Here is a 225,771-nt window from a genome sequence, read left to right as displayed (position 1 = left end):
GCCCTCTCTATAATCTTCCCTCCAACCATTCCACTTACAGCATCTCTGCCTGCCAATTCCTCCCCACCCCTACCGCCATCTTGAGAGAGAGTTAGAGAAGGAAACTTAGAGCTACAGAAGATGAAATGTGAGCCTGGCGTCATGCTAAATGCTTTTCTGATTTTCTTTAAACCTTGTCACGATCTTAAAAAGTGAGAGGTATTATCCCTGTTTTAAATTGAGGAAATTGATATTTGGAAAGGCTGAGTAACTTGCTTCAAAGACAGAGCTAATAATATCCACGCTAGGATGCAAACCCAAATCTGATTCAGAAATCCGAGCACTGTCTCAGGTGTAGTCAGTCACCCATGTACTGCTCAGCTGGGGCCAAGGAAGGTCTTGGGTTTGAGGGCTGAGTCCAGGTGATGGAGTTGTGTGTCTCCTGCCCCCGTTTCTATAGGGAGGGAAAGACACTTGTGATGAACAAGCACGTGGGACATCTGCTTCGAACCAAAGCCATCGAGCATGCAGATGGCGGTGTGGCGGCTGGAGTGGCAGTCCTGGACAACCCGTACCCTGTGTGAGGGCACAGCCAGGCCCACCCGACTGCACTGCAAAGACCTTCCACCCTTGACAGTCATTCCTCGCCGGCCCTCCCCTTACCTTGTGAAGGCTGCTCTCTTCTAGAGATTTCCAGGGTCTTCAGGGAAGGGCAGATGCTGGGCACCTTCCCCCCTCCCCCCCTACCCGCCCCCAGCTTTCCCTTCTGAGAACCAGAAAAGCTGTGTTTCCCTTAAGTGTGATCTAGAGGCCCCTAAATCCTCAGGGTGTGGATACAGCTGAAAGGAAGCTGATTTGAGGTCAGGGTCCATAACCTTGCCACCCTCCTGTTAGCCTCTTGTCAGCCTTTCCAGCAGGTTCTGGACCTGGGCTAGGACTGAGGGGTAGGAGGAAAAGGGTATGGGCACAGCCTTTCCCCACCTCTGCCTTAAATAAAACTACTTGGCTGATTCTGTGATTTCTTTGTTTGTACATTTACGGGAGGGAGAAGCTATAATCCTAGTCAGCCCACTTCAGATAGATTGGAGCAGGGGAAGGAACTCGGCTATAATCAGTTTCCCTAGCTCCAGATCCTATGGATAGGACCCTGAAATCTCAGTCCTTAGTCACTCACTAATGCTCCCACAGGATCACAGGGAAGAGAGACGGTCTCTAGCAGAGCGAGCAACCATGATCGAGCATTACAGTTATGATGTGGCTTTAGTTGCTTTCCTGCTTAGCTCAAGAATTTGTCAAAGGGCCTGGAAGCCCTGGTGAAAATGAAAGTGTAGGTTGCTTAGTCGTGTCTGACTCTTTGCGACCCCATGGACTGTCAGGCTCCTCTGTCCATGGGATTCTCCAGGCAAGAATACTGGGTTGCCATTCCCTTCCCCAGGGGATCTTCCCGACCCAGGGATCGAACCTGGGTCTCCAGCATTGCCCTGCCTAGTGCTGCCTAGACCCAAAATTCTGGAAGGAATATTGGGGTATTCCTGAGGAAAATCACTCCCCTTCCCATCCCCCACACAAATCAGAGCAGCCAGTAAGTATGCACCGTGTAAGACTGAGAAAGCAAGTCACCACCTTCATGAAGTCACAGACTTTATTCCTACAACCACAGGGCCTGAGTACAACTTGGGTAGGAAAAAAGAGCTTCATCTGAGAACATCTCTCATGAGCAAGACTGTTCAGGGGGGCTGGGAACAGAGGACAAGAAAAGTGAGCTCCTCTGGTCCTGGCAGCATAACACAGGTATTCCTTCAAGGACACAAATGATCTGAAAGCCCTCCGGAAACTGAGGCTGCCTGCAGAGCCCCTGGAACAGATGGCAGACAGGCACTGCCATCCGGTACAAAAGGGAATTCAGACGCACAAGAGAAGCAACAAAACGTTTTAAAAAATAATCATTCTTCCAGGACTCACAAACAGGCATTTCTCGGGGCAAGTGCATGCCCAAGATAAGTACTGGTGCTTCCTGAGAGAGATGACATAGGATTAGAGTTGCTTCCCTGTTTCAGTCCATGCCCTCATTTGCCCACTGAACACTTGGGTTTGGGACATGACCTTCAGGTCCCTTCAGGGCTCCAAGGGCTCTTTGCAGTCTAGGGGCACAGCCTGAGGCTGACCTGGGCCCTCTCGCATCTGCCTGGTGGTCGCAGGAAGTTGCCTCCACCCAGAAGCAAAGATGGTCCTCGGTCCCAGACAGCTGGACAAGGGAAGTGTTGTGGGTCAGCACTGGCCCTCAGCACTCCTGGATGGGGTAGGGAGGGTGGGCAAAACTTTGGAAAGCCAAGCAGGGGGTAATCCTGGGTTCCAGGCAGGATCTTATTCATTGGATGGTCAAGCAGCGGTGGCTGAAGAGCTGGGTGATGATGGATGGGTCGACTACAGTGGACGTGTCCCCCAGGTCGTGGTCATTCTGAGCGATCTTCCGAAGCACCCGCCTCATGATTTTCCCTGGGGGTCCACACGCTTCTGGTTACCTGGTGACAACACACTGACCCACTCCGGCCCTGCCAAAAGCTTCCATCCACGCATACTCGCCCCTAGTGGGCCTTGGCCCATCCAATCCCAATCCCTAGAGGCCTCTGAACATACCTGAGCGAGTTTTAGGCAATCCAGGTGCATTCTGGATGTAATCCGGTGTGGCAATGGGGCCAATCTTTTCTCTAACTGTAACCAACAAATCATTACACATTTTTCCAGTACCCTTAGCCAGGCTGCCCAAAACCAAGGCAGAGATGGCTTTGTTCCCAACCTAATCATTCTCAGGCTCACTTTTTGTCTTTCTCTCTTTTTAACACATTGTCTCTTTACTCTCTCATTGTATATTAATTCACCCTCATGGAACTCAAGCTCTAGAATCAGCCTGCTAGAGTTGAAATTCACTTTACTTGCAGTGTGGCCTCGAACCAGTGATTTATTCCTAAATTCTCTGAGCCTCAATTTCTTCATCTTTAGAAGGAGAGTAACAATAGGATCTATTTCATGGAGGTGTGTGCTCTCAGTTGTTCAGTTGTGTCCAGCTCTTTGTGACCCCATGGACTGTAGCCCATCAGGCTCCTCTGTTCATGGAGTTTTCCAGGCAAGAATACTGGAGTGGGTTGCCATTTCCTACCCAGGGATCTTTGTGACCCAGGATCGAACCCATGTCTTCTGCATCTCCTGCATTGGCAGGCAGATTCTTTACCACTGTGCCACCTGGGAAGCTTCATGGAGGTGACTAGAGATTAAATGTATTAATGCATTTAAAATGCTTAGTTCAGTGGCACAAAGAAAGAATTCTACAAATGTCAATCATTATTAGCATGATGGAGACTGAGTGGGAAGAGGGCAGTCGGCCCCTGGGATCTGTTTGTGGTTTGAGAAACTAGCTCACTACAGCCCCTCCCCAACAACCTGCTGTGGTGACTGGGCCATCAGGACAGACCTGGCAATCCCTGCCCAGGGAAGCTCCTTACTCTGCTTCTTGAGCTCCTCAGTGAGAGCTGGGCTGAAGATGTGGCCATCGCACAAGGTGACAAAGCAGTAGAGGCATTCGCCCTTCACAGGATGAGGGTGTCCAACCACGGCTGCCTCTGCAACAGCCTTGTGTTCCACGAGTGCTGACTCCACCTCTGCCGTGCTCAGCAGGTGTCCTTGTCAAGGGAAAGGAAGTTGCCATGAGAGAGACCCCAGCCCCTGTTCCATCTGTGCCAATAAGGCAGTCCCGGTCTGGTCAAACAGGGACAGCCTTTCATTCATTCCTCAAGGGACATTGTTGCCCACCATCCTGGTTCCTCTCCTCCCAGTGTTTATTACTCTTCAGTGTTTATTACTTCAGCCCAGAAATGAACACTGCACTCCAGGTATGGTCTGGCTCTCTTAGAAGGCTTTGGCTGTGAGTTGCTGGGCGAGCAGGGTTAATGAGAAGGGACGATGGTCCCTAGCCCTCACCAGATACGTTCAGCATGTCATCGATCCTGCCAGTGATCCAGTAATAGCCATCCTTGTCCCGCCGGCAGCCTGGGAGGGGAAAATAAATACACCACAGTAGGATACCGCAGCGATCCACATCACCAAACTGCTGTACCCATGGCAACAGCCTCCTAACAAGTCTTCCTGCTGTGCTAGCCAGGCTCCAAGACGGTCACACCAACCTCCGTCTCCTGGTATCTGTATCCCTGTGTAGTCCTTTATCTCACTGTACTAGGGTTTGTCTCCTGAGCAATCGCATTTGGCAGAGATGATAGGATGTCATTTCTGAGATAAGATTATAGAAGACACTGTGGCTTCTATCTTGGTTGCATTCTCTCTGATTATTTGCTCTGGGGTCAGCCAGCTGCCGTGTCATGAGTAGCCCTATGGAGAGGTCCATGTGGCAAGGAACTGAAGATTCCTGCCAACAGCCACATAAGTGAGCTTAGAAGTGGGTCCTCCAGGCTCAGTCAGACCTTTAGATGACTGCAGCCCCAACCACAGGTTGACTGCAACCCACAAGAAATTCTGAATAAGAACCACCAGCGAAGCCACTCACAGAATCCTGATCCTCAGAAACTATGAGATAATTATTGTTTTTAGCTGCCAGGTTTGGAGTTAATTAGTATAACTAATATACTGACCTAAAGTCTATTCTCCATAAAACAAGCAAAGTTATTTTCTAAATAATATATAAATTATAATCACTTCTCTGCTTAAAAAGCCTGATGGTCTCCCACCGTACACTGGATAAAATCCAAATTCCTCACCATGGCTCACAAGGCCCTGTATTATCTCCCTCTCCAACTTGATACAACATTCTTGCTGTTGCTCACTACATTCCAGCTACACAAGCTTCAGTCTGTTCATCAGACATTGCATGCTTATGTCTCTCTGGTACAGAACATTCATTTTTACTCCAGATATTCCCATACCTGGCTGCTTCTTTAGGTCTCTGGTCAAATAACACTTCAAAGAAACTTCTCACCATCCCATGTATGGTGGCTGTCCCTGCAGTATTTATTTGCTGAATTTACTGCCTGTCTGTCTTCACTAGAGAGGATGTAATGTAAACCCCATGAGAGCAGAGACCTTGCCCACCTTATTCATGGTAACATCTCCTGTGCTTAGATAAGTAGTACGTGCTCAATAAATATTTATGGAAGAATGGATTGGTGGATGGACACATGGGCAAACATAGGCTCCAGACATGGGGACGCACTTGACATGGTAATACATACTGCCATGTGCTGCCTCTCTTTCAGCCCAGCAGTGATGGAAACAAGAACATTTTCCCTCATACATCAAATCTCAGCACCGTGCTGAGAGCCTTTCTGCAACACTCATTCCTGTTCTTATGGTCTTCTCTGTATCTCTGACTGGATATTACACATTGATACATAAGACACATCCCTAACCAACTCTTCTTGAAAATGAAAGGGGATGGTACATGTCTTAGTGGGAGGTGTGGGAAAGGGATAGCCAAGGCTCACCATCTCCTGTCACGTAGTACCCGGGGAACTTCTTAAAGTAGGTGGTCTCAAAGCGTTCGTGGTTCCCATAGACCGTGCGCATGATCCCTGGCCAAGGCTGCTTGAACACCTGGAGGATGAGGAAGTGGTAACCATCTGCTACACTGTCTCACAGGAAGACAGTTACGTCTTTGCCAAACCTTAGGAGAAATAGCCTGAATGCCATTCCCAAGAAGTAGAACAAAGTATATGCTTTGGAGACAGTCTAGGCTTGGAATCCTAACTCTGCCACTTACTGTGTGGCCTCAGGTAAGTAACTTTACGTCTCTGAGTTTCAGGATCCTTATCTGTAAATCAGAGAAAATAATTTCTACCTGCCAAAGTTATTTTGAGGATTAAATTAATAGTATGTGGAAGCTGCCTAGCACATGCTTTGTTGGTAATAAGCATTTAGTAAATTTGAGTCTCCTTTTTTAAAAAAAAATGATTTTTATTTATTTGGCTCCACTGGATCTTAGTTGTGGCATGCAGGATGTAGCTCCCCAACCGGGGATCGAACCCAGCCCCCTGCATTGGGAATGTGGAGTCTTAGCTACTGGACCACAAGGGAAGTACCTTGAGTCTCCTTTTAGGTAATCCCTCAGGGATGCAGGTACAATTTGATACAAATGAAAGCAGTTACATAAAAATGTGGGACCCACACATAAGTAAGTAATTATTGCCCCAATCAGTAATGTCCTGTGGCAGCAGATTGGTGGGATGGACAGAACTCTATTCTAAGAGTCAGAGGACCTGGGTTCAAGTCTTGCCCATGTTACTAACTTGCTCTTTTAAAAGTGTATTAGTCACTCAGTCATGTCTGACTCTTTGGGACCCCAGGAACTGTAGTCTGACAGGCTCCTCTGTCCATGGGATTCTCCAGGCAAGAATACTGAATTGCATAGTCATTCCCTTCTCCAGAGGATCTTCCCCACCCAGGGATCGAACCCAGGTCTCCTGCATTGCAGGCAGATTCTTCACCGTCTTGAGCTACCAGGGAAGCTTGCTCTTAGTAAAAACAAAGTGGGTTGGAGGGTGAGGGTGCTAATGATCTCCCTACAACTACTAAATGATCACAACAGCTTACATTTATCAAGCACCAACTCTTAGGTTCTGTGCTAAATAAACCCTTCACATGAATCATCTAATCAATCCAGCAACCACAGGGGATAAAGATACTGCTGCTATTGCTGTTTAGTTGCTAAGTCATGTCCGACTCTTTTTTGCGATCCCAGGGACTACAGCCCTCCAGGCTTCTCTGTCTATGGGATTTCCCAGGCAAGAGTACTGCAGTGAGTTGTCATTTCCTTCTCCAGACAAAGGTACTATGGTAACTCTTTTACAAATGAGAATATTTATGTTCAGAGGGGTTAGGTAACTTATCTAAAGTCACAGAAGAGGCAGAGCCAGGTTTGCACCCAGGCAGGTTGACTCTGGAGCCTATATGATTTTCCACTGTCTTTCAGACCCAAAAAGGCACCATCAAGTATCTTTGAGTAGAGCCCTTAAGAGTCTTGTGGGCCAAAAGGCCTAGAGGCAGGCAAAATATCCAGAAGGATTGCCCCACTAGGGTCTCTCTGCAGAGGATAAACCCTCAACCAGGGAGCTTTAGCCAAAAGCAGCTACCAGGAAAGGTTAGGTTCTAAACTCTAAAGGAAAGCACACTGTGCCCTTTTGTGGACCATCCTCCCCTCCCCCTCATCAAAGACCCACAAGGGCTAGGATCTCACCAGATAGCCTTCAGCTTCACCTTCTAACTCTTCCCCAGACTCATTCAGGATCGCAGGAGCTACCCCGAAGAATGGGAAGGTCTAGAAGCAAACAGGAGACAGGACTCACAACGAGGAATGAGACAACTCTGACTCAACTCTCTACCTCTAGAGAGCCCCAGAGCCCCAGATTCCCCACACCTATCAGTCCAGCCCCCTACCCTCTACCTAGGCTGAATGCCCCAAGACTCTCCCCGGCCTAGCCCAGGACCAGCCAGGGGAGCCTCACTCACAGCAGAACCAGGCTTCATGGGTATGGCCCCAGGGAGCGGGGTCAGCATATGGCCACCCTGTGGAAGTCAGAGACCGGGGGTTTGAGTCAGTCTTCGCACACTGTGCCTGAGCCCCAGCCTTCTGAACCTGTTACTTACTGTCTCTGTCTGCCAGAAGGTGTCCACAATGGGGCAGCGCTGTGCACCTACCACCCGGTGGTACCAGAGCCAGGCCTCAGGGTTGATAGGTTCGCCCACAGTTCCTAGCACCTGTAAGGACGCCCGGCTGTGCCTTGGGCAGAAGAGTGGGGAGAAAGGGAGGCTCTGAGCACCACTAGGAACCAGGAAGACATGCACAGGCTCTTCTGCCCCCTCCCCTATTCCAAGCCAGGGTGTTAGAATAATGGGCTGGAAAGGACTGTGCAAAGGCCAGCACCAGCTCTGAGGGACACTCAAGGGGCAGCAGCCAGAGAGGGGTCTCACTTGGTAACAGGCTCATCTCCAAACTTCATGAGCAGACGGATGGCTGTAGGTGCTGTGTAGAACTTGGTCACCTTGTACTTCTCCACGATATTCCATAGGCGGCTGACATCCGGGTATGTGGGAATCCCCTCAAACTGACCCCAATAATGGCTGGTCATTTTCAGCCCTTCTCAATAGTCCCTCCATCCCCCTACCATACCCTCAGGCTCAGTATTTTGCCTTTTCTGACAAATCCCTGTCTTCACACCCTTACCAGACAAGCCAAGAGATTTTCCCACTCAGCATATACAACCCTCTGAGAACTCCTCTTTCTCAAGGAAACAGGTCATTGTATAAGTCCCTCTGCCTCTAGGCAAGGTGGCTTTAGGAGGTCATCACCCAGGATCATCTTGTCCATCCCCTAAATAAGCCAGGTAGTCATGGGTCCCAGCACCCTTCTTACCAAAACACTGGTGGCACCATTGGCCAGTGGCCCATAGGTGACATAGGAATGGCCAGTGATCCAGCCAATGTCTGCGGTGCACCAGAACACATCCTCCGCATGAAAGTCAAACACATACTTGAAGGTTGTGGCCACATAGAGCATGTAGCCCCCAACTGTGTGTAACACGCCCTGTGGAGAGAATAGGGCCTCAAGTTGGGCTCACCCTCGCTGACTACCAAATGTAGAGGAAAAGCCTCCCCAGGATTCTGGCCCTGCCAGCACTGCTTTCACAGCATCCATCTCTCTTCCATCCTGCTTTCTCCACGTTCCCACTTCACACACCACATGTATTTATATAGTCAGTCCATCATCCACACTCACACCCTAAGATGGTATTTCTGAACCACCCACATTACTTTCACACACATGAACCCTTTCAGTACACTCACATCCAATAGTGTCTCTGTTGTGTGTGCACACGCATACAATTATTCGTTGATAGAATGAGAGTGGGGAAAAAAGATAATCTTCTTTGCTTGCTCCATTAATATCTCATCCCTACCAGGCTCCTCCATCCATGGGATTTTCCAGGCAAGAATACTGGAGTGGGTTGCCATTTTCTTCTCCAAGGAAAGAGAGGCCCAAATTGTGTCTCTAAAGGTTCACTGAGGAATACTCCAAAGCTTGTGGAGAGAATAATTTATGGATGTGGCGAGTGGAAGGTAGAGTGATATATCTTTTAAGTCAGAGTTCTAAGTGTTTCCAGTTCCCACACTGCTCCGGGAGGGACTAGATGTTACCAGTGTGGCATGTGAAAGGGATTGAACTCTAAGAGCTGTAGTCAAGAAGGCAAAGAGGGATCCCTGTGCCCACTCTTGGCCTTGACTTTACAGGCAGCTCTTCTTCAACCAAACCACGTGGGTATGGGCAGGAAACACAGATGTCAGCCCCATGGATTTATCCTTTCCTCCTTTTCTGGGCACCCTGAGGCTCCCCACTTGAATTGTCTGACCTTGGGCTTCACCATCAGTGATTGAGGATTTATGTCAATTTGATTTAGAAAAGGTAATGTGATATTTCTGAAACTCAGAGTTGTAAATTTCATGTCATTACATGTTTCCTCAGAAACTCACTTCTCACCCTCACACAGTGTATGTACCCACACACACACACACACACTTGCCTTGGGTTTGCCTGTGGAGCCACTGGTGTACAGGATGAAGAGTGGGTCTTCAGCATCACACCATTCAGGCTCACACTCATCCCCTGCCTTCTGCATGAGTTCATGCCACCACAAGTCAACCCCCTCATTCCAGGAGATCTGCAGGGGGCAGAAAATAGGAATGGGCAACGAGGAATTGTGAACAGATCAGGCTGGGGGCAAAATTCACCCCTACCTAGCACCTGGAGAGGCCAGGGCAGGAGTGGCAGATGGAGGTCCTGAGAGGGAGGAAGGGCCCAGAGAGGGTGAAATGGGGCAGGGAGAACAGAAACAGAACCAGGAGGCTTCTTGGGTACTCCCAGCACCCTGCTTCAGAACTTCTCTCACCTGGCCTCAGGCGGAGGCGGCCCCCTTGGTTGGTCCCTTCTCGGGTCATTCCTAGCTTAAATGTCACCTTCTTGGAAAGGTTTAACCTAAACAGCATCTGATAGGCTCCCAGACCCACCCTCACCCCTACTATTCTTCTTTTTTTTTTTTTAATCAGCTTGTGAGATTAGTTTCCCAACCAGGAATTGAACGTGGGCCCTTAGCAGTGAAAGCGCAGAGTCTTAACTCTGGATGGCCAAGGAATTCCCACCCCTGCTATAATTCTTGATCACAGCACCTTATTTCTTTACCACATAGCACATATTTCCAGTTATTTTATTTAGCTGTTTACTTGATTACCGTCTCCCCAGATAGTGACCTCTATGAGTACATTGGCATGTCTATCTTTCTTGCCCACCCCTAAATCTCCAACACCTAGTAAAATGCCTAGCACTCAACAGGCACTCAGTAAAATTTTGTTGGATGAATGAATATGCATACACAGGCCTGTATACACACATATATACTTATGGGACTAGTGGCTCATCAGCAGGGATGCAGATACCACACAATTCAGAAATGCAGAATTAGTCAGAGCCTGCAGGTGAGGTGGGTACCTGACCCCAATAGTTAGTAGCAAAAGAAGTCAACAGATGTTGGTCTAAGCATCTTTTTTTGCATGTACGGACATCATCCACATCTGGAGGTTCCTACTCCAGCTCTGCCCTGACCCTATACCAGTGGTACCAATGGGTTTCTCATAAAGACACTTCCTTGAGGTTCCATTCAGAAGGAAACTTTGCTTTAAGTTGGTGGAAAAGGATCAAGGTGGATTTCTCCCAGTAGAAGGATGTCCCTCGAATACTGAAGTGTCTTTCAGATCTGTCATCCTGAAATTTTTGTAAACTTTCCTTGAAACTGTTTTACTTTCTGAATTATATCACCTGTGTGAAAACTGGTTTTAAGTCTACTCTTTGCTGAGTGAAGTTGTATTCCCTGAGTTCGTCCAAAGTTGCACTGGATTTCGATTCCCAGTTCTGCCACTTCCTAGATATATATGACCATGGGCAAGCCACTCTACCTCAAGTTACTCATTTTTAAAATGAGGATAGTCATTCTTGCCCTGATAGTCTCACAGGATTTTGGAAACATCAAAGGAAATCTGTTATTACCTAGTAAACATCAAGCCTTGGATTGTCTGGGTGGGCAGAGAAGACTGATGAATGTCAGGAAGGTGAAAAGTTAATTCCACTGAACTCCTCTGGGAGGTGAAATAAGAGTGTGATGATGGAAACTATTGTGGGTTTGGTTTAACTGTCACAAAACTGTTTCATATTCATTACTTCCTTGTTCTATAGTCCCATTTGGCAGGTAGACATGATAGTATAAGAGGAAACATCCTATTCCTCTCATTATATGGTTATATAGTAATTTATTGTGTGCATATTTGGTTTCAAAGCCCCACAGTGTTAGACACATACCTTGATAAATTAAAAATTACCATTCTCTTTTTTCTGAACTATCTGTCTCTTACTCTGGAGAATTTGAAGTTTCTGGCATGACAAGTCCAGGTCAAGAGAGACACCATTAAGAAGAAAAAGAACAGAGAGAAGGTCCCCACAAGCTAGAAAATACAAAAATACACCCTACTTTTTTTTAAAATTGGAATAGCCATACAGGTGTACACATACATTGTCACATGAATAATTTTTTGCCCACCAGATGATCTACTTGAGATGAGGGCACTAATGTGTTTAAGAAGAAGTGTGTCAATAGTGCTTTGAGCAAATGCAGCTAGTCTATGGTGCTGGTGTGGATGGTCACAGAAAAGGCACTAGGTACACGCAAGGGCAAAGCACAGTTACACTGTGGCAGTGAGGGGACTCTTGTAATCTTGTAAAACTGCTTCCTTTGTGGGTGTGGGTAAGGACGGTGGGGTGGATACTCCAGGTGGGGAGCTGATAACCAGCACCAGGAAGCAGGCTGAGAGCAATCAGTGGCACACATGTTGGTTGTGAATTAGGTGTATACCTATGAGGGCCCAGGGCTTGGAACCAGGAAAAGGTTTGCATTTTCTGAAATAAGAATCAAGGAGCTGGCCTTTGTTATTGGACCAGGAAAGCCTTAGGGAGGGCAGCTGCCAGGTGTGAGAGAGGAATATGAGGAAGCTTATAGGTAATATGTTTGAGGAAGGTCCCTGCCAACTGTAACAGGCCCTCCCTTGAAGACTGCTTAAGAATGAGGGGTTTGGAGCTCTGCCAAGATTTCCACTGTTTTGACTACAGTTCTCAGGCCAACCAACCTGGGTTTTGTAAGCCGATTTTTATGGTCTTTGGGTTTTTGGTAACTGAGTCTTTTTACCTCCAAGAAATAAAATTCCAGGAGCCTGTGGCCTAACAACCTCTGGTATTAAGAATTAAAAGAGTTTATTTCTTTTCTAAACTCCCTTTTAGAAATGCCAGCCTGTCTGCTATATTAGAAATAATAAAAGCTAACATTTATGGAGCAGTTACTATGTGTCGAACACTTTACCTATACTGACAAAACCCTGTCGGGTAGGTACAATTTTATCCTTATTTTAGAGATGGGGAAACTGAAGTAAAGGAGCTTAAGAAACTTGCCCAAGTTCCCACATAGCAGGTAACAGAGCCAAGATGTGAAGCCAAGTGGTCTGACTCCAGAGCCTATATTCTAACCACTAAGTTTGTTTCCTCTTTCAAGAGAAAAGTCTTAGGTCCCTGCCTGAGTTTTCAAATGAAAACATTTTTCCCTAAGACTCAGATCTGTCTCCACCGTGCTAATGAGAATAGAGAAAAGGTGTATTATATTTACCATTAGCCTAAGAGGTTGATCATAGCAGATTTAGAGTAAGACATCCTATGAGGATGGTAAAACTCAAGAGGAATAGTGGCTTTTATGTTTTGTTTTAGTAAGCAAAGAGGTTCTTTTAAAGCATTTACTATCATGTCTCCATTACTGATAAGGGAACTGAAGTCCAAAGAGAAGGGGTGACTCATTTAAGGTCATATAGCTAAAAATTGGTCTCTGGACTCCAAACCCAGTCTCTCCTCTATACTAATCAGCTTTGAGTCCCCACTTAAGAGTCTCTCTTCTTAGAATCACCTACAATATAACTTTTGTTCAATTTAGCATTTAATTATATCAGAGTTTATGTGTAGTTTGTAAATCCCAAAGTAGTTTATAAATATATTTAGGAGCCTTCTTCTCAGCTGCCAACTTGATGGTGATTCCCAACGTCAAGGTCTGCATCCCCTCTACCTGTTCCTCCTGTCTTTCCTGGTTCTGCCTCAGCTAAGTGCACAGTAAAAACTTTCTGACAGACAGCTTGGTCCTCTCTCCCGCAATGGTCCTGAGAAGCAGGAGTGAAATGGGATGTCTGTTGCTACCTCTCTGAGATCCATGCTCTATGCCAATTCAGAACAATAAGCATTTGGTCTCATGACCCTACAGAGTGACTTAGACTAACTAAGGGTAGAGAGAAGGGGGTTAGGTCTGGCAGTCACCTCAATGGGGCGAACAGGCAAAGAGCAGTTGGACAAGCAAACAAGCATGCAGGAAAGCAGTGCCCAAGGCAATGCAGAGGTGGATACCTGGGGCCGGATGTGCTTGGGTTTCTCTTTCGGCTTACCCTGTTAAGAGCCCACGGAAAGGGTGGTGAGCAGGGTCCAAGGATAGGAGAGGGGGAGGGAAGGGTCAATGTGCCCCAAACCTCTGGCTGCTTCCTTTCCCTCTGGTTCCTCTCTCACTGGTCCTCCCAGCCTCCATTTTCCTGATTCTGTTCATAGCCTCTATACACTCAGAACCCCAAATGCTGACAGGGTCTCCAATGTTCCTAGACCAGACTCAAGTCTGTCTAGCTCTAAGACTACTCAAAGCCTCTCAAGTCACAGAATTTCAGAAACCCCTGTCCTTCTGGACCCTGGAGCTTTTATCCTTCATGCCTCTTAGACCTGGAGGCCACCACTGGGCTTTTTCATCAGAAGCATGTATCCAAAGCTATCAAGGGCCATCTATTGAGGGGCAGATCCTGGTCTTTCCATGGTGGGACCACATAGGTAGCCCACCCCAAACCAAAGACCAGTATTTAAGATGACTACATATAGTCACCCAGGTCAGCCCATTTCTAACCCAAGCCCAATCCCTAAAGATCCCTGATGCCCATCAGAATACTCCAACCAGCACAGGAGTCTTCCTCACAATCTCTTGGGCTAAGTTTCCAAAGCTCCCTACCTACATCCAAGGTCAAAGTCCCCTATCTCCAGCCAGCCCTGCCAGGGAGGCCATTCCGAGGACTGCTCCTAGATCCTCAGCATTATGATAAGGAAACAAAGATGGACATCAGGAACTTCCTGGGGAGGAAGAGGGAGCCAGTTGGAGCCCAGAGGAGGGCATAATGGTACCAGACTCACCTGCACATCCGGGCATGGCCTCTTAATCGGAGGAGACTGGCTAGGAGAGTCACCTGTGACCAGCTCTGCCCGCCCCAGGTGCTTGACCACAATGCAGCATTTCACTGGGAAACCCCTGGAGGAAAGAAAAGCCTGAAGTGGTGGGCTGGTTGGCTCAAAGGAGAATTTGGCAAGACCCACCCATGTCTATCTAGGGTAGGAGGGACAAAGGAAACCTGGCACTGGGGAAATGCCCAGTCAACTCAGGGCAGTAGCCAGCAGACCAAACACACTTACTTCTCCTGACACTTCTCCAGGGCCTCGTCAGCCAGCTCCTTCAGGTTGACAAGCTTTTCCCCCCTGTAGAAGGCATCTTTGGGGAGCAACAGATATTCCAAGCCTTAGGAAGGCATCACACTTCTACCCCTTTATCCCTAGTAGGTACAATGTTCAGTCCTTCCTGGATAGGCCTCTTGTCTCTGGATCTTCCAGCTAATTTGAGCTAACAGAGGGAAGGCTGAGGTGGAAGCAGGAAATAAAGGGTAGGCTGCCCCTACCCTTTACATTAAGCAGCCCCAAATACCAGCTAGCTGGTTGAAGACCAAGACTTTGAGTGTGGGGGTTTTGGGGGAGGGGTGAGAGACTTAGTCACCTGTAGTGATGAGAAGGCTACAATTGGAATCCAGGATCCGTTCACAAAGAGACTCTGAAGAGAACCCCGCAAACTAGAAAAGGGAAGAAAGACTGAGAAAGATGGCAACCCAAGGATCGAGTGAACAAGAAAAGGAATAAGGAACCTATGACACAAACATTCTAAATGCTTTAGTCTTGTTTTTCAGATTCTCCATCATCCAGGCTCAACCTACTTATCCTGAGCCCTACCCCCAACCAGGCCCCTTTCTCCAGCCCCAATTCCTACCACAATGGAGTGCAGAGCCCCAAGGCGGGCACACGCCAGCATAGCCACCACGAGCTCCGGGATCATGGGCATGTAGATGGCCACTCGGTCACCCTTGCAAATGCCTGCGGTAAAGGACACAGGTCATGGACCATAGTGGATCCCACCTGCTGCTACGTGTTCCTTCTCATCCAATTATCTGCCACCCACCTACCTCCCCTCCCAGGTGACCTTTCCTGTTCTTCTGTTAGCAGATTCCTTCTTTTCCTTGTCAACCTCCCCCAAGTCCTCAGATACCCCCAGGCTGGGCTCTCCAGTCCTCTCCCTGTATCCCCTCACTCACCCTGTTTTCGGAGAACATTGCTGAACCGACACACTTGGACCAGAAGCTCTCGGTATGTGATCTGGGTGGTTTCCTCTGGCTCATTGCCCTCCCTGAGATGTATCAGAAAGAGCCAGTCATTAGGGAATATGACTTCTTCCCCAAACAAACAAACAAAAATAGGAACAGTCATAAAATCCATTCATTAACACCAAGGCCTGGGAATATTCTGTGAGGGTGAGCCATCTGCCACCACACCTTGAGCTGACTGATCAGATACACTGGGCTTACAAGATATACTTTATACACAACCTGTGTATCACTGGAAAATGCACTGCCATCTCTGAACCTCATTTGATAAAATGGGATCATGGTCTTCTCTCTTCCATTCGAGGCATGTATTAAGGAGAAATGGTATCACGAATGTGATTCTTCCTGAAAGTGATGTCAGCATTGCACTGGTGTTATTCAAAGTGGGGTCTCTAGATTACTTGTACCCAAGTCACCTAGGGAACTTGTCAAAATGTAGATTCCTGAGCCCAAACTCAGAATCACAATCACAAGATCCAAGAATCTGCTTCTTTACTACAAGTTGGTATAAAGAATCAATAGGTAAATCAGATGCACCTTTAAAGTTGAGAATCACCACCCTCTATCAACTTCTTGCTGTCTACCTCCTCAGCCTTGCCTCCTACTCCTTTCTAGGCTTCAGCCTGGTTTCCTTCGGTCATTTCTTCATCGATTCATTTGCTTATTCAACTACTATGTGCTATATATATGAATAGAAATAAGGCACTGAGAATAAGATAAGCAAAATCCCTCCCAACATGAAGCTTATATTCCAATGATAGTACAGGAAATATACAAGTAAAAATATAACAGATAATTTAATTTCCAATTATGATAAGCATTATGAAAGATATAAAGAATGACATAATAATGACCGAGAAATTTTTAAAAAGACATCTTAAGGATTCAGACTGTATACAAAGATTTAACTGTAAGAATATCCCCTTCAGTATTATTTTTCAATTTTATGATTTTTAAATAATTCTACTGCACAATTGCACTCATCTCACATGCTAGCAAAGTAATGCTCAAAATTCTTCAAGCTAGTCTTCAACAGTATGTGAACCAAGAAATTCCAGATGTTCAATCTGGATTTACAAAAGGCAAAGGAACCAAAGATCAAATTGGAACATCTGTTGGGTCATAGAAAAAGCAAGAGAATTCCAGAAAAACATCTACTTCTGCTTATTGACTATGCCAAAGCTTTTGACTGTGTAGATCACAACAAACTGTGGAAAATTCTTAAACAGATTGGAATACCAGACCAACTTACCTGCCTCCTGAGAAATCTGTATGCAGGTCAAGAAGGAACAATTAGAACTGGACGTGGAACAATGGACTGGTTCCAAATTGAGAAACGAGTATGTCAAGGCTGTATATTGTCACCCTACTTATTTAACTTATATGCAGAGTGCTGCTGCTGCTGCTAAGTCGCTTCAATCATGTTTGACTCTGTGCGACCCCACAGACGGCAGCCCACCAGGCTCCCCCGTCCCTGGGATTCTCCAGGCAAGAATACTAGAGTGGGTTGCCATTTCCTCCTCCAATGCATGAAAGTGAAAAGTGAAAGTGAAGTCGGCTCAGTCGTGTCCGACCCTCAGTGACCCCATGGACCGCAGCCTTCCAGGCTCCTCCATCCATGGGATTTTCCAGGCAAGAGTACTGGAGTGGGGTGCCATTGCCTTCTCCGTACTTCATGTGAAATGCCGGACTGGATGAAACACAAGCTAGAATCAGTACTGCTGGGAGAAATATCAATAACCTCAGATACAAAGATGGCACCACATTTATGGCAGAAAGCAAAGAAGAACTAAAGAGCCTCTTGATGAAAGTGAAAGAGGAGAGTGAAAAAGTTGGCTTAAAACTCAACATTCAGAAAACTAAGATCATGGCATCTAGTCCTATCACTTCATGGAAATTGATGGGGAAATGAAACAGTGACAGACTTTATCTTTTTGGGCTCCAAAATCACTGCAGATGGTGACTGCTGCCATGAAATTAAAAGACGCTTGCTCCTTGGAACAAAAGCTATGACTAATCTAGACAGCATATTAAAAAGCAGAGACATTACTTTGCCAACAAAGGTCTGTCTAGTTGAAGCTATTGTTTTTCCAGTAGTCATGTATGGATGTGAGAGTTGGACCATAAAGAAAGCTGAGCGCCAAAGAATTGATGCTTTCGAACGGTGGTGTTGGAGAAGACTCTTGAGAGTCCCTTGGACTGCAAGGAGATCAAACCAGTCAATCCTGAAGGAAATCAGTTCTGAATGTTCATTGGAAGGACTGATGCTGAAGCTGAAACTCCAATACTTTGGCCACCTGATGCGAAAAACTGACTTATTAGAAAAGACCCTGACGCTAGGTAAGATTGAAGGCAGGAGGAGAAGGGGACAACAGAGAATGAGACAGTTGGATGGCATCACCGACTCAATGGACATGAATTTGAGCATTCTCTGGGAGTTGGTGATGGACAGGGCGGCCTGGCGTGCTGCAGTCCATGGGGTCGCAAAGAGTCGGACACAACTGAGCAACTGACCTGAACTGAACATAAAAAGATATGTAAATTTTTTAAGTGAATTTGAAAATTGAATTTTAACGCTGTTCAGAAGAGAAATAAATACTTCAAAGTCCCCAAAAAAGCATAGAATGGGGAGGTGGGAAAGAAGAGCTTTAAGCACAGGACAGGCCTATTAGACAAGCATATAAACATGCTTCTGTGTTTATATACTCTCTTTTTTTCCTATACAAATGGTGGCATACAATATGCATTTTTCTGTATCTTGTTTTTTATTGAATATAATATGCATTCAATAAACTGCATAAATCTTAAATATAGAGCTTGATCATCTTGCTTAATTTTTAAATTTAACAATATATCTGGATATCATTTTCCATTAAGACTTACAGTGCTATTTCATTTTCTTTGTCATATGCATAATGTTCTACTATTTGTGTGTGCCATAATTTATTTAACAAATAAATATTTCAATGAGTATCTTTATTAATATGTCATTTACTCACTTGAAAATATATCTGAAGGATGAATTACTAGAAGTGAAATTGTTGGGTCAAAGATATGGACATTTGAAATACTGATAAATACTAGAGGATAAGTTCCCTAAGTAGGATGATCAGGGAAGGCCTCTCTCTGGAGAGGTGACATTTGAGCTAAGACCTGAGCAATGAGAGCAGGCAAATGTATGAGTTCTTGAGAAGAGTATCCTGGGCAGGTAGTAAAGAGCTTGGCCTATTCAAAGAACAGAAAGGAAGCTAATATGGCTGGAGTGTAGTGAACAAGAAGGAGAGTAAGAATCAGAAGTAGGCAGCAGTCAGATCACATAGGGCTTTGTAGGCACGGTAAGAAATTTGAATTTTATCCTAAGGAGATTCTTCCTGGCTTCCCTTATACACAAAGTGCCACTTCCACAATCTTAATCACACCAATGCCCCAGCTCAGAATGCCTTCCCACCTCTTTCAGGCAGCACCATGTAGCCCTCCATAAAGGTCACTGTGCTTCCTTTCCTTCCTTACCACCCAGAGAACTTACGAAGGAGGTAACTAAAACCCAGAGAGAGGTAGGAGCTTGTCAAGGTCACAATAATAAGCGGCAGAACCAAGAATAGATCCTCAGGTCTTCTGACTTCAAGTCAGGCTGTCTCCTCATAGTGTGAAGGACAGGGACTAGCAGGGAAGCCAGGTCTTTGGCGATTTCACAGAAGATTATCAGCTTCTTTCCAGCTCCTGGCTCAATGAGTTAGTTACTATCCTCTCATTGGCTTCACCTTCCTAGAGCTGACAGGAGAAAAGCACAGAGCTGTTTAAAGTGGGAAGGAACTGGGAGAGAGGAAGCTGGCAAATGGCCCTGAATGCCGGATGCAGAAAAAGTCACTTCCTTAATTGGCTCATGGACAAGTGGCAAACAGGAACATCTCTAGTTACAGTTAAATGCTGACGTACACCTCACACCCATGCATACGTGTCCCCATATGTATGCTGACCTATGTACCCCTGCATACATAAAAACATATATACTAATATAAAAAACATTGTAGACATAGGAACTGCTCATTTGCACACATAGGAACAAACAGCATTAATATATGGATATAGGACTCGAACATGGGCCCATCTGCAAGTATATGCACCACACACGTATGTATCTACCTACGTGCACCTTCCAGAAACTCTCTATCACATTATCCTGTTTTATTTTCTTTGTGGAACCTTCTATGATTTGAAATTAGCTCATGTATTTTATTCACTTGTGTATTATCTGTATCTTTCACTGGAATATAAATCCCATGATAACAATGACCTTGTCTGTCTTGTTCATTGCTACATCCCTAGCGATGAGATTCAATACCTAGAATAGAGACTGGTACATAGAAGGTGCACAGGCACAGATAAGAACAAACCTATACAAGAATCAGAGAAGGCAATGGCACCCCACTCCAGTACTTTTGCCTGGAAAATCCCATGGACGGAGGAGCCTGGTAGGCTGTAGTCCATGGGGTCGCTAGAGTAGGACACGACTGAGCGACTTCACTTTCACGCATTGGAGAAGGAAATGGCAACCCACTCCAGTGTTCTTGCCTGGAGAATCCCAGGGACAGGGGAGCCTGGTGGGCTGCCGTCTATGGGGTCACACAGAGTCGGACACGACTGAAGCGACTTAGCAGCAGCATACAAGAATACGAGAACAGCTTACTTGAGCCCACTTCCAGTTACACACACACACAGAGTGTACATCTCTCTCCCTGGCTCTGTGCTCAAGTTATACATTATTGATAGAGGCACCTTATTCCTTCCAGTGTCTTCTTTCTCTGACATATACACCCGGCTGGGGCCACGGCTGGTTGGGAGAGGGGAGGGAGCACACATGCACACACACACATGTGCATGGGGACACACACATACCCCCAAAATGTAGTATTACTCAGCCATAAGAAAAGAGTGAAACCTTGCCATGTGTGATAATATAGACAGACTTGAGGATATTATGCTAAATGAAGTAAATCAGAGAAAGACAGACACCCTATGATTTCACTTATATGTGGACTCTAAAAATAAACAAACATAATGAAACAGAAACAGATTCATAGATATAGAAAACAAACTGGTTGTTGCTGGGGGCAGAGGAGAGTGGGGAATGGGTGAAACAGGTGAAGGAGCTTAAGAGGTACAAACTTCCAGCTATAAAATAAATGTCTTGTGGATGTAAGGTATAGCATAGAAAATATAGTAATAATACTACAACTTTGTATGGTCACAGATGGTAACTAGACTTATTTTGATGATCATTTTTGTAATGTATAAAAATATTGAATCACTATGCTATACACCTAAAACCAATATTGTAAGCAAATTATACTTCAATTTAAAAAAGATGACTGAAGTGACTTAGCAGCAGCAGCAGCAGGTGAACACATGTACACCCATGTCGGATGTCAGTGTATGGCAAAACCAATACAATATTGTAAAGTAGTTAGCCTCCAATTAAAATAAATAAATTTATATTAAAAAATAAAAAATAATAAAAAAATTTTAAATAAATAAATAATAAAAAGACTAAGTGAAATATCAGTATGTAATAAGCATATAAAATGAACAAGTGAGTGCCTATAATATAAATCTCTACATTTTATATATTCAGAATATTTCATAATTTTAAAATTTGAATAAAATAAGTAAATAAAATATTTTACTATATCAAAAAATAAAAAGAAAAAAACAAACAGCAGCATGTGCACAATGACACTTAGTTTTAGGGGGAAAAAATAGAGAGGTGCGGGGACTGGAAAACTTGAGAATACGTGCTCTGGAAAGGAGGCATCTAGCACTTAAACGCAGCGCCTATTACCTTTTGCCCTCTGGGAATAAGGTCTCAATACTGCCCAATTTTTCAGTTTTTCAAGAGAGACCTGGAATCTGTTTCTGAATTTTTAAGTTTGATGCAATTAACTTTAAATTTAAACACTGTGGTCAAACAAAACTATTAATCAAAGATTTAGCTGATAGGCTACAGATTGGGAACCCTGCAGCAGACCCAGCTACTTCCCTTTTACCTGGAAGCCATATGGTATGGGACAGCTCAAGGCATATAATCTTTTTTTTTTTTTAATTGTAATGTTTTATCGGGTCTATGTATGATCTTTTTTACTTTTTTTTTCACATACCAAAGAATCGAAATTTTTATATCTCATATACTCTTCTTTTTTTTCTTATATGATATTATACATGTTTTAATGCCATTCTCCCAAATCATCACCCCCTGCACAGAGTCCAAAAGACTGTTCTATACGTCTGTGTCTCTTATAATCTTTTTTTAAAGGAAAACTTCTACAACTAGCTTATCTTTACACTCTCCATATTCACTGTTATCCATTACTGATGCAAAATATCTTCAGAATCAGACTACTTCCCTTCACATCCACTATCATCATAGTCCAAAGTCTCCATTAAGTATGTCAGATCATGTCATTCCTCTGATCAAAATGTTCAGATGTCATCCCATATCATTTTGAGTAAAAGTCCTCACACTGACCTACTAAATGACTCCCTCATTACCTCTCTATCCTCAAATACTCCCATTCTCTCTTCCTCTCCCCACCTCTCTGCTCCAGCCACATAGCCTCCTTACTGTTTGGCAACACCAATCACACTTAACCTCAGAACTTTTGCCCTCCACTTGAGTATTCTTCCCCCAGAGAGCCACATGATTTATTCCCTATCTTTTGAGTTATTGCTCAAATGTTGGCTTCTCAGTGAGGTCATCTTTGACCATGCCATATAAAAAAGCACTTGTCCACCCCCAGTCCCAGATACTCCAAGGTAACATCTTCCAGAAAGTCTTCCCTAATTTCTCTTTTCCTCACCTACCTCAAAGTGGAAAATTCTTTCTTCCTTCCAAGTCCCTTTATCTCACTTTCCTTGTGATCTATTGGTTCTACCTGTATTACATTTATTGGGGCCTTATTGTTCCCATTATACCCTGGGCTCTTGAAGGGAAGGAATTGTGTCTTCTTCCTTTCTGTTTTCTCTAAGCACAGTTGGCACAGTAAATACTTAAGGTTCATGGTCAAATCAGTGAAAAACTTGTAACTAATTAATGACAAGGGAAGACTGGAACTCTTTCTCTTTGTATGAGGATAGTCATTGAATTGGAGATTTTAGTTCCCTAAACTAGCAGAAAAGTAAAGCACAAGATAGGAGGAAGGAGCTGAGCAAAAAAAAAAAAAAAAAAATAGATGGGGAAAACTGGGTTCCTCACAGAAGCATCAGAAGGCAGGATCAAACCTAGTGAGTTGTCTTCCAGGGGAGAAGTACCCAGATGAGAGGAGTCAAAACTGTTATAAAAGGAAGACCAGACTTATCTGTTTAGCCTGGAGGTGAGAATATAATGAGAAACCTGATAGTAAGTCTCAAACACCTGTATCTCTGTTGCTGCCAACCCTAGTATGAGCCACCGTCATGTCTTGCCTAGATGACCACAGTGACGCCACGCTGGCCTCCCACTACACTCCTGCCCCCTTCCAATATATACATAAACCAAAATGAACTATTATAAACACAAACCAGGCTACAGTATCTTCTCCAACTCATTATGTGCCATTGTTTCATTCTGCTTACCAGACTCCAAACACATTAGCCTTCTGACTGAGAGAACATGCCTTGGTCTTTTACTGTCTTTCCTGAACTCTTCGAATGGTTTGCTCTACCTCATGTTTCAGATCTCAGTTTAACTGTCACTTTCCTAGGGAAGCTTTCCATGACCAGCATCAGTCCTTCCTGACATTCTTCATCACAAAATTGTTCATTTTTTATAGCATTTTTCTCAAGTTGTAATTGTCTTATTTAGTTACTGTTTTTTGGGGTTTTTTGCTAATTGTCTGTCTCACCTACTAGACTGTAAGCTTCCTGAAGGCAGAGACCAAGTTAGTCTTCTTCACTACTGAATCCCCAAGACCTTGCAAAGAACCTTGTATATAATAGGTGCTCAATAAATACTTTCTGAATGAATGAATGAACCTGAAGGATTATTATGGGAAACAAATTAGTATTTTGTAACTATAATTGGTTGGAGAAGGCAATGGCACCCCACTCCAGTACTCTTGCCTGGAAAATCCCATGGACAGAGGAGCCTGGTAGGCTGCAGTCCATGGGGTCGCTAAGAGTAGGACATGACTGAGGGACTTCACTTTCACTTTTCACTTTCATGCATTGGAGAAGGAAATGGCAACCCACTCCGGTGTTCTTGCTTGGAGAATCCCAGGGACGGGGGAGCCTGGTGGGCTGCCGTCTATGGAGTCACACAGAGTCGGACACTACTGAAGTGACTTAGCATAGCATAGCATAGCATAACTATAATTGGAAGAGCTAGGTCAATTGGGAGAGTGCAATATAAAGAAAGCCTTTCCAAATGTCAGGCTTCCCTGGTGGCTTGGATGGCAAAGAATCTGTCTGCAATGGGGGAGACCCAGGTTCAATCCCTGAGTCAGGAAGATCCCCTGAGGAAGGGAATTGCTACTCACTCCATTCTTGCCTGGAGAATTCCATGGACAGAGTTGCCTGGCGGCCTATAGTCCATGGGGTTGCAAAGAGTCGGACACAATTGAGTGATTAACACTTTTTCTAAATGCCAGAATTGTCCAGAAGCATAGGATTGTGCAGGTTGGAACAGGGAAACCCTGTTGTCTATTTGATCATTCTCGAGGGAGTGGGGTCCTTGGAATTTCATTTTATAAACAACCCATGTGATTCATGTTCAGTGAACTTTCAGATGACCTTTAAGATGCTTCCAGTTTTGAGATTCTTTGATTTGGGAAAATTAAGAAATAATGTGTTCTATGATCCATGAGGCACTGCACAAATGTGAAGCACTTAGACATAAGTATATCCTCAAGTCACTTTCCCATTCACCAAGGGAGCGGGGTGTGGGAGCAACATAGCTTGACACATTAGCAGCTTAATGTTCCCTCTGGATACTCCTGGCTGAACAAGGAAAAGGGTTGGAGGAGGAGGTGGGAGGAGGCAAGTACCAAAGACTGAATCATAAATCACTTAGAATGCCAGAGGAAGATGGGGCTTTTGATGTTCACCACCCCTATTCACAGATGAGAAACCAAACGCACAGATGGGAAGTGATGGCCTGGAGGTTCCTTAGCACTTAGCAGCACTATTATTGTAAAGCAGAGCTATTCAATATGGTAGCCACAGGCCACATATAGCTACTGAACACTTAAAATGTTGTGAAGGAACTGAATTTTTAATTTAATTTAATCTATTTTAAATATTAACAGTCACCTGTGGCTAGCTCTAGAGTCTATATGCCTCAGGGCATTCTCCTGCTAAATGAACTGGCCTACATAAGGGGAGTGATGTTTCCAAAACCCAGGATTAGCAGAAAGAAGAAAATCAAAGTGCAGGAGTCCTGAGAACTGTGGGGTTAAAGTCCACCAAGCGTGGATTTTAGTAAAACTATAATAACCTAAGAGAACTGAAAACATACATCCATACAAAAACTTATACACAAAGATTCACAGCAGCATCATTCATGATGTCAAAAAGTGAAAACAATCCAAGTATACATCAACTGAAAAATGGATAAATAAAATGTGGCATATCCATACAATGGAGTATTATTTTGTATAAAAAGGAATAAAGTACTGACACATGCTACAACATGGATGAACCTTGAAAAGATTATTCTAAGTTTAAGAAGCTAGACACAAAAGGTCACATATTGTATGATTTCATTCATATGAACTGTCCAGAATAGAGACAAAAAATAGATTAGTGATTGCCTCGGTCTGACAGCAAGGAAAGTTGGAAGAAAATGAGGAGTGATTGCTAATGAGTATGAGGTTTCTTTTTGGGGTGGTGAAAATGTTCTAAAATAGATTGTGATGATGTTTGTACAACTCTGTGAATATGCCAAAAATCACTGAGGTGTGCTTTAAATGACCAATTGTATTTTATGAATTATATCTCAAATTTTAAAAACTTATTGCAATTCTGATTGGAACTGCAATAAGCACACAGAATAATTTGGAAAAAACAGACATCTTTACAAATCTTTCTTTCCTGAAAGATTGTACCTTAGCACTATTCATTCATTCATACTGTCTATTTACCTAAAGACTTGGCATTTATTTATTTTATTTTTAGCATTATAGTCATAGCATACACCTGTTTCTCTCACTGGATTGTGAGTTTCTTAAAGACAGACAGGGTATCTTTTAATCTGTTTCCTCCTCAGTGCGAAGCATAAACTTTGACACATAGTAGGCACTTAATACATAACTGTGAAATGAGTGGATAAAAGAGTGAATGAATAAACTTCTCTGCCTACATGATCAGCCGGATCTAGGGTGATCAGAGTGAGGAAACATGGAAGGAAAGAGGGGATTATAGAGGATACAAATGAAGAAGACAGATGCTAAACACGCAGGGGGAAATGGTAGACAGAGGGGAAAAGTTTAAAACTTGTGGCATGGGATTTGGAAACATATATAGAAAAGTTTCTTGAGCCCCTACAGTGGACTCAATCCTGGACTCTATGCCATGAAAGAGACTGGAAGAAGCCCCTGAATATGAGGTTCAGGCTATGGGACACATGCTTTGCAATCTGAGCTATTAATACACCCTGTTCTCCTGCCAGCTATTTTTAGGCCTTGAGCCAGAGACCTTGCGCCTGTTCCCCTTGGCCAAAGTGGCTTTGGTGCCAGTTGATTTCTACACATCTTCTCTGTCAGGAAGGCAGGCCTGGGCTAATATAGAAGGTAACCTTTCTCCCAATGCCTACATGCCTTCCTACAGGAGGAAAATCATACTCATTCCTATCATCCAGTTGTTCCTACCATGCTAGTCTCCCCCAAAATAAATGAATGAGGGCAGCCCTCTCAGCTCCTTTATTACCACTTTAGTTGGAATGCTGCCTTAGATAAGAATATGCCTAGATTAGGAAAAGCGAGTGGGAAGAACAGCCAGTGACAACACACTACGTGTACAACAAGTCTCTCAAGTATAACAGACACATGCAAAAAGATTCATGGCAATAGTTCTTTGCTATTTAGGTAGACATAGCTTAAATTAGTAATTTTTAAGGTATAGCACTCTATTCCTATGGGTACCTGAGCAGGAAAAGTTTTAAGAGAGTAAGTGTCCAGAGTTTCAACTTTCACATGTACTCTTTCCTAACAGTGATCTAAGTTGGTTTTCCTTTCCCACTTTCTTTCTCCCACTTTACAAAAAAATGCCATGTCTCTCTTTTATCCCAAACTTTATTATGCTTATACAATGCTGAGGTTTAAAAAAAAAAAAAAAAAAACCCTCTAGAGTGCCAAACAAAGGGACAATTTGAGAATGCATAAATTCAGAGGGAGAACCCCAAGGAAGCAAACCAGAGAGCTTCTATAAGAAATCAATATTGAAAGGAGTAACATGTTGACAGAACTGTCTGTGCAAATTAGGTTATATGATGAACATTATCTATAAATTATATGAGCTAAATGTGCAGCTTCAAGATTTTGAAAAAGATATATAACATATATATATATACAATAAAAACACATTGGAAATTAGATTCTTTGCAGTTATTTAATCTTTTGATAAAATGTTTAAATCTGAACTTTAAAATTTATGAAGAGTTACATATCAAAATTCTTCTGGGTATTAGATCACTAACATAAATAATTACTTTTCAAACAGATCCTGCCACTGCCCACCATATCAAAAACATGTGAGCAAGTTTTAAAAATACAAGTCAGAAATCTTATCCCCTGAAAATTCTGATTCAATAGGCTGGGTGGGATCCAGGAATCTGGATATTAACAATATCCGAAGGTAAATATTTGGGTCACCAGACCTAGATTACTGTTTACCTCTAATTCAATGTATGAATTTGCACAAAAGTACCCTTACTTCGGAGAAGGCAATGGCAACCAACACTCTTGCCTGGAAAATCCCATTGACGGAGGAGCCTGGTAGGCTGCAGTCCATGGAGTCGAGAAGAGTCAGACACGACTGAGCGACTTCACTTTCACTTTTCACTTTCATGCACTGGAGAAGGAAATGGCAACCCACTCCAGTGTTCTTGCCTGGAGAATCTCAGGGACGGGGGAGCCTGGTGGGCTGCCGTCTATGGGGTTGCACAGAGTTGGACATGACTGAAGTGACTTAGCAGCAGCAGAAGCAGCAACCCTTACTTCATACAATTTTAAATTGGCAACTCTTTGGAAGTCCTTGCTGAAAAATTCATAATTTAAAAAAAAAATCTCAATCATTGGTATAAAATGAAAGATCAGCCAATTCAATTTAGACCCTTAAGCTGTATTTTGTAGCCTATAAGATTGAAATGATAGAATGTCAAGGCCATGAAAATCCAGAAAAGACTAAGGGACTATTCTAGATTGAAGGAGACTAAAAAGACACGACAACTGCACGTCATGTGTGATTCTGAACTAGATCCTTCTGCCATTAAGGAGATTATTAAGACAACTGGCAAAACTTCTATGGAATCTGAAGATTAGATGATAATTATGGATCAGTATTGATTTCCTGATTTTGATAGCTATGTTACAGTTATACAGGAGAAAGTCTTTGTTGGAAATGTACACAATTCAAGGTCTGCATCTTACTCTCAAATGGTTCAAAAAAAAAGCTATTTGTATTGTACGTGCAATTTTTCTTTTTCCTTTTTTTTTTTTCCTTTAAGTGTTGATCCTGTTTTATTATCTGACTAGAAAATCAGACAATCCACCAGTCCAGGTGGTAATGGACGAGCTTAAACTTGCTCTTTATTGCCAGGTCCAGCCCCAGCTTGGCCTTTCTTTTTCTTCCTCTTCATGAGGCCTCCTGGTAAGGAAAAAAGGGGAAAAAGACAAATGTCTTCCTGGGAGGCCTCGCAGGCAATGAAGGATTCTATGTTCACTACCTGCTTACAGACTCTGATATGGTGCTGGCAGATCAGCACTCAGGTGAGGTGGATGGACTCAGCCAAGGCAAGCATGAAAACATCTCCAAAAAACCCTTGACAGTCAGGCTCAGGTAATTCAGTCAGGTAATTCAGCTTTACCTTGCCCTTGTACAGCCCCTGCATCCAGGGGCTGTTGCATCAACACTGCAGCAAAGTGTTGCTTTCAAATAGAGGTGTGCAGCAGCAGCTCTTGGCCAGAGAAAAGCTGACCCTCCAGACTCCATGTGTGTTCAGAGCCCCAGATTCGCTGATTAACTTCACCTCTTGGTTGAAGTGGGATTTAAAGGGTTATCAACAGGTCACATTTTGCTACAGACCCAGCACCAGGCCACTGGCCTGTCAGCTTCCACATTCCTGCCTCTGCTTAAATACAGGCCCCGGTAACTGGGAAAGAGCTGTACTTGTAACTTTTCTATCAGTTTAAGTATGTTTCAAAACTTTAAAGATTAATAATACAGGCTAGAGACAGCTCATACATATATAGGGCTGCAAATGTTGAGTTTAAATTTTATTCTGTAGGTAAAGAAGAGTAGGAGAGGTTCCTAGACTAAAGGTTCTTCCCCTACTTCAAAACTTTTTACCTACTAAACTCCCAAGCCACAGAGGACTGGAAATGGATGATCTTCGCCAGAGTGACCACCCAACGACCAGCACCTTCTGTTTGCCAAATTACGAAACTAAGGGAGTAAGAGGCTATTCCTTACTTTCAGACGCTTAAAATCTCTAATTAGAGAGATCTAAACCACCCACCATATCAAGCCAATATTGGTAAACAGCGAGAAAGGGGAAGAAGAAAATGCAGAAGTAGGAAATTAACAAAAAGGATGCAAAGAAATAACTTAAGCATGATCAATCATGAAACCCTTCCTAGAAACCGTGGATTCTGAGCCAAGTTTGAGAAAAGAGGCTATGCTTATCAGAGGAAAGAAGGACATTTTGGAAAGGATAGAAAAGTCATGTGTGGCTGCCAGTCCTGAATCCTTCTGCCTAATAATACCCTTAGATGTGTGTAATATGTGTGAGTATGTGAGTATTAGCACCAATTCATAATAACACACCTTTTCGGTGTGTTTTCTTATCTTTCATCTCAGCTAATCCTTGTAGGAATTTTTTGAATCTGGCAGGACAAGATTTGCTATTCCCATTTTAAAGGTCAGGAAACTGAGGCTCAGAAGGGTTTCATCACTTGCCAAAGGTCATAAAGCAATGGTCAGCACCTCTGCCTGCAGATCCTTGAATAGGCTTTGTGGGGGGGGGTTATTATTATTATTTTTTTAAATATATACACGATCAAGAGAGTGATCTTTTCAAAGTATAACTCTTGATATGTCATATCTCTACTTGAAATTCTTTATTGGCTACCTAACACATGTCACAGCTGCAATTTTACAGCTGTGCATGAACACAAATTTCTGATCCTTCCTCAAAGCTTTTCCTCCCGGTTTCTTCTCCAACTCAACTAATGGAAATTATATTTTTCTAGTACTCAGACCAAAAAAAAAAACAACCTTTATTTCTTGACTCCATTCTCTTATACCCACACATCAAGTTCATCAGTAAATTCTACTGGTTCTCTCTGCCTTCAAAATATTGACAAATTCAAAAAATCTGAGAAACTCCCTGATGCTCTCACTGTTGAGGGCCTGGGTTCAACCCCTGGTCTCAGGGAACTAAGATCCCACAAGCCTCACAGCACAGCAAAAAACAAAAACAAAACTTTCAAATTCTGACCACTTTTCACAGCTTCTACTGTTATCTCCATTATCATATCTTATCTCAATTGCTGCCATGCCCCCTTACTGGTTCCCCTGCTATTGCCCTGTGCCTCCCACCCACTATTCTCAAGGTAGTATGTAGACTATGTGCCATGCTGTGTTAAGTCGCTTCAGTTGTGTCCAACTCTTTGTGACTCTCTGGACCGTAGCCCACCAGGCTCCTCTGTCCGTGGGATTCTCCAGGCAAGAATACTGGAATGAGTTGCCATGCCCTCCTCCAAGGGATCTTCCCAACCCAGGAATAGAACCCACATCTCTTACATCTCCTGCATTGGCAGGTGGGTTCTTTACCACCAGCACCACCTGGGAAGCCCCATGCAGACTATATGTAGTAAATATTCAGTTTTTAAAAATTGTTTAATGAATGGATGAATGAGCACATCCCAGCTAAGAAAAGGATTTTACTTCCTTGAGGTTTGCCCTTTAATGTGTTTAGCCTTATAAATTATCATTATAAATTGTGGTCAACATTTCTTAAGCCAACCCTAAATCATCTAAGTAAACTACTGGCTAAATAAGTGACAGACAGTCAAAGGAGCTAGGTCCATGAAAGGAGAAGCATAGTGTCTATAACAAAGAATGTAAGTGTTCTCTCTAGAACAAGTTCAACTGCTATGTGATCTGGCCAAGTCACTTCCACTCTGAGCCTTAAGTTCCTCATCTGTCAAGTATTGCTGTGAACCATACCCAGGTTCAAAAAAACAAGGGAACAAATTATACACATACAATGCAAATGAGATATAGTTTATTATTAGAACAAACAGAAAAGTCTTAGGCATTATGGGAGACTGCGTGGTAGAGTATGGCTGTCAATGGGTCTAATGTGATTTTAATATGCAAGGTCAGAGCAAAGAATGGTAATAATTCCATGTCCAAGGCATACCATAGGTAGAGTACTTAATAAGTGATACTGGCCAACTAGAGAATGTCTACAGGAAACCAACATGCACGATAGAGTTGTTCCAGAAACTATACTATACAAGGAACTTTAAGATTACCTCATCCATAAAACAAGGGCACTGACTAGATCAGGGTTTCCAAACTGAGTTTTGCAAATCCCCAGAGGTTCCACACACATATCTCACAGGGAACACAATGACAAGGTAAAGAAGCCAACAGAATGTGGCTCTTGTCCTTCAATCTATGTTTCAATCAGATCAGCTCTGCTCTTTCTTGTTTTAGGAATGAGACTTTGGCATAATGATAAAATTAGCTAATATATTGTTTGCCAAACACTAAGTTCTTTATTTGCCAGGAGAAATATCAATAACCTCAGATATGCAGATGATACAACCTTTATGGCAGAAAGCAAAGAGGAACTAAAGAGCTTCTTGATGAAAGAGAAAGAGGAGAGTGAAAAAGCTGGCTTAAAACTCAACATTCAAAAAACTAAGATTATGACATCTGCTCCCATCACTTCATGGCAAGTAGATGGGGAAACAATGGAAGGAATCTTCAAGGCATCTTCTAGATTTAGATTCCTACATTCAGCTTAGCAAAGGGATATAATAACTGCCTTCAAACTGCCTGAAGAGATGTCTCATGGAAAAAAGAATAGGATTATTCATGTGACCCCAGAACATAGGATTAAGACCATGGGAAGAGCATAAGTAGGGATAAAGTTATAGGGAGGGAATATATCTAAGAATTTTGTAACAGAGGTGCCTAACAAGGTGATACATATTGTGTGAACTCTGTGGTTTTGGTAATGTTCCAGAATCAGAATGATCACTATGAGAATTGTTGGGAATGAAGATTCAGGGGCTACAACTCCTGCTTTGTACAGGAAGTGGACCTCAAAGGTCTGGGAGTCTCAAATTCTCATAAAGGTTCAAAGTATTATTATCAAACACTAAGTATCATTACCAGTGACCCAACTCTTTCATACCAAATCCAGGAAAAGGCAGACAACTCTAAGCCTTCTTATTTACTGTTGTAAATGTGAGGCTACCCTAAGGCAAGAACCTGTGCCCCTACCTAACTACCAGCTCTCATCAAAGGCACGAGGCCAGTACTGGGTTCCTCCCCTTCCCCAACTTTCCTCCTTGCTGCCTTGCCACTGCAGTTTCCTAGATTTGTGATAGAAATTCTGAAGATCAGTGACAGAAGTAACTTTAGCAAGTATCCTGTTTACCTCTGTTTATAGTGAGATTGCTGCTGCTGCTGCCAAGTTGCATCAGTCGTGTCCGACTCTGTGCGACCCCATAGATGGCAGCCCAACAGGCTCCTCTGTCCCTGGGATTCTCCAGGCAAGAATACTGGAGTGGGTTGCCATTTCCTTCTCCAATGCATGAAAGTGAAAAGTGAAAGTGAAGTCGCTCAGTCAGATCCGACTCTCAGCGACCCCATGGACTGTAGCCCACCAGGCTCCCCCGTCCATGGGATTCTCCTGGCAAGAGTACTGGAGTGGGTTGTCATTGCCTTCTCCAAGTGAGATTAAGAGGGCTCAAAAAATAGGCATTATCTAAAGTCATTCTCTTCATTAAATATTTACTCAATACACGTGTATAAGAAGTCAGCCCAGACACAAACACAGGTAGTTGACGTGGCTCAGGACACTGTGTCAGGCCTCAAGACAGTCTCCATTTATTACACACTTATTGTTACATATGTTAGTACATATAATAATATATTAATATATAACATATTCTGTTTATTATTATTATACATGTTATTCAGATCCCACCTACTTTCAAAAAGTGACTAATGTCTTGGACAGCATAGCTTAGTTGTTTCATTTTCACCACTTATTACTCTTTAAGGCATCAATGGTCATAAAACTCAGGGAGAAGTAAGAGAAGAAAATTAACAATACACCTTAAACATGAAATACCCCTGCCCTCCTCCACAATCTGCCCATCTGATTCAAGTGGAGAAAGACTGTTCCCAGCATAGTTATTTCCCCACATATCTCCCATTAGTTTAAAGTATTTGTGCTAAAGTGTTCATGCTACCAGGCGAGGGGAGTAGACTCTTCCTCAGCCTCTTCACCCCAAACCTTCTAAAATCCTCCTTTTCTTCACCGTATCAACAGAAGACCAGCCTGCCTACTGAGTCACCAAACAGCCACTACACGGTGCAACAGACCTTCTAAGAACCACTTCCTCTTCAAACACTTGTAGAATCCTGACACATCAGTGCAGGAAGGGGTGTTGCAGAGTATCAGTAGTTCACCTCCCATCACTCTCACAAAGGGAAGGCCCAGAGAGAGGAAGGGAATGGTCTGAGGCCATATTCCTTCTCAATGAATGTTTTTCCTTAGCAAGTACAGTTGACCCTTGAACAACATGGGGGTTAATCTGCTTATAACTTACAGTTGCCTCTCCATATCCTTGATTCCTCCGTATCTGCTGATTCAATCAACCACAGACCATGCAGTACTGTAGAACTTACTGTTGAAAAATATTTGCATTGTAGGTGGACCCATGCAGTTTAAACTCACATTGTTCAAGGGTCAAATGGTATATTTTAATAAGTAAATACACTATTGTGAAACTAGTGAAGATATAGAGGACAAAAAAGTCTGTCCATTCCAATATCACTGAAATGAACTCCAGGACACAGACCTAGATAATGAATAGAGTCCCTGGACATGAATGCTAAGACAACACACTTTAGAGCTGTAGTTTTCCATGTCACCTTGACAGTCAGTCTTCTCCTTGTCAGACCATGGGCTCATCTCCTCTTTTCAACCATCCCCATCTCCTCAAGTACACACACTCACTCATACCCCACCAGGATCTGGAGAGCTCTAAATAGCATACTTTCGAATTCATATTCGGGAACATAAAGGGATCCTGAAAGCAGAGCCTCTGCCCTGAGATCACTCTTAAAGACACCTGCTTCTCAGAAGTTTCTAAGGAAGCATTGAAAAATAGCCAGAGCCTGTGGAAAGAGACTTCAGTTGAGACTGAGGTAGGAGATGGTTCAGAGACAATGATAGCCAGAGGCAATCCAAAGCAAAAAGTAGAAGGAATGGACTAAACCAAATTCTGGGGGCTTGAGAGATTGGGGTCCTCTCCTGGAATAACCTAGAGACTGAGCAGCTTGTATAAATCACCTGAAAAACAATCACCAACCACTCTTTCTACCCTCTCCTCAGAAACCCTTTACTTAATCCTCCAATTTCTCATTGTTTGCCATTATCCCTTTAACTAGTCAGGCCTCACTCCCAAAGCTACCTCTAATGTCCCTCACTGACTATCTCTCTGTGAATGACTGTTCTAATAACTTTGTCACTGATTTCTTTCACATACATATACACATAAATCCCCACCAACACCCCTACCTGTCATGGTAGGGGGAAGAAAGTATAAGAGAGGTTGAAACCATAGTCTTGTCTAGAGGGTAAATTTAGCTTTTGGATCAGATGACCATGTGCCTTTGAAAAAGGTAAAGTGCTATAAAGACTGAGGGAACAATTGACTCTTCTCTCACTTTCTTTGCCTGTCTCTCCTACATCTACACAACCAGTTACCTATATTGGTTTCTCTCCTCTAAATTTCTGTATAATTTTATTGTTCAATTCCATTCCCACAACCAATATCCCAGTTTAGGCATCTCTACCTTGAATAACAAAACTCTCAGCTCTCTGCCTTTATATTCTCACTTCCATATGAATCCAGATTAATCTTCTTGAGCCCAGCTGTGACATCACTCCCCTGCATAAAATCTTTTCAGAGGTGTCCAAAAATGGTCAAGATGTCCTAGTCCTGGACCTCACCACTGTTGAATACAATCTTGATTCCCTTTTCTTTCACACCTTACATCCAATTCAAGTCAGCAAATTCCATGGGCTCTTCACTCAAAATAGATCCAGATTTTGACCATTTCTAAGCACCTTCTGGAAGAAGCACAAGCTGGAATCAAGATTTCCAGGAGAAATATCAATAACCTCAGATATTCAGATGACACCACCCTTATGGCAGAAAGGAACTAAGAAGCCTCTTGATGAAAGTGAAAGAGGAGAGTGAAAAGGTTGATTTAAAACTCAACATTCAGAAAACGAAGATCATGGCATCTGGTCCCATCACTTCATGGGAAATAGATGGGGAAACAGTGGAGACAGTGTCAGACTTTATTTTTGGGGGCTCCAAAATCACTGCATATGGTGATTGCAGCCATGAAATTAAAAGACGCTTACTCCTTGGAAGGAAAGTTATGACCAACCTAGATAGCATATTCAAAAGCAGAGACATTACTTTGCCAACAAAGGTCCGTCTAGTCCGTCTAGTCAAAGCTATGGTTTTTCCAGTGGTTATGCATGGATGTGAGAGTTGGACTGTGAAGAAAGCTGAGAGCTAAAGAATTGATGCTTTTGAACTGTGGTGTTGGAGAAGACTGTTGGGAGTCCCTTGGACTGCAAGGAGATCCAACCAGTCCATTCTGAAGGAGATCAGCCCTGGGTGTTCTTTGGAAGGAATGATGCTAAAGCTGAAATTCCAGTACTTTGGCCACTTCATGTGAAGAGTTGACTCATTGGAAAAGACTCTGATGCTGAGAAGGATTGGGGGCAGGAGGAGAAGAGGACGACAGAGGATGAGATGGCTGGATGGCATTACCGACTCGATGGACGTGAGTCTGAGTGAACTCCGGGAGTTGGTGATGGACAGGGAGGCCTGGCGTGCTGCGATTCATGGGGTCACAAAGAGTCGGACACAACTGAGCGACTGAACTGAACTGAAGCACCTTCAATCACTATCATTGTTCACATGGATTTCTATAATAGCCTCATAAGTCTCCATGCTTCTAATCTTGCCCTTCAACGGTCTATTCTCAACATAAAGACAGGTTCTAAACATAAGTCAAATCACTGTCACTTCTACGCTCAAGATTTTCCAGTGGTTCCCCATTTCACTGTGGAAAAAAAAAAAACCCAAATCTTTCAATCTATACAATCTAGTGTCCTGCTGACCTCATTCCGTATCACTCTGTTTTTCTAACTAATACTGCTTCAGCTACGCTAAGTTCCTAGCTAGTATTCAAACACACTAGGTAGCAAAACACTCCTGTCCCAGGGCCTCTACACTTACTCTTCCATGTACCTGGAATAGTTTCCTTTCCCAACCAACTATATGCATGACATTCTGCATTTCCTTCATATTGCGTCTCAAATGTCACCTTGATCAGAGAGGGCCGCCAATATCAATCCCCATTTTTCACTGTCATTCCTTTTTCCTTAAACTGCTTTGTATTTTTCTACAGCACTTATCACTACCTGTCTTATATTTATTGATTTGTTTGTCTGTCTCCTTAAGCTGGAATATAACCTCCAAGAGGGTAGAGAGTTTGTTTGTTTGTTCAGAATACTGCCTGGTACATAGTAAGTCCTTAATAAGTATTTATTGAATAAATTGATCCCTGCATAAACCCTTTACATCTGTAAGGACAGTTGGCCTAGATGGATTCTAATAAAACAATCACTTCAAATTCTAAAAATACTATTCTTCCATGAATATTTACCATGTGTCAAGTCAAAAGTTAAAAGGCAAATTCTTCTTAATAGTGTTCTATCTTGGCTAACTGAAGCACTTTGTTAGTGGCTTACTTCAGTTTGTATATAAGATCTGCCCTAAATGTGATTTTCTAATGCCACTGTGCTGTTGCTGTTCAGTTCTAAGTTGTGTCCAACTCTCTGTGACCTCTTGGACTGCAGCACTCCAGATTTCCCTGTCCTTCACTATTTCCAGGAGTTTGCTCAGAAAAAAGAAAAGAAAGCCACTTGAGTTATCTAAATGTCTAGGCTGAAAAGAAAGTCATACTATCGCTCCATAAGAAGTGTATCAACTGGAGCAAATCACTGAAAAGATGTCACTTTAAAAACATTAATAAAAATTAGAGCAGAAAGAAGGTAGGCTCTAGGACCAAGGGGAAAAAGAGAACTTCACAGAATAAATTATATGATAGTTTGAAAAATATTGAGTATATGATAAAGGCAAATAGTATAAGAAAATTTTAGGCGATTTTTAACTTCTTTGAAAACAAAAATCTTTATATAAAAGGAAATACAATCATATATTATTCTAAAATAAGCATTGATTTTAAATTAACTAAAAAATAGAGGTATAATTATGTTGAGATTAAGAGAAAGAAGTTGGAGTAGTATATAAGAACTGAATTCTCATTTATCATAAAAGGAAGTCAATGCTTTCTTCAAAAACAAAAGAAATTGCAGTGTAAGCATATTATTTTAAAATATAGAGGTAAAAAAGGGAAGTAAACAAATATCTGGGATATTTGCACTTTACTTTCTTTTAACAAATGTGATTTATTTGTAGATTGAGACTTGAATAATAATGGCCCATGTGGTACTTGTCTCCCATTCTTCTTACCCCTGTACCATAACACTCAGGGCTGAGTACTCAATATCTTTAAAATTCTTATTGGTTGACTGACCAATGTAAAAATGGAGTGAAAATGTCTTGTTACAGAGTTACAGAATTTTGCATGAGAAGTAAATGTAGAGATTATACATCAAGTGCTTCATAAATCAGTGTTCCATGGAATACTGCTTCTTGTGATGTTAATCGCATGCTATAAAAAATGTTTGGGGCTCAAATAAACTTTAGAAATCCCATGTTAAAATGAATCAGGTATCTTTACTGTAGGACTTTTTGGAGCCTTTACTGTATCAATACACAATGAAAATCCTGGAAACGTAATTTATTATACAGTGCTTCTCAGTCTGTTTTTTTTTCATGAATCAAGAAGCTTCTGCTCGGAAAAAAAAAAAAAAAAGTTCCTGCTAATATGTCTAGTAATTAGTGGTTTCAAAAGCATTCTTGGGAAAACACTGATCTAATCTACTCCTTTCATTTTACATATGTGGAAAGACAGGCTCTGTTCAAGTACAGATGGTAGGGAAACTAGAAAGAAGGGCCTCAAGGATTCTGCAGCAATATCCATTGAATAAACAATTCTGGCTTGTGCCTTTCCAGTCTTTCATCATGCACTTGATTTCAAACCAGGGAACAAATTCAGACAAAGTATCTCCTATCCAGATCTTTAAAGGTTTTCTGATCTCTGAGGAACCTAGGAGATGGGCCCAAGTGTCAGCTGGAGCTCAAGCATAAAGTCTCATGGCAGGAGCTAAACAAAGTCTCAACAGGCATAATGGACTGTGAATTTCAGTGGCAAAGTGACCCCAACCTGAGCAATGGTAATGTGGTAACAGACCACTCACATTTGTACAGTGTTTCCCAATAAATAAATAAATACTTTTACAAAATCATATTTGATTCTCCTAACAATCCAGTTATAGGGCAAGGGTGGGATTTAATATTACCCCCATTTTATGGACAAGGAAATTGACTCTCAGAGAGTTAAATGCCTTGCCTATGGTTACATGGCAAGTGGATGGCAGAGTTAAAGTGAGAAACTGAATTTCCTATCTCTCAGGTGAGGGTTTTTCTTAATATATCACACAAACTGGGCAACGTTTTACTGACTACAAATTTAACGCATCCGTGAAATACCAATATGCTCCTACTGGCTGATTTAAAAAAGAAACAGATTAATTCTCAAAGTGCTTATGATTGGTGGCAGAAACACCCCAATAACTGGAACTTCAAGGTCCTATTTCAGGTTCAGTTTAGTAACATCTCCTCTAAGCTATGTTGCTAGGAAGAGGGGGTTTTAGTTTCAGTGGAGGAGTCAGCATGGCTGAGTGTTAAAAACAAGGAATCAGACAGACTTGGGTTTGAACCCTGGCTCCACCAGTTACTCACTCTATGAGCTTATTCACTATGAAGCAGAGATGCATGCTTCATTTCTTCAGCTATAAAATTGGGCTAAGAATACCTAATTTGCAAAGCTGTTGAGAGGCTAGTATAAGAAATTAGAAGGATAGTATAATGTCATGGTTAAGAGTAAAACTCTGGAACTGTGCTACCAGGATGTGAATATCAGTCCTTCTTACTAGCTGTATAACTTCAAATAAGTCATCTATTTACATCTCAGAATTTCATTTTCACATATGTAAAACGAGGAAAATAAATAATATATTTTTAGTTGTTGTGAGCATCAAATAGGATAATATGTGTGAAGCACTTGAGCACAGTATCTGGCATATAGCTCAATCAAAGGTAATGATGATAACAGTGGTGGTGGCAGCGAAAAATCCACAATCCACTTTTCTCCCAAAGCAAGAATAAGAAAACAACATAGTCCTTTTCACTTCCATTTACCCCCTCACATTGTTCTTTCCAACTACAAGTTGAAAACACTAGACTAGAAGTCAGGACACTTGATTTTGAATGTCAGTTCTGTCACATACTAGTTACATGATTTTAGGGAAGTCATTTAACTTGAGGTATTTTTCCTCACCTGAGACATTAAGTTAATGATACTTTGCTTATTCTTCTGGGTTGTTGTAAGCATCAAATGCATGGATTTTTAAGGTACTTTGTGAACTATAAAATGCTATATAAATGTCAGGGTGACTTTTTATCTGCCACAGGCTATAAGATAGGTGTTTTTACCAGTAAAAAGCAACTTTATCGCCAAGTTTTTTCTCATGGACAATTCGATCCAGTACGTTGTAGCAGATGTTGGTAGTTGCTCCTTTCATCCATTCAATGAAGATTTTCCCTTTAGTCACATCAAAGTTGTACTGAAGGAATGGACCAGGACATGGGGTCTTCCAGTAAAATTCCTTGGCAATGTCTCCCCAAAACTCTACAACAGAAAAGGAAGCCCAGACATCATTTAGCTTCTGAGGCACACTTATCCTCAGATGGCTTACCATTCTATGCATAGCACCAAATCACAATTTCTCTGCCCTGTACTCTAGAACCTATCACCTGGGTCCCTCTTCTACCTCTCAAATCTTAACACCCACCACACTCTTAAACCATCTTTACTCCCATGGGCTGAATCTTGACTCAAGTTTCTTCCCTCCCTTCTCAAAATATCCACTCCATTTTTCACCATCTATTCAAACTGCAACCAGTGCCTATCACAATGCCTAGTACATTGTAGTTAATCAGTAACTTTTCTAATGAATTAATTAATGAAAGGAAGAGATCTTTTACCCACAGAGCCTCCCATGACAAGGAAAAATTTGTTCATTCACTCTCAGCAATTACTTAATGAGCATCTCTTTCTCCTACTACTATTTGCCCAAGTGTTACTTGCTAAGTACCAGATGTGGCTTTTAAACTCTTTAAATGCATTATCTCATTTAGTTCTTACCACAACCGTAGGAGGTAGGGTTTTTCATTCTTATTTTATTGGTTTGAAAATCAAGGCTCAGAGAGGCTAAATAATTTGCCCAAGGTGGGTCAGTGGGTAAAGAATCTGCCTGAAAAGCACAAGACCCAAGTTCAATCCCTGAATCAGGAAGATCCCATGGAGGAGGGCATGGCAACCCACTCCTGTATTCTTGACTGGGGAATCCCATGGAGAGAGGAACCTGGCGGACTACAATCTATGAGGTTGCAAAGAGTCGGACATGACTTAGTGATATCTACTTATACATATACTAAGTCAAGATTTGAACTGCCCTGAGGAAGACATTGTTGCTAAAGTCTGAAAGATGAATACGAGTTTTTCTCCACTCTCCCACCAGGAAAAACATTACTATGGGACAGAAAAGAACCATGGGTATACGTTAAGAGGAACTCCCTCAAGCTGAAGCACTGAGAATAAGAGAAAGAATAGCAGAAATTAAGGCATAAACTGGGCAGATAACATGCAATCCTTCTAAGCATAGAGAATTTGAGCCTAAGAGCGACAGGCTTCCTTGATGGCTCAGATGGTGAATAATCTGCCTGCAATGCAGGAGACCTGGGTTTGATCCCTGGGTCAGGAATATCCTCTGGAGAAGGAAACAGCAACCTGTTCCAGTATTCTTGCCTGGAAAATCCCATGGACAGAGCAGTCTGGCAGGCTACAGCTCATGGCATTACAAAGAGTCGGACATGACTGAGCAACTAACAGTTTCTGTTTCTAAGAGCAATGGAAAGTCATTGTACAGTTTTAACCAGAGAAGACTTACAATATTGAAACATTTGCCTGGTTACTCTGGAGAAAAGGTACTCAACAGGTTAAACATGCTGTTGCAGAACACCTAGGATAGTCTAAGTACTGGATCACAAGCTAGAGGAGAGAGAGAGACACTCAGAACCATAACAATGGAAGGAAATTTAGAGGTTATCGGCCTCTCATTTTACTGATATCAAGAAATCAAATTTATAGAAGTAAAGTGACTTGTTCAAGTTGGATGATTTAGTTTATACAGTCTGATTATAGAGATAATGATGTTGACCAGGGCCCCGTGGGACTCCTGGGCACAGAGGCCTGTTTGTCCCCCATTTCTTATAGGCAAGAATCCAGCCTCCATGACCTCTCAGTTCCAAAAGGCATCATAGTTGCTCATCAAAGGAGGAACAGCAGTAAAACAGCAAGATTAAAGGACCAGAGAGGCTCATCAAGGTTAGGACACTGGACCACCTAAGACCCTCCACACATCCAATCTTGTCAGGAACCCCACCCTTTTGAACTTTGCAGAAGAAAGAATACAAGACTGTTATTACCTTGATCCTTATCACATACTCCTGCCTGACTATATAACCTTTCCCTTCTCACCAGGGAGGAGGCATAGTTCTTGAGGCACTAGCCTACTGTGTTCCCCCTCTGCCTGGCAAAGTAATAAAGCTATTCTTTCCTTCTCCTCCATAACTCTGTCTCCGTATTTCTGTTTGGCATTGGTACACAGAGAGACAAGATTTTGGCAACAATGAGACTAAAACATAAAATATTTTTGAGTATACAAGACAGAATATACTGAAAGCTAAATCACATGGTATACATCTTGCCACCAGATTCCCTGGTGGCTCAGGCAGTAAAGAGTCTGCCTACAATGCAGGAAACCTGGGTTCGATCCCTGGGTCGGGAAGATTCCCCTGGAGAAGGAATTGGCAACCCACTCCAGTATTCTTGCCTGGAAAGTCCAATGGATGGAGGAGCCCAGCAGGCTATAGTCCATTGGGTCACAAAGAGTCAGACACGACTGAGTGACTTCACTTTCTTTTCTTTCTATACAACTTGCAATGAATTAAAGAAATCCAAATCAAATCAACCCCAAGGTGCCATTATATGCCTCTGAGACCAGCAAAGACTAAGAAAATATTGAACTCAATGCCCAAGTGACCCTAGAAAACCGATCTGTTATATGATAACAGCATTGTAAGAAATTAGCACAATGTTACTGAACAGCAGGGCAATGCATGACAAGAGTCATAAAATGTTTTATATTCTTTCAACTGCTAACTTTGGGGAAACACACCCTAAGAAAATAATACCACAGGGGAAAAAAGTGATTACTCAAGAGATGTTTATACTAACACCATTTATAGCAGTAAAACTAGAAACGACCCTAACGCTCAACAATGAAAAAATCGATGAAAACTAAAGAGATGAAATCTCTTTAATGGTAGTGATACAATAGGGTACTAAATGGCCATTAATGAGAGAACAAATGGGAACTGGCATTTTAATGAATGCCATTAATGTCCAAGGATTGAGCTAATCTCATTTAATTTTTATATGGCCCTCTGATGATCTTGATTTTAATACATGAGAAAACTGAAGCTCAGGACACATAGGAAACTCTCCCAAGAATCACACAGCTAGTAACCTGAATAAAAAATAAGATCTAACTCTAAGTTCCATGTTGTTATAACTACATTTAATATGTGTATACTCAAAAAAATACATTTTAAGTGACAGTAGTAGGCACAGATTATGTAAAACCATATATGAACCACATTTATGTCCATCAACAAGAAGTGAAGAAATCTGAGTTTTATAATCACTTAGTTTTGTTTTGTTTTCTGGCCCGCCAGGCCACAGGCAGTGTGGTTCCATGACCAGGGATCGAACTCATGCCCCCTACAGTGGAAGCGTGGAATCTTAACCACTGGAATATCAGGGAAATACATAATCATTTAGTTCTTGCTTTTATTTTTTTTATGGTGGAGCTGTTGAATTCTGGATGGTTCTTCGGCACATGTTCTAAGTACTGAAGTTTAGAAAAGATAATAATGGACTGGCATGATCAGGAAATGCTCTGTGGAACTGGTGAAGTTTGATTAGGTAGAGAGGAACAGAAGGGAATGGGCAAAGCCATAGTGATGGGAAAGGGACTTTTGTGTATACAGCATATCAACAAGAATGGTCTGTTGTAGAATGAGGGGCATGTGGTAGGGAGTATCAGAAGATAAGAATAGAAAGGTGGGGTAGGCTAGTTATCCAGAGATTCTGAAAGAAAGGCAGAATTTTCACTTTAAACTGTAGGAAATAGGGAACTATTGAAAGTTTTTGAAGTGACATATGAAAGCACTATTTCCATATCAGTCCAATAGTGTTTAGATAATTCTAAATATACCAGAAATATGGAGATGAGTGAGACTAGGGGAGAGAGAACCAATTAGAAGGCTGCTCCCTTGAATTAAATGGGTCTATGGAAATGGAAGAAAAGATAACCTAAGAGATATTTGGAAAGAGTATTTGATAGAATTTCATAACAGGCAGACTGTGGATCAGGGAAGAGGCCTAGCATAGCTACTGGGAGTATAGATTCTGCAGTCAAAACTATGTTGGTTCAAATCTCAGCTCCACCGCTAAGTACCTCTGTGACATTGTTCAATTTAGTTAACCTCTCTAAGTGTCAGTTTCCTTTTCTGAAAAATGGGGATAATAGTCTCTACATCAAACAAACAGAATTTGTGCCCAGCAAGCAGTTAGCAACATATAAATAAATAAGATATACAGATAGATAAGATTTGGGATAGTGCCACTGGCAGGGATTAGAACATTAGGAAGAAGAGCAGATTTGGAAGGGAAAATTGGTAAATCTGACTCACAGTAATGTTAAATACGGTATAACATCATGATATGTGAATAAAATGCTCTACAGGCCTATGCAATTTGAGACTAGAGCATAAGTGAGATCCTGGATACAAAGCTAAGTATACACAAAAAGAGTTACTGTGACAGTAACAGCTCATCATTGGGGAGAAGGTATTTGCAAATCATATATCGGATAAAGGGTTAGCATTCAAAATACATAAAGAACGCATACAACTCAACAACAAAATAACAAGTAACCCAATTAAAAAGTGATCAGAGGTGCTGAATAGACATTTTTCCAAAGACATACTGATAGCCAACAGATACATGAAAAGATGTTCAGTACTACTTGTTATTAGGAAAATGCAAGTCAAAGCCACAATGGTATATCACCTCACACATGTCTGAATGGCTATTATCAAAAAGGCAAGAAACAAGTGTTGAAAAAGATGTGAAGAGATGGAGCCTTCATACATTTTTGTTGGGAATGCATACTGTTGCAGCCACTTTGGAGTATAGCAATTTCTCAAAAAATTAAGAACAGGACTATTAGATGATCCAGCAATTCCACTTCTGAGTATTTTTCTCAAGAAAACAGAAACACTATTTTGAAAAGATATATGCACTCCTATGTTTATTATGTTTACAGTGAATAGCCAAGACATGGAAGTAACCTAAGTGTCCACTGATAAATGAATGATAAAGAAGATGTGATATATAGAGATATGTATTTACCTATATAGATATACGGAGAAGGCAATGGCACCCCACTCCAGTACTCTTGCCTGGAAAATCCCATGGACGGAGGAGCCTGGTAGGCTCCAAGTCCATGGGGTTGCTAGGAGTCGGACACGACTGAGCAACTTCACTTTCACTTTTCTGCATTGGAGAAGGAAATGGCAACCCACTCCAGTGTTCTTGCCTGGAGAATCCCAGGGACCGGGGAGCCTGGTGGGCTGCCATCTATGGGGTCGCACAGAGTCGGACACAACTGAAGTGACTTAGCAGCAGCAGCATATAGATATACAAATATTAAAGTCAAAAAAGTGTCAGTCTCCAAGTCTCCAACTCTCTGTGACCCTATGGACTGTAGTCCACCAAACTCTTCTGTCCAAAGGATTCTACAGGCAGGAATACTGGAGTGGGTTGACATTTCCTTCTCCAGAGGATCTTCCTGACCTGGATATTGAACCTGGGTCTCCTGCATTGCAGGCAGATTCTTTATTGTCTGAGCCATCAGGGAAGTAATATGAATATTACTCAACCATAAAAAGAATGAAAACTTACAATTTCAGACAGAGTCAAAGACAAATACCATATGCTTTCACTCATATGTGCAATGTAAAAAACAAAATAAATGAACAACCAAACTAAACAAAACAAACACACATACAGAGAACAGATTACTGGTTACCAGAGGTGAAGTGGGGAGGGTAAAATGAGTAAAGAGGGTAACTGTATGGTGATGGGTGGAAACTAAATTTTTGGTGGTGATCACACCATAGAGTACACAGAAGTAGAAATACAATATTGTATACAGGGAGCTTAAATAATGTTACCTTAATTTAAAAAAATGAAAACATGGGAAACATGAACTCATGACAGGAAAAAATATAGAGAGGGAAGAGAAGTGAAAAGAGGCCTGAGGTAGGAGGGGAGGGATAAATTAGAAGTTTGGGGTTAACACATACACAGTACTGGGCTTCCCAGGTAGCTCTAGTGGTAAAGAACACGCCTGCCAATACAGTAGATGCAAGAGATGCAGCTTCAATCCTTGGGTCAGGAAGATCTCCTGCAGGAGGAAATGGCAACCCATTCCAGTATTCTGGAATATCCCATGGACAGAGGAACCTGGCAGGCTATAGTCCATAGGGTCACAGAGTCAGACACAACTGAAGCAACTTAGCACATGCACACACACACACACACACACACACACACACACACTAATATATATAAAATAGATAACCAACAAGAACCTACTGTATAGCACAGGGGACTATACTCTGTTTTGTAATAACCTATAAGGGAAAAGAGTCTGAATATGGACATGCTGCTGCTAAGTCACTTCAGTCGTGTCCAACTCTGTGTGACCCCATAGACGGCAGCCCACCAGGCTCCGCTGTCCCTGGGATTCTCCAGGCAAGAACACTGGAGTGGGTTGCCATTTCCTTCTCCAATGCATGAAAGTGAAAAGTGAAAGTGAAGTTGCTCAGTCGTGTCTGACTCCTAGCGACTCCATGGACTGCAGCCCTCCAGGCTCCTCCATCCATGGGATTTTCCAGGCAAGAGTACTGGAATGGGGTGCCATTGCCTTCTCCAGAATATGGACATATGTGTAAATAATTGAACTACTTTGAACTGTATACCTGAAACAAACACATTATAAATCAACTATACTTCAATTTTAAAAAGAAAGAAAGAAAAAGAAACAAGCTGGGGTTATCTAATCTGAAAGTGAACTCTGATTAGGAAGTGAGTCTATAGATAAGATCACCTCTCTAAGAGCCAACTAGGAAGTCTCCATTGGAAAGATGAAGATATGATGATATTGCTTTAGAGCCAGTATATGAATTGGCCTTTATATTTTATTCCTAGAGAATCCCAACAAAAATTCAGTGCTATCCCAAGAAGTCAGAATCCTAGGATAGTTGGTGGATACAGGTGTGTGTTGTATTTTATGAAACTTCCACGTGATTGTGTTTTTATTTAAAGATATTGGCTCATTTCCCTATTAAAGGAAGCCTACTATGAAATCTTTTTGAAGAGTAGGAACTTGACAAGGAAAGAATTACCAGCCACAAGAGTCAACTAAAAGATTAAGTGTAATATTTGTCTAAGGGGTGGTCTACATAGACAAATTTAGTCAACAAATATCTATAAGAACACCTAAAAAAAAAACGAGGTCTGAGCACTAAAACTTGGACATTGCCTGCAGCAATCAACGGCTCTACACCTGATTTAATCTTATCTTGCTTACTCAATAGTGGCTTCATCCACATTGCTCTTATGGTTATCAAACTAACCACTATTTAGTGAACGCTGCTGTGCATCAGGCACTCTATAATGCACACTTCACTTACTACTCATTTTAGCCCTCAAACAAATCTTCGAGGCAGGTCTTATTACCTCTATTTTATAGGTAAAGAAAAGGAATTTCAGACAGGTTTTAAAATCTCAAGACCAAAGAGCAAATGAGTGGCAGAGCCAAGATCAAATCCAGATTGTTCATGCATGTCCCACTGCCAGCATCATGCCGCCTCCCAATTCAGCTACATCCCCTTACCCAGCTTGAGTCTCAAAGACATGGCACTACCTATCAGAATTACGGAGTTATTACAATCCCAGCCCTAATTTTTTTATTTTAAAGACAATATTTTAGTGACTTGTTCAGTTTTACATGGTAGTTTCCATCGGGATTTCTGAAATACTAAAAATAGATCTCCATTACTAACTTGGGGATGCCAGGATGGGACTCGAGTGCCCCTCAGCAGTGGAGACTAACTCACAGGCGAAAGTTGTCAGGAGGCACGGGCTGAGCTGGGCTGAAAAGCGGTAAAGAAAGTTCTCTTCGTGGCCCGCCTCCCTTCAAGGCGCTCCTGGCCCCTAAGAACCCGACTCTTCGTATGAGAAACTCTTTTCAGGACATTTTCTCTCTTTCAGACGTTCACAGAACCTGCGAACCCCCAAGTCGCAAACGAACCCCCCAACTCCTAGGAGACGCTCATTTCCTACAGAACGACATTTCCTCCTTCGCCTCAGAGAACCCCCTCCTCCCAGAACCCCTTTTCCATCTCCTTAAAGAACCGCTATTCTTCCATCACATAACCTTTATCTCCTTACCGACTCCCCAATTTCCCAAGGGAACCTCCATCTCCTCACGGAACTTCCATTTCCCGACGGAACACCCCCAATTCCTCCCTCTCCTGTGAACCCCCACTTCTCTCCTAGCTGACGTCCCTCAGGCCCGCCCGGGCCCTGCCTCACCTCTCGGCTCCTCCAAGGAGCGCCGGTGCAGCTCGCGGTAGCGCTGCAGCGAGGGGACGTGCGCCGAACGGCTGACCTCGGGCGGCGGAGACCAGCTCCGTGTCGGGCTCCGGGCTCCAGCTTCCTCCCGGGCCCCGCTCCCGCTGCCGCTCCGGCTCCGCTCTTCGGGAAGTCCCATCACCTCAAGTTCCGAACAGAGTAGCCGCCTTGGCCGTAGCAGCCGGCGCCCAGGCGCGGAAAACAGGCCGACCGTGGGGCGGGGCCTGAAGAGGGGGCGGGGCCTGGTGGCGGGGGCGGGGCTTAGGCAGGTGCAAGGGGGAGAGGCCCAGAGGGGCGGAGCCGTGCCTGGTGGTGTTGGGACCAGGGCTAGCAAAGAAACCCATTGGCCAAAGTTGAGCATTGCTTGGGGCATGGGGCGGAGCTTACTTGCGGAAGGGGTGGAGCCTCAGCGGGAAAGCAAAGGGGGAGGGGCCAGGCGTGACAGGCGAGAGGGTGGGCCCGTGGAGTGACCGGGAGTGGCGAGGCTGGATGTGACAGGAGAGGAGGCAGGACCATGGAGTGACCAGGGTGGGGTGGGGTCTTGGAGTTACAGATGCAGAGTTGAGTTAGGGCGGGGCATGAGCAGGAAAGAGCTGGGCTAACGAACGAACGGAGTTTGGTCAGGCCCATCGAGGAGCCGCCCCGCGATCTGATTGCACAAGCCTGTCACCCCACCGAGTGGAATAGCCAGGTGGAGTAGGGTCCTTTCCGGGTGACACACTTTCGCTCTGGGAACTAACCCCCACCCTGAGGAAACTCATATTTTCTTCCACTCTTGAGGAGAGTTCTTTACTTTCCCTGCCTCCACAAATTTCCATCCAGACCTAAAATGCAAAGATTCATTAAATTAAGACTAGGAGGCGCCTCAAGTCTTTGCTAACAAACCCATTTCATTGCATAAATTGTAGACTCAGGGAAAGGGAGGACTTTGTACAAAGTCCCAGAAAAAAGGACTGTAACTTGGGCCAAACCTAGGTCTCCTGCCTCCAGAAGTTTTTACCACCTTATCTGGCTGAAGCTAAGTCTTGTGAAATAAAGTCTAGGCAAATAGAAGGAATCAATCACACCCTTGTTTCCTTCCCAGTCTCTTACTTCATCAAGAGACACCTGGGCTCAAATACCTCCAGCTTCCCTCTATCCCTTCCACTCCAGAAAGGAGGGACCAGCCAGGACCCTCCATCTCTGTACTCACCACCAAGAAGGGCCCACTCCCACCCATCCATTTACAGAACAGCCATCAAGTCAGGAAGGATCCTCAAGTACTTAAATCCAAGAGTGATTCTGAGGCCCGGAAGCAGGCAGCCCCCACTTCCTGAAGCCTACGCAGAACCCCATCTGGCCCAGCCTCCCTTCCCACCTGCTCTCTTGTTCTTTGTCCAACTAATCTCATGCCCAGCACATCCTAAATTCAGTTCAGTTCAGTTCAGTTCAGTCGCTCAGTCATGTCCAACTCTTTGCAAACCCTTGGACTACAGTATGCCAGACCTCCCTGTCCACCACCAACTCCTGGAGCTTGCTCAAACTCATGTTCACTGAGTCGGTGATGCCATCCAACCATCTCATCCTCTGTCGTCCCCTTCTCCTCCTGCCTTCAGTCTTTCCCAGCATCAGGGTCTTTTCTAAGGAGTAAGTTCTTTGCAACAGGTGGCCAAAGTATTGGAGTTTCAACTTCAGCATCAGTCCTTCCAATGAATATTCAGAACTGATTTCCTTTAGGATTGACTGGTTTGACCTCCTTGTGGTCCAAGGGACTCTCAAGAGTCTTCTCCAACACTACAGTTGAAAAGCATCAATCCTTCGGTGTTCAGTTTTCTTTATGGTCCAACTCTCACATCCATACATGACTCCTGGAAAAGTCATAGCTTTGACTAGATGGACCTTTGTCGGCAAAGTGATGTCTCTGCTTTTTAATATGCTGTCTTGGTTGGTCATAGTTTTTCTTCCAAGGAGCAAGCGTCTTTTAATTTCATGGCAGCAGTCACCATCTGCAGTGATTTTGGAGCCCAAGAAAATAAAGTCTATCACTTTTTCCATTGTTTCCCCATCTATTTGCCATGAAGTGATGGCAAATAGTTCTAGTCCAAAGGCACACGGTCCTAGTATAAACGGTCCTCTTCCAGTCCCACACACAAAATTCTGGGCAGCCCTCTACCTCTTGCTCTTCCCAGCTCTTCTCTTAAGCTCCAGAGTGGTTTCCCAACACACTGCTGCCCTCTCCTGTCTACAGGTGGTATGGCAGATGCTGTACCCCAAAGGGATTTCACAGGGTTAAAGTCATCTCTAAGCCTGGAGCCTGAGGTTGGGGGAGGAGGGGATATGTGGCCAGGGGCTTAACCAGCCTCCTCCCTCTGCCAGGGATTGTGGAAAGGAGAGACCATGAGAAAAAGCAGATATTCTCTTCATGTCCAGGGAAGGGTAACGAAAATATGATTCTCATCTGTCTGTGAGTACTGGAAGACAGGCAGATAGACTGTTAAATGGAAATTTGGACAAAAGGCCTAATAATAAAGGGAACCAACATCCCGTCCTTGGAGACGGGGTAGTAGAGCAAGCTCTGGTGTAGTTGGAATTTGTCGGAGTGGCAAGTGTTTGGATCATGTTGGACAAGATGAGAATCCACGAGATTAAGGAAATGATGATAAAGACTATGGCATTTACTGTGTTAAGTAGGTGTGAAGCCCTATTCTAAAAACTTTCCATATGTAATTTAATCTTCACAACCAGAGATGGATGCTATTATTCTCTCCATTTTACAGATGAAGAAACCCATACTGAACTCAATTAGGTATTTTGCCCAAGATTACAGTTTGTAAGCTGTCACAGACAGAATAGAAGAACCCATAGACTCATTCCCTACCCTTTCCCACCCCAGCCCATTCCTGCCGTATCATTACCACCACCATTTCTTCTTTCTCCAAGTGTCCTTTCCAGAACCACATAAAAAACTCTTTAAATAATGGTAACCACGCAGGTTCCAGAGATTCCATTCCAGCCAACTAAATCATGATTGCTAGAATGCCATCTAGAGACCCGCTTTTAAAATCCTAACATGAGCTCAATACTTGCTAATAGGTCTGGGTTCCAAGAAGGGATTGTGATTGAAAGAGGAGTTGGCGAAATGTTGAGGAGGGTGGTCCAGGGAAGGATCCGACGACCCAGAAGAGACGTCCGAGGAGCGGTCTCAAAAAGAAGCAGGTTGTGGCTGAAGTAGGAGGCTGGAGCTGGGGGCGGAGGTGGTGATGAAGGCGGAGTCTGAAGTCGAAAGAGGGTTCTGGGGTCGGAGGAAGTATGAGATAGAAGATAAGGATCTTGGAGTCCAAGAAGGGGTCTGAGGTTCGAGGAGTTTGGCATTAGAGACAGCATCTGGGGTCGACGAGAGGTTTGCGGTCAGTGAACTGGACTGCGAGCCGATGAGGGAGCCTGGAGTCTGAGGAGGTTTCTAGCTCAAACTGGAAGGAGGAAGAGGTTTGGTCCCTGGGCTGCGTGAGGTTGCCCCGAGTCACTAAGGTCGCGCTTACTGCGTGCTCTTCCCCTTCTGACTCCCCACTGCGCTACTCCGATCGTCCTCCAGGTTCTGCATCCACACCCTCAGCCCGACCTACGCGCCGGGTGCAGGCTGATAACGCTAAGCAGGAGGGGACAGGTCAAATCCCGACACCTGGGTCAGGATTTGAGGCGCCCCCTCCCGGCCGTCCAGGAGCTCAGGCCCCGCCCTCCTCCTCCCCCGGCCCCCCCATCCCCACCCCCGCCCAGCCCCCGCCGCAGCACTTCCGGCAGGCGCTGCGCTGCTGGGGGGCGCGGGCGAGGATGGCGGCGGAGAACGAGGCCAGTCAGGAGAGCGCCCTGGGCGCCTACTCGCCGGTGGACTACATGAGCATCACCAGCTTCCCGAGGCTGCCGGAGGATGAGCCGGCGCCCGCGGTCCCTCTGAGAGGCCGCAAGGACGAGGATGCCTTCCTGGGAGACCCGGATACCGGTGAGGCCCGCTTGCCCCATCCCTGCCCCCTGGGACGTCTCTGGTCCTCCTTCATCTGCGCGGAGATCACCTCCAGCTCCAGCTCCCTAATTCATTCCTTTCCTCCTGGACCTCGCCCTTCTCCTCCCTTGTCTCTGTTAATTTTCTGGTGGGGTTGGAGATGCATCTCTGCCTTGGAGGCTTAGAATGCGACAAGGGAGAAGGATGCTGGGGACCGCAGTAGGAGGGGTTGAGGTTACCCCTTGGGAAGAACCAACTAATAAGGCAGGAATGTCGGAGGGGAGTTCCTAAGGAACAGTTGTGATCACCCAGCAGAGGATTTTCTCTAGTCACAGAGAACAGGATAGGAGAAATCAAGTCAGAGACTGCAGCAGGAAGGATAGAGGCTAGGTCTTGAGAAGAACTTCCCCACAGCCAGGGATTGTGGGAAGGAAAGACCATGAGAAGAAGCTGAGAATCTCTTTATGTCCAGGGAGGGGTAAGGAGAATATAATTCTCAACTGTCTGTGAATGATGAGTATTGGGAGACAGGGGGATGGACCATATGACCTCTCAAAGTCCTTGGGGACCAGAGCACCTTCACTGCTCTGTGGATACCTCACCCTGCCCAGAGCAGTGGATCAGGCCAGAATGTTAGTAAGGTACCCTGGAGCAAGCCGGCTCCAGAATTTTACTGTGTTATCTTCAGCACTCTACAGGAACTGCAAGAGGTGGGAATAGGGAGGCAGGAAACAGGACCTGGGGGAGACCTGGAGCTGAAAGCTCTCTGAGCAGTTTTTCCCTAATACTCTTTCTCCTGTCCATGTGGCTCAGCCCTGTCCTCCCCTCCATTTTTCACCCTCCACCCCCCACCATCCCTCATTCCCTCAACGTCACTTCCTGGCATTAGAGCATCCTTCTGCTTCACTCTCTCTTCCTCTCAGTGCCTGCACTTGAGCCCTGTCCCTTACCAGCCTGGCAGATTCCGCTTCTCTGGCCTAGCCCTCTCTAGCCTGGCCCTTTTGTAGCTACTCCTAGGCTGACAACCACCAATTCTTCCCCCCTCCACAACTCTCCAGTCACCTGGCTCTGACTAGCAGCCCCTGTCAACCTGACTCGATTGTAGCCTACGTGGAGGGGATTTGAGGGGACCATGGGGAGGCTTATGGCCATCACATGTCAAAGCTGCAGATTAAAACTTTTTTAAAGGGAGTAGCCCGAGAATCAGGAGGAAGCAGGAGAGAAGTGGGAGGATATGTCCTGGTGAATACCAGGACTGAAACCAGGTTCTTTATACAGGAGTCAAGAATACCACTTCTGGTCCCAACACTGCCCCCACTCACTATGTGTCTATGGGCACACATACCCTGACCAGGGCTTTAGTTTCTTCTTCCAGCTCAAAAGTGGGAATGCCTATCTCCCAATCTTCTTTCCTATGAATGTCTTAGCATTTGTCAAAACTGGTGATTATTTATTTGGGTGACTTTTGATTACAAGCCCTATGAGGATGAGATCATGGCTGTCTTGTTCACCATCTTTTATGCACCATCCAGCACAGTGCTAATCTCTCAGCGAAAATTGTTGAAGAAATAAATGAATGGAAAGAGAAGATCTCAAGATGAAAGAATGGCAGGGGAGGGAATTCTTAAACCTCAGGGAGTTCCTTAAGGAGTTAATACAGGTTCTGCCCACAAGTGTACAAAAATCCCGCAAAGACCATGGTCACTGGAGTTTCTGGGAACCTGCTGTTTAGGCCAAGTTGTGTGCTAAGGTTCCAAGGACCTTGCCATCCTATCTGTGTAGCCATGTCTCCCATCACTATTTTCCAAGCCCCAAGGCTCCTCTAAATCAGCGGGACCACCCTACTGGCTAACATGTCCTCCTATGTTCTCAATCTGCTGGCTCCACTGGGTGGCACTGCCCTATCCTCTTATACAGGACTTTGGTTGTGCCCAGCTAGTCTCTAGCCTGCTGTTTCCCAGAACCAAGTGTCAGGCACCCTGCAGTAGGCTTTGTGGGTAATGGAGCTAGATGGTGACCACTCCAAGATTGGGGAGAACTTTCTTTGCTCTTTTCTGAGTTCCAGGCCCATGTGTTCTTCTCTTTCCCAGACATCTGCCTCTAGATGTCCTGCAAGTCCTTCACCTTCAGCATGTTCTGTGCTGTTCTCATCATCTCTTCCCCATTAACCTGTTCCTCCCCCAACGTCAGTCTCAATTAATGACACTACCATTCATCCTGTCCCAGGGTAGAAGCCCTGGAGCCACCCATGGTTCTCTCCCTTCCTCTCATTTCCAGATGGTGATCAGATGCTTTCTGTCCCCCTCTTAAGTATCTTCCAAATTCCATCTCACCATCCCTGGCATCACCACTGTAGACTAAGCTGCCATCCTCTTTGATCTGTATTACCCATAGGCTTCTAGCTATTCTTCCTGCCTCATTCCCTCTTCCCCACCCCTCCCAACTCAATCCATCCACCACCCCCCATTTCTGATCTGTCACTCCCTATTTCAAAAATCTTTAATGATTCTCCCCTCAAGGGAATAAGCAAGCCAGGTATGATCCCAGTCTCCTGCTAAGCTCTCTCTCCTGAGTTCCAGCAAATAAACTATTTTAGGGTTTGTTTCTTATGTGCTGTGCTGTGCTAAGTCACTTCAGTCATGTCCAGCTCTTTTTGACCCTATGGACTGTAACTTGCCAGGCTCCTCTGTCCATGGAATTCTCCAGGCAAGAATACTGGAGTGGGTTGCCATTCCTTCCTCCAGAGGATCTTTCCAACCCAGGGGTTGCGTCTCTTACACCTTCTGCATTGACAGGCGGGTTCTTTACCACCAGTGCCACCTGGGAAGCCCCTCGTCTCTCATAAACCCAGCTAAAGCTGAGAATGTTACTGGGTAGCATAACTGAAAAGTTCAGGATATAGGGCTTCAGGCATAGCTGCAATGAAGTACTTGAAAAAGAATTGGCTTTTCTCCATCTTTTGCTTTGCCTCATTATTGTGGGCTTCATCTTCAGAAAGCCTCTCATCTTGTGGGGGTAAGATGCCCCCAGCAGTAACAGGCTTACATCTTATCATCTTAGCAACCTAGACAGAAAGAAAGTCTTTGTCTTTCCCAGTATTCTAGCAAGCAACCAAAAAACAACAACAGCACCGGAGTCTAAGTATCATTGGTGCTGTTGCTGGTCACATGCATCTGAACCAATCACTGTACTGAGGTCCCTGTTCTGATTGGCTAGAACTAGGTTATATACTCACTCTGGTCAGGAGGAGGGAATGAGGAATGAGAGAGGGGAATTGGTGTTCTGTAAAAGAAAATTGAATGAGGAATGGTGTCTAAGCAAATAAGAATTAGATGCCTACTAAGCCAACTGCCTTTCAGATAACTCCTGCTGTTGTCCCACAAATTCAGAATAGCCAAAAGTTAAACTCATTCTTCTTCTGAAAGACTTGTTTCTTCTGGTCCCAAACTAGCCTTTTCCCAGTGTCTTCCTGTTGTCCTTACACATCAGTAAAATCAATGGTATTTTCTCCCCACCACTTAACACAGCTGGTACCCAGTAAATATTTTTATTGAATAAATGGAAAATGATATTCACTTATATATTTATATTATATATTCATATGTAATATACATTATATTATATATTTATATTATATATTCATATATTATATGTATTTATATATATTCATATTTATGTGTATTTATATTATATCTTCATAATAAATGATTGGTAGAATAAGAAGCCTTGAATATATCTAATTGTGATGGGGCCATAGAACCTTTGTCTTATGGCTCCTCATATCTGATTGGAAAAACAGATTTAAGGACAAGTGCCTGGAAATATAAACTTGAATTAGTGTGTAAGTTTCATTTTTGAGGGTAGAACTGGCTCCTGATGCCATGTGGAACAATGGAAAAGACGTTTTCAAGTTATGGAGACTCTTGATTCTGCTGTCTGTTTATTTTTTACTCTAAGCAGGCAGTATCACCTTCTTCAGCCCCAGTTTACTTTTCTGTATAATGGAAAAGTGGGCTCTCAGAAGTTATGGGAGTGGAGGGAATGTATATAAAGTTCCTAGTATAGTTAGCATCAATAAATATAAGTTCAAAACCCTTTCCTTCATTTGAAACCTCTAGGAGACAAGGAGAGTTCTGGATCCACAGTGGGAATTTAACACGTTTGTTGAGTAAATTCCAGTTTTATTTACAGACTCTGGTGTTGGTGCTGAGGGTTGGAAGCAAACATAATCAACTGAGTGGTTGTTTAGTCGCCAAGTTGTGTCGGACTCTCTGTGACTCCATGGACTGTGGCCCGTAAGGGTCCCCTGTCCTTGGGATTTTCCAGGCAAGAATACTGGAGTGGGTTGCCATTTCCTCCTCCAGGAGATCTTCCGGACCTAGAAGGGACTGAACCCACATCTCTTGCATCTCCTGCATTGGCAGGTGGATTCTTTACCACTGTGCCACCTGGGAAGCCTTCAAACACACACACACACACACACACACATTCTTTCCCATCATGGTTTAGCACCGAATACTGAATATAGTTCTCTGTGCTATACAGTGGGACCTTGTCATCCTTCTTTTTCTTCAGAGTACCTGCTACAACTTGTAATGATATACTCCTTTGTTTACTTGTTTATTATCTTCTTTCGACTGGTCTTCAAAACCCATAAGGGCAGAAACTGTCTGTTCCTTTCCCCTAGCATCTAGCATGGGACCGGACAAACAGCAGACCCACCATATTTATTGAACGAATGGATGGATGGATGGATCAGGGAAACAAGGTTGGAAGCCAGGGCCTGTCCACTAGGTTTATGGAGCCGCCTCGTGGCCTAGAAGGCTGGGCCCCAGCTAGGGCAGGATCTGGTTTCCAGGGAGAGCCCAACCCCCGCCTCTCCAGGAAGTGTTCTCAGCGCTGGGTCCTGGGTCCCAGGCAATTTGGTCTAGGGACGGGAGGGAATCCAGCCACCCTGCTGCCCAGTTGGGGGGCCCCAGTCTTTTTCAATCTGGGACCACTCCCCACCCCCACTCCGCCCTCCCTGGGGTGCCTCGGAGAGACGCTGAAAGGGGGGCAGTGCTGTCTGGTGGCATCTGTTTGACGCGGGCGGAGAGAGGGGAGAGACGCAGAACAGCCCCGCCTAGAGACGGGGTAGGGCCAGGTGAGAGGAGCCCAGACAGACGCCCGGCCCGCCGCCCGCAGACCCGGACTCATTCCTGAAGTCGGCGCGGCTGCAGCGGCTGCCTTCGTCGTCGTCGGAGATGGGCAGCCAGGACGGGTCGCCGCTGCGAGAGACGCGCAAAGATCCGTTCTCCGCCGCGGCGTCCGAGTGCTCCTGCCGCCAGGATGGGCTCACGGTGATCGTCACGGCCTGTCTCACCTTTGCCACCGGGGTCACTGTGGCGCTTATCATGCAGATCTACTTCGGGGACCCCCAGGTGAGGGGTGGGGGAGAGGATCGGAGAGGGAGCGGAGAGAACCAGGAGAGGTGGGGTGAGGAAGCGCTGGAGGAGGCCGTGGGAACCGAGGACGGGCTTGAGTGATGGAAGGGGGTCAGCAAATAGAAAGGGGAGAGGGCGGTGACTTGGGGCGAGGACGGTCTCAAGGGAGGGGCTCCCGGGCGTGAGGGGGACAGAGCTCACAGAAGGGAACGGATTGGGTCGGGGGGGTTAGTGGAGGTGACTTAGGGAGGTAGGGGGTCTCCTACTGTCCCACCTAGTTCCTTGTCCCTTCCAGATTTTTCACCAGGGCGCTGTGGTGACTGATGCCGCCCGCTGCACATCGCTGGGCATAGAGGTGCTCAGTAAACAGGGATCCTCCGTGGACGCGGCTGTCGCAGCGGCGCTGTGTTTGGGGATCGTGGCTCCACACAGTTCTGGTCTGGGCGGGTAAGAAGCTCCCAGCTGTGAGAGTTGGGGTGCCCCAAGGCTACTTCTGTCTCTTGGTCTATCATCCTCATGTGGGAGGTCTAGTTTGAGCAGAGGGGAGAAGGCCCCAACTCCTTACCTTTGCTCTTTCTCCACCCAATCTTACCCCCTTGTCTTTTCATGGAGTCAGAGGAGGTGTTTTTCTTTAACTGGGAAAATGACTTCATAAAACTATAAACTGAGGTATACATCTGGGAGTATGTTGTCATTAATTAAGACTGTGATACTTGAACTTTTAGGATTTACAAATCCTTAAAACAAATCCCTGTGAGTCTGATGAAAGCAATGAATCCTCTATCCTCCAAAAATACCACTGTCCGCCCCCACCCAACCCCATGGGTTCATGCATGCTCATTCAGTTCAGTTCCACTCTTTGTGACCCTATGGACTATAGCCCTCCAGGCTCCTCTGTCCATGGGGATTCTCCAGACAAGAATACTGGAGTGGGTTGCTATGCCCTCCTCCAGTGATCTTCCTGACCCAGGGATGGAACCCACGTCTCTTAATCTCCTGCATTGGCAGGTTTACCACCAGCACCACCTGGGAAGCCCCTACCCCAGGGTAAAACCTCCTAAAACAGAGATGATAAACTGGCTACCCACGGGCCACCCCCAGCACACAGCCTGGTTTGGTTTGCACCCTTAAATTTTTAAAAATTTGTTTGCTAATATTAAAAAATTGAGAATTTTCATAAAAATCTAGATCTTTAATATTTCTTGGACAGTCAGGAGACCTGATAACACTGAGCCTACATTCTCATGTGGCTGCAGTTATCTGGAGCTGAATAGAAGCTGCTTCCTATGATGGGGCTTGTACTGTCCACTTGGCCATAGTTCCTACCACTCCCTTTTATCTGTCCTGCTTTCTCTATTACATGAGTCAGCTGCAAACCAGTTATCTCAGATGTAACCCCCATCTCAGATGGAAACAAACCATAGACAAGGGGCAGGCTGATTAAGTCCATATCTTGGCTCCTGCAAGACCAGCCCTCCAGGCCCTAACTTTTGTGTATGGTCTGTGCTTACATAATTCAGTCCTGTGAGAGGGAGTAAGGCCATACCACAGAGGCAGGTGCAGGAAGCTGGCAGGGGTCCAGCTTGGTGGGGGCGGTGGGGAATGGGGGAGGGGGAGTAGAATGTCCTGCTCTCCCAGTCTGGGTTTTTCTTAATCAGGGATTAAAGTCTCCAGTAACAGGCTGGAAGAGGTCCATGGATTCTGGGTTCCCAAACCCCTTGATTTCACTCCCCATCTTGGGCAGGTAGCTCAGGCTCCGAACCCCTGCTGGAGAGGGAGCTCAGACCCCTGACTCCAGATGACAAACAGACTACAGCCATCACCATGGGGGAGGTTGAGGAGTGGCAGGTTACTAGTTCAGAGGAGTGGCATCTTATCATCTTCTGTGTCTCTCCTAGTGGGGGAGTGATGCTGGTACATGACATCCGACGAAATAAGAGCCACCTAATTGATTTCCGGGAGTCTGCACCTGGGGCTCTCAGGGAAGAGGCCCTGCAGAGATCCTGGGAGACCAAGGTGGGGACCCTGGTGAGAAGGGGGAGTGTCTCCCTTTACTGCCCTTCTGCTAACCCCAGCATTACTTTGCTGAATATTTACTATGGAGACAAGGAAAAGGAAAAGAGTTAAGTAGGATGATCTCAGGCCATGAGGGAGATAGGCAGCCCCCCAAAATAAAATAATGCACCAAAAAATCTGAGTGATAACATGCAGTAAATAACACCTGATTTCTCTGGCGACCTTGCCTATCTGGCACATAAAAAGGAAGAAGAAAGGCCACTGGGTAGTCTGAGATGTCACAAAATAGCTGCATTATCACTCACACATCTCATTCTGAGGCTGTTGTCAGTGACTTTCCCAGTCCCTGACATATTGGAAGATCATAGAGGAACTGCTGGAAGCAAACCCACTATCTACTGAATGCAAAGGAGGAAATAGAATAACTTGGAGAAATAGATATTTAGTGCAGTAGCAAAAGCCCAACACACCCCTGAATTATCACAGTTCAGAGTAATGGTGGTATGATAATGAAAAGGTTAAATGAAGGTCCCTTGTCCACTGTTCTAAAGGACAAGAGTAGGTATAATCCAATATAGACAGGTTTCCATCTAAGTTGTTGTCTCAGCCCTTAAAAGGGTTTGCTTAATTTATAAATCTCTCGGTTATAACAGAGAAAGGAGGCCTTTCTGCATTTACTGATAGGAAATCAGGGAGATGGGAGAAATGCTTGCTGGGGACAGCTTGTCCCTCCTCTGGGATACTTGGCCTGTGTCTCTCCCCTGTGCCAGCCCCCCATCCCTGGCTTGGGGCTCTGCGGAGTTCAGCCCAGCACCCCCCCTTCCAGTGACCTGGTCTCCTCTCTCCCTCACCTGCCCGCCTTGCCCAGCCTGGGCTCTTGGTGGGGGTTCCCGGAATGGTGAAGGGGCTACATGAAGCTCACCAGCTCTATGGCAGGTAAGGATTCTCCCCCTGGGGACCAGGGACCCCTGCCTGCACTCTTCCTTGGGTGGCCTTCTCCTACCTTTCTAGATTCTCCCCTTCCCAACTTCCCCCTCCTAATATCCCCTTCAGTTGCCAGGACTCTCCTTCCCAAGAACCCCCCTCCCCCCCAGGACCCCTCTTCCTTCCCCCAGGACTTCCTCCACCCCCTGCTCTCCGGCTCCCCCAGGCTGCCATGGTCCCAAGTCCTGGCCTTTGCAGCAGCTGTGGCCCAAGATGGCTTCAACGTGACCCATGATCTAGGTCAGTGGGGCCTGGGGGTGGAGGGAAAGGCATGAGGTTGATGGAGAGGGGAGAGGAAACCTCTGTGATTTGGGTCCGAAGCCAGGAAGTGCTTCTCTTCCGATTGGCTCCTCAGACCCCCCTCCCCACACCACTGGTATCTTCTGTGTGTGTGTGTGTGTGTGTGTGTGTGTGTGTGTGTTCAGTCGCTTCAGTCCTGTTGGACTCTTTGCAGCCCCATGGACTGTAGCCCACCAGTCTCCTCTGTCCATGGGATTCTCCAGGCAAGAATATTGGAGTGGGTTGCCATTCCCTTCTTCAGGGGATCTTCCTGACCCAGGGATCCAACCTGTGCCTCTTGCCTGTCCTGCATTGGCAGGCAGATTCTTTACCAGTGGGCAACATCTCTGAGAGGGAGTCTCAAATCAGGGGATCTGGGAGGGGTTCATATACAACCCACCTCCTCGGTAACAGGCTCCTGGAGGGGCCTGAGGTCTTACGACCGACCTCTCAGCCCTCATCCACCCTACCTGTTGCGCGTATAGTCCCTACGCCCCCAGCCTAGCCGCGCGTCCCTGCCTGCAGCCCAAGCCCTGGCCGAACAGCCGCCACCCAATGCGTCTGACCGCTTCCGTGAGACGTTCCTGCCGATGGGCCACCCACCGCTACCTGGCTCCTTGCTTCGACGGCCTGACCTGGCGGCCGTGCTGGAGGTGCTTGGCACCTACGGCCCCGCCGCCTTCTACGCAGGTGGCAACCTCACGCTGGAGATGGTGGCTGAGGTAAGCACCTGTAGCACATCCCCAACCCCCGCCCTGCCTCGGAGGACCCTACTTTAGGGAAGTCCTCTTCCCCCTTGCTCCCCGCTTTCTTTCTACATGTGTTTACTGGGGATTCCATTCACTTGAAATTCTAGAATAGCTGCAACTAACTAACCTCAGAATCAGATCAGTGGTTTGGGGATTGGAGGAGTTGACTGGGATGAGGCACAAAGAACCTCCTAGGGTGACAAGAATAGTTTGTCTTGATTGAGAGGGGTATCTTTGAGCTCCCCAGTGTTGGGACCAACCTGTACAGTGGGCTGTCCTGGCCCTCCCAGGCTTAGTGGGGTCCCAGGATCAGCCTCAGCTTCCCTGAGCCCACAGTCCCACCCTGCTCCCTGGGTTTTCTAGGGAGACACAGTCATCACTGGTGACTCTCAGGATTAGGGAAGATTGACACAAGGGCTTACCAACTTACTCCAAAGAGTCTTAGTCTGAAGCAGTAATAGATTCTGGACTATTGTTGATAATTCAAAACCACCAATGGAAAATTATGTTCTAGATAAGGATTCAGGGACCAACTGAGTGATTCTCTCATTTGTTCATTGGGGGTGGGAATTAAACAGACCCATCATTCATTCTACATACATGGAGCACCTGCTCTGTGCCAGCCTCAGTGCTGGGCACTGGTGTTATGGATGTGGTGATAGACACCCATCTCAAATGGATTTCCCTGGAAAGCCCAGCAGAGTACTGGCTTTAGATCTCCTGGGTCCAGGGGCTCCATCCATACTTAGTCTCTCTCTTTTTCCATCTCACAACTCTATTTTCCTCTATTTGAAGTCACTCTCTGTCAGATCCTTTCCACACCTGCTCTTCACTAGCCATCCTTCCAGCAAGCCATCCCAGAGAAAGAGCCTTCTCACTCCAGTAGTTCTAGCAAAGCCTCAAGGCTAGGTCTCATTGGCCCATTATGGGTCTATTCCCAAACCAATCACAGTGGCATGGAAAAGAAATGCCCTGATTTCTGGGTTGCATATCTTCTCCTGGTGGTGGAGAAAGGAATGAGCAAAAGTCTAACAAAAGACCATCAGAGCTTTCCCACAGTTGAGTTTATTAACTTATCAGACAAAGCCAAGAAATTCAATGTGTAGGTCACTGAGGGTAGTTTAGAAACCAGAGGTTTCAAGTTCTAAAAAAAGTACTTAAAAAAAAAAAAAAAGGAGGGGATTCCTAGTGGTTATGGTAATTTAGGATTAAAAAATAGCATGTTGGATAGAATGAGCCCATAGGTTTGTACAAGATTGGATCATTGGTCAGTGGAGTGCTCAGTTATGTCCAGTAAGGGCTGTTACTACCAGGGTCATCCACAGTTCATGATTTTGGAGTGACTTTAGTTGATTGTAGCGAAATACAGAATTCAGCTTTGATAGCTCCTAGGCAAGTGCTGCCGTAAGTGGAAAATCTTTCTACATAGGCAGGGGGCAGTATGTGCAAAGACATAGAGTCACGAGTCCAGCACCTGCAGGCCACTGGTTGCTGTACAGAGCTCACTGGGGAGCAGCAGGACGTGAAGTGGGAGAGGTAGGCAAGGGCCAGGTCACAAAGGGCCTTGGATGCCAGGCTAAGGAGGTCACTCATAGATCGTATCCAGCACACCACCTGGCACACACTGGGTGCTTCTGTCAGTGCTTTTTCCTCGCGTAGCCACTAAAGCTCATGATGGGAATTGCAGAAGGCACAAAATTTGTAAACATTTGATCTGTGTGTGATCCAAACATATACCTTAAGCTACACTGCATGCTCCCAGTGTGGTGTGTGACTCACGGTGGTGGGGGGTCATTCTCTCCTCTCCAGGCTCAGCACGCAGGAGGCGTCATAACTGAGGAGGACTTCAGCAACTACAGTGCCCTCTTGGAGAAGCCTGTGTGTGGCGTGTACAGAGGTGACCTCTCCCTCAGCTCCCAGGGTCCCCACTGAGGAGAAGCCTCCCAGTCCATGGCCACATCCTTTTGGCCTAGTGGCTCCTCCCCATTTCACAAAAGATAAACTGAGGCAATGAGCTGCCTAAGCAGCCAACCGTTGAAGCAAGCCAGAGCCAGCCTACCTTCTGAAGTAGTCGTGGGATCAGTTACCCCAAATATTTAGGAGATGGAGAGGGAGGTCTGGTCAAAGGCTGAAGCCTAGGGTTTGGGGTTCTGGCCATGGGTTTTCTTGATTTGGGTTCTGTGTCGTCTCAGCCCCCTCCCCAGCCCCTCTGTCACTGCCTGTACTTCCTAAGATGAGTCCTTAAGATCAGTATCCATCTTAGCTTCGTGCTAGAACAAACTCTTCCAGACAGTCAGAGGCCCACCTCCTCATTGCGCTAAAAGGAAACTGAGGCCCTGGAGAGGAAAGGAACTGAGCCTACCAAACTCAAAACCAATGAGGAACCCCAAAAATCAAGCTTATGACATAGGTGAACTCCATGTTTGTTGAACCCAAAGTGGTGGGCTCCGGGGTTCCTCAGAAGGCCCTTAGGTCTTCTCTCCTCAGGAGGCCCAGATCACCTCAAGCTCCAGCAGAGGCTGCTTCTGTGTTCAGGTTTCCAGGCCTCAATCTCTTAGGCCTGATTCCTCTGCCAGAAGGGGTGGAATATTGAGCAATGGATGAGCATAGCCTTGGAGCCAGAAGACCTGGTTTTGGGTACCAGCTGTGCCATTCACCTTAAACAAGCCACTTCCCTCTTTGAGCCTTGTTTCTTTCCTTAAAAGGGAGATAATAATAGCACCTGCCTCTCAGGATACCAAGAGGAGTTGATGAGATGATGTTGGAAGTTGCCCTGAACAGAGTGGGCACTGGATGTGTCATATTTGATTTCCATTTGCCCTCCCCAGACTAGGTTCTCTTGGAAATGCCAGTACCTTGAGTACTCTGGGCTCTCCTTACCTCTTATAACCTTGGACCAGCTGCCTCATTTTACAGTTTCCTCACCTGTAAAATGGGGGGATGATAACAGTACCCATTATGAGGATTAAATGAGTTAATTAGTGTTATCTGTCAGGTATTATTATTCTTTTGATATCCAAACATCTAATACCAGAGACCTCAAATTGGAAGAGAAATTTGCTATTTCCAAGAAGTGTCAAGAGTAGGACCAGCAGGGGCCCTGAGGGAGGAACTGAAAGGAGACATATGGTAGACCAGAAGTCTGGACATCTGAATCCCTGTCTCTGCTCTGCCAATGGATTGCAGTGTGACTCTGGGCAATTCACTGTTTTCCTGAGCCTTAGTTTCCTCTTAAGAGGAAACAAAAGACAAACGTTCTGGCCCAGCACTTGACTCACCATGTGAACTTGGGTGTGCCCCTTTGCCTCTCAGTGTAGTTTCCCTATCTGATGAGGAGGTTCAGTGCAGTAGTCTCAAGTCTGTGTGATGGTGGGATGTGGAGATGCCTTGACCCCTCCCCTGCCATTGGTCATTTCCTGTCCTTTCAGGCCACCTGGTTCTCAGTCCCCGACCCCCACACACAGGCCCTGCCCTCATCAGTGCTCTCAACATCCTCGAGGGCTTCAATCTCACCAGCCTGGTATCCCGGGAGCAGGCTCTTCACTGGGTGGCAGAGGTAAAGCTGACCCCTTCGCTCCACCTGGGTCTGGAGACACAAGAGTCGGGGGATGGGGTGCTGCCATAAGGCCTGACTAAATCACCTCCAAGTTTCCTCACACAGGAAGATCCTGGTGTGGGTGCTGGGAGGGGCTTGGCAGCCTCTTCACACACCTGCTCTGTTTACAGACCCTGAAGATTGCATTAGCTCTGGCCAGCAGACTGGGAGATCCCATCTACGATTCTACCATCACTGAGAGCATGGATGACATGCTCAGGTGGGCCCCCAGGAGCAGGACCCTGAGTACTACAGAGGTGGCGGCAGGTGTGGGGAAAGGATCAGGTGAAGCAGCTGGTGGAGCAGTAAGGCCTGCAGTCCCAAGTAAATGTCAGCTCAACCCCAGCTCACAGTGTGACACAAGTTGCCTCACTGTGTGCCTCAGTTTCCCCATCTGTACAACAAGGTGGCCTACTTCATACAGCTCTCAAATTTTCTTGATCCCAGTGAGTGAAAGTTGCTCAGTCATGTCTGACTCTTTGCAACCCCATGGACTGTAGCCTGCCAGGCTCCTCTATCCATGGGATTCTCCAGGCAAGAATACTGAAATGGGTTACCATGCCCTCCTCCAGGGGATCTTCCCGACCCAGGGATTGAACCCGCATCTCATGTATCTCTTGCATTGGCAGGCAGGTTCTTTACCACTAGTGCCACCTGGGAAGAAGGAGCTTTTCTTCTTTTTTCCAGAAAAACCTGAATAACATCTAAATAAATTCATTCAATTCAATAACTATTTCCTGTTTATTTGCAATATGCCAGGAATAAGTGAACTTCTGTTGTCATAGACCTAACAGTTCAGTAGTGGGGCAGGGGCTGGGGGAAGCAGGTATTAATCAAATAATTGCACAAAGAGACTCCACAAAGTGTGGTAGGTGGGGGTAAAGAGCGCCCAGTGTGTGTTCATCTCCTACTTCTTATCTTTTCAGCAAAGTGGAGGCTGCCTACTTCCGGGGCCAGATCAATGACTCCCAGGCAGCCCCTGTCCCACTCCTGCCCATCTATGAGCTCAATGGGGCCCCCACGGCTGCCCAGGTGTTGATCATGGGCCCTGATGACTTCATTGTGGCCATGGTCAGGTATGCCGGCTCAAATCAGAACCTGGCACAAAGGATCATTGGGACCAGGAAGGAGGTGGGGGTTGGGTAGGATAAGGGCAGGCTCAGGGCTCACCTGGCCCTGACCTTTGTCCCCAGCTCCCTGAACAGACCCTTTGGCAGCGGCCTCATCACCCCCTCGGGGATCCTGCTCAACAGCCAGATGCTGGACTTCTCTTGGCCCAACAGGACTGCTAACCACCCTGCACCCAGCCTGGTAGGGCCTCGCTTCCTTTCTCCCCTGGGGACCCTGAGATCTAGGTAGAAGGTGCAGTGGCATGACTGCCCCTCCCTCCCCACTTCTTCTAGGAAATTATATTATCAAGAAAAACAGCTAAACAAGGTATCCACTTCCTCCCCAGCTCAAGTCCAGGGCTTAGAGCCTGGTGGATCCTAAGAAACCTCATCCCATTTGCCACCGTCTCACTGTGTGACCCGAGGAAAATCTTGTCCCCTCTCTGAGCTTCAGTTTCTTCACCTACTATATAGTGAGGATATTGGCCACCTTGGGATGCTTTGGGTACTTTGCAGAATTAGCGGTCTCTGACTGTGTGATGCTGAGCACTGAAGGGGCGCTGAAGAGGGACCCAAAGAGAAAAGACATATGAATTATTATCTGTTGTGAGAGCAGTGTTCTTAGCATCCTGCGGGCTGGGTCCCAGCAGGATAAAGACAGATAGAGACGCCCAGGGTGGGGATGAATCTGTTCCTTCTCACGGTCCTCTTTCTGGGCTTGATCCCTCTCCCGCCACCCATGGTAGCCCCCTAGCAGCTCCATAGTTCAGGGGATCCATTATCTACCTTGGTTATCCAAGGACCCTGCCCATTTCACAAACAGCAAACTGTGGCCTGGGAATGGGCGGTCCCCATGAAAACTGGGGCTGTGGAAGGTTCAGGAGAGGGAGAGATGTTGGAAGAGTGGTGGAGTAAGCCTTTCCTGTCTTGGTCCACCTCTTATTCCCCTGTGATCTCTGACAACAGGAGAACTCGGTGCAGCCAGGGAAGCGGCCACTGTCTTTTCTGCTGCCCACTGTGGTCCGGCCAGCAGAAGGACTCTGTGGAACCTACCTTGCCCTGGGGGCCAATGGAGCTGCCCGGGGCCTCAGCGGCCTGACCCAGGTGAGGTTCCCCCAGGTAGGCCTTTCATGGCCAGGAGTCAAGCTGTGACCCAGGCTGTGGATGCCCCTCATGTCTCTGACTTGTCCTCGTCTCTTGTTTATTTATTCTGGGGGGCTTCCCCAGTGGCACAGCACCAAAGAATCCACCTGCAATGCAGGAGATGTGGGTTCGATCCTTGGGTCGAGAAGATCCCCTGGAGGAGGGAATGGCTACTCACTTCAGTATTCTTGCCGCAAGAATCCCATGGACAGAAGGGCCTGGCAGGTTACAGTCTATGGGGTCGCAAAGAGATGGACACAATTGAAGCAACTAAGCACGTTTATTTTTGGCAGTGCTGGGTCCTTGCTGCTGTGTGCAGGATTTCTTTAGGTGCAGCAAGCAGGGCCCACTCTTCCCTGTGGTGTGTGGGCCTCTCACTGCAGTGGCCTCCCTTGCTGCGGAGCATGGGCTCTAGGCATTGGCTTCAGTACTTGCAGCTCTCCAGCTGCAGAGCATGTGCTCAGTACCTGTGGCACACTGCCTTAGTTGCATGTGGATTCTCCTTGACCAGGGATCAAACCAGTGTCCCTTTGCATTGGCAGATGATTCTCAACCACTGGACCACCAGGGAAGTCCTCACGCAGCAAACATGGGCTGAGGCTGCTTTGTGGCAGTCCCCTCCTGAGCGCTGGGGACATGAACTACATCATTCTTAGTAAAAATGGAGCCCTGAAGCTCCATGTCATCCCAGGTTTCAGGGAAATCACAGGGTCAGTAGAACTGAGAGGTCAGAGAGCATCTGGGCTGCCTGGGTTCTGTCAATGTCAAGTTCCATTGTGCCTCTGGTCAATATCCGAATAACAAGCAGCCCTCTTCAGGGTCTGATTTTGAAAGGGAGGGCCTGCTCCCTTCTAAAATATCTCACTAAGTTCCATGAAAGTCTTGAGCATCTGTTTTATGTGCCAGACCTGTACTTTGGCAGATGATGAGTTAACAAACCTGGGCTTTGGAATCAGACCCTGGTGGGCCCCATCCTAAGTGCTGCTAATTTCCAACTGTGTGGTGTTGGGGCATTCACTTAACCTCTCTGAATCTCAGTCTCCTCATCTGTAAAATGGAAATAATAACCAATAGCTAACATTCATGGAGCTTTTAGCAAGTGACAGGCAGTGTTATATGTGTTAACCTTATAACCTTCTCAACTTTGGGAGGAATCCTTACTTCTGTTTCATAGATGAGGAAACTGAGACCCAGAGAAGTTAAGTTCAATTTAGTAAGAATGGGCAGGCAAGTAGGGGAAGAAGGTGGAATGAATTAAGAAAGTAGTACTGATATATATATATGTGTGTGTGTGTATATATATATACACACACACTACTCTATGTAAAACACTGGGAGGGCTCAGCTTGGTGCTCTGTGATGACCTAGAGGGGTGGGATGGGGAGAAGGAGGCTCAAGAGGGACGGGATACATATATACTTTACAGCTGATTCACATTGTTGTACAGCAGAAACTAACACAACATTGTAAAGCAATCATCCTCCAATCTAAATTAAAAAAAAAAAAGGATGGGCAGGCAATTTGATTGATGAGCCTACTCACACTTCGTGTACCCTAGACCACTCCCATCTACTAGCCCTCTCCCGGCCAAGAAGAAGGGAGGAGAGCTGCGGCTTGTATTAAAGGAGACTGGGCGCTAGTGGTGCCTCTTCCCTAGTTCTTTCCAAACTCTGGAATGAATCCCTTTTCTTCTCTGGCCCTTGGTTTCCCCTCTGTGAAATGGAGACGGTCATCACAGGCCTGGCTGTCTTCTTGGGCTGTTCAGAAACTCAGATGATACTCCTGGTGTAAATGTTTCAAATACTAAGGAGTCTGGACCAGGAGCAAGGGCTGTGGAGGCCTGAACCTACAACTCTGGGACAGCCCTGACTTCTGCCCCTTGGCTGCCTGCAGGTACTGCTGAACGTCCTGACCTTGAACCGGAACCTGAGTGACAGCCTGGCCCGTGGTCGCCTGCACCCAGACCTGCAGACCAACCTCCTGCAGGTGGACAGTGAGTGAAGAGCAAAGGTCCCCATGGGGTGGGCACAGGGCAGGGTGGAGAAAGGGGCTCCTCCCAAGGGTGCCCCTTCCCCGACCGGCACCAGCTCCCCGCCAGTGAAAGTCAGGTTTCTTTCGACCAACTCCTATCAGAACAGTGAAAGGTCTGGGAATTGAAATCTACCCTGTCGTTTCCTGTCTGTGGCCTTGCAAAATGCAGGTCTCCACTCTGAGCCTTAGTTTTTCTCATTTGTAAAATAAGATATAGTTGTTCATTTTGCAAACTGTTCCTTCAACAGTTGTTCTGAATACCTACTGTGTGCCAGGTATTATCCTAGGTGCTGGGGACACTGCATTTACAGGCTTACAGGAAAATAAGGAAACATGAAAAAGTGAAATAAATTCTCCACAGAGCATTAAAGCAGGATGATATATATGACTGACTCCATGACTGGGGAAGCTTTCTCTTTGGTGACATTTAAGCTGAGATTTGAAGAGTGGGAAGGAGGCTACCAGGAGAAGAACTGTGGCAGGAATGTAGGCCAAGGGAACAAATACAAAGAACTCACTGCAGGAATGGACTTGGTGGTTTAGGAGTAGAAAGGAAACCAGGGTTAGTGAGGGTGAGATAAGATCAGAGAAGCAGGCAGGGGCCAGATCAAAGACTTTACAGATTATGGTGAGGAGACAGACTTTCCTCTAAGAAGGATGGGTGCTTAATTTTGGACCCCGCTTAATTTCATAACTGGGGAAGTATGTGTACCTTTGAGAAGTTTTTATTAGCACAATGTATTATGCTAGTCCAAAAGGGATACAGAATTGAATGAGACATGGTCCTTGCTTGTTCAATCTCCCCATTTTACAGATAAAAAAAAACTGATGCTCACAGAGGTTATTAATTAGTCAAAGGTAAACCAATAAATGGCAGAACCAATATCAGATACAGTTTTTTACTTCATGGCTCTTGGTATCTCCTGGACTGAGTAGTTACACCCTGTAGTTGGCCAATGTCCCTTGGATCCCAGCTGATAGGTAATGAGGTCAGTTCCTTGAAAATGAATATTGCTCAACTACTATCTTCTGGTCTCTATCGAGACCAGATACAGTTACTATCTGGTTACTAAGTTACTGTGGGGGTGAGGGGTGCTCATTCCAGCCCTCCCTGGAAGGACACACAAGTCTAAGGATACGGAGAGTGGAGGCTTGGTGAAGGGAAAGTTCACGCACTTGAGGGCTCTGGAAGGCTTTATGGAAGAGGTAACAACTAGCTGGGCCTTGATGTATGAGCTGAAATTTGGCATGTGGAGGTAAAGAACATTCTGGACCAGGGGGAGGGGGGTACACCTTGGGCAAAGACAGAAAAAAATGGTTCAGAGAGCAGGCAAGAGGCCAGCTGAACTAGAGACATGGTTTCCCAAACTTCAGAATTTATCCAGTACCTTCATGACTTTTGCCACATTTGCATGCCATTTAAAGCATTATTTACATAACGTGTGCCTACAAATGGACTTCCCTTTTCACCTAAGTGTATTTTAGAAGTAAATCTTATAACCACAAATGGAAAAATGGCATCATTTGCCACAAACAGATGGTAAACAGCTATAAAAATAATCAGATTTTTTAGGTTTTAGTTAGATGTTTTTGCCCACAGATGGTTCTGAGGTCTGCTCTCTCTTAAAGAAAAAGATTAGAGATGTTAGAGACTAGACTGGGATGTAGACCTTTCTATTATCAAAAGGACTAAAAGTGAATGAACCCCAAAGGGAATACGTTTCCAACTTGGTGATGTAATGTTATTTAATGTGTGTCTTTATCTCAAGAAGTACCCCCAGATCATCCCATTTGGGGAAATAAGAAGATCAGATTTTTGTTGCGCAGTTGGAGGTGAAGATACATGGCATACCATGAAGTTCATGGTAAGAAGTATGGACTTTATCTAGTTGAGCAGGAGGTGAATATGACTTGATTTGTTTTATGTAGGGACGGTGGATTGAAAGGAAGAGAACTTAAATCAGAGAAACACAAGAAAGTGGCTGAGATAATGGTCCACGTAAGAGATGATGAAGACCTGAACTTATGCAGGAGAGTGAGATTGATTTGTTCATTTATCCATTATATTTTAAACATTTACTGTGTCCTCACTCTATCCTAGGCAGTGGGGCTCTATAGTGAGCAAGACAGCATTCTTGCCTTCAAAAACTTGTTTTCTAGTGAAGGGAGACACAGTAAATACATAAGCAAGATGCAGGTGGCAGTAAGTACTTTGAAAGAAAATAAAGCAGGTAAAGATGACAGGGGCTGCTGTTTTAGATAGTGGTCAGGAAAGTTCTTGAAAACTGGAATGAAGTATGAGAGCCAGTTCTGTGATTATTTAGTAGGAGACCATTGTAGGCAGAGAGAATAGCAGATGTGAAGCCCTGAAGTAGGAGCATGTTTGACTTACTTGAGGGATGGCAAGGAGGCCAGCTTTTCTGGTAGCTCAGACAGTAAAGAATCTGCCTGAAATGCTGGGGACCCAGGTTCAATCTCCATGTCAGGAAGATCCCTGAGAAGCGAATAGCTACCCACTCCAGTATTCTTGCCTAGAGAATTCCATGGACCAATGAGCCTAGTGGGTTACAGTCCTTGGGGTTACAAAGAGTTGGACACAACTGAGTGACTAACTAAAGCAAAGGAGAAAAGGAAAGATATCAACATCTAAATGCAGAGTTCCAAAGAATAGCAAGAAGAGATAAGAAAGCCTTCTTCAGCGATCAATGCAAAGAAATAGAGGAAAACAACAGAATGGGAAAGACTAGAGATCTCTTCAAGAAAATCAGAGATACCAAAGGAACATTTCATGCAAAGATGGGCTTGATAAAGGACAGAAATGAAAAAAAAAAAAAAAAGGACAGAAATGGTATGGACCTAACAGAAGCAGAAGATATTAAGAAGAGATGGCAAGAATACACAGAAGAACTGTACAAAAAAGATCTTCACGACCTAGATAATCACAATGGTGTGATCACTGACCTAGAGCCAGACATCCTGGAATGTGAAGTCAAGTGGGCCTTAGAAAGCATCACTACGAACAAAGCTAGTGGAGGTGATGGAATTCCAGTTGAGCTATTCCAAATCCTGAAAGATGATGCTGTGAAAGTGCTGCACTCAATATGCCAGCAAATTTGGAAAACTCAGCAGTGGCCACAGGACTGGAAAAGGTCAGTTTTCATTCCAATCCGAAAGAAAGGCAATGCCAAAGAGTGTTCAAACTACCACACAGTTGCACTCATCTCACACGCTAGTAAAGTAATGCTCAAAATTCTCCAAGCCAGGCTTCAGCAATATGTGAACTGTGAACTTCCAGATGTTCAAGCTGGTTTTACAAAAGGCAGAGGAACCAGAGATCAAATTGCCAACATCTGCTGGATCATGGAAAAAGCAAAAGAGTTCCAGAAAAACATCTGTTTCTGCTTTATTGACTATGCCAAAGCCTTTGACTGTGTGGATCACAATCAACTGTGGAAAATTCTGAAAGAGATGGGAATACCAGACCACCTGATCTGCCTCCTGAGAAATTTGTATGCAGGTCAGGAAGCAACAGTTAGAACTGGACATGGAACAACAGACTGGTTCCAAATAGGAAAAGGAGTACGTCAAGGCTGTATATTGTCACCCTGTTTATTTAACTTATATGCAGAGTACATCATGAGAAACGCTGGACTGGAAGAAACACAAGCTGGAATCAAGATTGCCAGGAGAAATATCAATAACCTCAGATATGCAGATGACACCACCCTTATGGCAGAAAGTGAAGAGGAACTCAAAAGCCTCTTGATGAAAGTGAAAGTGGAGAGTGAAAAAGTTGGCTTAAAGCTCAACATTCAGAAAGCAAAGATCATGGCATCCGGTCCCATCACTTCATGGGAGATAGATGGGGAAACAGTGGAAACAGTGTCAGACTTTATTTTCTGGGCTCCAAAATCACTGCAGATGGTGACTGCAGCCATGAAATTAAAAGACGCTTACTCCTTGGAAGGAAAGTTATGACCAACCTAGATAGCATATTCAAAAGCAGACACATTACTTTGCCAACAAAGGTTCATCTAGTCAAGGCTATGGTTTTTCCTGTGGTCATGTATGGATGTGAGAGTTGGACTGTGAAGAAGGCTGAGCGCCGAAGAATTGATGCTTTTGAAGTGTGGCATTGGAGAAGACTCTTGAGAGTCCCTTGGACTGCAAGGAGATCCAACCAGTCCATTCTGAAGGAGATCAGCCCTGGGATTTCTTTGGAAGGAATGATGCTAAAGCTGAAACTCCAGTACTTTGGCCACCTCATGTGAAGAGTTGACTCATTGGAAAAGACTCTGATGCTGGGAGGGATTGGGGGCAAGAGGAGAATGGGACGACAGAGGATGAGATGGCTGGATGGCATCACTGACTCAATGGACGTGAGCCTGAGTGAACTCCGGGAGTTGGTGATGGACAGGGAGGCCTGGCGTGCTGCGATTCATGGGGTCGAAAGGAGTCGGACACGATTGAGCGACTGATCTGATCTGAGTGACTAACACTTATTTACTTAAGGAGGCTAGAGCAGAGTTAAGCAAGGAAGATAGCAAAAGGAAGTGAGTAGAGGAGTTTAAAGAGATGCGAGTTTCCTGATAATGTGGGCCTTAGAGACTTAGGTGAGGATTTTGGATTTCATTCTAAGAATCATCAAAATTGTTGGGAGGTTTTGAGTAGGGGAAGTGACATGGTCTGACTAATGGCTGCTGTGTGAATAGGCTGTAGGGAAGCAGGACTGGAAGTACAAAGACCAGTTAGCGGACTGTTTGGTAATGCTGGCAAATAATGAAGGCAGCTTGGCCTAGACAGATGGAATGAGACCCCCAAAGCCAAGCCCTTTTTCCAATATTAAGAATGACGACACATTATTGATCACTTACTATATTCAAGGCTCTGAGTTTTGTGCTTTGTGTGTAATATTTGCTTTAGTCCCTGTAACAACTTTATGTGGTAAGTTCTCAGATAATACCCATTTTGTACATGAGGAAACTGAGGTTCAGAGAGGTAACACAATTTGCCAAGGTCACACAGCTCGTTAGAGCCAGTGCCCTAAACCAGTGGTCCCCAACCTTTTTGGCACCAGGGATAAGTTTCGTAGAAGACAATATTCCCACAGACTAGAGTGGCTGGGACATGATTTGGGGATGATTTGAGCACATCACGTTTACTGAGCACTTTATTTCTAAAGCTTCCCTGAGAGCTCAGCTGGTAAAGAATCCGCCTGCAATGCAGGAGACCCAGTTCAATTCCTGGGTTGGGAAGATCTGGAGAAGGGAAAGGCTACCCACTCCAGTATTCTTGGGCTTCCCTTGTGGCTCAGCTGGTAAAGAATTTGGCTGCAAAGCAGGAGACTTGGGTTTACTCCCTGGGTTGGGAAGATCCCCTGCAGAAGGGAAAGGCTACCCACTCCAGTATTCTGGCCTGGAGAATTCCATGGACTGTATAGTTCATGGGATTGCAAAGAGTTGGACATGACTGAGCGACTTTCACTTTCACTTTATTTCTAATCTAATGCCACTGCTGATCTGACAAGGAGGTTCCAGTCTATGGCCCGGAGGTTGGGGACCCCTGCTCTGAACTCTCTGAATGTGTGTATGTTGGGGAATGGTTTTCAGGTGAGTTCACAGAGGAAGAGATTGAGTTCCTGGAAGCCAGGGGTCACCACGTGGAGAAGGTAGATGTCTTATCCTGGGTCCATGGCAGCCGGAGAACCAATAACTTCATCATCGGTGTGAAGGACCCTCGGAGCCCAGATGCAGCCGGAGCTACCATCCTGTAGAGCAGCGGGGTGGGGCGGGAGTCTCTGCTCCCTGCCTTTGCATGTTCCTAGAGTCCCTCCTTCTCCCAGGTTTGGTCTCAGAGGGACCCCAGGGATGCCCCAGATCAGGGGCCAGAGGGGATGCTTAGCAAACCCTATCCCAGAGTAACAGGAAAATTCTCCATCTGGAGGCCTGTGGTGGTGGCAGTGGTGTTGTCAGTGTCCACAGGACCTTGAGGAGTCAGACTGTCTGTCTCCTTTCCTCGGCCATGCAGGCCCTGAGCTTAGGGATGTGCTTGCAAACCCTTTTCAAGAGTCCTCACCACCCCAACATTGCCAGTTGGGCCTGACCTGGCCTTGTCTTCCAGCTCCTTTCTCCTGTCCCCAGCCTCATTTCTTAAATGACTAGGATTTTTTTTAATGGACCATCCTAGGGAAGTGAGAGGGGGAGGGCTCTTCTCCTCCTCCCATCAGGTTGAGGTGGGGGCCTTACATCTGGGGGGCCCCAGGGTATGGGGTAGGGGTGGGGGTGGGGACCAGCTCAGGGGCTTCCATTTGCAAAAGGGAATTAAAGAAAGAATATTGCTTAACCATGGCTCTGACTTGATTTATGTTTCATTGTGCTGGGAGGGGAATGAGAGAGGAGACCTTGGCTCACCTTATCGCAATAGCCCTGACTCCAGGGCAAGCTGGAATGAACTTTGTGGAGGTCATAACAATATCTGCCATCTATCCAAGACTGCTTCCCAAGTGGCGCTAATCATAAAAAAATAACCCGCCTGCTAATGCAGGAAATTAAGAGACATAAGTTCAATCCCTGGGTCAGGAAGATCCCCTGGATAAAGGCATGGCAACCCACTCCAGTTTTCTTGCCTGGAGAATCCCATGGACAGAGGAACCTGGTGGGGTCACAAAGAATGAGACACGACTGACTTAACACGTAGCATGCATCCAAGACTAAAACTAATAAAAATAATTAATAACAATAATTATAATGATAGACTCTATTGAACACTTACTGTGTACCAGGCTGTATGCTAAATGCTTTATGTGGATAATATTAATTACATTATAAATCTTCATTACAGACTTCATGAGGTTGGTACTGATGTTATTCCCATTTTACAGATGGTGAAAAGAAGTTAAGGAACTAGTTGAATGTTCCTCCTGTATTAAATGGAAGAATTGGGATTCAGTCTCAGGATATTGAACTCCTAATCTATGCTCTTAACCATTTGAACATCTACTAGGTAAACTGTTTGTTATAAAGCATACTTTACACAGTATATATCAGATAATAAATACATTTTACAGGTTATATCATTCATGCATGAATGTTACCTACCCATTATGTTACAGGTACTTTGTTAAGCACTGGAGATTCAGGATTGAAAAAAACAAAACAGACAATTTTTTGTTTGTGGATTTTCAGTCTATAGGGGAAGTCAAACGTTAAATAAGTAAGGACCCAGATAATTAGGGTAATTGCCATCATGATACGGTCTATGAGGAAAGCTATGAGGAAGTACAATAGGAAAGGTAATTTCGTTCTGTTTTGGAGTGGGATCAGCTTCCTCCAGATAATGAGATGAGCAAGATTGACAGAAAGTATTAGATGCGGGGTGTGGGAATGTCATTTTAGACAAAGAGAGCAGTAAATGCAAACATTCCATGGTGAAGAGGTGAAAGAGCACCAGTGTACTCTTCCTAGAGCAGGGATCAGTCAGCAGACTTTTTCTGCAAAGGGCCAGATATGAATATTTCAGTCTTTCAAGCCATCTGGTCCTTAACAGTATTTACTCATCTTTGCTGTTACAGTGCAAAAGCAGGCATAGATAATAGGTAAACAGTTGGCTGTGTCTGTAGTCCATAAAACTTTATTTTAGAAAAACAGGGTCCAATTTGGCCTAAGGACAATAGTTTGTCAACCTCTATTCTAGAATATACTGAGAGAATGAAAGTATGTGATGAAACTGTTAAGGTCAGCACAACATTCTTATGAGGCTGAAACTAATTTCTCCATTTTATTGTATACGAAAATTGTGGTTCAGAGACATGAAATAACTTGTCCAAGGTCACCCAGCTGATAGCTGGCAGATCCATGATATAAAAGCAGTTTGTTTGACTCCAAAGATCATGTCCCTCTCTTCTTTGAAAAAAAGTTTATTACTTTATCTGATTACAGATACACCAGTCATTCAAATATCACACATGTCATAAGCATATAAATGATCCATGCCCTCAAAATCTCAACTTTTCAATAATCTCACTGTTCCTCACATATTCCTCCAACTCCTCCAAAAATCTCACATATTCCTCCAACTACTTTTTTTCTGTAGCTATCACATACATCATCGTTCTATTTATTTATTTTTTAAATAATGTTTTATTTATTTGGCTGCATTGGGTCTTAGTTCCCTGATGAGAGATCAAACTGGGCCCCCTGCATTGGGAGCTTGAAGTCTTAACCACTGGCCACCAGGGAAGTCCCTCACTGTTTTTAAAAGTAAAAACGGGATTATGTAAGTCATGAGTGTCTACAACATCTTTGTTTTTTTTTCACTTACCTATATAACATGGACATTTTTTCATGTCAATATCAAGATATATAGATTTACCTGATAATTTATAATGATTCATCATAGTTCATTAAACATTTTAACTGGTTTCCTATTGATGGATATTTGGGTGGTTTCCAATGAAGTTTTGATTATCCTTGTCCTGATATCTTTAAATGCTTGAGTAACACCTGTGGTCATACCAACTCTCCTACGTTGATGTTACAGGACCTCCATGCAGCAGGTTTTGAGGGTTACATGGGCATCTTGGGGTCATTTTATTTCTTAAATATACAAATAATGATAGGACAGCTTTGAATAAAAGATTTGTCAAGTGGAACAATTCTTATTTATCAAACCAAGATTCTGATATCTTGGAAAGTCTGCTTCTCACTCAGTATATGAAATATCATATTTTATTTCATGAATATTTTCTTAAGTGTCTACTCTGTGCCATACACTGCCTGACGCACTGGGAACACTGATGAGGAAGACAGACAAGGTTTGCCTGGACGTTATTTTCTTAATTATTTTTACTTTATTCAGGTTTTACTCTCTTGATCTACCATCAGTTCAGTTCAGTCGCTCAGTCACGTCCGACTCTTTGCAACCCCATGAACTACAGCATGTCAGGCCTCCCTGTCCATCACCAACTCCCGGAGCTTGCTCAAACTCATGTCCATGGAGTCGGTGATGCCATCCAACCATCTCATCCTCTGTCATCCCCTTCTCCTCCTGCCCTCAATCTTTCCCATCATCGGGGTCTTTTCAAATGACTCAGCTCTTCGCATCAAGTGGCCAAAGTATTGGAGTTTCAGCTTCAAAATCAGTCCTTCCAATGAACACCCAGGACTGATCTCCTTTAGCATGGACTGGTTGGATCTCCTTGCAGTCCAAGGGACTCTCAACAGTCTTCTCCAACATCACAGTTCAAAATAGAAAGCATAAATTTACTTCATACTGAGAAGCTAACTTTAGCTGACTATGAAATAAAGAAAAAATAAACTTGGAAATTTAAAGAATTTTTAAGATATTCTCTCCAACCTAAAATAACTCCAGGATATACCCATTTACTTCTTAAGTTGGGTATTTTAGGTATTTCCTTCATATCTTAGTTAAGATACGAAGCTTCCTGACTTCAAAACTTACTATACAACAAAGTTACAGGAATCAAAACACTGTGCTACCGGCAGGAGGATGAATACATCAATGGAATAGAATTGAGAGTTCAGAAATAAATCCATCTACCTATGATCAATCTATCTTGACTTTTCACAAGGATGCCGAGATCATTCAATGGAAAAAAAATAGGCTCTTCAACAAACTATGCTAATACAACTAAATATTGACTGACAAAAGAATGAAGTTTGACCCTTAACTCACATCATATACATAAAATAACTCACAGTGTATCAAAGAGCTAAATGTAAGACCTAAAACTATAAAACTCTTAGAAAGAAACACTGAAGTAAATCTTCATGACTTTGGATCTATGACAAACAAAAGCACAAACAACGGAAGAAAAAAGTAGGTAAACTAAACCATCAAAATTTAAAATTTTTTGCCCATCAAAGGACACTTATCAAAAGAGTGAAAAGACAACCCCAAAATGAAAAAGATGTTTGCAACCAAATACCTGATAAAGGGACTTCCTGGTGGTTTAGTAGCTAAGATTCTGTGCTCCCAGTGCAGAGGGCTTGGGTTTGATCCCTGGTCAGGGAACTAGCGGCCTCCCTGATAGCTCAGTTGGTAAAGAATCCGCCTGCAATGCAGGAGACCCCGGTTTGATCCCTGGGTTGGGAAGATCCCCTGGAGAAGGGAAAGGCTACCCACTCCAGTATCCTCGCCTGGAGAATTCCATGGACTGTATAGTCCATGGAGTCAAGTTGAACACGACTGAGCGACTTTTCACCTCACAGGAAACTAGATCCCACATGCTATAACTAAGACCTGGTTCAGCTCACTTCAGTTCAGTCACTCAGTCGTGTCTGACTCTTTGCGACCCCATGGACTGCAGCATGCTAGGCTTCCCTGTCTATCACCACCTCCCAGAGTTTACTCAAACTCACATCCATAGAGTCGGTGATGCCATCCAACCATCTTATCCTCTGTCGTCCCCTTCTCCTCTTGCCTTCAATCCTTTCCAGCATCAGAGTCTTTTCCAATGAGTCAGTTCTTCACATCAGATGGCCAAAGTATTGGCGTTTCAGCTTCAGCATCAGTCCTTCCAATGAATTTTCAGGACTGATTTCCTTTAGGATTGACTGGTTTGACCTCCCATACGGTCTAGGGACTCTCAAGAGTCTTCTCCAACACCACAGTTCAAAAGCATAAATTCTTTGGTGGTTAGCTTTCTTTATGGCCCAACTATCACATGCATATATGACTACTGGAAAAACAAGAGCTTTGACTAGACAGACCTTTGTCAGCAAAGTAATGTCTGCTTTGTAATATGCTGTCTAGGTCTGTCATAGCTTTCCTTCCAAGGAGCAAGCATCTTTTAATTTCATGGCTGCAGTCACCATCTGCAGTGATTTTGAGCCCAAGAAAAGTCTGTCACTGTTTCCATTGTTTTTCCATCTATTTGCCATGAAGTGATAGGACTGGATGCCATGATCTTCATTTTTGAGCATTGAGTTTTAAAGCCAGCTATTTCACTCTCCACTTTCATTTTTTTCATCAAGAGGCTCTTTAGTTCCTCTTCACTTTCTGCCATAAGGATGATGTCATCTGCATATCTGAGGTAACTGATATTTCTCCTGGACTGAGCAATCATAGTCCTAGGTATAAATCTAGCAAAAAATTATACATGTGTTTACTCAAATACATAGGCAAGAAGGTTCAGAGTAGTACTATTAAAAGTTGACCTACAGTGAAAACTGAAACGCTCATCATCAGTAGAAGGGATAAATTGTGCCAAATTAAAATAAGGAACTGTATGTAGCAATGAAATGGAACCAACTACAACTACCTGCAACAATATAGAAGAATCTCAAAAGCACAAAATTGAGCAAAAAAAGAAGGCAGACTCAAAAGAGCACATTTTATATGCTTCCATTTACATAAAATTTAATACCTGATAAACCTAATCTATGAAGTTAAAAGTCAGAATACTATTTACCCTCAGAGGTGTGGAAAAGGAGAAACGAGCAGGCTTTTGTGGGGCTCGGAATGTTTCTGTTTCTTGATTTGGATGTTAGTTGGACATCCGGTCCCATCACTTCATGAGAAATAGATGGGGATAGCAAAAGGAAGTGAGTAGAGGAGTTTAAAGAGATGCGAGTTTCCTGATAATGTGGGCCTTAGAGACTTAGGTGAGGATTTTGGATTTCATTCTAAGAATCATCAAAATTGTTGGGAGGTTTTGAGTAGGGGAAGTGACATGGTCTGACTAATGGCTGCTGTGTGAATAGGCTGTAGGGAAGCAGGACTGGAAGTACAAAGACCAGTTAGCGGACTGTTTGGTAATGCTGGCAAATAATGAAGGCAGCTTGGCCTAGACAGATGGAATGAGACCCCCAAAGCCAAGCCCTTTTTCCAATATTAAGAATGACGACACATTATTGATCACTTACTATATTCAAGGCTCTGAGTTTTGTGCTTTGTGTGTAATATTTGCTTTAGTCCCTGTAACAACTTTATGTGGTAAGTTCTCAGATAATACCCATTTTGTACATGAGGAAACTGAGGTTCAGAGAGGTAACACAATTTGCCAAGGTCACACAGCTCGTTAGAGCCAGTGCCCTAAACCAGTGGTCCCCAACCTTTTTGGCACCAGGGATAAGTTTCGTAGAAGACAATATTCCCACAGACTAGAGTGGCTGGGACATGATTTGGGGATGATTTGAGCACATCACGTTTACTGAGCACTTTATTTCTAAAGCTTCCCTGAGAGCTCAGCTGGTAAAGAATCCGCCTGCAATGCAGGAGACCCCGGTTCAATTCCTGGGTTGGGAAGATCTGGAGAAGGGAAAGGCTACCCACTCCAGTATTCTTGGGCTTCCCTTGTGGCTCAGCTGGTAAAGAATTTGGCTGCAAAGCAGGAGACTTGGGTTTACTCCCTGGGTTGGGAAGATCCCCTGCAGAAGGGAAAGGCTACCCACTCCAGTATTCTGGCCTGGAGAATTCCATGGACTGTATAGTTCATGGGATTGCAAAGAGTTGGACATGACTGAGCGACTTTCACTTTCACTTTATTTCTAATCTAATGCCACTGCTGATCTGACAAGGAGGTTCCAGTCTATGGCCCGGAGGTTGGGGACCCCTGCTCTGAACTCTCTGAATGTGTGTATGTTTGGGAATGGTTTTCAGGTGAGTTCACAGAGGAAGAGATTGAGTTCCTGGAAGCCAGGGTCACCACGTGGAGAAGGTAGATGTCTTATCCTGGGTCCATGGCAGCCGGAGAACCAATAACTTCATCATCGGTGTGAAGGACCCTCGGAGCCCAGATGCAGCCGGAGCTACCATCCTGTAGAGCAGCGGGGTGGGGCGGGAGTCTCTGCTCCCTGCCTTTGCATGTTCCTAGAGTCCCTCCTTCTCCCAGGTTTGGTCTCAGAGGGACCCCAGGGATGCCCCAGATCAGGGGCCAGAGGGGATGCTTAGCAAACCCTATCCCAGAGTAACAGGAAAATTCTCCATCTGGAGGCCTGTGGTGGTGGCAGTGGTGTTGTCAGTGTCCACAGGACCTTGAGGAGTCAGACTGTCTGTCTCCTTTCCCTCGGCCATGCAGGCCCTGAGCTTAGGGATGTGCTTGCAAACCCTTTTCAAGAGTCCTCACCACCCCAACATTGCCAGTTGGGCCTGACCTGGCCTTGTCTTCCAGCTCCTTTCTCCTGTCCCCAGCCTCATTTCTTAAATGACTAGGATTTTTTTTAATGGACCATCCTAGGGAAGTGAGAGGGGGAGGGCTCTTCTCCTCCTCCCATCAGGTTGAGGTGGGGGCCTTACATCTGGGGGCCCCAGGGTATGGGGGTTGGGGTGGGGGTGGGGACCAGCTCAGGGGCTTCCATTTGCAAAAGGGAATTAAAGAAAGAATATTGCTTAACCATGGCTCTGACTTGATTTATGTTTCATTGTGCTGGGAGGGGAATGAGAGAGGAGACCTTGGCTCACCTTATCGCAATAGCCCTGACTCCAGGGCAAGCTGGAATGAACTTTGTGGAGGTCATAACAATATCTGCCATCTATCCAAGACTGCTTCCCAAGTGCGCTAATCATAAAAAATAACCCGCCTGCTAATGCAGGAAATTAAGAGACATAAGTTCAATCCCTGGGTCAGGAAGATCCCTGGATAAAGGCATGGCAACCCACTCCAGTTTTCTTGCCTGGAGAATCCCATGGACAGAGGAACCTGGTGGGGTCACAAAGAATGAGACACGACTGACTTAACACGTAGCATGCATCCAAGACTAAAACTAATAAAAATAATTAATAACAATAATTATAATGATAGACTCTATTGAACACTTACTGTGTACCAGGCTGTATGCTAAATGCTTTATGTGGATAATATTAATTACATTATAAATCTTCATTACAGACTTCATGAGGTTGGTACTGATGTTATTCCCATTTTACAGATGGTGAAAAGAAGTTAAGGAACTAGTTGAATGTTCCTCCTGTATTAAATGGAAGAATTGGGATTCAGTCTCAGGATATTGAACTCCTAATCTATGCTCTTAACCATTTGAACATCTACTAGGTAAACTGTTTGTTATAAAGCATACTTTACACAGTATATATCAGATAATAAATACATTTTACAGGTTATATCATTCATGCATGAATGTTACCTACCCATTATGTTACAGGTACTTTGTTAAGCACTGGAGATTCAGGATTGAAAAAAACAAAACAGACAATTTTTTGTTTGTGGATTTTCAGTCTATAGGGGAAGTCAAACGTTAAATAAGTAAGGACCCAGATAATTAGGGTAATTGCCATCATGATACGGTCTATGAGGAAAGCTATGAGGAAGTACAATAGGAAAGGTAATTTCGTTCTGTTTTGGAGTGGGATCAGCTTCCTCCAGATAATGAGATGAGCAAGATTGACAGAAAGTATTAGATGCGGGGTGTGGGAATGTCATTTTAGACAAAGAGAGCAGTAAATGCAAACATTCCATGGTGAAGAGGTGAAAGAGCACCAGTGTACTCTTCCTAGAGCAGGGATCAGTCAGCAGACTTTTTCAAAGGGCCAGATATGAATATTTCAGTCTTTCAAGCCATCTGGTCCTTAACAGTATTTACTCATCTTTGCTGTTACAGTGCAAAAGCAGGCATAGATAATAGGTAAACAGTTGGCTGTGTCTGTAGTCCATAAAACTTTATTTTAGAAAAACAGGGTCCAATTTGGCCTAAGGACAATAGTTTGTCAACCTCTATTCTAGAATATACTGAGAGAATGAAAGTATGTGATGAAACTGTTAAGGTCAGCACAACATTCTTATGAGGCTGAAACTAATTTCTCCATTTTATTGTATACGAAAATTGTGGTTCAGAGACATGAAATAACTTGTCCAAGGTCACCCAGCTGATAGCTGGCAGATCCATGATATAAAAGCAGTTTGTTTGACTCCAAAGATCATGTCCCTCTCTTCTTTGAAAAAAAGTTTATTACTTTATCTGATTACAGATACACCAGTCATTCAAATATCACACATGTCATAAGCATATAAATGATCCATGCCCTCAAAATCTCAACTTTTCAATAATCTCACTGTTCCTCACATATTCCTCCAACTCCTCCAAAAATCTCACATATTCCTCCAACTACTTTTTTCTGTAGCTATCACATACATCATCGTTCTATTTATTTATTTTTTAAATAATGTTTTATTTATTTGGCTGCATTGGGTCTTAGTTCCCTGATGAGAGATCAAACTGGGCCCCCTGCATTGGGAGCTTGAAGTCTTAACCACTGGCCACCAGGGAAGTCCCTCACTGTTTTTAAAAGTAAAAACGGGATTATGTAAGTCGCAGTGTCTACAACATCTTTGTTTTTTTTTTTCACTTACCTATATAACATGGACATTTTTTCATGTCAATATCAAGATATATAGATTTACCTGATAATTTATAATGATTCATCATAGTTCATTAAACATTTTAACTGGTTTCCTATTGATGGATATTTGGGTGGTTTCCAATGAAGTTTTGATTATCCTTGTCCTGATATCTTTAAATGCTTGAGTAACACCTGTGGTCATACCAACTCTCCTATGTTGATGTTACAGGACCTCCATGCAGCAGGTTTTGAGGGGTTACATGGGCATCTTGGGGTCATTTTATTTCTTAAATATACAAATAATGATAGGACAGCTTTGAATAAAAGATTTGTCAAGTGGAACAATTCTTATTTATCAAACCAAGATTCTGATATCTTGGAAAGTCTGCTTCCTCACTCAGTATATGAAATATCATATTTTATTTCATGAATATTTTCTTAAGTGTCTACTCTGTGCCATACACTGCCTGACGCACTGGGAACACTGATGAGGAAGACAGACAAGGTTTGCCTGGACGTTATTTTCTTAATTATTTTTACTTTATTCAGGTTTTACTCTCTTGATCTACCATCAGTTCAGTTCAGTCGCTCAGTCACGTCCGACTCTTTGCAACCCCATGAACTACAGCATGTCAGGCCTCCCTGTCCATCACCAACTCCCGGAGCTTGCTCAAACTCATGTCCATGGAGTCGGTGATGCCATCCAACCATCTCATCCTCTGTCATCCCCTTCTCCTCCTGCCCTCAATCTTTCCCATCATCGGGGTCTTTTCAAATGACTCAGCTCTTCGCATCAAGTGGCCAAAGTATTGGAGTTTCAGCTTCAAAATCAGTCCTTCCAATGAACACCCAGGACTGATCTCCTTTAGCATGGACTGGTTGGATCTCCTTGCAGTCCAAGGGACTCTCAACAGTCTTCTCCAACATCACAGTTCAAAATAGAAAGCATAAATTTACTTCATACTGAGAAGCTAACTTTAGCTGACTATGAAATAAAGAAAAAATAAACTTGGAAATTTAAAGAATTTTTAAGATATTCTCTCCAACCTAAAATAACTCCAGGATATACCCATTTACTTCTTAAGTTGGGTATTTTAGGTATTTCCTTCATATCTTAGTTAAGATACTGAAGCTTCCTGACTTCAAAACTTACTATACAACAAAGTTACAGGAATCAAAACACTGTGCTACCGGCAGGAGGATGAATACATCAATGGAATAGAATTGAGAGTTCAGAAATAAATCCATCTACCTATGATCAATCTATCTTGACTTTTCACAAGGATGCCGAGATCATTCAATGGAAAAAAAATAGGCTCTTCAACAAACTATGCTAATACAACTAAATATTGACTGACAAAAGAATGAAGTTTGACCCTTAACTCACATCATATACATAAAATAACTCACAGTGTATCAAAGAGCTAAATGTAAGACCTAAAACTATAAAACTCTTAGAAAGAAACACTGAAGTAAATCTTCATGACTTTGGATCTATGACAAACAAAAGCACAAACAACGGAAGAAAAAAGTAGGTAAACTAAACCATCAAAATTTAAAATTTTTGCCCATCAAAGGACACTTATCAAAAGAGTGAAAAGACAACCCCCAAAATGAAAAAGATGTTTGCAACCAAATACCTGATAAAGGGGACTTCCCTGGTGGTTTAGTAGCTAAGATTCTGTGCTCCCAGTGCAGAGGGCTTGGGTTTGATCCCTGGTCAGGGAACTAGCGGCCTCCCTGATAGCTCAGTTGGTAAAGAATCCGCCTGCAATGCAGGAGACCCCGGTTTGATCCCTGGGTTGGGAAGATCCCCTGGAGAAGGGAAAGGCTACCCACTCCAGTATCCTCGCCTGGAGAATTCCATGGACTGTATAGTCCATGGAGTCAAAGAGTTGAACACGACTGAGCGACTTTTCACCTCACAGGAAACTAGATCCCACATGCTATAACTAAGACCTGGTTCAGCTCACTTCAGTTCAGTCACTCAGTCGTGTCTGACTCTTTGCGACCCCATGGACTGCAGCATGCTAGGCTTCCCTGTCTATCACCACCTCCCAGAGTTTACTCAAACTCACATCCATAGAGTCGGTGATGCCATCCAACCATCTTATCCTCTGTCGTCCCCTTCTCCTCTTGCCTTCAATCCTTTCCAGCATCAGAGTCTTTTCCAATGAGTCAGTTCTTCACATCAGATGGCCAAAGTATTGGCGTTTCAGCTTCAGCATCAGTCCTTCCAATGAATTTTCAGGACTGATTTCCTTTAGGATTGACTGGTTTGACCTCCATACGGTCCTAGGGACTCTCAAGAGTCTTCTCCAACACCACAGTTCAAAAGCATAAATTCTTTGGTGGTTAGCTTTCTTTATGGCCCAACTATCACATGCATATATGACTACTGGAAAAACAAGAGCTTTGACTAGACAGACCTTTGTCAGCAAAGTAATGTCTGCTTTGTAATATGCTGTCTAGGTCTGTCATAGCTTTCCTTCCAAGGAGCAAGCATCTTTTAATTTCATGGCTGCAGTCACCATCTGCAGTGATTTTGGAGCCCAAGAAAAGTCTGTCACTGTTTCCATTGTTTTTCCATCTATTTGCCATGAAGTGATAGGACTGGATGCCATGATCTTCATTTTTTGAGCATTGAGTTTTAAGCCAGCTATTTCACTCTCCACTTTCATTTTCATCAAGAGGCTCTTTAGTTCCTCTTCACTTTCTGCCATAAGGATGATGTCATCTGCATATCTGAGGTAACTGATATTTCTCCTGGACTGAGCAATCATAGTCCTAGGTATAAATCTAGCAAAAATTATACATGTGTTTACTCAAATACATAGGCAAGAAGGTTCAGAGTAGTACTATTAAAAGTTGACCTACAGTGAAAACTGAAACGCTCATCATCAGTAGAAGGGATAAATTGTGCCAAATTAAAATAAGGAACTGTATGTAGCAATGAAATGGAACCAACTACAACTACCTGCAACAATATAGAAGAATCTCAAAAGCACAAAATTGAGCAAAAGAAGGCAGACTCAAAAGAGCACATTTTATATGCTTCCATTTACATAAAATTTAATACCTGATAAACCTAATCTATGAAGTTAAAAGTCAGAATACTATTTACCCTCAGAGGTGTGGAAAAGGAGAACGAACGGGCTTTTGTGGGGCTCGAATGTTCTGTTTCTTGATTTGGATGTTAGTTGGACATCCGGTCCCATCACTTCATGAGAAATAGATGGGGAAACGGTGGAAACAGTGGCAGACTTTATTTTGGAGGGCTCCAAAATCACTGCAGATGGTGACTGCCCCCATGAAATTAAAAGACACTTACTCCTTGGAAGGAAAGTTATGACCAGTCTAGACCCATATTAAAAAGCAGAGACATTACTTTGCCAACAAAGCTCCGTCTAATCAAAGCTATGGTTTTTCCAGTAGTCATGTATGGATGTGAGAGTTGGACTATAAAGAAAGCCACGCACTGAAGAATTGATGCTTTTGAATTGCAGTGTTGAAGAAGACTTTTGAGAGTCCCCTGGACAGCAAGGAGATCCAACCAGTCCATCCTCAAGGAGATCAGTCCTGAGTGTTCACTGGAAGGACTGATGTTGAAGCTGAAACTCCAATACTTTGGCCACCTGATGCATAGAACTGACTCATTGGAAAAGACAGTGATGCTTGGAAAGATTGAAGGTGGGAGGAAAAGGGGACAACAGAGGATGGAGGTGGTTGGATGGCATCACCAACTCAATGGATAAGAGTTTGGGTAAACTCCAGGAGTTGGTGATCGATAGGGAGGCCTGGCATGCTGCAGTCCACGGGTTGCAAAGAGTAGGACACGACTGAGCGACTGAACTGAACTGAACTGGACATGTGTGTTCATTTTGTGAAAAATCATCAGGCTTTACACTTATGAGTTGTGTATTTTCATGTCTTTATGTTATATGCTAATATAATGTTTAAAATTTTCAGAATATTTTTGAAATCAGGTTTTATAAGTCCTAGAATATTTCTCCCTTTTTTTGGTATCTTCTTGATACTCTTTCATTTTTTTCGATTGTGTATTCTACTTTTCAAAATTTTTATCCCTCTTCAAGACACTTTATTTCCTATTGTCTGAAAACTGAATTGATTTCGTAATAATAAGGCACATTACTGCCATCTACTGGTAAATTACCACAATAAAGGTTTACATTACAGTGTGTACCAGTGAGTGGCATCCACTTACATGTGATATCCTCCAGTAAGACACAACTTGCTTAACCAAATGTGATAACCTTGCCATTTGGCACCATCGTGATGAATCCCACAGACAGTAGCATGTTGATGCTCTCTAGTAGGTTTTAGTCTTTTTTTTTTTTCTGTTTGATGTTGTTCTTAAAGACATGGTTCTAGTGTTCACTATCAGTCTTACCACTGCAAAGCTTAAGCCCATTGGACAAACATGAAAATAGATGTTCAAAAAATGCCGATCAAAGTAAGTCAGAAAGAGAAAAACAAATATCCTACATTAACACATATATACATGGTGGTTGTGGTTTGGTTGCTAAGTCGTGTCCGACCCTTGCGACTGCATGGACTATGTAGCCTACCGGGCTCCTCTGTCCATGGAATTCTCCAGGCAAGAATACTGGAGTGGGTTGCCATTTCCTTCTCCAGGGTACCTTTCCGAACCAGGAATTGAACCCAAGTCTCCTGCATTGCAGGCAGATTCTTGACCAACTGAGGTACGAGGGAAGCCCTAACACATATATATGGAATCTAATAAAATGGTACTGATGAACTTATTTGTAGGGCAAAAGTAGAGATGCAGACGTAAAGAACAGACTTGTGGTCACAGAGTGGGAAGGAGAGAATGGGACAAACTGAGAGATTGGCACTGACATATATACACTACAAAGTGTAAATAGATACCTGGTGGGAAGCTGCTGTATAACAAAGGGAGCTCAGCTCCCGGCTCTGTGATGACCTAGCTGGGTGGGATGGTGGGGTGGGAGGGAGGCTCAAAAGGGAGGGCAGATATGTATACTTATAGCTGATTCATGTAGTTGTACAGCAGAAACTAACACAACATTGTAAAACAACTATCCTCCAATTTAAAAAAAAAGCCAAATTGTTCACCTCAAAGAATAATTGATTTGCTTTCTCTTTACCTATTGGACTTCCTTGGTGGATCAAACAGTAAAGAATCTGTCTGCAGTGCAGGAGACCCAGTTTTGATCCCTGGGTCAGGAAGATCCCCTGGAAAAGGAAATGGCAATCCACTTCAGTATTCTTGGCTGGAATTCCATGGACAGAGCAGCCTGGCAGCCAACATACAGTCCGTGGGTCACAAAGAATTGCATACGACTGAGAAGGTAACGGCAACCCACTCCACTACTCTTGCCTGGAAAATCCCATGGACAGAGGGGCCTAGTGGGCCTCAGTCCATGGGGTCGCTAGGAGTCAGACACGACTGAGCGACTTCACTTTATTTTTTCACTTTCATGCATTGGAGAAGGAAATGGCAACCCACTCCAGTGTTCTTGCCTGGAGAATCCCAGGGACGGTGGAGCCTTGTGGGCTGCCGTCTATGGGGTCGCACAGAGTCGGACACGACTGAAGCGACTTAGCAGCAGCAGCAGAGCATCTGACACTTTCTCTTTATCTAAATCTGAATCCAGAACAGTCCTGGATATCTCAGGGCTGCTTTTCTTGCTCAAAGAATTCTATGAAACAGCCTGATAACCTCTTCAGTGGCCTCAGGTAGTCTGTTGCTTATTGAGGCTATCATAAGTGCTAGTCACTGTTCTAAACATTTTGTATCTACTAATTCATTTTGAAGTGAAGTGGAAGTGAAGTGATGCTTTTGAACTGTGGTGTTGGAGAAGACTCTTGAGAGTCCCTTGGACTGCAAGGAGATCCAACTAGTTCATCCTAAAAGAAATCAGTCCTGAATATTCATTGGAAGGACTGATGCTGAAGCTGAAACTCCTATACTTTGGCCACCTGATGTGAAGAACTGCCTCATTGGAAAAGACCCTGATGCTGGGAAAGATTGAAGGCAAGAGGAGAAGGAGACGACAGAGGATGAGATGGTTGGATGGCATCACCAACGCTATGGACACGAGTTTGAGTAAGCTCTGGGGGTTGGTGATGGACAGGGAAGCCTGGCATGGTGCAGTCCATGGGGTCGCAAAGAATCAGACACGACTGAGCGAATGAACTGGACTGAACTGAAAGTCACTCAGTTGTGTCTGACTCTTTGCGAGCCCATGGACTGTAGCCCACCAGGCTCCTCTGTTCGTGGGATTCTCCAGGCAAGAATACTGGAGTGGGTAGCCGTTCTGTTCGCCAAGGGATCTTCCCCACCCAGGGATTGAACCTGGGTCTCCTGCATTGCAGGCAGATTCTTTAGTGTCTGATCCTGTAAGGTACCCTTATTATCTGCACCTTACAGATGAGGCAATTGTAGCACAAAAATGTTAAGTTATATTACAGGCTATGATACTACAAAAATAGAGTTTATAGTCTTTTGGGAACAAAAACCATGTAAGGATTTAAAAACAAAGGGAAAAAGTACTTCGGACCCTGTGGGACGAGTCATTTTTCTCCTTTTGGTCCAAGTTGTATCATCCTTAAGATAAGAACTCCAGATTTACCTGAAGTCACACACTAATAGGGGCTTCCCTTGTCGCTTAGTCAGTGAAGAATCTGCCTGCGATGCAGGAGACCCGGGTTTGATTCCTGGGTCAGAAAGATCCCCTGGAGAAGGAAATGGCAACCCACTCCAATATTCTTGCTGGGAAATCCTACGGACAGAGGAGCCTGGAAGGCTACAAAGAGCCGAACACGACTGAGCCACCAACAGTTTCAGCTTTCTTTTTCAGGGTCCTCGTATGGAGAATCACATAGTAGTTGGTCTTTGGTGACTGACAAGGCTAATGTTACATTGTATGTGTATGCTGCATTTTGTTTATCCATTCATCTGACAGATATACAGCCTGCTTCTACCTTTTGGCTATAGTGAATAATGCTGCTGTGAACATGAGTGTACAAATATCTGTTTAAGTCCCTGCTTCTACTTTGTTGGGGTAAATATCCAGAAGTAGTATTTCTGGATCAGATGGTAATTCTATATTTAACTTTTTGAAGTTAAAATGATAACTGTGGTGGTAAACAGGAATACAGGTAAAATGTATCAGGTGTACACTTAAGATGTTTGCATTTTCCTGTATGTAAATCATACTCCATTTTCTAAAAGAATAAAAAGCTTAAAATTTTTTTTCCAGGCTCTTGTAAACCCTCTTGGTGTTAATTTCTTGGGCTCAAGTGTCCAAGGTGCCCTTTTGGCTGCCTGTGGTTCTTTTTTATTTTTCTCTGCCCTTTAGGGTCCACCACCATTCTCAGGATTCACACACAACAAATATTTACTGGACATATGCTCTGTGCCAGGCCCTGTACTATGTGCTGAGAAAACGGTGGTAAACAAGATGGATAAACTCTCCCTCCTAATGAGGTCACCAGCCTCGAGAAGACAGGTGATAAACGACCTAATGAGTCCTATTGAGGACAAGCAAGAGAACTTGCCTAAAGAATCCTCAGAGAAGGTGTCCTTGGGGTAGTGATGTTTGAACAGGGATCCGAAGGCTGACAAATTATCTAATGAGGAGGGGGAGCACACCAGATGGACCGATCAGCATGTGCAAGGATCCTAAGAAGGAAGGAAGTACAGAATGTGGAGATCAATGTACTTACAGTCCAGAGAGAGTTAAAGAGTGCTAGGAGATAAGCCTGGCGATATGGGAAGGGCAAGAGTGAGACATCTATTTGGCCTTTATCATAAGAGCACTGCTGCTGCTGCTACTGCTAAGTCGCTTCAGTCGTGTCCGACTTTGTGCAACCTCACAGATGGCAGCCCACTAGGCTCCCCCGTCACTGGGATTCTCCAGGCAAGAATACTGGAGTGGGTTGCCGTTTCCTTCTCCAATGCATGAAAGTGAAAAGTGAAAGTGAAGTCGCTCAGTCCTGTCCGACTCTTAGCGCCCCATGGACTGCAGCCTACCAGGCTCCTCTGTCCATGGGATTTTCCAGGCAAGAGTACTGGAGTGGGGTGCCATTGCCTTCTCCATTATGAACCATCAAATAGTTTTAAATAGAGGAGAGACATGATCAGATTTTTGACTTAGAAATATTGCTCTGACAGCAGGGTGGAGAATAGGTTGGAGGGGAGCCAGGGAGAATGTGGACTGGCCTTAGAGGGCTACTGCACCACTCCAAGCACATAGTGTGTGCTCAATAAATATATTGGTGGAATGAAACGACTCTGATTTTTCTTAGATGAGACCAATATGCCTGAGCTGTATAATCAGCTAAGAATCCCCTGCTTATCTATCTAACAGGATGCTTGTAATAGACCCTTAACTCCCATTTCACAGATGAGGAAGTTGAAGTTGAGACAAAGGAAAATTACACAGCTATCGAGAGTGAAAGCCAGATCTGAATCCAGGCCTTTAGGACAGGCATCAAGCCCAGTGCTTGGGAGGCCTCCCTACATTTAGGAAGAGGGGGAAAGGGCCACACTCTTGTACCCACTGAGTCTGCTAGGGTCACAGTGATGGGACTTACAGGCAGACATCAGTAATAAAGGCTAAAGATGATCTTTATCATCATTAGCATTATTAGATACTATGTATCAGGCACTGTGCCAAGGGCTTTCCATGCTTTCCCTAATTTCCTCTTTGCAAAGACTATTATTATATCCATATCTCAGGTGCATAAACTGAGGATTGGAGAGTTGACTTGCCCAAGAACACTCAGCTTAGAGGGTTCCCATACGGCTGTGCAGTGACTCCAAGATGGGAGCAGCAGCCACTGGCAATATTACAGCTCCAGGAGACAAACAATCTCATATCCCGGCTCCGAGCTCTGCACCCAACCGAGCTGGCGCGCGCTCGGCCCCGCGCGCTCGGGGACGTTTGGTCACGTGGCCAAGGCCCCGCCCCCGCCCTGCCCCGCCCTCTCCCGCGCTCCCACCCTCTCTCCCTCCCTCCCCCTCCCTCCCCGACCCGGTCCGGCCCATCCCCCTCCCCGCCGGCTCCCTGAGGCCCAGCCGGGTCGGGCTGCGGGCGGCCGGGCGCCGACGGCCGGATAGACGGGCGCACGCGAGGACGGACCGACAGACACACGGAGGGCCGCGGGCACGCACGGCCCGGGCCGGTGCTCCGAGGCCCGCCCGGGAGGGCCGGGGCCGCGCTCAGGTGAGCTGACGGCGACGCGGGCCCGTAAGGGGTGGGCCCGCCGGGCGTCCGCGGTGCCGGCCCGGCTGGCTCCGCGGGAAGGAGGCGCCGCCCGGGCCCGGCGCGGGAAAATGGCGCCGGCGGACCGTGGAGCACGGCCCCTGTGCGGTCCCGGCCCGTAGCCGCCCCGCCCGCCCGCCGCGCTCGTGTCCCCGTCGCCATGTTGGGGAGCGGGCCCGGGGCCTGCGGGCGCGGGCGCTGGGGACCGCTGGGGGCCCGGCAGTGGTGGGGAGGGTGCGGGACTCGGTGTCCGGGAGCTGAGGGAGTGCTGAGCCGACCGGGGTCTGCACGGGGTGGCGCTCCAGGCCTGAGGAACTGGAGGGAGTCGGACGTGGGGTCGTGGCCGGGGTCGCTGAGAAGGGTCGCTGGATCCAAACTGGATCGGGACCGGGATCCGTGGGGCTTGGGAAGCAGGAACTGGAGCTGGGTTAGGTCGTGGTCCATGTTCAGGACCCCAGGCCGGCAGGGCGCGGCGGGGCGTGGGATTTGAGCCCAGGCTGTCAGGGCTGGGACAGTTCTTTGCGGGGGGGCGGGGTGGTGGTGGTGAAAGGGTTGATTGGAAATGGGGGCCCTTTGGGTACAGAGGCGAATATCAGACTGGTCTAGTCCTTAGAGTTGCGGAGCAAGTCCGTGTAACTCCCAAGGGACTGAGGACATATGTGCCCCCAGGATCCTGCACTCCGCATTGGCAAGAGCAACAGAAAAAGTAAGGCTTTGATGAAGAAGAGAGAGAAGGGGGATTGAGGTTTGGGTGCAGGAGCTGGCCAGCAAAAGAATGCAGAGTGGAACTGGTTGGCAAGAAGAGAGAGAGCCTTCATCAACTTAGGGAGTTTGTGTGTGTGTCTTTAAAAGGAGGGACCCGGCTGTTTGTGGGCGGTGACCCAAGGTGTCTTCCTAGGAAGGGGACAGCCCACTGTTTTTTAAGAGCAGTGTCACCTGGGGAGGTCATCAGAAAGGCGTTATTGAAGCCGTGAGAATGGTAAAGGATTAAATGTGTGAAAACTGCAAAGGCCTTAGATCTTGTAGTGATTTCAGATTATGTAGTTATTTTAGCTGAGACTCAGAAAAGTAAAGTTGACGTCTCAAGATCTAACCAGTAAATGGCAGAAGTAGTACTAGAACTCAGGCCTGTTGCCTCCTTATTCAACACAACCGCCTTAGAGGAATTTGCCAGGCGGGCGAAAAGTATTAAAAAGTCAAGTATGGCAGCATATATCAAAGAACTACTAAGTAAGTTCTTTTTGTATTGAGTTTGTCAGTACAAAAACTGAGGGGGATAGGAGAAAAGTATAGATAACTAGCTATTTGGTAATCTCTAGTGTACTTCTGTTTGTGCGAAGAAGTTATCTTCAGAATCTTTTTGACTTGTATCTTTAAATAGAGTCTTAAGAGATGCTCCTTCTTTGCTAGGTGTTTACTGTACAGCAAAGGGACACAAAAAGCCTAAAAGGTAACAGTGAACAATGGATCTCTATCATGACTGTAATTAAAATTCGATCATGATAGAAGAGTTCAAAGTCCCCATGGGCTATGAGAGAATTCTCAGTTTTGTTAGAGTTGTCCCAGGGCCCCATATAATCAAAAAAGACTTTCAGCAAAAAGGTTATGAAGATGTTCATCAGATCAGATCAGATCAGTCGCTCGCTCAGTCGTGTCCAACTCTTTGCGACCCCATGAATCGCAGCACGCCAGGCCTCCCTGTCCATCACCAACTCCCGGAGTTCACTCAGACTCACGTCCATTGAGTCAGTGATGCCATCCAGCCACCTCATCCTCTGTCGTCCCCTTCTCCTCTTGTCCCCAATCCTTCCCAGCATCAGAGTCTTTTCCAATGAGTCAACTCTTCACGTGAGGTGGCCAAAATACTGGAGTTTCAGCTTTAGCATCATTCCTTCCAAAGAAATCCCAGGGCTGATCTCCTTCAGAATGGACTGGTTGGATCTCCTTGCAGTCCAAGGGACTCTCAAAAGTCTTCTCCAACACCACAGTTCAGAAGCATCAGTTCTTCAGCGCTCAGCCTTCTTCACAGTCCAACTCTCACATCCATACATGACCACAGGAAAAACCATAGCCGTGACTAGACGAACCTTTGTTGGCAAAGTAATGTCTCTGCTTTTGAATATGCTGTCTAGGTTGGTCATAACTTTCCTTCCAAGGAGTAAGCGTCTTTTAATTTCATGGCTGCAGTCACCATCTGCAGTGATTTTGGAGCCCAGAAAAATAAAGTCTGACACTGTTTCCACTGTTTGCCCATCTATTTCCCATAAAGTGGTGGGACCGGATGCCATGATCTTCGTTTTCTGAATGTTGAGCTTTAAGCCAACTTTTTCACTCTCCACTTTCACCTTCATCAAGAGGCTTTTGAGTTCCTTTTCACTTTCTGCCATAAGGGTGGTGTCATCTGCATATCTGAGGTTATTGATATTTCTCCTGGCAATCTTGATTCCAGCTTGTGTTTCTTCCAGTCCAGCGTTTCTCATGATGTACTCTGCATATAAGTTAAATAAACAGGGTGACAATATACAGCCTTGACGTACTCCTTTTCCTATTTGGAACCAGTCTGTTGTTCCATGTCCAGTTCTAACTGTTGCTTCCTGACCTGCATACAAATTTCTCAGGAGGCAGATCAGGTGGTCTGGTATTCCCATCTCTTTCAGAATTTTCCACAGTTGATTGTGATCCACACAGTCAAAGGCTTTGGCATAGTTAATAAAGCAGAAATAGATGTTTTTCTGGAACTCTCTTGCTTTTTCCATGATCCAGCAGATGTTGGCAATTTGATCTCTGGTTCCTCTGCCTTTTCTAAAACCAGCTTGAACATCAGGAAGTTCATGGTTCACATATTGCTAAAGCCTGGCTTGGAGAATTTTGAACATTACTTTACTAGCGTGTGAGATGAGTGCATAGCAATGATGTTTTTAATATATGTTTAGTATCCTTATTCAGCAACATGATTCATTTGTTTTGGGTCTATCTAATGCAGGAAAGCCTCATCTTGTCTGTACCATGGGCCCCTTTTTTGTTGTTCAGTCACTAAGTTGTGTCCATCTCTTTGCCACCCCATGGACTGCAGCATTCCAGGCTTCCCTGTCCCTCATTATCTCCCAGAGTTTCTCAGATTCCTGTACAATGTGTTGATGATGCCATCCAACCATCTCATCCACTGTCGCCCTCTTCTCCCCCTGCCCTCAAATCTTTCCCAGCATCAGGGTCTTTTCCAGTGAGTTGGCTCTTGGCATTAGGTGTCCAAAGGATTGGAGCTTCAACATCAGTCTTTCCAGTGAATGTTCAGGATTGATTTCCTTTAGGATTGACTGGTTTAATCTCCTTGCACTCAAAGGGTCTCTCCAGAGTCTTTTCCAGTACCACAGTTGGAAAGCATCAATTCTTCGGTGCTCAGGCTTCCTTTCGGTCCAACTCTCTCTGTACATGACTACTGGAAAAACTATAGCTTTGACTAGATGGACCTTTGTTGGCAGTCTAGCAAAGCTTATGGATCCCTTTCAGAATAATATTTTTAATTGCATAAGACAAAATACATGGGGTTATAGAGAAACCAATTGTATTGAAATGCAGTTACTGCAGTATACAAATTGTGATGTAATATAGATATACTTCTTTATCAGCAAATTAAGAAATTAGATCTAGTGGTGGGTCTGATAATTATATCAAATGAACATAATTCTTTAAGATATCTGCAATAACTATAATATGATATAAAGATATCTGTGACTACAGTAGTAGAATCACAGATCTGCTATTACAAGAATGGCTTACTGCCTATGTTCATATTTGAATAAAATGGTAACTTCAATTAGAAGTTAGTGAAAATAAAGTAATTTTTTTCCTGTCCAAGTTCACAGCCCCTCCCCCCCTTCCCCCGGAATTCTGTCTGTGAACTCCCATCTGTGAATCCCAGGTTAAGGAACGACAAAGGATGACTTCCATTCAACAGACATTTACTGTTCGCTGAGACATCTATTTATATCATCCATTATGATAGGCTGTGAGGAGTCACAGGTCTTTAAGGCAGGATAGGATCTTTTCACTTTGGATATTCAGTCCCATGAGAGAAGTGAACATGTCAATAGTGACCGTTCAGAATGTTAAATGCCAAAGGAGAACTGTCAGGTTCTTAGGACACAGGTAGGCAAGTCTCTGCTCTAGGATCAGGGAAGGCTTTGGAAATAAGTGAGACTTGAGATGTGTCCTGAAGGGTAAAAGAGTTTGCCAGATGCAGAAGAGAGAAGAGCTTTCACGCAAGGACATACATTTTCAGGAAATGTAATTGAATGTGTCTGCAGCATAGTGTGTGTGTGTGAAAGAGTGGTTGGAGATGAGACTGCGAAGGTTGTTTGGAACCTGGGTTGAAGGACCTTGCTAAGGAATTTGGACTGAATCCTTGGCTTTTAGAGAGGCATTCAAGGCTTTCAAGGAGTGGAGTTACGATGAGGTTTAATTTTTAGGAGATAAATGAATGTGTTTTGGAGGGAGGATGGATTGGAGAGCAGAAAAGAAGTAATGAGGGAATGAGGGCCTGAACCAAGGCAGAAGCTGGGCACGTTGAATAGAGTTAGAATTTTCAAGTGTTGATATAATTACATTGTGAGTGATGAGCAAGAAGGGGAATTTTTTAGATTTCTAGTTTGGGGTGGCAGTCAAAGAGGTTTAAAAAAGGAGTGAAAGGAAAATGAGTGTGGATTGCTGCAGATAATAAGGAAAAAGGTTTTTTTTTTGTAGAATAATACTTTTGGAAGCCAGTGCAGAGCTGTCAAGTGTGATGTTGTTTATTGCTTAAGAAAATCATGTGTCAATAGACTGGGAAAGTATTCCTAGAGTAGGGAAATCGTAACTATCAATGTCAGGTCTTGGCAGACTGTGGCCCATGCATCAAATCTGTTCCACCACCTGTTTATGTAAATAAAGTTTTATTGCAACATCGGCACACTCATTTACATATTGCTTTTGTCTGCTTTCATACTAGCAATGGCAGGTTAAATAGTTGTGACAGAGAATATATAGCTCACAAAATTGAAAATATTTACTTTCTGGCCCTTTACCAAAGATATTTGCCAGTTCCTGATGTGTGTGTCTGAATTTTGGACATTAAACTTCTGATTTACCATCCAGTTCTTATGTGATGAAGAATAACCATCTTGGCACCGTCTTTCTGGCCGGATTCCCCATGCTCTGTGTATCTGCAGCATGACATAGATCTCTGAATATTTTATATTGGTCAGTGGTGCCATGGTTTACTGTTTTGGGGTCCACTGTGTGACAACCGGTTCTTGCCAGGTTTTTACAGTTTTACAGACCTTCCTGGGGCCTGTTTTGTCATTTTTTTCTATTGGGTTGTCTTTTTCAAAAGATTTCCTCATATTTTTTGATTATTAATCCTTTTGTTGATTATATGTATTGCAGATATCATTTCCTGGTTTGTTGCTAATGTTTTTATATCTCTCTAAGTTGTTAAAAAGTTTTGAATTTTAATCAAGTTTATCTTTTTCTCTCCCAAGATTTTGAAGCTATTCTTTATATTATCTTTTTGCCTTTTATGTTTAGATCTCTTATCTGGAATTGACATGTGTGTGTGGTGTGAGGTAGAGTCATTTCATTTTTTCTGATGTACAATTAATTATCCCAGCATCATTTATTGAATGGTACTCTTTCTTCATACTGTGAGCTCTTTTTGGTGAAATCTATTGAAGGCCCTGTTTCCAGCTCCATTGTTTGTGAATTGTGTACCTTGGACACGTTGCATAACCGCTTTGTGCCTTGGTTTTCTCATCTTTAAAATAAGGAAAAGAGAGTTGTTGTGAGGATTAAGTAAGCTAATTCTTATAACATGTAGAACAGAGTGGCATCTAGAAAATGCTCAATAATGTTAGCTATTACTTATTATTTAGCATTGTTCATTTATGATTCCTAGGCAAGAGTGGAAGCTCAGTATGCTCGACTCAGTTGTAGATTTTATTCAGTTTTCAGATTGAAAGAGAATGGCTGAGATGCTAAGTATTTCAGGAGATGCTTCCAGGTGGCTGCTTAATTTTAGCTGCTGCCTTAGACTATCTGCTGGAGTGGAACTCCTCCCTGTAGTTCTTTGCAGTTTTTAGTACTCTCTTGTTTTGTTCATTTACTTTATCCCCTACAGGCATTTGGTTTTCTAGTTCTGACTTTATCAAAGTTTTATATATTACTTCTCCCAAACTAATAAGGGACATATCGAGATATTGTCAGGATGGCCAGAAACTGACAGATGAGTTTGCTGCTGCTGCTGCTAAGTCGCTTCGGTTGTGTCAGACTCTGTGCGACCCCATAGACGGCAGCCCACTAGGCTCCTCTGTCCCTGGGATTCTCCAGGCAAGAATACTGGAGTAGGTTGCCATTTCCTTCTCCAATGCATGAAAGTGAAAAGTCAAAGTGAAGTTGTTCAGTCGTGCCCGACTCTTAGTGACCCCATGGACTGCAGCCTACCAGGCTCCTCTGTCCATGGGATTTTCCAGGCAAGAGTATTGGAGTGAGTTGCCATTGCCTTCTCCATAGATGAGTCTGGGGGCAGGTAAAAACTAAATTCCATTTTAAGATTGAGTCATTCTTAGTCATAATGAATAAATTGATCATTGAAGTTAAAAAAGATGAGATGAAATTCAAATCATTGAATATTTAGGCATCTACTATGTGCTGGATACTATATTAGAAATTACCACATTGGTAATAGAAAATAGCTGACCAGCTTTATGAAATACTACAGAAGAGATCTTTTTACTTGTGATAGGGAGCTGTTTTCCAGGAGAGCATTTATTTGGATGACAGAGAGGAAATACAGGCATTTATTTATTTGTCAGCAAGTTGAACCCTATCATGTACACTGGTCTAGAACTCTGCAGAATACAAGGATAAATTTAGCCAGGATTTGTGTCATGTGGAGTGTATATATAATGTGTTATGGAGCTGGGCTATCGAAGGATGGTACCTGAAAGAGAAGACCTTTTAAGCAGGATTGCCAAAAATGTTTAGGATCTTACAACTTGAAGATGAGACAGTGTTTTTCCAGGCTGAGGGAAAGCATGAATGTAGAGATGGGTGTTTAAGAGATAGTAAAGAGTCTAGTTTGATTGGAGAACAGGATTGTCATAGGAATGTTGTTAAAGTTGAGGCTGGAAGTGGAGATTGAACAACAGTAATAATAGTAGAAGTAGCTCTCATTTTTCGCATGCATACCATTTGCCAGATAATGTGCCAGGCATTTTACAAGCGGCATTTCATTTCATCCTCACAGTAACCCTTTGAGATAGGCACTAATTTTTAATCCCCTTTTTGTAGATAAGGAAACTGAGAAATAGAACTAACAATTGATAGAGAATGAGTCTAGACAGTCCATTTCCAAAGCCTGTGTTCTTAATCTCTGCATACTATACATAGAAGGCTTTGAATTCTCTTCAGTTTGAGGCTGAGAAGTTTAGAATTGATTAAGTAATGGGAAGTCATCAAAAGTGCTTGGCTATGCAGTGACATAATGAAATCTGTACATTGGGAAAGTAAGCCTGGTCATAAAATACAGGAGCAGCAAGGTGAGAAAGGAGAGAGATGGAGGTAGTTTCCTCTTCCTTCCTCACCAAATTGGTTGTTCCTTAAGGGCTGGGACTATATCTCTCCTTTCCTTCAGCTCTGGTGTCTACTTACTGTGTTGTCTGTCACATTTATTTATTTTTTAAAAATTTATAATCTTTTTCTACTTCACCTTGTTCTAAAAAGGAGCTCATTGAACATTTGCTGAGTTAATTAATAAATGACTAGAGGTATATATAGATGTGTACATAAAGAGAATACTGTGGTTTTGTTAGAGGGAGTAAATGCAGCCTTATAATTTGGTGATAGACTATATTTTATATAGAGAGCCTACAAAGTGAAAGGCCAGAACTGCTTCTTTTTTAACTTGTGAAGAATTGTATATTCTGTTTCAGTTAGAATATTAACACTCAGTTAATGTTAGCTATGTCAGTTAAAAACCCAAACTCATAGAAACAAAAGAGTAGAATGGTGGTTGTTGGAGCCAGGAGATGGGAGAAATGGGGGAGATTTGATCAACGGGTATAAACTTACAAGGTGAATAAGTTCTAGGAGTCTGACGTACAGCATGGTGACTATAATTAATAGTACTGTGGTATATATTTGAAAGCTGCTAAGAGAATAGATCTTAAATGTTTTTACCATACACATAAAAAATGGTAATTATGTGAGGTGATGGTATGTTAACTAACCTTATTATAATAGTCATTTCTCAATATATATTTGCATCCATCTCATTGTACTTCTTAAACCTATACAATATTGTATATCAATTATATCTCAACCTGGGAGAAAAACTACGTCAGTCTTAATATTAATGATCACCAAATTCAGAGGGTATTCATATTTTAAATAGATATTTGGTTTGTATTTAGCATTAATCAGCTGCAAGTCCTCCCATACACAAAGAGGCAACAAAAATTGCCAAAAACCAGCTCCTTTACTGATATTGAACCTGTTGAATATTAGTACATTTATGTATATTTTCTTAAGACCAGACTGCAGTCTCACTCAGGAAGAAATAACTGGTTGCAGATTTGTGAATCAGATGCCTGTTTTGGATTTTACTCAGGGAAATTGGTCAAAAGATTAAGTCCCTTGCCATAAATTTAAATGTGACATGGAAGTAAGGCTGTGTTCTTTCTATCAAATACAGACTTAAAAATTCAAACATTTTGGAGAAATTCAAAGACACAGGTTAACTGCCAAATACCAGTAAAAGTAGGAAGATATTAAGTAAACCAGCATTTGACTAGATCAATTACAAATCAATAACATTCTTTTCCATTGTGGATATCAGCCATCAGTAGAATGTACATATACATGCATGCACATATCTAAGTGTAATATATATTGATATAATTAATATAAGTACGTTTGGATCTAGGACCGCTTCCTAAAGAAAATGAATCTTCATCTGAGGTTTTGTGTAACTCTTCAGTATATATGGGGATAACTCATTCAGACGTTTTACAATCAGAATGATTATGTATTGAGAAAAAGTTAATTATGAAAGTCAGTATATGCTGACTACCTACCACTGTTGAGGTCTGTATATAGTTGATTTGTTAGCTCCTGCCTTTCAGGAAACAAATTGATCTGGGGAAGTGATGTGAACATAAATAAAAGAGGGGAAAGTGTGTTTTAAATGAAATAGTAAGTGCTATGGGAACTCAGGAGAGATTACTTCTACTTGAAGAATCAGGGACCGCTTCATAGCAAAGGTAGTGTATTTGTTTCCTAGGGCTGCCGTAACAAACTGCCACAAACTGGGTGACTTAAAACAAAAAAAATTTATTCTCTCACAGTTCTTGAGGCTAGAACCTGAATGCAAGGTGTCAATGGGGCTGTGCTCCCTCTGAGACTTGGAGTAGAATTCTTCCCCTTGCCTCTTCCTGCTGCTAAGTTGCTTCAGTTATGTCCGACTCTGTGCGACCCCATAGATGGCAGCCCACCAGGCTCCCCCGTCCCTGGGATTCTCCAGACAAGAACACTGGAGTGGGTTTCCATTTCCTTCTCCAGTGCATGAAAGTGAAAAGTGAAAGTGAAGTCGCTCAGTCGTGTCCGACTCTTAGCGACCCCATGGACTGCAACCTACCAGGCTCCTCCATCCATGGGATTTTCCAGGCAAGAGTACTGGAGTGGGGTGCCATTGCCTTCTCCATTACCTCTTCCTAGCTTCCATCAATTCTTGACATTTCTTGGTTTGCGGCTACTTCACTCCAGTTTCTGTCTCTGTTGTCACATAGCATTCTACCTTTGTGCCTCTGTATCCAGATTTCTCTCTTATAAGGGCACTAGTCATATCGGATTGGGGGTCTACCCCATCTTAACTAATTGCATCTGTAGTGATTCCAAATCAGGTTACATTCTATGGTACTCAGGGTTAGGATTTTAAATCTCTTTGGGGAGATGAGATTCAACTTAAAACAGGTGGCATGATACAGAAATATTAAAATTTGCTAATTAAATGGAAGAGTAAAACTAGAATGAACTGAGTTAAGGAAAGAAGAACTAAGGGAATGATGGACATAGTAGATTGTAAGGAATATTTGGGAAATGAGATAAAAAATTCTGGTTTGCTGGTGTACTGAGGAGTTGTGAGAAGATGAAGGCAGAGTAAATGCATTGAGGTCCTAGATACCACATCTCAGATATTTGAGTGCTGCTGAGTGGGTAGTGTGTGGGAGCAGGATAGCCCTTGCAGAGTTTTGAAACGGTGGATAACTAATTCAGACTTTGGATAATTAATTCAAGCTTTAGGGAGATTTCTGTGATCAGGTGAACTTGGATAAACAAATAGTTAGTGACTTAACACACTCAGTCTCCCTCATTTGCCCATGCCAGTAACTTTGCACTAGGACAGTCCAGAAATTCCTCATAGGCAGAAAACACCACCACAGCACACGAGGATTTTACTAGCCTCTTGATCAGTCACCTGTGGGCATTGATACACAGCTGCATTTTTAGGGTCTCTATTCTATTCAGAAGCCTCTCTTTGGATTTATAATCATGTTGTTATTCATTTTTCCTTCAGAATCACTGATTTTCCATCCTATTTTTTGCCTCTTGATTTTTCTCTGAACCATTTTCAGTTTCTTTCCATGTCTTTTAAAAACATCTGACTAATGGAAAGAACTGAGGAAGATTCTGTACTATCCAAGCCAGTGATATTCTTTTCTGTATCCTTACAATGATAGTTCTGTTGACTTTTGTCCACAGTAGGACTGTGGACATTAAATTATGACTATTCATTCAAATTGTGGTCAACAGCCGTGCTCAGGTGCATTTCCTTCTTTGTGCCCAGGCATTTCTTCCTGGTTCTGTATTTGCATCGCACATATTTTCTCTAAGAGCATGTGTCTTCATGACATTTTAAAAATTATGTTTAAATATTACAAACAAACATAACTTTCTAGTCATCATATGCATACAGTCTTTTCATATAGTTTTTTATAGTCTTTCATTTGGCATTATATTGATACACTTTTCTACATGTCAACATAGTCATCATTTTTAATGAATCTGCAGTAAAGTTTAAATACTCTCTGGTTATTTGGCATTTGGATGATTTCCAGTTTGTTTTTATTTTTTATTTGCAATTCTAAATTATACCACTGACCTGATGTGAAGAGTTGACTCATTGGAAAAGACCTTGATGCTGGGAGGGATTAGGGGCAGGAGGAGAAGGGGACGACAGAGGATGAGATGGCTGGATGGCATCACTGACTCGATGGACGTGAGTCTGGGTGAACTCCGGGAGTTGGTGATGGACAGGGAGGCCTGGTGTGCTGCAATTCATGGGATCGCAAAGAGTCGGACACGACTGAGCAACTGAACTGAACTGAACTGAACAGCTTTTTATCCTCCCCCCCATTTTTTTCTTAGACTATATTTCCTAAAATAATTCAGTTCGGTCTAAGGATATCACTTTTTTGCTATATTGTTAGATTATTCTTTAGTAAACTACCAGTTTATACAGTTCTACTATAGTTAACAGTAGATTTTATCATTTTTTTCTTCTACTGTAATAGTGATTGAGGCCTCCCTGATGACTCAGTGGGTAAAGAATCCACCTGCAATGCAGGAGACACGGATTTGATCCCTGTATGAGGAAGATCCCCTGGAGGAGGGCATGGCAACCCACTCCAGTATTCTTGCCTGGAGAATTCCATGGACTGAGGAGCCTGACAGGCTACAGTCCAAAGGGTTGCAAAGAGTTGGACAAAACTGAGCAACTAAGCAGGCTTACACACGTAATAGTGATATATCACAGTTTTGTGGGATTTTTGATATTTTAAATGTTTTATTATGAAAAAAATTTCAAACATTCCCAAAAGACCCTTCCAGAAATAGTTCAATGAACAATTCAGTATGTTGCCATACATTTACTAATATACTTCTTAGGTTAAACCTTTTTAAAATAAAGACATCATAATAGTATGCCTTTAAATACTTTAGCATGCATCTCTCACAAATAACATTTTCCTACATTATTGCAACACCATTATCACAGGGAACAAAATTATCAATAATTCCTTAATGTTTCAAACATTAAGTTTCTATTTGTTTCTCCAGTTGTTTCTATAATGACTTTTACAACTGACTTATTTGAAGTGGAATCAATTTAAGAACTATGCATTGTATTTGTATTTGTTATTTTTGTAGTCTTTTTTTTTAAAATCTGAAGCAATTCCCATTTCTTATCTGCTCTCTCACCTCCCCCTACCCTCCAAGGCATTGATTTGTCCAGACCTGAGCATTTTTCTTGTTTGTCCCACATCCTGAATATGCCTGTTTGTTTTCTTTGTGGCATTTAACTTGTTCCTTGTATTTTCCTCAACTGGAAGGTTTAAGACGTGATTAGATTGTAGCCTAACATTTTGACAAAAATATTTAATACATTTTTTTACATTGCATCATATCACGAGGTGCATAAATGTCTGGTTTTCCCCTGTTGATGTTAACTTTTATCATAGGGTTAAGATTGTAACTGCCAGATCTCTCCTGTGAAGTTGTGTTTTTTTTTTCTTTTGTGAGTAGAAAATGTGTTTTTTATTTTTATCATTGATGAGTATTTTTTAGTCTTGAGCTAGTTTTTCATTCGTTTGACCGTTTGTTCAGTGTAGATTTGATACTTTCCTTTTAAGTTTGTACTGTGCATTTAAAAATTTTATATAGTGTAACAAAGAATGATGCGTTATAAAAGATAAATTTCAAGTTTTAAGGTATAGCTTAAGTCAAATATAATTTAACCAAGAAAAACCTTACAGGTTGCAGATATATATACAGTAGGGGACATTTCTTTGACAGAATCCTGTGATGTTTGCTTTTTAAAAATCATTGTAAGCAGGCAAAACTAAGAAGCGTAAAGCTCTGGAATAAAACAATTTCTTTTTCTTTTTGAAAGAGAGTTAAGTCCTGAATTCATAAGTTGTTTTACAAACCCAGCCCCCAAACACTCAGAATTTATTTTTGTTTCTTGTACTCTTGAGTTTTTCATTTGGCTGTCTTTATCAACTTCGCCAGTTCTTTATCAGCTTTAAATAGCTATTCTGTGTATTTGGGGTCTTAACCCCTTTTTTGTCACATGGTGCAGATATATTATCCCGGTCTCTCAGTTGGCTTTTGACTTTGTGGTTTGTTCGACATATAGACTATTTTAATTATCTAATCATGTCTATCAGTCTTTTTCTTTATGATTTCTAGGTTCATGTCTTGGTCACCACCATTCCACTGAAGTTAATAATTCTAATTTTTTTTTTCTATATTTTTGTCTTGTTAATTTTTAATTTCGTATTTCTCATTTTTGCAACTTGGGCAAAAATTTCTTTGTGTTTAATATAGATGAGCCTGTTTATTGTGCTATTGAATTTCTTCTCTTGATCAAAACTTCTTTCTTCATTGTTTAGGGATATAATTATTTTAAACAATCTCTCTTGATTTTGAAGAAATGCTTTTCTGGTTTTTCCAAGTCAATTTGGATGCTGTACCTGTGTTTGAAAATAATAGTGTATTCATCTAATAACAATTCGGTCTGCAGGTTTGTCAAGTATATTCTGGGTCATCAATTATGATGAAATGGTAGCTACAGAACTCGAAAGCTGATCTAAGGACTTCAGTGTTTGATTTTTAAAAGAACGTGACAATTATAAGGGTATAAAGCAAAAAAAAAAAAAAAAAAGGCCTGACAAAACTATCTTTGAATACATTTTACTCTCCTTTCTGTGGGTTCCTCATCTGCAGATTCAACCAGCCAGAGATTGAAAGCATTATCCAGAAAGTTCTGAAAGGCAAGACTTGAATTTCTCAGGACTGGAAACTATTTACCTTGTATTTACAACTGTTTTGACAACTGTTCACATATCAGTTACATTGTGTTAGGTATTATAGGTAATCTAAAGATGATTTCTAGTATGTGGATCAGATGTGCTGTTATATGCAAATACTACATCATTTTATATGAGGGACTTGAGCATCTGTGGATGTTGGTTTTGAGGGGATGGTCCTGGAGTCAATCCCTCATGGATACTGAGGGATGATTGTATGCTAAGATAGTGGAGAAAAAGAAACACTGGCAGACTCTTAGAATGATGGTCTAAGGACTTTTTGTAATTTAGAGCCCAGATTTCATGATTTAACAGTTTCTTGTTAGAAACTTAATAGAGAAAGAAAGCCATTGTTCTCTAAAAGTTGTTTTCCAACACTTTCTTAAGGCAGGGCAACGTTCATTATCATTATATAACATACTTTGCTGCTGCTTTTAAAATGAAGTATTTCTTTTGAAAGAAGTGTCATACATGAAATGAAAGATTTCCCTCCTACTGAGAAGCTTTGGACAAATTATTTACTTGGGCCTTAATTTTTTTTGTGTGTTCCATGAGGGTATTGGACCTGGGGCCCTCTGATGTTGCTCAGAATCTTGTCAAGTTATGTTTAGGGATTTTTTTTTTTTTAATTATTACTTCCTACATTGTAAGATTTGGTCAACATTTCAGTGTCATTTGTATATTACAGCATGGATTAAAAGACTAGAATTTTTTTTTTGGCCTCGAGGCAGGCAGGATCTTAGTTTCCCAACCAGGGATCGGATTCATGCCCCCTGCTTTGGAAGTGTAGAAGCTTAACCACTGGACCACCAGGGAAGTCCTCTTGCACAGTTTTTTGACTGAAGCTTTATTCTGAATGAAAGAATGTAGTGGTTCACTATTAGAACATGATGTATAGTGTAGTTTTTTTCTAAATTTTACTTTATCCTCTTACCATGGTATCTAACAAGATGGGAAAACTCTCGTTGAGCCTCTGACTTACTCTGCTGATTATGCTCAATTAAAATTATTAACTACAGTTGACCTTTGAACAACATGGTCTGACTGTGCCAATCCACTTATATGCAGATTTTGTTCAGTAAATACCTACTGCAGTGCTACACATCCATAGTTGGTAGAATCCATGAATGTAAAACCACAAATATGGAGGGCTGACTGTAAACTTATACTCAGATTTTTGAATGCTCCTGGGACCAGAGCATCTAACTCCTGAGCTGTTCAAGGGTCAACTGTATGTATCTGTGTTAGTTTAGGGATTTCAGATTTTGTATTTCACATATTTTTCCCACAAATATTTATTTTATTATGAGGCTTCATAATTACACATATGTTGCATCTGTTCTTTTATGAATACGAAATATAAGAAAAATGAAAAGACTTGGAGGTAAAGATTGTATTTCACAAATTTATCTTTTGTTTCTTATACTATTAATAAAATGTCAGGATTGAAATTTAGATTTAATGTTAATATTCCCTAATCTCTTCAGTCGTCTATTATGCCTACAAAGAGCAAACCAGGAAGTTTACGGTAGTGAAACGCCAGTCTCCTCAGCAGGAGTTTTGTTCATTTTTTCAGGGCACTGCGTTTCTGTGATTTGACTGGAGGTTTACGTAAGTTTTCCCTTGGGAGCCCTGGACTGAGGAACAGGAAACATGTAAGAGTTTTTATAAGAATCTTATGAAATGATGTAAGGAGGATAGAATTGGATCTTACACTAGTTGTGCCATGGCAAATTGTCTTTGACAGTTTATATTTAACTGTGTATTAATACAATTTTAAAAATGCCTTATCTTGAAACATTGAAGGCTATGTGGTTTAAAGGCCAACTTAACTTTTAAAGCGGTAGAGGTGTAATATCCAGACGTAGGCATTCATGAAAATCTTATTTAAATTATCCATTCCACAATTTTTTTGTTTCTTATATAGTAACTTCAGGAGTAGGAATCTATTTAGCAGAGAGCCTGGTACATAGTAGGTGATTGGTAAAGGAAGGTTGAACAAATGCATCCGTTGAAAGTATTCAAATTATAATAGATAGAAATTATGAAAAAAAAATTACGAGGGACTTCTTTACACATATATTTTCCATTTAAAAAACCGTCTTGTGTTCTTTAAGTCTGAAATGATTTCAGAACGTAAAGTTTAACTCATGCAAAAAAAGTCTAATGGTGATGGTGGTGGTAAAGTAGTGAGGATATTGTCTATATTATTTGCATCTAGACAACAAACCTAGGAGATTTGTATTTTACACAAGCTGAAGAATATACTTGTGTTTGGAGAAGGAAGTGGCATCCACTCCAGTACTCTTGCCTGGAAAATCCTGTGGACAGAGGAGCCTGGTAGTCTACAGTCCATGGGGTCAGAGGAGCCTGGTAGTCTACAGTCCATGGGGTCTCACAGAGCTGGACGCGCCTGAGCGACTTCACTTTCATGAGGCAGATGACCTAGGAATTCTAGGATTCTTATTTTACAAAGCTACTTAAAACATTTGAGTAGCGAGATTATTTGTTAAAGTGAAACCATGTGTTTGTTGTTGTGTGTGCATGTTTGGTCATGTCTGATTCTGCGATCCCGTGGACTATAACCTGCCAGATTTCTCTGTCCATAGTATTTTCCATGTTAGAATACTGGAGTGGGTTGCCATTTCCTACTCCAGGGGTATAAATACTCCTTGAGTTTTTTTAAACCTAGAAGGAGCCTGTAATCCTCTGTAGTTCTAGCTTAGTGATCCATCCTCTGACTTTATAATTTAGGAATCATAGGGCTTCCCAGGTGACACAGTGGTAAAGAATCCACTTGCCAGTGCAGGAGGTGCAGGAGACACGGGTTCTCTCCCTGGGTCAGGAAGATCCCCTGGAAGAGGAAATGGCAACCCACTCCAGTATTCTTGCGTGGGAATTTCCATAGACAGAGGAGCCTGGCCATGGGGTCACAAGGATTCAGATGTGATTGAGCACACACAGGCACAGAGAGCTTGCACCCTGCCCCAATTTGTAGAACTTTATGGGAAGGTCACGACTAGAACTTGGAGCACACTCATCCTGCCATGCTCAACCTAGCTCTTTTTTCATTCTGTTACCCTGTGTTTCACAGTTGTGAACCCAGGACATCTGTGTTTTCCATTTGTTTACTTGTTTGTTTTTTGCAGTTGTCATTTGTAATAATTTTTTTTCAGAGAATAAGTAGGAAAGTAAATGTTAAATTTAAAAGTTGAATATTATTAGCTTATTTACAGTTTTACAACAGAACGAGTAGGAAAATGACTTGAAGGACTAAGTCAGTAGCTAACTACATATGTGACCTAGGGCAAATGTTGTAACCTCTGTGAGACTGTATCTGCTACCTTCTTAATTAGAATCCTTCAGGGCTTCTGCCCAGAACAAATATATCTGGTTTTTCTTTGTTATTTTTTTTTTTTTTTTAATATTTGTCACTGAAAGTATAACAATACAAAGTGTACAGGTCGTAACGATAGTGAATTATAAAATGAACATACTGGTATACCCATTGCTGTTGTATTTTGAAAAAGCTTCCTTGGTGATCATAATAAGCTTTCCTTTAAAAGAAATCACTGGACTTGTGGCTATAGGTAATCTCATGTTTTTTACAACTCTTTCTAGACTGAAATTAGCAGAAACGGGGTAGAGAGAAGGAATTTGTCCAGTCACAAAAATTTGCTTTGAATAGGTTTATTTTGATTATATTAAGTCTTGTCTTTCTGATGTTTCTCTTCTTCCTCTTTGCCCTTTTTCCTTTCTGTCTAGGTCCTGGATGGAATGGAGAGGGCTCCTACTCAGCCTCTAACTATCTTTTCTGAGAGTGGTCAGAGAGTTCTTAAACAGGTCTGTTGATTCTGTAGTATACAAATCCAAGTTTGAGTTATAAAATATTTGTTTTCAACCTAAACGAAGGATTGAATTAAGAAGTAGCTTTTTTAAAAAAGAAGCCATTTTGATCTCAATGTCCGCAGGGTATTTACTTTAGCAAGCTGCATTTGGCATGTGGATTGGACCCAAAGTGACTCAGTTAAATAAGATCTGCTTACTAGAAAAGCAATTGTCATGTCTTTATCAGTTATGTTGATTATATATTATATGGCAGACTCTTTGTTGGTTTCTGGAAAATACCAGGAAAAGATGAAAAAGTGAGTATCTCATTTGTCTGTGATTCTGGTGGAAAATGGAGGCATGGAAAAATCCAAGAAGGAAAATAATTATTTGGCTCTGTTTCTAATATTCTTAGAATTCATAACACTGGGGAAAACAATCACAGCTACCTTTACCTTGCAAATCTGTCATTCAGGGAAGGGCAAGTATATACAGGTTTTTTTCTTTTCTGTTTTTCTTTCTTTTACCTCACTCTGTGTCACCATGAATGAACTTTATCATTATTTAGACAGATAAAAACTCAAGCTTAGTGATTTTCCAAACTTGTCTTTACACTGGAATCTCCAGTAGAACTTTGCAAAGTACTGATGTCTTTGTTCCGCCTCCCAACCACCACCTCTAACCCCAGGTTGTGATTTAATGGCCTGGGGATATGGCCTAGGAATTTTGAAAAGATCCCAACAGGGTTCTGAAGTGCCGACAAGTTTAGGAACCACTGTTCTAGCTAGTTAAAGCAGATCTGGCCACTATGCAACTTGTGACTTTTTTGTGTAAATATTTGGATAAATATATGAATAAAGGATAAATATTTTTATTTTAGAATCCTGTTCTTTAAACCTAAATTCTTACCAGAATGTAAGCTTCATAAAAGCAGGTACCATGTATATATTTTCTTCCCCATTATATCATTAACATTTCAAACAATAACTGGCATGTATGCCTAAATATTTGTTAAATGGGTGAATGAACCTATCCTTCTTTAGTGAACTGAGTATGCTTTTACCTGGTACACAAGTGGTCTGAGATACAGAGTAGAGTGGGGTGGTGGTGGTGGTAGTGAAGAGTCCAGCCTCTATGACTGACTGACTGGGCTCTAGTCACAGCTCTGTCACTTGGTAGTAGGACCTTAAGCAAGTTGTATGGTATATCTTGGGCTTCTCTGGTGGCTCAGTCAGTGGTAAAGAATCTGCCTGTTAATGTAGGAGATGCCATTTTGATCCCTGGGTCAGGAAGATCCCCCAGAGAAGGAAGTGGTAACCCACTTCAGTATTCTTGCCTGGGAAATTTCACGGACAGAGGAGCCTGGTGGGCTGCAGTCCATGGGGTTGCAAAAGAGTCGGACACAACTGAGCAACTAAACAACAACAAAACTGGTATATCTCACTTGTTAAGAAACTGCCAGACAGTTTATTTATTTATTTTAAAATATTTATTTCTTTTGCTGTGCTGGGTCTTAGTTGTAGCACATGGGATCTTTAGTTGCAGCTTAGGAACTCTTAGCTGTGGCATGTAGGATCTAGTTCTCTGACCGGGGATCAAGAGTTCCCAGCAGGGATCTGCACTGGGAGCACAGTCTTAGCCACTGTATTACCAGGGAAGTCCCTGCCAAACAGTTTAAAAAGACGTGAATGTTCAGCAGAATTTCTAAGGAGGGTGCATTAGTTATCTATTGTTGCATAACAAATTACCACAAATTTAGCCGCTTGAAACATGTATTTATTAGGGCACAGTTTCCAGAAGTCAGGAGTTTGGACACAGTTTAGGTGGGCCTTCTGTATCAGGGTCTCGCAGGCAGCAGTCAGGGTGTCAGCCAGGAATGGAGTCATCTCAGTGATTGACTGAAGAAGGATTTCCTCTAAGCTTTCTTGGTTGTTGGCAGAATTTACTTTGTCAAGGGGTATTGGATTTTTAAGGCCTTGGTTTCTCACTGGCTATTGGCTGGACAAAGCTAGTAGAGGTGATGGAATTCCAGTTGAGCTGTTCCAGATCCTGAAAGATGATGCTGTGAAAGTGCTGCACTCAATATGCCAGCAAATTTGGAAAACTCAGCAGTGGCCACAGGACTGGAAAAGGTCAGTTTTCATTCCAATCCCAAAGAAAGGCAATGCCAAAGAATGCTCAAACTACCACACAATTGCCCTCATCTCACACGCTAGTAAAGTAATGCTCAAAATTCTCCAAGCCAGGCTTCAGCAATATGTGAACCGTGAACTTCCTGATGTTCAAGCTGGTTTTAGAAAAGGCAGAGGAACCAGAGATCAAATTGCCAACATCTGCTGGATCATGGAAAAAGCAAGAGAGTTCCAGAAAAACATCTATTTCTGCTTTATTGACTATGCCAAAGCCTTTGACTGTGTGGATCACAATCAACTGTGGCAAATTCTGAAAGAGATGGGAATACCAGACCACCTGATCTGCCTCCTGAGAAATTTGTATGCAGGTCAGGAAGCAACAGTTAGAACTGGACATGGAACAACAGACTGGTTCCAAATAGGAAAAGGAGTACGTCAAGGCTGTATATTGTCACCCTGTTTATTTAACTTATATGCAGAGTACATCATGAGAAACGCTGGACTGAAAGAAACACAAGCTGGAATCAAGATTGCCAGGAGAAATATCAATAACCTCAGATATGCAGATGACACCACCCTTATGGCAGAAAGTGAAGAGGAACTCAAAAGCCTCTTGATGAAAGTGAAAGTGGAGAGTGAAAAAGTTGGCTTAAAGCTCAACATTCAGAAAGCAAAGATCATGGCATCCGGTCCCATCACTTCATGGGAGATAGATGGGGAAACAGTGGAAACAGTGTCAGACTTTATTTTTCTGGGCTCCAAAATCACTGCAGATGGTGACTGCAGCCATGAAATTAAAAGACGCTTACTCCTTGGAAGGAAAGTTATGACCAACCTAGATAGCATATTCAAAAGCAGACACATTACTTTGCCAACAAAGGTTCGTCTAGTCAAGGCTATGGTTTTTCCTGTGGTCATGTATGGATGTGAGAGTTGGACTGTGAAGAAGGCTGAGCGCCGAAGAATTGATGCTTTTGAAGTGTGGTGTTGGAGAAGACTCTTGAGAGTCCCTTGGACTGCAAGGAGATCCAACCAGTCCATTCTGAAAGAGATCAGCCCTGGGATTTCTTTGGAAGGAATGATGCTAAAGCTGAAACTCCAGTACTTTGGCCACCTCATGTGAAGAGTTGACTCATTGGAAAAGACTCTGATGCTGGGACGGATTGGGGGCAAGAGGAGAAGGGGACGACAGAGGATGAGATGGCTGGATGGCATCACTGACTCGATGGATGTGAGTCTGAGTGAACTCTGGGAGTTGGTGATGGACAGGGAGGCCTGGCGTGCTGCGATTCATGGGGTCGCAAAGAGTCAGACATGACTGAGCAACTGATCTGATCTGATCTGATTGGCTGGAGACAGTTGTCAGTTCCTTACCTTGTAGCCCCTCCAACGTGGCAAGCTGAGAAGAAAGTAGAGTCTCCTAGGGAGATGGAAGTCTCATTCTTTTGTAACCTGATCAGAGAAATGCCATCCCATCACCTTTACTATATATATTTGGCTATAAGTAAGTCACTAGGCTAGCCCACATTCAGGAGGAGGAAGAGTGGCAGGGGTGATTATACCAGGGCATAAGTACCAGGAGGCTGGGACAATTGGTGGCCATCTTAAAAGTCTGTCTACCACAGAAGACATGGCTTAGTGCCAGGCTGGGACTCAAAGGGATATTAAAGGGAGTAGTGGTAGTGAGGAGTAGTTTGTAAAATTTTCTTCACTTTCCTTGTATCAAACTATATCTCTTTCTTCCTTCTATCTTTAATATTAGTTTCTGTCCCCTTCAAGAATGGAGACCTAATACAAAGATCATTCTCACAGTGAGATTTTAATCTTGAGTGGGTGGTGTGTGTGTATGTTTTAAGATTCAATTAAGGCTTCTCCCTGTATCATTTAGTGTTTATATACATTTTTTTTTTTAACATTTTGTCATGGAACTTGAGACAGATACAAAAGTAGAATGATATCCTGAACCCCCATGTACCTTTCACCCAGCTTTGGCAATTTATTTTTACTAATCTTACATGTATTATTTATATATAGTAAGATGCACAGTTTGAGTTTTGATAGATGTATATATCCCCACAATAAAGATGTAGAACATTTTCACTCCAAAAGTACCTCATCATTGTGTAATCAGTCCCCACCCCAATCCCAGACAAGTACCCATCTGATGCCTATTGCTGTAGGTTGGTTTTGCCTACTAGAATGTCATAGAAATATTCTTTTGATCACCACGAAGTTTTTGATATTCATTCATGTTGTTGCATGTATCAGTGGTTCAGAATTCTTCAGCCTTGGCACTGTGGACATTTTTAACAGGATAATTCTTTGTCTTGGAGATTGTCCCATGTATGTGGGTTATTCGGTAGCATCCCTTACTGCTATCCACTAGAAGCCATTAGCACTCCCCTCTCCAGTGGTAACAATCAGAAATGTGTCTAGACTTTGCCAAATGTCCAATACAAAATCCCCTTCCTGCTCTACTTGAAAATCCTTTCAGTAGTCGATCCTTTTTGTCAGTAGTCTACTATAGGAATATACTTCAGTTTATCCACTTACTAACTGATAGACCTTTGATTTGTTTCCAGTTTATTTTCATTTGAGGCAGTTGTAAATAAAGTTCTATTCATTTTCATAGGCATGTCTCTGTGTAGACATGTTTTCATTTATTTTGGGTAAATACCTAGGAGAGTGATTGCTGGGTCTTATCGTAAGACACTTTATATAACTTTAAACTGCCAAATAATTTATTTCTTTTTTACATTCCCACCAACATGAGAGTTCCAGTTGCTCTACATCTTTGTCAACATTTGATATTATTATTCTTTTTAATTTTAGCCATTATAGTAGATGTAGCTTTAATTTGCCTTCTCCTGATGACCAATGATGCGGAACATGTTTTCATGTTCTTATGGTAATGTATCTGTTCAAATCTTTTGCAGATTTTTTATTGGGTTGTTTGTCTTATTACTGAGTTTCCTTTGTCTTTTCCCCAACGTGTGTACAAACATTAAGAAAATAAAAATAATGAATCAGTTTTATATACTTCTTATCTTTAAAATGTGAACATTTCCCATGATGTTAAGTATTTTTGAAAACATGACTTTTAATGGAGAAGCAATATTTGAATACATTTAAATTGATTCACCACTTTTGTTGTTTAGCCTTGAGCTAGGTTCCAGTTTTTCACTATCAGTATTTTGATAAACATCTTTGAATATGAATCTTTAACCACATCTTTAATTATTTATTGTTAGATTCCTAGATTTGAGGATTATAATTATGTTAAGGAAAATTGAACATTTATGAGCAAAATATGAATGTTAATCTGTCGTATATTAACTGTTGCTGCAGTTGAGTATTTCATTAAAAATGTTTATGTTGGAAGAAGGGCATATTTCATTTTGGTTTTTTTGGATTACTTATGAAATGAACAAACTTTTCATATATTTATTGATTTTTATTTCTAATTTTATAAATTTTCTATTTGAGGGCCAATTTTAGAGGGGATGTTAGTATTTCCTTATTTTTAATGTTAAATTTATTAACCTTTTGTCATTTACAAATATAATTCCCAGTTTATATTTTGCCTTTTTACTCTTGTGTACTTTGTCCTGCAAAATTTTAAAAATAATAATGAAATTATATGATGATTTGTATAATACATAATATTATGTATTATATAATATTATATATTTTGCTTTAGCTCTTCAGTCCATGACCTGATAAATATACTGTGTATGAATATATAACCAATATGTGATTGTAGTTTTATTTTTTATATTTAACTTTTGGTTTTTTTTGGCCCTATTGTGAGGCATGCAGGATCTTAGTTCTCCAACCAGGGATTGAACCCATGCCTCCTTCAGTGGAAGCTCAGAGTCTTAACCACTGGACCACCAGGGAAGTCCTGAAGTAAGAATTTAATAAAACTTTTTCCAGATACTCAATTTGTCCCAAATTACAAAACAAAATCATCTCCTGTAAAGACGTATGATACAACATCCAATAATGAACAATCAGAAGAGAACCAAATAAAAAAAGTCACTTATAGCAACCCACAAAATGTAAGACAATATTTGTAAATCATATCTAAAAAGGAATTTATATCTAAAATTTATCAAGAACTCTTGTAATTCAGTAATAAAGACAAGCATTCTAATTTTAAAATTGGCAAAGAATTTTAATAGATATTTCCCCAAAGAAATTATTCTAGTAGTTAATAAACACGAAAATTTGCTGAACACCATTAGCTATCAAGGAAATGCAAGTCAAAACCACAGTGAGATACAGTTGCACACCCACTAGGATGGTTATAATGAGAAAGATAACAAATATTGGTGAAGATGTGGAGAAATTGGAACTCCTGTATACTGCTGATGGGAATGCAAAAGGATGTAACTCCTTCAGAAAAAAGTCTGACTCGAAAGGCTAAATATAGATAACGTATGACCCAACAATTTTCCTCCTCAGTGTACATATACTCAAGAGAAATAAAAACGTATATCCACACCAAAATTTTGTACACCCCAGTATTCATAGCAACATTAGTCATAATAGAGAATGGTGGACACAATCCAAATGTCTATCAACTGATGAGTGAATGAATGAATGAATATGGTGTTTACATACAAAGGGATATGTGTGTGCGTGCCGAGTCGCTTCAGTCGTATCTGACTCTGCAACCCTGTGGAATGCAGCCTGCCAGGCTCTTTTATCCATGGGATTCTCCAGGCAGGAATACCAGAGTGGATTGCCATGCCCTCCTCCAGGGGATATTCCCAGCCCAGGGATCAAACCTGCATCTCATGTCTACCTGCACTGGCAGGTGGGTTCTTTACCACTTGCGCCTCCTGGGAAGCCTGTGAAAGTGAAAGTCGCTCAGTTGTATCCGACTCTTTGAGACTCCAGGGACTGTAGCCTGCCAGGCTTCTGTGTCCATGGAATTCTTCAGGCCAGAATACTGGAGTGGGTTAGCTGTGCCCTTTTCCAGGCGATCTTCGCAACCCGGGATCAAACCCAGGTCTCCCACATGGCAGGCGGGTTCTTTACCAGCTGAGCTACCAGGGAAGCCCTGGAAGCCCATACAAAGGGAAATTATTTGGTAATTTAAAATAATGAAGTACTGTTACTTGGTACAGCATCTTGGAGAAATAAAACTAAGTGAAAGAAGCCAGTCACAAAAGACCACTTATTGTATGGTTCTTATTGTATGAGGTATCTCGATTAGACTAGTGTTCCTTGACCTAGCCTAAAACTCTTTATCCTTTAATGGGGAGGGGCAGGTAACCCATTAAATTAATGACAGAGCATATTAACAAAATTCTTCATATTACTCAAATAAAGATCATGGTGACTGATAGTAATTTTTATTTTGTACCTTATCTTCATTTTGAATAATAATTTTTCAAAAATAGCATTGGTATTAATCATATTTATAGTAGCACAATAAAGGACAGAAAAGGTATGGACCTAACAGAAGCAGAAGATATTAAGAGGTGGCAAGAATACACAGAAGAACTATATAAAAAAGATCTTCAAGACCCAGATAATCACAATGATGTGATCATTCACCTAGAGCCAGATATCCAGGAGTGCGAAGTCAAGTGGGCCTTAGGAAGTATCACTATGAACAAAGCTAGTGGAGGTGATGGAATTCCAGTTGAGCTGTCTCAAATCCTAAAAGATGATGCTGTGAAAGTGCTGCACTCAGCATGCCAGCAAATTTGGAAAACTCAGCAGTGGCCACAGGACTGGAAAAGGTCAGTTTTCATTCCAATCCCAAAGAAAGGCAATGCCAAAGAGTGTTCAAACTACCACATAGTTGCATTCATCTCACACGCTAGCAAAGTAAATTGCTCAAAATTCTCCAAGCCAGGCTTCAACAGTACACAAACTGAACTTCCAGATGTCCAAGCTGGATTTAGAAAAGGCAGAGGAACCAGAGATCAAATTGCCAACATCTGCTGGATCATTGAAAAAGCAAGAGAGTTCCAGAAAAACATCTATTTCTGTTTTATTGACTACGCCAAAGCCTTTGACTATGTGAAATACAACAAACTCTGGAAAATTCTTCAAGAGATGAGAATACCAGACCACCTGACCTGCTTCCTGAGAAATCTATATGCAGGTCAAGAAGCAAGAGTTAGAACTGGACATGGAACAACAAACTGGTTCCAGATCGGGAAAGGAGTATGTCAAGGCTGTATGTGTCACCTTGCTTATTTAATTTATATGCAGAATACATCATGAGAAATGCCAGACTGGATGAAGCACAAGCTGGAATCAAGATTGCAGGAAGAAATATCAATAACCTCAGATATGCAGATAACACCACCCTTATGGCAGAAAGCAAAGAAGAACTAAAGAGCCTCTTGATGACAGTGAAAGAGTAGAGTGAAAAAGTTGGCTTAAAGCTCAACATTCAGAAAACTAAGATCATGGCATCTGGTCCCATCACTTCATGGCAAATAGATGGGGCAACAGTGGAAACAGTGGCTGACTTTGTTTTGGGGGGTTCCAAAATCACTGCAGATGGTGACTGCAGCCATGAAATTAAATGATGCTTACTCCTTGGAAGAAAAGTTATGACCAACCTAGACACTGTATTCAAAAGCAGAGACATTACTTTGCCAACAAAGGTCTGTCTAGTCAAAGCTATGGTTTTTCCAGTAGTCATGTATGGACGTGAGAGTTGGACTGTAAAGAAAGCTGAGCACCAGAGAATTGATGCTTTTGAACTGTGGTGGTGGAGGAGAAGACTCTTGAGAGTCCCTTGGACTGCAAGGAGATCCAACCAGTCCATCCTAAAGGAGATCGGTCCTGGGTATTCATTGGAAGGACTGATGCTGAGGCTGAAACTTCAATACTTTGGCCACCTGGTGCAAAGAGCTGACTCATTGGAAAAGACCCTGATGCTGGGAAAGATTGAAGGCAGGAGAAGAAGGGGATGACAGAGGATGAGGTGGTTGGATGGCATCACCGACTCAATGGACATGAGTTTGAGTAAACTCCAGGAGTTGGTGATGGACAGGGAGGCCTGGGGTGCTGCAGTCCATGGGATCGCAAAGAGTCGGATACGACTGAGTGACTGAACTGAACTGATATTTATAATAACTGTTTAGACTTAGTCTTATGTTTATGTTTGAGGAGGGCATGGCAACCCACTCCAGCATTCTTACCTGGAGAATCCCAATGGACAGAGGAGCCTGGTGGGCTGTGGTCCATGGGGTCACAAAGAGTCGGACACAACTGAGCAACTAAGCACAGCACAGCACAGTCTTATGTTTAACTGATTGAATTTTTCCTTCCTATTCTTAAGGTCTTTGTTTTTGGTTAATTATATTCAGACAATGTACTTTTTAGTACTTTTTTATAAAAAGTACATGAATGGTATACATCTGAAAGTATCATTTCACACTGAATGACAACTTAGTGGGGAAGGGAGCAGAATTATTAGGTCTCCTTGTTTTTTCCATTCTTAATTCTTTAATATATTGCCATTATCTTCCGGTCTTGCAAAGCGAAAATCTGGCCAGAGCAAGTTTTGGTCTTCTGTATATGACTTCTTTTTTCCTTATTGGTTGATTGTGGGGCATTTTCTTTATCCTTAAAACTGAAAGTTTCACTAGAACAAATCCAGTCACTCTCTTTTTAGTAATTTTGCTGGTCTTTTGTGAGCTCTTTTGAGCTGGAGATGCAGAACATTCTTTGACCCAGGAAAGTTTACCTTTCTTTTTAAAAAAATCTTTGATTATTATTTCTGTCCGTTTGTTTCCAGGATAGCAAATTAGTTGAAGTTTATTTCTCTCTTTTCATCAATCCTCTCTCATACTTTGCATTATTTGTCCTTCCCTACTCCATTCTGAAAGAAATTTTTGAATTTGTTGTCCCTGTGTTTCTAACAAAGTATTTTGCTCTTTACTTTTCTAGTAAAGATTTGAATTCTGCTTTGGTGTATTTGTAATTTTTACCTTTATTTTCCCCTTGTCGTATTTATTTCTGCATCTCAACTAGCTCCTTTCATTTCTGCCTGTGAACTTTGAGCTCTTATTTCAATGTGCTTTATCAAGTTTGTTAAGAGCAATGTAATTGATTTCTAAAATTTAACTGATTGCTGCCTTATATTTTCATTTCTGGATTACAGAGGCAGAGTTTCTTTTCTTTTATGTTGCAGAAAGTTTTTCTATCTCTCTCCTCAATTTTTCTTCCTTGAGTAAGGAGAGGGGTATACAGGTCTAGTGTGTGCCAGATAGGGTAGACTTGTTCCTTCTTTGGCTATTTGGTAGCCGTAGGAATTCTCTTTTAAGGTGTTAAAGGACTGATTGATTCACATTGTTTCTGAATACTTTTGAGTGTCCAGCAGTCATTTATGTGTTTCCTGCTGGATTGAGTAGAGGAAATGCCTTCCTTTGGCCTGGTAATTTTACTTTGAAAAAGATGATTTTTTGTTATTGTTTATAATTTGAAGTCTAGGCTACAAAAAAATGATTTCCAGTATGTAATGCTCCCAGGGCTTTTGCTATCTCAGCCCTTCCTGCATTTGCCTTCAAATCTCAGGGTGTATGTACTACTTTGTATGTTACAAAATCTGAAGTACAGGAGGAAGGTTGTGGGTATATAGTACTGATAGCACTGACCGTTTTAAGTGAATCTCTTACAAAAGGGTAATGTAACAGCATTGCCATTGCTGCCTCTGGAGAAAGCTGTTTAGGAACAGGTAGTTGGAGGAAGTTAGAAATCTGTTGCTATCCTCCTGGCTCCCATTTGTGCCTGCTCTTTGGCAGAAAAGTCGTTTTTGACTCCAGCAGTTGTTTGAGCAGCAGCCCTAGTTGCCAGTGCTGTTAATAACTTTGAGTCTCAGTGTGTCCTTAAGTATATCAGTGAAAAATTAGGATGGAGGTGATGATAGAGATGAACCAGGCCTTGTTCGGTAGCCTCCATTTTAGCTCCCAGCTTACTGTTAACTTTTTGAAAGAAGGAAGATGAGAGAAGAGTGGAGAATAGCCACTAGTGGAAGAAGGAAGAGCTTTAAATATCTGTACCAAATGAGTTGCAATTTCTCAGAGAAATGTGATAACATTGAAATCAAATAGTCGAGGTTTAAAATACTTTTGGTTAGTCTTTGTTTTAAAGTTTATTTTGTTTGATACAAGTATTGCTACCCAGCTTCCTTTTTATTTTCATGTAATACCTTATTTCATACCCTCATGTTCAGTCTGTGTTTTGTTTTAGATCTGATGAGTCTCTTGAAGGCATTGTGTATCTGGGTCTTGTTTTTGTATCTATTTAGCTACTCTGTGTCTTTTGATTGGAGCATTTAGCCATTCAGGTTTAAAGTAATTGATGGTATATACTTACTGCCATTTGTTGATTTTATTCTGATTGTTTTGCAATTCTTTTGTGTTCCTTATTTTTTTTCTCTCTCTCTTCCCTTGTGATTTGATGACTATCTTTAGTATTATGTTTGGATTCCTTTCTATTTTGCATGTGTGTATTATAGATTTTTGCTTTGTGATTACCATGAGATTTGTATATAGCTCTGTGGGTGTGTAAATTAAGTTCAAACACATTCTAACAACTCTGCATTTTTATTCTCTCCCCAACCACGTTTAATGTTTTGACATTATATTTTACCTCTTCTTGTTTTGTGAATCCCTTAACTACTTACTGTGGATAGAAATGATATACTACTTTAACCTTTTAACCTTCCTACTAGTTTTATATGTGGTCGATCTGCCTTTACTGTATGCTTTACTTTATAAATAAGTTGTTGTGTTTTTTTTACCATGCCACACAGCTTTCAGGATCTTAGTTCGCCAACCAGAGGTCAGATCTGTTCGCCCTCCAGTGGAAGCGCAGAATCCTAACCACTGGATTGCCAGGGAATTCCCCATAATTCTGATATTTCTAGTTGTGGTCTTTTTTGTTTTTTTAGAGAAGTCCTTCTAACATTTCTTCTAAAGCCAGTTTAGTGACACTGAACTTTCAGCTTTTGCTTATCTGCACAACTCTTCATCTCTCCTTCAAATCTGAATGATAGCCTTGCTGGGTAAGCTATTCTTGGTTGTAGGTTTCTTCCTTTCATCTCTTTGATTATATCATGCCACTTTTGGTCTGTAACGTTTCTGCCGAAAACAGTTCATGGTCCCGTGGGAATTCCTTTGTATGTAACTATTTGCATTTTCTCTTGCTGCTTTTTTTTTTTCTTCTTTTGGCCACGCTGTGTGGCTTGTGGGATCTCAGGTCCACAACCAGGGATTGAACCCCAACAATGGCAGTGAAAGAGCTGAATCCTAACCACTAGACAACTGGGAACTCCCTACTCTTGCTGCTTTTAAGATTCTTTGTCTTTAACTTTTGCCATTTTAATTATAGTATATCTTGGTGTGGACCTCTTTGGGTTCATCTTGTTTGGGACTCTGTACTAAGTCCTAGATGTGGATGTCTGTGTCCTTTGCCAGGTTAGGGAAGTTTTCAACTCTAATTTTTCGAATAAATTCTATACCCTTTTGTGTCTTCTCCTATTTGGGCCTCTAAACTGCTAATGTTAGTATGCTTGCAGTTTTCCAAGAGATTTCTTAAGCTATCCTCATTTTCATAAGTTCTTTTTTCTGTTCAGCTTGTGTGATTTCCATTACTCTGACTTCCTGTTTGCTGATCTGTTCCTCTGTATTGTCTAATCCACTGTTGATTACATCTAGTGTATTTTTAATTTCAGTTATTGTGTCCTTCAGCTCTGTTTGGTTCTTCTTTGTATTTTCTAACTCTTAATTTCTCACTTTGTTCATTCATTCTTCCAAGTTTGTTGAGCATCTTATGATCATTACCCTGTACTCTTTGTCAGATGGATTGTTTATCTCCACTAACTTCTTCTTTGGTTTTGTTTTGTTACTCTGTTTGAAACATACTCCTCTATCTCCTTGTTTTACCTAAATCTATTTATTTCTATTGCTTTGACCAAAAGGTTCATTCAGGTTTTTCCACTGTTATGGAAAAATCTGAACAAACCTTTTGGCCAACCCAATATGTAGTAGGTAGGCCAGTTATTGTATATTTCCCAATTTTGGAGAAGTAGCCTTATACAGGAGACGTCCTATGGGGCCCAGCTGCATGCTACTCTTGGTCACTTAGAGCTGTATACCCTTGGGGTGCCCTCTGTGGACTGTGTGGGTCATTTTGTTGTTGGGGGGCCGTGTACTGTGGACATGCTGGTAGGCAAGGCTGGCTCCCAGCCTAGTTGGCTGCCAGGTCCTGCCTCATGGATGGCTGCCAACCCACTGGTGGTGGGCCTGGCACAACTGTCTACAGGATCCCAGGGGTCTCAGATCTGGTGTTGGCCCATAGGTGGGAAGGGCCAGATCCCTCAGAGGCTGAGGCTGGTGCTGGCCTGCTAGTGGGTGGGTAAAGCCCCCAGGACTAATAGGCTAGAGGGCTAGAGGGAGTACTCCAAAATGTCTCTTGCCAGCACCAGTATCTTCATGGTAGAACAAGGTCCCCCATTGGGCTGCTACCAATATCTGTGTCCCCAGGTAGTGTCCCAGTTGATACCTTCCTCTCCAGGAGGCTCTGCAAGATTAGCAAGTGTTTCTGACCCAGGCTCCTTTCAAGTTACTGCCTCTGTATTGGGAGACCATGTGAGATTTGACATGCACCCTTTAAGAGCAGAGTCTCTTTCTTACAGCCTTCTAGCTGTCCTGTACACAAGCCCTGCTGACCTTTAAAGCTAGGTGTTCTGGGGACTCATCTTCCCAGTGCAGAATCCCTATGCTGGGGATCTTTGTGTGTGTCTGTAACCCCTCATTTCTTGGGGAAAACACCTGCAACTGTGATTATCCTCTCCTTTGTGGGTCCTTACCTGGGGATGTGGGTTTTGACTATACCATGTCTAACTTTTTTAGCCAAATGTTTAATTTACTTTATTTTCTCCTGATACAGGTGTTCTTGGCTGTGTGAATTTTCTTCTCAACTTGTTGGGCTATATTCTTTAGGTTCCAATGTGTAGTATTCTCCTTATTTCTAAAGGTTTTGCTGTTTTGGTTTCTTTTTTAACCCAGAACCAAAGGTTTTGTTGTTGTTTTAAAGTGGAAAAGCCATGGTTTTATTTTAAATTTATAATTTTGGTGCATTGTCACCAGAGTAATTTGACTCTCCTATTGTTACTTTTGAATTTATTAAGATTTTCTTTATGGCCTTTCTTAAAGGTTAATTTTTATTGATTGGAAACTTAAAAATTGGCTTTTTCTTGATAAAAAATAGTTAAGCAATAGTTATTTCTCTAATAATTATTTATTAATACCTAGTTCATATATCCAGAGGAGGCAATGGCAGCCCACTTCAGTACTCTTGCCTGGAAAATCCCATGGACGGAGGAACCTGGTGGGCTGCAGTCCATGGGGTTGCTAAGAGTCGGACACGACTGAGCGACTTCACTTTCACTTTTCACTTTCATGCATTGGAGAAGGAAATGGCAACCCACTCCAGTGTTCTTGCCTGGAGAATCTCAGAAACAGGAGAGCCTGGTGGGCTGCCGTCTATGGGGTCGCACAGAGTCGGACACGACTGAAGTGACTTAGCAGCAGCAGCAGCAGTTCATATATCCATCTAAAATTTTTTAAGGTTTATCTATGTTTGGCTACAGTGGATCTTCATTGCTGCATGCGGGCTTTCTCTAGTTGTGGCGAGCAGGGGCCGCTCTCCAGTTGTGGTATGTGGGCTTCTCGTTGCAGTGGCTTCTCTTGTTGTGGAGCACAGGCTGTAGGCACACGGGCTTCAGTAGTTGCAGCATGTAAGCTGAGTAGTTGTGGTGCGTGAGCTTAGTTGCTCCTTAGCATGTGGGATTCTCCTGCATCAGGGATCAAACCCATGTCCCCTGCATTAGCAGGCGGGTTCATAACCAGTGGACCACCAGTGAAGCCCTATCTAAAATTTTGAGGTTGTAGGACTTCCCTGGTGGTACAGTGGATAAGAATCTGCCAGTGCAGGGGACACTGGTTCGATCTCTGTTTCAGGAAGATTCTACATGCTGCAGAGCAACTATGCTCACGAGCCACAGCTACTGAGCCTGTGTGCTGCAACTACGGAAACCCATGTGCCTAGAGCCTCTGTTGCACAACAAGAGAGGCCACTGCACTGAGAAGCCCGCTCACTGCAACTAGAGAGTAGCCCTCTCCACCTGCACACAGTCATGAAGACCCAACACATCCAAAAATGTTTAAAAATAAATAAAAATAAAATAAAAATTTGAGATTATAAAATCTGTATTTGGCAATAATGTGAAACTTTAGCAGCCCAGTTAAAGACATTGTAGACATATTTTCTTAAGAGGGAAATTTTTCCTGATGCATACCAAAATTATGCAGTTTCCATACATAAGTTTCTATATATACAATAAAGAATGCTTTAAAACTTGAACTGAAAATTTAATGAAAAATAAAAGGTATAGCTAGTATAGATAAAATAGGAAAAAAGTATAGGTCTTGTATTTAGTATATGTACAAAGTAGTATATATGGGTTTCCCTGGTAGCTCAGCTGGTAAAAAATCCTCCTGCTATGCAGGAAACCCTGATTGATTCCTGGGTCAGAAAGATCCCCTGGAGAAGGGATAGGCTACCCATTCCAGTATTCTTGGGCTTCCCTGGTGGCTCAGATGGTAAGAATCCACCTGCAATGTGGGAGACCTGGGTTTGGTCCCTGTTGGGAAAATCCCCTGGAGAAGGGAACAGCTACACAGTCCAGTATTCTTGCCTGGCGAATTCCATGGACAGAGGAGCCTGTCAGGTGACAGTCTATAGAGTCTCAAAGAGTCAGACACAGCTGAGCGACTTTCACTTCACATATATGTATATGTATATATTCTTTTTCCTTACAGGTTATTAGGCAATATTGAGTGTAGTTCCCTGTGCTATACAGTAGGTTTTTGTTGGTCTTCTGTTTTATATATAGTAGTGTATATATGGTAATGTGAACCTCCTAGTTTATCACTCCCCCTTTCCCCTTTAGTAACCATAAGTTTTTTTTCTGTGTCTGTGAGTCTTTTTCTGTTTTGTAAATAAATTGATTTGTATCTTCTTTGTTTTTTTTCAAGATTCTGCATGTCCTGTGATATTTGTCTTTGTCTGACTTCAGATAATCTCTAGGTCCATCAGTATAATTGCAACTGGCATTATTTCATTCTTTTTTATAGTTAAGTAGTATCTTCCATTTGTGTGTGTGTGTATCTGTATCCACACACACCCCACATCTCCTTTATCCTGTCAATTGATATTTAGGTTGTTTCCATGTCTTGGCCATTGTAAATAGTGCTACAGTGAGTATTGGGGTGCATGTATCTTTTTGAATTATAGGTTTGTTCAGTATATGCCCAGAAGTGGGAATGTAGATAACTAGTTTAAAGGAACCTCCATACTGTTCCCCATAGTGGCTGTACCAATTTATACTCCTGCCAACAGTGTAGAAGGATTTATTTTTCTCTACACCCTCTCCAGCATTTATTATTTATAGACTCTTGATGATAGCCATTCTGACCAGAGTGAGGTGATACCTCATTGAAGTTTTGATTTGCATTTCTCTGATAATTAACTAGTGATGTTGAACATTTTTTCATGTGCTTGTTGGCCATCTGTATGTCGTCTTTGGAGAAATGTCTAGCTCTTCTATTCATTTTTTGATTAGGTTGTTTGTTTTTTTTTGAACTGAGTTTGTGAGTCAATTTTATAATTTGGAAATTAATCCCCTGTCAGTCACTTCATTTGCAAATATTTGCTCTATTCTGTATGTTGTCTTTTGTTTATGGTTTCCTTTGCTGTGCAAAAGCTTTTAAGTTTAATTTGGTTCTTCCATTTATTTTTATTTCTATCGTTCTAGGGGAAGAATCCGAAAAGATATTGCTGCAGTTTATGTCAAAGAGTGTTCTAATCTGACCAATTTAAAAAATGAATGTATAGGGAAGTTTCTAAAGCTTAGAGTCCCAGTTTCATAATTCTGGCATACATCCCTGAGTTTTGGTTCTATATTCTTTAAATTGCTTGTTGATGGAGTTATTCTTTACATTTGTAACTCCATGGACTAATAGCCCACCGGGCTCCTCTGTCCTTGGAATCCTCCAGGCAAGAATACTGGAATGGGTAGCCATACCCATCTCACCCAGGGATCGAACCTGGGTCTCCTGCATTGCAGGCAGATACTTTACCATCTGAGCCACCAGGGAAGCCCAATGAGTGCTCTAAGATCTCTGGGTGGGGGGAACTATTCTTTGCATATTTCATGAAAACCCTGTTTTATTGTTATCGGAACATGTCTGAGTTGACTTGATAAATTGTCATGTTTGTGTTCTGATGGAAGGATGGGTCACCTCTGTAATTTCTGTATAATACTTTACCTTTTTTTTGTTGTTGTTAGGCTATTTATTTGACTGCTACCTTAAAATACAGGCCGTAAAAATGCCAGCTTGTTTGGACTTAGAAGATGACCTGGACAAATGATAAAAATTAAGAAAAACATTTTGGTGAGTGAAAACTTATATGAGAGTAAATATGGCTCAACTCAATTCCTACCAGTGGAATGACACTACCAAAGTTATATAGCGAAATTCTCTTAAAATGCCTTCTGTTTCTCTGAAATTAAGACCTTGATCTTGCTCTTTTTTTATTCTCTCTGTGAATCCACAGACCTCCCAAGAGGCACATGATAACACTTAAATGCATTTTAAATACCTGGTCTCTTCCAGCATTCCACCAAACCCAGCATAACTCACTGAGGCCTAGTGTTCTACCAGGCTTCCCAGGTGGCTCAGACGGTAAAGAATCTGCCTGCAGTTCAAGAGACCCAGGTTTGATCCTTGGGTAGGGAAGATCCTCTGGAGAAGGGAATGGCTACCCACTCCAGTATTCTTGCCTGGAAAAATCCCATGAACAGAGGCGCCTGGTAGACTATAGTCCATGGGGTTGCAAAGAATAGAACACGACTGAGCAACTTAACACTCTAGTGTTCTACCAGTTTTGTAAGTTATACTTGGATTTAACTCAATCCAGGTTAGACTTAGACTTATTAGACTTAATTAGAAACTGACTAGACTTAATTAGAAATTGAAAACTGATGGCTGGTGGGCCATATGCAGCAGTGTGTTTCATTTGGCCCATAGGGTATTTTCCAGAAATATAAATCTGTTCTTAAATTTGGAGATTTTACTCAACATATGGATTTTGTGCTTAGTCGCTCAGTTGTGTCCCACTCTGCGACGCCATGGACTGTAGCCTGTCACGCTCCTCTATTCACGGGGATTCTTTAGGCAAGAATGCTGCTGCTGCTAAGTCACTTCAGTCGTGTCCGACTCTGTGTGACCCTATAGATGGCAGCCCATCAGGCTCCCCCGTCCCTGGGATTCTCCAGGCAAGAACACTGGAGTGGGTTGCCATTTCCTTCTCCAGTGCGTGAAAGTGAAAAGTGAAAATGAAGTCGCTCAGTCATGTCCGACTCTTGGCGACTTCATGGACCGCAGCCTACCAGGCTCCTCCACCCATGGGATTTTCCAGGCAAGAGTGGGGTGCCATTGCCTTCTCCTTAGGCAAGAATACTGGAGTGGATTGTCATGCCCTCCTTCAGAGGATTTTCCCAACCCAGGGATTGTACCCAGGTCTCCCACATTGGAGGCAGATTCTTTACTGTCTGAGCCACCAGTCTTTTCTTAAAATTCAGAATGTTAGTCCTGTGCCTGCGCAACTCCTTCCATCCCTCCAGAAAGAAAGTAATAAAGTGGAGCAAAGTAGCAAGTGCCTAGCATAGATGGGTATTCGAGTTTCCCATTGCTCAAACCATTCATACGTATATGCAAATACATTTGATATTCAACATTCTTCCCTTATTTTACACACCTGAAGCCTGTAGGTATATGAATTTGTGATTTCTGAGGTGTATAATAGTGTCTTATCTTTTTACTCAAATGGCAGATAATCTGAATAGTCTGTGACAATCTTTTAACGATTATTCACATATAAATCTGAATATGTATAAATACATATATTTATATCTGAAAAGACTCTTATAAGTAGCTAAATATATGTAATATATGTGAAAAGTAAATTTATATTTTTATAAATATGTATTCAAATATATATATATTTAAAACCTACTGTGATTTGGAAGATATTCCTAAATAAGCTGTTTCACATTTCCTATGTCTGGCGGAATTTTACTGTGAAACAGTATGGTGTTTCTGGTATGCTTGCTTTTCCCTTTTTAAAAAAAAATTTTTTTAACTCTTTATTATGATCAGTTTCAAATATATGTAAATTATAGTACAGATAAAAATACAGTGAACACGCATATACCCATCATCTATAATTAGCCATTATTAACATTTTGTTAGGTGGGTCAGTGGTAAAAGAATCTGCCTTCAAAGTCGAGTTTGATCCCTGGGTCAGGAAGATGCCCTGGAGAAGGAAATAGCAACCCACATCCGTATTCTTGCCTGGGAAATCCCATGAACAGAGGAGTATCTGGTGGGCTACAGTCCATGGGGTCACAAACTCAGATATGACTTAGCAACTAAACAACAACATTTGGTTGATCTGTTTTTTTTTTTCCTGAATTATTTTAAAGTAAACTATAGACATCATGACATTTTACCTCTAAATGCTTCAGTATGCATCTCGTGGGACTTCCCCAGGGGTCAGTGATTAAGACTCTGGACTTCCATTGCAGGGTTCGGTCCTTGGTCAGGAACTAAGATCCCATGTGCCACGTGGCATGGCCTAAAAGATAAATGCTTATTATCTCTTAAGAGATAGTAAGCACATTGTCCTTTATAACCACAGCACCATTATTATCACACCTAACAAAGTTAGTAGCTGACTTCTTGTCTGCCAGTAGGGAGTTTTCCAAATCTGGATGCACAGCCTACATGCCATGACCAAGCAGGGATTTGTTTGTTTGGTTTCTTTTCTTTGACTTTTGTAGGGGAGTTTTGCCGGGGATCTTAGTTCCCTGACCAAGACTAAGGATCAAAACCGTGCCCGTGCAGTAGAAGCCTGGAGCCCTAACTAGTGGACCACCAGGGAATTCCCAGGCAGCAGCTTTTAAACCCTTAGAATATTTTTTAGTTTTATTTATTTACCTTTAAAGTTCCTTGATATCAGTAAAATGTAGAGAGTGATTGACTAAGGGCAATGGTATTTATAAAGGATTTTCTGAATGCTGTTTTTTCTTAACCATTCAAATTATACTATTCCTTTGTAACACTGATGGTGCTAGAAAAGGTTATAATTGCCAGACTATAAGGTACTCTGCTCAAATGTAAATTTTTTTTTCGTATTTACAACAGAGAAATTTTCGCCCTTAAGGTTGCTTAGGTTAGTTTTTGAAAAGCCTTTGCTCTTGAAGTTTACTGACTATTTAAAACAGAACCGTTAATTTTTAAAAGTTGATTCTTTTTTCCTATTTGTGCAGGAAATATAATCATAGTACAGCATATGCAGCTTTCCTTTTTCCTAATGACTTATAGCATATTTGGAAAATAGGAAAATTTACCAGCAATCTTGCCAACCTAGTACAATCACTATTTGTATTTTAGTTGATTTATTTTCAGTCCTTTTTTCTTAATCATCTTTAAAAAAAAAAAAAACCCATAGTTGTAATTATGCTTTATGTAAGGAATTTTTTTTAATTAGAAGATTTGTGTGAGGTTCTTATTTCCTTGCCATTCTTGCTTAACACACATTGATAAAAATTGATGTTTATTCATTCACTTTTGGATTAAGAATGTGATCATTAGTCCCAGAGATAATGGAGGAAATGGCCATGTGGTGTGGTCTTTAATATTTGTGTTCTTTGGTAGGCAACATAACTGAAAATAGCAGAAAATTTGAGTTCTCTAAACCTAAAAGTTAAAAAGTAATTTGGTTCTGTCCTAGACGTAGTTCTTTGCCTCTGTAAACATGTGGTAACCAGTTGTTTTCCTTTTGCAAAAGTATTTTTCTTTTTTTTTCTTTCAAAACTTTTTCTTTCTTTTTTTTTCTGTTTCTGAATCATTATTTTTAGCTATGCCACTATCAATAACCCTTTAAAAGTTATTTTAAATGGTCCTTGTGAAAGACTTTGGAATTTTAGGTAGTCATGCAGATGCTCTTAGTTAGGTCAGGTTGTCCTTTGCAGGTTGAAGAGGAGGACTTTAGAAACCTTGGTTGCTCTGAAGCATTTGTTAGGACAGGAGTAAGCAGAGTCTTGTGGTCAGCCTGAGTCTTGCTCTGTGGGGGTCAACCAAAGGCTTATATGAATTAACTCTTAGAAGATACCTATTTTAGTTTCTTGTGATCTCTTGTTCCTTTCTGCCTATATTCTAGGCTAACAAAATAAAAGGAATTTTAGTTAAAACTGGTAAATTTTTATTTCTAGTATCTTTGAGAACTTATAGAATATCTTAATTAAAATAGTTTATCCTCACTGTAATTTTTAATTTACTTTATAGTATTTTGTTATTACTTGTCAAATAAATTAGTTTTCATAGAACTATATATTGTTGATTGTGTAAGTATGTGTTGTAATACTTTTTTGTATCTTCTGTTTTGAAAGGTTTTTTTATTGTCCACTTGACATATGCTTCTGGAATAATATTCACCATGGTTTTGAATGACCTTCCAAACTTAGAAGACATCTATACTTCCTTGTGTTCATCAACAGTAGAAGACTCAGAGATGGATTTTGACTCTGGACTAGAAGATGATGACTCAAAAAGTGATAGTATTTTGGAGGATTCCACAATCTTTGTGGCCTTCAAAGGAAATATAGATGATAAAGACTTCAAATGGAAATTGGACACAATATTGGAGAATGTGCCCAATTTGTTACACATGGGTAATTTGCTTAATTATTTTTCCTTTTGTTACTGTTTTTGAATTGCCCTTCTGTGGTTATCTTGAGTTTTACAAAGTACAGCTGTGCTGTACTTTGCTGTAGGTTGAAAGGCTGATTTTAATTGCAAAGTTGGAATTTTAGGATTTTTTTTCATAGAAATGCTGTTGTATTTTTTTAAGTACATGGAGTGACTGAATATAAAGCATTGCTTAGCATTGTAATCCTTAAATTATCTGTTCTAATGGATAGGAGCAGGCTTCCCAGGTGGCTCAGTAGTAAAGAATCCAGCTGCAATGCAGGAGGCGCAAGAGACACAGGTTCAATCCCTGGGTCGGCTAGATCCAGCCCCTGGAGGAGGAAATGGCAATCCATTTCAGTATTCTTGCCTGGGAAATCCCATGGACAGAGGAGCCTGGCAAGCTACAGTCCATGGGATCACAAAAGAGTTGGACATGACTGAGTGACTAAACAACAACAACAAAAATGGATGGGAGTAATTCTCCAGACCCAAATTTATTTATTGTTTTTAGCTCTCTGGTCTTTAGTTTCCTGTCCTATAAAATGACTGGCTCTTTGAGGCCACTTAAAGCTTACAAAAATCTTTTACTCCATGGCTTTTTTGGCTTTACTTAAAATGTATTTGAAATTTGTTGTCTTAAATTTTAGATCAGAGGTTAACTAATAGCCCACTGGAACCAGTGTGCAGCCATGTGTTACATACTTTAGTTTTTCTGATTATTTTTTTGTTTGTTTATTTGTTTTCTGGTGTTTGAATTTTATTGCCAGTGCTTCAAGAAATAGATATTTTACATTAAAATTCAGATTTTGGATTTGTCTTTATACAGGAAAGGTCTAATAACATTGAACTCTCCTATCCCAGGTGGTGCTAAGTAGCAGCTGCCGCTGAAGATATACCTTCCCCTCACCATAGTCCCATCTGGCCTCTTCACACATTTAGATAGCCTATAGTGGTCTTACGGGAATTTGTGCTTGTCGACTTTGGTTTATATGTTCTCCATCTTTTCTGGTTAGCACAATTATTTAATCCCTTCAGACATAGTGCAAAGCCTAGATTTTATCCTTTTATCACAAATCTTAAGTGCTAACCAACTTTTTTAGGTTTTGAGGTCTTATTCTTTAGAATTAATGTCAGGAAGAGAGCTTTTTAATTTTTTTTCAATGGCTCTTTTTTAAAAAAAACTGTTGTTTCAGGCTTCTTTCTAGTTATGGATTATTTAATACATTATTAGAGAATTTTATGGTGCAAGTTGTAATTGCCACCATAATCATGTTATGATATATCATATTTTAAGGGCTAGCTGGGTCTGATTGTTCATTGTTCTTAATTATCCACATTTTTTCTTGTTTTTAAATAGCTGAATTAGTTTATTAATGGGTTTTAAATACATTAGTAAACTCAGACATGGTTATCAGTTATATTCTTGGTCCAAAAACTATTTTAAGTTAGATGTTCTCAAATATGATGAAAGTTAAGAAAAAAAAATTTTTTTGATAAAATATAGCAGTGTTATAGTTAAAATTTTTTCTTTAGGCTTATCACAAGTAGCTAACATCAAAAGCAAGTTTAATGTTTGTCTGGGCCACATAGGTATAAGATTCCAGTACTGTTCAGACTGAGAAGAAGCCCTGCAGCATTTGTCCTCTGTGGTAGCAGAATCTCAAGCTCCCTGCCTTTTGCTATTTGGATGTATAAGTGTCATGGAAAGGAAAATGGCCTGAAAATCAGAGCTGGATTTTAATGCCATTTTAGTGATAGGTAGCTACTGGATTCTGGGTAAATCTCTTAGATTTTCTGGGCTTCAGTTTCCTCCCCAATAAAATACATTTGGACTGAATCATGCATAATCCTTCCTAAATTTCCTAGATTATATATCTCAGTGCTCTTAGCCAGTGGTCTCTTTTTTTCCATATTAGAACAAGTGGACTCCATGTCTGGATAAACTGATAATGTATAATGGTTTTGGAGGTAGAAGGGGCTTTTAGGGAACATGTAGACACTTTCCCCTATCCATGTAAATTTCTTATTTTGAGGACATATATGCCTAAATGACCATTTTCTCAATACTTGAATGTATAATTGAATGGAGGCTACAAAAGATTTGATGTAGCTGAGTTTATAACAAAAGGAAAAATTATTTTGGGGTTGTTGGGGAAAAAATGTTTTTTTACTATTATCTAACTGGACCTCGGATTTGCTTTCCATCTGTAAGCTGTAATTATAAACAACATTACCTGCTCGATTAGTTTAACTTTTGCATTATAATTTAAAAACATCTTCGAAGTTTGCATTGACTTTTCAGGTTTGCTGAAATGTAATGTTTTCTTATCCTAACTGAAATATAGTTGTGAGATTTATGTTGCTTTTCTCCTCAGTTTGGTGTGCTTCAGTGGAAATTCTACTCTTGTTTAAAATAGAAAAAGATTAGAAATCAGAGACGTAAAGAATCAAGACTTAAGCCTTCCTTAAACTGAAGCATTTACAGGACATTGGAAGAAATGTTTGCTCCCTATATCTCTGAATATGTTTCACAGAGATGCTCAGTGAAAATTTAAATATAAGTACTAAAAGTTCAACTTTTTCATTTGAAGAAGTATAATTGCTTAACATTTTATAAGTGAATCTACTATCTTCCTTTTCAGTGCTCTTTCTTTAAACAAGTTTAGTGAATTGTAGCTGTATATTCCCTAATATCCTACAGTTGGCATATCTGCCAGTTGAATTTTTATAGAATTTCACTTAAAATTAGAAACTTAAACTTTCTTAGCTTTTCAGTTCACATACATTAAACTGAGTCTAGAAGTAGACCTTATTCTAGTAATTTAAACTTATCTCTCCCTTCTCTCATATGATCCTTATTCCATCTTACTGCTTTCCATCTATTAAGTGCCTGTGGTATGTCAGGTGCTATGCTAGATTTTTGGCATATTATTATATAATTTAGCACTCACAGTCTCATGAAGTAGTTTTTTCATAGTTTTAGAGAAGAAAAAGGTAAGTTTCAGAAATGTTAAATAACTTGTTCATGATTTCCCAGGTGCTAAGTGGTAAAGCTGGGATTAAATTTAAGGTTTAATACCAAAGCTTAAGCTCTCTCAGCTACTCCATACTGGTATTCTACCTTGTTCTTTTACTTCCTTGTTGTTGTTCATTCCATGTCTTCTGATGGCTAAAACATTACTAATATTATTCTCTTCCTTTCATGACCAAGAATCCAGCAAGCTAAAGGTACAGAAGGTGGAGCCCTGGAATAGCGTGCGTGTGACATTCAATATCCCCCGGGAAGCAGCGGAGCGGCTTCGGATCCTGGCTCAGAGCAACAACCAGCAGCTTCGGGATCTGGGAATTCTCTCCGTTCAGATTGAAGGTACATGTCTGGTTCCAGATTATAGGAATACTAGAATATAGCATGATTTATAGCATGTGCCGCTTTGTCTGTTCCTCTTAAGTTGAATTCACAATGCCAGGTAACTCACAGAAAGCTAACCAAAATGATCACATGGATCAGAGCCTTGTCGTGGTGAAGAAGGGGCTTGCATAGCTCAATGAAGCTATGACAAAATGTGGTCCACTGGAGAAGGGAATGGCAAACCACTCCAGTATTTTTGCCTTAAGAACCCCAAGAACAGTATGAAAAGGCAAAAAATATGATACCGGAAGGTGAGCTTCCCAGGTTGATAGGTGTCCAATGTGCTACTGGAGAAAAGCAGAGAAATAGCTCCAGAAAGAGAGCTGGGCCAAAGTGGAAACATTGCTGAATTGTGTATGTGTCTGGTGGTGAAAGTAAAGTCTGATGCTGTAAAGAACAATATTGCATAGGAACCTTGAATGTTAGGTCCATGAATCAAGGTAAATTGGATATGGTCAAGCAGGAGATGGCAAGAGTAAATATCAACATTTTAGGAATCAGTGAAGTAAAATGGACAGGAATGGGCAAATTTAATTCACATGACCATTATATCTACTACTGTGGGCAAGTATCCCTTAGAAGAAATGGAGTAGCCCTCATAGTCAACAAGAGTCTGAAATGCAGTACTTGGATGCAGTCTCAAAAACAACAGAATGATCTCTGTTCATTTCCAAGCAAACCATTCAACATCACAGTATTCCAAGTCTGTTCCCCAACCACTAATGCTGAAGAAGCTGAAGTTGACTGATTCTATGAAGACCTATAAGACCTTCTAGAACTAACACCAAAAAAAGATGTTCTTTTCATCTTAGGAGAGTGAAATGCAAAAATAGGATGTCAGGAGATACCTAGGTTAACAGGCAAGTTTGGCCTTGGAGTACAAAATGAAGCAAGGCAAAGGCTAACAGAGTTTTGTCAAGAAAACACACTGGTCACAGCAAACACCCTCTTCCAACAACACAAGAGATGATTCTACACATGGACATCACCAGGTATCAGATTGATTATATTCTTTACAGCCAAAGATAGAGTGGCTCTATATAGTCAGCAAAAACAAGACCTGGAACTGACTGTGGCTCAGATTATCAGCTCCTTATTGCAAAATTCAGGCTTAAATTGAAGAAAGTAGGAAAAACCACTAGGCCATTCAGTTATGACCTAAATCAAATCCCTTATGAGGATACAGTAGAGGTGATGAATAGATTAAGGGATTAGATCTGATAGACAGAGTGCCTGAAGAACTATGGACTGAGGTTGTCACATTGTATACAGGAGGCAGTAACCAAAACCATCCCAAAGAAAAAGAAATGCAAGAAGGCAAAGTAGTTGTCTGAGGAGGCCTTACAGATAGCTGAGAAAAGAAGAGAAGCAAAAGGCAAGGAAGAAAGGAAAAGTATACCCAGCTGAATGCAGAGTTCCAGAGAATAGGAAGGAGAGATAAGACCTTCCTATGTGAACAATGTACAGAAATAGAAGAAAACAATAGAATGGGGAAGACTAGAGATTCCTTCAAGAAAGTTGGAGATACCAAAGGAACATTTCATGCAAAGATGGGCACAATAAAGGACTGAAATGGTAAAGACCTAACAGAAGCAGAAGATATTAAGAAGAGGTGGCAAGAATACACAGAAGACCTGTATAAAAAGGTCTTAATGTCCCAGATAACCACAATGGTGTGATCACTTACCTAGAACCATACATCCCAAAGTATGAAATCAAGTGGGCCTTAGGAAGCATTGCTACAAACAAACCTAGTGGAGGTGATGGAATTCCAGCTGAGCTATTTCAAATCCTAAAAGGTGAAGCTGTTAAAGTGCTGCACTCAATATGTCAGCAAATTTGGAAAACTCAGCAGTGGCTACAGTCTGAGGAAAAGGTCGGTTTTCATTCTAGTTCCAAAGAAGGGCAATGCCAAAGAATGTTCAAATTACCATACAATTGCACTCATTTCACATGATAGCAAGGTAATGCTCAAAATCCTTCAAACTAGGCTTCAGCAGTACATGAACCGAGAACTTCCAGATGTACAAGCTTGACTTAGAAAAAACAGGGCAACTAGTGATCAAATTGCCAACGTGTGTTGGGTCATAGAGAAAGTAAGGGAATTCCAGAAGAACATCTGCTTCATTGACTACTTTAAAGCCTTTGACTGTGTGGATAACAACAAACTGTGGAAAATCCTTAAAAAGATGGGATTGTACCAGACCACCTTACCGGCCTCCTGAGAAACCTATATGCAGGTCAAGAAGCAACAGTCAGAACTGGACATGGAACAACAAACTGGTTCAAAATTGAAAGACAAGTTCGTCGAGGCTATATATTGTCACCCTACTTTTTTGACTTCTATACAGAGTACATCATGAAAAATGCCAAGCTGAATGAAGCTCAAACTGAAATCGAGATTGTTGGGAGAAATATCAACAACCTCAGATATGCAGATGATACCACTCTAATGCCAGAAAGCTAAGAGGAAGTAAAGAGCCTCTTGATGAAGGTGAAAGAGAAGAGTGAAAAAGCTGGCTTAAAACTCAACACTGAAAAAACTAAGATCATGGCATCTGGTCCCATCACTTCATGGCAAATAGTTGGGGGAAAAGTGACAGATTGTGTTTTCTTGGGCTCCAGAATCACCGTGGATGGTGACTGCAGGTACAAAATTAAGACATTTGCTTCTTGGAAGGAAAGTTATGACAGACCTAGACAGCGTATTAAAAGAGACATCACTTTGCCAACAAAGGTCCGTCTAGTCAAAGCTATAGTTTTTCCAGTAGTCATGTATGGATTTGAGAGTTGGTCCATAAAGAAGACTGAGTGCTGAAGAATTGATGCTTTTCAACTGTGGTGCTGGAGAAGACTCTTGAGAGTCCCTTGGATAGCAAGGAGATCAAACCAGTCAATCCTAAAGGACGTTAGTCCTGAATATTCATTGGAAGGACTGATGCTGAAGCTAAAGCTCTAATACTCTGGCCACCTGATGCGAAGAGCCAACTCATTGGAAAGGGTCCTGATGCTGGGAAAGTTTGAAGGCAAAAGGAGAAGAGGGGGGCAGAGGATAAGATGGTTGGATGGCATCATGACTCAGTAGACATGAGTTTGAGCAAAGTCAGATAGTGAAGGACAGCGAAGTCTGGTGTGCTGCAGTTCATGGGGTCACAAAGAGTCAGATATGACAGCGACTGAACAACAAGTTACTCGTGTTACCTGTGCTTCACATTGTAGCACTTTAGTATAAAAAGGAGTTGAGGCTCTCGTTGGGTCCTGATGCTTCAGCATCCATAGCCTCAGACTCCATTCCCTTGGACTGATTTTGGCTATCAGTCTGTCCAACATTGGTTTTACTGGCACCCTAACCAAGGACTGATTTGTCTTTTAAACAATATCTAATTTCAGGGCTTCCCTAGCAGTCCAGTGGTAAAGACTTTGCCTCCAATGCAAAGGGTGTAGGTTTGATCCGTGGTCAGGAAGCTAAGACCCCATATACCTTGAGGCCAAAAACCAAAACTTAAAGTAGAAACAATATTGTAACAAATTCAATAAAGACTTTAAAAATGGTCCACATTAAAAAAAAAAAAAAAAAAACCTTAAAAAAATACCTAATTTCATCTGCTTCCTTTCACCCAATATGCCTGATTTAGTATTTGTTTTTTATTTATCTAACAGAGGCCCTGAACAATCCTTTTGTAGTATTCATTTGCAGATGTTTTTGTCAGCATGATCTTTTAAAAATGAAAATACGGTACACACACACCTTAAAACCGTGCTATGACTGGCCATTATTTGCAGAATAATGTCCAAACTCTGTATTGTGACCTCGGGCTTTGCATAGTCTGACCTTTACATTTCTCATCTAGTCTTATCTTGTCCAGCTCTCCTCCCTCCTCCTTGCTGTCTGTTCTAGCCTCTTCAGCATTCTTTTGGTTCCTTGAATATACATTTCTTCTTCCTGTCACAGGTCTTTTGCATTGGTGTCTCCTCTGTATGGATATCCCTACCATTCCCTTTTCCATTAGTTATATACCCAGCCTTCAAGTATCAGCTTAGATCTTAAGGATGTGTTTTCTGAACTCCTTGACTGAATCAGAATCTTTTTTCACATGCTCTTGCAAAAGTCTGGTTTTCTTCAGCTCTGATCATTTCTTACACTTCGACTAGAGCAGTTATTTTGATGATTGTTTTGTTCCCCCATGGACTCCAGGCTCCAGTAGGGGCAGAAACCATATTTTGTTTTGCTCACTGTTACATCTTTACTTGCCTGTGCATGTTAAGTCTTTAATAAACATATGCTGAATAAAAGTAAAGGAAGCACATATAATAGCACTAGTTTGCTTTGGCTCTTGGAGTACATGATAAGCAAAATATGGGCTTTGCCTTTATGAACTCAGAAGGAGCTCATGACCTTGATGAGGGAGATAAACCTGAGAGAGGTAACTACCAAGTATGAGGAAGCACAGAGGAGCGTCTGTCTTTTGGTGCCCAACGTACTAAAACCTTCTTTCCCCCTCCTGCGTTGGTGCAAACAGGGTGGCAACCAGTGAGTGATTCCAGCCTTCACTTGCCCTCGTCAGCCAAGCCCTTCTGACCCTGTGCTTGCATAGGTCCCAAAAGTTCCACAAAACCTCAGTAACTGAAAGGTCAACATTTTATGTTTAGGAGTGAGACACATTTTGTGCAGTTAAGATTATAGGTTATTGTGCCCCAGAAGGAGCAATAACAACAAACAGATTGTTAAGAGATTGATTGAGAAATGAGGTGAATTCCATAATTTGATAAATAAGAAACTAGTGGCTTAAACAATAACCAGTTTGTTTTGATTGTCCAAAAGGATTCAGAAAAGTAAAATTAATTCACTGCAATCTATTAAATATAGGATGAACTTTTAGGAAGTGTAGAAGTCAAACAGCTATTGTTAATAACATCATATAGGTTGTTTATGTTTTATAAGCACATCAACATACATTTTTTTATAAGAAACATATAAGCAGTTTCTTAAAAACCCTAAACATTTTATAGTCTATGTTACCTATTTACCTGAATTATAAGGGCTTTGTGGTAGTGTTTTCCAGTGGAGAAAGGAAACACCTTTCTCCACTGAGAGCAGAGTGTGTCTCACTCTTCTCTTTTTTTTTTTAAACCACAAATAAGATCTTTTGTTTGTCACCATTAAAAGTCTTCATTTTAAACAGGTTCTTGGACTCTTGGCTTGTATCCATTAGTTTGTTCAGCTTTAGCACCTGTCTCATCCCAGCAACTTTTCCAGAACTACTGCCTTCGCCATGTAGCTCCGTGAGTTTTCCCTCTTCAAACTGGGGCTTCTTCAGCATTTTTACTTTTCTAACGAAGACATCATGGAGTGGAAAAATAGGTTTGCGAGCTTTTTCTCTGTCTTTTCCAGTGCTGTCTGGAATCAGTTTGTTGACATCCTCCTTCAAGTCATTTGTCTGCACCTCTCAGGTCATGATTTCCATCATCTTCTTGTGAATCTGGCGCACCTGCTGGTGCTGGGCATAAGAGGTCTTCCTAATCTGATTGTTGCGTTTTTTAGTAAAACACACATGAGAACAGATGAAGCACGTTGATATCAACGTGACTTCAGTCATGGTCTGCCATTTTTTGACCATCGAGCACATTTTGTCACAGGTAAGATCCATACCATGGAAATCTCAGGCAGGTTTTGCCCTGAACATCCTCCGTAATTAGCTTGAATTGTCTAAAGGCAACTTCATCATTCTGCAGATCAGCAAGATTCATTTCAAAAACACAACCCTTGAGGCCATCAGATGTGATTTTGTTTCCTTGAGTTCTTGTGGTCAGTGCTTTCCTACTGTTCCTTGTATTGAACGTAGCTGGTGCTTTCACATCATACCAATCTTTCTTAGAAAATGGGTCAACCACTTTCTTCTTGGCTCCCTTTCTGCCTCCTTTCGTAAGGCGCTTATTCTTGCCGACCGTCTTGGTGACGTTCAGAAAGCCAAAAGGGCAGACGCATAGCTTACTTGAGAACTTCGGTGAGCAGGGCAGAATGCACTGTCTGTAAGACCCCAAGTTTCTTCTCTTAATCATTCCTATTTCTTACAGGTCTTCAAAAGAGTAAGACTCCTGTTTATTCCTGTAGCCATAAATTAAAATAGAAATACCAGCATGGAAGCAAAATAGATAACATATAAGAAATTATGAAATTTACATGTGGCAGTGTTTATCATACTACAGAAAAGAGTTTTTTTTTTTAACATTTGGAGTACAGCTATGTCCCGGGTGATCTCCTTTTCTCTTTCCACATCCACTGGGAATTCAGGCAAAAGTGAAAGTGGTGGCAGCAGCTGTTGCTTTTGTGAAACTGATGACGGGCTCATGCCTTTTAGGTTATAAGAGAAGGTATTGCCACTATTGTGGTGTCTGCTGCAGGGCTGGAGGGACAGGCTGTCCTACACCCAAGGACACACAGTCTTTTCTCCATTGAAGAACACTCCTTGTACCCTTCTTTTGAGTTTTGGCCAGGGAGTTGAGGAGACATCTCTTTTGAGGACATTTTGTGACTCCTCTGTAAATTTATTCTGATTTAAAGTAGGAGTCCGTAAAGGGTCAAAGAGTAAAAATTTTTGGCTCTGTGGGCCAGAAGATCTCTGTCAAGACAACTCAGCTGTGCTGCTATAGTGCAAAAAACAGTCAAAGCAATATGTAAATGAGTGAATGTGGCTGTGTTCTAGTAACACTTATTTATCTGAACAGGCAACAGGCTTGATTTGGCCCATGGGTCATAGTCTTCCAACCCCAGTCAGCAGGTTGGAGAGCCAGTAGTGTTCTCTTCTATGTGTGTTTCCTTGACAACAACTAACTTATGTGCAGCTTGCAAATAGGGAAATAACAGTAGTATAGTATGGAAATTGTGTTTATTCATACATTATTTTTTTTTCCAGGGCAAAGGGAGTTAGAATAGTAGGAATAGAAGGTTAATTGTCCATAAACCGTTTGATCTGTTGCTTTATGGCTGGGAGTCCTTTCAGCTTTTTTTTTTTCAGAAAATTGAGAATGAGAAGTTACACTCATGTACCTTCCCCAGAAGTACGCCCTCAGCATTGCGTGGCTCTCAGCTTGTGAACTTTACTTCCTCCCATGCCCACCTGGAGATGGCAATGGCAACCCACTCCAGTGCTCTCGCCTGGAAAATCCCATGGACAAAGGAGCCTGGTGGGCTGAAGTCCATGGGGTCGCTAAGAGTTGGACACGACTGAGCGACTTCACTCTCACTTTTCACTTTCCTGCCTTGGAGAAGGAAATGGCAACCCACTCCAGTGTTCTTGCCTGGAGAATCCCAGGGACAGGGGAGCCTCATGGGCTGACGTCTATGGGGTCACACAGAGTCGGACATGACTGAAGTGACTTAGCAGTAGCATGCCCACCTGGAGGGCAGCCCCACCAGCTCAAAGCTCCATTGCATCTGCATTCTCTCCCAGCTTTAACCAGGCATTTCCACTCTAGTGTTCGGGTGTGTTGCCTACACCAATTTTTGTTTTCATTAGAGCTCTAGTTACAAAGTCGCATGGGTTTTGAGTTTGCCTCAACAGTGTTTCTCCCATGAAACCTATTATTTTCAGTGTGAGATTTTTGTGGACCGTGAGGTTTTCCTGGAATGCAATTGTCATATGGAAAAACTCCTATGATTCTTTGTAAGGTTATGATAAGATGACTTTTCATCATGTAGTCAGTAAATAGCTAATGAGTGCCTGTTATGTACACCAGGTACTGTTCAGTGTTTAAAGGATATAATTAAGGTGGCCATAAAATTTATCTTTTAAATTAGGAAATGAAAATAAATAGAGTTACTATGAATAACTATTAATAACTATCCTGGGAGAACAGATATAACGGGGAGTGTGTGTACGTGCTCAGTCATGTCTGACTTTTTGCGACCCCATGGACTGTAGGCTCCTCTGTCCATGGGATTTTCTAGGCAAGAATACTAGAGCGGGTTGCCATTTCCTACTCCAGAGGATCTTCCCGACCGAATGATCGAGCCCATGTCTCTTGCATTCCTGCATCAGCAGCTAGATTCTTAACCACTAGTGCTACCTCAGAAGCCCATAAAGGAGAGGCAGACAAGAAAATAAGTGAATGAATAACTACATGGAATGTGCTCTGAAGAAGTAACAAGATGTTTTGATAAGGGTGACCTGACCTTGGAAAAAATGATTGGAGAAGACTTTTGGGGCTTGTGACACTTAATCTTAAACGGATAATTGAGAAGATGGTTTATGTGAGGAGTGCAGGAGAACTGCTCTAGGCAGAGAGAACAACTTGTACAAAGGCCTTAAGGTGAAAAGTGGGTTTGTGTGCCTAAGAAAGTAAAAAATCCCACTGAGCCTGAGTCCTTGTTATTGAAAGAGAGACTAGTTTGAATTGAGATTAGAGAGACTGGCAAGGACCACATCTGAGCTGTTAGTAACAGCCACAAGCCACTTTTATGATCTGTTGTCCATTTCAAAAACAAAAGTTCTTCCACCTAGAATGTCTTCACAAATTTAGTATGTTAATAGTTCTTTCCCTTTGGTGGAAACCCTCAAGATCTGTATTCTTTTTCTCTTTTATTCCTAACTCCCATAGGCAATTTAGAACATTGTATAGCCCCTGGCGATTGGTCACTTATTGTTAGGATATTTGTTCCCTATTACCAAGCTATCTGCCTGGTCACAATAGTTAATATTTTATCTGTTTATCTAGCTGACCTATATCGTGACAAGACAGAAAACTGCTGTGCCTTCATTGGCTTCATTCTTTGTCATCTTCTCCTAAAACAGTAAGGAGCATGGTGAATGCAGCCTTTCAAATCCTCAACCACAGGCTAGCTATACTTTTTTCTGTCCACAAGGTGGTGCTGTCTACCAGAGTAAGAATAGTCAAAATTTGGGTTTAAGCTCAGGAAGCATCCCAAAACTTGTTTCAGAGGTCTTTTTATTAAGTGAGGTTTAAATTGCCCCTAACTCTAGTAGTTAACTCCAGCGGGAAAGGAAAAGCATGTGATCTTAAAGGAGCACAAAGGGCTTACAGGGAGTCTGCTCCTTAAAGTGAATAGTGGTTATGTGAGGTTTGCGTTGTAATTATTCTTTGAACTGAATTTGTTTCATACATTCTTCTAGGTACATGATATTTACTAAAAAATAAATTTCATCATGTCATTCTAATTTTTAAAAAAATAAATTACCTCTAACTTTCAGATCAGATCAGATCAGATCAGTCGCTCAGTCGTGTCCGACCCTTTGCGACCCCATGAATCGCAGCACACCAGGCCTCCCTGTCCATCACCAGCTCCCGGAGTTCATTCAGACTCACGTCCATCGAGTCAGTGATGCCATCCAGCCATCTCATCCTCTGTCGTCCCCTTCTCCTCTTGCCCCCAATCCCTCCCAGCATCAGAGTCTTTTCCAATGAGTCAGCTTTTCGTATGAGGTGGCCAAAGTACTGGAGTTTCAGCTTTAGCATCATTCCTTCCAAAGAAATCCCAGGGCTGATCTCCTTCAGAATGGACTGGTTGGATCTCCTTGCAGTCCAAGGGACTCTCAAGAGTCTTCTCCCAACACCACACTTCAAAAGCATCAACTCTTCGGCGCTCAGCCTTCTTCACAGTCCAACTCTCACATCCATACATGACCACAGGAAAAACCATAGCCTTGACTAGACGAACCTTTGTTGGCAAAGTAATGTCTCTGCTTTTCAATATGCTGTCTAGGTTGGTCATAACTTTCCTTCCAAGGAGTAAGCGTCTTTTAATTTCATGGCTGCAGTCACCATCTGCAGTGATTTTGGAGCCCAGAAAAATAAAGTCTGACACTGTTTCCACTGTTTGCCTATCTATTTCCCATGAAGTGGTGGGACCGGATGCCATGATCTTTGTTTTCTGAATGTTGAGCTTTAAGCCAACTTTTTCACTCTCCACTTTCACTTTCATCAAGAAGCTTTTTAGTTCCTCTTCACTAGAGTCTACTCAATTGGAACACTTAGTGACATTACCAACCAGGCTATTGTGAGGTTCAAATAAGATACAGTTTCTTAAGCATTAAAATCCCTATACAAATGTTGCTGTTATCATATCTCAGAGGTAGATTAGTAGCCAGGGTATATGCTCTTCATTTCATGAGTTTCTCCTCTGCATATCTCTTTATATTGCAGTTGTTGAAAGGAAAATGGTATTTTACTTACAAATATCACAGTGTCCCCATGCCATTGTATGTTCTTTCTGTGTTAGACCTACTCATATTTCTAATTTCTGATCATAAATTCTCAAAAAGTAATCCAGGATTTGAGACTTTCTGAGAATATTTTCTTCCTACATACATATAAGATGAGTTGATTGAAAATAAATATTCAGCCTTCCAAGCTTCCGCTGACACCATACATCATTAATGATTGTCCATCTACTGTATTGTGAGAATTAGTTATGTTCTTCTTGTGCTTCATGTAAGTGAACGTGCTCAGGTGAGGTTGAAAAGAGGCCTGTATAGTATTGACTCACCCTTTTTGTGGTGGTAAACTTAGCATAATTCTTTAAAAACACATAAAACTAAAGCTCTTGTATATCTGTTTTTCAACAAAATTTACATCTTATTCTGATGATTTCCTTTTAAACCTGACTATCATTTTCAGGGGAAGGTGCTATCAACCTGGCTTTGGCTCAGAACCGGAGCCAAGATGTGAGAATGAATGGACCCATGGGAGCTGGAAGTTCAGTTAGGATGGAAGCGGGATTTCCCATGGCAGGCGGTCCAGGTGAGATCTCCCACTCAGTTGTATGACATTTGACCAGTTTCCTTTTTTTGGCTTTATTTGCTAATGTATGATCGTTTGAGTCCTGCAAGATAGGTGGGGGTTCCTAACACATTTCTGTTGATTGGTTCAGGAAAACAAGACATGAATGTAGACTCTTAGGAGACTAGAATCACAGAGCATGGAGCATATATAGTCTTTGCGATGTTTGGGGCTCATACTTAAAGGTAGATGAGCCCTGAGCCATGCAGGAAACATTTATTGAGTTCTCATTGTATGATGGGACCTATGCTAAGTGTTGCAAGTAGAACTGAATAAAACATCTTTTATCCTCAGGGTGTTTATAGCATCACATAGCCTTCTATGTTATGAAAGAGAAAGAGTCACCTTTCTCTGTGACTGAGAATCCAGGAGTTTGTGCAGGCTTAGGTGGAATCTGTAGAAGTATGTGGGAGAGTATGTGTTTTTATGTATTTAGAATTTGAGAGAGTTACAAATTAATTTGCTACCTTTGTAACTTTCTGTGAGTCACAGAAAGTTAGAATTGAGTTGGTACTCTCATTTTAAGCTGAGGAAACTATGGAGTTCACAGAAAGGAAGCAGTTTGCCCATGGTCAAGTAGCAGTGGGCAAATCTGACTCCCGAGGTCAGTGCTATTTTCACTGCACTAGAGAAGGCAGTGGCACCGCACTCCGGTACTCTTGCCTGGAAAATCCCATGGGTGGAGGAGCCTGGAAGGCTGCAGTCCATGGGGTCGCTGAGGGTCAGACACAACTGAGCAACTTCACTTTCACTTTTCACTTTCATGCATTGGAGAAGGAAATGGCAACCCACTCCAGTGTTCTTGCCTGGAGAGTCCCACGGACGGGGGAGCCTGGTGGACTGCCGTCTATGGGGTCACACAGAGTCGGACACGACTAAAGTGACTTAGCAGCAGCAGCTTTCAGATTTTTTTTCTGCTGTAGGAACTTTTATTCAAATAAGCCAGAAAAGCACAGCTGCTGTGACTGAAGGAGAATCTAAGTACGTGAAATTATACCCGATCATTCACTTCCAGCCTACCACAGTAGCTCTTGAAGAAATGCAGCAGAATAGAGAAGCTCAGTTTATAAAGCCATTTTTTTCTAAACTGTAGCAGAAGACTTGGCCATGGAGAACTGGAACTAGGCTTTTATGCTGGCACTGCCACTTAGTGTTTACCTCAGGCGAGTCACTGTACCTCTCCATGCATCAGTTTCTTCACTGAGATAATAGTCCCTATAATCTTTTGAGCTCTTGCTTGAAGATGGATGAGCCCTGAGCAGTGCAGCAGACCTTCACTGAGTTCCTGTTGTGTGTCAGGACCTGTGTTGTTGGGCTGTTTTGGAGTACTGTATAGCAAATGGAAAATACCCAACCTGGAACCTATAGTAGGGAGTTAAATTTAGTTCTCTGAAGAAGTCTGAGCATTTGGTGTTAAGGCAGCTTGATGAAAGATTATAGGTAACACTGTTGCCTGTATTGAAGAGCCAGAAGAGTGAGCAGAGTATAGCCAAGTTGCATATAGTTAGTGCAAGAAAGATCAGACCTAGGATGAGACTCAGGAAATCTGGGTTCTAATCTCAACTTCTGGTCAGATGTCTTAATAGTTACTGGCCTTAGTTACCTGTAAACATATTTATGTCTAAGAAACAATATTACAGATCCCTTCCAACCTTAAAATGTTAAGACTCCATTAAGCCAACGTCAGCACACTAATTGCAGGCTCTCCTAGTATCTGGCAAACAGCAGGCATATTTACTAAGTATCTCTGAAAAGTGAGTGTAAATTTTAGTGATGTATGTAATTCATTATCAATATAGGAAACTTAAAATCTTTAGGTTGAAATTAGATTGGTGTTTAATGAAGGACACTGTGGTAAAATATAAAGCTTCAAGAATAATCAATTAGTAATGATCTGTAGTCACAGTAATATTTTAACACCTAGATACTTTTTTTACTGCCAAGTATACTTAAAATAAGAATGTTTTTTCTCTGTCTTCCGTTGGGACAGTGGATGCAAACAAAATTTAATATTTAAACAAATTTTTCTAGGGAAAGAGACCTTAACTAACCTTTAAAACTATAATAAATAATTTTAGAATTGTGTATCTAGAATGTCTTAGACTAAATTATTCTTAACACTACTTTATTCTCTTTGCATTGGCAACAGAAACTTGACTGATAAGCAGGAGTCTTTTGAAATGAAAACAAAATCCATAGCCAGTTTTTTTTTCATAGCTTCATAGAATCCCAAGATTAGTGAGGTACCATAGTAGTCATTTAGTCATGTGTCGTTACTGATGTTTTGAATCGATAATTCTTTCCTATGGGGAGCTGTCCTGTGCCTTGTAGGATGTCCAGCAGCATCCCTCACCTCTGCCTATCAGGGGCCAGTAGCACCATCACACCTTCCTCCTGGTTGTTCCAACAAACTATCTCCAGACCTTTCCAGATATCCCTTAGGGGACAACATTGCCCCCAGTTGTGAAGCATGATTCTAGTCATGCTTCCCACATAGTGCTAGAATGTATTCTACAGTATCCCTCCTGAGTATGTTAGCCAGCATGTGCTTAAGCATTTCTGGGGATAGGAAGCTGATTGTAGACTAAAAAAACCTATTTCTTTTTATTTCCTAAGAACTTTCTTACTATCCGATTACCGTCTTTGGAAAGTGGGGTGGGGTTCCAAAGAAACAAATCCATTTTTAACAGGTAAACATTTGCCTAACTGCCCTATCTCAGCTACAGAACATCTGAAAATTAAATAGAACATTTAATGCACAGATGAGCTTGTAAGACAATATGGAAAAATCCTCAGGGCAAGAACAAAGAAGAACATTTAAATAACAGTGAACACGTGAAGGGAGAAGGAAATGGTAACCCACTCCAGTATTCTTGCCTGGAGAATCCCAGGGACAGAGGAGCCTGATGAGCTGCCGTCTCTAGGGTCACACAGAGTCGGACACGACTGATGCGACTTAGCAGCAGCAGCAGAACACCTGAGGAGATGCTGCAGGAGCCAAGGGATTTGAGTTTTAATGGCTAAGAGGGATAAAATAGGAGGCCTTGCCTTGGGTCCACATAAAGAAGGAAGTTAGAATTCAGAATCCTTCATGAAGCCAATAGTTTGAGTAAAAGGTAAATAAGAAAAAGTTTCACTTTTTGGCACAGGAGGCTGAAGGCAAAACTTGTCTCTCTTGGTCTGGGCTCCAGTTGAGTGTGGGAAAGGGTGGTTATAGAATTGCCTTCTCTATCCTCATACATGTTGGACATGTGTCATTGAAATGACCCAGAAACAGCAAAGCTGTTAGTAAGTGGTTCTAAAGTGGTAATAACCACTGAAGCTCTCACCCCAAACCATTGCAGATTTCTCATACTTAAGCTGCCAGTTATAAACGAGCTTATTCTCTGAATTTATAAAATTTAAGATTAGACCCTCTTTCCAGAATTCTAGGTAATAGGAATATCAGCATGTTTAAAATAATGAAAATTCTAAGAAGAGAACAAGACACTATCAAAACACAAAGAGAATTTAGGGGGGAAATAGAATCTACAGAAATTTTAAAATTATTTAAGTGAATAACTTATTCAGCCAATTAGAGACAGCTGAATTGGAAGGTGAATTTGAAAAAATTACCCAGAATGCAACAGACAATAAATAAATAGATGGAAATATGAAAGAGGTCAAGAGAAGTGAAGGATAAAATGAAAAAGCTTAATATATATCCCTGAAAAGAGTTCCAGAGGAAGATAAGGAAATTGAGGACTGACAATAGTAAGAGAATGGCTGAAATTTTTCCAGAATTGATGAAAGACATGAGTCCTCAGATTCAGAAGTCCAATAATTCTGAGCCCTACAAAAAAAAAAATAAATTCACATCTAGACACAAAATTGTAAAACTGCAGAGCAGAAAAACAGAGAGAATGTTAAAAGCAATTCAAAATAAAGCACCAGTGATTTACAAAGGGAAGATTATCAGACCCACAGCTAATTTCTCAGTGACAACATTGACGCCATGAAACATGAGGATAATATTTTCAAAGTGATGGGAAAATTAACAGCCTAGAATTTTACAAAAGCTATAGTATCAAGAGTAGTGTGAATTAAAGACCTTTTTAAAGAGACTAAGAGAATTTACCATTAACAGACCCTTGCTAATTGAACTGCTCAAGGATGTACTTCAGGAAGAAGAAAATTGAACCTAAGATGGAAGAAATAAGAGCTAAGAAGGAATGGTGAGCTAAATAATTGGTAAACATTGGGTAAATGTAAATAAACATTAACTTAGTAATAATGATGATCATACATGGCCTTTACATATGTCTGTTGACATTTTTAAAATATCACTAAAATAATAGAAATAGAAGGTATAATTTCTAAACTAGTAGCGGAGGGGTTGAAAAGAAGGACATGATGAAAAAAAAGTCCAATAAAATTCAGGAGAAGTAGGAAAACAGCACAGGAAAAAAAGAATAAAAAAACAGTGATATCATAAAATGATAAAATATACCAGTAATTAACAATAAATGCAAGTGAGATTATAAGCACTGATAGAAAGTGATTAATCAGATTGAGCAATTCAGATTTAGCTATGTACTCTTAGAGGGATCATATAAAACATAAGGTCTCAGTTCATAGTTAAAAGGATACAAGAATATAGAGAATCCAGGTGAATATTAACCAAGAAAAAGGAGTATGACAATATTTTTATCAGATAAAAAACATTACTAGAGATAAAAAGGATGACTGTGTAATATAAAAGGAAAAATCCAGGAAGATAACTAAACTTTTGTATTTTTAATAAACTAGCTTCAAATATGTGAAGTAAAAATGGCCTGGGTTCATGTAGATAGCAAATCTTAAGGAAGAATCTTACACACCTCCAATAGTAATTGATGGATTGAACAAAAATTAGTAAGGATAAAGAAAGCTCAAATAATATAATTTAAATAGTTTGAGATAATGGACATATTTAGAAACTGTATTAATAATTCAAGAATTCTTAATCTTTTCATGAATGACATTTGTATAAACTGATTATGTTATTCCAAAAGCAAGTTTCACTAAATACCAAATACAGGTATCACACAGATCATTTTCTCTGATCATAGTGCAGTTAAGTCAGTGGCCAAAAAGAAGAAAAAACTAAAATACCCCATATTTTTAGAAGTTTTAAAATGTATTCTAAATACCCAGTGATTTTTTTCTAAAAAGCATTCAAGATGGACATTAGAAAATATTTAGAAGGAAATAAGGAGAATAGGTTCAGCAGGTTTAGAATCTGCCTGCAATGCAGGAGATGGCAGGTTTGATCCCTGGGTCAGGAAGATCCCCTGGAGGAAGAAATGGCAACCTACTCCAGTATTCTTGCCTAGAAAATTTCATGGACAGAGGAGCCTGGCAGGCTACAGTCCATGGGGTCACAAAGGGTCAGACACAACTGAGCACATAACATGGCAATGAAAATAGTACATATTGTGAGATGTAGACTAGAAAATTTGACTCCTCAGATATTTAGAGCAGACCTTATACTAGAGCTGTCTGAAAATTAAAAGACTCAAGTGTCTGACATAAGAATGAGAAAAATAACAGCAAAGTAATAATTTAGGAGGAAGGAAATAATAAAGGTAAGAGCAGAAAAAATGGCAACCCACTCCAGTACTCTTGCCTGGAGAATCCCATGGACGGAGGAGCCTGGTAGGCTACAGTCCACGGGGTCGCAAAGAGTCAGACACGACTTAGTGACTTCACTTTCACTTTTATGAATTAAAAAACCTAATGGAACGGAGCAGCAAAACCAAAAGATGTTTCTCTGAAAAGACAACTAAAATTATTGATCCTAGTAAGACAAATAAGAGAGAGAGGCATGAGCGGTATAAAGAATGAAAAAAAAGTGTACACTTTAAAGGGTGTATTTTATTATGGTATGTGAATTATATCTCAGTTTTTAGAAAGAATGGGAAAAATATTCTATGAATAACTTTATGCTAATAAATTTGAAAGCATTGGCAAATTAACAAGTTTCTTGAAAGTATAATTTAACTGAAACTGACTTAGTAAGACATATCAAATGAAAAATCTACAACTACTTAAGAAATAAAATAATCTGTCTCCCTGTGAATCAACTAGTATAACCACAGGCTCAGATGATTTTACAGGTGAATTTTACTAAATATTTAAAGAACAGATACACATATTCTTTCAGAGCATAGAAAAAGAGAAAAGATGCTTTCAAACTCACTTCAAAATTGTTATCATCGTGATGCTAAAATTAGGACGAGAGCAGAGGATAATTTTAAGTTGTTTTCACTTATAAAGGTAGATGCTATTAATAAATCCTAGAAAATCTAATAGTATCAGAAGTTAGCAAGATGTGAATCAAGAGTTCTCAAACTGCTAGTGAAAGTATAAATTGGTATAACCGCTTTTGAGTGCAGTTTACCAATATCTAGATGCTTAAAGGCAATGGCACCCCACTCCAGTACTCTTGCCTGGAAAATCCCATGGACGGAGGAGCCTGGTGGGCTGCAGTCCATGGGGTCGCTAAGAGTTGGACACGACCGAGCGACTTCCCTTTCACTTTTCACTTTCATGCATTGGAGAAGGAAATGGCAACCCACTCCAGTGTTCTTGCCTGGAGAATCCCAGGGACAGGGGAGCCTGGTGGGCTGCCGTCTATGGGGTCGCACAGAGTCAGACACGACTGAATCGACTTAGCAGCAGCAGCAGCAACATACTTTAAAACCTATCGATTTTAAGTATGTAGTCTAAAGAGACTCTTACATGTCTATGGAATACAGGACAAATACATGCCATTGCAGAATTCTAAGGATGAAAAAGTTACTGTTCATCAGCAGGCGAATGGATATATTGACTCCATAAAATGGGGCACTATTATAGTCAGGATGGGTGAATCTCAAAAAAATAGTATTAAGTCAAAAGGAAAATTGAACAATACATATCAAACGGTGTCAATTATACAAAGATTAAAAGCATTCAAAAAATATATTTCAGTTTATATATGTAGAAAAGATAAAAACTTGAAACTGTTAATCCCAGATGTAAGATAAGAAAGAGGGAATGGAATGAGATTGGGAAGGAGTAGGAGGCTTCTTATATATATTTGTATATATATATGAAGCAGGCAGGATAGAGTGTTTACATTTAAATAAGGTAGACGGTGGTATAAAAATTTTCTATACCTTTTTACATCTTTGAAATATTTCATTAAAAACAAACATTGTGTCAATTCCAGTACTCTATTCTAGAGATTTTTTTTTTTTTCTCTAGGATTAATAAGGATGACCAGCCCTGCCACTGTTATGATACCCCAGGGTGGAAACGTGTCATCTTCCATGATGGCACCAGGCCCCAATTCAGAACTGCAGCCCAGGACTCCTCGCCCTGCTTCTCAGTCAGGTATTGACCTCCAACCTTTGAGAATTGAAGAGGCTGCACTCCCCGCACAGAGCATCATAGAATTCAGCTCTCTCTCTGATGCCAGATTTCTAACTGCCCAGCTTAAAGGCTGTTTTCTATATAAAATCTGCCCTAGTTTCTTCAAGCTGGAAGTCATTATTTCCTTTTCAAAATTTCTTCTCAGAGTTTCTCACTATTCTTATCAGTTATACCCCAACATTCCTAAAAATGTATTCCATGGCCTACTTAATCCTGCTCCTCCATAACCAAGAATTCTGTAGTGAAGTAAATTTGGTTAATGAGTCCTACTAGATCCTCCCTCCCAGAGATCCTAAAGTAACATGTTGGAAGCACTGAAAGTCCTAGAGTGAAGAAACCTGTCTAAGGCTGTTAGGTCCAGTGTCTCCCAAACCTTGATTGACTTTATTTTTTGTTTTGTTTTCTTCTAATACTAATGAACATAGTTCCTCAGAATATGCTTTGGAGAATACGGCTCTGCATAGTTTGCCTGGCTCTTACATCCACTTTAGAATCATACGCTCTTTATAGACAAGATTCAGTCTTTCTCTCATCTCAATAGTTGTTTTGCATTATAGTAAATGCTCACAAACATTAAATGATACCAGAAGATTTTACTCTGTTTTTGCAGAATTGCCAAGACTCTAGGATTGCTCTAGAATCTAGGTTGCAGTAAGTTAATTATTGCTTTGTTGACTATCTTTAAACAGATGCAATGGATCCACTCCTCTCTGGGCTCCATATACAGCAACAAAGTCATCCCTCAGGATCTTTAGCGCCCCCGCACCACCCAATGCAGCCCGTCCCTGTGAACAGACAAATAAACCCAGCCAGTTTTCCCCAGCTGCAACAGCAGCAGCAGCAGCAACAGCAGCAGCAGCAACAGCAGCAACAGCTGCAGGCAAGACCCCCACAGCAACATCAGCAGCAACAGCCACAGGGCATTCGACCCCAGTTTACTGCCCCAACTCAGGTGCCTGTTCCTCCAGGCTGGAACCAGCTGCCTTCCGGAGCCCTTCAGCCTCCTCCAGCCCAGAGTTCTCTGGGCACAATGACTGCAAATCAAGGGTGGAAGAAGGCTCCCTTGCCTGGCCCAATGCAACAGCAACTCCAGGCAAGACCATCCTTAGCCACGGTACAGACACCTTCCCACCCTCCCCCTCCATATCCCTTTGGCAGCCAGCAAGCTTCACAAGCCCATACAAACTTTCCTCAGATGAGCAACCCAGGCCAGTTCACAGCTCCTCAGATGAAGAGTTTGCAGGGAGGGCCCTCTAGGGTCCCGACCCCCCTGCAGCAGCCCCACCTCACCAACAAGTCTCCTGCCTCTTCACCCTCCTCCTTCCAGCAGGGATCCCCTGCTTCCTCCCCAACGGTTAACCAAACTCAGCAGCAGATGGGACCAAGGCCACCTCAAAATAACCCACTTCCCCAGGGATTTCAGCAGCCCGTCAGCTCTCCGGGTCGGAATCCTATGGTTCAACAGGGAAACGTGCCACCTAACTTCATGGTGATGCAGCAGCAACCACCAAATCAGGGGCCACAGAGTTTACATCCAGGCCTAGGAGGTGAGGAACACTGGAGCTATTTGTGTTGGTAAATTGACTGGAGCTAGATCTTAGTAGCACTTCAATTTTTAGAGTTAAAGGAGGGAGTGAAACGAGGATGTAACTATTTGGTTTTGTGAATATAGTGATGACACTTGATATGACTTAGTTAACTTGATACATTATGCAGCATCTTACTGGTTATGTTTAAGCTAGTCCTCTGGATAAAAACGCAGGTAAAATTCAATGTAGATATATGTTCATTTTGTTTTTCAAAATATTTTTGCCTGATCTTGTACTAGTAAATTAAGGCGTCCGGAAGAATCATGGTTTTATTAACAACTTAAGCTGCTCCACTGTTGAAAAAATTAAGGTTATGCAGTAGAGCAAAAATGAAAAGATAAGTGTAGGGTTTTGTTGGGGAAATGGCCCTTGTGGTTTTCAATTTTGATAATCCTAGTTAGCAAAAATATTATTAGCATGGTGTTTGTTAAATTTGCTTAAAGTATTAAAGGGGAGTAAGTTCATAAATCATTGACTTTTACAGTTTTATAATGCCAATGCCTGCTCCTTAGAGAGGGAATTCCACCAGTTATACCTAAAGGAGATTTATTTATTTATTTTGTAAGGTGCCTCTTGTATGAAGAAAAAGCAATGGAGCTTAATGTGTGAGAGGTAAAACGATTACAGTAAAACTTATCCATCTCCATGTTTATTATTTATTCTTATTAATCATTGATCTAGTGCACATGAATGTGCTTGGAGCTTTTCAGTAAGGTATAGAGAGTGTAATACTGTCACCTGATAAACATACCCCCCACCAAAAGACACCCATTGCCAATCCAGAAAAAAAACCCTTACATCTTTAGTGCAACATAGCAAAGGCATGTTCCCATGATTTCTGGTAAAATTAAATCGCTCATCAGTCTTTTCACTCTCTTGTAATTACTTTTACTGACATGCAGGCTGTAATATTTGAATACTAAGAAGTTTTGAGAAAATGCAAGAATGTTTTGGCTCCAAACTTCACTGTTCTGGGCATCTAGCCTTGGATCAGTGGGGGCTGGGTAGTCCCTCCTGCAAATGTGATTACTGATATAATTACAATGGAAGCATGCAAATGGGGACTTGTCACTGCTAAAGAAAGGACAAATGCATATTTGTCTACAGAGCGTTTTTCAGGACATTGAAAATTTTGCCCTTAAATAAATGGACTAATTCAAGTGAGCTTAGGTCTTGATGCTTTCATAGAGCAAATTATGTGCTCACCTAGGTGATCTGGCCACATCCAGGCCTGTGTTATAAACAGTGAATGGGTTCTGAGATTCTTCTTATTACAGATTGGTTTTCTGAAATTAAACCTTCCTATAAAAGAAAATATTACTTTAGTAAGATTCCATTAGAGCACAGTTTTTGGTACCATAGCTGTCAGAATTTCAGCAAACCTTTTTGAGAGGAAGGTGTAATGATAAATTTAATATAACCTCACTTTGATGCTCCTATAAATTGTTGCTGATCTCTTGTCTCTTCCAAAGAGACCAGCACAATACAGGGGAGAAATTTTTCCACAAAGAAAATTGTCATCTATTCCCTCAATGGAAAAAAAAAAATCACCTATCTACGCTTAATATCAGGACCCAGGTCTTTGTTTTATAGTATTTCTGATCAGTTTGTTTGAATATTGAGAGAATTTAGCGTATTCCTTTGGTACCTATGTTAAAGTATGTAAAGGTTTGGGGGTCCATTGTATTACAGAAAAGTGAGCCCTAAACCTTGCTGTGACGTGGCCTCAGATCACATTTAGGGAGCAGATTGCCATCTTTTCCTTGGCATGTTCAAAGTGTAAATTTTTTAGTATTTCTTTTTCATTTTGACAATGCTCATGTAAGAGATTGTGTTGATTTTTTTAACCATCTTTCCCAACCTTGTTAAAGATCCTACCAGTGTGACAGAGAGAGCTAAGCCAGTGGAGACTTCATGCAGCTCATCCTTCCTTATTCATTCCACATCTAAGCAAGAGTATAAATTTGCTAGGTAACTGCCTTACTCGTTGTTTTCTATTAAGGAATGCCTAAACGCCTCCCACCTGGCTTCTCAGCAGGACAGGCCAATCCGAACTTTATGCAAGGTCAGGTGCCTTCGACCACAGCAACTACCCCTGGGAATTCAGGAGCCCCTCAGCTGCAAGCGAATCAAAATGTCCAGCATGCAGGTTTGTTTTCTATGACTTATTCAGCCAGCATTTATTGAACATTGTGTGGTAGGTAGACAACAAGGATATACAGAGAAATGTAAGCCTTGATCCTTCCGCTTCATTTCAGACCTGTAAATATTCTTTCAGGGCAATAACTATTATATTAGAAGTAGGTAAAATGTCTTGAAAAATCTAGAAACACCTAAAGAAAGGAGATAAACCTAGAGCTAGAGCTGAAGTCAGCATTTTTTTTTTCCTGAAAAGAACCAGGTAGTAAATATTTTAGGCTTCACAGGTTATATGTTCTCTGTTGCAGCTACCTAACTTTGCTGTTGTAGCACCAAAGTAGCCATAGACAGTACATAAAAGAATGGGCATGGCAATGTTCCACAATGCCTGTATGCTAATGCAAAACTATATTCCTGAGCTCTGAGTGAATTTGTGTCTGTTTACAAGCTGGCAGTGGGCCTTATTTGATCCATGGATCATAGGTTGCTGACACCTCAGTTAGTAAAAGGACAAAAGGTATTTCTGGCAAAGGAGATGGTAGGTACAAAGGCATGGAGGTACATGGCATTTTGAACAACTGCAGCATTTAAAATCTCTATAATTCATGTTAACATTGTATATGTTGAGTGTCTGAATTCTGGTTTACAAGGTGGTGTTTGAAGACCAGGTTTTATCAATACAGGTGTAATGCCAATAGTGTATTTATATAAGAAATTTATATATAAATATATAAATTTAGGAGGGCATATTGTGTACAGCAGAATGGCTAGAAAATATTTGTAAGCAATATTGTATTAGCCGAGACTGCATGTATCTGGTTGCTGTTAGGTAGCACATGATTAATCCTCTTACCCTTTCTCATAGGGAGTTTGGATTGAGGTAGCACAAATACTTTCTGAGCTCCCATGCCCATTTGGAGTTAGTTTAGTTTTGTGGTTCCACTGTTAATTGTAAAGCACTAACAAAGGAGAAAAGTTCGAAACTTAAAAAGTTCAAACTACCTCTTGAAGGGCTAGAAAAATGTAGGGCAAACCATGACTTTCCCCACCTGCTAGTGCAAAACTGTAATTCCTGAGCTATGTAAATTCACATTGTATAGGAAGTTTTAAAACAGTAATAAAATCATTCATAATTCCTCCACATAAGCACAGCTGTTTTATATTTTTATATGGTGCCTTCCACATGCACTTACTCTTTTGATTTCTCCGTTTATCCCATCTAAGATAGCTCTACTCTTGTCTGTCGTTTCCTGTTCTCTTACTCTAGTTTATTTCTCTTATTAAGCTTTTACTTCTTCCTCTGAAAATACTTAGTCTGTTTGTTATTTTACTCTTGCCAACTAGACTCCATGGGATAAGGGATTTGGTCTGTCTTGCTTATTGATGTTACCTCAGTACCAGAAGTGCCTTGCACATATTAGGTACTCAATAGATGATTGTCAATTGAATGAATGTATACTGGAGTATTTAGTGTATGTAGTATATACAGTGGTCATGGAATTCAGTTTAAGGCTGGTCTGGAAGATCTTAGGATTCAGGAAAAATCTAGATTGTATGAACAAAGGACAGTTTGCCCCTTGCCTCCTGGCTGGAACATGGACTGGCTTGATAACTTCATTGTGGCTATCACTTTTTAGTCCTCATTTAAAAATGAAAAGGGTGGGGAGGAGATAAAATAAGCTAGAAGGTTATTCTGCAGAAAGGAAGAGAGAATATAAGCAGCTATAGGAAAATCCCAAAGACCTAACAGTAAGTATACACTGTGGCAAGCCAGGAAGTGTTCTTTGAATTGGAAATAATTAAGAAGACTAAAACATGTCCCATGTGGTCTACTAGGGACTGCCACAGGAGAGGGTCACTGAAGCTTTATCATCCTTTGTTGACTGTCCTCTGCCTGCAGCTTCTTAATTGTCTGTCAGTTAACTTCCACCAGAGGCTTGGCTTCCATATCAAGATGAAATAATTTTTACCACATTGGGGTGGAGGAGACCTATCTTTAGGAAGTATTAGCTGTTCTTTTCTTTAAAGTACAGCATCCAGATAACACATCCATAACCTTGGAGAGTCTTAATTATAGTTTCCCAAGGAGCATTGTTAAACGTCTTCTCAACTTTGCTGAGGTTTTCTTAAGAGGCTGCAGCACATTTTTTGTTTCCTGATTCATCTAAAGTAGAGCTTATTTCATTATCCCATAGCACTTTTCATTAATTTTCTTCATTTTAAGGTAGTTACAAGTTATTTTTAAATAATGAGATGCTGCCTTTCTCTTTGTTTAGTCTAAGAGAAAGAAAACTATATTGATCTGCAAAATGTTATCAAGTTACCAAATAGGAATAAAGAAAAGGTTTCTCTTTCTCTATTGTATGATCACTGAGAATGTATGCCACAGTCACAGCCTCATACTATAGAAAACTCACAGAAATGTGTTAAGCATAGCACATCTGTTTATGCTGATCACTGGATATGGGTGAGGGGTGTTTTTTTAATTAAGGTAATTTGAGAATCTTAATACCAACAAGATAATAGTATATTTTTCTGAAACTGTGCCCTTTTTTTTTTTTTTAAGGTGGTCAAGGAGCTGGTCCTCCTCAAAACCAGTTGCAGGTGTCCCACGGGCCACCAAATATGATGCAGCCCAGCCTCATGGGAATTCATGGCAACATGAACAGCCAACAGGCTGGTAGTTCTGGGGTTCCTCAGGTGAACCTGGGCAACATGCAAGGCCAGCCCCAGCAGGGCGCACCATCTCAACTGATGAGCATGCACCAGCAGATCGTGCCCGCCCAGGGCCAGATGGTCCAGCAACAGGGAACCTTGACCCCTCAGAACCCCATGATCCTTTCAAGGGCCCAGCTTATGCCACAGGGTCAGATGATGGTGAATCCTCAGAGCCAAAATCTTGGGCCCTCGCCCCAAAGGATGACCCCACCCAAGCAGATGCTTCCCCAGCAGGGCCCTCAAATGATGGCGCCACATAACCAGATGATGGGGCCTCAGGGGCAAGTTTTGCTCCAACAGAATCCAATGATAGAGCAGATCATGACCAATCAGATGCAGGGGAATAAGCAACAGTTTAACACTCAGAACCAATCTAATGTCATGCCGGGACCAGCACAGATAATGAGGGGACCAACGCCAAACTTGCAAGGAAACATGGTGCAGTTTACAGGACCGATGTCAGGACAGATGCTGCCACAGCAAGGGCCCGTGAACAACAGTCCGTCTCAGGTTATGGGGATGCAGGGGCAGGTCTTGCGGCCACCAGGGCCCAGCCCCCACATGGCCCAGCAGCATGGTGATCCTGCTACGACAGCAAATAATGATGTCAGCTTGTCTCAGATGATGCCAGATGTTAGCATGCAGCAAAGCAACATGGTCCCCCCCCACGTGCAGGCCATGCAGGGGAACAGTGCCTCGGGAAACCATTTCTCAGGCCATGGGATGCCCTTCAATGCGCCTTTCAATGGAGCACCCAATGGAAATCAGATGTCCTGTGGTCAGAATCCAGGCTTCCCAGTCAATAAGGATGTCACGCTGACAAGCCCGTTGTTGGTCAACTTGTTGCAGAGTGATATCTCTGCAGGCCATTTCGGGGTAAACAATAAGCAAAACAATACCAACGCAAATAAACCGAAGAAGAAGAAGCCCCCTCGGAAGAAGAAAAACAGTCAGCAGGATCTAAAGTAGGTTGTGATAGTCTTGTCTGAAATCTTACTCATTTATTTCTATGTGAACAACTTTTTTTGATGGAAATTTTTGAGCATGTATAAGAACAGTATAATGAAATTCCCCATGCTTAAGATTTTCAGCTTATAATCTGTCTTGCATTCATTCATGTTCTTCCCATTACCTCTTGATTATTTTAAAGCAAGTTCACTTTAAATATTTCAGTGTGTACCTCTAAAAGATAAAGACAGGTTTTTGGTTTTTGTTTTCTGTTTTTTATGACCACACAATATGATTAGCACACCTGGAAAAAACTAATGCTTCCTTCATATTCTCACATATTCAGACAGTGTCCAGATTTCCCTGATTATCTCAAAATAAATTTTTTTTTTTTTTACAATTTGTTCAAATAAGGAGCCAAACAAGTTTCATATATTGCAGTCAATTGATATATGTCTCTTAAGTCTGTAGTCTCAGAGGGGATTGCGCCATTCAGAGCCTGAGAAGTAGCCAGTGCTACCACACTACAACTCTACAAAGCATGTCAGGCTTACAATGACTGCTGGGGAACCAGAGAGGCTATATGTATTTTAGGAATGAAAACTGCTTATGGAGACTCCCTTCTGTCTCTCAAATTGAAACATTTTTTTGTGCAAGTGCCTTTCTTTTAAAGGCTCTTTATCATCCTTAGCAGCTTAAAACCTCATACTAAGATGATTAGACCTTTTTAATCAGTTACCCTTTTGGTAAAGGTGAGTCTTTTGCAAAACAGTGGGAAGGGCAATTAATTTATATTTCATTTCCTAAAGCTAAGTGTTAAGTCATATTTTTGGCTTTGATAAAATGATTCCTAAAGGAATATTGATTAAACTGGATTTTCTGCCTTTAATCACAAAACTGAAATCCAGAGACATTACCAGAAAATAATGACTAAGAAGTATAAAAGTGGGTTAATTCAAGTAAATTACTAGGATTATAGAAGAGAATAGGGGAGCTTTAGTTAATCAAACATAAATGTTTAAAATAAAACCATCTATTGGATTGGCCAAAAAGTTTGTTCGCGTTTGTCCATAACACCTGGAAAAAAACTGGATGAACTTTTTGGCCAACCCACTACCTTTCTCTCAGTCTTCTTACAGTATGCCTTTGGTTGTACTATAAAACTATATCATATTCACTTTCTTCTTGAATCTTATAAATCAAAAAATAATTGTATATTAGCAACCTGTATTTTTCCTGAATTCAAAATTAGTAAACTCTTTGGTTATCTGATTTTTCCAATAGCTCTTTCTAAGTTAAATTCTTTACTACTATCAATCTGTATGGGAATAGTATTTCTGTGGCAATATTTATTCCTCTCAGTAATCTAGGAGTAACACTGAAAGGTTCTTCAGTTGCCATTAGTATAGATTTTTGCTATCTGTACCAGCACTTAGGGAGTTGCTTACTTGTTACAGCTACAGATTGTGGGAAGGGCCTAGGACCTCTCCATTGATGTGGTCCTAGGTCCATTCCTAGGACCACATCAAGGCTTCTAGGAATGGAGACAGTAAGTTAAAAAGAAGAGTGCATGCTCCCAGCTCTACCACCAGCTTACCATGGAATCTTCAGCCTGTTTTCTTACACCTCTGTGGGCCTTTGTTTTGTTACCCAGTAACATGAGGTGGCTGGGCCTGAGATTTTTTTTTAGCAGTATAATTCTTTGAAAGTAAAGAATACTACAGGAATCCTTACCTGTAATTGAAGCAAGAGAAAGTCATTTAAGGAGCAAATCAATACAGGAATCTAGATGTGCTTAGGACCTGCTTCAGGTTCTAAATTCCCATGTCCTAGAGCTTTTAAAATGGATTTAAGGTAAGGTTTATGAAACTACAGAGTACAACGAGATAAAATACTGTCTAAAAGTGGGTGACTAATACCAGGGCAAAAACAAAATGAGGGCTGTGAGCCCTGGGTCTTTGAGAATGTGGGTGTTTCTTCATTTTTTTCCTTCTGTAATAAAATTGTAAGGTACACTTAGGTGAAAATGAAAGCATCCCAAAGCTGATGGGGATGTCTGTTAAATAGACATTCTGCAACAAAATTAATTAGCTTTGTTTTGGTATTCTCCAGCTTTCTTTGTTCTCTGACTACCATTTTCATTAGCCAGTCTACAATTTCTTGCAAGGTGTTATGGATTGTTGGAGCCACCGTTGCAATATTCACAAAAAAAGAAGTCTGGATTCCCTGGTTGAATTTGATAGCTACCCTAAAGATAGTGTGGTTTCATAGGAACAGTACAATGCTGATAACCCAAAATCAGGTCTTAATACATTGAATGGATGGATAATTAAATGAAAATCATTATACCAGAAGTTTGTAGAAAGCACCTCGAGTAAATAGCCTTTTATTAAGTGGATTTTAACATTTAATGAAATTGGCAGATTTTTTATGCCAAATATTGAATGTTTTATCAGACTAGAGAGATATAAATAATGCTAAGACTGATAATGCAGATGGATTTATTCAGACATAGGGGAGGGGTTAAACAGTTTTCATGTATAAACTGTACAACTTACTCTCAAACGTGTAATTTATTTTTTAGCACCCCAGATACTCGCCCAGCTGGTCTGGAGGAGGCTGATCAACAGCCATTGCCTGGAGAACAAGGAATTAACTTGGACAGCTCAGGCCCTAAACTGCCAGAATTTTCAAACCGACCACCAGGTGATAAAATGTTAGCTAAAGTTTGTATACTTGTCATCATTTATTTACAGCATTATAAGGCTTTTTTTCAAGGAAACAATAGTGTTTTATTTTATCTACTAACTAGACTGCTTTAATGATTTAATGTGTCTAGTATTTGGAAACTTTGCCTTGTTACGTGTTAGTAAGTAAAAAGTTTCAAATATAACCTCTGAAAGTGTGTGTATGTGCACGTGTATGTATATGTATTTGTGTGTGTATTTTGCTCAAATTAGTCTTTGTTATATTAGGTCCTCATAAAATCAAACTGAAGTTAGTCAGTGCCTCTTTATTCTTGTCAGTATCAAGGTTCTAGTTGGCATCAAAATGGAATAAGATTAAATGAAATGATGCTTTCACTCTAATCCTGCTTGCCTGCCTTTCCTGCAGCCTTTTCTACTGGGGCTTTCTCAAAGCAGAGAACTACTAGGGTTTAAAATAAGATTTTTTAATAGAGCTTTTATTATGAATCTTTAAACATAAAAAATATGTAAAGAGTAGTGAAAGAGACACTCATGTACTTCCTGCTGCTGCTGCTAAATCCCTTCAGTCATGTCCTACTCTGTGCGACCCCATAGACAGCAGCCCACCAGGCTTCCCCATCCCTGGGATTCTCCAGGCAAGAACACTGGAGTGGGTTGCCATTTCCTTCTCCAGTGCATGAAAGTGAAAAGTGAAAGTGAAATCGCTCAGTCGTGTCTGATTGTAGCAACCCCATGGACTGCAGACCACCAGGCTCCTCCGTCCATGGGATTTTCCAGGCAAGAGTACTGAAGTGGGCTGCCATTGCCTTCTCCATGTACTTCCTACCCAGGTTAATAATAAAAAGACCAGTATTGTTGAAGCCCTCTGTGTTGTACCCCCCTCTGATTATAAAATAATACCATCTTCTAAAATGTTGAAAAAAGTCTCCTAAAACTAATTCATTCTAATCTAGCTATTGTAGAACTAAGGCTAGCTGCCACAATGTCTCCAAACCTGGTTACTATTAGCCTGAGCAGTAATTTGTAACTTTATTCCCCTATGAGGAAGACACACAAACCTATCACATGTAGGCCATACTTCCCTGTGTATACAAAGGATTATGTTTTGTTTCTTCCTTTCTAGTTATTCTACCTCCTTTTTGGCATATAAGTGGAAGTGATTTTGTGAGTTATTTTAGAGATAAACTTTAGTATCCTTAATTTATGTATTAAAGTGAATAAAAGTAAATTCATTATGATGTCAGTACTATATGTTATTGATTGCAAATTGGGCACACCACACTTCCCATCGGTGAATTGCAGCAGCACAGTTGAGGCTGGGAGGTCACCAGTCTTTGGTGGGTATGTCCAGAGGCATTATGAACAGAAAGGCACCTTCTTCCCTCAGACACATCTGAATTCTATAAATCCCAGAGGTTCTCACACACGTTATTGCTTCCTTTCTACAGTTTGCAAACTGGGAGCCTATAGGCTGAATTTGGCCTGAAGTGTATTTGAATTGTCATGCAGAATCTGAAAGCAAACAGAAACCTGATTTTAGATGCCTGATTTAGGCATCTACCTGATTTAGGTATAGCATCAGCTCTGCAGTTTGGCTCTGTCCACAGAACTACTAGTGTCTTATAGCAACCCACTTCTCTTCTTTACCAGTCTGGCCCCTAAAGGCATATGAATTTTCATCTTTTAATTAATAAATTTGGGTTTTGATTATGTTATATGCACTGTGTGTGTCCTGGCTGTGCCTCTCCACCATTCTGTCACCACAGCCCCAGCCTATCTTCTTACCATTAGTGCTCTTTGGACTGCTGCCTCCAGCTTCTGGAACCTTTATAGCAGCCATGCCCTTAACTGTTACTTTCAAGAGGCTGCTGTATTGTCTATGCTGCTCTCTTTGGTATTTATGTTGTTTGGTGCCCTAATTTTAAAGACGAAGGCATTTGTGTCATAGCCCTGACATCAAGGGGCTGTGTAATTTCTACAGAAATTAACACTTTTCTTCACATGGGAACCTGAATTAAACCTATAGGAATGCCATATGTTGTTGGCATTATAAATGTAAAGAAGTCAGTTAGGCCTAAAACAAAAAAGGATTAAAAAAAAAAAAAACTTCGAAAGTGGATCCTGAGGACTTCCCTGGTGGTCCAGTGGCTAAGACTGGACCCAGTACAGGGGGCCCAGGTTTGTTCCCTAGTCAGGTAACTAGATCTCACATGCCACAACTAAGACCCAGGGCAGCCAAATAAGTAAATAATTAAAAAAGAAAACATTGTACTCATTGGTGTCATGTCTGTCATTGGCCAGAAGACATTGATTAGCTATTAAACACAGGGTGTGAACCTATGGATCAATAGCATTTGATAGCTGCTCTGTGAAAATCTGGAGCCGGCACTTCTGACCACTAGAGCCAGCTGTCCTTATGCCTGTGCCTTCGTAAAACTTTCCTAATATATTTTTCATGTAACAATGAAATAAATCTAGTTTGTAAAATTGTATCCCAGCTATATGTCCACTTTTTACCATTGAACCACCTTTATTCTTGGTCCTTTCTGCTGATTATGTAAGGTTTTGGTTCTAAAATGCCAAATGAAATCTTCACAAAAGAAAGAATCATTTGAGATGTTGCCTTCTGGGAATCTATAAGGCATTGTCCTCAGACTTCTTTTCCCAAAATTATTTTTTATTCCTGAGGGCTATGCTTCTTGCTTACTTATTCTCCACTTATGGATTCAAAGACAATATTTCTCCAAATACAGTTTGACATGTAAAAAAGTAAATGGAAATTAGCATTTGTAAAAAGAACTTCAGTGCCCTCATTTTATTTTCAGTGTGTGTATCAGCTTCTATTTAGCTCCTACTATTTATTAAACTGACTTATGTTGGAGGGACAGTTTAATTCACTGGGTTTCCCAAAGAAGCGAGCCTGGAGGGTGCAGCATGGTGTGTGAAGCCAATGGATTGAAGTGATTTTAAATCCTTCTTTCTTAAGGAATTGAACCCTAGAACTTTATATTTTACTTCTGTTGAAAGAATAAAAAGGCTATCTTCGATGCTGGTATTTTCAACAAAACCAAGTCTTTAAAAAAAATTAATCTGTGCTAAAAGAAAAAAAGTGAATCTTAAATGCTTCATTCAAAAATCCAGTGAAGTGTTGATTATGCCTGCATGAGAGCCCCAGTACTGGGTGGTCACCTGTGCTGTGGATGGAGTGGTCCTCATTTCGTCTGAATGTGAGGCTGGCATAGACTTGGCCATTCTCAGTGCGTAGCACAGTGCCTGTTAGAGTCTTAGTACAGTGATGCCTCATGCAGACCCTGAAGACTGAGGAGCTCCAGGTTCTCGATGCTTTGCTTTTTGCTTCCTGAAGCAGCGTGCCTCTTTGCTTATGCCAGAGAAGGAGGGGCCGCCCCTTACCCCCCTGGGAACGGGCATGCCTGAGCTATTTGTGCCACCTAGATGAGTATTGCTTGGCCATACCCTAAAGGTCGCAAAGCTTTTCTTGCTGAAAATCTAACTTCCCTGATTTTGGGGGCTCGTTTTAGGTTATCCTTCTCAACCAGTTGAACAGAGGCCACTTCAGCAGCTGCCTCCTCAGCTCGTGCAGCATGTGGCACCCCCAGCACAGCCGCCACCGCAGCAGCCGCAGCCACCTCCCAGTCAGCCACAGTCTCAGCAGCAGCAGCAGCAACAGCAGCAGCAGCAACAAATGATGATGATGCTCATGATGCAGCAGGACCCCAAATCCGTTAGGCTTCCGGTCTCCCAGAATGTCCACCCCCCCAGGGGCCCACTGAACCCAGACTCCCAGAGAATGCCCATGCAGCCGAGTGGCAGCGTGCCTGTCATGGTCAGTTTGCAAGGCCCTGCCTCGGTGCCACCATCACCTGACAAGCAGAGAATGCCAATGCCTGTGAATACTCCTCTGGGAAGCACTTCAAGGAAAATGATGTACCAGGAGAACCCCCAGAACCCTGCCAGCTCACCGCTGGGGGAGATGTCCTCGCTCCCAGAAGCAAGTGGCAGTGAAGGACCGTCCGTCTCAGGAGGCCCAAATAACATGCCTTCACATTTAGTGGTCTCCCAGAGTCAGTTAGTGATGACAGGGCCAAAACCTGGACCATCACCGCTTTCAGCAGCTCAAGGTGCAACTCCCCAGCAACCTCCTGTAAATTCCCTGCCCAGCTCTCATGGCCACCACTTTCCAAATGTGGCTGCACCCACCCAAACGTCTAGGCCTAAAACACCCAACAGAGCCAGCCCCAGACCCTATTATCCTCAGACACCCAACAACCGCCCTCCCAGCACGGAACCTTCAGAAATCAGTCTATCACCAGAAAGACTCAATGCCTCCATAGCAGGACTCTTCCCTCCACAGATTAATATTCCTTTACCTCCCAGGCCAAATTTAAACAGGGGCTTTGATCAACAGGGCCTAAATCCGACAACTTTGAAGGCCATCGGGCAAGCACCTTCAAACCTTACCATGAATAATCCTTCCAATTTTGCTGCCCCACAGACTCACAAATTAGATTCTGTGGTGGTGAATTCTGGAAAGCAGTCTAATTCTGGAGCACCAAAACGGGCAAGTCCAAGCAACAGCCGCAGGTCTAGTCCTGGGTCAAGTAGGAAAACCACCCCAAGTCCTGGGAGACAGAATTCAAAAGCCCCTAAACTTACACTTGCCTCTCAAACAAATGCAACCTTGTTGCAAAATGTAGAGTTGCCAAGAAATGTATTGGTCAGTCCTACTCCTTTGGCCAATCCGCCTGTACCTGGGAGCTTCCCTAACAACAGTGGGCTGAATCCTCAGAATCCTACCATGCCTGTGGCCACGATAGGGGGTGTTCTGGAGGATAACAAGGACAGCTTGAATATGCCACAGGACAGTGATTGCCAGAATTCCCAGGTTAGGAAGGAGCAGGTAAACATTGAGCTAAAAGCAGTCCCTCCCCAAGAAGTGAAAATGGTTGTCCCTGAAGATCAATGCAAAAAGGATGGGCAGTCTTTGGAACCTAACAAACCTCCCGGTGTCGAAGAGAACAAAAATTTGGTGTCTCCTGCTATGAGGGAAGCACCAACATCGCTAAGTCAACTTCTTGACAACTCTGGAGCTCCTAACGTAACCATTAAACCCCCCGGGCTTACAGATCTGGAAGTAACACCTCCAGGAGTGTCTGGAGAGGATCCAAAAAAAGCATCTGTCATTCCCTCCCTGCAGGATCCGTCTTCTAAAGAACCCTCCAGTTCCCTAAATTTACCTCACAGTAACGAGCCGTGTTCAACCCTTGTGCATCCAGAATTGAGTGAGGTCAGTTCTAATGTCACCCCAAGCATCCCTCAAGTAATGTCAAGACCTGTCAGCTCTTCTTCCATTTCTACTCCTTTGCCCCCAAATCAGATAACTGTTTTCGTGACTTCCAATCCCATCACAACTTCAGCGAACACATCAGCAGCTCTGCCAACTCACCTGCAGTCTGCGTTAATGTCAACAGTTGTCACAATGCCCAATGTGGGTAACAAGGTTATGGTTTCTGAGGGACAGTCAGCTGCTCAGTCAAATGCCCGGCCTCAGTTCATTACGCCTGTCTTTATCAATTCATCCTCAATAATTCAGGTTATGAAAGGATCACAGCCAAGCACAATTCCTACAGCCCCACTGACAACCAACTCTGGCTTGATGCCTCCCTCCGTTGCAGTTGTTGGCCCTTTACACATACCTCAGAATATAAAATTTTCTTCTGCTCCTGTGCTGCCTAATGCCCCCACCAGCAGTCCTGCTCCAAACATACAGACAGGTCGACCCTTGGTCCTTAACTCACGAGCCACCCCTGTTCAGCTTCCTTCCCCGCCTTGTACGACTTCTCCAGTTGTTCCTCCTCACCCCCCTGTCCAGCAAGTAAAAGAACTGAATCCAGATGAGACTAGCCCTCAGGTGAGCACTTCAGCAGATCAAAGCACTCTGCCCTCTTCACAGGCAACCACAGTGGTTTCTCCCCTTTTGACCAATAGTCCAGGCTCCTCTGTCAACCGGCGAAGCCCAGTCTCATCTAGTAAGGGCAAAGGAAAAGTGGACAAAATCGGCCAGATTTTGCTGACCAAGGCATGTAAAAAAGTTACAGGCTCCCTCGAGAAAGGGGAAGAGCAGTATGGTGCTGATGGAGAGACTGAAGGCCAAGGGCTAGAGACCCCAGCTCCAGGGCTCTTGGGAACAGAGCAGTTATGCACAGAGCTGGACAGTAAAACCCCAACTCCCCCAGCACCCACTCTGCTAAAAATGACCTCTAGCCCTGTGGGCCCGGGCTCCGCCTCAGCAGGACCCAGCTTACCTAGCAGTACTCTCCCCACCAATGTACGCTCAATAGTAACCGCTCTGGTACCCTCTGAACTCATCTCCGCGGCGCCGACCACAAAAAGCAATCATGTTGGCATAGCATCTGAGCCACTTGCAGGTGGCCTAGTGGAGGAGAAGGTGGGATCTCATCCAGAGCTTCTGCCCAGCATAGGTATGTACTTGATACCTGGCATCATCTTGTGTCAATTTTTGATGACCTATCCCACCAGAGAAAGCTTGGCTCCTTTTCTACTTGGAGGAAGAAGAGTGGGCTAAATGGTTATAGTGGTAGTTCCATTTATTTGAAGTACATTGGGAAATATACTTCCTATTTAGATTCCCATGTTGTTAACATTACTAATATGGTTCTCTCTCAACTCCTAGAATAATGATATACCTTATATTTTTATAAAATTTTTCATTTTACAAAGAGGCATTTTTACATACGTTACCTCATCTTCATACCAACCATGTCAGGTAACCCTCATCTCATCCTACAGGTGGGAAGCTCAGAGTTCAGTCGTTCAAAGTCTATATGTGAGCGTCCAATTTAACCTTGTCTCTTAACGGTGAACAGCAGCTCCTGCAGGTTCTTAGCGTGGTAAAGACTTGCTTTCATCTGTTCAGAGCAGGTTTCTCATAGCCCCTTCCTCATTGTACTCTCTCCCAGGAATTCTTTCCTTCTGACTGGCTAGAGGAGAGCTTTCCAGAAAACCAGGTTTCATGATAATAGACATGGAAGGAGGTATCACAATGCCAACCAACATTTACCAGCTGTTTGATCTTAGGCAGGTTACTTTACTCCAAACTTGAGTTTCCTCCTTTGTCATATAGGGACAGTAGTAATTGCAAAAATTCAATGAGATACTGTATATAACATGCTTAGCACAGGGCTAGAATATAGTAATCATTCAGTAATAAGTATTTTTTATTACCAGTTTCTTTTTGATGAAGTCTCTTTGAAAATTAGACCATCCCATTGATGTATTTCTAGTCCAGATTATTTCCTATGTACTGGTAAGGTGGGCTACATCATAGGAAACATAGGTGTCCTTACGTTTCCCTTCCTTCTCTTGACATCCCCCTCACCACCACCCCACGCCACCTCCCCACCCCTACACACACACATAATGTTCCTCCTCCTGTGAGGTTTAAGTGGTACAGAAGCTCAGTTTCCCCACAGTAGAATCAGTCAAAAACTGCCAAAGCTCGAAGGACCTTTGCTGTATTTTAGGCCAGCCAAGAGCACCTATCTTGTTTATGCAGCTAAAATGCTTGGAGGGGCGGAAGGAACACAAGCTTCAGGACAGGATCATAGTTCAAGTTCTAGCTCCACTGATACCAATCATGGTTGGATAAATCCCTTAACCTCTTATAAGCTATGGACTTCACCTGTAAACTGAGATTGTGTCGATAATTCCTACCTCTCAGAATTGATAAAAAGATTCATTGAGGGGCTTAGCCTACAGGCCAGCATGCTGCCTCCCACAGAGCCCAGGAAAGGCTAATTCTCTCTACCTGTTCACTTCAATACCAGAGATGCAGGGAGGGATAAAGGCCTTTAAGGGGTTCTCTGTCCTTGGAGGAGAAAGACTTCGTAGAGCTGGGTACTATATTAATAAATTTCTGGTTCTAGTTCTGTTGGTGTAGGTGAGCCCTAAGAATTTTTCAAACCTTCTAAAACTTTTTAAAAGAATTAAAAAAAAACGTGACATAAACATGTTTTCCACTATTAAATGTTTCCATTCTACTTCCTTTCAGATAACTTTCCCCTTTGGTACCAAGAGGATACTGATTTAGACAATATTTTATCAGGGTCCTATATAATCCTAGAGAAATACATGAGTGTTAGGGAGATAAACCAGTAGCTGGAAAGAAACCTCTCAAATTTAGATAAGATTATTTCCATTCTATTTCAAAGGGCTTTTGTGATTTTATCTTAAAAGTGTGAGAAACCAATACTGGAGTGAAAAATAAAAGGTATGGTTTTAAGCTGTATTATATAAGCATCCAAAATAAATTCTTAACACAAATGCATCATTGACTAAGCAGAGAGAGAAATCTGCAAGAGTCACATTTGCACAAGAAGATAAAACTTATGTTTATCTAGGATGTTTGAGTATCAAGGTGGGAGGACATAACCTTGAGTGCGTGTGGCATATCTATGCCCTCAATCTTTACTGTATGATCCAAGAAGTTTCCATTCTAGAGTACATTGTGTATTCTGTTCCGCTCCTCTTCAGGGGCCCAAGTTCTCTTTGTCCTTCAAAGCCTAATTCTGATGTTTCTGCCTCTAGGGTACCTTCACATTTCTCAATTTAGAATTTATCTCCCTTGCTTTGAACTCCCATAGCACTTTGTACTTTATGAATCTGCTTCATTTTAACATCACAGTTCACTCCTGAGTGCCAGTTGTATATATATCTTTAATATTAGACTCAATTTCTGATGAACAAGAAGAATGTAATTTGGTCTCTAAGGGTGCCTAGCACAGAGCCTTGCCCCTAGAAAGTTCTTGGTAACTGTTTGTTAGATAAGTAGATAACATCAAATAGATTTGTTTCATTAAATATGAATTGAATACCTGCTTTATGCCCATCACACTTGCCAGGTGCTGTAGAAAAATACAAGATAAATTTTATGATTCATTTCAGTTCTCAAGGAATGTAGTCTTTAGAGGATTGAGGCAGTTTTTTTTCAATGCTAAGGTTGGATGGTATAATTGTCCCTCTGAAAGAGGTTTGGGTTGCCTGCCAAAGTATGCTTTGGGGTTTTTTTAGAATACTGGACAGAACTTGACTCCAAGAAGCAAAAATTATGGGTGCTGTTATCTTATGGCTATATCCTTCCTTGATCTTTGTACATACAAAACAGAAAAACAGACTCTCCTCACGGTAGTCTTTGTTACTGAGTGTTAAAGTAAGTAATTTTTAAGGTCAGTTTTGAAATGTACTATACTTTCAAAGTTAACTTCAAGTACTGCTTTCCAAGAGTATTTGTATTTCAGCAGTTACTTAGCTCTTGATTCCGTGCTTTCTGCTTTGTTTAGAAAAGAAAGTTAAAGACCTGTTTTTTTTTTTTTACTTCTTGCCTTAGCTCCTTCACAGAGTTTAGTCCCAAAGGAAACTCCAGCCACAGCACTGCAGGGGTCTGTTCCTAGACCAGGTAAGGCCCATCTTGGAAAAATTTCTCGAGTGGAATTGATTGCGTGTGAAGGAACCACTACTGTTGTGAATGTGCCAGGAAATGCTGAAACTATCTTAACTTGCTTTAGGGCAGACTTCGGTTGAGTGGCAGCTTGTGCAGTACTATTTGAGGTTATTTTTCCCTTGAGCAGCTTGCTCTCTGACGCATTCCTGGTGTCAGCCACGGAACTCAAGAAGGGCATCTCAGTGCCCATTGTCTGTCTGCTACCCAGCCGAGGGTGGTTTCCATTGCACAGTTTGCCCTGTTCCATGACCCTGCCCCCGTATTTGGCAGCTGACTGACTGGCACATGGTAACTCACTAGGGTGGCAGGCATTATTGCATTAAGATAGTAATTGCACTATCATGACAGAAGTGGAGGCTTGTTCCAAAAACCTAGGCTGCAGTGAGGTAGCCACTCCTCCAGAGAGTCAGAGTCATTTCAGTCATCTCTGGATGGCATTAAGTTTCTTCCCATGACCAAAATATTGTAAATAGCACTACGGATGGTGTTTCTGGAAGGTGGAGTCCATGATAATCTGACAGATAACTACTGTGAGATGCTGGGTCAGCTCTGAATGCATGAGGATCTTGATGGCAATAATAGCACACTGCCTTCATAGGTTAGAGTGCCAGAGCAGATGAAGAGCATAGATTTGTTCCAGTTTAGTCCTGCTTGGCTCTTTGCATTGTAGGTTATTGTAGGAGTGCCTCCCAAAAAGTATGACTGCTTTCCACAAGGAGGTTAGGATCTCACTGACAATACAGTTCATATACTTGACAGAATTTTTTTTTAATGTTTAATTTTGAGTCCGAGTTAGTAAAAGTAAGGTAAACATTGGGAATTCCCTGGTAGTCCAGTGGTTAGGACTCCACACTCTCACTGCCGAGAGCCCAATTCATTCCCCGGTCAGGGAACTAAAATGCCACAAGCCACACCAGAACAGAGCAGTCGAATAAATAAATGAATAAAAAACTTTTTAAAATGTAAGGTAGAAGTTGTGATTATTTTAAAACCTGCCTCAGGGTGCTATGTCCTATATGATGGCTAGGACTTTCTATTGTACATTCTTTGAGTAAAACCAGATCTCTGAAAAAAGTGGTTGAGAAAAAACAATTTTAACTACCCAGATTTTTTGCTCCCAACTACCCACATGATATCTGAGAAGGATAGGAATGGAGCAAATAGATAGTTAAACTCATTTTTGGTGAGAAAAGGAGCAACTAGAAAGGGGAAGAGAATTCCATCTCCTGACCCACCTTTTTTCTCCAAAAGACGGATCTTTTAACTTTGAAGTGGGTAAAGTGGTTATCCCCGTCTTTTCAGGTGAGGCATTAAGGACAGAGAGGTCAGAAAGTCTGCCCAAGGTCACATGGCTAACAGGCAATGAGGTCAAAATGACCAAGGCCCTCTGACGTCATTGCTTTCAAGGAGTTTATTCTGTAGTAAGTAGGGTAGGTTAGACATGTACACTGAGTCTGAGGGGCTGAATTCCCTGAAAGTGGGGGATGGGGAAAGGACTGTTGGAGACCAGGTGCATCAGGGATGGTCTTTTGGAAAAGGTGAGACTACCTAAAGGTGGGCAATGGAGGAGGAGGGTGTTCTTCTGCCGGTGCTAAGAAAGAAGCGCCTGGTAAATCCATAGCACACTCGTTTAAGCAAAACCCAGCTAGACAAATTACTGAGGGTTTCCGTTTTTAGAGGGCACTGCTGAGAGGTTGGGGAAGAGAGGGACATAATGGGGTTGTAGGTGATACCTTAGAGTAAAGCAGTCTCCCCTCTAAAATTCAGTGGGGAAATCCTTTGGAGAAGAATACATCCTTAATGGATATTTAAGACATATTTGAAGATTACTGTTTAAAAAATATGTCAGGAGGGAAGCTTTCTACATGAGAGGAAGAGGATTGTTTTACTAACCTAGTTAGCTAGATGAAATATGAAACAGGGAGTGTGAATTTAGTTGTGTTGATCCAAACGGGATTATTTCACAGTATGGAGTAGAAGTAAAAATAGAGTGAGTTAGTGTCTTATGCCCCAGACAGTCGAGTCGTGTCCATGCCAGCTCTGTCTCTATACTGCATTAGGGTGAGGATCCTGCCATGCTTGGAGACACAACAGCCTAAACAGGGCATTTAGAATTCCCACAGATACCTAGCCTCTCCCAGTGGACATATACACGAGAAGTTCCTACATCTCATTTCTGTCCTTTGTATTTTTAACAGAACTCGAGGCAAATGCTGCCATAGTCTCTGGACAAAGGTAAGATGATCATTTCTACAGACTTAGCATGAATATGGCATAAGCCTCTTTGAAAGGTATCAGCTTTCTCAGCCTTTAAACGTCTCCTCACCTTGGCCTTTTCCTTCACTCTTTGTACCAGTTTTTTTTCCTGCTCAAGTAGGGAGCTGTCATGAGTACCAGCCTCTCAGAGGTAACATTTCTTTGAATAAAACTTGGTGGCCAGTTTTCTGCCTTTTGTGGTTGTTTTGAAACTGAATCACATAACATTTTTCAGCACTCAGCATAGTGAGTAAATAGTAAGTATTCAGTATATAGGAATTGTTGCCATCATTATCGTTAATAGTACTCCTTGCAATGCCTTCTAAGTGTAGCTCTTTGATCCTCAAGTGAGAGAAAGGCAGATGGGCTCTGACCACAAAACTCACGCTTTGTCTTTTATACTGTGCTGTCCCACATAACCTAACAAGATGAAATACAACTGTAGCTTCGACCTCACTAACCCCATGGAGGGGAGTATTATTGTATTAAAAAAAGTCATTCCTTTTTTAGTGTAGGGATGTACTAGACAGCATTTTAAAGAATTTTTCATGCTCTGTATCAACGTAGATTGTAAAACAGCTTCATAGTCATTTTCTCATTTCATCATCATATCTACCCTGTGAGGTGGTAATAATAGCCAACATTTATTTGAATGCTATACCATGTCATATGCTGGGCTAAAAGCTCCCTAGATGTATTATCACATTTAATTTTCACAGTATCTATTAGAAAAGAAAATTCTGTCTTACATATAAGGCACCTAAAGTTCAGAGAGGTTAACTAAATCACCCAGAACTACAGGTTTAGTAAGTGGTGAAGCTGAGATTCAAACTCAGGCTTTCTGACTCCAGAGCTCTCACACTTAATGTATTGCAGCAGATAAGATGGGAATTTATAGATCAAGAATCTGAAGCATAAAGCTAAATATCATGGCCAGTAAATGCATAGGTGAGACTCGACCCCTGTTCTTCTGACTCCAGATTCATTGCTATTCCTACAACACCACTCTGCCTGTCTAGTTTCATTTGGATCGGGCTTATGTTTGAATTCATTTGCATTTTTCAAAGTATACACCAACTGGATGGCTAGGGAAGAGATAATCAGACCAAAGATACCTTATAGGTGTTTGTTCCCTGAGTCGCCTGACCATTGACCCTATAAACACCAGGACAGTATTGCTGAGGCTTTTGTTTTACCAGGAGAAAGAGGCACCTCCATTAGGAATCCTCTTCCTTAGAGTCTTTGACCCTTTTCTGGACTCCTAGTCAGAAAGCCATCCTTACACACCATTTCTAAAAGGGTATGTACATCCCCCTGACTTGCAGTGCCAGCCCAGCCTCCTATTTGACTTGCCTTGGCTTGCCGGGCAGTTGTTAAAAGTAAAGCTAGGGTAATGAACTCTGTGGCCAGATTGCCAGGCAAAGGGTCCTCTGGCAGGAGTAAGCAGTGGAGGGGTATGGATAGTTGACAGGCCATGGTTAAGAAGCTTACATTGTAGTGGAAGACACAAGACACTAAAAACATGCTGTACAGCCTGATGGGTGCTCTAGAATGCCAGACACAGACTCTGAACCCAAAAGGCAGAAGGGGCAACTCCTCTTGGGGACTGAGGTCAGGGAAGACTTCTCAGAAGAGGCATCCTTTTGACTGGTTTTTTGTTTTGTTTTTGTTGCATTCCGTTTGTTTTGGTTCCATGTCTTATAAGTAAATGTAATCAACTTTTTTTTCCCTAATGGCTTTAACATGAATTTTTTTGAACTGTGAAAGTAGTGAGAGTTTACTAAAGATAAATTGAAATTCAGATCAGAGAATTATGAAGAAGAATGTTATCCGTTAGCCAGTACTCCTACAATTCAGCAGTATTTATGGTGTATATTTTAGTTCTTCTAGTCCTCTTCACAGAGTATGTACAGATAGAGTTAAAACTCTCCAAGGATGGTATATATTAATATATACTACAGTATTTGTATACATCTAATATGTAGTATTATATCCATATATAAATCTTATATGTTGTATACACACATATAAATGTCACACCCATTCATATGTGTTACATATATACTCAATATATGTTACAATGAAAATGAGATTATACTGTTCATAATGGTGATAGCTTTATTCCCCTATTATGATGCATTATGAACAGTTTTTATTATTAACCTTCTATAGCATGATTTTTATAGCTCCATTTAGATGTGCCATGATTTAGTTAACTAATCTGCTATCGTTGTTAAGCATTTCGGTCTTCTGTCTTCATCAATATGAATAAAATGCTTTGGCATCCTTGTGTGTAATCAGAGCTCTGTAAAAAGATTTGTTTCCTTAGACACCTAGAAACAGAATTGCTGAGCCAGAGGATTACACCAGGGTGTCTCAGCCTCAGCATTACTGACTGGATCAGATAATTCTGTGTGGAGTGTGGGGGAGGGTGCTGCTTCATGCATTACAGGATGTTTAGTGGCATCCCCCAGTCATAACAGTCAGAAATGTCTCCAGACATTGCCGCTGTCCCTAAGAGGCAAAACTGGCCCGTTGAGAATCATTGGGTTGCGCAGTTTACACTCCATCATGAGTTTTTGTCCCTATACCCTCAGTAATACTGGATATTACTATTTTTTAATCTTCATGTACTAAAAGGGGGATTGGAGCAATCAATATACGCAGCTGCTGCTGCTGCTGCTAAGTCGCTTCAGTCGTGTCCAACTCTGTGCGACCCCATAGACGGCAGCCCACCAGGCTCCTCTGTCCCTGGGATTCTCCAGGCAAGAATACTGGAGTGGGTTGCCATTTCCTTCTCCAATGCATGAAAGTAAAAAGTGAAAGTGAAGTCACTCAGTTGTGCCCGACTCTTAGCGACCCCATGGACTGCAGCCCACCAGGCTCCTCCATCCATGGGATTTTCCAGGCAAGAGTACTGGAGTGAGCTGCCATTGCCTTCTCTGAATATACCCAGCAGTGTATTGTAAATATATTCTCCTATAAATTCTCCAATGTGACTTATGGCATATTACATGCCATTATCTATCTAACTCATAGCAAACGTCAGTGTATGTTATTCATTTCCTAGATTTTAGGTGCTAATTTTTTTTTTTTTTTACTTTACAATATTGTATTGGTTTTGCCATACACTGACATGAATCCGCCACAGGTGTACATGTGTTCCCCATCCTGAACCCCCCTCCCATCGCCCTCTCCCTACCATCCCTCTGGGTCATCCCAGTGCACCAGCCCCGAGCATCCTGTATCATGCATCGAACCTGGTGCTATTAACTTTTGAAGGGAAGTATCCTCATCTTAGTAAAATGGGTGAGGAAGTTTGATGATGTTTGTTCCAAGTTCTTAATGTCTTTTACCTGTTTTCCACAATCTCGCTATTATTATGCTTAAATTTATTTTATTTTTACTAATCTAACAAGCTGGACTCACTTTTTTTTTTTTAATTTTATCTTATTTTTAAACTTTACAATATTGTATTGGTTCTGCCATGTATCGAAATGAATCCGCCACAGGCATACATGTGTTCCCCATCCCGAACCCTCCTCCCTCCTCCCTCCCCATCTTTTGGACTCTGTGGGAGAGGGAGAGGGTGAGATGATGCACGATGGACTCACTTTTAAATTGTCAGTAACATTAGAGTGTAACTGTGATTATTGTCCCAGACTGGAACATTGTCTCCTCAGAATGGTTATATAGTTCTTAATCTCCTACCTTGTGAATGAAACTGTTAATCTTTATTTTTTGTGTGACTTGATTCCCTCACCTCTTTGGACTTTGTGCTTCCCTCTGTTAGCAGTGAGCCCAAAGAGATAATTGAAAAGTCCAAAACTCCAAGCCGAAGAAACTCGCGCACTGACGAGCCAGCTGTGGCTTCTGAAAGTGTGGAAAATGGACATCGAAAGCGATCCTCTCGGCCTGCTTCAGCCTCCAGCTCTACTAAAGGTTAGCAGTGGGCTGTGGATGCTGTTTCTGGGTCACATAGAAGAACAGGGTTCTTAGCACAGCTCAGCGGCCTTTGCCCTTCATCTTTGCTTGTATTCCTTACATTTTCAAGTTGCTTTGACTTCTGCTGCTTAGTGGGTCCTTCGTTTATTTGTTAGTTCCTTTAACTGTGTGTTTGCAGTGTATGTACCAGAGCAGCAAGCACATAACAGGGCAGGTTGCTTCATGATCGTTGCTTCAGACAGGTCCTCAGTATGGCTCCTTTGTCTTTCTCATGTTTCTGTGGTCAACTTGTTTTCCTTTTCTCTACTCTTTTTAAACCTCTGGCTCCTATTTTATGTCCTCTCTTTCAGCAGAGACTTTCACCTCTTCACAGAGAGCTCTCACTACCAGGACATAAATCTACCAGTGTCCTCCTTTGCTCGTGCCGTAATAGAGTAACTGTCCCTCCTTCAGGCCAAAGGCCAGTGCTTTCTTGATCCCATCTTCTCCGAGCTTCTCGAGAACCTGACACAATCAGTTTTCTCTTCTCTGTTGACTGCTGTCTTTCCTTTAAATGAACTCTGCTCTTGGTTTCTGTGACCCAGAGCTCTCAGTAGTCTTCTGACTATTCCTTCTCAGATTCTGTACCCGTGCAGTAGATGTTGGCCTACTCAAACTTTAATCCTGAGTCACCTTTTCTCTTCAACTTAGATTTTCTCCCCAGGTAATCTCATTCATGCCTCCCTTCTTTAGTTACAACCTTTCACAGATGACTCATACATTTTTTTTTTCTAGTACTGACCTCTAGAGATCTTAGATAATTGCACATACATTCTTAACAGGACCACAAACTCAACATGTCTGAAAACAGATGTGATTTTTCACTCCTGATGCCAGGTCCTTTGCTGTTGGTCCCCTCGTCCCATCTGTCTGTCCATTAGGCATGTCCTGCTTGACACCTCTGTCCTTCACCCTCACATATATCTCAGAAAGCTACTGATTTTCTCTCAGATGACTCAAGTTCATCCACTTTTCCCTGCTACCCTAGCTTTAAACCTTTTAATGGTTTACCATTATAATTGGGATTAAAGTCTAAAAGCGTCAGCATGAACCACAGGTCCTGTCTGGTCTGGCCCCTGTCAACCTCTCCCAGCTCATTTGACTTCCCTTAGCAACTTGGACATGCCATCCTCTCATCACAGCCTGGGTATATGTGATGCCTATTGTGGGGAGTAGTCTCTCTTTCTTCCTTTTTTTCCTCATTAACTTCTCACTCTTTCTGCTTATCTTAACTCAGTTGTCCTTGCTATGTGGAATCATAGCACCATGTTCTCCTTCGTAACACCACAGTTGTAACTTATGTCAATTTATGTGGTAAGTAGTTAATATACATATTCCGTTAGGGCAGCAAATGTCTGGTTTTGCTCACCACGGTATGCCTGGTGCTTACTGTGGTGCCTAAGTGCAAGAGTATCCAATAAGTAATTATTATGTTAATAACCATCTATCAACTATATATTAAGTACTTACTGCATGTCAGGCTCTGGGGATGTAACAGTGAAAAAACATAGTCTTTGTCACATCGATTATAAGCTATCAAGAAATATTTTGCTATGGTGCTCTCATGATAGCAACGTTATGTAGTACTGTAGAGGTATTTATTGGGTTGGCCAAAAAGTTCATTTGTTTGTTTTCCATAAGATAGCTCTAGTAGTGCTTAGTTGTTTTTAACTTCATTTAAAACAATTTTCTTGTATTGTATTGTGACAGCTATCATTATCAGTGTGTATTTTAAAAAACTTATCAAAATTGGTGATTTTTATGTGTAGCCATTTTAGTATTGGAGATGGAAGAAAACAGGGAACATTTTCTACATACTATGCTTTATTATTTCAAGAGAGGTAAAAGCACAAGTGAAGTGCAAAACAAAGATCTGTGCAGTGTACGGAGAAGCTACTCTGACTGATCAAACATGTAAAAAGTGGTTTGCAAAGTTTTGTGCTGGAGTTTTCTTGCTGAACGATTCTCCATGGCTGGGTAGACCCGTTGAAATTGATAGCGATTGAATCGAGACGTTAATTGAGACTAGTCAATGTTATACCATGCAGGAGATAGCTGAATACTCAAAATATCCAGATCAAGCCTTGAAAATCATTTGCACCAGCTTGTTTATGTTAATCACTTTTATGTTTGGATCCCACATAAGCAAAAAAAACCTTCTTGACCATATTTCTGCATGTGATTTTCTATTTAAATGTAATGAATGTGTTCCATTTTTAAAATAAATTGTGATGGGCAATGAAAAGTGGAAACCGTACAATAATGTGGACAGAAGAGATCATAGGGCAAGTGACGTGAACCACCACCAACCACATCAAAGGCAGGTCTTCATCCAAAGTAAGTGATGTTGTATGTGGTGGGATTGGAAGAGAGTCCTCTATTAGGAGCTCTTTTCAAAAAACCAAACAATTAATTCCAACAAGTACTACTCCCGGTTAGACCAACTGAAAGCAGCACTTGACGAAAAGTCTCTGGAATTAGTCAACAAAAACACATAATTTTCCAGTAGGATAACACAAGACCCCATGTTTCTTTGATGACCAGGCAAAAAGTGTTACAGCTTGGCTGGGAAATTCTCACTCATCTGCTGTATTCACCAGACATCACACCTTCAGATTTCTATTTATTTTGGTCTTTACAAAATTCTCTTAATGGAAAAAGTTTCCTTTCCCTGGAAGACTGTAGAAGGTACCTGGGAGAGTTCTTTGCTCAAAAAAATAAGTTTTGGGAAGATGGGATGATAAAGTTGGCTGAAAAAAGGCGGAAGATAGTAGAACGAAACAGTGAATACTTTGGTGAAAATGAAAAATATGTTTTTTATTTTTACTTAAAAACCAAAGGAACTTTTTGGTCAACCCAATACCTGGTATGCTTTGTTCTTCTGTCAAGTCAGTGTAGGCTTTCTGGAGAAAATGATGTTTAAACTGAGACTGAGAACGAAGAAGCATCATCCAAGTAAAAGGTAAAGCGTGTGCAAACGCCCAGAGCTGAGGGAGGGTATCATCTTCTCAGAAAGTGTACTGAGCTTAAGTAGCTCGAGTTAGACAAGAGCTGGGATCTTGGCCAAGTGCCTGATATCAACAGGGCTGCTGCGAAACAGTCACACACCATTAGGATACCAGCCTGAAGACCAGGGCAGATTGTGATGCAAGAGCTCAGCTGTTTCTGGGTCACGTTTCTGGGTCACAATTCAAATGCCTCACAGGAGTTCCTGGAGGAGGCCACAAATCTGCAGATCAAGTACAGGCAAAGCAGAGATGTAGACATCACCTTACCTCAAGCCTGCCAGATAGGGGAGAGGTTGGGAGGGGCCTTCTTTCCTCTCCAGACATACCATGTATACCACAGTCAGGGTCCTGTGGGTATCCCCACTTTGGATGCAGAAGTGGAACCAACAGCTTCCTTCTCCCTCCCTGGGAATCATCTCCTAGGCAAAAACTTGTTCGGAAGGAAGCATAACGTGGAAGATTCCTGGAGTTCTGTGAGGAAGTCTGCTTCCCCTCAATTTTGTGTATTTTCCCAAAGGATCAGGGTTTTCCAGGCTATAGAATATGGTATGTAGTTATCTTTAAAGCAGGAAAATAAGTGTTGCCCTTTAGACATGTCACACAACCAGATTTTTGGAAATCTGGCCTGAGCCCAGAGCCTCAGGATACTACAGATGTCATTTACAGTGCACCAGAAAGAACTAATCTGGCAGCTGAGACAGTTAAGAGATGCCCAAATTAGAGCCACTCTGTAGATAACTGCTAGCCAAGAAAAGATGGAAAGCTGGAGCCTACTTTAGAAGTGGGTTGGGGTGTACAGGCCTGTACACTTAAACTGAACATTGTTCCAAGGTGATGGTAGTCATGTTGGAATGCCTGTCCCATCCATGCTTTGAAGCTTAGCAACTGGCTTAGAAGAGGTCATAATGACTCACAGGCTTTGCGATATTACATGGAGCAGTGCTGCATAAGTATCTCCCGAGAGGATGGCAGGGTTCTGGCCAGACCCCAGGAATCACAGTCATGTCTAGATCTCCACATCAGCTTTAAGCCCTCAGGCTATCTATCCTTAACTCTTCTAGGGTAAGTTACTTTTGAAATCAGAAATGAATGCTATAGCTCTTGATTTTTAAGTGTTAGAGCTCTTGGATCCAGATTAAAGAGTTAATATGCATATTATTTGGCCTTCTATGTTGTATCCAAAAATGAACCAGTGTCATAAAATATCAAGCTGGCTTCTAAGCTGCATGTGTCCCAAACTTGTAGACTTAATATAGTGCTGGGTACCTGAAACATCTTCCTGCAGCATCAATACTTCAAGTTTTGAAAGGAAGAGAGGGTTTTGCCTTTTTGTACTCTTAAGATTTTGGTCATATATACCCAAACAAAATCAGAAACAGTCTGTGTTTTTTCACGAGAATCTTGAAAGCTGAGAAATATTATGAGCAGTTTATAATGAGAAGTATTGGTACTTTCTGTATTATTGGAAAACCAGTGACCTTCATCACGCTTCTGCTTTGAGAAAAGAGTTTGCTTACCTCATGCTAACCAAGGCCCACCGGACTACCAGATTGGAGCCTGTGGGATGGATGATTTCTGCGCAAGTCCAGCAAGGCCCACATGTTCGATGGGTCACTCTCTCCAATCTGTTGTTTGATTTTGTTTGGTTGGGTTCCCCCCGCCGCACCACCAACCCCCAGCACCCTGCCACTTTTTTAATCTGGCCACACCTCATGCCATGTGGAATCTTAGTTACCTGACCAGGGATTGAACTCCTACACCCTGTGCCGGAAGTGCAGATTGTTAACCACCTGACTTCTGGAGTCCCCGTCCTGCCACTTTTAATTACAGACAATGAAAATTGGCTCCCACCAATCAGTGAACTTTTTAAAATTGCACTTGATCAGATGTGTTTACAGATACGCAGATGAGTAGTTCTGCTTCCTGACATGATCAATTCCCTATTCACACAGAAATGATTTTTGTAGTTTCCCTTGTCATTCTATATTTAGTCTTACGTCTATAGTAGCTTTGTGTTATATTTTCAACTGGGAAAAAGGATCAGTAGTTAAAAAGATGAAGTTTGGTGTACAAGTTTGAAACCAGGGGAAATATCCTAATAAGAGGGAAGTTCAGAACAAGCTGTAATCAGCAGTAGCTGTGGGTGTCCCTGGTGTGCCCTTAGATGCCTGTGACAACAAAGTGGGGTGATAATTCTGTCCTGTCCACAGCTAGTGACTTGAAAAGCAGCAATCTAAAAAGCACAGAGTATACAGATACACTGGAATCAGTGGCTCAGATGGTCACAAAGAGTTAAATAAGACTGAGTGAACTGATACAGATACACTTGAAATGTAGGTGTTGTTATTATAGAATAAGCATAATTAGATACATCTTATGGAAGGAAAGAGCTTCCCTGGTGCCTTAGCTGGTAAACAATCTGCCTGCAACGTGAGAGACCAAGGAAAACCCTGAATAGTAACTGCCTGAAACTGTACTCTTGTAGTCATTTAGAAACAAGCCATACAGATTTTGAAAGGAAATTTCCAGAATTTTTTTACAATTAAGTGGAATCTTGGCTAGAAGAATAGTAAAAAGCATAATGAAGTGAGCAAGGTCAAGGTTAATTTATAAAACTCTGTAGAAGGTAAAGCTCACATACTAGAAGATTTAATAGAACCTTGAACTATATAGATTTGGCCAAATTTGCTTATGGTCAAAAAATGAGACAGTCATTTAAAAATTACTTTAAAAATGCTTTAAAAATGCCCTTTCAAATTTAAATGTTTCCCAAGGACATACATAGACACCACGTGAAAGACTGTTACTGACCCTCACTTTTACCATATAGTCGATTGTAAAATATGAACATCAGTGAAGTAAGTATATTAGTCTTTGGACTATTTGTATATCTGTGAAGACATTAATTTATAAAATCCTTGAAGGTTGGGAGTTCCCTGGTGGCTTAGTGGGTAGGATTCTGGGCTTTTACTGCCGTGGCCCAAGTTCAATCCCTGGTCAAGGAACTAAGATCCTGGCAAGCAGCACAGTGCAGCCAAAGATAAAAAAATATTTGATGGTTAAAAAAAAAAAAAAAAAAAACAACAACTGAGAGTTTTTCAATAATGTATGTGATTTTTTCCCCCATATGGTGTTTATAATAGGGGCTTGGGGTAGGATTATGCATAATCAGATAAGCTAGGTGGCCATAAGGAGCAGGCCTTACATATTAAATACATCCTGAATATACCTTCACCTACTACATTACTTCCCCAGAATTCCTTACCTTAAAAACTTAGCTTCTGGATTTTCTTATTGTGTTCAACAGAATGGTAAAGGTGATAATATTTTAGAGGGAGTATAAAATTGAACCATAAAAATAACTTTTCAGGTTTATAGAAACATCAAAGGTAACTTTGCTCTGTGACCAGATTGGCTGGATTTATCCAGAGAAGGTGATAGAGACTTCAGGATCAGGTTTTCTTTTTCATGGAAGTATAAATGTACATCCTACACCACCACTGCCACCTCTCACCCTAGTATCTAAAAGACTTTTAATTTTTTTTGCAGTTTCTAGCATAGATAACTTGTTTGCTCATGGCCCCACTAATTGATTCATCCTCAGAAGCAGAGGCAGCCTGCCAGATCCCTGGGTGCTTTTGAGCACTGACAGATGGGAACAAGCAAGGAGGGAATGGAGGGTGGAGCCTAAGGTTGATTATTCCCCCACTGCTAACCATGCTTCCCAGCCACATGTGTTGCTTAGACACACCACTTGATCATTCATATCATAACAAAGGAGAAGCTCCCAAAGTTGACCTAAGTAACAGATATTTTTCTAAGGATGAACACTTAGTCAAGACAAAACCCAGTATGTTTTCACTACAAATGACAAATCTACAATGAAAGTGAAGGTTGAGAGGTGGTGGATGTAAAGAGTTGATTGATCATGGGGAGTCGTGTGCTATGTGGGACTCGGTTTATTTACATGGAATTAAAATAACACTATTATCAACATCGTATCAGATTTACTGTCCTCCAATTAGCAAAATACTAATGAGTAAATCAGAGAAACTAATTCTACCACCTGGCATGAGCATCACGATCTCCCCGCAAGAAGCAAGATGTATTGAAACTTCTACCAACAGAAGCCTGAAATCACCACAGAGGCCACCTTTTAGAAAATCATCTAGGTTTCACTTCTTAGCAGTTACTTAGCTAAAATTCTACTTAGTGAAATTTTTGCTTTTTGCATGTACATTTTAAGTCTGGATTCTCAAAATATGATATAATAAAAAAAAGAAAATAAAAATTGCTTAGAATACTGAACCTAATAATGTGCAGCATCAGAAAATTCAGCCTAGTTTCTAGAAAGGGGTAAGTTGAATTCATCTGACACCTTTATGTTAAATAGCACTTTTTTGGTCCTTATTGGGAAGTAAAAATATTTTAAATCAAAAATATCTATTATGGAGCAGCATGAAGAATGAGGGTGAATTTTTAATATTAATATGAGATTTTAAAGAAATGTTTACAGTTGGAGAGCTTTAGGCTATTCATTGTTACTTTGCTGTAGAAGACTTATGTTGAAAAGTTTTTGAGAAAGATGGTTTAAATATGGGAAAAGATTAAGTTGGTTGGTTGAAGACATAATACTAAAGGAATTAAAACACACTCCTTCCCTCCCTTTTATGTCACTGTTACCCTGTCACTGATATAAACCTCTCAGTTCCCACCTCTTCCATGAAACCTTCAGGCTCACCTGGGCTCAGAGCAGGCTGTGGCATGCTCTGAATTGCTATTGGGCCATAGTAGACACTTCCTGACCAAGGTCATGGTCATGTTATTTAGAGACTTCGACTATGGCATGGCTAAGAGTTCTTCAGTGCAAAAAAAATGGTTCAGCCCCAGAAGGGATCCAGAGGCTGTTTTGCTTTGTTTTGTACTCTGGCACTCACTCGCTTGTAGCATCACTCATTGATTTCTGACTAAAAGCATTGTCAGTCTATCCATCATTTTGTTGAGTGATGGAAACAGGTGATGGAGATGGTGGGGTTAATTGCCCCGCTAAAGAGGCTGTCCCCACCTTGGCACCTTTTCCATGTATGTTTGCTTCACCTCCTACTACCTGTATAACATTTCCCCAGTTGGCAGCCAGGCCCTAGTCTTATCAGGCTGAGAAGCCTGAGACCCTCTTCACACTAAGTGGGCCTTTTGAGGCCCTTAGACTGACTCAGAGTCCAGTAGGCCTCCACTCAGGTCAGCCCTGGTTCTTGTGGACTGCCTGAAAGGCACTGCGGTAAAAAGTTGCCTCAGCTGAACATGTCTTTCCTTTCTCCCCCACAGACGTAACCAGTGTGGTGCAATCCAAGCGAAGAAAATCTAAGTAAACAAGCTGGACGACGACTTGATATTTGTAAATGTGTGTGAATTTTACAAAAAGCAATTTTGAGCTGTGACTTTTTAAAAATCCATTTCTGTACAGTTAGTTATTTTAATAACGTGGTCCTTTTCCTAGTCCCTGCAGCCTGTTTCGTAAAGTGCAATGGGGAAAGCAGAGTTGTTGAACCATTTTGGTGTTGCAAGAGGAAGTTCAAGGTTTCTAAAATGTTGCCATGTATTGAGAGGAGCTAATGCGATTATGTTATTAGTTTTCACATTTCCTAAGCAGCCTAGAGTACAGGGTGAGCATTTTTAGATCTCTAATGATGTATTGTGCCGTGGAAGTACTGTGTGTGAATAGCAGTAGTAGGGCAACAGGAAATCTTCTCATTTGGAAATGTTGTAAATAATTTTATTATATAGTGTTTTGGATGTATTTGTTGTAGAAATGGACCAGTGAATAAAGAGAATCTAAGGGTTTGTACAATGTGAAATACTGAATGTGTTAAATAAATGTCTTTTGTCCTAGAACATAAATGTATGTTATTGGTAAGGGATTATTGGGTAAGCAGGCTCTTTCTTTGGAACGTAAGTGAATAGGAACACCCTTCTTTGTGAATTAGAATTCCATCTTGTCCTCTTCGCACTTGAGATGCCCATCTGGGAAGTGGGAAATGAACATACTTGTGCACTCAGCTCATTCCTTGGCTTTGGAAAATAGCTCTTTTTTAGCACTGTACCAGGCACTTTGATATTGGTCAGATTTCCTTTGGTTGAAAATAACAGAATCAACTTAGGATCAAAGTCACCCAAGATCATCTAGAAACGGGGAGCAATCAGCAAATCAGATGGCACTTTTCTTTACCTCTTTCATCTGCTTCTCCATGCACATGATTGCTCCAAAACAAGCATGTATACACCTCCTCCATTCGAGAGAGAAGCCCAGACCGACCAGCAAGATTTTTCATAACAGCATCAAGAATCTAGCCCAGTTTAGGTCAGGTTTCTAACTTCAGTCCATATCTGTGGTTAGATGGAGCAGCTCCCAAATAAAAGTGGTCATTTTGCATTATGTAGTTCAGAGATACCCACTGTGTTCCACTCTTTGGCTGCTCTGTTTCTAATTTGCATCACCATGGCTCGGGGTGACTTATGAACATGCCTAGGTTTCTCCCTTTCCTGGCTCTGTCCTTACATTAAAAATTGTGGTCTCTAAACCAGATGCTTCTGCCCCTCTCCTACCCCCAACATTCAGGGGACATCAATGCTTGAGGTCTTGTCTTTACCTTGGTCTGGGCCCCAGCCTTCTGCTGTGTCTCCTATAGCTAGACATATACTCCATCCCTTCCCCAGCAGTGGCTCCATAAGCCAGTGCCTGAGACCCAAAGAATGAATTGGTGATTCTCATGTTCTTATTCTCATTTTTTAAAACGTGTCTTGCATTATCAGGATTTTCTAAAAGTTATTGCTGAGTCACACCACATTGTCTGGCTCTGTCACCGGCAAGCTCATCTACCCTTTTCCTCCCCTGTATGACACACGCACAACCAGAACCAAACCCAGCCTTATAATAACACACTATGTCAGTACTGTGTGTGAGATTGCAAAGTGCTTCAACTTGAGCTCTACTCAGAAAGAAAGCATAATGTGCTTTAAATAGATTTTTATTTGTTTTTCATTATATTAACTTTTTCTCCCATTGAGGAATAACATTACAGTCTTAACAATCAGAATCCTGTTACACACATCCACAGGCATGCCACGTGACCAGGCTGAGGGGGTTGTGTCCTCAAGTCTGCAACATGTCACAACATGGTCAACCAGAGTCTCCTCTTTTCAGCCGGTCTCAACACAAAACACCCAAGAGGGATGCACTCATCTTACTGGTTCCACCTGGAACCAGGGGGCAGGGCAAGAGGAAAGGTACAAGGGGCCATGTTATGTCTGCCTTCAGTCCCCTCACAGAAACCCACATGGATCTGAGGAGTCATCCAGGAGCTCTGGTGGGATCCTCATTGTACCTGACATCATGTGTCAGAGCAGACTACCAGGGTTCCAGACAAGGGTCAGGGAGCAAGCATACTCAAAAACAGCAGCACACTGCATTCATACACACATGGTACCCTGGTGGGGCCAGACTGGCAAGAGCTGGAAATGAAACCCAGCTTGAAGAGAGCTGTATTGGGGAATTACTGGAAGTTGTCCTTTAATGTAACTGGGACACACTCTAGAAACGGGTCCCTCTCACGTACTGAGTTTTGGCAAAGCGCTGGTCGTGCTGACATGAAGTAATACAGTCTGGAACAGACTTCTCCAGGGTCTCTAAAAACATCCATAAGGACAGACTCTCTAACCTCCTCCTGTCTGAGGTTGCATAGGACTTTGTGAGTTCTGGTTCCCTCATGTATTCAAGTTCTGTGGTTTAAAAAAAAATCCTGAAGCATGCTCAAGGTGAAAGGCACATACACAGTCAGTACAGTATGACGAGGTCTGATGCTTCAGGAGTCAGACAAACAGGAGACCAACTAGTGTTGGTTCTTAGAGATCTATACAGAATTAAAATATTGCCACACTCAAATGCTACAGAAATCTATAAGAAAGTAAAAAAATATGAGCCTTGCAGCCAGCTAGGTGATGATATTGGAGGGTTCTAGAACTACAGGAGCCTTCAGAATTATGGGTAAGGTAGGGGCCTTCCAAAACTGGAGCCAAATGCTCTAACTCACTTTTCCCCCACAGAAGGGTTGTGAACAGCACTGCCCAGAACTGAGCCTAAGCTCCAGCTGGCAGCGAAAGAGTAGGTAAGAAGTGCTGGAGGGAGTTTCAGCTCTTGGAAGTGCTGAAGACCCTAAGCTGGCTGTGATGTAACCAAGGAGTAGCTGGAAGAATCAGAGACTAGGTTGTAACCTTGGGGAGAGAAGCAAGGCTGTCAACTACTGGAGCCCTAGTGGGCCAGTATGGGGACTTTGAACTGCTTTTATATTGTAAATGTGGCTTATTCCCTTGTGCAGGAGACCCCAACAGGGCTTCCTCTGTCCCTATCCCAACATCTGTAGGGCTACCCGCTCCCTTATCCATACACCCCCCATGAGGCCTAGGGTTAGCAGGTCAGGGAGGGCAGCTGCCTTTGCCCTCATGGAACTGCAGAGTTTTCTCTAAACTTCAGCATGGCCACGAGGCCTAGAAACCTAGAACTGGAGTGAGGGGGAAGACCTATGTTAGTATGTAACAGGAAATAGTAAAAGTTTCCAGGAAGAAAGAGCACATACTAGAAAAGGACAGTTAGAAAAAGGAAAGGAGAAGCAACTCGGGGCATCCCAAGAGGCTGTTGCTGGTGTCTGAGCCCAAAATTCAATCCTGCAGTGAGAAGGAGAAAGCTGACTGCCCTGTCCCCTGTGTCTCATCCAGGTATCCAGGTCCCCTCTCCCAGGTACTTACTGGAGGAGAAGGGAAGAGGAAACCGTAGGGTACCTATTTCTCCCCAGCAGCCTAGAAAGGGAGAGAGCCCTGGGAAAGAAAATGAAGAAAGCCCTCCTTAAAGGCCCTGAACCTGGGTAGGGACTATGGGGATTGGGGCAGTGGGGCTCCTGGCCTCCTACCCAAGACTGTTTATTAGCCATCCTGGCAGAGTGTGAAATACCAGGCCAGAGGCAAGATAAAGGCTGAACTGCCATTCTTGGGATGGCTTCACCCCACAGCTTGTCCTCCCCAGCATCACCATTCTGCATTCTTATTCTGGGGTGTGTCCTTCCCCTGCCTAGAATCCCTCCAGCCTGCATCTCTCCTAAGCTAGTTCTAGCACCTTGGGCATATGAACAGATATCTAGGATGGCAGGGCTTTGCCCTGCCTTTACTGCTAAGTTGACATGTTGCAGGTAAGGGTAGCAAGGTACTAACTAAGCCCTTCAGACACAGGGATCTGCAGAGGGTTTGATTTCAGGAAGAGATTTGGGAGGTGAATTATAGAAAAGGGATGAGGGAGTAGACTCCAGGCTCCAGCTTGAGAGCAAGGCTTGGCCTCTCTGAGCAAGCACAGTGTGAGCCCCTACTGTGCCCTGCTCCTTACAGCATCTCAACCCACTTGACCTGACTACCTTTCCAATAGGTTTTCCTCTTTTCCTCGATTCCCTCCACTTTCTCCCACTAACTCACATCTCACAGTCCTTTCCCACATACCTTACCTTTCCATGCCTGAGCAACTTCAGGGAGCCCAGCATCCAGCGGAGAGGGAAGGGGGAGAGTAAAGGCAGAACCCTCTAGTCTCACTGGGAGAATCACTGAGTAATAAGGGAGCAGGAGTGAATGCAGGTCCAAACATTAGATAGAGTGAGGCTTGTAATGTGGGAGCTGAAGGTAGGGAATGAGCCAGATATGAGACTGGAAGAAGACAGTCTCAGAAACAGGAGTGGGCCGGAAATAGAGGACTGGAGGGATGGGGATGGGGATGGAGAGTGTCAGAGCAAAGATCCAGAAGGGGAACCAGGGAAGAAAGACCGACCGTCAGTGGGGGAGATGGAGGATTAGATGCCAGAAGGGGCCAGAAGGTGAGAGCGGGGCTGGGGCGGGGAGGGGGGTGGGGTGTTGCGGAGCGGGGTGAGGGGTGTGTTCAGAGGCGGATTAGAGGATCAGAGAAAGGGAAGTAGGAGTGAGAGAGAGGGGCGATCAGCCCACCTCACACACTTGAGAAGGGAGGCTGTGGTATCCAGCCCGAGGTGGGCTGCAGGCGCCCCCTCGATCAGCACACTGGCTGCGGCGGAGGGGCTGGATGGGGTCGGGAGTCAGCGAGGGGTTTGCAGCACGGCGGTGGAAGCTCAGTAGTTGAACTGGCGCTGGCAGGGCTGGTAGACAAAGCTGCCCTGGTGCTTGGGCCGGCGCGGACGGCTCTCGCGGGCGCGGTTCTGCCGCTGCACCACCTTGGCGCTCAGCGCGTGGCGTTCGGCCCGTTGCCGGGCCCGCTGCACCCGCCGCGCCTGGCCCGCCTTCTCCAGCAGCGCAGCCCGCGCCGGCAGAGGGGCGGCGTGGTGCAGGGCCCGGGCTTCGCGGCGAGCAGGCGCCAGCTCCCTGCGGGGAGAGACAGCGAGTCAGTCGGGGCTGGACAGATCGAGGGGAAAGCTGGCACCTCCCATTTGTCCCCGCACCCTCCTCAAGATTTGGTCTCTGCTCAGAAGGGGGCGCCCAACGCCGTTCTCGTGGGTAACCAGCCCTTCCTCCAAGCCACCCACCCCGGAGATGCCTCCTCGGTCCTAGACTCTAAAACGGGTAAATGTGGCCCCGTGAAGGCTCAGCTTCAACTTCCGATTCGACCCTGGCATTCTGTACCCTATCCCCACACCTCCTTAGCGCTGCGGCCTCGCCCTTCCAACCTCTACAGACCCCAAGCCTTTGCTCCAGTCTTTCTCAAGCCCCGCCCCAGCCACGAAGCCACGCCTCTCCCAATCTCAAAGGCTCCTTTGCCTTCAGGCCGAGCTACATCCTGGCCCATCGGCCCCGGCCTTTGCCTCGAACACCCGCCTCTAAAGCGTCCTCCCGGGCAGTGCCAGGGGGTTCTTGGGCTCCAAGACACTCCTCTGTAGGCCTCCAGGCTCCGCTCCCGGCCCGCTCACCCGTCGCTAGAGTCTCCGTCAGGCAGGGCAGCTTCGTCGTCTTCTGGATGCGGGGAGGGAGGGCCAGGCTCCAGCACTATGGTGCTGCCGGTCACGTAAACGGACATGCTGGGGTGCTCGATGAGGAGGTCCTCCAGGGGGCTGCTCTGGAGGCGGGCAGGCCCGAGTCCAGGCCCCTCTGCAGTAAAACAGGCCGGAGGGGTAACAAACCAGCTTTCATCCATCAAGGAGGGTGCGGGCGGAGGGCGGCCGGCCGGGGCAGCGGCAGCCCCGGGGCTGGGTGGAGCTGTGAAGCTGTCTATGGGTTACGGAAGGAGGGGGCGCAGTGGGGAGACACACATACCGGACACAATGGGACAGGGAGAGAAAGGGCATCGTTAGTCAGCCCCGCAGCCCCGCCAGTCACACCCAGGGGCCACCCACAAGTCTCGACCTGCTGCCCTAGGGCGCGTGAGGTGTGGACTGCAACACCTCTGCCAGGAGAGAGCCCCAGCTTGCATGGAAGGGCGCTGTTACCCCTACCTCCAATGCTACTGCCTCAGCCCCTATTTGCCCTGGGAACTCCCCAGTCCCCTAGCAGCTCCCTGCTCAATGGCTGGACTATGTGCCCTAATGAAAACTTCACAGGCTCAGGAGTCAGTCCTGGCTCCAGACTTACCCGGCAGGTCAATGATGAGCCAGCCATCCACTTCATCCTCCTCAGAGACGAAGGCTTGGGGGCAGTCGGGGTCCTCGGCAGCAGGTGGTGGGGGACTGAAGAAGAGGCTGGTGAGGCGCTGAAGCATGGTGGGGAAGCAAAGAGGCCTGGGGAGGGGGATGGTCTATGGCAGTGCAGAAACCTGTGAGGTAGAGAGGAGTCAGTACTAGGGACTGCTCTCCCCCCAACTCCTGGCTGGGGATACCTTCCCCAGCACCCAGAACATTGATAAGAGTACAATGGAAATGTGTGGGAAAGCTTTGCCCTGTGCATGTGTATGTCTACACGTTTGTGTGTGTGTGTGTTGTTTGTTCACTTTCTGCTAAGTCAGCCTGCCTTCAGGCTTTTCTGTTTTTTGTATGACCTTAGAAGTTATTTAACGTATCTGTGCTTTAGTTTTCTCATCTGTCAAATGGCAAGAATAATAGTATCCTCCTCTCAGGCCTTAAAGGAATTAAATGAGCTAATAATAGTATCCTCTTCTGGGCTCTCATGAGAATTAAATGAGCTAAACACAAAGTGCTCAGAACAGTACCTGGATACAGACTAAGCATTCAATAAACTAATCAACTGGTTTATTATTAATAATTGTTAATATTATTGCATGCTCTAGGACTGATATATAAAACTCTATCAGGGAAGGTCCTCAAAGGACTGGACGTCCAACCTGGACCAATCCCACAGAACAGCTACCATAAAGGGTAAAAACACTTCTCCAGGCAAGGAAGAAATTGCCCAATATTGTGATTATTTATCATCATTATCATCATCACCATATAGCTAATATTCATGTGCCAAGTACTGTATTAAGCCTTTAACCTATATTGCCTCATGTAATAGTCACAATAACTCTAGGAAATGGATATAATTATTAGCCCTCTTTTACAGGTGAAGAAATTGAGGCTCAGAGGCATAAGATGATTTGCCTAAAATCTCACAGCTAGTAAGACACAGAGGAAGGATTCTAATCCACGCAGATTCCAGATCACTGTACTCCATTGCCTTTGCTGGGTATCTGTCTGGGTTAGGCATTTTTTATTTAGTGACCTGGGACCATGGTCCATGTGTATTTTTCTGAACAGAAGGACCTTGGTTTTCATCATGATTTCCTAAACAGTAGTTCTTGACCCCAGAGATTAAGAATCACTACTTGAGGGGACTTCTCTGGTGGTCCAGTGGCTAAGACTCCGCCCTCCCAACTCAGGGGCCCAGGTTCCATCCCTGGTCAGGGAACTAGATCCCACATGCTGCAACTAAGAGTCCGCATGCCGCAACTAAAGATCCCACATGCTGCAACGAAGATTGAAGATCCCGAGCGCTGCAACTAAGACCTGGTACAGCCAAATAAAATTTAAAAAGAAAAAAAAAGAAACTTGAGCCTGTGTGGCTTGAAAAGGGCTCACTAGCAGAAATCCCACAAAACAGCTACCATCTCACCATGTGATTACATAAATCTCAATTGTGTCTGTCAGATGAAGGTCCTATTCCCACAGGCCCTCCACCCTCATCCCCACTATTTCCAAGCTCCTGCTCAAGGACAGCATCCCTGGTTAGGGAGGAAGATCAGGTTGCCTGGTCCCAGGAAGACAGCAGGTCAGTGGGAGATGATGATGGAGGGAGAGAGCTATCAGACCCCAAGAGCCCTTAAGGATGAGGACTGAGGGTTGGACCAGGACTCAAGCCCTCAATCAGTCCTTCCCTGGCTGAAGATGAGAAAGGAGACTCCCTGCTCCAGGAATGGAAACACCAAGCCTACTTCAAGACTAGAAGTAGTCCTGGGTTAGGGGCTGCTGGCCAGGCCCCCTGGATATCCCTAAAGCTTGACTCTCCTGAAGACAGCCAACAGTTTTGCTACTCAGCCACTTGTCACTTTCCTCTAAGGATGTTTCCACACTTTCTATAAAGCTCCCTGGGGATACAGTCACACTTCCATTTCCTAGAGGCATTCTACTCTTTTTGCAAACCCACCTGGGGTATTTCTATGGTTGTTGCACCTCTTCCAATCCCTGGGTATATTTTTCACACTTGCCACAGAATCACCTAAGCTCTACACCCAGAGAGTATGTATATATTTGCAGACCCCACAGTGGCCTCCAGAAGGAAGTGGTGCCTGGGTGTCAGCCTCCCTGGTGGTAGATTTTCAGGGATTACGAAAGGTTGGGCCACCCTCAGTCAGTGCCCGCCCAGCACAAGCCACATATCCCAGCCCATTTGTAGCCACAGGGAGTTAGTGACTCAGTTACCAAAAATTCAGAGAGTTTGACCCCTCCTGAAGGAAGGGAAAGACTGGGGCCTTGATGAGGCACACCCTCTTTCCAAGGACCTACTGCTTCATCGAGAAAATGGAAATAAAGTGAACAGGTGTTTCAGAAACCATGATATTCACCCAGCCCATTTTATAAGCTGAGGATCAGAGGACATAAGTCCGTCCAAAGACACACAGCTAGATGGTGGCAGAACAGGTCTAGCACCAGGTCACTGAGCCTTCGGTCCAAAGTGTACACAGTCAGGAACCCCTCAGTAAACAGTCCCCAAAATATAACAATGCAGGGGAGACGGGGAAGTCAGACAGGAGTCAGATTTTGATCAAGTTGCTGCCCCTCTCAGGGGGCCCTCTGTCCAGCTATAAAAGGGTCTGAGGTTCCTGGCACTGAGATTCATCCTGCATTTACCAGAGCACCCAGAGTCTGCTCCAGGCCTCTTCAAATTACAAACAGATTGAGGTAAGGAAGGCTTAGGGCTGGGAAAGCTCCCTGCCCGAGGTCACACAGCAAGTCAGTGACAGAGCCAGAAGTGACAACCTCACCAGCCAGCCAGTGCCCGCCCCCTCTCATGACCACAGAGGGAGGCTCCCAGAATTTTTCTTTCCCAGCCCTGCCAACTTCCTGGTTCTCACATTCCCAGTTCTGCTCCTGGGAGAACGATTCCCTTTAATAACTGCAACAGCTGTGCCCGGAATAACACTTGATCCCCAAGCCACCTCTACCCCAGCCCATCTGTGAGCAGAGTCTAGGCTGAGATAGGACTCTTGGTCCAACCCATAGGCCCATCTACTTGGAAAGTCAGAGGCTCTCCTGCTGGGTCTCCGGTGCTTCTCTGTGAGCAGAGACAGGGGAGCACACGCTTTGTAATCACCAGCACTAGTCCAGGTCAATCCTTTCTAGCTGGCAGCTCTGGGGGTGCAAGGTGAAAGTGATAGTTGCTCAGTTGTGTCCAACTCTTTGTGACTTCATGGACTGCAGCCTGCCAGGCTCCTCTGTCCATGGAATTCTCCAGACAATAATTCTGGAGTGGGTGGTCATTTCCTTCTCCAGGGGATCTTCCCGACCCCAGGGATCGAACTCTGGTCTCCTGCACTGCAGACAGATTCTTTACCATCTGAGCCACCAGGGTGGGAGGTGAAGGACAGCCAAACAGAGGGAACTCTCATCTCCACCCCATCCCAACACTGGCCCAGGAGACACCCTGATGCAGCCATTGACTCACCTTTCTGTGGCCAAAACAGCTGGGAGGCAGTGATTTTCTGGGTTCCAGAACTCTGAGGTACAGAATGAGGATGGGGGCCTCAAAAGGGGACCCAGTCTCCAGAGACCTCCTGGGAAAAGATCCAGGAGTGAGGAAACCTGGGAGCATTATCAAATTTGGATGGGGCTTAGCCCAAGTGGTTGGATGGCATCACCGACTCATGAGTTTGAATTGGTGATGGACAGGGAGGCCTGGCGTGCTGCAGTCCATGGGGTTGCAAAGAGTCCAACGCAACTGAGCGACTGAACTGAACTAACCCAAGTAGAGTCTTAAGTGCAAGGAGGATGTGTAACTTGTTATTTGTAATAAGCTTCTACTAGGTATGTGCCAGTGGCTAATGCATCCACCACTCACTAGGGAGGCATGACTCTAACTAGCTGCACGACCTTGAGTAAGCCACTTCCCCTCTCAGGGCCTCGGTTTCTCCTTCCATGAAATGGGCTCTAAGACCCCTAGTTCGGGGGCTGGGAACGACGTCAGCTAAGGCGCTGCACACACTTCAGGGATTAGGAGAATGTTATTATGTTAGTCCCAGGGGCGCAGAGCCTGGAGCCAGAGGGAGGAGATTGCACCACTACCTGGCGTTGCCCCAGCGATCTAGAGTTCGAGCTTCAGGGGCTCCTGAACTTGTGACAACCCCCTCTCCCTATCTAGACCCAGTAGCGCCTTCGGAACCTCTCTCAAGTCTCTTCGAACCTCTAAGGTCTCGAGGACAAAGTAGAAGATCAGAGGTTTGACCTCAGCTCCTGGGTTAGCCCAGGAAACAAGAGGGCCCTCTGGTCCCGCTGCCTTCAGCGTCCCTCACTCTTGGGCCCAGTTCCGACCCAGCGTCCAACGGGTCACCGGAGGACAAGCGACCCGAGTCGGGAGGGGGTGGGGGGGGCGGTGCCGGCCTTGGTGACGTCTCAAAGTCATATGCAAATAGAGAGACGTCACGGTCTACCGGGCTGGGGCAGCCAATCCGGAGCCCAGAATGCAGCCCCGGCAGCCGCCCGCGGAGACTGACAAAGACCCGGGAACTGGGGGCGCGGGGCGTGTCCCGAGGCTCCAGGAGCCCCCCAGGCCAAAACCGGTCGGAACTCACCTGGGAACTGGGGGCGGTGCGGCGGGCCCAGGTGGCGCTGAGGTAGTTATGAGGCGGAGTGTCCCGGAATCGGCGGCGGATCACAGGCCCGGCAGCATCGCGGGGGCTGGGTTGGGAGCGCGTCGGACTCTCAGAGTGACTGCGCTCGTGCGCGGGGCTTTGAGTCTACAGCCGCGGCTGCTGGACTCAAGGCACAAATTGGAACGTTCAAACAGCTGATTGTGACGTCACAAAGGGGCCCGCCCGCCTCGCGTCACCGCCCGGCCAAGCGGCGGCCAATCCCAGGCTGCGGATCCCCCCTCCCCACCTCCTCCGCGGCTAGCCGGCTAGTGGCTCCCTCGCGGGGATCCCAGACTCCCAGGCTAGGGAAGTGGAGGCCTGGAGAAACAACTGCTGGAAGCTTGGAGCGCCCTGCCTCTGGGCGACCCACGGAGCTCTCTAAGAGCGGGGTTCCCACTCGTTCCTACGAGACCCCCATCTTTCTGCACACCCTCCGCATCTGTCAGCTCCCTCACCTCCCGCCGCCTCTCTTGTCCTGCATCTTTACACTCAAGTCCCTCAGTCTGTACACTTTTCTCAACTCCACACCACGTTCGTGCACCCCAGCCTCTTCACCACCCGTCTCCCGGCTCTGCCTTTGTTGTCTCCCTTTCTTTCCCGTACACGCTCGCTGCTTTCCCACTCCTTTTTTTCCTCTGCTGGGCAAGCTTAACAGGTGGGGGACAACCCTCTTCCTTGGTTCCAGGGGATCGCAGGAAGTATAGACGAATTGGTTAGGCTGACAGGAAAATTTTACCGGTAGAACTTGGAGAGGAATTGTTTTGGGCTAAATAAACATTGACCTAGAGAGTACTCTGCACTGGATCGTTTACACACTTGTGCGTGTGTGTGCTCAATCGTGTTCGACTCTTTTTGACCCCATGGGCTGTGGCCTGCCAGGCTCCTCTGTCCATGGGATTTCCCAGGCAAGAATACTGGAGTGGGTTGCCATTTCCTTCTCCAGGGGACTTCCAGATGGAACTTGCCTCTCCTGCATTGGCAGGCAGATTCTTTACCCCTGGCTACCTGGGAAGCCCTAACACACCTCATTTAATCCATATTGCTACTGGGGCTAGACAGAAAAGTGAGAGGGATTGATTGATTATTAAACCCGATGTACACACGGAGAAACTGAGATAGATCTCATGGCAACCCACTCAGTGTTTTCTTGCCTGGAGAATTCCATGGACAGAGGAGCCTGGCAAGCTATAGTCCGTGAGGTTGCAGAGAGTGAGACCCAACTGGGTGACTAAACACCACCACCACCACACAGGGAAACAGATAGATCTCATGGTTAGTATATAGATTCATACTCAGTAATGCATTCAACAGCAACTATTGCCGCTGCCAGACCATTAGCTGACATTTTTGAGCACTTACTGAGTGCCAGGCATTGTGCCATACTGCTGTATATGTGTGTTTATTCTTCACAACAACCAAAAAGGTATGTGTTATCCCCATTTTCAAGTTGAGGAATCAGGGTCACACAGTTATAGTAAATGGGAAAGCCAGGATTTGAACACATAGTTCCTGGCTCCAACACTCTCCATGCTCTACAAGCACCAGATAATCAAAGCCCGGGGGTGCTTCAGCCTCCGCTAGGAGACCTGGGCTTCGTCCTTTCCCCAAACTTGCTGTGTGACCTCAAGCAAGTCATGTCATCTCTCTGGGCCTCAATTTTCATATCTGTTGAAACATCCAAGTTATCTTTTAGAGATTCTTTCAAAGTCATCACCCTCAGGATTCTTCCAGTCCCATATTCTAGGCCCCCATCATTCCCAGTGGCCTGAGAAGAGGCTGGAAAGACCACAAGTACACATCCTCAGCATCTCCAGAGGTTGTGCATCCTCTCTCAGTAGAGCAGGGCTGGTGGAGATGAATCTGAGCACTGCCCATCTGTCTCATTGGGAGGGGGGGTTGCGGGGGAAGGGAACTAGGCCAGAGCTTCTGCCCTGCTGATAAAATCCTGTCCCGGCCTAATCTGAAACCCCAGAGGGACTCCTCAATCCTAGCAACTAGCAGAAGGAACCGGGAAACAATGCCCAGTGGCTTGGGGAAGAGGGGTAGGAGTGAGGGAGCAGCGCTTTGGCCCTTGGAGTGATATCCCCAAACCATCCTCATTCTTTGCAACCCTGAGCCTCTCCCCATCACATCTGCTTCCTACTAACCTCATACCCTCTCTTCACCTTTTGCTGACTTAAACTGGATAATCCCTAATACGCCTCTCTTGTCACATCATTTGCCTGCACTAAAACCTCCTGTGGCTCCCACAGTACCACGCCCCTTAACATGGCATTTGTACCTGCCATGATCCAGCCCCAGTGCTCTCACTTTATTCCTCACTTACATCCACCTTGTCCTACGCTTAGACTCCTATCGTCTCTTCATTCTCCCACACCCATACTTTTGCTCAAGCTTTCTCCTGGAATTCTCTGTTCAGGCTTTTCTGAATTCAGAGTTTTTCTGTCTTCAGGATTCTACTCACTCCTTCTTCCTCTAGGTCACCTTTCCTGTCCCTACCCAGGTGTCCAGAACTACCTTGATGGACAGTACAATCATTTATTTGTTCAATAAACAGTAAGTGATGAAGACTAATTGTGTATATGTATTTTCCCAAGTAGACTGTGGGCCTCCCAAGGGCAGGATCTTTGTCTATATACTTCACTCAGCCTGTGCTGGACCTGGCATAGAGTAGACCCAACCAAAGGTTCAATAGTTAAAGGTTGGAGAATGGGGGATAGATTAGGAATTTGGGATTAAAATATACACGCTACTATATATAAGACAACCAACAAGGACCTACTGTATAGCACAGGGAACTATACTCAACATCTTGTAAAAACTTATAATAGGAGAGAATGTAAAAAAAGAATATAGATGTGTATGTATAACTGAATAACTTTGCTGTATACCTGAAACTAACACAACATTGTAAAAAATATATTTCAATTAAAAAATTTAAAGGCTCAGCTCAAGAGAAATGATTGGTATGAGAAGACTCCTATACCTGGACCCTTAACCCTGGTACAGGAAGCATTCTATTGGGCACAGGATTATGGTCCCCCAAGCCCAGGGAAAGGGTTTCTTGTCATACACTCTGGTCCCCTAAATGGCCTGGATTCTGTTCCCAATCTTAAAAACCCTGTGTACAGGCAGATTGGCCAGATCTCAGCCTTACATTTCTCATGAGTCAAAGGTACCATGAAAGTGGGGTGGCTGAGCCTAGCAGAATCCGCTCCTGAAACCCCTGGGACCCATCCTTCTCTACTGCAGAGATTTACTGTTAGGACTGGAGAAGACCTCAGAGCTCAGCTCATCCCCAGATTTTCATTTTATAGGTGGAGAAACTAAGGCACCCTGAGACACTGAGATTAAGTTACTTGTTTAGAACTATAAAGCAACAGAGTCATCTACTGACCTTGGTTGGCGCTGGAGTGGGCTTAGTATTCTGGGACCCTGGCCTGGCCCGGACATCATGTTGAAGGTAATCCTGGAATCTCATTTCCAATCAGAAATAAGGTGCCACTCCTGTACACACACATACACACAGACATCTATGTGTCTACATGAAGGCATCCATGTACAAACACACACGTGCACATGAGCTCACATTTGCAGAGTTAACAGATGCTCACGCCCTTCTAATCCTTGCCCAGATGTAAGCACCTGCCGAATATTTCTTTTTTGGCTGCAGGGCACATGGGATCTTAGTTTCCCAACCAGAGATCAAACTCGTGTCCCCTGCACTGGAAGCACAGAGTCTTAACCCCTGGACCACCAGGGAAGTCCCAAAACTAGCCCAGTTTTACAGGCTCCAGGGTTGGAGGTCAAGAGGCCTCTCTTCTATCTGGGCCTTGGGCTTGCCTTTGCTGAACTCTGGGGGCTCCCTAATGGCGTGGGGTTCCCCCACTTCAAAGGGCAGAGATGTGTCAGCCTGGGTGTATCCCTCATGGGATCTTGCATGTGCTCAAAGTTATGAGCCCACTGAAGAACTAACTCACCACTGCCCTCTCTCTTCCCCTCTGAGATAGGGGGCAAGGCTGAGACAAGCCTGGTGGGCAGTTTGGAATCTGATGAAACCAGCAAGTCCTGATCACTCTAGAAACACAACCCCCTACCCCGAACTAGCCCTAGATTTACAGAGTTAAACAAACCATATTAATGACGACACTCTTAGGACCTCTATGTGCCAGGTATTATTCTAAATCCTTGCTTATGTGTGTGCTAAGTTGATTCAGTTGTGTCTATTTGCGACCCTATGGACTGTAACCCTCCAGGTTCCTCTGTCCATGGGATTCTCCAGGCAAGCATATTGGAGTGGGTTGCCATGCCCTCCTCCAAGGGATCTGCTCGACCTAGGATGGAATCCGTGTCCCTTATGTCCCCTGCATTGGCAAGTGGGTTCTTTACCACTAGCGCCACCTGGAAAGCCCATTCTACATCCTTACCTGTGTTGATAACTCCTTTAATCTCCACAACCCCCTAATATAGATAAAATTTATTCTTCTTATTTTACTGGTGAAAGAAATGTAATTGGTAAAGCCAGCTAAGGCAAACATAATCCCCATATTCCCCCAAAAGACTGACCTATACCTTAACCAAGGGGCATGTCCCTAGAACCTATACTCAAAAAACTTTGTTGTTCAACCAAGAGATGTTTGAATTGGGGGTAACTGTGATATGTGTGTGTGTGTGTGTGTGTGTGTACACCATGGAAAAAACCTTGGCCTGATTGTCAGTAAATCCAGATTTCAATCCTGGTTCTATCCTAGGTTCATTGTCCAAGTCACTTTCTTTGTCTGGGCCTCAGTTTTCTCATCTGCAAAACGGCTGGCTCCATATTCTATGTGCTTATATGTTCGATACTAAATAGCATACAACTATAAAGGCTGTGTGTGAAAAAATGTACAGTATTTTTTAAAAAATCATTTTTTTGAGTAGCAGACCCTCCTATGTGGGCCTTGAAGGAGCAAACTGCCATGTTGTGAAGATGGCCACATGGCAAGGACCCAAGAGGGACTTCTGGAAGCTGAGAGTGGTTCCTGCCCAAAAGACTAAGAAAACGGAAATCTTAGTGGTACGGCAGCAAGAAAATGAATTCTGCCCATAACCTGAGGGAGGCTAGGGCCAAACTTTCCCTATTTGGGTCTCCAGATGAGAACATGGGCTTGATTTCAGCCTTGTGAGTGTGTTGAAAAGTTTTTTGCATGAAAATTAAGAAGCAGCTTGAGTTATTCATCTTACTCTAGTACATTTTGTCTTATTGCAATTATTTTCTTTTGCTAAAGTCATATAGTTGAAATTGAGTAATTTGCATATGTGGGATGCAAATCCAGGGTATATATCTCAGCCAAAAGACACTTCCTCCAATAAGTTCTCCAAGCTGTCTTTGAAAAGAATTAACCTCTCACTCCTCAGAGCCTCCAAAACAAACACATTGTCTGCCTGTCTCTTAGAGCACTGAACACTGAATTCACCACATACTCAGGAATGCCTAGTTTCTTTCCAGGAGATATCTAACCTTTTCTATACTGGAGAATCTCTTTAAGTGTAACACGCTAAGTTGTATCAGTCGTGTCCGACTCTTTGTTACCCTATGGGCTGAAGCCCACCAGGCTCCTTTATCCATAGCATTTTCCAGGCAAGAATAACTGAAGTGGGTTCCCACGCCCTTCTTTTTTTCCCCCCCTTAATTTGTCCACACTTTATTCTCTTTTTTTGTTTGTTTGTTTTACAAGATAATTTTGCCTTGTTTTGGAGATTAAATTACAGTGCAGTGCACAAGTCATAAACGTAGGGTTCAATAAATTTTGACAGATGGATACATTCGTGTAACTCACTGTAAGAAACTGTTCCCATAGGTCCCTTACAAGTCTACATTTCCTTTTTTTTAAGTTTCACATATTTATTACTGAGCCTCATAGACTGCTAGTGAAGAAACAGGAAACATCAGGAGCCAAGCATTCCATCTCCCCCATAAGCTGTTCAGACAGTAGTGATGTTGTCACTGTGACTTGGTTGGTTAATATACAAGTGATCTTAACACACAGCATGTGTGCCACTTTATGTAAGAGGCTTCTTATAGACCCAGCTTGGTTCTTCTCCAGTGTCTTCTCTTGGAGTTGTACCTGATTTTATTACCAGTTTTCATTCGAATCCATTGAGGAATGGGACAATTCTGCTTTTGTTTCTTGGCTTGGAATCACTTGATCCTGAAAGTCTTGTGAGAAGATCCATGCCCTTCTCCAGGGGATCTTCCCAACCCAGAGATCGAATCCATGTATCTTATGCTCCCGCATTTGCAGGCAGGTCCTTTACCACTTGCGTCACCCGGGAAGCCCCTTCAGTGTAAACAGAAACATAATCAAAGACTTTAAAATGCAGGGAGATAAGGGCTGTGAAAGTCATTCAGTTGTGCCTGACCGTTTGTGACCCCATGGACTATATAGTCCGTGGAATTCTCCAGGCCAGAATACTGGAGTGGGTAGCCCTTCCCTTCTCCAGGGGATCTTCCCAACCCAGGAATTGAACCCAGGTCTCCCACATTACAGGGGGATTCTTTACCAGCTGAGCAATAGGGGAGTCCCAAGAGGCAAGAATAGTGATTAGAACAAAAAACTAGGGGAATCCAGGGGGAAAAAAAGGATGCACAGAAGCCTTCCTGGAAAAGAGGACATCTGAGATGGGCTTTGAAGGATGAGTAGAAGTTGACCTTGGGGTTGAATGGTCAGGAATATGATTCAAATCAGGAGCCCTCTAGAACTTCCCTGGTCGTCCAGTGGTTAAGACTCTATGTTCTCAATGCAGGGGGCTCAGGTTTGATCCTTGGTCAGGGAACTAAATCCCACATGCTGCAACAAAAGATCCTGCATGCCTCAAGGAAGATAGAAGATCCTACATGCTGCAACTTAAGATATGGCACTGCCAAATAAATAAGTGTTAAATATATATACATATATTAGGAGCCCTACACCCCTGTCTTGGCTCTGCTTCTGACTTGCTTTGGGTGATTCTCTGTCCTTCAGTGGGCCTCTGTTTCTCTGTCTGCACAATAGGGGCATGACAGGGAATTCCTTTGGGGCTTCCCCAGTGGCTCCGTGGTAAAGAATCCACCTGTAATGCAAGAGGTGCAGGAGACACGGGTTCGATCCTTGGGTCGAAAAGATTCCTCTGGAGGAGGGCATGGCAACCCAGTCCAGTATGCTTGCCTGAAGAAGCCCTTGGACAGAGGAGCCTGGTGGGTTACAGTCCATAGGGTCGCAAAGAGTCAGACATGACTGAGCGATCAAGCACATAGCACAAGGCCTGTAGTCGGTGAAGAGTAGAACTGCTCTATTTGAAGGGAAAGTTTAAGGGCCTAGAGTCGCTGCCTGCTATTCCTCTCTCCTCACGACTAAAGCCACTTGGCACACACACACACACACACACACACACAGGGAATTCCTTTGCCTGCTCACTTCTTTTCTGCCTGTTGCTTTCTAAGGAGAGTTTTTGTCTTGTCTGACCACTTTCCAGGTTTTTTAGGTAGAGAACAGGAATAACAGGGAGACAGAAATAGGACAGAGAAGTGACAGGAAAGAAGGAAGGAAAGAAAAAAGCAAAACTTGTGGAAAAGGGCCTAGGGGGACAGTTTCTGATGGGAAATGACAGATTTGGTAAGTGAGCAACACTGAGAGGCTGCAGTGGGGCTTGGGAGGACTGGAGAGAACAAAGGAGATTCTAAAGAGTGTTGACAAGGGGTGGAGACCCTTTGATGTCTCTTGAGAGTTACAGATAAATATTTGAGTCATTTTAAAATTGCTCTTGGGAGCTGGACTATTGTTCTTGGATTTACTACATTTTTATCCATTTTTGAATAGGTTAAAATGGACATGATTTGAAATCTCAGAGAACAAAGGGTAAAAGTTTCCCTCCTATTTTTTGCCTTTAGGACCCTCCAATCAACTTCTAGTCCCTAGGGGGGACTGCTGTCACCAGCTTCTTGTGTGAACTATCAGAAATAATCTCTGTGTGCACAAGCACGCATACGTAGGTATGATCCCCCTGTTTTGAACACAGATGATAGTGTACTATGCACACTTTTCTGAAATTTGCTTTTTTTTTTTAATTTAACAATACAAGTTGAACAGTCCCTGGCAGTATATACAGAGCTGCCTAATACTTTAACAGTCACATAGTATTTCATTGTCTCATATTAAGGATGGATTGAAGTTTATTCAGATAGTCCCCTATATTTAAACCTTTAGTTTGTTTGCAACAATTTGCCCTTCATACTGCAGTTCTTGAACGTGATGTTAAAGGTGCTAAGCCTGAGCCACTTGGAACCCTCGGATTTATTTGGATACTGGGAGCTTTTAGACTCAATGATGTTTTTGACAGGTTCTGATCCATCCTCTGGATCAAGCTCTTCCTACTGCCTTTTCCCTCGGTTCTGCCCACCCTGTTGTTGGGGCCCAGAGTGGTAGCTTCAGCCCTTCACCATGGCCTGCTCTCTGAAGTCCTCAGAACTCTTCCTGCATCTTAAAAATCATCCAGGCCAACTCTTGATTCCAGCCAAGAGTCTCCTGCCAGGAGCTGTGGGCAGAAAAGCCAGAGGTCGAGGCTCTGCGCAAGTGCTCAGTCACTCAGTCGTGACTGACACTCTATGATGCTCTGAACTGTAGCCTACTAGCCTCCTCTGTCCATGGGATTTCCCAGGAAAGAATACTGGAGTGGGTTGCCATTTCCTCCCGCTCAGGGATTGAACCCCACATCTCTTGTGTTTCCTGCATTGGCAGGTGGGTTCTTTACCACTGAGCCCAACACCTGGGAAGCCCAGAGGCTCTGAGTGGAGTGTAAATACTTGTTGATCTATTCCTAGACTTTCCTGGGGCCTCCCTGCTTATTCTTCATTGCTAGTTGGTTTTCTGTTTCTTCATTGCTAGTTGGTAGGACTTTGCCCTACCTTTCTGCCAGAGGAATTCATTAGGGTCTACTCTAAGATCCTGTGGCAGGACCTTACCTATGAACCTTAAAAAAAAGTACCTTCTTGAAGGAGAAGAAATCCTTCTACCTGTAATAGAATTGCATGGAATGGTTATTTAGAGATCATCTAGTGCCACAAATTTACAAATATGGGAACTGAAGTCTGGATGAGAGGGTAGGACTAGCCCAGGGAACAGAATATGTGAGCAAGAGGGACAAAAGAAGAACTTGAGGCTTCTACCTCCAGGTCTAACCTCTTCACCCTCTCCTCCTAGAGTTCAGACTCAGTTCATCTTTATTCTCTCAAAATGTAGGACTTCCCTGGGGGTCCAGTGGTTGGGAATCTGCCTGCCAATGCAGGGGACATGGGTTCGATCCCTGGTCCAGGAAGATCCCACATGCCACAAGGCAGCTAAGCCTGTGGGCCACACTACTGAAGCCTGCACACCCTAGAGCCTGCGCTCTGCAACAAGAGAAGCCGCAGCAGTGAGAAGCCCACACACTGCAACTAGATAATCCCCTACTCACTGCAACTAGAGAAAGCCTGTGCACAGCAACAAAGACCCAGCACAGGCAAAAATAAGTAAAATTAAATGTTTAAAAAACATATCATGCTTTACAGAAGAAACCAGAAGCAAAAGAGTACATGCCATAGGATTCCATTATAAGCATATCTAGAACAGGCAAAAGTAACACATACTGACAGGAAGCAGATCCATAGCTTCCTGGGGATGGGCAGATGGACTGACTACAAAGGGAGTGAGGGAACTTTCTAGAGTGGTAGAAGTGTTCTCTTTTGATTGTGGGATGGTAGGGTATATATATTTGTCAAAATTGATTATACCTCAAAAAAGTGATTTAAAAGAAAAAAAAAGGCAGCATTGAAATATATTTACTCAATTTAGTTAAGAAAATACAACGTGACCACTGACCTACATGCACAGTCAGCTTGCACCAGCTCCTCTGAGTTTAGCCGTTCATAACTCCCAGGTCAGATGTTTGCATCTCTGAGATGAAGTCGTCACAGATTTTGGTCAGAACATCATTTCCTTTAGACTTTTGTTCACTGTGTCATGACCGTGGCTCCTGACTTGGATGGGATTACAAAGCTGGTGATTAATACCTCTTTGCTGTCTATCCAGGTGCTGTGTTAACTTGCTAGGTTGGATTTTTCTTGCAGGGACTATCAAAGCTTTTTAATTTGTGCCCTTTAAAAAAAAAAAAAAAAAAGCATTTGTACGAGAAATAATAACCATGGCTAACATTGCTTGCTCGCTTTCTCTGTTCCAGGAGATGTTCTAAAGGTTTTGCATGTAACATCTCAATATAGATTCACCACTGTCCTTTGAAGAAGCTCCTTTTGTCGTCCCCATCTTACAGGTTTGGGAACTCAGGCATGGAGACTTTGAGTTATCTGTCCGAGGTTTCACAGAAAACTCCCCCCTACAGTGGAGCCTGGCAGGCTGCAGTCCACAGGGTCACACAGAGTCAGCCACGACTAAAGCAACTTAGCACGCATGCACAATGACAGATGGATATGAACCCTATCAGCCTGACTCCAGAGTCCATATAGCTCTTAAGTGCTATATGGTAATGCTATACAGCATTACCTAAAAAGTGACCTAAGATTGACAGCAAAGCCCTTGCCTCAGGATCCCTTCCTCACTACTGCCAGAAATTCCACCATTGACTGGGTCCTCCCTCACAGTTAAGCATTGCCTTTTTTTTTTTTTTTTAATCTTTTGGCCATGCCTTGTGGCATGTGGGATCTTGGTCCCCTGACCAGGGATCGAACTTGTGGCCCCTGCATTGGTAGCCTGGAGTCTTAACCACTGGACCACCAGGGAAGTTCCCAAGCCTTGCCCTCTCTAGATGCCTCCTAAAATGCAACTAGTTGAGAGAAAGGGAGCACTCAATCCCTACTCATTTAGTCAAATGGGTTTTCCAGATGCCTTCTCTCCACTGAGCGTTCTGAGAAAAACACAGATTGGGAGGTGGGGAGAAGGGTGACGCGGCATTGAAGGGGACACCAGAGAGGTAAGATGCTAGAGCCAGATGTCCCAAGTTTCCTGGGCTGACCCTGCTCAACCTCACATCAATGAGACCCTCACATCTGAAGACCAGAGACTCCCAGACACTGGAGACAGGGAGCCATGTAGGTAATGACAGGAGAAGCTCTCTAGAATGATGCTGGGTGTAACCTGGGTGCCCCAAGCTGAGCCAGGGTGTCCTTGGGGAAGGCAGGTGGGACAAATCGCGTGAGGTGAATCCTTCTCCTTTGCCTGGGAGTGTGGGTAGTTGCATTCTATCCACCTGAAGTCTATTTTTAAAAAATATTTATTTATTTGTCTCTTCATTCCAGTACGTGAGCTTAGTTGCCCCACGGCATGTGGGATCCTAGTTCCCCTATCAGGGATCGAACCTGCATCTCCTGCATTGGCAGACAGATTCCTAGCCAATAGACCACCAGGAAAATATCCTGAAGTCTATTTTTAAAAATTAAAATGTATTTAAGGACTTCCCTGGTAATCCAGTGGTTAAGACTCCATGTTTCCACTGCAGAAGGTGCAGGTTCTGTGCCTAATCAGGAAACTAGGGTCCCATATGCCACATGGTGAAGTCAGAAAATAAAAAAAGTTTTGAATTAAAATGTATCTTAAATGATGCAGCAATTTATACAAAGTATTATATAAAACACAAGCAGACTTTGTAATTCTTTAAAAAGTATAAAAAACAAAAACAAAATAAAGTCAGGGCTACCCTTGACCGCCCCTCGTCCCATCCCAGAGAGCTTCCGCTACTGCTCCTGATTTGGAGTTTTCCTTGTTTCTACACAACACATGTATGTACACACAGGAAGTGCATTGTGTCAAAGGGCCTGTTTTGCTTCTAGTTTTAGAAGAACTATGCTTTAAAAAACTTTATGAACTGACAATTACAGGGACAGAGATCAAAATTCCAAAGGTTCAATAGGGAAAACAGTGAAAAGTGGGTGTCCCTCTCTTCTCTGTTCCCAGTTGTCTCTTTACTCCCTAAAGGCAACCACCAATTCTAGCTTCTTGTAATTCCTTCCAGAGATAGTCTAGCATTTAAAACTCAATGTGTAAATACATATATGTATTTTCCAAATAAAGAAAGACTCTTCTGCACCTTGTTTTTCTTCATTTTATAGTATATTTTTCAGGCTTTTTTTTTTTTTATCAGTATGGAAAATAGCCTCCTTCTTTTTCACACATACATGGTATCCCATTATATTTATGCACAATATTTATCCAGTCCCCTATGGAAAGAAAAGTTGTTTCTAATATTTTATTACAAACAATGCTGCAATTAAATATTTTATACATTATTTTGCATATTTATTTGTAAGATGAATGCCTATTAGTGGGGATTAGTCAGCTGAGGTTATTTTAAAATTTTAAATAGTATTTTAAAAGTTGATAGAAACTGCCAAATAGCCTTCAGGACATACCAATTTATACTGCTTATGAGTTTGTTTGTTCCTTTGTTAGTATGTCATATGATATACTCTGTCCTGCAGACTCACATTTTTCACTCAGTAATATGACACTGGAGTTCTACTTATGTCAATATGCATAGATGTTCCTCATTAAAAACAAAGACCATCTTACAGTTTCCCACTGCTATGGCTGTGGAAAGTTGATTTAGTTGAACACATATTGATGGACATTTGGTTGGGTTTCAATTTTTTGCTTCCACGAACAATGCTGCAGTAACTCCTCTTGTATTAATATGAATAGAATAGATTCAGAGAAGTAAATTGCAAGATTGATAGTTATACATACTTAAAATTTCAGTAGACGCTTTTAAGTTGCTCTTCCAAAATGTTGCGGCAGTTTAGACTTCCTCTAACAGTGCATGAGAACTTTGTGTGTGCTCCCTCAGTTGTGTCCGACTCTTTGTGACCCCTTGGACTGTAGCCCACCAGGCTCCTCTGACCGTGGAATTTTCCAAGCAAAAATACTGGAGTGGGTTGCCATTTCTTACTCCAGGGGATCTTCCTGACCCAGGGATCGAACCCATGTCTCTGGCATCTCCTGAACTGGTAGGCAGATTCTTTACCACTGCGCCACCTGCTCTTGAACCTGCCCATGTACTTTCTCCTGGAACAAAGCTCAAAGTATGGGTTATCACTGGGATCATCCAGACCCTGAGCCCTACTCTGCAGAATCTGAATGGGTAAGCCAAGTGTTGGGAAGAATAAACACAGAAAAGGGGCAGGGCTGTCCCCCACTAGCCAGATAGTCACCCAGGTAACATAACTCTCTCCAAAGGAAAGATTACTTTGGAAGTGGGAGAAACTGAGCTCCCCATCAATAGGGGTGTTTGAACGGAAGTTTCAACAAATGCCCTGAGCTTCTACTCTGTGTGAAGTCTCTTAGATGGGTGTCTTGAGCCGGAGATGAGTCAGACCGTCTCTGCCCTCTCAGGGCTTGATACTCATGGAGAAAATAGACAAGTAAACAGACAGTGACATTTCTGTCTACTAACTATTGAGTTGGATTTCCTTTTTTGATAATATCTGGAACTTCCTGCTACACAGCACATGGGACTGCTGGAGATAAAAACAATAAACATCCTTTTAAATGCACAAATGGATCTGCAGCCATTTGGGTTTTAACAGACATTTGGGGGAGATGAAGGCTTTGACTTACATGAAGTTAAGGGTTGTAACTGAGATCCCTGATAAATCTAGGACACTTAAAGGGTTGTACCAACAGTGAAAATGCAGACTAGGGGAAAACAAGCAAATGTCTGAGTACAGAAGACAAAAGAAGACAAAAAGGATACATGTCCTTAGCAAAGAAGACAAAAGGGATATAGGTCCCAACAAACTGGTCTTTGGATGAGGCAAAGACACTATCTTTAAGAATTTGAAATTGCATGCTTATCCTTGATGAAAATGAGGTGATGCATGTGGGGTTCATATTTACATACCTGCATATCTAGGGAACTCCAAGGCTAAGAAATTAACATTTAAGGAGATCTACTGAACTGAACTTCAAAAGTACCTCTCAGATTCCTAGCAGAAACTAATGCAAATCTTCTCCAGATCTCCTCCATGGACCCCCTTCCTCCCCCAACCATTGCAGGTTACACAGAATTCCTATATATAGAGCCCTTCCAAACAGCTAATAATCCACAAGGAAACAACTGCTAAAATATACAAGGAAACAATCCATCATGAGTAAGGTTCAGTAGACATAGCAATATCAGTGCAGGAAGATGGCGGCCACCTTAGCAGCTGCTCGGGGAGAGGGGCCAGCACCAGTCTGGGGGCCCAAGGCCATTGCCTCTGACTGGGAAAACCAGGAAGTCTCCACAGGGATCCCTATCATGGCTGTGCAATTTGATGGGGACATGATTCTAGAAGCCAACTCCAGAACAACCACGGAGTCATACACCACCAACCAAGTGACTGACAAGCTGACCCTTATTCATGGTGGTATTTTCTGTTGCCACTCAGGCTCAGCAGCTGATCCTCAGGCAGAAGCCGATGCAGTCACTTATCAGCTTGGTTTGCACAGTGTTGAGCTGACTGAGCCTCCACTGGACACACGGCAGCCAGCCTCCTTAAGGAGATGTGTTACCAATATCGAGAAGATCTGATGGCAGGAATCATCACTGAGGGCTGGGACTCCCAAGAAGGGGGACAGGTGTCCTCGGTACCCATGGAGGGTATGATGGTAAGGTAGGCCTTCACCATCGGGGACTCCGGGAGCTCTTATATCTATGGCTATGTTGAGGCTACCTACCGGGAAGGCATGACAAAGAATGTCTGCAATCCACTGCCAGTACTCTGTCTTTGGCCATGAAACAGGATGGTTCCAGCAGCAGAGTGATCCGCCTGGCAGCTATTGCAGAATCAGGGGTAGAATGGCAGGTTCTTCTGGGAGACGAGATTGTCCAATTCACTATTGCCACTTTATAAGCTTTCTGAATCCTGGGGTTCTAATATACAATAGGAGATACCCCATACTGCTGCAAAATTCAATAAACAGCTTGTCACTGAGGAAAAAGAAAGATTCAGTAGACAAAATGCACAGAAGAAGACTCCTACGTACTTCAGATAACAGAATTATCAGATAGTGATCATTGAGTGCAGGTTAGAGGCAGCTGCTAAGTGCTTTGGAAGCATATTGAAAGAACAGATTCCTTGATGAAATCCAAGTCTTCACAGAGAAGGAGACTAAGAATAAGCCTTGAAGGATAAGTGGGACTTTGCCAAACAAGGACAGATGCTGTTGGGATGTAGAAAGTATAAGGTACCAAGGGCATGATCATTGATAATTAATTTTTTCTGATGCAAATAGGGCAGAAAAGTGAGGGATGAGGCAAGGGAGGTAGGTAGGGGGATAGATCATGTTGGCCCTTGTAAGCAGTCTTACAAGAAGACTTTGGTTTCTTTTTAATATTTATTTATTTTTATTTGGCTGTGCTGGGTCTTAGTTGTGGCATGTGGGATCTAGTTCCTTGAAAGAAAGTTAGTCGCTCAGTCGTGTCTGACTCTTTGCAACCCCATGGACTATATAACCCACCAGCCTCCTCTGTGCATGGAATTTTCCAGGCAAGAATACTGGAGTGGGTTGCCATTTCCTTCTCCAGGGATCTTCCTGATCCAGAGACTGAATCCAGGTCTCCTGAGTTGCAGGCAGATTCTTTACTGTTCAAATCACCAGGGAAACCCTAGTTCCTTGACCAGGGATCAAACCCGGGCCCCCTGAATTGGAGGAACAGAGTCTTAGCCACTAGACCATGAGGGAAGTCCCATGGCTTTGGTTCTAGATTGAAGTGTAGAATAGATTTAAGTGTAAAATAGATTTAAGTGTAAAAGAAAACCAGTGAAGGGTTTTAAGTGAGGGGTTAGTGATATTCACTTGTCCCTTCATTCATTCAGTTAATAAATGTCAGGCATGAAGAATGGCTGGAGGATGGAGGGTGGCAGCAGGTGACCAGTCAAGAGAGAACAGCAGCTACTTGTGTAGGTGAGAAATGCTGGTGGCTTACATTAGAGTGGTGGTAATGAAGATAGAGAGGAGTAGGTAGATTTGACTGATATTTAGGTCAAAGCTTGAAAGTACATAAGGGATTGGAAAGTGCGAGGTATCGAGGCTTATTCCTAGGTTTCTGGCTGAGATACTGAAAGATTAATGCTGCCATTCATAGAGATAAGGAATTAAGGAGAAGAGTGAGTTGTTGGAAAGAAGACCATGAGCTCAGTTTTAGATACTTGGAGTTTAAAGTGACTTTGGGATATCCAGGTGGCAATGTCTAGGAGGTATTTTGATACAAAATGTCTGAATTGTCAACAAGAGGAATCTGGGCTGGAAATAAAGATCTGAGAGTTATCAACATGCAATTGGTAATTGAAGTCAGGGAAGTATAGGAGAGTTCTTTGGGAGGCTGAGTTCCATCTTCTGTTGTATTGGTTAAGATACAATTGGTATCTTATTTGGTTGATATCTATCTATATCTATACCTACCTATATCTATTTTACACTTAAATCTATTCTACACTTAAATCTAGAACCAATAAGATAAGATACCAATAATCTATTCTACACTTAAATCTAGAACCAATCTAGAACTTATCTGTTGTTTTGATTACAAGTGACTAACGGGTGAACTCAAGCTAGATTAAATTAGAAAAGGAAATTGGTGAAATGTCCATCAATAATGGCTGCAGGGACTTCCCTTGTGGCTCAGTGGTTAAGAATCTGCCTGCCAGTGCAGGCGACACGGGTTCAATCCCTGATCCAGGATGATCCAACATACCATGGGGCTACTAAGTCCGTGCGCCACAACTACTGAGCCTGCCTGTCCTAGAGCCTTCGAGCTCCAACTACTAAAACCCATGTGCCTAGAGCCTGTGCTGCCCAATAAGAGAAGCCACCACAATGAGAAACCCACAGGCCACAGGGAAGAGTAGCCCCTGTTCACTGTACTTAGAGAAAGCCCACGCAGTAATGAAGACCCAGAGCAGCCAAAAGTAAATACATATTAAAAAAAAAAAATAATTGCTGCAGGCAAGGATTGCTTCAGTGGCTCAAATAATGGAACTGAGATCCAGTCTTTTCTAATTTTTCCAAAGCACTTCCTAGAAATTAGGTTAATTCTTGACAGGCCCTCTCCTTCCCCATGTGATACTACTGGGGAAGGTCTCTGCCAGGACACCACGGTTACCTTGCATACAATCATTCATATAGGGCACACTAGCAAAAGTCTGAACAGCTTATCTAAGTCTTGGCAGAATGCCTAGTGACCCTTCCAGAACATGAAAGAGTGCAAGGCTTGTAAGGTAATGAGAGCGTCTTCCACTTGCCTCCCTGTCTCCCATGGGAGGCTGCCCTGAGAGTTTCCTTACTGCTTCCCAGGTTCTGATGAACTGTAGGACTTTCTTCCCTACCCTACTCAGAATGGCATTACAGAATATAAAACCTGCTAACTGTGCTCCAGAATTGGCTCCTCAGCAATAGGGTACCCTACACTCATGTTGCAATTGTTCAGCCTCTTTTGTTTCAGTGTCATCCTTCTTGGTGTGTAGAGCAAGGGTCATGGAAACCTGGCTTATTCTTCTTGCTGATTATGTAAGTAATAAACTGACTCGACTGAAAACTGGTTCATTGTATCTTGACCAGTAGAATCAGTCAGGCATTAGTCGTGGCCTTACCTTATTTTATCTTAAGCTACCAGCTGCTCCTGGGTCTGGGTGCTTCCAAGCTCAAACTTAGCAGAAAAGAAAAGGCCATTGTCCAAATGACTCAATGCAAGATTCCAGAACTGAGTCTTGTTGACTCTAATTGACCTGACTTGGGTCATGTACTCATGCCTGCACCAATTACTGTGGCTAGGGATGTGGGATGTATTGGTTAGTTAAAGCCATTTAGGGCCCATTCCCGAAAATGGGGGTGAGGTCAGTCTTACTCAGATCACATGGCTGAAAATTCAGGGTCCTGTTTGGAAAAAGAAAAGAAAGAATGGATTCTAGAAAGCAGTAAACAAAGCCCACTATACCCATCTTCTTTCCCAGAGCAGCAGTGTGTACTTGGGGGAAGGGCATGAAGGATCTGGATGCATAACTGGGGGAGGGATGGCTCCTTTAAGGAGTGAGAAAGATTCAGAGAGAAGAGGCTAGGGGAAGCAGAGTCAATTTTAGCCTTTGGAGGCCTAGTTTATAACTTGGTCTTCCTAACAGGATGACTTTTGCAATGGTGGACATTTGTGGTAGGGGACAGGAAGGAAACAGAGAGGTCTTGAGGTAGCAGGTACCAGAAATTTGTCCTCAGGGCACTATGTAAGACCAGATCTCTGGTTCCTTTTGGGCCTTTGTAATACTTGGGTCCAAGGGCTGAGGAGGGAACAGGTATGGATTTCCCAAGGGGCTTCACCAGAGACCGGGCCCAGGAACAAGAGCCAGCTAGTATAGGAAACAGATGTTGAGAACCCTGCTTTCTGGGCCCAGTATCACCACTAACTCGGTGTGCAACAATTTGGTGAGTCATGAATTTCCTTGCCTGGCTGGTTACCATGTCACATAATGGCAGCTACTCATCAGGCAGCCAGGGAGGGGAAAAGCTTTCAGATGTGTTTGCTTGCCTATATATATATATGGGCTATTTGTTGTGGCTTGTGGACTTCTCTGTTGCAGTGCACACGCTCTAGAGCTAGAGGGCTCAGTAGTTGCCGCATACAGGCATGCCCCTTGGCATGTGGGATCTTAGTTCCCTGACCAGGGATCAAACCCACATCCCCTGCATTGGAAGGTGGATTCTTAACCGCTGGACTATTAGGGAAGTCCTCCTTCAATTTCGGTTGTGTTTAAAGATTTAGAGATTTTATCTACTCCTCAATCTGAGAGTTTTTTGCTCTCAGTTTCTGTCTCAATTTTTTATTAATGAAAGTCTCAGACTTTTTTAAGAGCCAGGGTCTAAGTGCCAGGCATAAGAAATAGGGGAACTTGGGGAAATTTTGATCAATGCTACCTCTAAAATATCTCTTGAATCCACCCATTTCTCTCTACCATCCTGAGCCAAGCTACTGTCTGCATTCACCTGGTTAACTGTGGCAGCCTCCTCACTGGTCTCCCTGCTGCCACTCCTCACTCCCTCCATCCATTATTCACTCAGTAGCCAGATGGCTATTATTTTTAAAATCTAAACTGTGATCATGTTCCAACTTTCCTTGAAACTCCTTAGTGGACTTTCCATTGCTCTTAGACGAAAAGTCCAATTCAGCATTATGCTCTACAAAGGCCATTTTTAAAATATTTATCTTTATTTATATTTAAATTTGGCTGTGCTGGGTCTTAGTTGAGGCTTGCAGGACCTTGGATCTTCACTGTGCATGAGGGACAGAATCTTTTAGTTGCAGCATGAAGGATCTTTAGTAGCAGCATATGAACTCTTAGTTGTGGCATATGGGACCTAGTTCCCTGATCAGGGATCAAACCTGGGCCCCCTGCATTGGGAGCTTGGAGTCTTAGCCACTGAACCACCAGGGAAGTCCCTAAAAAGGCCATTTGACTCTTACCTATTACTCCAGTCACTTTACTCCTACACTGGCTTCCCTCATTGCAAGCGCATTGTAACCTTAGTCCCCTCTTCTCCATACACACAACTCACCATTGCCAGTTCTTTACAGCAAGAGCTCCTTCTCATCCTTTAGGTCTCAGCTTAAATATCACCTCCTCAGACAGGCTTTCCTTAACGATCCAGTTCAGTCTATAGTATGTCCTCTGCTATTCATCATCATTGATCCAGATCTGTTGCCCTCATTAGTCTAATCATAACCTCTAATTATTTTATTTGTCTTAATGCTCTTATTCTGTATGACTTCCTGCTAGACTAAAAGCTCCAGCATGGGAGGGACACTGCCTATGTTTCTCAGCAGCATTATTAGTGGATTTGTTGTTGTTGTTGTTTAATCTCTCAGTCATGTCTGACTCTTTGTGATCCCATGGACTGAAGCCTGCCAGGCTTCTTGGTCCCATGGGACTTCCCAGGCAAGGACATTGGAATGGGTTGCCATTTCTTGCTTCAGGGGATCTTCCTGACCCAGAGATCAAACCAAATCTCCTGTAAGTCTCCTGCAATGCAGGCGGATTCTTTACTGCTGAGCCACTGGGGAAACCCTTATAGGTGGATATTTGCTCCTTTTCCCCCCTATCCAGCATCCAATCACCTTTTGTGTTGTTGAAGAAAAGTTGTGACCAACCTGGACAGCATATTAAAAAGCAGACATTACTTCGCCAACAAAGGTCCATCTAGTCAAAGCTATGGTTTTTCCAGTAGTCACAAATGAATGTGAGAGCTGGATTATAAAGAAAGCTGAGTGCTGAAGAATTGATGCTTTTGAACTGTGGTGTTGGAAAAGACTCTTGAGAGTCCCTTGGACAGCAAGGAGATCCAACCAGTCCATCATAAAGGAAATTAGTCCTGAATATTCATTGGAAGGACTGATGCTGAAGCTGAAACTCCAATACTTAGGCCACCTGATTCAAAGAACTGACTCATTGGAAAAGACCCTGATGCTGGGGAAGATTGAAGGCAGGGGGAAAAGGGGATGACAGAGGATGAGATGGTTGGATGACATCACTGACTCAATGGATACGAGTTTGAGTAAACTCTGGGAGGTGGCAGTGGACAGGGAAGAGTTGTGCCTGACTCTTTTCGACCCCATGGACTACAGCACGTCCTGTCTTTCACTATTTCCCATGGTTTGCTCAAACTCATGTCCACTGAGTCAGTGATGCCATCCAACTATCTCATGCTCTGTTGCCCCCTTCTCCTCCTGCCCTCAATCTTTTCCAGTGTCAGGGTCTTTCCCAATAAATCAGCTCTTTGCGTCAGGTGGCCAAAGTATTGGAGCTTTAGTTTCAGCATCAGTCCTTCCAATGAATATTCAGGGTTGTTTTCCATTTGGATAGACCGATTTGATCTCCTTGATGTCCAAGGGACTCTCAAGAGTTCTCCAGCACCACAGTTAAAAAGCGTCAATTCTTCAGTGCTCAGCCTTCTTTATGGTCCAACTCTCACATCTGCACATGACTACAGGAAAAACCATACCTTTGATTATACATACCTTTGTCAGCAATCACCTTTTCAGTTCAGTTCATTTCAGTTGCTCAGTCGTGTCCGACTCTTTGTGACCCCATGAATCGCAGCATGTCAGGCCTCCCTGTCCATCACCACCTCCAGGAGTTCACTCAAACTCACGTCCGTCGAGTCGGTGATGCCATCCAGCCATCTCATCCTCTGTTGTCCCCTTTTCCTCCTGCCCCCAATCCCTCCCAGCATCAGAGTCTTTTCCAATGAGTCAACTCTTCGCATGAGGTGGCCAAAGTACTGGAGTTTCAGCTTTAGCATCATTCCTTCCAAAGAACTCCTTTAGAATGGACTGGTTGGATCTCCTTGCAGTTCAAGGAACTCTCAAGAGTCTTCTCCAACACCACTGTTCAAAAGCATCAATTCTTCGGTGCTCAGCTTTCTTCAAAGTCCAACTCTCAATCCATACATGACCACTGGAAAAACCATAGCCTTGACTAGATGGACCTTTGTTGGCAAAGTAATGTCTCTGCTTTTGAATATGCTATCTAGGTTGGTCATAACTTTTCTTCCAAGGAGTAAGTGTCTTTTAATTTCATGGCTGCAGTCACCATCTGCAGTGATTTTGGAGCCCAGAAAAACAAAGTCTGACACTGTTTCCCCATCTATTTCCCATAAAGTGATGGGACCAGATGCCATAATCTTCGTTTTCTGAATGTTGAGCTTTAAGCCAACTTTTTCACTCTCCTCTTTCACTCTCATCAAGAGGCTTTTGAGTTCCTCTTCACTTTCTGCCATAAGGGTGGTGTCATCTGCATATCTGAGGTTATTGATGTTTCTCCCGGCAATCTTTATTCCAGCTTGTGTTTCTTCCAGCCCAGCGTTTCTCATAATGTACTCTGCATAGAAGTTAAATAAGCAGGGTGACAATATACAGCCTTGACGTACTCCTTTTCCTACTTGGAACCAGTCTGTTGTTCCATGTCCAGTTCTAACTGTTGCTTCCTGACCTGCATATAGGTTTCTCAAGAGGCAGATCAGGTGGTCTGGTATTCCCATCTCTTTCAGAATTTTCCACAGTTGATTGTGATCCACACAGTCAAAGGCTTTGGCATAGTCAATAAAGCAGAAATAGATGTTTTTCTGGAACTCTCTTGCTTTTTCCATGATCCAGCAGATGTTGGCAATTTGATCTCTGGTTCCTCTGCCTTTTGTAAAACCAGCTTGAACATCTGGAAGTTCATGGTTCACGTATTGCTGAAGACTGGCTTGAAGAATTTTGAGTATTACTTTACTAGCATGTGAGATGAGTGCAACTGTGCAGTAGTTTGAGCATTCTTTGGTATTGCCTTTCTTTGGGATTGGAATGAAAACTGACCTTTTCCAGTCCTGTGGCCACTGCTGAGTTTTCCAATTTTGCTGGCATATTGAGTGCAGCACTTTCACAGCATCATCTTTCAGGATTTGGAATAGCTCAACTGGAATTCCATCACCTCCACTAGCTTTGTTCGTAGTCATGCTTTCTAAGGCCCACTTGACTTCACATTCCAGGATGTCTGGCTCTAGGTCAGTGATCATACCATCGTGCTTATCTTGATTGTGAAGATCTTTTTTGTACAGTTCTTCTGTGTATTCTTGCCACCTCTTCTTAATATCTTGTGCTTCTGTTAGGTCCATACCATTTCTGTCCTTTATGGAGCCTATCTTTGCATGAAATGTTCCCTTGGTATCTCTCATTTTCTTGAAGAGATCTCTAGTCTTTCCCATTCTGTTGTTTTCCTCTATTTATTTGCATTGATCGCTGAGGAAGGCTTTCTTATCTCTTCTTGCTATTCTTTGGAACTCTGCATTCAGATGCTTATATATTTCCTTTTCTCCTTTGCTTTTCACTTCTCTTCTTTTCACAGCTATTTGTAAGGCCTCCCCAGACAGCCATTTTGCTTTTTTGCATTTCTTTTCCATGGGGATGGTCTTGATCCCTGTCTCCTGTACAATGTCATGAACCTCAGTCCATAGTTCATCAGGCACTCTATCTATCAGTTCTAGTCCCTTAAATCTATTTCTCACTTCCACTGTATAATCATAAGGGATTTGATTTAGGTTATACCTGAATGATCTAGTGGTTTTCCCTACTTTCTTCAATTTAAGTCAGAATTTGGCAGTAAGGAGTTCATGATCTGAGCCACAGTCAGCTCCTGGTCTTGTTTTTGTTGACTGTATAGAGCTTCTCCATCTTTGGCTGCAAAGAATATAATCAGTCTGATTTTGGTGTTGTCCATCTGGTGATGTCCATGTGTAGAGTCTTCTCTTGTGTTGTTGGAAGAAGGTGTTTGTTATGACCAGTGCATTGTCTTGGCAAAATTCTGTTAGCCTTTGCCCTGCTTCATTCCGTATTCCAAGGCCAAATTTACCTTTTACCAAATCACCTTTTACCTTCACCGAAAAGATTTCACTGAATTGCCTTCAGGATGTACTGTCCTAAGGCAAATACAATCAATTCATGATCTGTATTCCCACAGATTCTTTTCTCTTGCTGCCCTACACACAGCCAAGAGGTAGGTACAGGACCTAATCTCAGTTAATCCCATGCTCTGTCCAAAAACTTTGGCCTTCTTTTTTTTTGGCTGCGCTGGGTCTTTGTTGCATTGGTTCTTCATTGAGACTCTCAGGCTCAGTAGCTGTAGCATGTGGGATCTTAGTTCCCGAGCCAGGGATCAAACCTGAGTCTCCTGCATTAGAAGGAAGATTCTTACTGGGGAGGTCCCAGAATTGTGACTCTTGAATGGCACAATGCAAGGTCATTAAAAACTGGTTGAAGTTCATTCATTTCAGTGGTGGTACCTGGTAGTCTTGACAGCTACCCAGGCTTTGTGTTGCTTCCTACTTGAGTCCTGATATTCCAAGTATGGTTCCCTAGGCTTCTCTTTGATCCTGTTGAGCTCTCTCACAGCCTCCTAGTTAATTTCCTTTAGGTTAAAGATGGCCAGAGTCAGTTTGCTATTGGGAGTACAAAAAAATATGGACCTGATAGATTGTAATTCCATAGCCTAATGCAGGATCTGGCAATGGTGAGTATTTAATAAGTGCTAAAGAAAAAGCTATCTAGGTATATGGTTTAAGGCTGATGACTCAGAGCCTCAGTTCCTTCTTCTCTAGGCAACCCACACATCATCTAGGATCTCAGGAAAGAAATCACGTTGTTTGTTCCTTTATTATTTCCTTCCTTTCAATTCTCTACCCTTCCTTCTCAGCTACAGCAACAATACAACCCAACCTAAGTCAACCCAAATTCCTCTCATTTTCTCAGGCATAGCAACTTAACCACAACATCTGAATCATGGTTCTGCCACTTATTAGCTGTGTGACCCCAAACAAACTACTAAATCTCTTTTTGTCTTAGTTTCCTCATCCACATGTGGTGATTGGGAAATTATATGAACTGTACTGTATGTGTGTGTGTATGTGTTTGTTTAAATACCACGTGGCTTGGTGGAAACAAGAATCTATCTGCCAAGCAGGAGACACACATTTGATCCCTGAGTCAGAAAGATCCCCTGGAGAAGGGAATGGCAACCTACTCCAGTATTCTTGCCTGGAAAATCCCTTGGATAGAGGAACTTGGCTGGCTTTTTAAAATATTAGTTTATGTATTTGCCTGCACTTGGGGCACTCAGGTTCGTTGCAGCATAGGGGATCTTTAATTTCGGCTTGTCAGTTCTAGTTCCCTGACTGGGCCCCCTGCTTTGGGAGCATGAAGTCAGCCACTGGACCACCAGGGAAGTCCCTAGCATAATGTTTTTAAGTTTCATTCATATTGTAGCATGGATCAGTACTTCATTATTATTATTATTTTGCTCAATTATAGTCCATTGTATAGATGTAGCACATCTTGTTTTTGTATCCATGGGAAAAAAAATATTCAGGGTTGATAATTGGGTTGTTTCCACTTTTGGGCTATTATATGTAATAGCTATGAATAAACTATGAACATTTGTGCACAAGTTTCTTTGTGGACATACATTTCATTTCTCTTGGACATATAGCTAGGGGTTGAATTGA

The 225,771-nt window shown here is 42.7% G+C and overlaps 5 protein-coding genes and 3 pseudogenes across 20 annotated transcripts in view; 4 read left to right on the top strand and 4 right to left on the bottom strand.

Moving 5' to 3' along the window:
• GSS (glutathione synthetase) overlaps positions 1-989 on the top strand; it is a 31,064-nt gene extending 30,075 nt beyond the window's left edge. Inside the window, exon 13 of the mRNA XM_070381631.1 lies at positions 440-989. Coding sequence (XP_070237732.1) covers positions 440-563 — 124 coding nt within the window. The 3' untranslated portion in view covers positions 564-989. The remainder of the gene's footprint in view (positions 1-439) is intronic.
• Positions 990-1,603: 614 nt separating this feature from the next.
• On the bottom strand, positions 1,604-48,454 carry ACSS2 (acyl-CoA synthetase short chain family member 2). Of its 3 annotated transcripts, none has more exons than XM_070381629.1 (19): positions 48,190-48,454; positions 39,831-40,026; positions 15,553-15,644; positions 15,231-15,334; positions 14,964-15,036; positions 14,609-14,684; positions 14,333-14,447; positions 13,514-13,552; positions 9,558-9,695; positions 8,393-8,563; positions 7,951-8,084; positions 7,627-7,759; positions 7,489-7,545; positions 7,217-7,297; positions 5,469-5,577; positions 3,955-4,023; positions 3,480-3,656; positions 2,617-2,691; positions 1,604-2,501 (listed from the first exon to the last, which is right to left on the bottom strand). In XM_070381629.1, exons 1-19 carry the CDS (start codon positions 48,365-48,367, stop codon positions 2,464-2,466), a joined length of 2,055 nt encoding a protein of 684 aa, XP_070237730.1. In that variant the 5' UTR covers positions 48,368-48,454; the 3' UTR covers positions 1,604-2,463. The 3 variants fall into 3 exon arrangements, with proteins under 3 accessions (XP_070237730.1, XP_070237728.1, XP_070237729.1); XM_070381627.1 differs by having other exon boundaries at positions 1,604-2,475; positions 48,190-48,453; XM_070381628.1 differs by lacking the exon at positions 13,514-13,552 and having other exon boundaries at positions 1,604-2,475; positions 48,190-48,453.
• A 3,544-nt stretch (positions 48,455-51,998) lies between these two features.
• GGT7 (gamma-glutamyltransferase 7) lies at positions 51,999-75,810 on the top strand. Of its 4 annotated transcripts, none has more exons than XM_070381626.1 (15): positions 51,999-52,204; positions 57,389-57,624; positions 57,923-58,074; positions 59,526-59,643; positions 60,512-60,579; positions 60,794-60,867; positions 61,432-61,628; positions 63,465-63,552; positions 65,084-65,211; positions 65,382-65,470; positions 66,177-66,326; positions 66,444-66,561; positions 67,326-67,463; positions 69,396-69,488; positions 75,143-75,810. In XM_070381626.1, the coding sequence occupies exons 1-15, from the start codon at positions 52,036-52,038 to the stop codon at positions 75,203-75,205; spliced, it is 1,881 nt and encodes a 626-aa protein (XP_070237727.1). In that variant the 5' UTR covers positions 51,999-52,035; the 3' UTR covers positions 75,206-75,810. The 4 variants fall into 4 exon arrangements, with proteins under 4 accessions (XP_070237727.1, XP_070237726.1, XP_070237725.1 ...); XM_070381625.1 differs by having other exon boundaries at positions 59,526-59,655; positions 65,120-65,211; positions 69,396-69,495; positions 75,143-75,808; XM_070381624.1 differs by having other exon boundaries at positions 59,526-59,655; positions 69,396-69,495; positions 75,143-75,807.
• An 18,055-nt stretch (positions 75,811-93,865) lies between these two features.
• On the top strand, positions 93,866-190,291 carry NCOA6 (nuclear receptor coactivator 6). 9 transcript variants are annotated; one of them, XM_070381616.1, is made up of 16 exons: positions 93,871-94,084; positions 111,787-111,864; positions 129,376-129,481; positions 133,543-133,824; positions 137,055-137,210; positions 147,888-148,010; positions 155,319-155,447; positions 156,176-157,033; positions 159,078-159,224; positions 161,781-162,897; positions 165,465-165,586; positions 169,128-172,088; positions 175,013-175,081; positions 177,325-177,361; positions 181,176-181,324; positions 189,700-190,289. In XM_070381616.1, the coding sequence occupies exons 4-16, from the start codon at positions 133,590-133,592 to the stop codon at positions 189,741-189,743; spliced, it is 6,147 nt and encodes a 2,048-aa protein (XP_070237717.1). In that variant the 5' UTR covers positions 93,871-94,084; positions 111,787-111,864; positions 129,376-129,481; positions 133,543-133,589; the 3' UTR covers positions 189,744-190,289. The 9 variants fall into 9 exon arrangements, with proteins under 9 accessions (XP_070237724.1, XP_070237717.1, XP_070237721.1 ...); XM_070381620.1 differs by lacking the exon at positions 111,787-111,864 and having other exon boundaries at positions 159,114-159,224; XM_070381619.1 differs by lacking the exon at positions 111,787-111,864 and having other exon boundaries at positions 159,111-159,224.
• Positions 142,428-143,312, bottom strand: LOC102267426 (small ribosomal subunit protein eS1 pseudogene; annotated as a pseudogene).
• A 1,092-nt stretch (positions 190,292-191,383) lies between the features above and the next one.
• TP53INP2 (tumor protein p53 inducible nuclear protein 2) lies at positions 191,384-200,863 on the bottom strand. Of its 3 annotated transcripts, XM_070381613.1 has the most exons (5): positions 200,645-200,861; positions 199,522-199,630; positions 195,997-196,177; positions 195,339-195,636; positions 191,384-194,796 (listed from the first exon to the last, which is right to left on the bottom strand). In XM_070381613.1, the coding sequence occupies exons 3-5, from the start codon at positions 196,121-196,123 to the stop codon at positions 194,547-194,549; spliced, it is 675 nt and encodes a 224-aa protein (XP_070237714.1). In that variant the 5' UTR covers positions 196,124-196,177; positions 199,522-199,630; positions 200,645-200,861; the 3' UTR covers positions 191,384-194,546. The 3 variants fall into 3 exon arrangements, with proteins under 3 accessions (XP_070237714.1, XP_070237715.1, XP_070237713.1); XM_070381614.1 differs by lacking the exon at positions 199,522-199,630 and having other exon boundaries at positions 195,339-195,516; positions 200,645-200,863; XM_070381612.1 differs by lacking the exon at positions 199,522-199,630 and having other exon boundaries at positions 200,645-200,860.
• Positions 200,864-206,762: 5,899 nt separating this feature from the next.
• Positions 206,763-206,963, bottom strand: LOC102268822 (large ribosomal subunit protein eL39-like; annotated as a pseudogene).
• A 7,931-nt stretch (positions 206,964-214,894) lies between these two features.
• On the top strand, positions 214,895-215,600 carry LOC102265439 (proteasome subunit beta type-6 pseudogene; annotated as a pseudogene).
• The last annotated feature ends 10,171 nt before the right edge of the window (positions 215,601-225,771 follow it).

The sequence above is a fragment of the Bos mutus genome, chromosome 13 (genome assembly GCF_027580195.1).
Source record: "Bos mutus isolate GX-2022 chromosome 13, NWIPB_WYAK_1.1, whole genome shotgun sequence".
NCBI classification, from domain to species: Eukaryota; Metazoa; Chordata; class Mammalia; order Artiodactyla; family Bovidae; genus Bos; species Bos mutus.
Note: the sequence above shows the minus strand (reverse complement) of the source record. Positions and strands in the feature narration are given on the sequence as shown.

Bases quoted from the DNA above. Each gene is read 5' to 3' on its own strand.
- NCOA6 (XM_070381617.1), top strand. From the start codon at position 133,590: ATGGTTTTGAATGACCTTCCAAACTTAGAAGACATCTATACTTCCTTG. The intron at 155,448-156,175 runs GTATTGACCTCC...ATCTTTAAACAG, and splicing joins TCGCCCTGCTTCTCAGTCAG to ATGCAATGGATCCACTCCTC. The intron at 165,587-169,127 runs GTGATAAAATGT...GGCTCGTTTTAG, and splicing joins ATTTTCAAACCGACCACCAG to GTTATCCTTCTCAACCAGTT.
- ACSS2 (XM_070381627.1), bottom strand. From the start codon at position 48,367: ATGGGACTTCCCGAAGAGCGGAGCCGGAGCGGCAGCGGGAGCGGGGCC. The intron at 40,027-48,189 runs GTGAGGCAGGGC...TTTCTGTTGTAG, and splicing joins CTCCTTGGAGGAGCCGAGAG to AGTTTTGGGGAGACATTGCC. The intron at 14,685-14,963 runs GTGACTAAGTCT...TGCTCCCCAAAG, and splicing joins TAGCCTTCTCATCACTACAG to ATGCCTTCTACAGGGGGGAA.
- GGT7 (XM_070381624.1), top strand. From the start codon at position 52,036: ATGGCGGCGGAGAACGAGGCCAGTCAGGAGAGCGCCCTGGGCGCCTAC. The intron at 60,868-61,431 runs GTCAGTGGGGCC...CCCTGCCTGCAG, and splicing joins CAACGTGACCCATGATCTAG to CCCAAGCCCTGGCCGAACAG. The intron at 66,327-66,443 runs GTATGCCGGCTC...CTTTGTCCCCAG, and splicing joins TTCATTGTGGCCATGGTCAG to CTCCCTGAACAGACCCTTTG.
- TP53INP2 (XM_070381613.1), bottom strand. From the start codon at position 196,123: ATGCTTCAGCGCCTCACCAGCCTCTTCTTCAGTCCCCCACCACCTGCT. The intron at 195,637-195,996 runs GTAAGTCTGGAG...CGTAACCCATAG, and splicing joins GCTCATCATTGACCTGCCGG to ACAGCTTCACAGCTCCACCC. The intron at 194,797-195,338 runs GTGAGCGGGCCG...CTCTCCCCGCAG, and splicing joins GACGGAGACTCTAGCGACGG to GGAGCTGGCGCCTGCTCGCC.